Here is a 278496-nt window from a genome sequence, read left to right on the forward strand (position 1 = left end):
GTAGATGGTCAGAAAAATGCATTCTACAGTCGAATTTCTTTACTCGAAGTACAAGGGAACAGCAAAAAAATTTAAATTGTCCAAAATCATCACAATATAAGATAACTATAACGTCACAAATAGTCAGCATCTCTTGATAGTTATAAAAATTTATTTAATGCTTACGCTTACAGTAGAACCTCTCGATAACAGACACCAATGGGACCAGGACCAACAATTTCTTTTCCACTATCGGGGTGTCCGCTAATGGGGAGGTACGATATACTGATATCGTTAGATAACGATAAATGACCCGGGAAAAAAAATTTCATGCTTGTCTGGTCTGCTCTGTGGTGTTGAGAGTCCTCAATCCACAAAATTATCAACTATATTCTTCTTTGCTCAAAAAATCGTTTTTCTTCCAAATCATGACTATCATTTAATAAATAACTTGTTTTGTTCAATTTTGTAATAAACTTTAAATATGTGAATCAATCATTTACAAAAATTTCTGTTGAATATATTGATTGTAATTTTTAATATCACAAATAAAATTTTTGACATTTGTAAGAGTTGATTACATTACTCAGTGTTTATGTGTAGGATGGGTTAACACGCTCCTGATGTTTAATCATCTTGCGTTTATTATGCATTATCTCCTGAAATATTTATAAGGGTGTTGGATTCATCACATTTACCGGTGATTATGGTTCCTTATGTTTACTTTTATCTTGCAAAAATAGATGGGTGTGCGACCTTTGAATGCGATTTTTTCGATTACAGTTTGTGGAGCTGATCCCTAAAAAGAATGTCCAAAATGATGCTCAACCATTAGTTCAAATCTTTTTAATGTAATGACTTTCATTTATAACATTTTAATAGTAATTGTATGGATTTGAATGGTACAGCTTTTTTACACAAATTATATGAAGTTTGAATTAAAAGTCATTTGATAATTGCTTGTCACACATTGTAAATTACACATAACATATTTCAAGGAAAATTTGTATCGCTGATGGAAACCACATGGTATCCTAAGAACTCGTAAACATTGAAGAGGATTCCCTCTGTAGGGGCGGGGGGTATAAAAGTATTGTAACTTACGTCGAATAATAGACAAAACTAGACAACTACGTCGATAGAGGGTACTCCACCTAATCCGAATTCTTGTAAATACCAAGTTTCCGTAGGCAGTGAAAGATGATTTGAATAATTATTGGATTGAACATTCCATATATGTATATAGATAGATTAAACATATATATATATATATATATATATACAAATACAAATGCAAATACAACGCCACAACAGGCAAAATGCCCAACGAGGTGGCTGGGAAAAAGATGCCCATAAAAATATGGATGTCATACATTTCAAAAATACAGCAACCCAATTAAAAATACAATTAACACATTGTGTATATATACATATTTTTTTCCAGAGTGTGGTGCCGGAATCTCGGCTATCGTTGACCTAGCGGCCAGCAAGTCGGAGCCAGAGCTGCTGTGGGTGCACAAGCATCCCCGGTAATTTGTCGCCTGCATCTGAGCACCGCAAGAATTGATTCAGAAATTAAAATTTCCGATATAAAACTAAAGACAAGCACCCACAGTTTCGAAACACTTCCGACGCCCTTGCTAGTGACAGTCAGTGCGGTCTTAACGCATGGGATCACCCGAGCCCGGCCCGGGGGCCTCAAAAGAAGAAGGCCTCGCGAAAACGAGAGTAATTTGAAATTTTCGAGAATTTGCCAGGTAAAATAACTTGTCCCGGGGGCCCATGATGCTCTTGAGACAGCATTGGCGACAGTGAATGGGGTTATGAGACCGAATAAATTTCCATATTATTAGGTATATCTCCACTGTTTTTCCTCGCAAATCATTTATTTTTGTGAAATCATTTATCAATTTTGCGAAAATAATTTTATTTTTTTTGTGTTATATGTATACAGGATACATAGGTAGCGCCTCGCACAGCAAATTACTGGCGAGCCGATGATCCTAGACGCATACTTAGAAAAGTATCGAAATAACGTGGAGACCTCAGATACGCCATTTATATTGCAAGGGGTTGTACAGTTTTCAAAAAGCAGACACTTACTTTTTATACGGACACCTTGTCTTCAAAAGCCCAATTAGAAAGATAGTTCCCCCGTTTCTTTCGGGGCCAAGTAAAAAAAAGGATAAAATACCACGTTTCTGTATATATTGTGTTTCAATATTTGCTGAGATGTTCGAATTCAAAAGTTGCAGAATAAAAAAAAAAAGTGTTCATATCAGATCCCACCGCTTAAAATTTTCACCAATTCTGGAACAATTTCTTTAGTTAATTCTGAATTTTCCTCAATTCTGGAGTTATTAAGTAAATTACGGGATCCTCACGTATTCCCAAAGGAACAGCATGATCCATCCAGGGAATTTGTTAGTGTTAGTAGACATTCTTTTATGAAGTCTGAAATATTTTTCCACTTCTGTATTTTACAATTCTGTATTTTCAATCACAGCATTTCTTCGTCCATCAATTCTGGAATCATTTCTAACGTTAATTATGAATATTCATTGGTGCAGTGGAATCATAGGGGGAGAAAGAAATTAAGGCGTGGGGGGGGGGATGATGTCAGCTCATATATACAGAGGCGCATTTATGGCTTTGCCGCCAGCGGGCTACTCGAATTTTGCCGTCCTTCTTAAATTCTAGCCTTGATTACGCTTTACTCGAATTCGCCTAGGATTACCTTAATCTCGGTGTACGATACCGTCATCTTCAACAGCGTAAATCAAGGATTAAAATACGAACCAAAGTCCGACACAAATTATTTCAGAGAGACTGTTGTAAATTGATAATAAAAAAACAGTCCAACTTTATATCGATACATTTTGTTATCTTTGTTTTAGTTTTGGTTTAATTGAATATAAGAAAGCACTCATTTCGCCACCTGTTAGATATATTTGTAAATATAAACATCTCCGGGCTTATTTCTGCATCAGTTTTATCCGAAAGTATAATTTTGAACAGTAATTTTACACTCCTTTTCTCCAAAATTTTATGGGGGTAGTTTTTCCAAGAGGGGCATTCATTTTTTTGTGAGATATAACTGCACTTAAAAAAAATTACACAAAATGTTAAGGAGTATTTTCATTCCACAACGAGAATCCGAGGAGTAGAACTGAATTTTGATGCGTGAATCATGAATCTAGGACATTCCCAAACTTTTCATTCTACCGCCCCCTTCTTCAGAATTTTTTTTCTCTCATCGCCCACCAACTCATGTGAACCCATAGGATCCTATGATAAATCCGTAGCTTCTACCGCCCCCCTGAACCATCCCGTCAGGGATGATATTGCCCACTTTATGAAAACATTCATATGAATGTTTCTAATTCATATCAATTATATCGAGTGAATCGCCTCAGATAAAGGATTTACAACATACAGATGTCAAATAGTGTATCTGATTAGGATTCACCATCAAATGATTCCGTTCATCTCTATCGTTTTCCAGCACTTTGAAAATAATCGATATACTCGATATATAAAGCTGTATTAAGAAGTCTTTAATACGCTTTTTCATTAACTCTATTTTTTATCTATTAATAGTATCGATTTCAGGTTCAGCCAATAAGAGAAGACGTGGACGATGAAATGTTCCGCGGGGGGGGGGGGGGGGCAGGTAGAAGGTACGGGTATAACATAGGGTCCTATGGGTTAGATTTCGTTGACCATAGTTTCCCAACCTTTTTTAAAGTCCCCTTCTTAAGAAATTTTTTTCTCCCATCGCATCGCTCCCAACGCAATCTAACCCGTTGAATCCTATGTTATACCCGTAATTCCTACCGCCCCCTGGAACATTCCATCGCCCCAAAGGGGGCGTTAACACCTTCGTTGGGAATCGCTGGAGGTGGACGAAGATACATACATTATTTCGAGCCTTCTACGCAGCTGAAAGCACTAAGGGGTCCTTCACGTATTACGTCAGCAAATTTTTAGCCATTTTTGACCCTCTTCCCCCCCTTTGTGAGCAAAAGTCAGCAAAACTCTCACCTCCTCCACTCCCCTTGTCAGCAAAATTCCGTCATCAGCTCTGCCCCTCTGAATATTAACGCATATGTAGACCCCACGATAAAATTTCCAAAGAAAATACCTTTATGTTATCATAAAATCAATTTCTGTCAATTTCAATGCTATTTGAAAAGACTATGAACTCCAAATTTATCTTTAATAAATTCTTTGCGACCCACCCTCTAAGCCATATGATAAATAACATAAAGGCCCTTGGGCCAAATACGGCCCTGAGTATTATCTGATGCGGCCTGCCCTCCTCAAACGTGATTTTGTAAAAATGAATTAAGCGGCACATTTACAGATCGCTTAAGTGACTCGTGGTACAATTTCAGCAACGCAGGTGCAATTATGCCTAATTGCCAATCGTCTCGATGAATTTGATAAATTTACCACTTTTACCGGAGACAAAGCAACGTCGGTATAAATTTGATAAATACTAAAAACTATTTTACCACTTTTACGGGCCATTAAGTACCAAGTGTCGTTGGTTGAATGCGAACGAGAATTCCTCGAATGAGTTCGTTATATTGGGATCTGATTGCATAAATACTTATAAAAATTCTTTAAATCGAAAAATTTGTTCAATGAATGTTCATTATATCGGAGGCGGGGTGAATTCAGAATTCGTCATGTAGGAGTTAATTATAGATATTATTTCGGGGATGATCAAAAAAATTCGTTACATCAGAGTTCATTATATCCGGTTCAGACTCGGGCTCACGAGTACGGTCACCGAAATAATAAACCTTATCACGACAATGGGACCGATTTGTCATATGACCAATACGAAAATAATAGTTATCATGCGTAACAACCGGTAAATGTTATGAATTTGGCATTATTTATGGTGTTTATATGCCAACGACGCGACGCTTGGGTGAAAGCATAATCTCAGGCAGAAGTGATAATTTTTTTAGCACTTATCAAGTTGAACAATGGCGCTTGGGTATTATTTCGGGTATTATTTTTATGTATACATATTGAGAAATTTGTCACTCTTGGTAAATTAAGAAAAAAATCGCCCAAAATTTGATAATTTTGGGAAATTTATCAAACTCAACAAAATGGTCGGCAAATATGAACATAAAATCAGATTTACGTATTTTTACTTGAAAAAATATGAGAAGACATGTGTTGAATGGGAGTTGCGTGATATTCGTGGGTTGATGTTTGCGCGATCGACTTACATTACGAGAAATGACGCGCTGTGGGAAGCTACCGGGTGACTCGTCGGACAACGCTTCCCTTAGCTGCCGGGGACATCCGCGGGATCGCGGATCGCCTTCGGCTCATCCTTGACCTTACAGACTAGCCGCAGCTGTATGGTGCTGGAGAGCGACCATAAGCGTCGTTGAATCTCGATCGAAGGTGGCTCTCAACGTCGGACCTACGGAGCCCTATCGCAAGCTGTTCCACGAAGTGCAAGTCTATAACCCGGGATCTTCCCACGGCTCTGGCTGATTTGTTATCTCTTTATATACACTATGTCAACTAACGTGATGATGGTTTATCATTGTTGAGATCGACAATGGGAGTCGGATTAACTGTTGGAAAACATTAGACAACAGTAGACAAACAGTGCTTTGTTGCATTTCATCAACAAAGGTTCATGTCTGTAGACAATAAACTATTTTGCGGGCCTTCCGTCTCATGCCGAATGCTTCTTCTTCGGAAGTATGACAGTATCTGGCAAGGCTGCGCGTGATCGTGCTGCTGCTCGCTTCAAATGCCGGGAATGTAGAAGGTCAGAAAAATGCATTCTACAGTCGAATTTCTTTACTCGAAGTACAAGGGAACAGCAAAAAAATTTAAATTGGCCAAATCATCACAATATACGATAACTATAACTTCACAAATAGTCAGCAACTCTTGATAGTTATAAAAATTTATTTAATGCTTACGCTTACAGTAGAACCTCTCGATAACAGACACCAATGGGACCAACAATTTCTTTTCCACTATCCGGTTGTCCGCTAATGGGGAAGTACGATATACTGATATCGTTAGATATCAGTATATCGGTATAGGGATATCGGTATCGGTATATCGTAATAACGACCATCGTTATTACGATAAATGACCCGGGAAAAAAAATTTTCATGCTGGTCTGGTCTGCTCTGTGGTGTTGAGAATCCTCAATCGACAAAATTATCAACTATATTCTTCTTTGCTCAAAAAATCGTTTTTCTTGCAAATCATGACTATCATTTAATAAATGACTTGTTTTGTTCAATTTTGTAACAAACTTTAAAGTTTTATTAAATATGTGAATCAATCATTTACAAAAATTTCTGTTGAATATATTGATTGTAATTTTTAATATCAAAAATAAAATTTTTGACATTTGTAAGAGTTGATTACATTACTCAGTATTTATATGTAGGACGGTTCCGTTCACAATCCCGACAGACGAAATCCCGACAAGTCAAAATCCCGACAGGGTCAAATTAAAAAATTTATCACAAAAATGAGAAACTTTGCCTGGTTTTAATTTATACAAAAATTGCCGCGTTTTCAAGACAAATAAATTCAATTGGCCGAATGGTCGACGCGTTCCAGCTCTTCAATGGAGCGCCGTCATCAGGACCTCGTGGTCAGAATTCACACGAATGAGTCGTGGAGGGGTGATGTTTACGTCTGGTCGTCCGAAGAGTTCGCCTTTGTATTTGCTGACGTCTGGCAGCCTGGCCACCCATTTCGTCAGCTTGGACAGGCTTTATTAACCTCAGTCGTAAAAAAACTTTCAACACTTTGCAACAGATGGCTCTCCAATTCGCATCCAAAGACCACTCGGACGCAGCAAATACAAAGGCGAACTCATCGGACGACCTGACGCAAACATCACCCCTCATTCGTGTGAATTCTGACCACGAGGTCCTGATGACGGCTCTCCATTGAAGAGCCGAAACGCGTCGACCATTCGACCAATTGAATTTATTTGTCTTGAAAACGTGGCAATTTTCGTATAAATAAAAAAAATTTAATTTCTCCGTATAAGCCGCATTTCGCGATTTCAGTCGGGATTTGAATTTCTCGCGGCGAGGGGCGTTGGGGTGACGATGAGAATGATGTATTATGCAGTGGAGTGTGCGAGAGGTGACGTTATGTCCTGCATGGTTGACACAAAGCAGAGAAACAAAGTTAATTTCGAACAAGAACTCGCGTTAATGCTCAGTTTTTGGATTGAGGGATTTGGCTCTATTTCCATAACGCAAGCCAAAGCTATCTCCACAGCATCATCCCCCCCACCCCCAGGTAAAACAAATTTTTCTGAGGCCCCTATCTAGCTATACAGGGTGTCCTGTACGTGCTAGTGCGGCCTTTTCTTATCAACCGTCCGTCGGAGAGGTATAGTTTCAATTTAAAAAATGCTCAAAATACTTTCAAAGATTACCCTTCACCAGTTTTGGAGTGGAAATAGTGTTTTTTCAACGGTTAGTGGATGCGAAGATGAATTTAGGGAAGGAAAAACATTCAAAACTGTCTTTGCGGGGAATCGAATCCACGTTCTCTCACTTGCCGGGTGAGCGCCTTAGACTACAATGGCAACGAATATCTCAATCTTTCGTTAGAGCTTGTGTGCGCTGCACGGGACCGTGCATGGACTGGTGGCAGGGTAACTGTCACCAGACTTTGGCCTGCATCATTTCCGACCGTTCATCGCATACAAGTTCCGAGGAAAAATTTATATTCTTTGCCTTTGTGGTCTAGTGCGCTCACCCAGAAAGCTCGAGAACGTGGGTTCGATTCCTACTAATAGCACAGTTGAATTTTTCTTTCCTAAATTCATCTCGCATCAGTCAACCGTTGAAACCTTCGTATGGATTGCGGAAGGTGATATCATCCTCGGAAAATACAGTGTGTCTCAAAATAAGAAATCTAAATTTTTCTTCGATTTCCCGTCCTTTAACTTCCAATTAGAAAGTTGTTGCATTGTCTCTCCTGATACCAACAGAAAAAATTGCATGTTTCTAAGTGCAATATTCGCTAAGATATTTGAATTCAAAAACTGGAGAGAGAAAAGTTATGGAAGGACAGCAAAAACTAATCGACAACGCTGTTTCTCCTCATTTATGCTGTCCTTTCCAACTTTCCTTCGAATTCTGAATTCAAATATCTTAGCGAACATTGTACTTGTAAACTTGGAATTTTTTTGTTGGCCTCAGGAGATACAGCGCAGCCACTTTATAATTAGAAGTTAGAGGACGGGAGGCCATTAAAAATTTAGATTTTTTATTTTTATTTTGTTACACACTGTATTTTCACTCTCAAAACTGGTACAGGGTAATTTTTGAACACCTTTTGAGCATTTTTTTCAAACTGAAATCATCTCTACCACAGATGGTTGAGGAGACAAAGGCTGTATTAACTCTTAATGGACACCCTGTATGTCCTTTACTACACTACCACACAATTTGCATACTCTCTTCAAAATTTTAACCAGATCAAATTGTCGCGAGATCTTCCTGACACTCGAGGCTCCTCAGCAGCCATGGCATCATAGGCTCCTGGCAAAATGATTATTTTGAACCCCTCATAAACTATCTGCTTTTCAAAATTTGCATACTTATAGTAGAAAATTGTAAACAAATCTAATTATCACGGGGGAGGAGCATGCGTTGAAGTTAAAAATGGGGGGCACCAAAATCACTTTAGTGCTTAGGGCCTTCATATGGGTTAATCCGGCCCTGCTATATATAAACTGCCTTTTACACGTTTGCCTTGCTGATTTACTTTTTTCTCTATGATTGCAAAAAGAAAATGCAGTAAAACCTGTCTTCTCAACGGAAAAATTTCATGCTCCCATCATTTCTTCACTGCCAAAATACACATTAAGAAACCTGCATTACCCATTTGCATCATAAGCGCATATATGAGCGGAATTTTCCTGGCCATTATCACCAAAGCGCAGATATGCGCTCCAGTTTTTTATGCATAAGAAGAAAACACTATAATACTATCATATACTGTATCAAACTATTAAATTTGATTTTTCAAATTATTTTCAATGTATATCTTCATTGAACTAAGTAAAATTATAAATTCTTTGTGTACGCCATTTTGTTTTTCGCTTTTTATCATTTTGAAATATTTCTAACTTTATACAATAAAAAAATTTTGGTGATATGGACCAATTTTTTTTCCACTTTTTCGAATGATGCAAAAAAAAAACAAAAAAAATGGGTGTTTAGCCCATTCCACGTTAGACAGGTTCCTGTCTAACGTGGAAACGGAAAGAAAAATTGTATCCTTTAACGGAAAATTTCACACACGGCGATCAATGGACGATAACCATCAGAATGATATAAAAATGGTATCGGAGGATAATTTATGAAGTAATAGTAAACATTTTTGAGTAGGTAAAATTTTTCATCTCAATCTATGCTCGCAAATGAGAGTTATACATTATCAACACCTTAGATTAGCATAAACCTTTCCTGTACTTGATGCAGTGGTTTTGATAAGCCATAACCATAGTAAAGCAGTTGCTTTCTGAAATTGTAACACAATTTTTTCGGAAGAGCAGGCTTTTCAACAGCAAAAATCAGTGTAAGGGTTGAATTTTCAAATGTTATGCAAGACTTACAAAATTGTATGCAAGATGTGTGCATTCCGTGGTCGCAAGGCTTAGCAGGGCCGGAATTATTTAGAAAGAGGAAAGGGGGACAACTGCACTGGTGGCAAAATTTAGGGGGGGGGGGTGACAAATTTTAGGTGGGAACAAAAGGACCGTTATAAAATCTTCGAATTTTACAGTGGTAGGGGCAGCAAGACCATGTTGCTCTTTCCTTACAAAATTCCTAGTTAAGGTTCTGATGCTGAGGATTACATAAACATTGACGATAATGTACAACCTGAACCTGACGAGACAGACAATGACACCCTGATCGAAAATTTTTCAGAAAGTTAAAAAGAACGTAAATGTCGTTATTTTAGAACACATTGTAGGCCGGAATTTTATAGAGGTGCTGCCAGAACTTAAATACATTATTTAGTAATTATAGACTGATTATTCATTTACATTCAATTATTTTAAATATGATTAATTTAATCATCAATTTTTAAATTATTTATTTTCAATTAAATTATTTTTATATGTTATTTCAATTTCACCTAAGAGATCGTTACATAATTTCACACGTTATATCAATTTAACCTTTATTAAGTGGAAACCTGCGCTCAACGGAATAAAAATCTCGGTCCCTTGCGATTTCATTGAAGACTCAATCCTCGAACTGCACTGTAAAAATTAATTTTACCGTTTTATACGTGAAAAGAAATTTCAACTGTTTTAATCCAGGGGTATTCAACCTATCAAACATTGTGAGAAAAACCAGAACTCTCCACGAAGCCCACGGGTGAACAAATCCGGCAATTAACAACGGCTTAATTCGGCGTACAATGGGCCAACGGGAACCCGGTTAAAATCAGAGGGCCAAAATAATTGAAAACATTTTATTAGTTTGAAGTTATTTCTTTTTTTCAGTTTAAGTCAATTTTCAAATGATTTTTACGGTACGTAAATCATGAAAATGAGAGAATTTTCATCATTTATTAGTAATTCACCAATTTTATAATGTAAAAAAATATACGGAAGGGCCGCGTGTGTATGAGAGAGAGAGAGAGAGAGACATACATATACACACACACACACAATGAGATCTGGTCAAAATTTTCGGCATTCAGAATGCAAATTGGTTATCGGGTGTTTCTAATCAAGTGGGGGCCAAAAAAGACCCCATGAAACCCCTTCGCCAGGGGCAGGGCCAGATTTGGCAAAGTGGGAGGAGCCAACTGCCCCGGGCTGAAAAATTTAGGGGGGGGAGCAGTTTTAGGTGACGGTCCTCCGCAAAATTATCGAATTTCAAAGTTCAGGGGGGGGGGGGCATCAAAATCATGTTTGTCCCGGGTGGCTAAAATACTAGTGGCGGCCCTGCCCCGGGATGGGGGTATTTATCCCGGGAAGGACAGAGCCTGGGTCGCGACTGGTCTGTCGGGATGGGGGTATCATGCTGTTGAGACGGTCCTGGTCAGGGCTTCCTTCAATAAATAAACTAGCTAGGGCAATGCGTACGACCTCGAGTATTTTGGAGCCATCATGGCTCCTACAAGGGTACCAGCCCTGGTGTTCCGGACGACTGTGCATAATTTTTGTTCTGCATACTTTATAATGCAACGTGGGGGTCAAAAAAAGTCATTTGGCAAAACAATTTACAAATCTGGTGATCAATTTGCCTATATAGTGATCGAATTTATTGCGTAATTACGTAAATAACAAGGTTATAACATTAATCATTTATGAAATTAATTCATTTTCAAAAAGCCCACCACACTCCGCTGGGGAAGAATTTAACTTTCGTTGGTTGTGTGGCGCGTAACTGGCCGTTATAAAAATGATACGTCACAAAAGTTCAAAATGTTATATACATTTAATATTCTGACTATCCTAAAACGGAAAACACTTTTTGACATTAGTTTTTCACTATATATATATATATATATATATGTGTGTGTGGGGGGGGGGGGGTCGTTATATATATCTCGAGGGAGCGATGACCGCATATACATATATATATATATTTATATATGTTACTGTCAAAGCCTGAAGTTGGCCACTTCATGAACTAGCCAGCCCAGTGGACCCGGCCACTGTCCGAATTACAGGCTTTCGCTAGGCCCTACATGCCGATCTCTAGATATGGATCACTAAGATATCGATATTCAGATTCCTTTGACTTTTAGAGTTGCCACAGCTAACCATAAGAATTGTGATTAGCTATAGCTAATTATAAATGGCCATAATTGTCACAAAAAATACTCCAATGTGCCTATGTGAACCATAGGCATCGATATAGGGATATATAGAGATATACACAAAAGTCTGGCCAAAGCCCGTATTTCGGACATTGGAAGGGTCAATTGGGCTAGTCAGTTTGCGAAGTGGGCAATTTCGGGCTTTGGCAGTAACATATAAACCGTTATTCTCCTCTCTGTGCTAAATCCCCCAGCTCCCACTGTGGGGCCATGGGAGCTGGACCCCCAAGAACAACACTGCCGTGTGCACGGATTCAAAGGGTTCTGTCTATAGTGAAGTACAAAATGATTGTTGGGGGGGGGGGATGATAAAAAGTGGGGAATATCCATGAATAAGGAACTAACTATCACACGCATCTTCACTAGCGTGGATTTGGTAATCTGCAAATTCTTCCTTAAGACCAACTTAGAGGTTGAATTTTAAGAAATTTTTTTGGGAGTCTCAACAGTACAAAATAAAACTACTGACAGAATTTTATGAATCCCGACAGAAATCGCGAAGTGCGACTTCTACGGCGAAATTAAAATTTGAAAATTTATTTCATCGCAATTTATCATTCTCATCGTCGCCCCAACGCCCCTCGCTGTCAGAAATTCAAATCCCGACAGAAATCGCGAAATGCGGCTTATACGGCGAAATTAAAATCTGAAAATTTATTTCATCGCAATTTCTCATTCTCATCGTCACCCAAACGCCCCTCACCGCGAGAAATTCAAATCCCGACAGAAATCGCGAAGTGCGGCTTATACGGCGAAATTGAATTTTTAAATTCGACTGTGTCGGGATTTTGACTTGTCGGTATTTCTGTTGGAATAATATCATTTTCCCCCTTTTACTGTGTGTATGTATTCATATTCTTTCCCCATATATGCAACTTTTCCCTCTTTTGGGGACTTTCTTTTTTCCCTATACATGACCGCTGCTGTATGATAGTTATTATCTTTGCTTGTATTAAATGTTGTTCGTCTGACTAGACGTGTGTTTGGTTTCTCTTTCGTCGTCGTCTCTTTCCCTTCCACACTCTGCCCGCTCACAGGCTATGGGCCCAGAGACGTATCTTTTGAGATGGTTGCGTTTTCAATTTTTTTTTTTTTTTTCGTTAGCTGATACGCAGTAGTGGTATCTCGTTTGAAGTTTAGTTTCCATTCATTTTATCGTGTGCATCAGGAAACTTCGCAACGATAATGGCCAGCATCAAGGACAATATTGTCAAGCTGAACAATCAAAACTATTCGAACTGGAAATATAAGGTTTAACTTCTGCTAATGAAAGAGAAACTTTTCAAGAAAGTCATCGAGAACGACAGGCCGGATCCAGGTGAAGCGAATCGAAGGACCCTCGATCTATGGGAGGAAGCCGACAGCCAAGCACAAGCGTATATCGGACTAACTGTCGAGGATGATCAGCTAATCCACATCCGTGATAGCAAATCCACGAAGGACATGTGGATCGCCCTGAAGGAGTATCACGAGAAGAGCACCCTCACCAACAAGGTTCACCTGATGAGGACAATCTGTTCCCTGAAGCTAGAAGAAGGCGGAAATGTTCCCGAGCACGTCGTCCGCATGCAAGAACTTTTTCTGAAGCTGAGGGACCTCGGCGAGGTATCCTTATCGGATAAATGGAGTACCGCCATGCTACTCAGCAGCCTGCCAAGGAGCTTCGACCCGAATATCACCGCATTGGAAACACGTGCCGAAGCCGAGTTGACGTTCGCTGTTGTCCAGCAAAAGATCATCGCCGAATACGAAAGAAGGCAGCAACAAGCGGATCCAGGCAGTATCCTCACCGAAAGAATGAAACTCGGATCAAGCCACATCGACAAGAAAAACTCCATAAAGTGCTATTTTTGCAAGAAGCCCGGCCACGTCAAGAACAGAAGCAGAAAATACGTAGAGTGGAAAAGGAATCATCCGGAAAAAACGTCCAGGAGCTCAAGTGAAAATAAAGTGAGCGCCGCTCAACAAAAGGATACCTTGCTTTCACTAGGCATACGGTCGGAAAACTGGATTCTGGTGCCACGCGCCACGTGAGTAACGATATCAATTTTTACACGTCGTTAGATAACTCGTATAAAGATAATATTGAAGTCTCAAACGGCGAAACAGTTCATGTGCTAGGCATAGGTTCCGGGAATATGCTATTGAAAAATTTAGACGGTTCGGTGACAAAAGTGTTACTTTCGAATGTGTTGTATGCTCCCGATGTATTCAGTAATCTAATATCCGTGTAATAAACATGCAAAAGAATGCATTAAAATAAAAGAAATTGTAACACGAGATCATAGAGATTAGTCACGTTGTTGTGTGAAGGGGATTTCCTCTGTAGGAACAAAAAAGTATTGTCAAAAACATCGTCGATAGAGGGTACTCCATCTAATCGGAATTCTTGTAAATATCAAGTTTACATAGGCCGTGAAAGATGATTTGAGTAGTTATTGGATTGAACATTCCAATCACAGATACAGTGTTTGATATCTATATATTGTAATCATTTTTTTCAGGAATAGTCGATGAAATTTCATAGCGCTTGATTTTTTTTTTTTTTTTGAATTCTAATCTAACCCTTGCACAACTTTTAAAAAGAAGTGCATATATATGTTATTTCTTTTTTCTAGATTATGGTGACGGAATCTCGGCTATCGTTGACCTAGCGACCAACGGTGTCGGAGCCGGAGCTGCTGTGGGAGCTCAAGCATCCACGGTAATTTGTGGCCTGGATCTCAGCACCGCAAGAATTGATTCAGAAATTAAAATTTCCGATATAAAACTAAAGACAAGCACTCACAGTTTCGTAACATTTCCGACGCCCCCGCTAGTGACAGTCAGTGCGATATTAACGCATGGGATCACCCGAGCCCGGCCCGGGAGCCCCAAGAATGGCGCCGCAAACAAGTAACATTTAACGACAAAGTAGTGTACAACGACAAATCATTCACTAGGTTGAATGATACTCTCACCAGTAGTCGAAGGTCATTATCCACCAAACATCGAAGCGAGAGTCACCATGCTAATAGGACTCTGGCAAAAACAAAGCCATCAAAGAATCATCGATACTGTTACTATAATTTTTGTGGGTCTACCAATGTAATGCCAGATCGTAGGTCGGTACAGACTGGATTCAGCCGCATTCAGAGAGAGGCACACTGGCGGTGCCAAGAAAACCAGTGGCGTCATTCCAACCCACATGTTCCCACTGAATATGGGCAGGCGGGATGCAAGGCAAGGCGGTGTATCAACTGTTGGATGATGAACATGGCACATCAGGCGGCAATGGACATCAATCATAAGGTAATGGGCCTAAAATGATCCTCACACCTGTTAGTGTGTGGCCTGGAGCCGGAGTTCCTAAATGTGAAAAACAGTGTCTCTCATAAGACTTATAATACCAAGTGAAACACTTTTGATGCTTCTAACGGACATCAACATCATTCAAATAAATCTTGATCGAGCCAAGGCGGCCAGCTACTTACTCGAAGTAACAGCAAATGGTCAAAATATCGATAGTATGATGATACAAGAACCATGGGTTTGGCGCACGGAGCATGGCTATGAGCTAAAGGGTCTTCCGACAAGCTGGCCGCGGTGGTTACAGCATAATGGTAAGGCTGCAATTGTCATTAAGAATACCTGTATCCATGGGGCTTCTTTGGAAACCAAAGAAAATTCAGTGGCAATTCAATTACATGTGGATGGAGAAGAACTTGTCCTAATAAGTTCGTACTCGTCCCCTTACAAGAACTTATACGAGGTCATACAAGAAATGGAGGAAATGATTACGAAGAACTCAAAACATAGAATCATTATATCTTCTGATTGGAACGGTCATAATAGTCTATGGGGTTATGATGATAATAATGAAAGAGGTCAGATGATACTAGATCTCATTCTGGCGAAAATTTTAATTTTGTTGAACGCCGATAATAAGACACCCACATATGGCCACACAGGAAGCTATGGATGGCCCGACTTAACCCTGACCAACTCTCCAGTGCTGGCACAAAATATAGAGTGGTACGTAGGGAAGGAGACGACACAGAGTAGTGGCATTTTTATATCCATATGTCTATAAAAACGACTACCATGACTACGACAAGAAGAAATTATCGCACCACCCAAAGAAGGCTCCAAAACTTTACAGGATATCTTAAAAATTGCATTCCTGACCAAATAGCTAATATTAAGAGATGTTATACTTCACAAGACCTGGAGAAAGCGACGGAATCTTTGTTCCAAGTACTGACGACGGCGAGTGACCGGACACTTCTTGCAGCCGAGACCAATGACAGAGCGAATGACAAAAAGAATCAGTTGAAGTGGTGGCACAGAGAGTTAGAAATCGAAAGGAAACATTCAAGAGCCTTGAAGAGGCGTTTCCAGAAGGCATCAGAAGAGGACAAACCCAGGTTGCGGGCGATGTTTTGTAAACACCGGGCGATGTATACAAAAATGGTACGTAAAACTAAGATTGCGTCTTGGAGAAAGTCCTGTGAAGATGCAACTCGAATGTTTCCCAAGTCATTTTAAAATCAGAAAGCTCCTCTTATTTCTGAAAAGAGGCTGTAACCCTAATGACTTGAGGTCATATAGGCCAATATTTTTACTCTCCTCTATTGGTAAAATATTGGAGCGAATTATAGTTCAGCGCATCATGTATTACACGGAAAAGGTTGACTGGTGGCACATTCATCAGTATGGGTTCCGACAAGGCAAATCAGCTGAGATGGCTTTGGAAGATATGATGGTAGAAATTAAGTCTCAGCGAGACGAAGGAAACGATGTAGCCGTCATATCTCTAGACATTGAAAGTGCCTTTGATAACATAAGGTACGAATCTATCCTTCGCCGAATCGTGGAAATGCCTGTCCCTCCACAGCTCAAGGCAATTTTGTGTGACATTCTGCACGATCGACAAGCTGCGATTGTGACTGACGCGGGATCGACTACTAAATATCTGCAAAAGGGAGCACCACAAGGGTCGTGCTCGGGTCCTCTTTTATGGAATCTAGTTCTCGATGAGCTGGTGCAAATGGAGTGGCCAGCCAATATCCGTGTCCAGGCCTTTGCCGATGATATACTTGTTATTGCGTCTCACCAGACGATCAAAGGAACTGCAGAGCTAGTGGAAAAGGCGCTCCAATCCATCACAAATTGGTTATTATCCCATAGCCTTTGCCTGTCGGCGAGCAAAACGAGATTTCTATGGATCTCAAAGAAGCGTCCCCCATCGATTTGGATGATGGGAAAGACAATAGAAAGAACTACGGTATTGCAGTATCTAGGAGTTTCAATTAGCCAAGATCTCAAATGGGAGTCTCATATCCAGAAAATGAAGGATAAAGTCGCTGCTACCCTGCAGAAGATGGGGCCGGAGCAAAGTGGGGCATTAATCAAGAAATGCGCAGAATCCTCTATTTTCCTCCGTAAGCGAACTATGGCTTACGGAGCGTTAATCTGGTGTGCATCGCCTCAGGTACAGCTTTCACACAGACTGAACTCAATTCAAATACAAATACAACGCCACAACAGGCAAATTGCCCAACGAGGTGGCTGACTTAAGAACATCATGGATCCCCGAGCCATTTTTTGGAGGCCCTACCTACTACTGCTACACCCCCCCCCCCTTCCGCGGAACCCCCAACGAATCGGTACATGCGGGAACGTGCATGTACGTGTAGTGAAACCTGACGTAAAGTTTGTTTCTGTGTAATGCTTGTTATGTGTAGTGCTGTCATCTGCCCCCAGTTTTTCAAACTATGAGTGAAGTGTTATGATTGAATGATTTATCGTTGAAGGACTGTTGCTCTCTGTGGCGAGACTTTTTAACGGGGAGATCGGCTCGCATTTGCGCCTTGAAGTTTCGAACCACAGAAAACCAACTTCAGCCGACCACCACTGTGGGGTTCGAACCCGGATCCTCGCATCGCGAGTCCGTCACTATAACCACTCGACCACCACAGCGACAATTCAGAGAGGATACCTGTTGTACACCTCAGGAGCTTATAGTACAACCCCGACAAATGCTCTCCAGACTTGGGCCTCCCTCCGTTGAGCCTGAAAATGGAGTTTCTAGCTAAGTCGGCTCGCCTACTCCAGCTCCGCAAGACAGTCTCAACGACGGATTATACATTGGATCATATGAACGAAAAAATAAAGGGTTGGTCATCCCACCCATCAGTCGGGCTGCGGAATAGCCAAATACGTTTTGGCGTACCAGAAAACGAAGATGAGCTGCTTCAGTCATCCACACTTATATACTACACGGATGGATCAAAGTCGGAAAAAGGGACTGGAGCTGCATACGTTAAGACTAAAGGTAAACAAGTAATAGCCCGATGGTCGGTCAAGCTAAAGGATGATACCTCAGTGTTTCAGGCTGAGCTTTTCGCCATCTACAACGCAGGCTTAGATGCTTCTTTACATCAAAAAGCTGCCCTAATTACATCTGACAGTCGCTCCAGCATACTGGCGGTCTCTAATCCTCAGTCTAGTCATGAAATGGCTAGGACAATAAGAAAGCTTCTCTGCAATCACACCAGAATAAGCCTCTCTTGGGTAAAAGCACATATCGGCCAATGGGGTAATGAATTGGCGGATACCATCGCGAAGGAAGCTACCGAAGGCGGAATCATTACAGGTAATCTGCTGCTTCCCGCATCACACGCCAAAGCAATCCTATGGAAGGATCTAATGAAAAAATGGCAACAGAGGTGGGATGACAACACAGAGCCCGGTCGATCAACTCATAGCATCCTGCGACATGTAATGCCTCGGAACCATAAATGGTCACGTGAGATGATAGTGTTCGTAACGGGCCATGGTCCATTTCCGGCTAACATTCATAGGTTCAAATCAATCCCCAGTGATAAATGCTCATGTTTGGCCATAGGCGCGCCTCTTCACTACGCAACTCTATGCCCCAAGACAAGTGCTTTCCACTTCAGAGAACCAGCTGAACATTTGCGAATACCTTGGCTTGAGTGCATCCTGAAGCGGGAAGATTCGAAAATTAAAATACGTAAACTGGTCCGCTTTCTAGAGCAGCACCCTGAGGATATCAAAACTGCAGTCCCGGAGCTAGAACCAGATAGAGAGCCACATATGCCAGTTAGGAGATCCACTAGACTACGACGTCAACTACACCCAGACAGCTATCTCGTACATCTGTTTAGAGAAGAGGAAGAAGGAGAAGAGCCTGAGTAGACGAGAATAGTTTGATCCACGCTGGCTTATCGAAAAACTGGATACAGGCAGCAATTACTGACGAATGTCTTTGGACCAAATCAAACAACACGGTGCAGCGATTAGATCAACCCAGCAGCAGATTGACAGCTTTCATTGATGTGATAGTTACTGATCCAATGAAAATCCCTGAAGAGAAGCAGATCACATTTTATCAAGAACTATTCCCGATTATGACGATTATTACGATGATTTTGTGATTTATAACCTGTGATTTACAATTGTGATTTATTTACATGAATCACCATTTTTCGATTACAAATTTTATACTTGTTTACTGGCGAGGTGCGTAATGGCACCTGCCCATGTATGTAATATATCTTTCTCAAGATCAATAAATGGTTAGGTTTCCCCGGAGGCACCCGAGTCCCCAGGGACAATGTGCTTATATCACTGAGTGTGCAGAGCCTGGGTGTCTCGTGGTTCCTATCACTATCACTGTTTTTCTTCGCAAATCATTTATTTCTGCGAAATCATTTATCAATTTTGAGAAAATAATTTTATTTTTTTTGTGTTATATGTATACAGGATACATAGGTAGCGCCTCGCACAGATAATTACTGGCGAGCCGATGATCCTAGACGCATACTTAGAAAAGTATCGAAATAACGTGGAGACCTCAAATACGTCATTTATATTGCAAGGGGTTGTACAGTTTTCAAAAAGCAGACACTTACTTTTTATACGGACACCTTGTCTTCAAAAGCCCAATTAGAAAGATAGCTCCCCCGTTTCTTTTGATGCCAAGTAAAAAAAAGGATAAAATACCACGTTTCTATGTGCAATATTTGCTCAGATGTTCGAATTCAAAAGTTGCAGAATAAAAAAAAAGCGTTCATATCAGATCCCACCGCATAAAATTTTCACGAATTCCGGAACTATTTCTTTAGTTAATTCTGAATTTTCCTCAATTCTGGAGTTATTAAGTAAATTACGTGATCCTCACGTAGTATTCCCAAAGGAACAAGCGTGATCCATCCAGGGAATTTGTTAGTGTTAGTAGACATTCTTTTATGAAGTCTGAAATATTTTTCCACTTTAATTCTGTATTTTCAATCACAGCATTTCTTCGTCCATCAATTCTGGAATCATTTCTAACGTTAATTATGAATATTCATTGGTGCAGTGGAATCATAGGGGGAGAAAGAAATTAAGGCGTGGGGGGGGATGATGTCAGCTCATATATACAGAGGCGCATTTATGGCTTTGCCGCCAGCGGGCTACTCGAATTTTGCCGTCCTTCTTAAATTCTAGCCTTGATTACGCTTTACTCGAATTCGCCTAGGATTACCTTAATCTCGGTGTACGATACCGTCATCTTCAACAGCGTAAATCAAGGATTAAAATACGAACCAAAGTCCGACACAAATTATTTCAGAGAGACTGTTGTAAATTGATAATAAAAAAACAGTCCAACTTTATATCGATACATTTTGTTATCTTGGTTTTAGTTTTGGTTTAATTGAATATAAGAAAGCACTCATTTCGCCACCTGTTAGATATATTTGTAAATATAAACATCTCCGGGCTTATTTCTGCATCAGTTTTATCCGAAAGTATAATTTTGAACAGTAATTTTACACTCCTTTTCTCCAAAATTTTATGGGGGTAGTTTTTCCAAGAGGGGCATTCATTTTTTTGTGAGATATAACTGAACTTAAAAAAAATTACACAAAATGTTAAAGAGTATTTTCATTCCACAACGAGAATCCGAGGAGTAAAACTGAATTTTGATGCGTGAATCATGAATCTAGGACATTCCAAAACTTTTCATTCTACCGCCCCGCTTCTTCAGAATTTTTTTTCTCTCATCGCCCACCAACTCATGTAAACCCATAGGATCCTATGATAAATCCGTAGCTTCTATCGCCCGCCTGAACCATCACCCATCAGGGATGATATTGCCCACTTTGTGAAAACATTCATATGAATGTTTCTAATTCATATCAATTATATCGAGCGAATCACCTCAGATAAAGGATTTACAACATACAGTTGTCAAATAGTGTATCGGATTAGGACTCTGAGAAAAGACCAGGACTCAATAGCCAGTCACGTGCGAGGCAATGGTGTAGACCAGTGATTCCCAACGTGGGCCGTGAAATGTTCCGATGGGGGGGGGGGGGCAGGTAGAAGCTACGGGTATAACATAGGGTCCTATTGTTTAGATTTCGTTGACCATAGTTTCTTTTCTTCAACCTTTTTTTTGTCTCATCGCCCCCTTCTTCAGAATTTTTTTTCCTCCCATCGTCCCCTTCTTAAGAAATTTTTTCTCCCTTCGCCCCCAACGCAATCTAACCCATTGAATCTTATGTTACAGCCGTAGCGTCTACCGCTCCCTGGAACATTCCATCGCCTCAATCGGGCGTTAACACCTACGTTGGGAATCGCTGTAGGTGGACGAAGATACATACATTATTTCGAGCCTTCTACGCAGCTGAAAGCACTAAGGGGCCGTTCAAGTATTACGTCAGCAAATTTTTAGCCATTTTTGACCCTCTTCCCCCTTTGTCAGCAAAACTCTCACCTCCTCCACTCCCCTTGTCAGCAAAACTCTGTCATCAGCAAATTGAAGTCTAAATTGAAATTTCCGAAAAAAATACCTTTATGTTATCATAAAATCAATTTCTGTTAATTTCAATGCTATTAGAAAAGACTCTGAGCTCAAAATGTATTTTTAATAAATTCTTTGCGACCCACCCTCTAAGCCATATGATAAATCGCATAATGGCCCTGAGTGTTATCTGATGCGGCCTGCCCTCCTCAAACGTGATTTTGTAAAAATGAATTAAGCGGCACATTTACAGATCGCTTAAGTGACTCGTGGTACAATTCCAGCAACCCAGGTGCAATTATGCCTAATTGCCAATCGTCTCGATGAATTTGATAAATTTACCACTTTTACCGGAGAGGATGCATGACACCAAAGCATCGTTGGTATAAATTTGATAAATACTAAAAACTATTTTATCACTTTCACGGGTCATTAAGTGTTATATCCAACTGTCGTTGGGTGAACTTGATAAATGCGATCTAGAATCCGTTGAATAAGAGTTCGTTATATTGGGGTCTGATTGCATAAATACTTGTAAAAATTCATTAAAACGAAAAATTTGTTTAATGAAAGTTTGTTATATCGGGGGAGGGGGGGGGGGAGTGTGAATTCAGAATTCGTCATGTAGGAGTTAATTATAGATATTATTTCGGAGATGATCAAAAAAATCATGAAGAAATTAGAGTTCATTATAACCGGTTCAGACTCGGCCTCACGAGTACGGTCAGCGAAATAATAAATCTTATCACGGCAATGGGACCGATTTGTCATATGACCAATACGAAAATAATAGTTATCATGCGTAACAACCGGTAAATGTTATGAATTTGGCATTATTTATAGTGTTTATATGCCAACGACGCGACGCTTGGGTGAAAGCATAATCTCAGGCAGAAGTGAGAAATTGAGAAATTTGATAATTTTGGGAAATTTATCAAACTCAACAAAATGGTCGGCAAATATGCACATAAAATCAGATTTACGTACTTTTACTTGAAAAAATATGAGAAGGCATGTGTTCAATGTGAATTGCGTGATATTCGTGGGTTGATGTTTGTGCGATCAACTTAACATTACGAGAAATGACGCGCTGTGGGAAGCTACCGGGTGACTCGTCGGACAACGCTTCCCTTAGCTGCCGGGGACATCCGCGGGATCGCGGATCGCCTTCTGCTCATCCTTGACCTTACAGACTAGCCGCCGCTGTATGGTGCTGAAGAGCGACCATAAGCGTCGTTGAATCTCGATCGAAGGTGGCTCTTAACGTCGGACCTACGGAACCCTTTCGCAAACTGTTCCACGATGTGCAAGTCTATAACCCGGCATCTTCCCACGGCTCTGGCTGATTTGTTATCTCTTTATATACACTACGTCAACTAACGTGATGATGGTTTATCATTGTTGAGATCGACAATGGGAGTCGGATTAACTGTTGGAAAACATTAGACAACAGTAGACAAACAGTGCTTTGTTGCATTTCATCAACAAAGGTTCATGACCTTCCGTCTCATGCCGAATGCTTCTTCTTCGGAAGTATGACAGTTTCTGGCAAGGCTGCGCGTGATCGTGATGCTGCTCGCTGCAAATGGGTATATACCGGGAATGTAGAAAGTCGGAAAAATGCATTCTGCTGTATACAGTCGAATTTGTTTACTCGAAGCACAAGGGAACAGTAGAAAAATTTGAATTGTCCAATTCATCACTATATAGGATAACTATAACTTCACAAATAGTCAGCAACTCTTGACGGTTATAAAAATTTATTTAATGCTATCATATACAGTAGAACCTCTCGATAACAGACACCAATGGAAGCAACAATTTCTTTTCCACTATTGGGGTGTCCGCTAATGGGGATGTACGATGTACTGATATCGTTAGATAAAGATAAGATACTGATATCGTTTTCCTAGATTTCTCTAAATCCTTTCATAAAGTTCCCCATGATAAACTTCACCTTAAACTCTCATATCTTCGCCTCAACGTACAATTAGTTAACTGGGTGGAGGCTTTCCTAAACCATCATAATCAGTTTGTCCATTTTAATGATCATAATTCCCCCATCCGCCACCGTAAAGTCTGGAACCCCAGGGACCGGTCCTCTTCCCGTTAATTTTCTTAATTTACATCAATGACCTACCAGAATCCCTTAACTGCAACACTAGATTATTTGCTGATGACTGTGTAATTTACCGTATCTTACACCATGATCTAATCAAGAACTTTTCCAACACAACCTGGCTTCCAATGCCAATCAATATCTCAAAAACGATTCACATGAAAGTTACCCGTAAATTACTTCCTCTCGAATACTCGTACTCCATCAATAATTTAACGTTATCCCAAGTCTCTCAAATCAAATACCTCGATATCATAATCTCAGCCGACCTACGTTGGAACAAAGATGTTGACTACGTTTACCAGAAGTATCTTAACAAACTTTTTTTCCTCCGCCGCAACCTTAAGGCGCGTATACACTAGAGCGCGGATCGTGCAATGCAAGCGTTCGCAATCGGTTGCTCAGTAGTTTGTACGGTGTTGCGAATGATTAACGAATCATTCTTGATCTGTTTGAACCGATTCAGTAGGAGTCGGTTTTTTCCACGAACACAAAGGAATTCTTCCTTCTATACTCTGTTCGTTCTAACTTCGGTCCTGATGTAAATAAACCGTTGTACCAATTTTTGATTTCACTCCGCATCCTTTATCTCTATTGGTTGTAATTTTACCCGCCCCTTCATTACGTGTTCCGAACACGTGGATTCTTTCCTCAAACGTGAGATTGTAAATTCGTTATGAATAAAATTTTCCTGGAAATTTTTTTTTCACTGTTCTCCAAATTTTGTTGAAATAAAAACTGTTGATAACACGAATTAAAATAGAAAGAGATATATATCCACTACCTCCTATATACATAGCAGGTAGTGATATATCTCCCAAAAAAAATTCGATAAGGTATTCTGTCGTTATCATGGCACTCCTCAAGAGTTGGGATGACAGGGCTCCAGCCCGGACATTGCCTGCGACAATTCTTGTCATTATTTTATTTTTTTACGCTGAAAGTTTACTATATAGAAGAGCTGTTGAAAGATTGGTCTGAGAGCCCGCCAAAGATCACAGCCTAGGGGGTCTTGCGGCAGGATGTGGGGCCATGGTTGTTACAAAAGCTTGTGCGAGTTGTTTATTATTTTACGGCAGATAGGGAGAGAAAAATCCTCATTTTTTCAGAATATTCTCATTTCTTCAGAATATTCTCATTTCTTCAGAATATTCTCATTTCTTCAGAATTTTATAATTTTATTTCTGAGCTAATTTACGTCATAAGTGTCAGTTATAATGAGGCTAACTGAATCAAAAATGACCAGTACTCTTTCGAACCAGATTTCCAAAACTTTACCTTCATGTCTTCGTGATAATCCTCAGACTTTTTCGGCTCGCCACCTTTTGCTTCCTCCCAACAAGCTGCTAAAGCAGAAGTGCGTGCATTCTTTGGGAATGCGTATATTCACCACGAACGATAAGTGACCCCCCACCCCACCGTGGGGGTGAGAAAAAAAATCTTGTTGACAGCAACTTTATTTATAGGACTCCAGAGCAGCTGCAAAGAAATGAATTTTCAAATGGCTCTGCCAAACAAGATAAGTAGTATGGGCAGCGCTTTGGCGTAATTTTTCGGCACGCTCCATCTCCGGGGACCTTCCGTCTGACCTCCAGGTCTTATCACCCCCCCCCCCCCCCTATTCTTCGTGGGGGAATTTTCGTAGTGATGATAATGTTGCTTTTCTTTTACTTCTGTTGATGGTGCTTTCCATTAGTGTACAAATTATGCAGCTTCACTCTGGGGCTCAGATTAGAACCTTTTATAAACAAATATTTACAAGTTATTTATGAAATGATCCAAAAAACGCTCAATTCCCACCGTCTCAGTGCGATGACGTTATTTTTCCCTCTTTCCCATTTTTTTGTAGGAGATTAACTACCAAAAAATAGAGACAAATACACACAAAAACACACGTACACAAGTTTTCAATGTCAACGTTTTTATTGTTTCAGATAACAATATACATATTAGTAGCCGTAGGGTAGAGTCGAGAAATCAGGCAGAAGAACCCTCTTATCGTATACAAGGCCGTACTTTTTCTCCTCCGCTCTGGTTATGACCCGTCTTCTTTTCACCTCTCTTGTTATTTTGTACTCGTCTCGAATGATGACCTTCGTGGTAAAATCCATAGATTGGACCAGCGCTTTCATTGAGTCATAGTTTAACTCTAGCGAGTTTTTGAAGTTTAGGGTGAAACCCCGAATTTTACAGAACGTCTTTCCATCAGACCTCCTATAGGCGTAGTTTTTGGCTCCACCTGTTATAATAAAATTAATGAGACTTCATTTAAATTAAAAAAAAGATTTTTGTGAATGAAAAAACAATATTTTTGTTGATAAAAATAATTATAAACGACTAATGTATTGTAATACCTGACACAAATTCGGTGATGTGATGACCGTCTAGCTCATCTGTGAATTGGCCCAAGAAATCGCCCAATAATGGATCATTGGTCCCATTGCTAGCATAGATGATTCTGAAATTTAAAAAAAACATAAAAAACGATACCTAAAAATTAAAAAAAATATGTGTGTATCATCATATTTTTATGTAGAAACTTACGAGTCGGTGTCAAAATACAGCAAAGCATCGCCTAGCTTCTCCATCTCGGAATACAACTTCAAACGGGCCCATGTTGTCGTGAAGGCAGCCAAGAAAACGTTGGTCCGGTCAGTCTGGGGTATAAAATCCGATTTGTACCGCCATTCTATTGCAGCTATATTGTCACTGGGGAGATACAAATCCTTGACCTGAAAAAAATAAATAATTTGGTCACAGATATCATTTTAAATATTAGTTTGACAAAATCAAGTATTAAATGAAATAACATTTTATGAATAATAGAGTAGTATGTAACAGTAGCATGCATAATAATTACCTCAATAGAGGGATCGTTCAACATCTTGTGAAAATCAGATGCTTTAGTCACGTATGACAGTTGCGTCTTGTTCTCCTGCATGCCCCAGCGACCCCAGAAGCTGGAAAAAAAGCGATCATTGAGTATATATGAACGTTTAGTATATACGGTAATTAAAAATTGTTATAGATGGTTTTGAAATTTTTTACCTATTCAGACACAATTTAGCCACCTGACGTCGACCTGGATTGATTTGGATATTTCCAGGCTCCAATTTTATGCCTTCAATTTGCTGATACTGCTTCACGTACGAGTCTTTATCATTATTCGTTACACAGTTTGAAGGCCATCCTGAGGACTCTTGCTTGATCTTGAGGAAGGCGTTGATGTAGGGGGCAAAAAGACCCTCTCGAGATTGATCGAAATGATAAACCTAGAAAAAACAATCCTAATTAAAAAACAAAAATAATCGCAGAAAACATCAAAAATAATTATGGATTAGAAAAAAAAAATACCTCGTATATCCTTTTCACCACATATCCTTTTTCAATGGCCTTCTTGAGTTCCTCAGTCACCCAGGTGCCCGTGATGCATCTTTCCTCGTCGTTGTGATGGCATTCTTTTAAACGTGTTTCCACACACGAACGACACAGGGGAAAGGTCAATTTTCCACCGGATCTATAAAAAATGAAATATATGATGATAAAAATAATAAAAAATTTTATGAAAAAAATATGTTAGATTGGGAATATGTGAAAGTTACGTTATAAAAAAATTATAATAATACCTGTATGGGAGAACGGGCAGATATAAGCCCCTTGGTGGTAGTACTTTGCACTTAATGATGCCAAAATATGAATTCAGCTGTCCAAAGTTCTCGGTAATTATCCGGGGATGTCCAATTGGATATCTACAATGAAAGAAAAAAACATGTAAAAAAAAAGAAAAAAGCAATGGTAGCTATGTTATAAATTTTAAAGTACTCACTTGCAGTATTTGTTGACCCACGGGTACAAAGACGTGAAGTCGATGTATTTTGCGGTGCCTCGATAGAAGAGTTTGGTGGCATTGGTTCGTCCACCATAGAACGCATCCCTGGGTGCCAGCCTGTCGACAAAGTGAAAATCCACCAAGAAATTTTTCAGATCCCCGTTTGTTTTCTTCAGAGCATTGAAATCATGCTCCCACATGACTTCAAGATTGAAGCCGCCTTGACGGAACTTTTGTTCTTGCTCTAGTGTCTTCTTGTGGAGTTCCCACATATACGTATGAGTACAGGGGTTCACCATATCTTTCTCGAAGCACTGTGGACACCCGTGCCAATAACACCCTGAAAAGAAACAAAGCATATCATATATAAATAAAATGAAACACGTAGTAAAGCAAACAAAGTAATAAAATTAATTAATATTACTTACCATGAAACAAAAACACGGTGTTTGTTTCCTCGCAAAACCCGTCTACGCTGAGACCTAGCACTCTTTTTTCTCCCGTCCCGTTTCTGGAATGTTGAATGTTCAACCCTAGGTAGGACAACCATTCAAAGCTAAGACGACTGCTATTGGTATTGTTGACGTAACCATTAATGGGCACCATCCCAATAGTGCCTTCATCGATGTATTTTGACCTATAGGTCGCCATACAGGCCGAGGCAATGGTGAGGTACTGGAATGGGTCGACGCCGGTTAATTCCAAGAACTCCTTACGAAACTGCAAGCAGCATCGACGAAGAATATCAACGTCTGACCTAAAAATTAAGAACATAGTGTTGAAATAATAAAACAATGAATGTTAAAATAATAAATAAAATAAAATAAATCAATATGAAGGAGAAAACAACTTACTTGCAGTATTCATACATTTCGTGTTTAAACACGAATTTTCCGCTCTTTCTTTGCTCATACCAGCTGTCGAATATCGCTTTCGCTTCGACGGCGAAAGCTTCCGGATTGAAGAAGTTCTTGGAAGGAAGGGGTCCACTGTAGTCCTGGTTTTCCGGTCGGTTGAAAAGGTGGGGAAAGTACCCTTTCTTCAGTTCTTCCAAACCGAAAGTTTTCGGCAGTTTGGACAAAGCCATAGGGAGAAAATTGAGGCTGTCGATAACTCGGATGTTGAGAGTGTCCAGTCTCAAAGCCATTATTTTGGATCCACACGGGACAACAGAAGGTTTGACTCCTTGCTCTAGGAGATATCTGTAAAGAAAAAATAACACTTGTGTTATAAAATTTATCACAAAATGTATGCATAATAAAACAGTAACATGCTATTTATGTAAACATTTTCAAAATATTGAAAAAAAACTTACTTGAGCAGGAATTGACCATCGAACCCCTTCATGTTGTGTGCGATAGCGGTGTACCCCTTATGTTCTTTGCGAAAGAGCCAGGCGCAAAATTCGTTGATGCTGTCATATCCGCTGAAGACAGCCTCTTGGCCATCCGCATATTGTGCCACGGCAAAGTTGATCACGTGCTCGCCTGAAGATTGATCCGTCTCGAAATCGAAGAAGACGAGCTTGTCGGAGGGGGCTTTCACCTTCTTCTTCTTGAGGGAGCAGAGGTGTCGTTCGTCATGATGGAAATTCTTGCAGTTGCTGCAATACTTCTCGCCACAAACGTGTTTGCCTCGAGACCGCTCCTTTTCTACAAGAAATTTCTTGCATGTCGGGCATTCGTAGAATTGCTGGCAGTATGTGGTGTTTTTGCCTCCAAGACTCTTGTGTCTTGCAAAGCAGTCAGCGGATCTACATCTCCTGTGGCAGTCTTTGCAGGTTTGAGATGTCCCAACCGTACATGTATCGGCAAAGCAAGTGTTACATCGGACTGTGCATTTGTGTTTCTGAACATGGTCGTAGGCCTTGTCGCAGTCCACACAGTAGAAATTGGAACCGTGGAATCCTTTAGGCGACATGATGAGGTCATAGTGTCCATCACTGAGTAACAAAAATATTTTTCTGTCTTTCTTGGGTGTCTTGTATACCACCTTCATTAAAAAACATAAATACGAAATTATACAAAAAAAAATTCATGAATACATAACATACATATATATATAATGTTCATTGAATAGTACTTTTTAGTAATAAAAATTACCCGATAAAATTCTTCTGACGACTTGACGAATATCTGGACATCTAGAATTTCGGCAAACTTGGCGATGGCATTAAAACCACAAGGACCTATGGGAACTTCGGCTTTTTGATATAGATCAATGGACATTTCTTTCTGTATGTTTATTCTTGAGTCTCTTATGCTCGAAAGTTTAGGATGTTTCTCAAGGTAGGCGTTACCCACGACTATGGCCCTTGCACAACACAGTCCATCTTGTGGTACGCTTATAACGGACTTCTTTGTCAACCGGTCGGTCGATATGTTGACAATCTTACGTCTGCCACCACCTCGTGGTAATCTGACAGTGATGACGTCAAATCTGAGAGATGGGTCATTTAGAGGGATGGCGTTCTTGCTCTGCAACACTTTCATTATCACAGCCAATAGTGATTCTATCGTGAGCGAGGCCACAGGAATAAGCGAGGTGGAGATAGGTCGATCCAAGCTGTCAGATGTCATAACGATGCTGGAAATAAAGAAAATAATCAATTATTCAAATCAAAAATAACTGATCATATGTCTAGCTAACTATACGTGTAATTTTACAACTAGTAAATATTTACCGAATTTTGTCATCAGGATGCAACCCGTTAGTTGTTTCATCTATCAGTTGCCGCAATAATGCTCGCAAAAATGCCATAGCCGCTATTAATCTGGTTGACGGATCTATCAGAACCTCCGTTCGTATCCGAGCTGTATATGTGATTTGTTCCGCATTAAAACGGATGTTTTTCTTGCGGGATTTTTCTTGCAACACGTATGACTTCGTGTCCTGCAAAAGAAAGGAGATGTGGTAACATAGCAGATAAAAATAAATCACAATACACACAGAAAAAAAAAATATATATATATATAATCATTCGAAAAACTTACTCTGGATGTACCTTCGCCAGGGTCATAGTCTCTTCCAAGACCTATCTGATCCATGGCTTCCTATTAGAGAAATAGAGCTAATGTTAGAATATATACACATGAGGAAAAAAACTAATGAAATAGAAAAGTTGTGAGGCATAATCAAATCTAACCTTCTCAACTTGACCCCATTCGATTTCTTCTAAGAAAGGGTTTTCAGCCATTATCCACTCTGCTTCGTCTGGTCCAAATAGAACGGTATTCTAGAGAAAATGTAGTATATCTTTAGTCAATACTATGAGGGAATCTTTTAAATGGTGATAAATAAGTAAAATAAAATTATTAGTACCTCTACTTTTCGTTCCCATTTGATATTATCAGGCATTGGATTGTTAGATTCACCATCGAAAACATTCTAAAAAAAACATAGATTTAATACGCTATTTATTATTATTATATAGCATTTTCGCCAAGCTCACTAAGGGGGCCTAGATTTGGCGACGGCCAGTAAGGCGTTAACGTCCACTTAGCTAAAATGCTTTATATCACTCTCTGTGGTAGAAATTTCTTCACTCACTCACTAGCTCTCAGACCTATCGGTAGCTAGTTTTCTCTCTCTCTCCCGTCGTCTTCGCGTCTAACCGTTCGCTTTTTTTTTCTTATCGACCTCATCATCCTTTCAACTCTGAAGAGAAAGATGGAAAATCATAATGTAAGTAGCATATATATTCATGAATTCTAAATATATTGACGGAACTACCTTTATTTCTGTGTTGATTTTATAGCAGAATAAGATCTCAAATAATTCTAAAATACATTGCCACACACTTAAGACAAAACTTTTTGTACAGAATTATCGAACTTTCTCAAATAAATGAAAAATATCTAACGAAAAATCAAAATAGAACTATACGAATAGATATAATAGGATTTATCATGCGTCAGAACCTAATATCAACATTATATAAAAAGAGGGTTTTCCTACATTTTTCACATTGACAAATAACTTAATAAAACATAAATAATAATTTTTCACTTCGTACGAGACTGTTTGGATGAAGATATTGTAAGCAGATACAAAAACAATGATTACACTATTAGTAATAAAATTAATAATATATTGTATATTGACCTTCATTCTATATAAGTATACAGTCTGACATATCTAATAAATATGTTAGCTCTCTCTCTCTCTCTGCTGTAGAGAAAATATTCAATATATAATTCATTTAGGTCTGGTGGGAAGCCTTTACAGTCAACACCAGAATGCTTGTTTTTAATGCACGTGTGTGTATTTGTGTAATAATAATAATAAATAGCGTATTAAATCTATGTTTTTTTTAGAATGTTTTCGATGGTGAATCTAACAATCCAATGCCTGATAATATCAAATGGGAACGAAAAGTAGAGGTACTAATAATTTTATTTTACTTATTTATCACCATTTAAAAGATTCCCTCATAGTATTGACTAAAGATATACTACATTTTCTCTAGAATACCGTTCTATTTGGACCAGACGAAGCAGAGTGGATAATGGCTGAAAACCCTTTCTTAGAAGAAATCGAATGGGGTCAAGTTGAGAAGGTTAGATTTGATTATGCCTCACAACTTTTCTATTTCATTAGTTTTTTTCCTCATGTGTATATATTCTAACATTAGCTCTATTTCTCTAATAGGAAGCCATGGATCAGATAGGTCTTGGAAGAGACTATGACCCTGGCGAAGGTACATCCAGAGTAAGTTTTTCGAATGATTATATATATATATTTTTTTTTTTTCTGTGTGTATTGTGATTTATTTTTATCTGCTATGTTACCACATCTCCTTTCTTTTGCAGGACACGAAGTCATACGTGTTGCAAGAAAAATCCCGCAAGAAAAACATCCGTTTTAATGCGGAACAAATCACATATACAGCTCGGATACGAACGGAGGTTCTGATAGATCCGTCAACCAGATTAATAGCGGCTATGGCATTTTTGCGAGCATTATTGCGGCAACTGATAGATGAAACAACTAACGGGTTGCATCCTGATGACAAAATTCGGTAAATATTTACTAGTTGTAAAATTACACGTATAGTTAGCTAGACATATGATCAGTTATTTTTGATTTGAATAATTGATTATTTTCTTTATTTCCAGCATCGTTATGACATCTGACAGCTTGGATCGACCTATCTCCACCTCGCTTATTCCTGTGGCCTCGCTCACGATAGAATCACTATTGGCTGTGATAATGAAAGTGTTGCAGAGCAAGAACGCCATCCCTCTAAATGACCCATCTCTCAGATTTGACGTCATCACTGTCAGATTACCACGAGGTGGTGGCAGACGTAAGATTGTCAACATATCGACCGACCGGTTGACAAAGAAGTCCGTTATAAGCGTACCACAAGATGGACTGTGTTGTGCAAGGGCCATAGTCGTGGGTAACGCCTACCTTGAGAAACATCCTAAACTTTCGAGCATAAGAGACTCAAGAATAAACATACAGAAAGAAATGTCCATTGATCTATATCAAAAAGCCGAAGTTCCCATAGGTCCTTGTGGTTTTAATGCCATCGCCAAGTTTGCCGAAATTCTAGATGTCCAGATATTCGTCAAGTCGTCAGAAGAATTTTATCGGGTAATTTTTATTACTAAAAAGTACTATTCAATGAACATTATATATATATGTATGTTATGTATTCATGAATTTTTTTTTGTATAATTTCGTATTTATGTTTTTTAATGAAGGTGGTATACAAGACACCCAAGAAAGACAGAAAAATATTTTTGTTACTCAGTGATGGACACTATGACCTCATCATGTCGCCTAAAGGATTCCACGGTTCCAATTTCTACTGTGTGGACTGCGACAAGGCCTACGACCATGTTCAGAAACACAAATGCACAGTCCGATGTAACACTTGCTTTGCCGATACATGTACGGTTGGGACATCTCAAACCTGCAAAGACTGCCACAGGAGATGTAGATCCGCTGACTGCTTTGCAAGACACAAGAGTCTTGGAGGCAAAAACACCACATACTGCCAGCAATTCTACGAATGCCCGACATGCAAGAAATTTCTTGTAGAAAAGGAGCGGTCTCGAGGCAAACACGTTTGTGGCGAGAAGTATTGCAGCAACTGCAAGAATTTCCATCATGACGAACGACACCTCTGCTCCCTCAAGAAGAAGAAGGTGAAAGCCCCCTCCGACAAGCTCGTCTTCTTCGATTTCGAGACGGATCAATCTTCAGGCGAGCACGTGATCAACTTTGCCGTGGCACAATATGCGGATGGCCAAGAGGCTGTCTTCAGCGGATATGACAGCATCAACGAATTTTGCGCCTGGCTCTTTCGCAAAGAACATAAGGGGTACACCGCTATCGCACACAACATGAAGGGGTTCGATGGTCAATTCCTGCTCAAGTAAGTTTTTTTTCAATATTTTGAAAATGTTTACATAAATAGCATGTTACTGTTTTATTATGCATACATTTTGTGATAAATTTTATAACACAAGTGTTATTTTTTCTTTACAGATATCTCCTAGAGCAAGGAGTCAAACCTTCTGTTGTCCCGTGTGGATCCAAAATAATGGCTTTGAGACTGGACACTCTCAACATCCGAGTTATCGACAGCCTCAATTTTCTCCCTATGGCTTTGTCCAAACTGCCGAAAACTTTCGGTTTGGAAGAACTGAAGAAAGGGTACTTTCCCCACCTTTTCAACCGACCGGAAAACCAGGACTACAGTGGACCCCTTCCTTCCAAGAACTTCTTCAATCCGGAAGCTTTCGCCGTCGAAGCGAAAGCGATATTCGACAGCTGGTATGAGCAAAGAAAGAGCGGAAAATTCGTGTTTAAACACGAAATGTATGAATACTGCAAGTAAGTTGTTTTCTCCTTCATATTGATTTATTTTATTTTATTTATTATTTTAACATTCATTGTTTTATTATTTCAACACTATGTTCTTAATTTTTAGGTCAGACGTTGATATTCTTCGTCGATGCTGCTTGCAGTTTCGTAAGGAGTTCTTGGAATTAACCGGCGTCGACCCATTCCAGTACCTCACCATTGCCTCGGCCTGTATGGCGACCTATAGGTCAAAATACATCGATGAAGGCACTATTGGGATGGTGCCCATTAATGGTTACGTCAACAATACCAATAGCAGTCGTCTTAGCTTTGAATGGTTGTCCTACCTAGGGTTGAACATTCAACATTCCAGAAACGGGACGGGAGAAAAAAGAGTGCTAGGTCTCAGCGTAGACGGGTTTTGCGAGGAAACAAACACCGTGTTTTTGTTTCATGGTAAGTAATATTAATTAATTTTATTACTTTGTTTGCTTTACTACGTGTTTCATTTTATTTATATATGATATGCTTTGTTTCTTTTCAGGGTGTTATTGGCACGGGTGTCCACAGTGCTTCGAGAAAGATATGGTGAACCCCTGTACTCATACGTATATGTGGGAACTCCACAAGAAGACACTAGAGCAAGAACAAAAGTTCCGTCAAGGCGGCTTCAATCTTGAAGTCATGTGGGAGCATGATTTCAATGCTCTGAAGAAAACAAACGGGGATCTGAAAAATTTCTTGGTGGATTTTCACTTTGTCGACAGGCTGGCACCCAGGGATGCGTTCTATGGTGGACGAACCAATGCCACCAAACTCTTCTATCGAGGCACCGCAAAATACATCGACTTCACGTCTTTGTACCCGTGGGTCAACAAATACTGCAAGTGAGTACTTTAAAATTTATAACATAGCTACCATTGCTTTTTTCTTTTTTTTTACATGTTTTTTTCTTTCATTGTAGATATCCAATTGGACATCCCCGGATAATTACCGAGAACTTTGGACAGCTGAATTCATATTTTGGCATCATTAAGTGCAAAGTACTACCACCAAGGGGCTTATATCTGCCCGTTCTCCCATACAGGTATTATTATAATTTTTTTATAACGTAACTTTCACATATTCCCAATCTAACATATTTTTTTCATAAAATTTTTTATTATTTTTATCATCATATATTTCATTTTTTATAGATCCGGTGGAAAATTGACCTTTCCCCTGTGTCGTTCGTGTGTGGAAACACGTTTAAAAGAATGCCATCACAACGACGAGGAAAGATGCATCACGGGCACCTGGGTGACTGAGGAACTCAAGAAGGCCATTGAAAAAGGATATGTGGTGAAAAGGATATACGAGGTATTTTTTTTTTCTAATCCATAATTATTTTTGATGTTTTCTGCGATTATTTTTGTTTTTTAATTAGGATTGTTTTTTCTAGGTTTATCATTTCGATCAATCTCGAGAGGGTCTTTTTGCCCCCTACATCAACGCCTTCCTCAAGATCAAGCAAGAGTCCTCAGGATGGCCTTCAAACTGTGTAACGAATAATGATAAAGACTCGTACGTGAAGCAGTATCAGCAAATTGAAGGCATAAAATTGGAGCCTGGAAATATCCAAATCAATCCAGGTCGACGTCAGGTGGCTAAATTGTGTCTGAATAGGTAAAAAATTTCAAAACCATCTATAACAATTTTTAATTACCGTATATACTAAACGTTCATATATACTCAATGATCGCTTTTTTTCCAGCTTCTGGGGTCGCTGGGGCATGCAGGAGAACAAGACGCAACTGTCATACGTGACTAAAGCATCTGATTTTCACAAGATGTTGAACGATCCCTCTATTGAGGTAATTATTATGCATGCTACTGTTACATACTACTCTATTATTCATAAAATGTTATTTCATTTAATACTTGATTTTGTCAAACTAATATTTAAAATGATATCTGTGACCAAATTATTTATTTTTTTCAGGTCAAGGATTTGTATCTCCCCAGTGACAATATAGCTGCAATAGAATGGCGGTACAAATCGGATTTTATACCCCAGACTGACCGGACCAACGTTTTCTTGGCTGCCTTCACGACAACATGGGCCCGTTTGAAGTTGTATTCCGAGATGGAGAAGCTAGGCGATGCTTTGCTGTATTTTGACACCGACTCGTAAGTTTCTACATAAAAATATGATGATACACACATATTTTTTTTAATTTTTAGGTATCGTTTTTTATGTTTTTTTTAAATTTCAGAATCATCTATGCTAGCAATGGGACCAATGATCCATTATTGGGCGATTTCTTGGGCCAATTCACAGATGAGCTAGACGGTCATCACATCACCGAATTTGTGTCAGGTATTACAATACATTAGTCGTTTATAATTATTTTTATCAACAAAAATATTGTTTTTTCATTCACAAAAATCTTTTTTTTAATTTAAATGAAGTCTCATTAATTTTATTATAACAGGTGGAGCCAAAAACTACGCCTATAGGAGGTCTGATGGAAAGACGTTCTGTAAAATTCGGGGTTTCACCCTAAACTTCAAAAACTCGCTAGAGTTAAACTATGACTCAATGAAAGCGCTGGTCCAATCTATGGATTTTACCACGAAGGTCATCATTCGAGACGAGTACAAAATAACAAGAGAGGTGAAAAGAAGACGGGTCATAACCAGAGCGGAGGAGAAAAAGTACGGCCTTGTATACGATAAGAGGGTTCTTCTGCCTGATTTCTCGACTCTACCCTACGGCTACTAATATGTATATTGTTATCTGAAACAATAAAAACGTTGACATTGAAAACTTGTGTACGTGTGTTTTTGTGTGTATTTGTCTCTATTTTTTGGTAGTTAATCTCCTACAAAAAAATGGGAAAGAGGGAAAAATAACGTCATCGCACTGAGACGGTGGGAATTGAGCGTTTTTTGGATCATTTCATAAATAACTTGTAAATATTTGTTTATAAAAGGTTCTAATCTGAGCCCCAGAGTGAAGCTGCATAATTTGTACACTAATGGAAAGCACCATCAACAGAAGTAAAAGAAAAGCAACATTATCATCACTACGAAAATTCCCCCACGAAGAATAGGGGGGGGGGGGGGAGTGATAAGACCTGGAGGTCAGACGGAAGGTCCCCGGAGATGGAGCGTGCCGAAAAATTACGCCAAAGCGCTGCCCATACTACTAAGATAGACACGCATATGTCATTTATGTCATCGAACGATAAAGAAGAAATCTCTTTTTCTTGCAAGACTTCTTGAAGAAGAAGCGTATACAAGTGTATATCAAATGTGTTTGCGAATAGGAATAATAATAATAAAATGAAACTTCCGTTTAAAAAGGGAATGGTAATGTTTGAGTGAGAAAGGCGTATCCTGTCAACACCCACCCTGATGACATAGCAGCAAAAACGCTTTGGCCGATCTTTAAAAAAAAAAAATTTCCCGTCTTCCAGATAACTTTGAAATAATATGGAATAAATATTTTGTGAAAAAATAAAAATTATGAGGTATTTTATGGTATGAGGAGGAAAAGACAAAGGACTATATTTTTGGCGGTGTTGTACAGTAATAAAAGGTGAAATGTTCTTCAACCAATCATTCTGGGCATCGCCCATGTGCTTTTATTTACATCAGGACCCAAGATATAACAAACAGAGATTAGTTTGGACGGCGTCGTTATTGGTGTGCGTGTTTGTACGTGCTTCTGAGCCTATCTAGAGCCTTCAATTCTTTCCCTAGTCTTACTTCGGGAAAGTCATTTAATTTAATAGTCATAATAATTGAAATTCGTCATTTTTGAGTCATTTAAATTCGTTTGTCATATCATGTTTCCCAATAGTTGTTACTGCCGCTCAAAACCGTTGAAACAGCTCTCGGATGGAGCCATCGTTGATGATGATGATTCGTTTCGGAAATCGTACCCGCTGAATGCATTGCGAACGCTTGGGAATGCTTGCATTGCACGATCCGCGCGCTAGTGTATACGCGCCTTTAAACAATCCACTCAGGATATCAGACTACTATGTTACCAAACTTATATCTCCCCCGTTCTTTCCTACGCCGCTGAAATCTGGGACCCCTACACCTCCAGTAATATAGACAAACTCGAATCAATTCAAAATAAATCCATCCGATTTGCTTACGTCTTTGTTTGCTGATCATCTTTCGTTTCCATGTTCGATCTTAAAAACGAACTTCATTCTCCTCCCTCTCTCTCTACTCTTCGTCTCATTTCTCGATTAACATTGTTTTATAAAATTTTTCATGGTCAATTAAACATAGGTATCTTAAATCTCTGGTATCTTAGCCAAACTATCCTCTTACATCTCTCGAAGACTCAACCATTCTCTTTAAATAAAAACTATTTTGCTTCCACTGACTGCTTTAAATAAAGCTTCTTTCCTCATACTATTGGTGAATAGAACAAACGCCCAAGCTCTATTGTCGAATCCCCCACTATCACTAGGTTTTCGTCCAATAGCAAACAATATCTTTGTCATTTTCAATCGCGTCCTCTTGTATAAGCCCCAGGGCCAACAATATTTTATAAATAACTAAATAATAAATAGTTTTAGAGTACTTACAAAAAAGCGGCCCCCACTGCGGTTCTACATCACTCAACTTACCCGCGGCACATTCTCAGACTATTTAAGTGATCCGCGGCATATAATTACGAATCACTTGAGCGATGCGTGGCACAGAGCACTTAAGCGGCTCGGATACATTTCCAGATCACTTTTGGATCCGCGATATATTTAGAGATCACCAAAGTGGCTCTGTAGGGCACTTATCAGTGGGGGAAATGCTACTTCAAGTGACCACGAACTATCTAAAGCTTTTTTCGCGTTCTTGGCGCACCGAGTAAGACACCATTAAGAATATTTCATATTTTCATAATGGGTGGTCGATAACGTAAGCATTATCCAAAGTCCCCTCCCCCGTGTCATCAAAAATCAGCAAATCGGAAACCCCTTCCCTCTCATCGATGCTGACATAATACTTGAATGACCCCTAATTAATAATCGTTGAGATTAAAAATCAAATTTTCTTGCATTCCGCATTGAATTTTAAATTTAAATTCACATAATTTAAATTTTGGAACCAGAAACCAATTTCCCCGACTTTTGTCAAAATTTCCTTGTTTTTCACATACGCTCATTCTACACTTAACACATACACTGGTGAAATAAATTAAGAGAATTTGCATATTTTATCGAATTTCATGAAAAGAACTGAACTGAATGTAAAACCACTGCTTCTAGACAGAAATGCAAATCTTGTACGTCAAATACGTAAGCGTACACGTGTGTGTAGGCGGAGGCAGTAGAAAAACAGGCTTTATAAGCGCGCGTAAGTTAAGACTCATTTCGTTCGTTAGCAATTTCTTGGTGTTATTTTGCAGCAATCGGTTAATTTCGAATTGTAACAGTAAAAATGAGTAACCACCAACGTTTAGATGATGGAATGAGGTGGCGAATTGTGGGGAGGCTAGAAGCAGGCCAATCTCAAGTCCAGATTTGTAGAGAGTTCAATTTAACGCCCAGCGTCGTGTGTAACTTCTGGAAACAGTTCCAGGATACCGGATCCATCGAGAGAAAGCCTGGGCAAGGTCGTCCAAGAGCCACGACGGCCGGAGAAGATCGCCATTTGTCGATTATAGCGAGGCGTAACAGGAGTGCTACAGCTTCTCAGCTCTCTCGTGACTTGTATGCAGCCACAGGAACCCGTGTATCAAGGGTGACTGTTTCCAAGACTTCATGACAGAGGGTTGTTTGCAAGAAGACCTGCTGTTTGCGTCCCGCTCACTTCTACGGACAGGAGAATCCGTTTATCATGGTGCAGAGAGCATAGAGATTGGAGTATGGATCAATGGGCGACCGTTCTCTTCACTGATGAGTCCCGGTTCAGCCTAAGCACCGATTCTCGCCGTACGTTCATATGGAAAGAACCAGGGACCCGCTACCTACCATCCGATGTCCGCGAAATCGCCCATTATGGCGGAGGAGGTTTAATGGTCTGGGCAGGCATCATGTTGGATGGCCGCACACCTCTCCATGTCTTTGAAAGAGGCACTGTGACTGGTGTGGGGTATAGGGATGAGGTCTTGGAGCCCTATGTTCACCTTTTCAGGGGTGCAGTTGGCCCTGAGTTCATTTTAATGGACGATAACGCGAGGCCACATAGAGCTCTTCTGCTCGACGATTTTCTAGAGAGTGAGGATATTCGCCGGATGGATTGGCCAGCCAGATCTCCAGACCTTAACCCTATAGAGCATGTCTGGGACGCTCTGGGGAGGGCAATTGCAACTCGCAACCCCCCTCCGGGAACCATCCAGGGAATGAAAACAGCGTTGCTGAACGAGTGGGACCAATTGCCACAGGAAATGATAAACTGCCTTATTTCAAGTATGAAATCATGCTGCGAGACCTGTATATCTGTAAGAGGGGACCATACCCCACATTAACCCATTTTTTTGTTTATTCTGCAATCGCTGTTTTATACCTTCCGACTCCAACGAGTGTTACGCACGATCATGCGTGTGTATTACAATTATTGAATGGTTATTTGTTTTGTATTGTATGTACATATCAAATTTCATTAAAATCGGTACAGTAGTTCTAGAGATAATCGACCAAGTCTGCAAATTCTCTTAATTTCTTACACCAGTGTACATTACGCCCTTGTCTTTCACACGCAGTCCACGAGGCAACAATCTGTAAGCACGCAGATGACCCAGGAAGAAAAATTTCATTCTGGTCTGGTCACACGTGTTGAGCGTCCTCCATCGACATAATTATCAACTATATTCTTCTTTACTCAGAAAATCGTCTTTCTTCAAAATCATGATTATCATTCGATAAATAACTTATTCTCTTCAAATTTGCAAATAAATTTTAAAATTTTATTAGATTTGTGTTGCAATCATCTACAAAAAAATTTCTGTTGAAATATACTGAGCGTAATTTTTTATATGAAAAATAAATTTTCAATTTTGGTGGTACTCGATTAATTGTATGCGTGTTATAAATGTGCCGAGTGGGTTAATAATACATCCATAACGTAGCGTCGTGTTATTATGAATGTGAGGGGCCATTCAAGTATTACATCAGCATCGACGGGGGAGTTTGGATGATGCCTACGTCATCAACCACCCTTTATGAAGATATGAAATATTCTTAATGGTATCTTATTCGGTGCGCCAAAAAAGGAAAAACTTTTCGATAGTTATTGGGCAGTGGGCACTTGAACTAACATTCTCCCTATTGATAAGGGGCCGTTCAAGTATTACGTAAGCAAATTTTTAGCCAATTTTTGACCCCCTCCCCGTAAGCAAAATTTCGTCATCAATGCCCCCACCTCATAACGAATATTGGTGGGATCAGAAACGTATGCGGTAGGAGGGGGATAGTGGATCATTCCCCCCCCCCCACAGACGAAAAACAAAATTTTAATACAAAAATTAAAATTTCGAAAGAAAATATTTATATATGTTATTATAATAGATTTCTGTTAATTTCAATGCTATTTGAAGGCTATGAACTCAAAAAATTTCTCTTTAAAAAAATTCATTGCGACCCACCCTTTAAGCCATATATGGTAAACCCATGGCCTGCGGACCAAATGTGGTCTTGAAGGTTATCTCATGTGGCTTGCCCCTCCCCCCCAAGCATAATTTTGTAAAAATGGACTAAGCGGCACATTTACAAATTGCTTAAATAACCCCGTGGCACAAATCTAGAGCATTCAAGTGGCACATTTTCAGATCACTGAAGGCCTTAAAGATCAAACAAATGTTAATTAACTGCCATGTAGTTATTATTTCCTAACACTAATTAAACAATTGTTAAAATAATTTATTCCTGATGCTGATTAAGCAATTATTGATTATTACCTAATTAATTTACTCAGACCATAAATGGTCAATTGGTACATTGAAAACGAATATTAAATATTCAAATTAATTAATTTTCTCGAACAGCATGAATTTCAAATCAATCAATTAATTAATTAAATAATTGGTCATTATTTTGTTACTGCCAGGAAGCATCGAGTTCTAGGTGGTTAATTTAATAGTTAATAATTAAGTAATTATAATGATTAAATAATTATAAATACTAATTAATATTATAATTAAATAATTACAAGAATTAATTCATTTGAGTCGAGAACTAGTTCATAATGGTTAATTTATTCATTGAAAACAGGGCTTTGACTTGGTGAAAGTTCGAAATGAACACATTTACAAGCGAATCGTGGACTTTTACCAACTCGCCTTGGTAAAACCTCTGATCTTTGGGCTTTCACCGTAACACATATACACACACACATATATGTAATTGAAATAATTTTGGATGGCCAAGGATCATCATGAATTGAAGAATACCAAAATAGTTGCATAGTTTTCCCTTCAGCTTTCATGTTATGCTCTATTCAAATTGTATATTTTACAAGAAAGAAACATGCATATATTTCCCAAAACAATTCTGCGGAGAACAGAAAATTATTTTACAATCATAACAAAGAGTATTTATTCTTTATATAACATAGTGAATCTAAACATTATATGCAATCAATGTATGTATTTTCAACAGGAATGTTTTACATTGGAAAACAATATTTTTGAGATCTTCGACAGTTTTTTTGACTTAAAAGTGGGTTTTTGACGTAACAGTTTAAACCCTCAAAGCAGAATATGGCAAAATCTGCGACGTACATCAGAGAACAATCTGGAAGAAATTTAAGAAACGTTTAGTGTAGAAACACAATTATGGGAATTTTTACTGTCAGAACATTTCCATTCAGCCGAGGGTTTGTTGCAGAACAATGCAAAACATGCAGAACAAGCTTTGGGGGTTTAAACCATCAAAAACTGTCATGCATCAAAAACCTTCCAACTCTGCACTGGACAAACCTTTTCGTCTGAACCATAGTTCCTAAAAAGTTTTGCTCCATAATCCCCCCCCCCCTATCTTTCAAAATGTTTTCTTCTCATCGCCATCCCAAATCAGGCCAACCCATCTGATCCTATACTGCACCCAGAGCTTCTACTGCCCCTCTGAACCATTCCCTCTGCATCAATATCCCCCTCCCCCCCACAGGGTGTGATATTGCCCAATTCGGGAAACGCTGGTCTAGATTAAGGGTTCTTTGGATTCTTTTCGATAAGCTTAGACAACCAAGACCCCACTTCTTCGAGCTGTTCCTTGCCAGAAGCTGGTCTTTCCACATGCACGAATACTTGCCACATACTCTTGGACCAGAGATTCCAAAACTTATCGGAACTGAATTCCACATTCCTCCTGTATAAAAATAGCATCCTTCAGCTATACCACCTTTCATTTCTCATAGGCAAACCCCTAGTTCTCATGAATGTCTGTGCAGTTGCTCATGCAGCAGTCGATGACACCATGGTCTGTCTTTCGTCTGTGTCCAATTGAATATCTGGCCCAGATTATGCCCCCCCCCCCACCTCACTCAGTCGTGTCTTGACAGACCGTTGTTGTCTTTTAGTGAGTTGCCTGTTGGAGATAATACATGTTTCTTACCCTTAAACAGTACCCATTATAAGTTATGGTACAAATAATGCTATCGTAAGGCATGGGCAGAACTACCTATTGACCTTGTAATAGTAAGATCTGATAAGGACTAGTCAGCAATTTTTTTGGAGAGGGACAACTGATATTTGGGGGTAAGTACCCAATCCCCCCCCCCCCACAACGGCCTTGGATCTAGTTACAATTTTCGAGTAGGTAAGTTACTGTTACTCAGAACTTACCCTTACTTAGACAGGTATTTCTGGAAAGACCAAAGAAAATTGCTTGAGGGCCTATGGTGGTCTAAAGATGGCCCTGGGTACAGATCGTTCTTGTTCCGAAGAGATTATTGAACCCTGTACTATGCCTACTAAGAACCCAGCCCTGGATAAAAGCATTATCAAGAATATACTTTTAAATGGAAAACTGTCATCTTCTATGCACTTCTACTTCATTATACATGATATCACAAATATATTTTGATTGACTCTACCAAAGTTGCTCTCAAAGACCAATTGCATATATCAAACCTGCTCTGGGTCACCAGAGCAATCTTCGGTACAACCCTCTGAATCATCGCCATCGTCCTCTTCCTTATCAGTAGGCATCCGATTGGATGAACCTTCTTGTCCAGATCAATGATCCTTGGGGTTGTCTATGATAAGCTTGCTTAGAACAAGATCAAGACACACTTGTTCGAGCAGTTCCTAGCCAGCAGCTGGCCCATTCATGTGTGCAAATACAATGATATGTCTTTAGACTTTGTTCATGATGCAGAACTTGCAGGAATTGGTGTCATCTTTCTTCTTGTATAAAATAGCATCCTTTGTTGAACGATGCTATTTTATACCTCCTTTCGTATCTCATCATCAACGAGTTGGGATGCCAGTGTAGTTGGTTGTGTAACAGTTAGTATGCTTAAGCCTGTCCTCTGTTCATGTCCTATCAAGGACCTGGCACCAATTAGTCCCCCTCCCCTTTTAAATTAGGGGTAGAATTTGGATCCCCGCTAGGTCATGCCTTTCTCACTTTTTGTTCTCTCATAGAGTTATCTGTTGGAGATTAGACATATTTCTTCTTAAACAGTATCCACCAAAAGTTATGATTCAAACAGGGTCACAACTAGATGCTTGGTCAGCCAAGGCAAACACACATTTTGGCACTTTCTCTGATCCATGCCCTGGGCACTGGACCCGCCTGATGTTTTTGGACGTGAGAACAATGAAGTAATCATGTTATTCCATAAAAATCAGCAATTCTCTAACATTTTTTTTTTTTTGGGGGGGGGGGGGTTTACATCTTTCAAGCGTAAGTATGTTACATTAAGCGTTAGACAGGTATTTATAGCCAGGTAGGAGGGGGGAGCCTCAGAAAAAGTTATTTTTCTAAGGGCCTATGATAATCTTAAGACCGTCCTGGATATAAAACCTTCTTGCTTCAGAGTAACAATCAAATCTTACACTTCGCTAACTGAGTGGCCCCTGAAGTGGCAAGCATGAGTGACTGAGTGACAACATACATCAAAACGAGGAACTATCATCTTTAATGCACTTTGATTTTATTATATGCGGTATCACAATAAATAAATAAATAAATTTTGATCTTCTCTACCGAAACAGCTGTCAAGTATCAATTTCACGTGTCAAACTTGCTCAGTGTCGCCAGAGCAATCTTTGACGCCGCACTCTGTATTTATTGGTACTGAACAGTCATCCGAACTGTGCTCCGAGCCATCATCAGTTCTGCTGTCTGAATTGGTGCTGCAGTCTGAATCATCATCGTCGTCGTCATCATCCCCTTCCTTCTCTGCGGACGAGCGTTTCCGTCTAGACCAACGGTCCTTGGGGCTGTCTCCGATAGGCTTGCCACTGTCGTCGACCAAGACCCACTTGTTCGAGCTGTTCCTGGCCATCAACTGGCCTTTCCACGTGTGCAGGTACAGCGATATGTCCTTGGATCCGTGATGCCGGAACTTACCGGAATCGGTGTCCACGTTCCTCTTGTACAGCATGGCTTCCTTCAGCCACACCACCTTCCGTATCTCATCGGCGACCCTCCGGACGTCGGGGATGTCCGCGTAGTCGGCCGTGTAGCAGTTGATGACGCCCTGGCCCGTCCTCTGTCCGTGTCCCATCGTGGATCCGGCACCGGTTATGACCCCCTTCTCGACCAGCCGCAGGATCTGGATCCACGCCCGGTCGTGCCTCGACAGTCCCTTCTTGTCCCTCACGGAGTTGTCCAGGAACAGCATCCACTTCCCGGCTGTCTTTATCTGGTTGTGGTAGGCCGGGCCGAATCCAGTGGTTATCCAACACTTGGACGAGCCATCCCTGCGGCGGGCGCGCTTATCGGAATCCTCTCCAGCTGGTGCGGTTGGTTCGAGCATTTCCTCGAGGCGCTACGGTCAAGTTCGAAGCACTAATTTATTCTCAACCGGAGACTAATGGATAGGGAAAATGTCGTATCCGGAATGCGAATCGTCAAAATTCAACCCGTCGTTTTGAAACGGATACCTGTGGAGGATACCTGAACCCTGACTGTGGATTTTCCATAAATGGTGTCACATTTGTTGATTGTTGACATTCGAAAAGTCACAACGTATTACACGTGATCTACACCTACAACGACTTTAAGACAGATGCGCGAAAAATATTTATTGAAACTATTCATCGCTAAAGTGACCATACGTCCCGTATTTTCCGGGACAGTCCCGGTATTTTCTCTTTTTTTGGCCGTCCCGACTTTTTGGCAAAAGTGTCCCGGTTTTTCCCGTATTTCACACGACGCCTACTTGAATTTTTATTCTTTATTGAAGTCGAAGATTGAAATTATTTTTCAACTCATAAATTATTTTATGATAGTTACAACTATATATGAGATATTAATCTCCCATATTTGCCTTGGTAAACGTTTTTTTTTTTTTCGTGGAATACATTTTAATCCACTGCAATTTGCAGCAATGCATCATTTCCCGCCATTGTGATTTTTCCGTAATTCAACAATATTTGGCAACTTTGTTTGGTTTTCGCATCGTTTTTGGCGATAATTGGCGATGTCCCGTATTTGGAATCCTGGTGTCCCGTATTTCTCTCGAGAAAATATGTTCAGCTTATTCATCACTCATCCATAAAGCTAACTTTATTAATTGTGGAACAGCTTGATTATATTTGATTATAGAAATTTAATGTAGAAGGAAAATTGATATTAGAATGGTATCATGAAGTGTTTGATAAATTTCCGAGTAAAACTTTCTATGGAAGAGTAAGCTGACCATATGTTCTTGAAAGAAATACGGGACATTGGGATTATAAATACGGGACATTGCCAAAAATGACGCCAAAACTAAACAAACTTGCCAAATATTGTTGAAATTACGGAAAAATCACAGAAAAGAAACGTTCACCAAGGCAAATGTGGGAGATTAATATTCTCACTTATAGTTGCAATTATCATAAAATAATTGATGAGTTGAAAAATAATGTCAATCTTTGACTTCAATAAAGAACAAAAATTCAAGTAGGCTTCGCGTAAAATACGGGAAAAACCGGAACACTTCTGCCAAAAAGTCGGGACGGCCAAAAAACAGAAAATACCGGGACTGTCCATGAAAATACGGGATGTATGGTCACCTTATAGAAGAGTCATATTTTTGTTGTTTACTCAATGAATCTGATCTCGAATTATAATTTTTATACACAAGAACTCAATAATCACTAAAAAATTGATTTATTTCTCAGATTTTATGCTTCAATTATGAATATAAATATTTTTTACGAAACTGGTAGCGTCAAATGACCGTAATATTCAAGTCACAAAATGAACGAAAAATGGTGTCACAAAAAATTCCTTGCAGATGTAAAAGATCTGATTGATTATGTCAGTGGAATCATTTTCAAACGAATTGTTTAAACATTATTTTTATATTAAAAAGTATTGGTCATTATATTATAGTGAAATATGAAATTGACCTTTGTTTAAATATACGTGCTACTGACCATATATTTGAGAGTGGAATTTTTTCAACTGTAACCCTGTTTGGAGTATGGGATGTGACACATGGAACTATTGTTATAGTTCAATTGAGATATTTTAACTTTACAATATTATTTATGAGAACTATGAACATTTTACTCCTTATATGAATGTCTTTTAACACCTAGGCCAGTGATTCGAATAGGGCATACAGAGCGTGGTTACCTTGACCACAAATAACCCTTATCAACGGGGAGTGCTAGTGTTCCATCTTAATTAACATTTACCACATGAAAACAAGTAAAAAGAACCAAATCACTACAAGTCACACATACACATTTATAATAGTTGAGATAATTAAATTTTAATTACTTTTCTTCCTCAATGAGATATTTTAACAATACAGCAGCATCATTTAAACTACTTCAAATTAACATTGAGCAAATTCAAAAGTCTCTCATTGCAGAAAAAAAAAAATACTTTTCCAACGACAACATTTAACAAACCTCTACTTTAAACAGCGAAACAAACATATCAAAAATAAACACAAAAATGTGCATTGTCATAGCGATCATTAGAATTAAGACACATTAAAGAAATTCCTACTTAACTGAAAATTCAACGGGGGGGGGGAGTTTGATCTAACCTCAATGAAATCATGATATTAACAAAAACTTTACAAATTTCCGGATCACCGCCATGAACTCAATGAAATGGTGAATGAGAGAGAGAAACAAAGAGGAAATACCTCACATACTCACAAATTCCGAGTGACTCGATGTTCTGCCACCTAGGGGTCAATGTTCCTGCCACAGTTCTTGGATCTCGAATCAAGTTCTAGGGGCATCGGGAAACAGGCGGCCTATCCAAGATAGGACAAAACGCTCCGGATCCTTCTCCGCTGGCATAAGACGCTCTCAGGCTCTGCTCTGGACATGGTGACAGGCTTCAGGATCGCCTCGGCAACAAAATGGGAACACTACTGCGGTAGCAAACAGCAACATCTCGCAAGGACGATTTCACATTACTAACACGGAATCGGCTACATTTGTCTCTTGAGTGGAAATTGGAAGACTGACCAACCCACCGACGTTTCGAGGGTATAAGTAAATTGAAAAGTGGGCGTGGCTTCGAAAATGCGCACACTTTGATTCGTGGCGTAAATGTTTACGACATCAATTTTGACCAATTAAGGTGAAAGGGCAAGTCTAAAATCCGGACAAAAATAACGCCCTGAACGAAACTTTGATCCCAAGGACAATGCATAAATGTTATACAAAAAGGAAAACGCTTAATTACGTACACACATCATTAAAAAAATACAAATCAAATTGTACCATTAGATGGGAAATTAATTCCGCGTTCCAATGATAGGTCACATGACATACTTCGACGCATAATTAATGATACAGGAAGAATTTCGTGATATGACAAAGAAAATTAAAAAAATTAATTAACACATGATTTTAAGGAAACAGTTATTTTCCGGATATTATGCTGAGGTGAGCTCGGAAAGAAAAGTCATCACGTCTCCGCCGGGACTCGAACCCAGGCCTCTTGCATACCGGGCAAGCATGCTTGCCCGGTATGCAAGTATGCAATCATGTTCCTGGAACATGATTTTAAATTCAAGATGACACATAGAATACACTTTCTTGAAATATCTAAATATTTTCCAATCAGAATTATTATTCAAATTCAACAATAACAAATATCAACGGCACGTGTGTAAGTTTCCATTTAAAAAAAAAAAGAAATTATTAATGAATTACTTAATTAATGATTCCACAAAATAGATCAGCATGTATGTCTCATCCTCCAGAAAATTCTGATGATGTTGCAAAAAGTTTCAAACACGAAAAGCGGTAATTTTGTGTGTTTCCCTCTGCAAAAATAAACAAACAAACAGAAAAATATTCTCTCCATGTCACCTTCGAGATCGGAAACGAAAGTTCGAAAAATGGCCATCTGCTTCACTATCCTGGAACAAATTTAAATTTTTACAAACTCTTAATTTTTCCAACGAAGATGCCTCAAAATCGGTTCACTGTTGACACCAAGGAGCAAAATTTCCAGGGGATTAATTTAGAAAAAATCGGTTCAAAGTCTACGATATCGGGATCGTGTGGGAAATCAAAAATTTCGAAAACACATACCGTGTGTACAAAAAATATGTGTGTAACCTACTCGTTTTCCCAACTGAAAAAGGACAACAAACTAATTTTCTTAGTACACAAAACACATGACACATATCTACTATTTGACACAAAAATATGACACATAAATATGATATGAATAACTCTCGATTACAAAAACACTATGTCATATGTCAAAAGAGGGGGAAAAGTGTGGCATGACTTTTCCACCTTGACACTATGATGCCCTCGAGACTATAATGTCCTTTAAGATATGGTGAATATATTGGATATGAGGCTGCGAATCCAAAATTGGGCCGCCATGATTGTTGACATAATTATTAAGACGGCTTTGATTATTGGTAAGAAAACATCTTATATCCAGAGTTTGCTGCCATCTATAGTTCAGAATTGTACTATTCAATAGTTTATTCATGAGTAATAGATGGCAGAACAAGTCCATTCTTATACAAGGATGACGTCACTCTCCGCTACCATACGAAGGTTTTTAACAACTGGCTGTTGCGAAGATATATTTCGGAAAGAGAGAAAATTCAACTGCCCCTGCGGGAAATCTAACCAACGTCCTTTCACTTTCCGGGTGAACGCCCTAGACCACTAGACTACAGAGGTACAGAATCTCTCAATCTTTCCTTGGAGCTCGTGTACACTAAAGGGACCGTACATGGTCGGCCGGACCAGACTCAGGCCAAGCTCACAACTGCTGACGTTACCACCAGATGGCGACTTATACAAGGATGACGTCACTCTCCGCTACCATACGAAGGTTTTTAACAACTGGCTGTTGCGAAGATATATTTCGGAAAGAGAGAAAATTCAACTGCCCCTGCGAGGAATCAAACATCGCTCGTGTACACGACCTACAAGGAAAGATTGAGAGATTCTGTGCCTCTGTAGTCTAGTGCGTTCACCCGGAAAGTGAAAGGATGTGGGTTCGATTCCCCGCAGGGGCAGTTGAATTTTCTCTCTTTCCGAAATATATCTTCGCAACAGCCAGTTGTTAAAAACCTTCGTATGGTAGCGGAGAGTGACGTCATCCTTGTATAAGTCGCCATCTGGTGGTAACGTCAGCAGTTGTGAGCTTGGCCTGAGTCTGGTCCGGCCGACCATGTACGGTCCCTTTAGTGTACACGAGCTCCAAGGAAAGATTGAGAGATTCTGTACCTCTGTAGTCTAGTGGTCTAGGGCGTTCACCCGGAAAGTGAAAGGACGTTGGTTAGATTTCCCGCAGGGGCAGTTGAATTTTCTCTCTTTCCGAAATATATCTTCGCAACAGCCAGTTGTTAAAAAACCTTCGTGAGTCCATTCTTCCCACTGAGCTATAAGTGCATTTTCCTTATAGTTCAGTGATTCTTCCTTAAGTTTGTGAATTCATTAATGAAGTTCTCAAATTACTCAATAGGTAGCAGATAAAAGCCATCAAACAACATGAATTATTTTGGTGCAGAACTGACCATATGAAGCTAAAATATTTTGTGCCACTTCTAGCCTGGACATTTCTTTTAAGCATCTGGCAACACTTGGGTGAGAAGTTATTTGTAAACATTAGGGAAAAGTCTTCTGCTGCTCCTCGTATCCGAAATGACTACGACGTTCAAAAGAATTCTCGTAGGTAACATCAGATGCATCCACGTCAAAGCCAAACCTGTAGGAAAACAAGGATTCATGCTGTCGAAGTTCCTCACAAACCGAGACAGAAGGCAAGCATTTATATTGTTATTCGGGATGTCCGTGATTGTTATTGATCGTTCCAACAATCCCGGGATCGTTCCTCTCCTTGTGTGTGTGTTTGATCGACTATATATATATGTGTGTGTGTGTTGTGAATACACATCTACCCTTCTTTTCTTTACGTTTGTGAATTTTCTTAGTTATTATTTGACACCCAAAGATCATTCATAATTCATTATTTGTAGAGACATAAATAGTTATTACAAATTTCTCATGCTTCAAAAAAATGATCGGAGTGCTTTGACTATTAGACTTGTGGCAATGTGTATCTAATAAGAATCACTATGCGAATTTGTTTGTAAACATTACACACTCAAACGTTACACAATAACCTTGCCCTTTATCGTTCAATATGACTGAACAGGAGTTTTTTTTGAAGAGCATAAAAAAGAAAGCGGCTGAGAATACGTATACAGGGCTGAATGTTTATTTGGTGCATGGCCGAAGACTTGCTGTGACGTAATGCTTTTGAGGGCACGTGACACCAGCGCTGCAAGTAGAGGGGGAAGCATGCGGGTCTTGTGCGCTAGGCGCTGGACCAGCTGCTGTGGTCGTCATAACGATGGACTCGAATCGCAAGGATCCGGATTCGAACCCTATCATTGCCACAGCGGTGGTCAGCTGAAGTTAGTTTCCTGTGGTTTCCCGACTTTGAGCCAATCCCCCTATTAAAAAGTCTCGCCACATAGAGCAATAGGCCTACAACGATAAATTGGGTGGGATGCAGTTTAGACCCCTTCGGATAAGTCACCATATGGTGTTGGTGTCAGCATTTGTGAGCTTTGGTGGATTCGGCAAGGGAAGAGGATTCATTGCCTTTAGGTTATAGTCTAGTGGTCTAGAGCACTCACCTGGCAAGTGAAAAGACGTGGATTCAATTCTACGCAAGGGCAGTTGAATTGTCTTTCCTGCATTTATCCTCACACCATCCAGCTGTCAAAACCTTTGTAGTAATAGTGGAGAATGACATCATCTCCTGAAAAGCAGATAGGCCTACTGTAAAAGTGAGATGCCAAAAAAAAACTAATGTGTAGGGTTTGGGTTATTCACAAATTTTCAGCCAGGGTCACCCAGTGCACCCAAAAATACGGAGGGACGACTGCTCATAAATCATATCCACGAGCCCCAAAGCAGAATGTTTTGCATTGTTCTGTAATGAGCCCTCGGCTGACTGGAAATGTTCTGCAGTAAAAGTTCCCATAATAGTGTTTTTTTTTATATAATAACGTTTTCTTAAAATTCTTCCAGATTGTTCTGCGACGTACATCACAGATTTCGGCATATTCTGCTTTGGGGCACACGAGCTATGAACCAAACATAATTTTATTTTCGACTTTCAATCAACGGGTTGACTGAAAACTTTTAATTTCAATTTTAAAACTGGACAAAGCCATCCTAGTTGACGGTACAGAATAACATTGGAATTAATTAGTTTTAATCAATAAATTATCACGATAACTGATGATACTTTTGTTTTTTTTCTTCCAGAAAAAACTGGTTCACTGAAGTGTTGGCGAAAGTAAGTGATGTATTATTGACTTATCAAAGACTGCCCAATGTACATCATTATCATGCAATACCTAAACTGATGTATGGGTGCCATAACTGCCTGCACTTATTCCAAAGATTATGCATAAAAAATACTTTATTGCGTATCGTCATAGATCACTGCATGCAATTTGCCGATTTTTTTCCAGAGCGAGGTTGTGTGTGGAATATAAACAAAACTTGATATTTTAAAAGATAATCCACACAATATCATTCTTTTAGAGGGTCAGGTATCTTCCACAATCGAGGTTCAGGTATCTTCCACTCCGTTTTGAAATGATGGGTATAACTAAATTTTAACCATTTGTATGTGTAGGATTAACGATTTTTTTTCCATTAGTCTTCCGTTGAGAATTAATTAGTGCTTTGAACTTGATTGGCCCCTTGAGAAATGCTTGCACCGGCTGGAGAGGATTTCGATAAGTGTGCCCGCCACAGGGATGGCTCGTCCAAGTGTTGGATAACCACAGGATTCGGCCTGGCGTATCACAACCAGATAAAGACAGCCGGGAAGTGGATGCTGTTCCTGGACAACTCCATGAGGGACAGGAAGGGACTGTTGAGACACGACCAGGCGTAGATCCAGATCTTGTGGCTGGTCGAGAAGGGAGTCATAATCAGTGCCAGATCCATGATAGGACACAACAGAGGACAGGCCAGGGCATCATTAACTGCTACACGGACATCCCCAACGTCCAGTGGGCCATACTATATATTTCAGGACCCCCCCCCCCCCACACAGATAAACACATTCAAGATTCTGGTTATCTTTCTACAAATAAGAATTGACGCCTCTCGGCCTCAGTCTCACCCTGTGTAAATAAACATTTTCCCTGAAAGAAGGGAAATGACAAACAAGCGCCAAAGTTGTGAATTACAGGCCGGCAACTAGATGTTTGGTCAGCCGGGGTAAGAGTGCATTTTGGCACCCCCATGTAATGCTGAAAGAAAAGTTGTTGGTGAAATCTACGCCCCCCCCCCCCCCCCCTGTAGTTGTGGTATGAAATAATCATGATTTTCACATCACTTAACTGTTTTCCTCCAAATCGCTCAAATTTAATTAAGCATTATTAATAAATACAAACACCAAAAATCTGTGTTTATGCAACATGAAAGGCCATTGAGCCGGAATTAACATCATGGATCAATATTTTTTTAATAGAGAGAAGTGCTTTTATATATTCATGATCTTTCCCCCCCCCCCCATTAAAGTAAATGCATAGTGGCAACTCAATATCATTCGTATGGTGCAGGTATCTCAATTCACTTCGATGCGCAACCAAAGGGCCATTCAGCGCCAACTAAATAAAGCAAATTCTATAGGCAAGATTGTTTCTTGCACAATGAATGAATGTGTTTCCGACTCGCCACCCCCATGATGTTGCATATAGTTTGCACATTTTTATTCCTACACAGATTTGATGAGTTTCGGTTAAAAAGAACAAGCGAACTCAAAAATTTTCAATACGAAAAGTAAAGTCGAAAGCCTAACGATATTTATGTTCGTACAGCATCTACTATTGTTTTGAATCAGCAATTAGGGCATAGAATTCAAGGCTTTACACAAAAAATAATTCCTCTGTTTCTTTTAATCAGGGGCAATCTTAGTGCCCGATTGTAATGTATTACAAATACTCAGTGCTGTTAAGCTAAGTGCCAAGTTTAACTCCCTGCATTTTTCTGCAATTTTTTCCATACACAAAATATAGAAATAGAGAAGTTTTCTTTCTTCAGTGTATCAAGTGATTACTTTCAAGTCTATATTTACCCCAAAGATCTTATAGGCTACTTCTTTTAACCACAAACTTTACCACACATGAAAGACATGATATGTGTCACTTTCATCACTGCTGAAAATTCATTAATTCTGAAATGATCTCTTTCATTAATTCTGGATTATGATATGTATTTACTTCAATATAATTGAAGTTATGTAAAGAAAAACGGTTAAAATTGTTTTCGATTAAAATCAATGATTTGATTTAAAAAACAAAATCAAGCTGATGTAGCTCAGCATACCCTGATTACAGGACAAGCTTTTCTTTCCCAGTGCAGTGAAATTTGAACATGTGGATTAAACGAAGATATCACCATTGCTGCCTAATAGAGACAGACACACACGACTGCCCAGAAAGACCATCTTGGGAAGGTTTGTGCTCTTTCCTAAAGCATTGGGAGGTTTCAGAGAGCTCTTTCCAATAGTCAACACTGCTTAATGTGATCACATGGGCGACATGGGAGGGATATCTGATAACAATAACTGAATGATAACTATCTGAAAAAAGTCCCGTTTGTGCAAGAACGATGATCAAACATTTCATTTAGTGGAACAGGACATATGATAAACTAGTATTTGGTAAAACAGAACGACACTGTTTTTCTTTCTCCCATAATTGGTTGCAAAATTTTTTAAATCATCCCCTTTTTGGACTTTTTTCTCCTTCAAGCTAAAATCTTGCTCTTATCAGCCATTTTCAGGCATTGTAATAGGACTGACTGTTGATTGCATATCATGAATTATATTTTTTTTAATGTACAATACATTTCATAGATCCTTTGAGAAAGTCTCTTGGGAAAACAAATTTGAATCTGGTGAACTGAAAGAAACTGATCAAAACCTGAAGGGAAGGGCTTTTTTCATCATCACTACAGTCCGGAAGTTCAGGCAAAATGCCAATATAAATGCTTTTTTTTGTCTATTTTCACACTTTTTTGGTAAAAATGCCTTCTTTGAAATTTTTGCGCCATAAGTGCCCATTTTAACATAGCTGAAATTCACTAATAAACTTAAAACTACCATGATCTGTAAAACTTGGATATTTTGGGCATTGAGAACTTCAAAAGAATTGCTCTTTTTAAAATTTCCCAACTCTCAGTATTAATTATCATCAGAAAGCCCCCCTCCATTTCCAGCCCATTTAGACGCAAACAAGTGCTCTCAGAGAATGATGTTGCCATGCATTAACTTTGCTTTGATGGTGATAGACATGAATGATTTTGTTTAAGATGAATGCAGCCCACGTTAGAAAAGCAGAGGAAAATTAGAAATTTTTGTTTCTCGTCATGCTTCACATAATATGTCTTGCGCAGGCATTAGACCGCATTACATGTTGTATAGTGGACCGATGATTGTCCCAAGAGATCATGAATAGATGTCATGGCTCACACAAGGTGAGGTAGGAGCAGACAGGGCTCTATGGCCATGTTGTTTTGATTTTATTTTTTGCACCATGAATGCACTACAAACAACCATGGCTATTTATTAAACATGCATATTTAGTATTCAACTAAATTGACCAGAGTAGTCCTCAGGATGTGTGACTCATGCAGCCACGCAGGACCCTGTGCTTGAAGGAGTCCTGCATATACAGTTGAATCTCATTTTAGCGAATACTGTTATAGCGAAAATCTCGTTTTAACGAACACGTTTCTAATCCTTCAGATAAGGGTACATAAGAACAATGCAAAAAACCGGAATTCCTTTATAACAAAATTTTGTTATAATGAAGTGGTTTCTCTGGTCTCTTGGAGTTGGTTATTATGGGATTCTATTGAAATACATGGTAGTATAATTTTTTTTTTTTCAAAAATAGAACAAGATAGCCATGTTTTAACTATAGAAATGATGATTAGGCCTATTCCAAATAATGCATCAAATAAATGAGAATTATTCCCAACTCGAGGGAGTCCCCACAGATAATTTTTCTACCTGTTCTGCATCTGGTAATGTTTGCCCTGGAATTGGCCTAATCCTCAGGGTCTACAAACATTATATTTTGGGCTTGAAATCAATTTAACGTGGACGATAATGCAATTATTATAACCTATAATTAAAACAATAGACAGATTAAGTGCAACAAATTTTTCAGCTAGTTTTTGGACACTTAATACCATAGTTTTTAGTTATTTTGTCTTCCTTCCGAAAATTATAAATGCCCTTTTTTTAGTGCCTATTTTAGGCATTTTTAGTGCCTTTTTTCCTGCCTATTTCAACTTTTTAGCGCCTAAACTTCTGGGCTCTAATCATCACATTCTGTGTTCACAATAAAACGGTCATTTTAAAAGCAGCTGTATAAACTGATCACAACATTAAGTACAGAAATGTTTGTCAACAGAGTGGGAGAGAATACCTTCTAGCTTCTTGTATATAGTCTTATATGCTGATAACAATAAATTACAGGAAAAAAAATGTTTGGTTAAACTAGAGATGTGAGGTGAGAATATTGAAGAATAATCGAGAATATTCATTTTCCTTTTCAATAATTTAAATTTTTTTTACTAATTTTATTTATATTGTGAAATATAAATCAGTTTCCATTGCTTGAAACATTTACAACAAAACAATTTTTGGTATAATCATCCCCCCCACCCCCCCCCCCCCCCCAATGATAACTTTAGTTATCAAGAATATTCTCAGAATATTCTCCAGGTCACGATGAGAGGTTTTAAAACTTTGGTTATAAAAGATTTTAGAAACCTTTAGATTAAAACCTTGAAAAATTATTTAAATTTTCAGAAATAAGTTCAAAATAAATTAAACCAAAGTTGATTGATAAAGGAAGCTATTCTTATATTTGTTTTCTTCAATGCACATACACTTAAAATCTGTATCACTCACATTTCTGTAAAAGTTGTGCAATTCAGCCATGTTGGCTTAATTTTCTTGCTTTCAAACTTTAATATTGTGGTCTACAAACTTCAATATTCCCATCTTCTTGACGGGAAGAGAGATGGGGACGGAGAATATTCTCTCAAAGGACTACTATTATAAATTACTAGAGAATATTCTTCTCAAAAATAATAATTATTCTCAAGTTATTTATCAAGATTATTTATTATAATACATGTTATTACATATATTCTTGATAATACTCTCTGGAAAGATTTCGGTAACTGAAGAATATTCTCATCAAGGAGAATATTCTCTGGAAGGACTATCATTGATAACTTCAGAATAATTCTTATTATTTTCTATAAGAATATTCCCCAGTAATTTATGAAAGTAGTCCTTCCAGGGAATATTCTCAAGGATATTATATGCAACTATATTATAAATAACAGGAGAATATTCTCATCAAGAACTTATAAGAATATTCTCAAGTTATTTATAATAGTAGTCGTACCAGAGAATATTCTCCAAAAGATTATTCTTGAGAATTTTACATCTCTAGGTTAAACCTTAGCTTCAGAATGTGCAAAAAAACTTTCAACAACATTATCTGAAGTCCCGCTAACTTTTTACAAATATTTTCCCATATTATGATATTGGTTCGTTTTTGTTCCTGGTGAAAGTGATAACAATACCCAAATGATACCATTATCAGTGATTCTAATGAGCGACATTGACTGTATTATGAAGTGAGTTTGTCTTATTAAGATAACATTGTACTAAACCTTATACATGCACCTTATAAATACTCCTCTGAGTAATTGTCCCCACTTATCTTTCTTCTTGATATTGTGAAACACAACTGAAAAACCTTACTATGTCGAAACTTGGAATAATTTTTGAAAATTGAACTAAGGTCAACGTTAATGCTTCCTCTTTGATTGGTAATTATGTCAAGTTGTGACAAGCAATGCATGCCATAATGATTTTTTTTTTCACAGCCTGATAAGCATAAGAATATCTACGAGAAAGTACACAAGCCTACAAAAAGAGCATCGGTCCTGAATAACCTGTTCATCGAGAACATTACAGATGTCCTTTCCACTGGCGGTGTAGCTCCTGAAATTATTGGATCTGGTATCGAGATTGTTGGGGTATGATTTACTTACTTCATTATCTATATAACTCAATCTTCATTTCTTCAAAGGTAAACATTTATCTGTGCTTTATTATTATTTTTTTGATTTCTTAACATTAATGTCAGGATTCGAACAAGTTTGTCATTATTCTACAGTTTCCCGCGTTTTTGATACACATGGTCCAACAGCAAACCAGCTTGTACATTTTCTTCAGAGTAGGTTTTTGGCTGGTTGCTCAAACCAATTCCTCCACCTTTTCCCACTCTACTTGAAAAATTGATCTCAAAGCCAGTGACAACTCAACGCATGGGTACCTCATGCTAATGAGCTCTGTTGATATTTTCAAGATAGAGCATGTAATGCATTGGTAAGCAGACATTTCTAGTCAGATAGAGGTTCACAGAAGACTCAATTTGCATGGGGCCTCAAGATGACCCTGCTCAAAGCATCTTTGAAAACGGCAAGATCTGGGCCTTAGGCAAGATGTTCCACCAACCCCCCCCCCCCCCCCCCAAACCATCGCTGCCATAAATCACAGGAAGATTTTCCCCCCGCAGATCTGAATGCCTTATAAAAACTGTATACAGACAAATATAAAAGGGATTTGAAAAGCATGTAGGGATTTTTCATACATAATAAAGTCATAGGAATTTGTTTTTGAAAAAACCATGACACTGCACTAGGCATCACTTATTAGCACAAAGTAGCTAATTATCACCCAGTAGTGGATTAGATTCACATCATAACTACATTCAAATCAAAATCATGTCAGCAAAAAATTAAATGATACTTATTCAAAACAAAACAGATGTGGATTTATGGTTTTGCTGCCCTCGTCCTATTTTAGCCTAATTTTCTTGACCACTCCTTCAAATTTGCCACCCTGGGCTGTAGCCAGCTTACCTTCTTCCACCCCCACCCCGTAGATATGCCTGTCTCTAAGTTAATTTTTAGATTGCTTGCATGCTTTCACATTCTCTAGGTCTATCTTTTGCTCATTCATATGCTTGCACACTCTCTAGGACACTCTTTTGATTGCTCACTGACCAAGATCTATCTTTTCGTCACTCACATGCTTGCACACTCTCTTGGTAACTTTTTGAAAACTCTCACTCTGATGTGCTATCTATGTGCCCCTCACTTTCCAGGCAGAGCCAGGTTTATGATTTTGCTGCACTTCACCCATTTTACTCTGATTCTCTGAGCTTGCCACTCTGGGCTATAACCTGCCCCCTGTAAGTATGCTTCAGACCTATGTGTAAAATCATTTCCTCAATGGCCAAGCCGATGCTGTTAGGCAAATATTGTTTTCTAACCCTCTGTAATGACACATTCCATTGTGAACACAATTGTGTTAATGTCACATTTTTTATGCTGGGGAGGGAACAGAGGCAACAGACTTTTTTCCGGATTTCTCCAATAGTATGGATTTTTCTAATCACAGTAACCATTTGGGAGATACAAGAACTTTTTGGGAGTCCTGGAGATGAAATAAAAATTTAGGGACTTGGGCAGCTATGTGATACCCGAATGGACCAAAGGCTGCAACACACTATACAGAAATGAAGTGATTTCATGAATTCTGATTCGTGGAAATTATATGACTTGAAAATTTCATTCATTTGTTATATTATTTCTACGATTCAGAATTCACAATGCCTCTGACGTGATGTGATTACTATGTCACGTCAGTGCAGTGTATTTCGGTTTTAACAGTGGTATGAATGAGTATGTGCTTGAGGGCAAGCATTGTGTGTGTGTGTGTGTGTCCTGCAGCAACACTTTTTTCAAAAAATAGAGAATGGTATTTTGTATAAATTGCTGGCCAGTAAATCACAGAATCCATTCGTACACATTTCCACATGGTGGGGCACTGTTCTAAGCCGCTGGTGGAGTTCAATCCACACTTCACATTCTCCCCTCACATTCTTTTTTGGCACACTGCCAGTGAAGCGGTTAACTTTGAAAATGTGACTACATTATTATAAACTCCAAGTGCACACAGACTACAGCAAATCTAACAATTTAATCTAATGAATGCAAAAAGTGGTTTTTTTTGTGCCTTCCCAAAACTCAAATCATATTGGTTGTTTATAAACAGATCATTATACTTTTATGGTAGAGACCTGATGCTTGTTATTGTAATTATTAAGGTCAAGATTAGTCCAGATTACAGGATACTGAATGTATATTGGCAGATACCACTGAGTAAAACAGATTACAGTCAAGATTTGCAGAAAATTCTGGCAACTTGCGCTCCTAAACTTAGGTAATAAATTTATATCATTACATTATGCTTGAAAAATTGTCATTATAATAGACCTCTCCTTATAAGTAAATTTCAGTTTCTTCACTTTGTCAGGTAACAAATTGTTGAATATTCCTGCTTCCACTGCATTATCAGTGATTTCGTTCTTGTGTTGGCGAATGAACTGTAATGAAATGGTGAACAGTACAACAGTGAAATATATTTTCGGCTAACCTCAGTTGATTCCTTAAAGTGATTTAGTTAACTGACCAACCAATTTAAAATTATTATCACGCTACTATAAATTTCAGTTTCATGGATTTGCAAACATCTTTGCGCATGATTTTTTCAGTTTGGAAAGGACTCAAAAAACGTTTTTGTTTTTTTATTTCTCTAATCCTTCTACTTTCTCTTCTAGATCAGATCTTATTAGTCGCAACGTACTTGGAAAAGTTCCGAAAATATTTTTTGTGCAAGACACCAGCAACCAAATGTTACTTGAGTTTCAGAAAGCACTTGAGTCGGCAGATATGGGTCCTGAAAGCGATTCTGGTGTAGTTCCTGATGAAGGATTTTTAAAAGAACTGCTTTTATTTAATGCTGCAAAGGTAATCAAGTCATATTTTTATTCAGTACATTATTCTATTTAACACTGGAATGACAGACGCAGTCATTTTTTACTGCCAAAGATATTTTGACATGAGGTTACACCCAAACAGTTTATCTCAGGCTGTCGAAATTTCATGACTTTCCTCATCTGATTGAGGCTCTTGAATTGCTAAAACACAAATGTTCTAGGTTTCTTAGTTTAGAGATAAAATGAAGTTCTATGTAAAACGATTTTATTCATAGACAGGGCTCTTGCCCAGGAGCTCAGACCTATCATTTAAGGGGGGGGGGGCAATGCCAAAGCCTCCTAGAAGTACAAGCGTTAATGTATCACTCCGCCGAGGTTGTGACGTCACAATCCGGGTCCTAAGCATGGTTATTTTGGATGTTTTTAACGAAGCACGCCACGTGTATTTATCGTCATATTTAATTTAAATTCTTCAAGTTTTTAATATTTGTTTTACTATTTACTTATTGTTATTGCTTTTTTATTTGTTGAATACATTAGCGGGAGAAATTTCGTTTAAATAATTTTAAAAAGGAGCCGAGAACTTCGATAATCATCTGACGACGGGCAAAAAAAAGGTATGTAGCTATTTGTACACAATTCAGACAATACATTTGAAATATTTATTTTTTCTGACTTTATTTTGCGTAATTAATTTGAAAGTAGATATGTTCGCTGCAATTTCGTGTCGAAATTTTATTTCCTCCTGCATTGAGAGCAGTTTTTATCCACTTGTTTAATAATTGGAGCAAATTTTTCAGATCTAATATATATAACCTTTTTTTTAAATATTGAGTAAATCACATTTCTCATGTCTGTAATTAAAAATACAAATATTAATGTGCTGAGTGACATGAAATTTAATGAAGGGATAGGCTACTTCTTAAATAAATAATAAAATAGTTTGCAAATTCAACTTCCATTTTAAATGCGAGTCATCTCCCTGTGCAAGCATGCTTGCACTATTCAGGATATTTTATAATTCAATAATTTTGTTGCCTATATGCTGTATATTATAAATACTACACCTATAACATTTTACATTTTCTTGTAGGTGTCTCGGTGCTCCTGTGTTTGCAGTGGTAGGTCAAACTGCAAGGGGAAGCGAAAGACAGAATGGAACCCTTGTCGTACTGAGGAAGGCAAGGCAAAGTTACCAATTAAACGAAAATCGCCAGAGGAAAGAAATTGTGAAATCAGTCTTGTGTGTCACTGTCTCACTCAATAATCATCTTGTAACTGAGTCTTATGAATGGTTCCTAGGAAAAAACTCAGTCTACTTCATGGTAAAATAAGTGAATTTATCATTTGTGTGCATGAATAGTTGGAACTGAGTTTTATCAAAGCTGCTCACTAATCTCCGGAAATGATATTATAGACATCAGTATTTTATTTCACCAATCCAGCTTCATATCGCTTTGTGAGGAATTCAAATAAACTGATACTACCCCATGCATATTACTTCAAGTATTGCTGCAAAAAGTAGGTGTCCTAGCGTAGCGTACAGAATTCAAACGTGAAACATCTAACAGGAAAAGTGTTGAAGTTGTGAACTTCTTGAAATTGAGTAGTTGGTTTGATAATGGCCAAAATTTATGTAATTATTATTTTAAGCTTGGAACATTTTATAAGAAAGCCTCAATTAAAAGTTTGACATTAATACATTCACAAAGGTAAAATATTCAAGGTAAGTCTCTGTCATGACTATCAAAATAATATCTAACGTATTCCTGAATAATTACATAAAAACTAAAAATGATAACTTTTACGCCAAATATTCAATTAAGGAATATCGTACCTTTCAACATGGTGAAAACTATGCTCTAATAGAAATATTATTTAAAATACTATTTAACCATCGATTTATTCCAAACGTTTTTACACATGTTCTTGATTGTATGCGCTATCCTATGCTGGTATAAAATTTTACATATCTTAGATAATTTTTTGTAAATTTTCAAAAAAAAATTGCATTAAAGCAGCTTGCATGCATGATAAATTACCATGACATCAATGTAATTGAATAGAAATTGATTAAAAATTTCTTTAAAAATAAAGGAAACTTCAGTTCATGAAATGAAGCAAAAGGTTGAGATTTCATTAACCCAATCTTATTTAAAATTAAATTTTAAATTCCAAACATTTTTACAGTTAAAATTTAATTTTAAATAAGATTGCATCAATGAAATCTCAACCTTTTGCTTCATTTCATGAATTGAACAGTTTCCTTTATCTATATTCAATTACATTGATGTCATGCTATTTTATCATGCACGCAAGCTGTTTTAATGCATTTTTTTTCCTGAAAATTCACAAAACATTAAATATCTAAGATATATAAAACTTTATACCAGCATAGGATAGCACATACAATCAAGAACATGTGTAAAAAAAATTAAAATAAATTGATGGTTAAATAGTATTTTTAATGATATTTCTATTAGAGTGTAGTTCTTCTCTCTCGCCATGTTAAAAGAACTCTTCGTTTAAAAGAAACTTGTTTTATAGAAGCAATCTTAATTGCATTGAATAGTTTATTTTTTAGATTCGGAGTATTTTCAAAAAAATGATAAAAGTGTGTGTGTGTGCATTTTGATTAGACGTAGGAGGGTCTTTTTAATTTTGAAACTTAATATTTAAAAAAATAATTGATCCCATATTAACATTTTATTTTCAGAATTTTAATTGAAAATATTTATTTCTAAGTGTTCATAATTGACCATTTAAAATTTTATTAAAATTTATTTTATAAATGAAATGAGTGCAACAAGAGTAAGGCTTTTCATAATGTGAAATCCAATCAGAATTTCAAAATGTTGCGTTTTCGAAGTCCCTCTCATAGATTAATAAATTTGAACATTTACAAAAATTTTATATTTAGAGCAACTAATTTCTCCTTGAATAAGAATTGATAATATGAATGTAGTTCAGTGAATAAAAATATTTTAATGACATTGTTGTCCTTTTTATTTTTGTACATTGCGTGTATCTTTTTATTTTTGATACAAATTCTAATAAGTCATATATAAATAAAAAAATGAAAAGTCGCTGAACAGTCGAATATATTGCCTGATTTTTCAAAAATATTTGCTTGGGAACAAAAAACATCTAGAAATACGTGTTGGCAGAGAATCTGTGAAACCTATTTTTTTTATAATTATTAAATTACCTCTTTTTTATTATTCATTAATTTAACATTGTGTTCTCAGTGTACCATACTAGGTAATAATTGTAATAAAAAAAATTTAAATTCGTCAATTTTTCCTTTCAATTGTCAAAAAATACATGTTGGTTGCGAGTTTCAAATGCGAAGCGTGTACGCGGTAGGACCCGGGTTGTGACGTCACGAAAACATGTTTCAGGCTTGTAGTATCTAGGAGGCTTTGGCAATGCCCCCCCCCCCACCCGGCTTTTGAAAATACACTAAAAATAGTATATATATATACACACACACACACACACACACATACATTCAGTACATGTCCTCTCTCCCCCCCCCCCCCACGAAAAAAAGTTGAAATGATGGCCCTGCAGGAGCTGAGACCATTCTTATTGTTTTTGTTTCTTAACAATTTACTGTGGGGCCTCATAAACGATCCCAGCCCAAGGGAACTGTGGGAATAGTAAGAGTTTACATACGTAAGCCCTCTGGTCACCTCCAGATGGCATAACTTGTCCGTCCTTGAAGCTCTTTTCACTTATATTTTATTTTCTTCCATTTATGTACCTGTTTATTCAATGCCGACGCATGTCTTGCTTGTATATTACGTTAAATAAATAGTTTTTTCCTACGCCCCTTTGCTCTCCCTTACAAAAAAGCTATTTTGACCCTTTTGAATAAAGTTTTAATTCAAAAATAAGTCAAAGAGACTGAATAAATGCTGTTTGAAAAAGTTTCTGAGAAATAAAAATAATTTATGTTGATTTTTTCCTATTGTGGTCAAAATGAACGATATCTATCATTCCATGTAGTTTGAAATTCCTGTCATTCTAGTGTTAATTAAATATAAACTGGAATTACTTTATAATAATTCTTCAAAAGGATAAAATGGTACAAAAATAACATTATTTTTCTACATAATCTTACTTCGAAGTACATCCCCCCCCCCCCCCCCAACAAGCTGGCAGTTTTTAACCCCTTGAAGAAGGATGTGTGTATGCAGCTAGTTGCCCACTCTCTCATGCATCATTGTCAAATCACTGTCCTTCAAAATGCCTCTGTGAAAATGATCCAAACAAATGTTAGTTGCAGGAGGATAAATCTGGACTGTTGGGAGGGTCTATCAGAGGTAACTAGTGAATTTCTTAAAATTTTCACTTGCTAATGATCTTGCATTCTCAATGATAGATTGAAATCCTGCATGAATGTTTTCTGTAGTAATGCTTGTCTTGTAGGAATTGGGATGCACTCTTATTGTGAGTATTCAGAGTTCAAACCCTGTTGGCAGCACAGATATGGTCAACTGAAGTTGGTTTTCCGTGGTTTCCAAGTCAGAACCCATTAGAAAAAGTCTCTCTGCAGAGAGCAGGCAGACCTTCAACACGATACTTACATAACATGAAAATTCAAGCATTTACTATTTTCACTTCAAAATATGAAAAACAGATTCCAGCTCCAACAAGAACATGAAACGAGTGCTACTCTGACAACATAAAAATGTCAGGGCCACACAAACACATAACATTCTGGCATGTGCAGATTCATTAGAAATTCCGCAGAGAAATGTGCATATGCCACATGCATAGTTAACAAGAAGTAATGCTTGTCCACAGGGCTGTTTATATATCTATATAGCATTCTTTGAGGTAGGGGTGGAACCTCACCTTTTATATCAATTGATCAATTTTTTAATTAACTTTTAAAATATGTCATGGACTTTTTGCCCACTTTGTATATGTATATATATTTTGACATTGTCATTGTGTTCCCCCCCCCTTCCCCCACCAGACTTTCAAGTCTGCCTCTGCATTACAGGAGAACTGACGTATATATATTTTGTTTTGCAGGAAGAGAAATATAAAAGGATTCAGAAAGAAAAAGCTCAACTAAAAGCTAACTCAGAAGTGAACAAAGCAACAGAAAATCCACAGAAAGGGGAAGCTGCAGACGAAACCACAACAGATGCAGAAGAAAAGGTGACAGAGAGTGATGAGAAAGTATTACCCACGACATCCGATGGAAAATATGTGCTGATGATGAAATCAATGGGACCTGATTACCCGGATGACATGAGCCAGGATATTTTTGGTTTAGATCACCGTAAACTTATGGACAGAGTTATAGCAGCAAAAAGGAGCAGGATCCCAAAGAAAGAACACCTAGCTACACCCGAAGTTTCTGTAAATGAGGACGATGATTTGTTCAGCAAGATACCCGGTCAGCCAATATTCAGGGATGAGGAAAGAGAAAAACTCCTGATGAAGTTCTGCATCGATAGGAAAATACAAAAGAGACAGAGGCTCAGCAATCAAAAAGCGGATGAAGGAATAATGATCCAAGATGTAGATAAAGACGATGATTATAGCGAAAATCTAGAAAGATATGAACCAGATTACTATGACGATGATTTCGATGAATATGAGAGAAATTAAAGTGATGATTCTCAATGTTTGGTGTATTTTAGTTCTGCGTTTTTGAAAATTTTGGAAAGGATATTCGTCTCTTAAAGGACATGGCAAATCTTAGGTGCTTCTAGAAAACTTAGCTGGCACCTAAATTTCCCCCCGATTTGCCAAAGCCATGGTCTATAATAATGTATTTTAATGCTATATTATTATTTTGCTGTATCCACACACACACCAGTATTCCATATGAAGTCACTTTATAAGCATTTTTTATGGAACAAATTCATTTCGACTATGGGAGTCAGAGAAACTTGATTCTAGTTACAAAAAAATTTATGATACCACTAACCAATTTGCCTTCTAACATTTTATATTACCTGGATAGACATGTTTCTCTGCGTGCAATGTTTCGACACCAAGAATGAGATTGAAGCTATTACAGTCTATATGCTTGATTATATGAACAGACATGTTTTTACGAATTAGTTCTCTGGTCCCAAAAAGCATATGGATTTTTTAAATGCTTTTCCATTTTACAAACAAACTGATTTCGTAAAAACGAGTGTTGATTGTAAAGAACACTTTCATGCATTTGAGGTCTTAGTTGAAATATCGTAACACATCACAGACCAACTAAGAAATTGTGATGTGTGTGAGAAGAATGCAAAATGCATCTGAGTAAACAGCTCCAGCTGTGGCTTCTGCCGAAATGTTGTTTTATGCGTTTGAAGTCTTGGTTCTTGATAGGGGATGCAGTATGAACCAATAAGTACATGATGGACCAGTACCTGAAATGTACAAAACCTCACTCTGCAGTAAGCCTAATCTAAAATTGTTTACTCAGACCCATTTTGTATTCTTCTCAAACACATAGCGATTTCTTTAAGCTAGAAAATTTTTGGAGATAAGGATTCCGGTATGAGCTGATAAATAGCATAAGCCCACCTTTCACAATATTCTAACTCAAAAAACAGCTATGCATTTGAAAAGAATGCAAAATAAGTCAGAGTAAACAGCCACCGCAAATGTGGCTTACTGCTGAGAGCGAGGTTTTGTGCATTTGAGGTCCTAGTCCGTGATATGCTTATCGTCTCATACTGTAATCACTAAGTTATAAGGTACTGTATCACTAAGGTCGATAGAGCCTGGGCGGTGCACGGAATGAAATAAATCACTAAGTTCATCTCCCATGGTATTGTAACTAAAAAGAAAGCTGCTATGCATATAAGAATAACGCAAAATGGGTCTGACTAAATAGCTCCAGCTGTGGCTTGCTGAAGAGTGAGATTTTGTGCAATGAAGGTCTTGGTTCATGATAGGGTTTCCAGTATGAGCTGATAAACACAACACAGACCAGGACCTCAAACAGAAAACCTCCCTCTGCAGTAAGCCACATTTGGAGCTGTTTACTCAGACCTATTTTTTGCATTCTTAACAAAACAGAATTTTTTTGTTAGAAAGTTGTGGACTTGTGTTTATCGGCTCATAACAGAATCCTCTGGGGGGAAGGGGGGGCATAGTTGGTCTGGAAGCTCATAACAGAATCCTTAAGTCCATCTCCCATGATATTGTAACTAAAAAAAATTTTATGCATGTGAGAAGAATGCAAAATGGCTCTAGAGTAAACAGTTGCGGCTATGACTTACTACAGAGTGAATTTATGAGCCTGTAAACAATAATGAAGCTATGCCAGCCAAAAGTATTCTTGATAATAGATTTTTCTCTGGTTGTTATGCCGATTTGAAACTTTGGAAAATAAGTTCTTTTAAACTTTGGAAAATAAGTCTTCTTTAGGAATCCAACATGGGTCCTCTACCATACTGGGCAAGTGTGAAGTTTTTACATCAGGGGTGCACAACTTTCCTTTCCATAAAGCACACACTACTTACATGATGTGCTACTACTACTAAACCATGCATGCACCTTGTCCACATTCCTCTCTGGAACGTCTAATGAATTGGTACATGTTGGAAAGTTCGTGCACATGTTGTGAACCTATGTGAAGTTTTTATCTGAGTAATGCTTGTTACGTGTACTGCTGCCATCAATTTTTGTAACTATGAGTGAATTGTATCGTTATAAGCCTGTTGCTCTGTGGCAAGACTTTTTAATGGAGAAATCGGCTTACATTCATGACTCAAAGTTTGGAACCATAGAAAACCATTTTCAGCCAACCACATGATGTACTGAAAGGCGAGGCATTGCAGCCTCCTTTCAATTACAGTGCACTTGCCCGGTATGCAAGAGAAGTCAGGTTCAATTCCCAGACGAGGCAGCTGACTTTTCTTTCCAAAAGTTTGAATCTGCATAACAAAATCTGTTCTCAAATCTAGAAAAATCTGTTCTCAAATAATGAAGCTGTCTGAAATATACAATGACCATTGGGGAGATATGAATCATACATATCGTGTAACTGTTGCTTAGCAAACAAGTTTGATATGAATGACAAGATAATCTAGTAATAACATGGGAAAGGTATATTTAAAGTTGCGTAAAAACTTTTTCGTACAACTGCTTATAGAACATCACTGGATTCTATAATTTCTGGTGATTTGTTCATGTCATCCACAAAATCATGACGAGTCTAATTTCTGCTTCTTCTCTGGGCATGCCTCGTCATTCATTTCTTGCTTGGTTTCGAACAAGAATGTTCTGGGAAGGGTGAACGTCACACGATGCATTTGTTTGTTCGTTGAAACGTCCCTAACAGTGCTGATATCAGTAATATTTTTCTGAATTTCTTCAGACAGGTGTTCCTTGATCACATCGTCGCAGCTCTTATCGTTGCTTTTTACGAAAAAATACACATAAACTTTTGGTAGACAAACATCTAAATATGTAGGTTTGTATTTCATTAAAGATTCAAATGCATGTATGAATTCGAGGGCTGACCCTGGTAGATTCATCAACACATGGATCTCTTTGTTAGTATCAGTGCTATCGTAGAATTCTAAGAGCTTTTCTTTCATTACACTTCTTATAAAAGCACTGCCATCCAAATTATACGCTGTTGCATTTTTTGTCACTTTATTCAGCTTAATATTCCGACATAACCATTTATGTGAATCTGGATTCAGGTCATTTGCATATACTGTGCATCCCCTCTTGGCGGATGGGATCGCAAACGGACCCACTCCAGCAAAAACATCAAAGACTATGTCACCTTTTTTGAAAGTATTAGTTAAATTTCCATGTTCAGTTGCCAACCTTGGATTCCAAAACACTTTGGAGAAATCAAACTCGTACTTCACGCCATTTTCTTTGACAGTGACCTCAAAGTTTGGCTCTCCAGCCAACACTTCCATTTCAAAATTTCTATAAACATTCTCTATAGCTTTACGCTTGTTCACTACCGTCCGGACATTATTGATCTTATCTAGAAATACTTCACCAATAACATGCTTGTAAGCTTGGTAGGATTCTCTTAGGTTGAGATGGAGGATATGGCCGATAGTACTGAATCCAGATACCCCTTCACCGAGATCAGGAGGGAGAATGCTCTTGAATATAGCGTCGTGGGTCCAGTTTTCGTAAGTTAAGTCAATTTCTGTCCAAGAAATCTCTGGAAGCTTACTGTCATGTAAAGTATTCTGAATTTCGTCTACTGAATTAGGATGTAGGAAAATTTGCTTTTTACTGTCCACGTCTTTCACTGGTGTAAAATTCCTAATTTTAAGCACATGCTTTTTCAATTTCTTGAGTTGGGAATTCAAATTTTTTTCGATGGGTAAGCAGATTTGCGGTACTTTTATGGTGATGTCAAAAGCGCTGTGATCTAAGACCTTCATACCTTGCAGATTCATTTGGGGTTTGAAGATTTCATTTTTTGGTTTTGGACTAGAGTCTTCTTCCATTGATGACTTGTGCGTAATCGAGACACAATATTTCAAAACGAAGTGGATATTTCTGAAGAGAGATGGCTGGAACGACGATGTAACAAGACTCAGTGTGAATGTAGATGTCTTCTGACTGAAATTTAAAAAGGGAAAATAATTCTAATTAGATTTAAATCAATTCATCTCAGATATGAAAAAAATATCTATTTTAATCAAATAAAATTACTTATGAAGCTTTTTAAAAAGGGATATAATTTTTTATTAAATTATTTTTGAATATATTTTCAAAAAATATTATTTTTAGTATTATAATACACTGCTGGCCACCGTAAATGCAACATCCTGAAGGAAGCATGCAAATAATATGAAATTTACAACATGCATTAGCGGAGGTGAGATATGCAAATGATTAGAATTTCAGCGCAGACGCACATCACGCGCGCCTGTGGCGCCACTTCAAAGCGCTATTTAAGGCTTGGAGATTTCGACGATTTGAAGTACGGCAATTGTGTTTTTCTTGTGGTTTTTTCAAAAAAACGATCAATTATGCCTCGTAGAAAACAGCGATCATCTTTTGATCAAGTATCCGAGTTCGACAGAGGAAGGATAGTGGCCTACCGAGATTGTGGATTATCTTTCAGGGAAATCGGTAGTCGTGTTGGACGAAACCAAACAACTGTAATGCGGATATGTGATCGTTGGATGCAGGAGGGTACGACGGACCGACGTGTCCGATCGCATCCACCTCAGTGCACCACTTCACGTGATGACAGGCGTATTGTGCGTATGGCAATGACGGATCGCTCAGCCACATCACGAACCATAGCACAGCACGTTCAGTCTGTACCGCATCATCGAGTGCCTGCGCGTACCATTCGACGCCGTTTACAGCAGAGTGGTCTGTCCGCAAGACGTCCATTGCTTCGTCTACCCTTGACGCAGAACCACAGACGTCTCCGCCGCCAATGGTGCGATGAAAGAAGGATGTGGACGGCACAATGGAATGAAATTGTCTTTACTGACGAGTCACGCTTCTGTCTGCAACACCACGATGGTCGGATTCGAGTCTGGAGACACCGTGGAGAGAGGAGGCTGAAAAGCTGCGTTATGCACCGCCACACTGGTCATGCACCGTGTATTATGGTATGGGGCGGTATTGGATATCACTCTCGCACTCCTCTAGTACGCATTGCCGGTACTTTAAAATGCCAGCGCTACATCTCCGAGGTGTTGGAGCCAGTTATCCTTCCTTACCTTCAGGGCTTGCCCACAGCCATATTTCAACAGGATAATGCGCGACCACACGTGGCACGCATTGTCCAAAGGTTCTTCGTCAATCGCCAGATTGAATTGCTTCCCTGGCCAGCTCGCTCTCCGGATCTTTCGCCGATAGAAAACATGTGGTCCATGGTTGCTCAACGATTGACCCAGATTACATCCCCAGCTGCCACACCAGATCAACTTTGGCAACGCGTGGAAGCTGCTTGGTCTGCTGTACCCCAAGAACACATCCAAAGTCTCTTTGAATCAATGCCGAGGCGTGTGGCAGCGGTGATCTCCAACAATGGCGGCTACTCTGGCTACTGATTTTGGCAGGAACCACACTTCACAGAAGTCTATAAATTTAATCATTTGATGCTTGGTCAACACGTTATCCACAAAATAAATATTGTTGCGATATCTCTTGTCTTTCTTGGTGTTGCAATTTGGGTGGCCAGCAGTGTATATATTAATATACGGGGTGATTATAAAAAAACTATCCCGACATATGGGCCCCTAACTATCATACCATTCACAGAAACTGAATGAAATTTGGGCATAAGGTATTTTGAGGTATGCGCTCAAGAATGATATGGAAAACAACAGTGTCACTCTAACAGTTACGGTTACAGTGAGAAAATTTCGAATGGCAACACCAAGTTTTTTGTATTGGAATGTGATCTCCATTGTGAAAAACCCTAAATAGCGTTCGAACGGCAACTGTAGCATGAAAATCACCGGCGGTAGATAGGCTAAAAGTGAGAACAACCAATAAGGACAGAAAAGCAGCATAAAATAAAGCATTTTATTGTGTTTCACAAATTTTCCACATGACCTCCTTCACACACGATGACACTTTGCATGCGGCAGATGGTGGATAGCACTGCAGCACGTACCATGGCAATAGGAATCTCTTGAATCGCAGTTCTGATGGCAGTTTGCGGACGAAACTGATACACTTTGGATTTCAGATATCCCCACAGCCAGAAATCCATTGGTGTGAGATCAGGAGACCTTGGTGGCCACGGAAACGGGAAATGACGGGAGATAACTCTGTCACCAAACTGTTGACTTAAGACACGTTTGACTGAAGACCCTACATGTGGAGGAGCGCCATCTTGCATCCACACAACTTCAGATAGAGCATTTTGCCGTTGCAATGCGGGAATCGCGTAACGAGTTAACATGTCCAGATAGCGAGCACTCGTTACTGTGCATGTTTGCAGATCACCGGCAGTAACCTCTTCAAAAAAGTAAGGGCCGAGGATGAACGTACTCGTTATACCACACCACACAGTCACTTTTTCCTCGTGTAATGGACGTGCAAGCACATCATGTGGATTATTGTCTGCCCAGTGCACACAATTTTTCGAATTCACGTTACCAGTTAACGAGAAATGCGCCTCATCTGTCCACAGAATGCGTAAAGGCCAGCTGCTATCTTCATCGTACCGGATAAGGAATTGATTCGCAAAATCCAGCCGTAATAGTCTCCCGCTTCCAACATCTGGACACGCTGGAATCGATACGGAAACATGTTTAGAACAGAGCGCAGAATCTTGCGGACAGTTGAATTCGGCAGATTCAGAACACGTGAAACACCGCGTGCACTTGCGGGACGAACTGTGTTTATCGTCTGATGAACTTCTGCAACAGCTTCCACGGGAACAGAAGGTCGTCCAGACCGAGGTCGATCGCATGTGCAACCAGTTTCTTCAAATTTATGAATCAAGTCCCGTACAGCTTTGACAGTGCACGGGCCTCGCCGTAATCCATGGTTTCTGCGGTAAACACGCAATGTCTCTGCGGCATTTTGTCCATTCAGGTAATAAATCTTTACGATTTCCCCACGTTCTTTCCCTGAAAGCGGCATCTTGTTCGGAATGGCAGAAAGCAACATACGTGGCTCGCATTTCGCAGTGCCTTTTCTTTCACCTAGCGTGACGACGTCAGTCATGACTGTGTCTTACGTAGAACCCGAAATTTGCATTTCTTGGTTTCTTCTTCTCGTTTTGTGGAGAACTAATCAGGCTGGGATCTCAGCCGAAGAAACGGTGTGACGAATGAAACGAACATTAATGCTCTGGTGCACGGCAAAGTCCTTTGTACTTTTTCCTTGCCTAGCTCCGGGGATTTTCGTGCTACAGGTGCCATTCCAACGCTATTTAGTGTTTTTCAGTATGGAGATCGCATTCCAATACAAAAAACTTGGTATTGCCATTTGATATTTTCGAAATTTTCTCACTGTAACCGTAACTGTTTGAGTGACACTGTTGTTTTCCATATCATTCTTGAGCGCATACCTCAAAATACCTTATGCCAAAATTTCATTCAGTTTCTGTGAATGGTATGATAGTTAGGGGCCCATATGTCGGGATAGTTTTTTTATAATCACCCCGTATATTAAATATCACCGATGCCACAGTCGTGCCAATTTAGCTGACAAATGGTTGCTGAAGATTTACAATGATGAAGTTATGGGATGTAAAGCTGACTTAGAAAGTCAGACAGTTTGCATGGCAATCGATGGATAGATGAATATCTATCATGAACCAATTGTGTGTGTGTTATCAAACAGTGTGTGGTAAAGTCATCCATGTTGATATTATTGACACATCTGATTCATCACATACTACTTTACCGCACACCAACTCTGGTCATATATCACCATAGCAATTTTCAACCAGGGAAGTTGTGTGGGAAATGATGACACCATCCATTGTGATGGTTGCCCCAGGTTTGGCAGGTGAAGAATTTGCTTCTGACGTTCTATGCTTGGATTCGAACCTATGGACCTTGATGGTAACCCTTCATAGTGGAAAACGAGCATTGGAAGAGCACTGTGCCACTCAGGCACGGTTCATCACATACTGAATATTATTTAGCAAATTTGGTTTTTAGTTCAGTGAAATCAACAGAAGAAAACTTCAAATGTAAAATATCAAGTTTTGTTACAGACAATAACTGCAAATATAGTTTCTTCCAGAAAGACTGGATGAAGAGCTTGGCTTTTCGGGATTTACATATGGGTGGAGTGCCCACATTTTAAATCCGCTAGCCAAAGATTTGGTTAAAACTGATGTAACAAAGCATGTTATAGGTACAGTATATTTAAATGTTTCCACAATCATCATCATCTCAAAAGCATGGCATCATACAGAAAGTGGAAGTGTATTGATACTTCTTGCAGAGGCATGATGGAACGCTTATTGTCATTCTCTTGAAAATCTTATGTTAAAATTGGTCGGTTGTTACCAAATTTTGTGAAGACCGCAGATCTCAAATAGATAGTGACATCTCTAGTAAAATTGTAAATATTGGTTTAAAAATAAATATCGAGGACATGATTGCGACTCTGAAATTGATAACCAAAACTATGGATTTTGTATAAAGGAACAACTGCTCCCTAGCTGAATGGATATTCTTAACTAGCATGGAAAAAGCTGCAATTGAAGATAGAAGAAGCATCAACATCTAACAATAAAAAGGTATTGTCTTCAGCATAGAAAAATAGATATGAACAATCATATTAACAGATACACACTTTAATGCATTTATTCTAAGCTAATTGATGTCACAAAAGAAGAGAGAAATAAGAGTCTTGAAATATTGAACAAAACTGTGGCTCTAGGTTCCTGTCCATTACATCAAAACTTCTGGGGAAGTTGGAACCATTTCATGATAATTTTTTTTTTATACCCTAAGGTTGTTGATACAATGTCTGATTTTGAGTGGTTGAATAGTTTTTATAATGTTTTTGGTAAAGATGTAATTACGGAGAGAATGATATATGACTTCTGAAACTACTACTACTAAACCATACTTGACCTTGTCCATATTCCTCTGTGGAATTTCTAACGAATTGGTGCATGTTGAAATGTGTGTGTCTATGTTGTGAAGCTTGTTTCTATATTTTATTTAAAAAAATGCTTGTTATAGTGCAGCCATCTGCCTCCTATTTTTCAAACTATGAGTGAAGTGTAATGATTGAAGATTTTACTGTTGCAGGCCTGTTGCTCTCTCTGGCGGGGAGATCGGCTTGCATTCTCACCTCGAAGTTGGGAGCCACAGGAAACCAACTTCAGCCGACCATCACTGTGGCGACGGTGGGGTTTGAACCCGGGCCCTCGTGATGAGAGTCTGTTACTATGACCACTCGACCACCATAGAGGCTTTTTGAATCTGCTAACCACAGCCAAAGCATCGACCGCCTGTGCTGAAAGTTTTTTTTCCACATTTGGTGTAGTTCATTCCAGACAGCGAAACAGATTAGGAGTAGGCAAAGCATTAAAACTAGTATTTCTAATGAAACAAATGAACAATTTTTGAGGGTAAAATTATTCAATATAATATATGTAAGATATCAATTCAAGAAATACAAGTTTTTTCCTCTCTTTTTCTTAATAAAATGTTCTGGTATATCTCACAAGCATATGATTCTTTATCTTTAGTTTGCAAATATTTTTTAAATAATCTTTAGTTTTATAAATTAAAATTTATAATATATACAGTCAAACCTTGTTAGTGCGTCACCCGGTTAACACGTCACTCCGCTTACCGGATCACTTTTTGAAAGTCCCAATTATCCTCAGGCAGGAATTGGCACAGGAATGGCCTACTCCGTTTAACGAGTCACTCTGCTTATCAAGTCATATTTTTGCTCTCCCAAGAGTGACTCATTATCGAGGTTTGACTGTATATATAATAATATATATATATTAAAATAATATATGCATGTGTTTGAATATATATATATATTTTGTTAAAATATCATTAAAAAAAAAAACATGATTTAAATAAAAAAAGATCAACAACCCTGGATACATACTAAAATTTTAAGCCTTTTGATTCAAAGGCATATGTGGGAAAGGGGGCGGGGGGGGGGGGGGCAGGTGTAGAAAGGCCGATTGTAAATGTAAAATATTTTGGTACGAGAATTTGGAATATTATAAGAAACATTTCTATGTTACTTTACCACACACCAACTACGGTCATGTACGGCGATTTCTAGTAGAGTTGGGTGGGAAATGAAAGCCCATCTATTGGTGGTTGGCCCACGCTTGGTAGGTAAAGAACTTTTTTTTTCTGATGTTCTTGTTCGGATTCAAACCAGTGAACCTTGACGGCAACCTTCATAATGGAAGACAAGCATCTTACCACTTTGCCACTCAGGGCGCCCTTCTTAGCTGTTTTGATCAATTTCAGGTACTTAAAATTACTTTTTGAAGGTTGATAACTAAATGAATGAATGCCAGAACTCTGTTAACGGAATAATCTCATCGCTAGGATACCTTTCAGGCCAGCTTCATGGCAGAGTCTGGAACACTTTATTAAGCAGCCAAAAAAAAAAAAGAATACAAACATGTATGTACAAAAATATACAAACAAAAGTATAACAATAGATTTTCCGGTTGTTCGGTACTGTAGCGATCAACAGTTATTTGCTGTGATAACAGATGAGATGGGGTTGGTAGCTGTTGGTGATTGCCTCAGGGTTTCATTAGAAAGAATGAATGTACTATTTTATTGGAAGTAATTAGGGGGACCCCCACATGCCATCTGTTACCTTACACACATCATGTACATAAAATACATAGGAATCTTATTGTATAATAAAAAATGTCCACAGGAGGAAGTCGTCTCGCTTAGGGCCGTAAGTAGGATTTTTCCCACCTTCCAATGCTTTTGTTGTTGTTCGGAACCATCGAGTCGATTTCTACTCTTGGTGACTCTATAGATCATGGTTCTCCAAGCTGGTCTGTCATTCACAGCATGTCTCAGTTGTGCTAGCTTCATTCCACTGCTTCGCAACACCTCTTCTATCCATCTGGTGCTTGGTCTGCCTCTCCCTCTCGTTCCCTCCATTCTTCCAAGCATTACCGTTTTTTCTAGTGAGCCTTCTGTGCACATTACATGGCCAAAGTAAGAGAGTTTCTGTTTAATGACTGTTGCTTCTAGAGAATAGTCAACCTTGACTTCTTCGATAACCGATTTGTTAGTCCTTTTAGCTGTCCATGGAATTCTCAGCCTCCTCCTCCTCCAGCACCAAAGTTCAAAGGAATCAATTATTTTCTTATCTGCTTTCCGTAGTGTCCAGCTCTCACATCCATACGTAAAGACAGGAAAGACCAACGCAATTATAATTCTAATTTTTTACTTTAAAATTACATAATTTTATAATGGTGTTCTTCGTTTCCACCTAAAACTGCTACCCCCACTAAATTTCGCTGCTCTGGGCATTTGTCCCCTCACACCCTTCTCTAGTTTTGGCCTTCGTCTTGCTTAACATTTCGTAGGTGAGCAAATAAAAGTCTCGCCACAGAGAGCAACAGACCTACAAACAATACAAATGTAGTTCAACCATAACACATCACTCATTTCCCTTCTGAAACTACGTTTTGGCCTTCGTCTTGCTTAACATTTTGTAGGTGAGCAAATGAAAGTCTCGCCACGGAGAGCAACAGACCCACAAACAATACAAATGTAATTCAATCATAACACATCACTCACTTCCCTTCTGAAATATAGATGGCAGCACTCAAAATCAAACACAACACCACATATGCACTCATACTGTTAGGTACACACAGTTACACTTCCTGCACAACTCACTAGGTAGTAAGTAAATCACCCATTGATGGTGACAGATCTGAGTTGTGCTCAGTTCGAAAGAAAGAAAAGTGAGCAAATGAGATTAGTCAGTGTTACTAATTTCTGGACTTGAACCCAGCAATTATTTCATTGTGTCAAGTTCACTCGATCTGGTGAATCAGATGGAAAAATAGAAAATCTAAATATATTGAGTGGAGGGAAGATATACAATTAGGAACCACACGTGCCATCTCGCTTAGCATCTCATTCAGTGAGTCAGTGAGCAGCATGAATATGACATTGTGAGCAATCACGTGTATTGTGTACATGAAAAGCATGAAGAATTGAAAGAAATTATTGACAGATAATGCCTACACATGCATATATGGTCGATCTCGCACACAATATTTCTTTAAAAAAAAAGAAATGTAAGTGAGTACAAAAATAAGTCGTACCAAGTGGCAAAACATTCCAAGAGAGAAGGTTATAAGCGGGATCACCCACACATACATAAGCATCTACGAATATACATACACATGAATTTTCATGCACAATTCGTTGCATAAATACAGAGCTGAGTCTCGCTTAAAAAATATTTTGGTGAGCAATGTGGGATTAGTTCAAATGGTGGATTGTGCCAGAAGAGAGACTTGGCTAAGCATTAGTTTTTGGTCGTTGTTGCTTGAGCTGACTCACTATGGCTGGTCATAGTTTTAAAAAATGAGTATATTTGAAACAAAAGATTATGAATAAAAAAAGTTATTGTGCACCCACGCTGAGTTTGCCTCTGGCTACGTCATGAAATGTCACGATGGGTGATTCCATTTATCTTCTTTCGGTAAAAAGGCAGCAGGGAAAAGGAGCAGGTTGGTATTTTTTGTTGCCGTCTTTTGCGTTATTTTAGCAATTTTTCTCTCTTTCCCCCTCCTTAGAAAATAAACCCTTCCTTCGCGCATCAAGGTCAGACGCCAACTTAGTATGGGCATACAATGCATGTTGTGATTATTGTGAACCCATTTGTATCCTCCCACCTTGCACCCTCGCTGGGTGAGCTTAATAGAGATCACCAATCGCTATAGCATTTACATTGTTGCTATAGGAATATCTTAACCAGTCAACTGTCCAATTAATTTCTCTGAGAGTTACCCGCAGTGCCCACTTTTTTTTGAAGATGCACACGCTTTTTAACTTTTTTTCCCCTTTTCTTGGAAGTTTGAAACATTAAAATATTTTTTTATAGCTCGAATGTGTCTAGACATAATATGACACCCCAAAAGTGGGGAGGGGCAGTCATAATGTCCTGTGACTAAAAGAAATGCTGTTGATGGATTTATGTGGAACCATAGTAGTTGAATCTTTGCTAAAAGGTACACGAGTAATAAAACAGATGCATCTTCGTAAGGGAATCGGAAAAAAAAAACCGATGAGGATGCAGCTTCGCAAAACATGACAAAGATAATAGTAATAATAATCTCAGACCTTGAAATATAATTGTCAACTCCATCTAGTGATGAGATAATAAAGTAGAAGGATGGCTGTACAGAGATGGCAGCACACGTATGACAAATTATTTTGTCATATCTGTGAAAAAGACAGAAAAGTCTTCGTGTCGGCAAATGCTGCCGTAGGCAACACCATTACGTATATCAGCGACGGCAAATGCCGTCTTAACCACTTGACTGGTGAAAAAGACAGGAAAAAAAACCTGCGTGTCGGCAAATGCTGCCATAGGCACCAACATTACGTATGGCAGCGACGGCAAACGCCGTCGTAACCACTTCACTGGTTAATAGTTCTTGTTCGGGGTCCTTGTAGTATGCGCACGCCTTAATTGCTGATAATGAGATACTTTCATAATTTTCAAAACTATGTGAATTGGTAGGCAGGTATTTCTAGCAGCGTCCCTGCATGACCCACCACATCCTGGATGGGTGAGGCTAGGGCTGATTCTCTAGTATTGATTTTTCTGCAAAATTCATCGCAAAAATTTTACTACCGCGATCTCTTCCATGCTATAGAGCCCGTAGGCAGAAATTTCGTTTGGGAGGGGCGGGGGGGGGGGACTAAATTGATGGAAAAATAGATTTTGCCATCTTTTCCCTTTCTTCGGTCATTTCCTCACATTTCGAGGGGGGGCCCCCAGAACCCCCGAGTCCCCCCCCTCCCTCGCTACGGCCTTGGCATGCCCTCCTACTCGGGCATGGCAGGGGGCCCTCAAGTGCAGTGAGGGCCTCATGAAAAATTTTGAAACAAAACATGAAATTGGAAAAAAAGCACTAATCAAGATTAAAAAGGTTTAAGCACACATACACTATGTATTTCCAATGAGCCGATCTTCCAATGAAATGCCGAAACACATGCATTCGTGGATTGCTTACAAACAGAAAGCAAGTAAGTGTATGCTGGGTAAACACTCCGAGGACTTTCCGCCTTGGATGTGTAGAAAAACCGAATCGAAAATAATCACATTAAAATGTAAGGACAATATAAAATTATTCTCATAATATATAATATAAATATATCACATATATATTTGATTTTTATATGAGATTATTTTGTAATCTTCATTTGATTTTCAAACCAGAGCGGTCACAGCCGTCCGTCTAAGTCTGCACATGTTTACAACCTGATGAGTGTGGATCTTGATTTCCCGACATGGATTTGAACTTGATTTGCGACGATTGCGGCCGTAAAGATGAAGATATTTCTTCGAAAGTGAAGAGAGCCTTCGAATTTGGCTACGAAACAGTCGCGATCAACACCATTGTTGACTCGTCAGTGTTGAACGAGAAGACCGCCAAGATACCCGAACCAAGAGAGGTGACGTTAGAAGGTGGCGACGCGTTTTTCGGCCGCAAGCTGAAGATACTCAATCGCCTAACGGCCGTGATCAAGGAGACCATCCAAGCACACCGCCTCATGCAAAGCCCTAACACCAAGAAATATGACATCATTGCCATCCAGCCTGTAGGGGAGAAGATGCTCCAACACGCTTGCAGCACCCTGGACATAGAAATCATATGCATTGACTTGACAGAGAAGTTAGGCTACTCTTTCAAGAGGACTTACCTGAATCAAGCCAAGGAGAGAGGTATATGTTTCGAGATACAATATGCACCGTGTCTACGGGATGAGACTGCACGTCGCTGGGTCATAAGTAACTCCCAGATCCTCGTCCAAGTACTGAAAAGCCACAATGTACTCCTCTCGAGTGGAGCGTGGAAAGCTATTGAACTCCGTGGCGTTCATGACGTGATCAATCTGGGTAACATTTTTGGGCTCAAGTGTAATTTGTCGAGGGCCGCTGTGGTCACCAACGGGACGCTGGTGTTGTCGCACTCTAAAACTAGATTGAAGACTGGCTGTGGGTTCGTGTCTGTGGAGGAGATATTTAAACTCTCTCATCGGGATAAGTGGATGATCAAGGCGACCGTTGTCCCTAAGGCCTGCAGTGGTAGTGACGATAATTCGAGCGCCAAAACCGTTTCTAGCAGTGATACCAAAGACTGTGAGGAACCTCCTACAAAAGTTCGTAAAACAAAAGATTGAGTGTGCGGCATGGTTTTCACATTAAAAATTGTGAAATTTATAGATTGATGATTTTTTTTAAAAATTATTACATTATTATCATTCATTTTAGAATTTCATATACAGTGAAATCTTGATATAATGATATACTGTGGACCCAGTCAAGAAAAAATATTGTTATAGAGCGATTATAACACACACATTATATTGAGAGGCAGCAGTTGTAGTAGAGGATAGACATTTTCAAATGAGACTTGTAAAAATATCATTGTAAAGAGGTTTATTGTTATATTGAGTATCATTGTAGCAAGGTTTCACTGTATATTAAATTGAACACTCATAGAAAATTAATCAATGTTCATACTTACGCTGTAGATAAGTGTAATAATCGGGACATTTATTCTGCGTATGGCGAACAAAAAGTGATGCCACTTTTGTGTCTTCATTCTGAGAGCGTATGCACACTAGTGACAAGGGGATGTTCAAGAATTGATAAATGGAATTAAAACTTTGGGTAGAGCATCGAATGTTATAGCCAGATTTGTCAGAGTGTAGATCTGGTAGTAGTTTGTGGTTCAAATCCTCGTCACCACTCTATTTGTCTCTTTGGAACAGCTTTGGTATAAGGGACAGGTTGGCGATTTCTGGCGACTTTTTTTTCGACGACAAATATGTCCAACGGTCCGAGAAAAAGCCGCCAGACACTACGTGCGCTAGAAAAAAAACCGCCAGCATAGAAAACAGCAAAAAACAATAAACAAAAATAAGCTCTGGATTGTTTAAAAAATAAAACTGGATAAAAATAAATCGATCAGGGTTTAAATAAAACCCGGGCATTGTTTAAAATAAAGCCCAGACCGTTGTTTAAATAATAAAGCGATCAGGGTATAAATAAAATACAGGCACTGTTTAAATAAAGGAAAAAAAAGGGAACAATACAACCTGACCAGCTACGAAAATGTAATCGAAATACTCGGCACAACCAACAACAAGCATAAATGACAAAATGGCTGTACGACTGTTTGAAAAGACTCGCTACAACAACTAACGCCCCCTGGCAGAATTTTCCAGAACAGCGACAACCCAGCAGAACAACACCGAACCAGAGTGCGCCAACGATGGCAACTTATCGCCGGAAAAAAGTCGCCAATTTGGCGTGTCCTACCAAAGCTGTTCCTTTCTTTGTTTTCACTTGTACTCAAAGCTGATAATAAGCATCCATTCATTTCCGGAGGGGCACCTCGGTGCGAACTGTCATGACCTGCTAAAATCTCTTCATTGAGACTGAGTGGTGGGTCATGATCTGTTTGGGAGAAGGTGCGAGCCTTCTTGAAAAAGATTCATTTTTAATCACTTACATTAAAATGAAGGGTCATGATGCTCTGGTTGCGTGGTGTGGCAGATCAGCGAGCCGTCATGACAAAATGGGAGTAAGATCGCATCGCACGAATTATGATATGAATATGGTAATTATTTGTTTCATTATTTTCAAGACGGGCAATTTATTGTTTTCAAGATTATTTTCATCAGCAAGCTAATGAGGGGACTTAATCAAATCTGCTGTATGTTGAATTAGAGCCCCCTATACTACCTCCTTTATAGATGCCTTATATTGAATAACAGTTCCGGAAAGATCCACAGAAGTTGTGATCGGCTTGAATGAATTAATGTTTGGAATGATCGAGCAAGGAGCATGGCAAGTCTTCTGCCATGCACTGAATAAACATCCAGCGCCATATATGCACCCTCTGCCTTGCTCTTAATAGTTTATCAGAACACAAAGAATATTGGTGTTATTCACCATTCCCATCAGCGAAATTATGCCAGTAGCTGTGATTTGCTTATGTATATAAGAGACCTCACACATCCAAAAGTGAAGCTCCTTCACTAGAGCTGCCATTAGTGATGTGTGACCGCACCTCATCTGGTCTTGGGAGGGTGCAGCACGTGTGGTAATAGAAATGCAATTATATTAGTTACATCCTTTTTCATAATTAAAACATTGTGACTACATTGTACCTACGAAAATGTTATGGAAAATTATTCGTCCTGAAAAGGCCTTTGTGTATGGTAATATTGCAACCTTGTTCCCTAGTCAGGATATTTGCTGGATTTCAGGTTTCTTTCTTGTGAATTTAATTTCTAATAGGCCTATTGATTATGCCCTTTCACTTTTGCTATAAAGATATTTTGTAGGTTCTTCATTCATGGTCAGTTTTTTTTTTGAAAACATTATTGGCAACACTTAATGATTGTCATTCACATGTTTATTATATCATAGTGCATAATGCTGTTTCTCTGGTATTGGAACAGAACTTGAAATTCATGCATTGACAATGGTTCCAAAACGTTTTTCCTCTAGTGCTTCTAATAGGCAAAAAAAAAAGAAGTTTTTATGCCATGTTGTTGTCTGTTATAACGCCATCAATGAATTTACAATTGGATCAAGAAAAAAGATTTTTTTTCTAGGCTATTCAATCAACTGTTGCTGTAGTCATATCTGTGAGAGGGAGAACTTCACTTTGCCTACAGCAGTGGTTCTCAACCTTTCAAGCCCGTGGCAAGGTTTAATTCATTTCTGTGAGTTGAAAGCCCGGTTAAACATACGACCAACGCAAAATGAAATGGCTAATCACTTGTGCCCCGGTATGAATGATATCAAGGCCCTGCAGTTGAGAAATACTGGCCTACAAGATCTGCACAGAATAAAATTATGTTTGTCCGCATAGGACTGTTATAAAAAAAAGGTATAGGTTATTGTGGTTAGTTATCAAAATGATCATTGGCACAATTCAGGGGAGGGGAGGGGGTGGCTTTTGATTAGCCTGGAGTTCCAACGTACAGTTTCTGGCAGAACCCCTGATGGTAATGAAGCTTTTTTTTTTTCAAACCAAGCACAACTCAGGTCTATCGCCATGGGCAATTTACTCTAGTGAGTTGTTCCGGAAGTGTAAATGTGTGTACCTAACAGTCTGAGCTCAAATCTATAGTGTTGTCTGATTTTTCAGTGCTGCCATCAGAAGTGAGTGAAGTGTAATGATTGAATATTTGTACTGTTTGTTGGCCTGTTGCTCTCTGTGGCGCGATTTTTTAACAGGGATGTCGGGGCCGAAATAGCTTACATTGGGAGAGCAAATGCGTAGAAGAGACGATTTTATTTTACGTAATACAAGCGAGACATGCGTACGCGTAGGCGTCGAACGAACATATCATACTAGGGAAAAAAGATACAAGGGAAAAGTCATGTAACGGATCAGTTTCGCCATCTGGAGGTGACCAGAGGGATTACAAACGTAAGCTCGTACTATTCCCAACAAGGGAGATCAGCTCGCATTTGCGCCTTGAAGTTGGGAACCACAGGAAACCAATTTCAGCTGACCACCACTGTGGCGACGGTGGGTCTCGAACTCGGATCTCCGCGATGCGAGTCCGTCATAATATAATGAAGGTGTTCTATGGAACACTCAAACACATTTTTCAATATCTGTTTAAAAAGTGTGTGTCTATTATCATAGCTCCAGGGCAAAAAAGAAAGAGGGCTTAGGGAGAGACAGCACCTCTTAATATACATATGTATTGCCATCATAGGCGGAGATAGACTTGGAAGTCTGGGGAGGGGGGCGCGATGATGATGATGCCAATTCATATATACATTAGATCAGTCGACTCTACCTTTGACGCTGGGGGTGGGGGGGCAATGCCCCTCCACGCGCCCCCTTATCTCCGCCCATGATTGCCATAAATCCTTGTGCCATATTTTCTGGGAAGACCTTATTCAGCTGAGGGGCTCACAAGTGTTTGGGGGGGGGGGGTTTAAAATTTTATCAGTTGTTGTTTATGTTTTGTAAAAAATATCGGTGAAATTTGCTAAAATCCCACTTTTTCCTAATTGTGTAAAAAGAATTCAGACCAGAATCAAACTGTTCCTGATGTGGATCCTTTTCTACTTACACTTAGGAAAAAATAGGCTCTTAGCGAGTTTAGCTCATATTTTTCACGATACAAAAATAACTGCTGAAATTTTAAGGAAAACCAATTTTTTAACCAATATTATTGCTTATAAAATGTTTACTGATATCATGCTAATTTTTTTTTCATGTAGTACATTAAAAAACCCCATAAAAAAACAAAAACAAAACAGGTCACTAATTCCAATCAAAGAATTACAATAGTTTAATTTGATAGGTGGCAGCACACAGGTATTTTACAGTTAATTATATTTCTCATACGTAATATAATATTCTAGTTTTGTTATTTTTAATATTTTCTGCAAGGCATACATTTTGCTGATAAAACTTTATTGGTTATATGGATATAAAAATAACTGAGGAAAGCACCATTTTTTTTCATGGGGAATAAGTTTACAAAATATGGACTTTTAGAGAATGCTTCCGTGTACACAGAGTGTTTCGCTGCGTAAAAAAGAAAAAATGTCCCATATTGAATAAGGTATGTTGTTTTTTGCATAGACGTACGCAGAATTTTCTCAGGGGGGGGGGGGTGTTTCAATTTTTTTTCCTTATCAAGGGTAAGGGTTTACGTTTTTTCCTGTGAAATAGCAGTATAATCTCGGCATTGGCGGCCCCCTTGCGTACGCTAATGTTGTTTTATCATTCAGCACAAATATCGAAATTCTGTGTACAAAGAAACAGCAGGTCCGTGCAGGTGAAATAAAATAGAATGTGCCCCCATCTGGAAAAAAAAAGAATCCTTGGTACCACTGAAATAAAAATTTTGTTCAGTTCAACATGATTTTTGTAACACCTCGAGTATAAAAAACAAGCCTGCCGTTCGGAATCGGCAATAAATTGTAGGTCCCGGTCTAATTATCCCTCTTGTGCAGAAAATGACCGTGGTGCGACAGAAATGATCATGATTTTTATGCAGGCTGATGTTTAGTATTTTTTCATACTTCACAGATGACGGCAGGGGTTCTAATGAAATGATAATATTCATTATTTACGTACTCAATACGCGAGAGAAAGCGTTGACGTAAAGCAGTGTTTCTCAAAGTGGGCAATATCACCCCCTGGTGTGCGATGGAAGGGTCTAGAGGAGCGGTAGAAACTACGGGTATAATATAGGATTAAATATATATGTAAGCATATTTTTTATATAACGGTGCTTTCCAACGGAGGGTATTTATTTATTTTCTGGCATTGAGTGTTGTTTCACCTATTTTGTTTGTTTCTGATTCTGAATTTGAAGAAGGAACATATTGCGTGCCTGTGTCTTAACGTATGGAGCCCGCCAAACAAGGCCCTCTTGAGTGCATGTGGGCACTCTACGATAATTGGACCAGTGCATGCGCAAATGCCTGATTTTTCCACGAAGAAATTCGAGCAATCGACGAGGGCCACCTAAGTTCAGGGATTTGCCCGGGGCCCCTCCTAATTATGGCCTAATTCAGTTAGAGTTGGGCCTTTAATGACAATGGATTTTTTTGTTGTGTGAGATGTCGAAACTCATATTTTTATTAACGAAATTAAGGGGGGAAACGCGATGTCACTCTCCGCTGTTCATACGAAGTACGAAAGCCTGGATAACCAAGCGGAGATCGAGATGTAGTTCGGAAAGAAAATTCACATTCCTCTTTAGGGAATCGGTTAGAACACTCGCCCGGAGAGTGGTTCGATTGATGATTCGATTCCCCACAGAGGAATGTGAATTTTCTTTCCGAACTACATCTCGATCTCCGCTTGGTTATCCAGGCTTTCGTACTTCATGAACAGCGGAGAGTGATATCGTTTCTCTCGATGTCGCCATCTGGGGGCTAACGTCGTAAGAGCTATTAGCTGAGCTAGGAGGCTGTCCATGCGCAGTCCCGTTCAGCATTCATACATATGCTCTAAGGAATAAAAATGTCTGTCCTCTGTAGTTCAATGGTTAACACTCGCCCGGACAGAGATTGGTGGTTCGATTCCCCACAGAGGAATGTGAATTTTCTTTCCGAACTATATACATCTCGATCTCCGCTTGGTTATCCAGGCTTTCGTACTTTATACGAAATTTAGGTTTGAATCGATAAATCTTCAGTAGTTTCGTCTCAGATACAATATACAGTTCATGAGATACAATCAAATTCCAATGTAGCGCCATACTCCCCCCCCCCCCCCCGGATTTATCGCCAAAAAATTTCAGTGAACAAATGTTCCATGTATAGGGACTTCACACGTTAATTTGTGTTTCGATATAACGCCGAACTCGTTATAGCGCAGAAATCTGCGAGACAAATGGTGGCATTACATCGGGGTTCGGCTGCATTCAATGTTGTATTCAGAGATATTCAGACTATAAGTCAATTACCAAAAAAAAAAAAAAAAAAAATCCATTCTTTAATTGGAAATGAATTTCAAGAATTTCTAGCTGGCGAATTTCGTAAAAAATATTGGTTGTATGTACAAAGAAAATGAGAGCCTTTCCGATCAAAGTTCACTCGGCCTGTGGTCTAACTGACAGTCCTTTTATTTGCCTTTATTTTTCTTTTCTTTCTTGGACTTGGTCGTTCCAGAATCGGACGAGCTGGAAGAGGTGTCCGAGTGACTAAGGCTGGAAGGAGACGAGCTGCTGCTGCTACTGCTGGACATGACCTTGGCGTGGACTTTCAAAAACTCCTCCGTCCTCGGGTCGGTGGCTATCCAAGAGTCCTGCTGTTCCTGGAGTCTGTCGATCCAGGCTGGTCTTCGGTTGGTCTTGTGTTGCTCCTGCTGCAGGGGGAGGAGCAAAAATGCATAAATTAACAGAGTGAACTAGTATTTCGTGAAAGAAAATTAATGTCTATTTGATATGTATTCAGATATTAATTTCATGAGTAGTTAATGAACGATCAGAAATGGCTATAATGACAAATATGGTGTTGAACAGGCATCATCTAATGCTCTCACCCTACAAGGTGCAGGCCTATTGGCTACTACTTAACCGTACGTGCATCTCGTACACATTCCTTTGCGGAATTTCTAATGAATCATTACATGCAGATAATTAAGAAATATCTGCTTTTTCGCATGGTGATTCTTTTTAATGCATAGTTTCCTCTTTTTTGGTACTTATTTCGGAATTTTTAACTTTTTCAGGAGTTTTAGTGCACATTTTGGGGATTTCATGCATCTTTTAGGTGTTTTTAATGCATGGTTTGACATTTTTAAGTGTAATTTGCATATTTTCTGAGCATATTTCACCGCTGTCTTTAGTGAATATAATCCGGGCTCTGCTCATGACTCATAAAGGTCGAAGAATCGTGGTTGCGGTATAGAAGCTGGTGAGAGCTGAGGAAAATCTAATTGATATCCGAGTATAACTAATCGTAATCAGAGTGCTGCACCCAAAATCACGATACCATTCGCAGACTTATCATAATGTGGCTCAGATTTCATGTGTCTTTGGTGACATTAGCCAACACAACCTGTAGAAGAAGACCTCCGCCCGAAGCTCGTGACGTCACTAAAGAAAGCCATCTCACCTATGGCCATTGGATATAGCAGGCCGACGCATGCGAAATCTTCACCCTTTCTTTGTAGTATATTATCCAGTGGCTATAGGTAAAATGGCCTTCAGTGACTTCACAAGCTTCGTGCGGAGGCCTTCTTCTATACGTGTTGCATTAGCACTAGTTATCCTTATCGAACTCGATAAGTCTGTCTCATCAAGAGAGGAAACTAATACCAGAGTTGAATCTATGCTATACTTATAATAATACACTTACCATCTCGATTTTCTTGGCTTGCTGTTCCAATATCTTCTCGAGAGAGTTCTTCCTGGAGGCCATGTTTTTCCTGGCCTTATCTTCCTGGTACCTGTCTAAAGCTATTTGTAGTTCGGATTTTGGATTGAAATTTCCGCTAGAAGGAAGACAAACGGTAACTGATTAATGATCCTCTTTTATATATTACAGTCCTATGTTTTACTTATATCTATCAGAGCTTTCTCGTGGCCTGTATATGATCCGAAGCCTTATGTCTGGATACGTAGGTCATTCGGAAAGTTTCGGAATGTGAATTTTTTTTTCCTCCCTGGGAATGCGATAAAAGGTTTTTTACAAATTTTTTCCTTCATCTGTCTTTCATGAGCATTAGTGTTTCTCTCCCGGGGTCCCGCACCTAAAATACGATCGGGAATTTCCTGGGAATCTAAACTCATTTCCCGGGATCCAGGAAGAAGAATAAGGATGAACCAGATCACATTTCTGTACTGAATTAGACATGCTTGAGAAATTTTTATCACTAGAAGCAGACATTTTAGAAGCTGCAATCAATAATTTTCGAATAAAATTATTCGTATTAATAGATAAATTATTAAATTGATGAATTGCACATAATTTATATTCAACCATTTGGGTGGCATTGACGAGATATCTCGTCAATATCTTGCTTCTTATTTTAGCATTTACAAACCCAGACATTTTGTAATGTTGAAAAAAATGTTTAGTAATTTGTCGGACAGAGGGAAATCTGAAATAAATGTCACTTGAATTCGGCCTTATTATATTTTTTCATCCATTTGAATTCATTTACGAACCCTTTAAGTGGCATTCACGAGATATCTTGCCTTCTTGAAAGCCTCTTATTTTAGCAGTGACAAGCTCAGATATTCTGTAATATATTCATACTAGCTATAATACCCGGCGTTGCCCGGGTTTTCTTCAATGAGGCTTTTTGCTTAACGTGATATCTCACTCTTTCTTTCAGGGACATACAAACCGTGTCCAAGTTAACCAATATGGCGACTTCCTACGCGACTCATGAAATACAAATACAACGACACAACAGGCAAAATGCCCAACGAGGTGGCTGAGATTAAAAAAACATAGAAATGAATAGAGTTTTTTCTTTTTGATGGGAGCTAGGTATTTCGATTTTTTTTTCTTGAACTTCAAGTTATCCATCTGCCTGTTTCCCCTGCAAAAAATGCTTTATTAAAGCTGTGGAATTTCTTCGATGTACTTCACGAGCCCATAACTGATTTTAAAACATCCTAAACTATATGTGTGAAATTTATGTAGTTGAATATTAAAAGACAATACGAGGACATTAATCTTCATGCTTGAGAAGATATACATAAACTTTTGAAATCAATGTTATTGCATGGATATCCAACTCAAAAGTAAGTCCGCCTAATTACTTCATATTTAATCTCCTGGGCTTCGTATCGCAAAGCGAAATCAATATTTCAAAAATCGAGAATTCTATACAATTTTTTAAATTGTTGATGTGGCGGAAAACCCCACTATATTTCCGCATTTCTACAGTTTAAAATCGGCAATTTTAACACTGATTTCTATGGGATAATTTTTTTGCCTGACCCTCAAAGTGATGCTGATGATGATTCTGACGTCTATTCAAAAAGCCTCATTGCTGGGAGGATTGAAAAAGAGTGACAAATCATTATGAAGGCATAAACTATTCCCACAAACCATTGTTGCCCGACAGTTTTTCGCCCATTTAGGGTATTTGCCCATCTCTGACAAACTTTTAAAGTATCCTAAATTCGGGTCCCGTTTCTCATATATGCAAAATCCACTAAAAATCTGAAGAAAGCCTACTCCATTGAAAAAGATATGGCATTTTAATTAAGTGAATCCGTAAAATCTATCGCGGGTCATTTAACTGATGTGGAACTGCACCGCAGATCCCTTAAGTCATCTGTAAATATGACGAGGGACACTTCAGTGATCTGAAACAGCGCCAAAAGTCACTTTAGTGGCTTGGAAATGTATCGTGGGTTCTCTAAATGATCCGAAAAGAAGCACACCGGGCCACTTAAGTGCTTTAGAAATGCGCCACCTGTTACTCAAGTGCGTAGGCGTACGCAGAATTTTCTCGAAGGGGGGGGGGTTTCAGATGTTTTTTCCTTCTGGGGGGGGGGTTACATTTTTCCCTGCAAAATAACACTATAATCTTGGCTCAAGGGTCTCTCCCCCCCCCCCCCCCCCTTTTTGCGTACGCCAATGCTCAGCTAAATGTACCGAGAATCATATTTTAGTGATGTGAAGATGCACAGCGGGCCACATAAGGGATGTGTGAATGTGCCGCTTAGTTAATTTTTTCAAAATCAGGTTTGCGGTCGGGGGCCATATCAGATGACTCCGACGACCACATTTGAGCCGCGGGTCATGGGTCAACGGCTAATTTTTGTTTGTATGTTTTCCGAAACTTACAGACGTGAAATGTTTGAGGTGCCACTTACTATTTCTGGTTGAATTTGAGTTCCTTGCAGAGTTTCTTTCGGTCCTCGGACTCGATGTAAGGATTCGGCGGCTTCTTGGGAACGACGAGGCCCTCTTCCGACTTCCTCGTCTGGGGCTCGTCTTTGTAGAAGTTTCTGTTGTTGTTGTTATTATTCTGCCTGACTTCGCCGATGTCGTTCTTAGGTGCCATGGGCTTCCTCCTCGTGTCGTGTTTGGCCGTCATTTCCTCGATTTCTGTGTCCTTTTCCCTGTCCGTGCTGTTGTTCATGATGGACGTGTTCTCTTCTTCGGAATCGTTCTCGTCGCTGTAATCCGGTTCAGGTATCATTTCTGGATAGAAATAATCTGGAACAGCAAGGGAAAATAATGATTGAATATGAAACCAAATATATCCATACTCATAGTGGCGTATTTACGGGGGGGGGGGCGAGTGGGCCAGGGCGGCAAATTCCGAAGAACGACAAAACTTGATGAATTAGCGGCCAAAAAAAGTTTGTAAAATGAGAGAAGGGCGGCAAAATTTGAATAAATCTCAATAAATCCGCCTCTGCCCAGAGAGCTAGGGACTAGGTTAGTGAGTGACCTAGAGAGTATGAGGGGAGCAAAAGAATGACTCAGAGCGTGAGCAAGTTTGTAAATAACCAAAAGAGTGATGTTTTAATTTGAAATACAGAGGCATACAGAACGAGGAATAATTTAATTTTATATACAGAGCAAGGGACCAGGACCTAGAGAGGGTAAAATCATGTGAATGACCAAAAGAATGACCTGGAGCAAGTGCAAACATGCAAATGATCAAAAGAGTGACGGTTTGAGGGTTAAAAACATATATAAAGTATATATTGCCGTATTTTAACATGTAAAAGAATTTGGAGAAAAGTCGAAAAGATATATCTCTATAATACTATCCATAGAACCCCTATATTTTTGGGACCCAAGTTTTGGAAGAAACAGGTTCCTTATACAAGTTAAAATTAGGAATACGTAGGGTAGGGATAGCTAAGAGAGGGAGGAAGAAAGAACGGAAACCTGCCCTATATTCATTTTTCTTCCTTCATTTTCGACGTGTGAACAATGATACCAGTTTTGGGGATTTATCTCTGCTAGTTAAATAGTACCTCGCCTAAATTTGTTGCCGAAAGCCTGTTCGTGAAGGTGTTAATAGTATTTACCTGACCGCCGCCATGTCCGTTGCCGGCTATTGACTTCATTTATAGACGGGATCCGCATTGGACTCTATAACATGAAAAGAAAAAAAACAATTTTAATCAGTCAAAGTTATATTTTCCACACAAATTATCAAAAATTTCCAGCGTAATTCGAAAAACATTTCTCGTGTTCATTTATATCGGGTGTCTTCCAGCATTGCTCGAGCACCCAAATGTGCTCTTGATCGACATCGCAATCAAGTTCTATTCTAAAATCCCCATTATGCTGATATAAATTTTGGCACATAGCAGACTTAGCATGGGTGCTCATGATAGAATCGCGCTCCTTCGGGCTGAAGGAGATTTTGGGTAACTAAATGGTTCCGAGTCCCAGTCTAAAGATTTACAAATATTTTCGGAAATCACAGTAGCGGATGCAATATCATGACGGCCCCCTTTGACTCGGCTAGGCTCATGCATTTTGACACAGCCCTGCCAAGTCCCGATTTCCTTATGGGCAAGTGTGGTATTTGCCTAGGGCTCCAAAAATTGAAGCAAAGTATATTTACTCACTATCTTTCACCCTAATTGTAGGCAGGCTCTTGGGGCACCGCTCTGGAAGGGCTCTGAATCTGAGAGGAAAAAGGGCGGAACTTTTTTTTATTCACCAAAACATACTAGGTAAATGATTTCTATTCGTTCTAGAAAAAGCACCAGATTCGGTGAAAGGGCGAAAAATAGTTTTTTGTTTGTTAGCAAATGTTGGGATAAAGATAAATTGGAAGGAAATGGGCAGGGGGTGCCAATAAGTAGGCCCGGCATGCGCAGAGGTATTTTTTTTGAGCCACCCCTGGTTGCAGGATTACCTGATTCCTGCTTTGCCCATGGGCCCTCACGTCCAATTCGAGCCTCGTGCCGTGCACGTAGGTACTCTGATTAAAAAACAGAAACCGAAGCCTACTTCGGTGAAAAATCTTAATCCAAACAACTAAAATTTACGGCCAAACCTGGCAATATTTTCTCCCTCTGGTACAATATTTTTAAAATGTAATGCCTGGCTTTGATTCGTATGTACGTCACGGACAGAGAAACCATTAATTCTCTTACCCTCGTTGGCAACAACTTCCAGAAATAAACAAGTTTATAGGCTTTATGGTACAATTTGGTGTTGTTATGATTATAATCGACCTTCGATGGGTTCCCCAAACTAGTTCAGGAATCGATTATCGATTTCTTTTTCCGTCATTTTTGATGAATGCACTTATTAATCGATAACATAACACACACATACAGCCTATGGTCATGTCCTTCTCGTAAAAAAAAAAGACTATATACTAATTAGCATATATTATATCAAGTAAAGATTTCCTGTATCGCGAAACCATCACGAAGTAATTTCAATAATATATCGATTCATCCAATCAGAAATCTAATTTACCCATTACTTCATTTGAATGCATTGGTTCAGATCATGGCAGTGATTCTTGAGGTTAGTTTCTCGGCCTTGGTTTTTTGGCCATTTAATAGGATAATTGTGTGTAGTAATTTGGAATGAGTTCCGAGATACGAATCGTGAGTTTGCGTTTCGTGATTTAACGATCTTTGGGCACAAGATAAGACACAAGGGTCACTCGAGAAGTAGCTTTTGCATTCTTTGCAACCACGTCCTGAATGAACTGTGGAACTCCTCGATTAAAGATCTGTTTAAAATGTCATTTATCTTTACACTGGAATCTAAAAAACCTGGAAAGTCAGGGAAATGAATAATTGTTGGGGAAAGTGTAAAATATATAAGGGGGATATTTCTGTAAAGGAAAAACACTGATACTTTAAACGTTAAGGAAAGGTTAAGGTTTATTTATACTTCTTTCTTCTGGGGTTTTGGTCAAGGGGAAATTAAGGAAATTTTGAGTTCTTGTCATGGAAAGTTAGGGAAATTTTATGTTTTGATTAGGGAAAGAAAGGAAGAGTTTTGGTCAGAGAAACTTTGTGCTTCCTTCAGGAAATTTTGAATTTCGGATGAGAAAAGTCGGGGGGAGTATATTGAGTTTTGGTCAAGAAAATTTTGAGTTATGCTCAGGGAAAGTCGGAGCAGTGCCGTCGCATGGGCTCACCCGGGTTCGGCCCGGGAGGAAGCCTCAGGTGAAGAAGGACCTCACGATAATGAAAACTGGTGGAAATTTTCGAGAATTCGCCAAGTAAGGCCCCAGAAAAATCACTTGGTCCGGGGGGGGGGGGACCGTGACGCTCTGACTGCTCAATTTGTGGACCGAAATTGCTTCAAAAATTGTGTAATTTTTTTCACTCAAAAAGTGAAGTTTGAGCGGTAATACCACGTGCCTTCAAATGCCGCAATTTAGTGGATAACTAACGACCGTTATCTGTCGGCTGAAACGTCTAATACTGTATTTAATTTATTTCAGTGGTTAAACGGGAAAAAAACGGAGTGCACTTCTCAATAAAGGAAGAAAAACATCGCGGGATGAGCAGATTTTGCTACATTTGAGTTGCCCGTGGAAATCGCGGGATGAGCAGCCAGAGGGTTAAGACAATGAAGACTCAGGGAAGTTTTGAGTTTTGGTAAGAGAAATTCAGGGAAATTTTCAGTTTGGGTTAGGGAACACACCGAGCCGTGTGACTAGTGTTTTTTTTCAACGACACATATTTGAATTTTTAATCTCTACCAAAGTTATAATAAAGATTATTTTCATAACTTGTAATAATTATGTGTTCTAGTGTGTTTCATGTTCTAAGTCTTTTTTCGTGAACCACATTTCAATTTACTGTGATTTCCAGTAATTGTTATTTAGCCACTGCTTGGTAATTTTTGAGCAATTATTGGTGATTTTGTCGACTTATGGCAACGTTTTTTGCTAAATTTTCCAATTTTCCGTATTATACAGTATTTAAGATCCCAATCATTCGTATTTTTCTGAATGAAATATGATCACCCAAGTCATGCTGATTTTTTTTCCAATTGAAATAAATATTGGTTTACCCTGTGATTCGCAGCAGCTCTTCGCTTTCCTGCCCTTCAGCAATTCCAGCAACATCCGTAAATTTGAACTTTTTGGCTACAATTAGCGATATTCCGCATTTACGATCTCAAGTTCCCGTATTTATATCGTTGTGATATGGTGACCCTTGTGTGGATGAGATGGTCTAATTTTCTATCTTAAACGATAAGGGTATTGCTATAATTATATCAATTACGAAAATTGAATAATTTTTCATTCAGTTAGAATTTAAGTAGTCAAGTCTGCCTGCGGACAACAACTGTGCATTCGCAGCGGACCATAGTTTGAGAAACGCTGTTATAGATTGCATCTTTTCATGGAATGTTGGAAAGTTCTCAGAGTCCCAAGATGCGCCCCCCCCCCTTCCCGCAAGGATGGGTCTGACAGGACTCCAGCTCGGGGCCCGAGGTTCTTTATCTTTATCATTTTTATTTTTTCACACTATAAATTAACTGTAGAAGGGGACCTCCATGACTTAGAGGGGGCAATGGAAGATTCCAGGATAGATGCCCCGACGCAAGATGCAATGACCATGGGGAGAGGATAGGCAGGAAGCGCAAAAAATGAGTCCCGCTCTGGTAGAGATTCTGTCTCGAGCAGCCCCGATAGATTGCATTCTTGTTTCTGGTATCACGGCCTCCGGGGGGCACTACCTATTCCCCTCAAGTTTTCTCCGTTCTCAAATTATAGCTCAAAAGCGTGATGCCATATGGATTTTTACTGAGTGAAAATTTTGGTCTAAAACTAGTCTACCCTGCCACCCCTTACAACCTGCCACCCGGGTGCACTACAACCCTTACACCCTCGCTTAAGCTGCCCCTTCGGAAACGTCTCTTTCAGCAATGAAGATCCGAATGGCGAAGTCAAAAGCCGTTTTGTTCCCCCCATCACTTGAGCCACGTTTCTCCCCAATGAGTTCGCCAACAATCTGCGATTTCAACACGTGAAATATTTGAGAGCTTTAAAAATGTTAAATATACGTGTTTTTTTGTAATGGAATTTTTTCCTCTTTCCATTTATCATCGATGCTCGGATATAAAATACAAAAAAACCATACCAGGACAATACACCCTGTAACTATTAATGCCTCTTAAACAAGAGCGGGGAATATAAAATCGCCCGTGGGGCCTGAAAAAGATCAAAATGGATCGTTTGTGATCAGTCAACAGTGAAATAATCTCTTTCTTATCGATTTGATATTTTTCCTCCTTCGTCCTAAATATTCACCACTACCGAATGCACAAAATGACTCCCATCAATTTCAGAGACATCTCATACTGCGATAATTAACGGTGGCTAAACTTTGAAAAATTTTAAAAAGTTCCGAAAATATCCATCATTGTATAATCACGCTGATTATGATCTAAATAGCTTGCATAAAAACAGATATCCATTTAAAACAGTAACGGAATGGGTGAATCACGTGATGGATTGCAAATAATATCACGTACATTGCCCCGTTTCACATCGCCTTTTGGAAATGTCAAACGCTTGTCCTAGTTTGTTTGCTTGACAACATAATAGATGGTTTTTTTTGTTTTTTTTCACAGGTAAGCAGTTTCTATATGGCAAAATTAATCGATTAAGTATTGAACACACACATATCACAAGTTGACACTTGTCGTCTAGAGCAGTGGTTCTCAACCGGGGGCCCTAGGATATTCCAGGGGGGCCCGCAGATGAAAATCTCGCAAAAGGGGAGCCACGGCTGCAGATACCACCAGTAATAACTTTTTTTTTCATTAACTATATAGCATCTTGCAACATGAATGACATATCTTCTGAGTACTACACGCTATTTGGATACTTTTTCGAATTGCAAGTGTGCCTCTAGGATGAACGGTTCACCAGCAAAATACCATACGCCCTGTCATCTGTGCACCCTGTATATTAAATGTAGTGCGGACTGTTGCGTGTTATGCGAAATATTATATTGTGTTTAAGCCAACTCACACATTGCTTCGTTCTCTACTTGGACGTAGCTTGTCATCCCACGAGATATCAGATTTTCACGATGAATGCAAATCTCACCGTGTCGAGAAATTAAAGTCAACAAACCAATAATATTATTTAAAAACCGATTATTTGTAATGTCTTATGTGGGTTTGAAATTCTGGTAAGGAGCCACTCAAGTATTACGTAAGCAAATTTTTAGCCATTTTTGACCCCCTCCCTCCCCTTGTCAGCAAAAGTCTGCAAAACTCTGACCCCCCCCCTCCCCTCCTTGTCAGCAAAATTTCGTCATCAGCTCTGTCACTCTGAATCCTAACGCACATTGGTGGGATCACAGATGTACACGGGGTCGCATAGGAAGGCTCGTGCCCCCCACGATCAAAAATTTTTTTCTTAATGCAAAAAAAAAATTTATGACATGAATGTCGCTCTCCACTTGTTAATACAAGATGTACGGAAGACTGGATGTTGTGAAGATATTTATTATTTGAGATGTTAATTTTTTAAGGAAAGGAAAAAACTCATCTCTGCCTCTACCGGGAGTCGAACCCGGGTCCCTCGATTGCCGGACGAGTGCTCTGACCACATGCCGCTCAGTTCATTTTTACACAATTAGGTTTGAAGAGGGCAGGCCGCATCAGATAACCCCCCCCACCCCACGGCCATATTTGGTCCGCGGACTAAGGGCCTTTATGCGATTTATCATTATATGGCTTGGAGGGTGGGTCGCAATGAATTTATTAATTATAAATTTGAGTTCATAGCCTTCAAGTAACATTGAAATTAACATGAATTGATTATAATAACATATAAAGGTATTTTCTTCCGAAATTTCAATTAAATTCTTGTATAAAAAAGTTTAATTGAAATTTCGGAAGAAAATACCTTTATATGTTATTATAATCAATTTTTGTTAATTTCAATGTTATTTGAAGGCTATGAATTCAAAATTTATCTTTAATAAATTCATTGCGGCCCACCCTCTAAGCCATATAATGATAAATCACATGAAGGCCTTTAGTCCGCGGACCAAATATGGCCGTGGGGGGGGGGGGTTATCTGATGCGGCCTGCCCTCTTCAAACCTAATTGTGCAAAAATGAACTAAGCGGCACATTTACAGATTGTTTAAGTGTCCCGTGGTACATGAGCAAAAAAAGGTTGAGAACCACCGACACCTGGGCTGGTCGGTAACTCCGAAACATGGCGGCAGAAGCTCGACCGGTCGCTGGGAGTTCAACTGGAGCCCTTATCACAAACGTGCCTTTAGCTGGCACCGTCAAGACATGGCTGAAAAGCATATAACCGCGCCGAATGAGGAATCTGTTCGTGCGCGGCGGTGATATTTTAGAGCTGTTTTGTAAATTGCTATTGTGTGTAATTTTTTTTTGCCAATTTGTATTATAATTTTTTTGAGTTTTTTTTTTGTCGTGTGCACATATGTAATTTATACATGCATAATAACGCACCCGACACAACCCAGCCCCTCATCCGAGGCAATAGCTAAAATTGACAATGGTCGATAGAGCCTGGGTGGTGTACGTTATGAAATGAAAATAAAATGTCTATAGCCATATCTATCAATCGTAAAGCAACGAAAGTTTATGCAGTTTTTCATGTACTATATTTAATATACAGGGTGATCATAAAATAAGTTGGCCGATGTAAAAGCCCCTAAAGTGTGCAAAAATAGACGAAAACGAATGGAATTCGAGATGTTGGTGTTTCAGAGGGTGCATTCGAGAATGTGAGAAGAGAAAAAAAAAACTCTTTCTCTCTCACTTTCACAGTTAAGGTCAAAGCAAAAATATTTTGAAAAATTAGAACGGCAACACTGACTTTTATGCATTGAAAATTGATAGGCACAGTGAAAAACTATGAATGACGTTAGAACAGTACCTGTAGCACCATAAACTCCGGCGCTACACATAGACAAAGGAACTGGGGAAACAACCAATGCAGATCGCATTACTGCAGCAGGAAGTCCCCCAACGAAAAGTTAAGAGCACCAAACCCCTTGGTGCAATCTTCTTCGTCTGCGTCTGGCGTTGGCGTTTGATGGTGATATAGATACCGATCCAACGCCATTCACGGTTTTTCATTGCACCGAGTGTCACCAGTTAGAATTTTTCGAAATTTTGTTGCTGTGATCGTAATCGCGAAACACAGGGTTATGTTTGTTGTCTTCATTCTCGAGCGAATACTTTGAAACACCCGTATCTCGAATTCACATTCATTTATTTTTGCTGCTGTTAGGGGGCTACTGATTGGGAAAAGATATTTTATGATATCTCTCTCTCTCTCCCACATATCAGAGAGCAATAATTTTTGTCACTCACAGTTACGGCTGTATGCAAAACAGAACAGACCGAGAACGACCAGGCTCTGTCACTTGCGCGATTTTAGCTCATTTCCCCAGAGTTCGTGATCGTGCTGGGGAAAATTATGAAACACGAGGGAAAAAAATAATAATTCGGGTCCTTAACATGGAATCTAGATGACCCCCCCCCCCGCCCAATCATGCATGCGCATTCAAATTGACAATATACATTCAATATAGATTCACAATATACTTTCATTTGACAATACACATTCAAATACGAGATTCAAATTAGTGTATATATACACATATAAAGTATAACAAAAACATAGAAATGTGTGCTACATGCGGGGGAAAAATTAACTGGGATCCCTATCATTGGATCTAAATAACCTCTAATCTGTGTATACGGCTGTATACAGCACAGAAAAAAAGATTTTAAATTTCGTCAACCCGCACTTTGAGAAAATATAAACATGATGTCATGACATCATTCATGTTATATTCATGCAATATGTTAGACCACATGCATATCCGTGATATTTTGACGAACATCTTTTTTCGTGATACCCGTTTGTCATGCCCATGGCCATGAACATTTTTACTCAAGCTGCAAATCATGTTGCAAATTAGGGAAGAATTGTCAACTCGGGAGGAAAAAATCGCAGAAAATTGCAACTCGTCGAACTAGTCGAGACACGAGAAAAAAACAAACAAACAAACCAGTTAATGACAGTGTTAATTACCGAGAAAATGAACCTGTGAAATGACGCAATTCATTAAATTAAATGAAATTGCTTGACGAATTAGGTCAAGGTTTTGTTTCATATAAACTGAATGCCGATTCCGTACGAGATAGAACTGCTGATTTTTTTAAATCTTGTTAGATCTTTGAATGAAAAGATCTGAAATTCAAATGATTGGAATAACACGGATATGAATAGCAATCATTTATTTCGAAAAGTTAGAACATCCCGGATACTTACGAGCACGGATTAAGAAATGCTCAAGCTTCTAAGCCAGAAATTAGGGGGAATAAAATGGGAACAATTTGGATTTCCCCTCTCCTGAGAGGTTGTTCTTGAGCATATTCGTTGTAAAGGAAAGATTACATACAGTGGATTTATTACCAAAAAAATGCCAAAATATTTTGCCATTTGATTTCCATATTTTATTTCATCTCTTTTCCAATAATGCCTGATTCATAATGTTGAAGCATTTAGAATGGCTGTTACTGACTTTCTAAACCTATGGATTATCCAGAAACCAATTAAGTCGTTCAGAAAATTATACAGTCAAACCTCGTTAGTGCGTCACCCGGTTAACGCGTCACTGCGCTTACCGGGTCGCTTTTAAGAAGTCCCAATTGACCTGAGGCAGGAACTAGCACGGCTATGGCTTACTCCGTTTAACGAGTCTCACTCCGCTCAGGGGCGTAGCCAGAAATTTCGTTCGGGGGGGGGGGGACCAAAGTGACAGAACAATGGATTTGGCCATCTTTTTCCCTTTTTTCGGTCATTTTCTCACATTTCGGGGGGGGGGACCAGACCCCCAAGTCCTCCCCCCCCCTGGCTACGCCCTTGACTCCGCTTACTAAATCATATTTTTGCTCTCCCAAGAGTGACTCATTAACGAGGTTTGACTGTATTTGTAGTATCTTCTCAAACTTTCTCGATATTCTAGAAACTCAAAAGATGAAGAATCTTTGTTCACTTCAGATTTAATAACGTACCCATCAGATATACGTCAAACCTCGTTAGTACGTAACCCGGTTAAAACGTCTCTCTCTCTCCGCTTACCTTTCTTTCAAACCGAGTACAACTCAGGTCTATTACCATCTATGAGCAATTTACTACCTAGTGAGTTGTGCCGGAAGTGTAACTGTGTGTGTATACCTAACAGTCTGAGTGCGTATGTAATGTTGTCTGATTTTTCAGTTGTGCCATCTATATTTCAGAAGTGAAGTGTTATGATTGAATTACAATTTTTACTGTTTGTAGGTCTGTCGCGAGACTTTTTAAAGGGGAGATCGGCTCGCATTCGCGCCTTGAAGTTGAAAACCAACTTCAGCCGACCGCCAATGTGCTGACGGTGGGGTTCGAACCCGGGACCTCGCGACGGGAGTCCGTCACTATGACCCCTCGACCACCAGCGGCGAATTTGCTTACCGGGTCACTTTTTTTAAGTCCCAATTGTTCTCAGGCACTAACTGGCACAGCTATGGCTCACTCCGTTTAACGCGTCACTCCGCTTACTAAGTCATATTTTTACTCTCCCAAGAGTTACTCATTAACGAGGTTTGACTGTATATTCTTAGGACTTCACTTTTGGATTCCTTCCGAAAACGAACTAGTATAAACCACTAAAAGGCAGTAGTACCCATGATAAATGAAAATACACTATTTCATCAGTTAATTATTAATCCGCTATTTTGCCATCGCATTATCCGCTAAATGTATCAGCAGTGCGTGGCTGGAATATGTGGATTGTATTCATTCAAGTTAGCAATATTTTTGGTGAATAAGTAGCATAGACCCTGAAACAAAATTGGTTTCCGTTGTATATAATTTCCAACTTTATCACTATTATTTCTTGTAAAAGTTTGAAAATACGGGACATATTGTGTGTACCTACATATGATGTAATGAGAAACAAAGGAATGCCCTTGTATGGGGCATGTTTTTTCCATTTTAAGGATGATGTTCCGGAAACAGTGCATGTTCCCTCAAGGCCGTTGCCAGAAATTTCAGGAAGGAATAAAAACTAGTTTCATAGTGTATTATATAATAAAATAATTATCAAGGTTTGCTGCCCAAGTAAAACGATGTGTATCATGAATACAAGGCTTTATTTGAAAATAATAACAATAATAATTAGAAGAGGAAGAGTAAAAGATGTATTGTAACAATTTGGAACGTAAAAGTTGACTTTTTCATAAAGAAAATTTTTATCATGAAATTTCAAATTTTTCTGAAATCCAAGAAAGAAAGTGGATGAAGTGAGAGTTTTCTTGATAAAACTGATTTCTTTTCCTTTTTTTTTAAATTTAAAAAAAATTCAAGAATTAAAAAAATTGCAATTTTAAGAAACTATGAAAACGATAATTTTCAAGAAATTATAAAAATAATTTAAAAAATTATAACGATTTGAAGAAACAAAAGAAAATTAATGTAAAAAATTCAAAAATAATCTGGGGGGAAAAAAAAGAAACCGAAAAATCCTAAATAAGAAATATTATTAAAAATAATGATAATTTTAATTGTTTAGCATAATTATAGTAATAAAATTCAGAAATCGAAAAAAAATGTACAATGTCGGGTTTTTTTAATTTTTCCCCCCAAGAAATCAGACTATAATAATAATTACAAGAAATCGAAGAAACATTCTCAAGAAAGGGGAGAAACTTTAGGGAATGAAAAATAATTTGAAGAAATTTAAATTTCAGCGAATGCTGAAAAATATGAATTTCAAGTAATCTAAAAAAGTGCAATTATAGTGTTAGTGTGATACAAAGTTATTCAAAGTGATACAAATTTAATATGATTCGAAGGTAGTGATAACTAAACCATTGCAAAAAGTTAGTGGTAGTACATGCAGAAAAAGCTAGTGATAACACATGCGAAAAGCTAGTGATAACACATGCGAAAAGCTAGTGATAACACATGCGAAAAGCTAGTGATAACACATGCGAAAAGCTAGTGATAACACATGCGAAAAGCTAGTGATAACACATGCGAAAAGCTAGTGATAACACATGCGAAAAGCTAGTGATAACACATGCGAAAAGCTAGTGATAACACATGCGAAAAGCTAGTGATAACACATGCGAAAAGCTAGTGATAAACTGAATTATTGAAAAAAGCTAGTGATAAACTGAATCATTGGAAAAAGCTAGTGATAAACTGAATCATTGGAAAAAGCTAGTGATAAACTGAATCATTGAAATAAGCTAGTGATAAACTGAATCATTGGAAAAAGCTAGTGATAAACTGAATCATTGAAAAAAGCTAGTGATAAACTGAATCATTGGAAAAAGCTAGTGATAAACTGAATCATTGGAAAAAGCTAGTGATAAACTGAATCATTGGAAAAAGCTAGTGATAAACTGAATCATTGGAAAAAGCTAGTGATAAACTGAATCATTGGAAAAAGCTAGTGATAAACTGAATCATTGGAAAAAGCTAGTGATAAACTGAATCATTGGAAAAAGCTAGTGATAAACTGAATCATTGAAAAAAGCTAGTGATAAACTGAATCATTGGAAAAAGCTAGTGATAAACTGAATCATTGGAAAAAGCTAGTGATAAACTGAATCATTGGAAAAAGCTAGTGATAAACTGAATCATTGGAAAAAGCTAGTGATAAACTGAATCATTGGAAAAAGCTAGTGATAAACTGAATCATTGGAAAAAGCTAGTGATAAACTGAATCATTGGAAAAAGCTAGTGATAAACTGAATCATTGGAAAAAGCTAGTGAGAGATGGTAGGGGATCTTTTAATGCTAGTGATAACAAAAGTATTTGTAAAAATACAAATGTTATAGGCATATCAAGAGTAGTATCAAGCGTTTCGAAGAATTGATAATGTCGACGCATCTTTCGAAAATTATGATTTCAAAACATCTGAAAAAACTAGTGGTGTCAAAGCAAAAGACTAGTGATTACAGAGCCATCGCTAGTGATGCAGGAACATTGAAAAAGCCTATGATAGCTACTAAAAAAATCAATAAATATTAATATAACCGATATCATCGAATAATAACAAAAAAAAACCAACCCATATACGAATAACACTAAAATTTTCTCCACCAAAAAAATTAATAAATGCGTATAAATTTCCGTGCATATAAAAAGTGGGTCACACATATTGGTAGAAGGCGCTAAAAATTGCCAAAAAAAAACCAAAAAAAAAACTTGCAAATACATATATATAGGCCGAATCGAAATCGGACAACAGTAACGACATAGAGACGAATATGTGACAGTCATTGAGGAATTAGAGGAGAAAACATGAATATACTATCGGCCATGATGAATGAAGACGCATCCACAATGAGTGTCAATTTTCTCTCCCTCTTTGACAGCAAATAGCGGACAAAAATTTCTCGGTCTGCTTCAGCTAAATTCACTTGATGGTGTTAAGAGATGCAAAGAAATAAGGTTACGGTTTTACTTCGGCGGAGAATCGAAATTGTATTGTATAACAAAATACACACACACACATTACACTTTCCAGAAAGAAGCTTAAGGCGCCTTACTAACCTTAATACGACGAAGAGAGAAAAGGAATATCACAATACTTTTCTTTCAATGATGATGATGTGTACTTTTTTTGTAATTCGTGCCCAATGAGCCATCAATTTGAGCTTCTAGTTTGTAAATGGTTTGTTTTTTGTTAAGTATGAGGAATATGTATGTGTAAGTGTGTGCATTATTTTCTTGTCAGGTTAACTGTGGGAAATTTTTTTATGGATTGTGCGCTCCGAATCGTAATGGCTATGATGAGATAGTGTCACTGTGTTTTATTAAAAAATACGCAATGGATTCTGAGCTTTTAAAAGTGTGTTATCAGATGGGAATATTCATTAATAAGTTCTCATTCTCTCATAGTTAGAGAGTTTCAACTATTTGAAAAAATTTACGGTGTTTTTACGCTTTTGTTGTTTCGATTTTTTTTATTGTGTGTGAATTTTTTTGATAGAGATTCATTTAATTAAAGATATTTTCGTGTGTGTGTGTGAGAGAGATAAATAACATTAGAGGTAAAATAGCAGACACTACTTTTGTTATATCCGTTGTTATTAAACGTTTTCTGATTTAAAAAAAAAGTTTTTGGATGGTTTTTGGATGGAAGTCAGTAAAAAAGATTTTTCATTAAGCCCCCTTTCCAATACTCAAAAGCTACCGATAGCTAAAAATTAGGAAATATGATTTTTTTTGGTAAAAAACTACTGATGGTGGAATTACCTTTTGAGTACTGGGGATAACTGAAGCATTTTTAAAATATAGAAATGTCATAGTGTCTTGAACAATCAATGGTGGTGTCAAAGAATCTAAAAACAAGTGGTGCCAAATAATGTGAGAAATTAGTGGTGCTAAAGCATCTTTGAAAATTAATGACGTCAAAACATCTTGAAGTATTGATGACGTCAAAACATCTTGAAGTATTGATGACGTCAAAACATCTTGAAGTATTGATGACGTCAAAACATCTTGAAGTATTGATGACGTCAAAACATCTTGAAGTATTGATGATGTCGAAGCATCTCTTCAAAAATTAATGATATTGAAGCACATTAAAAAAATTAATGGCAAAGCATATTAAAAATTAATGACGTCAAAGCATCTGTTAAGAAATTTATTATGCAAAAACACATCCTATAAACAATTGATGACGGCAAAGCCTCTTTAAAATTGATTATACCAAAACATCTTCCCAAACTAGTCGAGTCGAAACATCTTGAAGAGTCTGGAATAGCAGAAACATCGCGAAAATCAAGTGAAAACAGAACCGTTGCAAAACCTAGTGATAGCAGAAGCATCTCAAAAATCGATTGATAACATAAACATCATGAATTGCCAATAATAACCGAAGCATTGCACAAAACTGTTCGAAGCAGAAACATTGCAAAAAGATAGTGATCTTAGAGCCATTGAGAAAAGCCAAGGATAGCAGAAACATCGCAAAAGTCGAGTAATGACAGAAACATTGAAAAATATATAAATACTAGCTATAATACCCGGCGCTGCCCGGGTTTTCTTCAATGAGGCTTTTTTGGATCACGTGATATCTCCCTCTCTTTTTCTTGAGGGACATACAAACCGTGTCCAAGTTAACCAATATGGTGACCTGCGCGATTCATGAAATAAACAAATCTAGATTTACACAGAAACATAGAAATGAATATATAAATTTTTCTTTTTTTAAGGGGCGCTAGGTATTTCGATCCCCCCCCCCCCTGAACTTCAAGTTATCCATCTGTCTGTTCCAGCTTCCAAAAATCCTTAGTTAAAGCTGTGGGATTTTTTCGATGAACTTTTCACGGGCTCATAAGTAATTTTAAAATATCCTAACCCACATGAATTTATGCAAATAAATATCAAAAGAGACAATATGGAGACATTAATTTTCATACTTGAGAAGATATAAATGAAATCAATGATATTGCTCGAATATCCAACTCAAAAGTATAGGTTTGGCTAATTACTTCATATATAATCTCCCGGGCTTCGTATATCTCTAAGTGAACTGAATATTTAAAAAATCGAGAATTCAATACAATTTTTAAAATTATTGATGGGGCGGAAAATCCCACTAATTTCCGCATTTCTACAGTAAAATCGACAATTTTAGCACTGATTTCTATGAGGATCACCCTTTTCACGACTCTCAAAGCGATGCTGATGATGATTATGACGTCTATTCAAAAAGCCTCATTACTGAGAGTATATTGAAAATGTGGCAAACCATTATAAAGGCATAAACTGTTATACATATACTAACAGGATTAAAGAAGTGACAAACCGTTGTAAAGGCATATACACGTCTGAAACGCATTGCTACGGAACCACGGTAACCAAAGTAAACGTTCGGAAAGTGATTGTTGAGGCCCAAAAACCATTGTTGCCGGACAGTTTTTTGCCCATTTGGGGCATTTGCCCTGGTCTGACGAAATTTTAAAGTAGCCTATCGTTCAAGTCGGGTCCCATTTGGTATATATGCAAAATTTGGCGACGATCGATCTAAAATTGTAGATTTGTATAGAGAACATACACACACACAGACACACAGACACACAGAAAATCAATTTTATATATATAGATATATTGTGATAACATATTCATTGTAAAAAAGCTAGTGATAACAGAATAATCACAAAAATATAGGGATAGTAGAACCATTGCGAAAACTTAGTGACAGCAGAAACGTCGCGGAAAAACGAGTGATAACAGAACCACTTTGAAAAGTCAGTTATAGTAGGAACATTGCAAAAAAATAGTGATGATGAAACCGTTGCAAAAAGGCAATGTTAGAAACATCGTGGAAAATCGAGTGAAAACAAAACCCATTGCAGACAGCTGAAGATGGTAAAAACCAAGTAAAAGTTAATGCGAGTGATCATAGAATCATTTTGAACAAGCTTTTTGAAAAGAAACCATCTTTCCAAGTTAGTGACTACCGAAACGAATGTGGTTACCGATAACACTGCTGAACACTGATTTTGTTCTCGAAGATATTTCAGTTATTTTGGGGGAGCTGATTCCGAATCTGGCATCGGTTTTGCCAAATAAGTTCTAGTTTTTGAGATAAAGTGAAAATTAAATTTCAATAGTAACACATAAGCAGCAAAGAAATCACTTCAAAATGTGCGAAATGTAAACCAATAATAAACTTAATATAAATAAATAAAGGCAGCTGTGTGATGTCTGATCAATGATGTAATACGTTGAATAAAATAAGAAAATAAATAAAAAACTCGGAAGATCGAAAATTCGATGCAAAATTAGTGGCTGCAGATTACATAGAAATATTGCGATCGGGAGATGCATATTTCAATTAAGCACAATAAACACCAATTTTGAAAATTAATACCAAATATCTTGAAAAGCTAAATTAACGCAGGACAAGTTGCCACGAAAAATTTGAGTTGAGTTTTTGATTTTTTAAAAATATTTTTTCACATCCCAATGGCAACAACTAGACTGCTGCCATCAATCACAAAAGTGAATCTTCTAATAATTAGAGGATGAAAAGCAGAGCAAAAGTTATTTTTCCACCCTGTGAAAGCGAGAGATTTTTAAAAAAAAAAAAAAGAGGTTAATGGTCCAAATCTCTTCATAAAAACAGAATAAAAATAACGTAGAGAACAATAATTTTGAGAAATTTTATACAATACGTAAAGATAAATAAATTTAACGAATAAAAAATCGCAAATTTCCATGCAAAATGGAAATTTAGCATTTATTCGCAAAAATGGAAGAATGAAAAATTTTAAATTAAGAATTTTGCATTCATTCGAGAAAAAAAATTGCGCTAAATTTTTTTTGTCCAACCGTGAATTTTTTTTTTTGGCTTCACTCTCAAAACAATATTTCAAATCAAAAATTTTCCATTCATTCGCAAGAAAAAATTCTAATAAAGCATTTTTCACTCATTCGCAAAAGCGAACTAAAATAATGACACATTTTTTTATACTTAAATTACCAAGCCAAGTGTTAAAGTACTGTACTTAGTTGAAAATTCAGGAGCTCAGCAAAATTACTACCTATTTTAGCTCCAAAAAGTGTAATTTATCAATATTTCCCGGAAAAGTAAAAATCAAATTTTTGCATTTATTCATCAAATGGGACAAATTTCACATTTCTTCATCTAATATGGAAAATTTCGCATTTATTCATCTAATATGGCACGTTGCAAATTTATCGCATCTACTTCTTAAATACGAAAATCTCGTATTCCTAATAGTACCGCATATCTAAATTTTATGTTTTTATTTTTCCTGTCCCAATAGACCCAAAAACTTGGAATCTTAATTTTATTTTGTACACATTGCTATAAAATTTCAAATGATCATACTTTTTACTTCTTTAGCAAATAATTGAATATTATTTAACATTTTTCCCACTCAGCGGTTGAAGAAAACCCGTATAGTATAATCATACATCGATTAAAGATTACCTTAATAAAATTTTCAAAGCTATAACACACACCATGCAATCTTCAAATAAAAACGACTCGAAATTCCCATTAACGATATATTTTTGGAATAACCTTACCTTTATCGGTAGGGAATTGATCCTCCTCCTTTTATAAGACTTAATTCTTGGTAAAGGAGGCACAGTTACGCTCCCCCAGTCTATAGTACCAATATTGGTGTTATCGGTATCACCTTGGTTCGATCCATCGTTACTCGATCGGTTCTTAGCATCATTCGAATCCAATACGTTTCCCATATTTCAACCACAGACACTTTTTTTTTGACACTTTTCGAGAGAAAACGAAACTAAATAATTCTCTCTCTCTCTCTCTCTCTCCGTCTGTGGTGATGAAGTCAAATGCTATGTTATTGGACACACGCCATGAGACGAGAACAAGGAAAAGTTAATGAAAAAAACGAAAAATTCTAGAGCCGGTTTCTGCTCGGATTTTTCTTTTCGCGCCGAAAGCGAATTAAGAGCGAGTCTATAAGAGATGGTTGGTTGATTCTCAAATCCCGTAACATACCTTCAGGGCGACAATTTAGAGTTATCCGATGACCAGATCTCTCATTGGTTGAAAGTAGAAAGAAAAAAGAAGCTTCTGGAACAGAAAAGAATAAGACAAAAAAAAAAAACAACCACTTTTTCTTTTCTGTATCTTTAACGTTGTATGTACCTCGCAGTTCTTAATGAGTCCACATACCATACAAATTACTTCCATGTGCCGAAGGTTTTTGGGTTCACTGTATCTTTTACGATTGTAATTAAAATCTTACAGTGAAGAGTAATGATTGTTTTCACCGCAATAAATGGCGTAAATTTTTTTGAGTTTTTATGGAAATTCCGTTCTGAGAATATTTCCTCATTTCCTCAGATTTCCGTTTTCTATTATTTTTTCTAGGGAAAACTGTGTTAGTTTCGGTTTCTTTTTTGCTGTATGTTTATTCCGCGGGGTAAAAATGATTTCAAACGCAAAATTGTATTTTCTCGACAAATTTTTATTTTAAGTACATTTTTAGTATTTCCCGTCGCATTTCAGGAATTTTATGAAGTTTTTCTTATGTTTTATTTTTTCACTGTGCATATTCGCAATAATTTATCTTAGAATTATATTATACGCATAAATTATATTATATAATATTTCCTAAAATTTTATTATATAATATTTCCTAAAATTTTATTATATAATATTTCCTAAAATTTTATTATATAATATTTCCTAAAATTTTATTATATAATATTTCCTAAAATTTTATTATATAATATTTCCTAAAATTTTATTATATAATATTTCCTAAAATTTTATTATATAATATTTCCTAAAATTTTATTATATAATATTTCCTAAAATTTTATTATATAATATTTCCTAAAATTTTATTATATAATATTTCCTAAAATTTTATTATATAATATTTCCTAAAATTTTATTATATAATATTTCCTAAAATTTTATTATATAATATTTCCTAAAATTTTATTATAAATATTGAAATCTCTTTTTAGTATTCTAATATTGTGTTTTTATTTTTTCGATTGCTGTTTTGCATTTTTTTTGCAAGTTTGGTTGCTTTTGTGTAAATCGTTTTATTCATGTCTATATTACGCAGGGATTTACTCTATAGAAGTTTGATAAAAGATCTATTACAAAACTTGAAAAAAAAACAACCAATAAGCTTAATAATAGTAACAACCGGTTGGTTACATTCGCTCCCATGAAACCGATGAGTTTATTGGTTGCGTTTTTCACGTTTTATAAAAGAACTTTTTAAAACATTTATTGGTTTAACTATTATCATTTTTTTTCAGAATTTTGAGAACCTTAAATGTATTTGTTTAAAATAACGCAATAAAAAAATTCTACAATAAAAAAGAATAAGGAAAACACATTTTTTTTCCTTTTCTGTATCTTTAACTTTTGTTCACTGTATCTTTTACTATGGTAATGAAAATCTTACAGTGAAGAGTATCCATTGTATTTTCCACAATATACGGCATGAATTTTGGAGTTTTATGAAAATGTGATATATTTTCTGTGATTGTTTGTGATTATTGCTTTGTGATAACATTTTCCGAGATGCTCTTTTTTATTATTTTTCCCGAAACAAACTCTCCGATCCTTTCAGTTTTTTTTTTTGCCTGTTTATTCCAGAAAAATGATGTTTTCAAACGAAAAATTGTATTTTTGATAAGTTTTTATTTTGAGTAAATTTTTGGTATTTTTCGTCATCTTTTCAGGAATTTTCTAAAATCTTCTGTTATACTTGTTTTTTACTTTGTGCGTATTATATTTATATAATTTTTAAATAAATATTGCAATTTCTTTTCCGTATATTATGTAATAATTTCTTCGATTGCTGCTCATTGCAATTTTTTTACGAGTTTCGTTGTTTTTTTGTGTGATTTCTTTTATACGTATCTGTGTTATTTTTTTTTTCGTCAGAAATTTAAACACTTTAAATTTTTTTGTTTAAAAAAACACCAAAAAGAAACAAGGGGATCAAATGTTGATTTTGTTGTAAATAAGTCTTTTTATTGCTTATTCTTGCATTTTTTATCATTTTCGTATGTACTCATTGGTTAGAAGTAGAACACAAAGAATGTTCTAGAACAAGAAAGAATAAGAAAAACACTTTTCTTGAATATGTCTTAACATTGTAAGTGTCTCGTAGTTCTTAATGAGTCCACGTACCACACAAATGACTTCCATGTGCCGGAAAGGTTTTTTGGATTCACTGTATCCTTTACCATTGTAATTGAAATCTTACAGTGAAGAGTAACGATTGTGTTCCCCGCAATAAGAGCAATAAATTTTGGAGTTTTATGATAATTATATTTATTGTAATAATATTTTCTCGTCTTTATTATTTTTCCCAAAAAAAAAAAAAAAAAACTACACAGTGTATGTTAGTTTCGGTTTTTTCTTGCAGTTTTTTCGGGAAAAATGTTTTTCAAACGCAAAATTATATTTAATCGATAAGTTCTTATATTAAGTAAAGTTTTAGTAATTTCCGACATCTTTCCGGGAAACATGTTTAGTTATGTTTTATTTTTCCACTATGTGAGTATTTTTAATAACAATTTTCGGAATTTTTAAATAAATATTAAAATTTCTTTTTAGTATTCTAATATTGTGTTTTCACTTTTTCCGATTGATGTCCATTGCAATTTTTTTGTGAATTTGGTTGTTTTGTGTGATTTTTTTTATCCATACCTGTGCCATTATTATTATTTTGTCAGAAAAATAATATTCAGAAAATATATTTCAAGCATCTTAAATTTTTGTACTTAGAAAACAGCAAAAAGGAAAAAGTCTATAATGTTAATTCTGTTTTGCATAAAATGTTTTTTATTGCTTTATTTAAAAAAAAATTGTATTTTACTAATATTTTCGGATGTATACTCATTGGTAGGAAGTAGAAAGAAAAAGAAGGCAGGTTCTAGAACAAGAAAGAATAATAAAAAAAAAAAACTAGTTTTATTTTTGCGTCTTTAGCATTATATGTACCTCGTAGTTCTTAATGAGTCCAGATACCACACAAATTACTAAATTACTTTCATGTGCTGGAAAGGTTTTTGGATCACTGTGTCTTTTACTATTGTAGTTAAACTGTTAAGTGAGGAGAATTGATTGTATTTTCCGCAATAAAGGGAATGAATTTTTCAGAGTTATATGAAAATTATATTGTGAGAATATTTTCATTTTCATTATTTTTCTCGGAAAAACTCCTAATTAGGAAAAAAAATGTTAGTTCCGGTTTTGTTTCCTGTGTTTTTTCAGGTGAAAAAATAGTATTTTAAACGCAAAATTGTATTTTCCGATAAATTTTTATTGTAAATAATTTTTTTTGTATTTTTCGTCCTGTTTTCATTATTTCCCGAAATTTTCTGTCATGGTTTATTTTATTTATTTTTTCATTTTGTGTGTATTATTTTTTAGAATTTTCTTCTATCCGTATCTATATCATTATTTCGTTTTTTTTGGTGAATCTTCGGGATTTTAAATTTTTGTTGTTTTAAATATAAACCTTTCCATTCATTTTATTTTGTTTTCTTTTTTCTCTTGTTTTGTATTTTTCTGATATTCTCGGATGCCTAGGGGATCCCACTTATAACGTTCTGACTTTAGATGTTTTCTCGCTTAGTATGACTTATTTTGTGGTACCAACTATTACTAATACTCATCGCGATTTACTGTTTAAAGCGTTTTCCCGCTTACAACGTTTTCATGACGGTTTTAAATTTATTTTTTTTTGTATTCCCACAATTTTTTCAGATTTCGATCCATTTTATTTTCACAATTTTTCAAATTTTGGTGTATTGTATTTTAACAACTTTTTCAGATAACGATTTTTTGTATTTTTATAAATTTTCTGATTTTAATCTTTTGCACTTTTACAACATTTTAAAATTTTGAAACTGTTTACCTTTACACTTTTTCAGATTAAAATCTTTTTTGAATTTTTAAAACTTTCAGATTTTAATCTTTTCATTGCTACAACACACATTTTGGATTTTCAAATGTATTCAATTCGTTTTACAGATACTTTCGTTATTAGGGTAATTTTTTGCAATGTCTTTATTTTTTCAGACAGTTTAGTTATAAATATTGTTTTTTCGTATTTTCCTCTATACTAAATTTTTTCCAGATGTTTTCATTTTTTTCGAACTTTTAGATTTTCTTACATTTTTTAATATCGCGTGTTTAACATTGTGTCTTCTAAATTGTCTTTTCGCATGCGTATATCATTTAAAGATGTTTTTCCACATTTCTGTTGTTTTTGGGTCTTGTCATTTTTGTTATTTTGATTTTTCAGACGATTGCATTTATTGGAATTTTTATTTACCCTTATAGGTTTTCCCTCTTTTTTTATTAAAAAAAAAGGAAATTCTCGCAATTCCAGTTTTTTCCATTAAAGAGAAATTTGTATTCATCTATATTTTCCATTTTCGTCATATTTTGATATTTCTTCATACTAATAACCAATTCCGTAAATTATTTGTGTTAGGCTATTATCTGGTTAAGCTGAATCCACTTACATACGAAACTTACGAAATTGGAACATGATTTATCAGAATTTTTTTCACAATTACATTCTTTGAATTGCCGAATTTGTAAAGCTTGAAAAAATTGTAAAATGGCAATAAAAAATTTAGTACATAAATCGTGTGAAGAGATATTCAATTATTACGAAATTTGATTACACCTGTTATAATTTCATGTAAAAATATATGTACTTTCTATAGTAATTTATATTTATGAAGAAATATTTCGATTTTTCCCACACAACTGAAACAAAAAAATTATCAGATACAAAGTTTAGTGCAATTGGAATTTTGTTGTCAAGTTCATATAATTATCACTTTTGATAAGAAAGCAATTTTTTTTTGAACTTCAATGAAATTCTAATTTCGATAGAAATTTTTAGAGCTTAATTTGAAATGAAAAATAAAATGAGAAAAATCATCACTGGAAAGACAAAATTGCATTAAATAAATAAATTCTATCAATTTACAGAAATTTAACATTCATTAACGAACTGGAGAAAGCCAAACTACTTGCATGGTATTGGACTGGATCAAACCCACAGCAACGATATAATCCGGATCCAACCGGTAGACAAGAGGAACACGCGTCTTTGCAAAGCACACCATGCATTTAAAAAAACGCATAACATTAGGCCGAAATCTAACCCCACAAAGACAGTTTAGGACGTATACACTGTCCATATAACTGTTTGAAAAAGACTTATCCAAATTTAATTCTACTATCACACACATTAACTTCTGCTATTTCTAGATTTTTGCAATGGTTTTGTTATAAATCGATTTTTTGCCTTATTTCTATTATCACTAGTTCTTTGCGTTGGTTCTGTTATCAATCACTTTTTTGCGATGTTTTTGCTATCACTAGTTCTTTGGAATAGTTTCAGTTTATCGATCGCTTTTGCCATGTTTTTATTACAACTAGTTCTTTGCAATGATTCTGTTATAAATCGATTTTTTGCTGTTTTCGGCTAGCTCTTTGCACACACACACTGGTCCTTTTATCGCTAGCTTCGGGCGATGTTTTCTACACATTATTGATTCTGATCAGTAGCAAATTTTTTTAAAGAAGCTTCAATGAAATTCATTTTTGATAGAAATTTATAGCACTTGATTTGAAAAACGCAAAAAAATTGAGAAGAACTATGCACAGCAATTTTCCAAAATTCAATGGAAAGACAAAATTACATTAAAGTGATGAAATTTAACAAAATTAATTAAACCTAATATTCATTAATGAACAGGAATTATTCAACAAGAGAAAGCCAAACTACTTGCATGGTATTGGACCGGATCAAACCCACAGCAACGATATAATCCAGATCCGACCGGTAGACAAGAGGAACACGCGTCTTTCCAACACACACCATACATTTCGTGGTATTTCGGCATCTTTTCACCAAGAAAAACTGTCAAAAGAAGAAGAAAAACACGCGTCCGAGATTCAATCCTAACTGGTCACAAATATCATTCCGTTGGATGATCTCCAAAAAAGTACAAAATTAGGCCAAAGTCTAATCACACAAGGACATTTTAGGACGTGTCCCATTCGAATTCCTCGAGTGAGTTTCTATGTCTTGCGAAATTTCAATGCCTCGGGGGGTTAAAAAGCATATGTAATATACTTCATACAAAGATATTTCTCAAGCATAGCCGGCTGTTCTCCACCAGCAGCCATAATTAGAGCGATCTATCTCTCGCTCTTGGAAATATTGTATACCGTATCTCTTCCTGCCTGTAGTATACGTGATGATGTTTGTTCGGATCTCTCCTTGCACGCGCACGGACGCGCACGCACTCATGCACGAGCATGAAATATCCGGTAGGAATAGGTGAAAAATATGAAAAAAAAAACCGTGAAATCATCCCTAGTGATCCATTTTTCTTTTGTCGGATCGTGATTGAGAAATCAGTTGCGTAGAAATTTTATCATTTTTTTATGGTTCGTCGAACGAAATGTGATGACATTAATGTTTTTTCTTGCTCGGGATAACAGCTATGGCCAACTAACTCGTTGTATACGCATTGGTGGTTGTGAAATTGATTTTCTTGTCATTAATTTCTCCCTTTGGATTGCGTCATATTTCTAATTAATGAAACCAATAGTAAATGAAATCAGCAATTTGAATACAGTATTTTTGATATAATTTGTTTTTTTTTCGTTGATTGGTCGACCCGGATATCAATGAAAGAGAGAGTAACATACGAAGAAATTCGTTAGATCCATACAATACCGCTTTTGTGGGGTATTCGATAGGTGCTGTCTCCCCAAATCAACAAGTCCTGAGTTATTCAAGGCATTTTCAACTGAAGTTTAATTCTCAAGTTATTTCATTCGTTAATACTGAATTTCCATCAATTCTGGAATTATTTATTTCATTAGTGCAGAGAAGAGCTACGCGTGTCCTTATTGGCACACAGGGCTTGAGTTATGAAGAAAGACTTCATTTTTTGAATATGTTTACATTGGATGAACGCAGGTGTCGAGGAGATATGATCGAAGTGTTCAAAATTTTCAATGGGATGGATAGGATGGACCATGAACTTTTAGTACACCGCCAATCGACTGCTTTTACAAGGGGACACCAGTATCGATTGGTGAGGGACAATGCAAGGTTATGGTGTCGCAGGGAATTTTTCTCCAATAGGGTTGTTAATAAATGGAATAGCTTACCCCCGGAGGTAGTAAATTGTAACACAATTGACACGTTTAAAAAGAAATACGATAAACATGTTGGGGTAAATCGAGAAGCTATCCATTCTTAGAATAAGACAACCATAAGTAATCTTTATGGGCATCGTATAATATTTTATCATGTGTATATATTGTTTGTAATTTGTGTTAATTGCATTTTTAATTGGGTTGCTGTATTTTTGAAACATATGACAACCATATTTTTATGGGCATCTTTTTATCAGCCACCTCGTTGGGCATTTTGCCTGTTGTGGCGTTGTATTTGTATTTGTATTTGTATTTGTATTTGTATTAAATATGAACTTTAATCAACATTGGAATTATTTATTTCATTAAATATGAACTTTAATCAACATTGGAATTATTTATTTCATTAAATATGAATTTTTATTAGTTATGGGATCATTCCTTTCATCAATTCTGGAACAATTTATTTCATAATTTCTGGAATTATTTTTTTGATTAATTCTGGAATTATTTTTCCATTAATTCTGGAATTCCCTTTTCATAAATCCTGGAATTCTCTTTTCATAAATTCTGGAATTATTTTTCCATTAATTCTGGAATTCCCTTTTCATAAATTCTGGAATTCTCTTTTCATAAATTATGGAATTATTTTTCCATAAATTCTGGAATTATTTTTCCATAAATTCTGGAATTCTCTTTTCATAAATTCTGGAATTATTTTTCCATTAATTCTGGAATTATTTTTCATAAATTCTGGAATTATTTTTCATAAATTCTGGAATCCCCTTTTCATAAATTATGGAATTATTTTTCCATTAATTCTGGAATTCCCTTTTCATAAATTATGGAATTATTTTTCCGTTAATTCTGGAATTCCCTTTTCATAAATTTTGGAATAATTTTTTTGATTAATTCTGGAATAATTTTTTTGATTAATTCTGGAATTATTTTTTTGATTAATTCTGGAATTACTTTTTTGATTAATTCTGGAATTACTTTTTTGATTAATTCTGGAATTACTTTTTTGATTAATTCTGGAATTATTTTTCCATTAATTCTGGAATTATTTTTCCATTAATTCTGGAATTATTTTTCCATAAATTCTGGAATTATTTTTCCATTAATTCTGGAATTATTTTTCCATTAATTCTGGAATTCCCTTTTCATAAATTCTGGAATTCCCTTTTCATAAATTCTGGAATTCCCTTTTCATAAATTCTGGAATTATTTTTCCATTAATTCTGGAATTATTTTTCCATTAATTCTGGAATTATTTCTCCATTAATTCTGGAATTATTTTCCCATTAATTCTGGAATTATTTTTCCATTAATTCTGGAATTATTTTTCCATTAATTCTGGAATTCTATTTTCATAAATTCTGGAATTATTTTTCCATTCGAACTGAATTTTTCGATAAAAAAAAATCCGGAATTACTTCTTCCACTTATTCTGATATTAATCCTCATGTCTGAAAATATTTGTCTAATTCTGAATTTTCATTGAATCTGAAAATGTTTTATTTAATTATTCTAAAATTTCACATCAACTCTGCAATTATATCTTTCATTAATGCTGAATTTTAATCAATTCTGAAATTATTTTTGTTATTTGTATATTCATCAAATCCAAAAAATTCAGCCGTTCCGAGATGATCTTTTTTCCCAATAATCCCTGATTCTCATTGGTTTTGGGCTTATTTGTTTCATGTCGTTCGAAATTAGTGAAAGAAATGCATTGTGCCATTATGTATCATAAAACATTAATAAGAAATATAACAAAAAAGCACGGCAAGTGTGTCGCCACCTATCCACGAATTTATCTGTAATTATTATTCAACAAATAATCTGCATATCATCTTAAGTGCGTGGTTGCCCGTATTCAGAGTCGTTTAATCCAGTTGTACGCACTCCACGATACACAAAGTAGAGGGAAGTTTGATTTCGATCGCATTGTACAACATTGTAGCCATAAATTAGACGAGTTTTGGACAATTTATTTTATAATTCTGGATCTTCAATAATATTTTGAGTCGTTAGCGTAATAGAAATCGCATAATAAGAGGGATCATAAAATAAAACCGACCACATATCAGCAACATAATGACATCTTTAGTGATAAACCCATAGAAATACTTCAATTCTCTTAAATAAACTGTAACATACAATGATACGATAGGTGTATTGAGCAATATATCCGGCTCAATTTAGACAATAAAATTCCTTTATTGGTTCTTCCTGATTCATGGATATACACGAGCACATTTCCTTCGAAAATCCTATCCCTATTTTCCCTGAAAACCAGCTTTAGAGATTATGACATCTATAATCCTTTATCGAAAGCCGCGTGAATGAATCTTTTGTAATTGGAGCTTAATTTTTCTTTGTTATTAGAATAGATTGGATCAGTCTAGATCAGCCGTGCTTGGTGTCAATGTACTACGTAGATCCGTATTAGATAAAATGACCGGCATGTGTGATACGTATACATACCGTCTGTATATACTTGGACATGCCTTCCAGCTTGGTCCAGGTCTTTGACCACCTGCTTATGTCTCTCCGGTGAGACAGAGCGGTTGGCTATGTTCTGGTTAGGAAGAGGAGGGCTGTGATACGTATCGTCGATTTTTTACTTTTAATATATTATGGTGCTTTTAGATTTTGAGCAACATAATTGTAATACAAATCGTCCCAAATTGTTTGCAAAGCAGGTATCTTTGCAACTGTTGACTTCAGAGCATTGTTTCAATTACAACATTTTTTTTAATGAAGTACAGTTGCTTAAAATGTAAAAAAGTTGTTTAAAGGGTCGTATACGTATCAAAAATAAAGAAATTAACTTTTTATGTATTCCCCGTGTGCTAAAACTTCAAAGTATTGAAACGTATATCCCGCACTGAAAAGTCATTTGCAAAAAAATGACACGTTTTTAAATGCAATATTTATGGAGAGAGATGTTAAGTATGTAAAGTCACTATGTTCTGACAGCTTATCATTGCGTTGGCAAGTTTCCATGTGCTCAAAAGTTGGCATTTAAAAGGGGCTGTGCAAAAATAGAATGAACTCAAACGTTTTATTCTTTTATTCACGATTGAACTTTTGACAATTATTTTGGACAGTGACAGAATTTTTGAAACTTTTAATTTACGTTCCGCAATTTGTGAACCACACCCTGAATAATTGCTCTGGAAACTTCGAAGTCAAATATTTCCGTTAGTATTGCATTTAAAAATATGAAGTATCAAACTTTTTTTGTAAATGACATCTCAGAGCTGCATTTACATTTCACTAATTTGAAGTTTTACCACACAGGGTCTTCATAAAAAGTTAATTTTTAAATTTTTTTATGTAAACGACCCCTTCGAAAATTCATGACAGTTTGAGCAATGCAGGTTATTTAAAAACATTTTTTAAACTGAAAGCATGTTTCTAAAGTCAACGGTTGCAGAGGTATCCGTTGTGCGAACAATTTGGGACAGCCTGCATATTGCACGTGGCTATGGCACAGCGCAGGGGAAAGGGGTCCTTAAATCCTTTGGTATTTAAACAAAAGGGTTCTTGGATGAGTGCTAAATGAAAATTACTACCGCTAGAACAGTGAATCCCAAATAGCGTAAGGTTCCTCCAGGGTGCCATGAGATTGGTCATCGATTTTGTGAGCAGAGGTGCCATCGAGATTTGTGAAATTTAAGTATATAATTCCAAGGGTACATTAAAATTTTTGAAATCCATTGGAACAGTGATTCTTGGTGGGGAGGAAGGATCGTCATCAGATCATTCAGAGCACTCTGGGATAGCGTGCGAATATAATTATATTGAAAGTAGTCACGAGGCTGTGATTTCATGACACTTTAGGGCAGCGGATGCACATGGGCACAACTTCCGGTCAGTCGAAGGGTTCCATCCAGTCCGCAAAAGCTGTTCCGTTGGAAAAATATCAATACACACAACACGATAAATACCCCGGCTGACCATACTTCTTTTATAAAAATACGTGATATCATCAGAAAAGTTGTCAATTAAAGCCGAAACATTTGCCAAAGTTCATTTAAATTGAAGGTTGTAGCCGAAAGCATTGCCAAAGGGAAGCAAATTTGCTTGTCAAGGGCAAGTAAAACTGCAGTTACGGTAAAAAAAAATGGTTGAAGGCAAGTGCAGTTGCCATTTTCAGCCAAAGAAGTTGTCATGAGGCGAGTAATGTCGCCAACTATAGCTAAAAATTACCGGTCACGGGAAATGATGGATACTGCAAATCAAAAAGGAGTTCATAAAATAAAACACGTACATTTTTGACAAATATGTGAAATGAATAGTGATTGTATAATTACAATAAATACATACTTATCATAATATTTACAAGTCATGAAAATAATCGTAATTCTTGATTTCGCAAAATTCAACTAATTCTAGTTGAAAAAATGCGGGGAAAAAAGACATATTATAAAAAAAGTTGGGACCGCTAAAATCGGGAGTATCGCCTAAAATACGTTTACCCTGTACGCGTATTGCAAGTTTCTGACCAGAAATACTATATCTGGCCTGCGAACCGAAAAGGATGTGCACACCTCCTTCTTTAGGGCAACGCCCAAAGTGTCTCGGAATCAGACAGGGGTGTTGTAAGTTCATTTTAAATAATTCAAGGGTGCCACGAATGAAGCATTTGAATGCCCTGTTTTTAGACATTACGAATCCTTCAAAGGAAAATACTCATTTAAATCACCATTATGAAAAAAAAAACCCCCATTAAATCACCATTATCAATTTCTTTTAAAATAACCTGCGCTGGTCACTAGTACGTATTCTTATCCTCAGAAGCAGCAGCAGCAAAAAAATCAGTTAACTGTGTTAAGCATCGAATGTAATTCCTTCTAAAGTAGCGAGAAAAGAGGATTTGTTTACTTTGAACAGATTGGGAAGTTATTAACATTCAACCCCAAATGCTCAGCTGTATTCAGCTTCACGGAGCTTAAAACTGTGTTAAGCGTATTCCAAACAATAAAGAGGAAAAAAAAAAAAAACATCAGCTCGCGCTGACCTTTTACTTTCTAAGAGATACTACGACCGTGGAATTATAAACGTGTATTGTTAGTCGTTGTAACATATTTTATGAGAGTGTTTTTCTTCAATATATATAACCTTGATCTCTTTTTTTGCTTCACTTTGCTATGTGTTTGTTTAGACTGACGATGGCGGCCACGAACGCTCCTAAAATATTCGGTGTCCAAATAGAAAAATAAATAAAAACACTTGTCACAGAGGTTCATGCCCGCGAGTTATTTTAGATGAAATTCCAGCTTTCGGTGATGTTTCATGATTTCGATCCCTATAATGACGAAAGGTATGAGAGGTCACAAGCTTAACGATTATTATCATTAGAGTAGAAAGGGGTGGACAGAAACGAATCTGACATTTGTACACGAATAAGTACCGAAATTTGTGAACTTACCTTGATATGCCTTTCGTGCCGACCTTTTCACGTCTATTATTTTTCCTTTTTAATAAGAAATTATAAGTAGGTCCGGGGCGTACGAGTAGCGCACTTGCAGATCATTTAAGTGACGCATCTATAGCGACCCGCTGAACATTCTCGTATCACTTGAGTGACTTGTGGCAAAGTTGCAATTCGCGGCACAGTTCCAGGTCACTTGAACGACTCATGGCACATTCTCAGAGCACTTGAATGACTCATGGCACATTCTCAGAGCACTTGAACGACTCATGGCACATTCTCAGAGCACTTGAGGGATGTGCGGCACAGTTCCAAAGCACTTGGGGGGGGCGCGCGTCACAGTTCTAGATCACTTATGTGACTTGTAAGATATTTACAGATTCCACCCTTTACAGTTCCAGAGACGACCCGTGACTAAGTGGCTTACAGATCTCTCAAGTGGCCCGCTGCAGATTTTAGATCATGTGAATGATCCCCTAGTATATTCACAGGTAGCTCAAGGGGCCCGCGGCACATTTACACATCACTTAGGTAACCAGCGGCGCTTTTCCAGGTAACTTATTCAATAGCACGCTACGCGTTTTTGAACAAATGAACCCCCCACTGTCTTAAATGTTGAGCACCCTTGGTTTAAACGGACGATGGAGCCACGAATGTTCAATAGGAAACTATAAGAAGGTCCGTGGCGAACGAGTGGCACATTTACAGATCAAAGAAGAGACCGGCGGCACATCTCCAGATCACTCAAGTGACCCGCTGGACATTCTCAGATAACTTGACTGAGTTTTGGCACAGTTACAGCGTCCGCTGCATAGTTCTAGACCACTTCAACGACCCATGCAACATTCGCAGATCATTTGAATGACCAGCGGCACATTTTCAGAGCAGTTAATGGCAGAGTTCCTTAGTACTTAAGTGGCCCATGGCACTGTTCCTTAGCACATAAGTGGCCTGCGTCACAGTTCTAGATCACTTATGTGACTTGCAGGATATTTACTGATTACCCCATTACAGTTCCAGAGCACTCTAACGACCCGCGGCATACTAGCTTATAGATCACCCAAGTGGCCCTCTGCACGTTTTCAGATCACTTGAATGACCCCCATCATATTCACAGATAGCTCAATAGCAAATTTACACATCACTTAAGTAGCCTGTGGCACTTTTCCAGGTGACTAAATCAAGCGGCCCGCGACGCGTTTTTGAACTTATGAGCCCCCCCACTGTCCTAAATGTTGAACACCCTCGGTCTAAACGAACGATGGAGCCACAAATGTTCCTTGAATATACGGTGTCCAAAGAAATGATAAAAACATTTGCCAGAAGTTCATACCCGTAAGCCATTTTGGATGAAATTCCTGCAGATTTCAATAATTCCTGATCATTATAAACTATATATACAGTCGAATCCCGTTTTAACGAATGCCGTTATACCAAAAATCTCGTTTTAACGAATACCGTTATACCAAAAATCTCGTTTTAACGAATACCGTTATACCAAAAATCTCGTTTTAACGAACACTTTTCTAATCCCCCAGATAAGTTTACACAGGAACAATGCAAGTACCTATAATTGCTTTATAACGAAATTTCGTTAGAGCGAAGGGATTTCTCCGGTCTCTTGGAGTTCGTTATAACGGGATTCGACTGTATGTAGCTTCACATTTTCAGATCGCTTGAGTGATCCGCAGCATATTTACAGATCACTCAAGTGGTTCGCGGCTCCTTTGCAGATCACTTAAGTAACCTATGGCGCTTTTCAGATAACTAAGTGGCAAGTGAAGCGTTTTTGAACTGACGGGAACTCCCCCCCCCCCACATCCCTCCCATCGTCTTAAAGGGGCCGTTCAAGTATTACGTCATCATCGATGGTGGGGGGGGGGAAGGAGATCTCCGATTTGCTGACTTTTGATGACGAGGGGGTTTCGATAATGCTTACGTCATCAATCACCATTTATGAAAATGTGAGTTAGGATTCAGAGGGGCAGAGCTGATGACGAAATTTTGCTGACAGGGTGGGGGGGTCAAAAATGGCTAAAAAATTACTTACGTAATACTTGAACGGCCCCAAAGGTTTAACACCCTTAATTTAAACGGACGATGGGGAAGGGGGGCACGAATGTTCCTGAAATATTCGGTGTCCAAAGGAAAAAAAAGACAAACATTTATCAGAAGTTCATACCCGCGAGCTATCTTAGATGAAATTCTAGCTTTCGATAATGTGTGTGTGTGTGCCTGATGTTTCCAACCTCTGTAATAGCTTTCGCTAATGTATCAGCGAAAGCTATTAGAGGTCATAGTTTATCGATTATGATCATTAGCGTAGAATGGGGTGGACAGAAACAATTTTGACCTCTAAATTGGTATCAGTACCATGAACTGTAGATGTAAGTCACTGAAATTTGCCTTAATTTGTTGTCGAAGTTTTTTAGTCTGTTATTTTTATTTGCGTAATATACGAAATTATAAATAGGTCCGTGGCGTACGAGAGCTCGTTTTACTCTCAATGTCTCCGGAACGCTAATGATTGCTGGAATCAGTATGTGTTTGAGTTATACAGAGTGGTTTCCAAAAAGAATCATCCGATTAAAAACAAAAATTATAATTATTCAGCTTTTAATAGGTTTTGAATCGAATAATATATAAGTAGAAAGAGGAAAATCTCGAGTTTCACGCAGTTGCCGACAGGTAGCGCTAACGCTCTTCCTTCGGCCGCCATTTCATTGTTTGCCGAGATGGCGACTGCACGACAGAAATCGTTTTGTGTTCTAAGCTTCGCGAAGTGCGAGTCCGTAACAGCTGTCCATCGTGCTTTTCGTCGACAATACTCTGGTGTTGAACTTGCTAGGTTCCTTTCTTTCTTCAGTTTCCTTCAGGTGTCCTTACCTTCAATTCCGTTAAAAAGCCAAAAAAGTAAAGTTATTTTCTTCCACGACTGACGCTTTTTCCCCCTTGAGTAGATTGATGTTAACCTTGTTATTACCTGTTACCTTCGCCTTACTATACTGGCAAATTTATCACCAGGCTAACATTTGTAAAGCGTTAGCCAAACAAGATCTATTAAAAAAATTGTTTTCCCAAAATCCATATTTTTTTTTCCCAAAAATGTGGTAATTTTATTCCCTTCACTATCAGGTCAAATTTTTGAGGGAATGGGCATAGAAAAAAAGCTGATTTGCACAGCTTTAGCTTTCTTGATTACTCTCAGGGCAATAGCATTACTATCAGTTTAAAAACGCCAAGTTATTCGTTTTGTGCACGTTGGGTGAATTTGGCAGGATTCGAAAGTGACGTCATCAATTTTCAATGCGTTATCAAGTGCAATAATTATTTATTGGTCATATAAAAAAAAAAAAAATTGAAAGCACTGTCCCATATTAGTTTTTGACAAGGAATCACGTGTGTAATTATTGGGTGGTCGATAGTTACTACCTTGAATATTTTTTCGAAACTATTAATTTTTGATGGGGGGGGGGGGAGAACGGGGGAAAGCACAGAATTTGGTTTTTTCCCCTCGATTTGATTGGAAAGGATATCCAACGATTTGATTGGAAAGTCTTGAATGGGCGTATTTTTTTTCCGCTGAGTAAGCGGACGTTTTTGCAAGCAACCTAACTGAGATCCCCTCCCGGTCGCGTAATTACAATCCTTACTTTCTTAGTAACACACACGAAGCATTAGCACGCCGGTGATTGGTTACTGCGAGCAAAAAAGCTAACAAGACGTCACGAGAGGCGGAGTTTTGAGCGGAACTGAATTTCAAAGTTCACTAACGAAAAATGATAGAGTTTTTTTTATTGAATCAGTAAATGATAGCTGGGTCCAGCTTCGCGAGCCGTTATTATTGTCTTCTCGATGCACGTGAACTGCGTTTGATTGAATCAGAAACAATTAGTAAATTACAGCAAAGATGGAAGGATGGGAAAAAAATTTTGATGGGTTTCAGACCGAATCAAACACACAACCTTCGGTACGTGAGTCTCGTACTATAACCATTACAACAACGGCGTATGTCGGGCTCAAGCACAATTAAATGTATCTATTGTTAAACGTCGCAAGCAAAAATTTCACCATGAGTGACGCAATGGTTCATCACTCATTTCCGCCAATCACGATGCTCTAAATTTCTACAATGTAGCTAGAAATGTAGGGATTGTTTATAAGCACCCCCCCCCCTCCCTGTCAGCGTGATTGTGGTTGTATTCCATCCTCTGAAGGCGTCACCCATCTTGTGTCGAAACGTGTTAAGAATTCGTAGCATTTGTACCTTCTTATTTGTCTTTAACGTTGGTTGCTTCTGTGATTATATCAGACAAAGAATTATATTATTCCTCCATGATGACAATAGAATGATTGGATCATTTGCAAAACTCCGAGCGAAATACACGTGAAAGTGATCATCTACAGGGCAATCGATGTCAGACACTGATCTTGATGGTGATAATACGATCGTTAAAACGCATGCTACTTACGCCATACTTAACGAAAAATGCAATTTGCTGTAGCGTCTTTTGTAAGTAGCTCAATTAAGATGGGAAGAAATACAAAAGGGGGAGTTTTCGCATTCCGTAAGTTTCTTCTAGCGACCATTGACTTCTTTCTGGAAGAGATGAAAACTAATAATAAAGTAAGGAATGCGAAGAATGTTTCCAGGAATTCGTGGAATTTTTGATCCCGACTGATACATGTGTGTGTGTGTGTGAACGAGATATTTATTTACTTGTATACATACATAAATGAGTTTTAAAGCTTCATGCCCATAATTTCACGGAAATCTTTTATCTTCATGCATAAAAGGTAATAAAATAACATATATGTTACTGTAAATGGGATAAATCCGGTTATTATACATAATAATCGGTTGTTATGCATAACCACCGAGCATCTTGGTAAGTTTGATAAATTTCCCTAAATTAATCACTTTTTCCGGTGATTATGCATAGTACCCATCACGTCGTTGGTAAACGTGAGAAATCGTACTGTATGGTAATTCATATACGTATTAGGCCTATACCATTATGTCGGGGTACGAACTTAAAATTTTTTATCATTATATTGGGTCAGATTATATTTATCATACACACTAATATTTATCAAATTCACCAATTACAGTAGGGTATTATGCGTAATCACAGATAAAGGCGATAAATTTCAAGTATTCAAAAAATTTAATAATGACACTTGGTTTTTTTTATTATTATACATAGTCACCGGTAAAACTAATAATGTTTTCAGTATTTATCAAATTTACCAACGCTTGTGTAGGTATTATTCGTTGGTAAAAGTAATAAATTTATCAAACTTACCAAGACGATTGGTAAGTATACATAATAACTGATTTATCACGTTTACCCTAACATAGTATGTAATATTCTAATATTCCTGAATATTCCCCTTTGAATGTAGATGACGTATATATTATGTCAGCTGCAATCTTGAGTTTGGTTCAAGATGCGTTGGTTCCAACAGATTTTCGATTCATACGATATTTTATATTCTTTACTGAAATAAATAATTAAAATCAATTTAATGACTCGTAGATTATATTATGTTGATGAAGTGATTTAAATATATTCGTGTCGCGCATAATTGTCAAAAAATACGTTTTTTTTTGATGAATTACATTTCAATCCACTGTACCTTTATTTCACGGTATTGGATCGTTTTCTGCAATTTTAGTGACTGTTGGCAACCTTACAAACTGTTGAAAATTTGATCGGTTATAATTAGGACTTTGAAAATTATTTTTGACAGTAATTGGCAACTTTTCTTGTTTTTTTTTTACAATTATTTTTCGTTGAAATACCTCCTCTCATACTCTAAAGACACTTTGATTTTTCTTTTTGGCTATAATTGACCATTTTAATCGCTTTTCTCAATGTTTAAATTGCAAAAAAACTCAATGTTAAATTAAATGCTCAATTCTCAGCAGCCTCGTTGGGCATTTGCCTGTTGAGGCATTGTATTTGTAATTATAGCTATAAATTTGCGATGTCTCGTATGGATTCCGATTTTCCGTATTTTTATCAAGGAGATACGATCAATCCAAGTATAGACCATATTTCTCACTGTTATACCGAAATTGCTTTCGCGGGTCGGTTTTAACACTTTGGCGGGCCGCATTTGGCCCGCGGGCCGGAGGTTGTGCATCTCTACTGTGGAATGGCAAACGTGCATCGTTCCAAAGATGACCTGCTATTGGTTTTGATGAGATATAAAATATATACAAAAAGCTGTATAAAATTCAAAAATAGTATCTTCAACAACCTCACTTCGATGAAATCTATTCAAGCCTATTGTCCAGAACTTGAAAGCAATATTGATAAGATTGGCATAAAGCGACAGGATCCGGGTAATCAAAACGATGTTTTTCTCTGTTCCGATCATGATAACTTAGTAGGTATACACTAAAAATGTCAAGTTCAATACAATGCTGAGGTAACAGACAGGCCATTACCGAGCTGGTTATACTCGAACTGGTCATTACGCTTGCACAAAGAGAAGAAAAAACGCCTTAAACACATACATTAACGAGAACAAAACTAACTTCTTATTAGACCAGTTTCTGACCTAGTTCCATTGATGGTCCAACCTGTCAATTATATACTAGAATGAATAACATTTTTTTGGTTTTTTGCTGTTGCAGGATTTCCTGGTGACAGGTGGACAAACACATGAATATATATATAAAAAAAAATCCCGTAAACGTGATTCTCTGCTCGTGTTTATTTCGACATGGAGGGTGAATGACCGTCGTCCATGATGATGGTGGTGATACAGACAGCACAGAAACTGTCGAAGGTCGGTGAAGAGACAATTTTCCCACCTCGTAAACAATCTTCAAGAAGACAATGCGCTCACAAAGTCATTATCTGCGAGAAGCGATCCTGACTACGGCCATCAATCTTGTCCAGGAAGTAGCCGATAATGTTATTCTTAAGTAGGGAAAGGCACTGGTCATTTCCGAGGTGATCTCGATTACCAGTAGGTTATCTCCTGGTCGTGTAACGATGGCTTTATGTCTATTTATTTGCCGGGCTTCATGATTTGTTATTGCTTATAAAAACGGCTCTTTTGATTCATTTTTACTTTCAAGGGGCTCTTCCCAAAATCCTCAACACGATCAACTTCGCGACCCATGGTTCTATTTTGAATTTGAAAAAAAATAATTATAAAAAACATACTTAAATAGAAAAATGTTTTGTTTTTGTAGTTTTTGAAATCAGTCAGTGGCATATCGTAACGGTTGGACCAAATGAAGCCTAAGCCGAGGCTCTGAATCAAACAGAGGGCTTCAAATAATGGAAAGCTTGCAGTAATTGTTTTCATTTTCTTTAATAAATTCTGAATCATTTTTAATTTCCGGAGTTATTTTTTCATAAAATTCTAGAATTAATTCTTCTACTAATTTTCCATTATTTCTCTCATTATTGTAAATTATTTCTTTCATCAATTCTGGCATTATTTTTCCTTAATTCTGGAAATTTTCATTAGTTCTGGAAATTTTCATTAGTTCTGGAAATTTTCATTAGTTCTGGAAATTTTCATTAGTTCTGGAAATTTTTTTCATTAGTTCTGGAAATTTTCATTAGTTCTGGAAATTTTTTCATTAATTCTGGAAATTTTTTTCATTTATTCTGGAAATTTTTTTCATTAATTCTGGAAATTTTTTTCATTTATTCTGGAAATTTTTTTCATTAATTCTGGAAATTTTCATTAGTTCTGGAAATTTTTTTCATTAATTATGGAAATTTTTTCATTAATCCTGGAAATTTTTTTTCATTTCTAGAATTGTGTATTTCGTTCATTCATCTCAAATTCTAGTCAATCATAAAAAAAAAAAAAGCCTTCATCAATCCTGTTTATAGTGTTCATATTTTTGTACAAATATGTTTCTGAACTTCATTTGTATTTGTTTCTGAATTTTTCGCGATTCATAGTTAAAAACCCCCTGATTTACCAAATGGATATACACGTGTTTCGAAATACAGTAAAACCTTGTTGAGGAGGGCCACTCTTAGGAGAGTCGAAATACGACCCCCGTAAGTGAAGCGATCCGAATAAACGGAGTACGGCTATGGCCTCACTAGTCTAACTTCCCGTCAACGAACTAAGACACATATAAAGCAAACTGTTCGTTAGTCAAACGTGTTTCACTGATTTAAGATAATTTGTCGATTTTTATTATTTATCTCAATTTTTCTTTCAATCCTGTGAAATTTCTCGAAAGCCCGAAACAGGGGTATTTTGAATGCAAGTCGATTCTTTTTAAAGTATCTGCGCAAAAAAAAAAAAAACTGTTCTAGTAATAATTTTTAAATGGCCATCAAAATTTATTGAAATAAATTAAAAGTAAATTTGTAAATAATAACTATTTATAATTAAAGTTACACTAAGCGGAGTTTAAAGACGCAATAAAAAAGAGTTTATAACCATTAAAGAGCCGTAGAGGACAATTGGTTTTTCTAAAAAGTGACCGGTAACCGGAGTGGCAAGTTATCCGGTGACCCACTGACGAGGTTCAACTAGACTTTTGCCAAATTTATCGGACATCAATGATTCCAGTACACAACACCCGAATTAAGCGAGTTATTGGATTATATAAAACATAATCGAATACCAATTGTATTATTCAATTGCAATTTCACAACGTTAGTATAGTTTGTATACTGAAAACTGATGGAAAAAGGATCATTATAAAATATTAATAAAGCTTTTCTAACAAATCAGACATCAAAAATGATATGAAAATTATATTCAATTACAATGATCAGTTGATCGCAATACACAAGATTTCAACTTTTCATTAAGGAAGTTAGCGTCCTCTATTGGTTCAACAGGGAACAAAAACGAAATAATTAAATGTAAGTATTGAAGACAACTAGGCGGAGAACTGTATCATTGTCTCTCTGTGGAAGAAATTTTGGTGTGGGAGGATTTTATCCGTTTAAGCGGGGTATCCGTTTCCCCGTGATTCGATTAAGCGAGGCCGACTGTATCTCAAAAACAGTCGGTCCCGCAATTCATAAACAGCATATGAAAGGCTCGAGTTTCAGAGAAAGCCCAATTATAAAATATCGTATTTATTTGAGTATATAATCAACCGCGGAATATAATCCACAAATACAAAATCCATTAATCAATAATGAAAAAAAAATTCACTCATTTATAAAGAAATTCATAGAGTGAAGGGGTTGTTCGTCCCGTTTTTGTAGGGGGGAAACAAGGATAACTTGTGAAATACTTATTTCTATTCAAACCTCAATCAAAAAACTGAAATTTCGAAACATAAGAAATTGCGATGCTTTTTTTTTTTACGTATAATCCCCGGATTATAAACAGGAAAATACAGTAATAAATTTCATTGTAAAAATTTAATACTTTGAACCCAAGTAGAAAAAACATTTTGACATATTTCTTTGGACGTAGTGGTAGTAGCATGTAATCAAATTTTTTGAAAATTTAAATTAAAAAATTTTTGCGCATTTTCTACCTCAAATACGTTTAAGAAAAACCTTAGAAAAGTCTAAAAAAGAGAATTTTCGAAACATATACTGAAAACTTTGGTTTCCACACTCGAGACTGCATTCTCAGTCGTTTCGTGGTGCTCTAATTTTTTTGAAACCGCGTGTGCAGTACTTACGTTTGGCTGTATGTAAATTAAATTTTCAGATTTTAGGTTACCCGCAGGAAAGAAAAAGAAGAAGAAACTGCAATCACAAGATCGGTAAATTGAAGAAAGTTTCTACGAAAGGAGAAATAAGAAGAACTTTCCGGATGCGTATTTCAAATAGACCGTAAAAAAACCAAGTCCTTGTTTTTCTATACAGTATTTTAAGAATTCTTAAATGCTGCAATTACCACAAATGTCCTGAATAAGTTGGGTTTTTTTTTAAAGTTAATTACCTTCTCTTGTGTAGATGGATAATATTACACTGTGTGTGTGTTCTTCATTATATTAAACAGTATTTACAAATGAGATTTCATTTATGCCGTGATTGTTTCGTAACGCTCGATGCGTTCAGATGAATCCGTTCGTAATATGAACTCACGTTTTGATTCAACTGACCGATATTATGGATTGAAGTTAATCATTCCATCATTTTTGTCGCAATAAAGCTATTTTATGAATACGAGGACAAACCGGAAATGCACGGTATGTGAAAAATCCGTAATAGACGAAAAAAGGAAACATAGTTGGACCTCGTTATAACGCCCATCGCCTTTAACGTTCCCTGTTTGTAATGTTAGTTTTTAAATATCACTGCCAGAAAATTTAGATTGATTGAGCTTCATTTAATAAGTTGGTTAGCTTTATGAAGCCAACCAACTTATGAAATTATTTTTATTCGGTTCCCCATAGGAATGACGCTGTACCAAGGTATGCCCGCAATGAAAACGAAAAGTGTGAATCATTGCTATATCAAAATATACGGAGAGAAGGGGGGGGGGAGCAACGTAAGCTTCCATTGTATTTGAAGGAGTAAGCGCAACTGTCACGAAATAAGGTTGTTGTACGCAAGTGTTGTAGACATTTTGAGGTGGAGATGGGCATTACCAGCATACTACGCATTTCTAGGGGGATTCGCCCAGCTTCTTCACAAACTTTTATACGCATTTCTAGGATTATGAAACTAATGCCTTTCATGTATTCCTGGGAGTACGAAACACATGGCTTATTACGCATACATCGAAATATGCGGTACACGCCTTCTATGCACCGTATTTCCCCGCATTAGCCAACATGCCGGAAAACAGCGAGGGTGGCCAGCATGCAGGGAATGCCTGCATTTTCCGACATCCGGAAAATTGAAGTCACGGATTCTGAAAAATTCTCAAGTACCTTCATTCTTTAATTCCATGAACTGGCTTAAAGTATATATATTGTGAGCATTATAAAAACCTCTCTTTTCCCGGCACACCGGGAATGGAACAAACCCCCCCCCCCCCTCCCCAACATTCAGAAAGCTGGTGTCTCTCGATTTTTACGGTAAGCCGGCTGATGCTGGAGGAAATGATATTTCTAGAAGAACACAACTCCCAGCTTCTTTCTATGCATGTCTAAGAATACAAAACACTACTTCTACGCATTTCTAGGGGTACGCAACACACGCCTTCTATGCATTTTTAAGAATACGGAACACACAATTTTTATATTTATTCCGATATATATATATATATTTCCCCTTACTATAATATTTACTATGATTTTTCCTAAAAATTATAAATTAAATTGCCAGAAAAATACATTTTATAACCTCTCCCCTCCCCCCCCCCCAACAGAATAGATGAATCGAGATTTATATCCGCAAATTTACTCGACAGAAAACCATCGCTGTAAGTGAGAGTGGAAATTGTAGTGGTCAGCGTATGGAGAAATGATAAGATCATATTCCCTCCTTTTTACGCGTCATTCAACGCAAAGATGGTCATTGCAAATGATAATGACCATCAGACAACATGACATGCTCTAACGATTCCGATAAGGACCATTTCTTATTCCACTTACAACCCATACAATCCCTCTATTGATAATGAGGCGATGGCTATAGAGAGAACAAGTTGATTCCCATCTCCACAACTCTAAAATGTAGAAGCGTTGAAGATTGCGTGGAGTCCATGACTTGCTTAATGACCCATACATGTATTCCTTTTTCATGAAGTCGATGTACATGGGGAAAAAAAAGTTTTGAGGTGTGATTATACCGAGAAAATTATTTCCGGTGCTAAAATTTACGCAAAACCGAATTATTTTTCGTATATCCCGTCATGCCATGATTCAAATGTCGGAAGTAAGTTGCTTTGCATCAGTCCGAGGTTGTGAGCGGTTCTATCTATCTTCTCTCGTGGAAGCCATGCCACTATGGCCTCAACATGAACATGACTCAGCTTATGGTTCTACTAGTCTACGGGTAGCTTACTTCCACTTTGGCAGAATATACCAAAATCTCCGACGTACGTGTCGCTGAGCAACCAGCGCTACTGCAGAACAATCTGGAAGAATTTTAAGAAAACTGTAAAAAACACTATTATGGAAATTTTTACCGCAGAACATTTCTGGTCAGTCTGGGAGGGGGGGGGGGGCTTGTTGCCGAACAATGTAAAACATTCTGCTTTGAGGGCTTTCTTGATCAATCATTTCTTAAATTTGTGCCCGTCTGATATTATTAGTCTGCTTCTCACCCTCCCCTTCATTGTAAATACCGCACTCACCAGAAGATTGCTAGAACTTTTCGTTTTCAAACGATGAATGTACTAAGATAAATTGCTGGGCTCCGGTCTAGGATGACAGGACCTCTGACTACTACAATACACGAAAGAAGAAATTGATACTATATTAATTTATTTTAAATTTGTTAATTCTTATCTTAGGAATCAAGATACATATCAGCGAAGTTCACAAATACAGGATGTTCCATAAATTTTAACAGATTTAAAAAATAAATCAATAAATTAACCTACTCTGTTGTGTTTTGCGCTTTTCGACAGGCCAAAGTAAATTTTTTTTACACACACACAAACAAAATTAGTTGAAATTCTCATTGACAGGTGACTCTGTTTCGTTCTTTGTTAACAAAATACGAGGAAAAACATCTAAGATTACAGCAACTTCACCAAATATGACATTTCCTACCAGCGTCAGCATCGCAGCCTTTCAAACAGACATAATATTAGAACAAAGCCGTATAAAATTCATTTCGTATTCATTATTATCTCGGAAGAATTTGTTGATAAGCCAGTTGGTGATTCATATCGTTTTTTAAATTAAACGGATTGAATTTTTAAAATATGTACCACGTCACCTATTGGAGAGAATTTTAACTAACTGTTTTTCTCAGGATACTTTAAAAGTTCGTCAGAGCTGGGCAACAATGGTTTCTGGGCCTCAAACAATCACTTTCCGAATGTTTACTTTGGTTCCCTAGCAATGCGTTTCATACTTGCACATGCCTTTTAAAATGGTTTGTCACTTCTTCAATCCTCCCAGTAACTGACGAAAACCCGGGCAGCTCCGGGTATTATAGTTAGTTAATTTATATTACTTGAAACGTTAATTAATTGAAAAAAAATACATTAAATACAAAGAAAAGCATGTTAAATTTTATTAAACTTCTCAAATATGTTATAATTCAAGTAATATCAGTCATCATATATATATAAAACTTGCGGGATTGCGTCAAAATGAGCGTGGAAAAATTAGGTTGAAATACGTTCACATTATTGGGACAACCTGAGTAAGGCTTGTATTACACTATAAAAATTTTATAAAAGCTCTTTTATAAAAGATAAACAAAATAACCGATAGGCCTCTTGGTTACATTTGTTCGAATGGAACCGGTACGCTTATTGGTTGCATTTCTCCAGTTTTATCAAAGAGCTTTTACAAAACTTTTATAGTGTAACCCCGACCTAATTCATGCTAAAACTTAATTATTCATATTCGTCTTTCGAAAAATTTTGAATAATATTTATGACCTTGAAATTTTTAGTATAAAAAAATTACAACTTCCAAAATGAATTTTATGGACTCACCAGTGAAGAAACATCAACCGCTTTTCTGAATGGTGCTCGGTACCGGAACGCATCCTTGTCCATCATAGCAATGGTTGCAGATATCATCTGTGTTTTCTTATTCTTTAGAGAAAAGAGAGAAATTTTCTTATTGGCATTTCAATCTCTCGAATAAAACAAACATTAACCTCTTAAGCGCCACCTACGGTCAATTATTACGTTGCCCTCGAAAATTAGGCTCAATATCATGCTGTGATATGATCTACATTATCCTTCAAGGGTCAAGTCAAACAACTTTTACCATGGAAATAGGAAAGATTTCCTATTTCGCAACTTATGATGACAGTATATATTAGTATTTATATCATACGTAATAGAGAGTATGACATTAATAATATTTATATTCAATGTAATATATTCTTGTCTTACTTCAAGATGGAGAAGGATAGGGATCTGTTGAGCTCGGCGCTCTGTATAACGTTCAATGGCCACCACGGTCGGAAACAGATTCCATTATTTTAATTATACAATCACTAAATACCAATGCTTTGGAGGATTTACGGAAAATTCGCCCCACGGAAATTTCGTCCCGGACTTTTCTCCTGCCCTGAACGCATGAGTGGCTGAGTGAGTGACCATGCAAAAGATCATGTTAGTGACTATATGAGTGACCAAGTGAGTGACCCCATGAGTGATCAAGTGAGTTGGACATTTATTCCCTTGACATTTGGTGACCCCATGAGTGATCCATGAGTGATCAAGTCAGTTGGACATTTATCCCTTTGATATTAGGTCGTATGGTCACTCATAGGGTCATTCACTTGGTCACTCAAGCAGTCGCGTAATTGATCACTCAAACGGACACTCACATGGTCACTCATTTTGCCATTCATCTGGTCACTCACTCTTTCTGTTAATCATACGGTCACTCACTTGGACATTCATACAATCACTCACGTGACCATTCATATGGTCACTCACTTGGCCTACAATCACTCACGTGACACTTCATACGGTCACTCACTCTTTCTGTTAATCATACGGTCACTCACTCTCTCTGTTAATCATACGGTCACTCACTCTCTCTGTTAGTCATACGGTCACTCACTCTCTCTGTTAATCATACGGTCACTCACTCTCTCTGTTAATCATACGGTCACTCACTTTGACATTCATACGGTCACTCACTTGGCCATTCATACGGTCACTCATTCATAAACACAATCACCCACTTGGTCACTCGTACAGTCATTCACTTGGTCATTTATTCAGTCACTCGCACACTCACTCACACAGTCAGTCACCCATACGCTCAAGGCAGACAAAATGGCAGGTGTGAAATTTTCGGGAGCGAAATGTACCGGGAACGAAACATCCGGGGCGAAATTTCCGGATCCCGTTTCGGAGCATTAATTATTTTTAAAATAATTTTTTTCTTTGCCAAAAAAAAATTTTTCTTTCAAATATTGATTAAATAAATACGTTTTTAAAAGTAATTTTAAATGATAATGAACAACGAAATTTCAAAAATTGAAATTATAGTATTTTATAAATATTTCTCTTTGTAAATTTTATAAAAATTCATAATCCAATAATTTCAGTATCTTTTCAATGAATGCTTATTTAAAAATATAATTTTTTCCCTATTCAAATTGATTCGTCCTTAAAAAATAAATGATGAATTTTTTTTTTCTTCTTCAACCCGTTGCTCGCGAGCACCACTGTGCTCTCTGAAACACCCAGCGTGCTCGATGCTCGTGTCCGATTTCGTGCTCGCGAGCACTTGATCAACGTCTTAAGTAAAACACCTTGTTCAAAGTGTATTAAAAGATTGGAATATCATCCTGATATCATGCATAAACTTGCCGTCAGGGGTGCTCTTATGTTGATAATGGGTACAGGCAGTGCTCGCGACTAGAAAAAGGTCGAAGACCTCTGATTTAAATAAATACGTCCTGAAAAATAGTTTTTATGAAAAAGGAAATTCTCAACTTGTATCAGAAGTGTTGCAATGGGTCGTGGTCCGTTCGGGCCGACCGTCAACATGAAAATCGGGCCCCTCTGTGAGATTAGGCCCATGTGAAAAGAAATTCTCGGAACTTTCAGAAGTTTTTGAAAAATTCAATTTTTCTTTTCCTTATAAATTTCTTAATAAGTACGTTCTTAAAAATAGATTTAAATGATGATGAATTTTTTTTTCTTCTTGAATTGAAGGTTCTACATCACCCAAGTTACCAGCGGAACATTCCCAGATTTCTTGAGCGATGCGTGACACAATCCCAGAGCACTCAAGCGGCCCGGACACATTTCTAGAGCACTTAAGCGACCCGAAAACATTTCCATAGCACTTAATCAGCCCGGACACATTTCCCGAGCACTTGAAGGATCCGTGAAACATTTGGAGATCAAATCACTAAAGTGGCTCTGTAGGGGACTTATCAATAGAGAGAATGTTAGTTCCGGTGCCCAATAACTATCGAAAGGTTTTTTCCGTTTTTGGCACAAGTTTAAAATGCTTAACCACGCGAATAAAATGCCATTAAGAATATTTCATATCTTCATAAAGGGTGGTTGATGACGTAAGCATCATCCAAACCCCCCCCCCCCCGTCATCAAAAGTCAGAAAATCCGAAACCCCCTCCCTCCTCCATCGATGCTGACGTAATACTTGAATGACAACCCCCGATAAGTTTTTTAGAGGACAAGGAGAACGTATAATAATTTAAATTTTTTATTTTATTTTGTGACACACTGTATTTCCACTCTCAAAACTGGTAGAGAGTAATTTTCGAACTCCTTTTGATCATTTTTTAAATTGGAATCATACCTCCACGACGGACGGTTGACGAGATAAAGGCCGCATTAATACTTCTAGGACACCCTGTATAGAAAAAAAAAAATTCTGTATGCACTATATAGCGATGTCCTACCTCGGTATAAAGAACCTAATTGTGCGAGTGAATTGAAGCGTATTTATTTTATCCCGTGCTGGGAGAAAATCTCGCTTTATTTTCATTATTACAAATACAACGCATGACTGCAGCCATTTCTACGGGCTTTCAATAAACAATAATTCACGTTATAACAAACAATTTAACCAAAAATAACTCCATCATTACAACTTCCAAGACGTTTTTATAACAATAAAATCATCTCCGCGTGTCGTCCAAGAAAGGAATTGTTCCACTGGGTTTGTGGAATATTGAACTGTAACATACAGGGTGCGTAGGAAAGTATTTTCGGCCTAAAATAACTCTCGAGTGAAGACATCAGGGGCGTCGGAAATGTTTCGAACCTGTGCCCGCTCGTCTTAAGCTTTATATTGGAAATTACGATTTCTCAATCAATTCTTGGGGTGCTCAGACCCATGCCACGAATTACCGCGGGTGCTCGAGCACCCACAGCACCCCCGGCTCCGACGCCACTGGAAGAGATATGTAGCAATACAAGTTGGTACAGCAAGTTGACTGAGCCCGATATTATGAATTGAAACAAGTGTTAAAAAGCATAATTAGTTGAATGGGAAATTAAATTTTTATGCTGCCCCTCCCCTAATCTGAAAAAAAAACCATCAAAGTAAAATTTTTGTCTTCTGTTCTTTGCGAAAAATTTGCACTGATGGTCAGAGTTCTTGATTTTTGTCCATTTTTGTATACATTCAGTGGTGTATTTACGCGGGGGAGGGGGGGGGGTGGCGCTATAGCCCAGCTCCACAAGCTCAGAGAGGTGGAAAATTTGAGGAATCATTGGCGAAGAAAATTAGTAGGATGGGAGAAGAGTGGAGAAATTTTGTATAACTCTCAATAAATACACCTCTTCCCAGACAGCTAGAGGCTAGGTGAGTGAGTGACTAAGAAAGTAACCCAGAGAGTTTGGAAGCAAGTGAGTGAGCAAAAGAACGACTCGGACGGTGAGGAAGCATGTGAATGAGCAAAAGGAATGACCTACAGGGCGAGGGACCAGATCAGTGAGTGACCTAGAGCGTGTGCAAACATGTGAATGACCAAAAGAGTGATCTAGAGCTTCCGAAAGCTTGTGAATGACCAAAAAAGTGATTTAGAGTGAGTGCAAGCACGTGAATGACCAAAGGAATGACCTACAGAGCGACATAACAGGGTAGTGAGTGACCTAGATGCGTGCAAACTTTCGAATGACCAAAAGAGTGAAGTAGAGCATGTTTAAACGTGTAAATGATCAAAAGAGTGACCTATAAGTCAAGAAAATATGTCCGTGAGCGACGAAAGAGTGACCTAGAGAGTGCAAAAGCATGTGACCAAAAGTGATCTGGAGCTTGTGCAAGACTGTGATTGGCCAAAACAGTGACCTAGAGTGCGTGTAGCATGTGAGTGATCAATATAATGTGCAAGCACGTGAGTGGCTAAAAGAGTGGCCTAAAGAGATGTGAGCATGGGAGTGACCAAAAAATGACTCGGAAACAATTGTACTTGCAGGAGTGGAGGGCGGCCAAGAGGGTTATAGCACAGGGTAGTGAATTCGAGGAAAGAGTAGTCAACAAAAAATTAGACTAGAATGAGAGAAAGGCGGCAAAACCATAAAAAAACGCGCCTCTGTGAATATTCCCTATTCTTTTCAGATATTTAGTGAAAATTTCACCTGAAAACCAGCAAAAATTAGCATTTTGCATAATCGATTTCGGAAATTTCGATATAAGGGACATTAGTATTAAATTATGTGTAAACATAGCTTATTAAAAATTAGATACCAGGCGCTGGATAAATCCCAAGCACGAGGTCGCCATGGCGACTAAAAAACCGGTATTGGCGTCTAAAACTTGCTTTGTGTAGTTACTGAATTTGCTCTGTGTAGTTACTGAATTTGCTTTGTGTAGTTATTGAATTTGCTCTGTGTAGTTACAGAATTTGCTTTGTGTAGTTACTGAATTTGCTCTGTGTAGTTACTGAATTTGCTTTGTGTAGTTATTGAATTTGCTCTGTGTAGTTACTGAATTTGCTTTGTGTAGTTACTGAATTTGCTCTGTGTAGTTACTGAATTTGCTTTGTGTAGTTATTGAATTTGCTCTGTGTAGTTACTGAATTTGCTTTGTGTAGTTACTGAATTTGCTTTGTGTAGTTACTGAATTTGCTCTGTGTAGTTACTGAATTTGCTTTGTGTAGTTATTGAATTTGCTCTGTGTAGTTACAGAATTTGCTTTGTGTAGTTACTGAATTTGCTCTGTGTAGTTACTGAATTTGCTTTGTGTAGTTATTGAATTTGCTCTGTGTAGTTACTGAATTTGCTTTGTGTAGTTACTGAATTTGCTCTGTGTAGTTACTGAATTTGCTTTGTGTAGTTATTGAATTTGCTCTGTGTAGTTACTGAATTTGCTTTGTGTAGTTATTGAATTTGCTTTGTGTAGTTACTGAATTTGCTCTGTGTAGTTACTGAATTTGCTTTGTGTAGTTATTGAATTTGCTCTGTGTAGTTACTGAATTTGCTTTGTGTAGTTATTGAATTTGCTTTGTGTAGTTACTGAATTTGCTCTGTGTAGTTACTGAATTTGCTTTGTGTAGTTATTGAATTTGCTCTGTGTAGTTACAGAATTTGCTTTGTGTAGTTACTGAATTTGCTCTGTGTAGTTACTGAATTTGCTTTGTGTAGTTATTGAATTTGCTCTGTGTAGTTACTGAATTTGCTTTGTGTAGTTACTGAATTTGCTCTGTGTAGTTATTGAATTTGCTCTGTGTAGTTACTGAATTTGCTTTGTGTAGTGACTGAGAGCAGTACAAAATATTTGGCATTTCTAACAGCATATCTGCCACCATGAAAGAGGGTCCCTATCCCCTGAAAAAGCCAAAAGAAGCATTATTTTGGACCTTTTTATTCGGCGAAAAAAAATTTTTTTGGCGACTAAAAAATTTCTCTGGATCCTAGACTTTTTCCGATTTGTCCAGCCCCGTTAGATACCATTACTTAAAGTTCATATACCATTGTATTCGAAATTGATGCAAGGATAGTGCTAGAAAATGAAGAATTAATCACCGATATCTCGTCGAATTTTATCCAAATTTCTTGGAGTAAATCTCTTTTAATACAATAGAAGAATGATGAAATTTTACCGGTTGGAATATTTTTTTTTACATTGAAAACCGCATACAAATTTATACTTTTTAAATGTAAATTTGAAACGCGTGAAATTTGAAAATTGATTAATGAAAAATTTTTCATGTTTGAACATTGGATACTTAGTACATCATTAAGGTCTTATTTGAAATTTGGTCTGACTATGCAAACTCAGACATTTTTCTAGAGGTCCCTGATTCTGATTCCCATTTTATTCTGAAACATATTCCTGAGCTCCCTTTTAACCCTCTGACCGGCATTGACGAGATATCTCGCCTTCTTGAAAGCCGCATTGAAATGCCCAGATATTTTGTAAAGCTGATTTCTCGATGGAACACATTTTGTCATTCCCTTTTATTTTGCACTTGATGCAAATCGGAAGGAAAAGTACTCCACTGAAAAAAAAAAACGAAGCATTTTACAGGGGGAGGGGATGGGGGAATTTCGTCCCCGACATTTTTCGCTCCTGGTACGTTTCACTTTCCCTTCTGGAAATTTCTCCCCTGACATTTCGGTCTGTGTTTTTCGGCTGGCTGACCTGACCGATCGAATCGCCAAGTGCTTGGGTAGGTCACTGTATGATGTTCATATAAGTGGGCGAGTGGCCGTATGAGTCAGTGACTGTATGAGTGGCCAAGTGAGTGTGTCATTGACTGTATGAGTGGCCAAGTGAGTGTGTCATTGACTGTATGAGTGGCCAAGTGAGTGTGTCATTGACTGTATGAGTGGCCAAGTGAGTGTGTCATTGACTATGTGAGTGGCCAAGTGAGTGTGTCATTGACTGTATGAGTGGCCAAGTGAGTGTGTCATTGACTATGAGCGAGTGCGTAAGAGGGCCCAAGTTAGTGTGTCACTGACTGTATGAGTGAGTGAGTGACTGTATGAGTGAACAAGTGAATGATCGTACGAGTGAAAAAGTTTGTGATCCTAAGAGTGAAAAAGTTTGTGATCCTAAGAGTGAAAAAGTTTGTGATCCTAAGAGTGACAAAGTGGGCGACTGTGTAAGTAAGTGTGATTGACTATGGTTGACTGAATGCCGAAATGAATGATCAAGTGAGTGACTGTATGAATCAGTGAGTGATCATATGAGTGACTGAACGACGAAATGAATGACCGTATTAGTGACCAAGTTGGTGACCATGTGAGTGATTAAGTTAGTGACCATGTGAGTGATTAAGTTAGTGACCGTATGAGTCACATACTGTCACCCACTTACTTGTTCATTCATACGGTCATTCACAGGTCCGTAGCCAGAAATTTAGTTCGGAGGGGATCACTTTCATTTCGAGGGGGGGGATCAAAGTGATAGAACAATAGATTTGGCTTTCTTTTGTCCTTTTTCGGTCATTTTCTCACATTTCGGGGGAGGGGGGGACCAGACCCCTTTACGTCCCTCCCCCGCTACGGCCTTGGTCATTGAGCACTTCACCGGGTCACTCACCCGGTCATTCACACCTTCAATTGATCACTCACCCGGTCATTCATACCTTCAATTGGTCACTCACCCGATCATTCACACCTTCAGTTGGTCACTCATATGGTCATTCACCCCTTCACTTGATCCCTCATATGGTCACTCTCACCCAATCACTTTGTTAGTCATACTGCCAGAACAGGCGAAATGTCCATGGTGGATTGTCGGGGAAAAATACCCGGGGCGAATTGTACCGGGGACGAAACATGCCAAAGGCGGAATTTCTGTAACCCTTTACATGGGGAAAGGGATTCAGTGATTTCTACTATGCCGGCGAAAAGGTCGAAAGAACCCCGGTGGGGGTTTTAAGAAAATCACTAATATATATACGAAAGTGTAGTTTCACTTACCAGCAAGAGAACTGCGTGGAGAATATAAATCCTTTAGAAGAAAGCCGGGCCAAATTCCACTCCGTCCCGTAAACACCATCCAACAAGCAACTGATACCGCTCTATACAACGTTATAAATAAAAAAAAAAAAAGAAAGAATAGGAATAACCGAAAGTGATGGAATTCCTTTTCCCAAACAAGAAGCCGTAAAGAACGTGATTACACGTTTTTGAAGAGCCGCCTCGTGAAACGACGACGAGCGTGTTGTGATTATGGAACGAGAAACGTCGTTGATGCGGCTTTTGTTTTTGCTCCACTCGTATACCCTTGTGCGTGAGTGAGTTGTGTTTTATTATATATATACATATATATATATATATATGTTTTGGCCATTTACCTCTCTTCCAGCAGCATCCAAAGTTTCCGTAAAAGATTTGGCGCTAGAGTCGCATCCAAACAGGTAGTTGGTGCTTCCACCCATCCTTCCTGCCTTTGTCTCTTTACCTCAAATGATTGGGTTGGGCGAGCGTTTTTCAATTAAGTTTCTCTCGCTCGAGTAAACCAGAATCGATCGAGGTTTCCGAATATTACGTAATTGTAGATTACCGGTGTTTCGAAACATCGTGTAAATAAAATGCTTTATTTATGAATGAAGTACAGAACTTCGTCGTTATGCAATAGAACCTCTCGATAACGGACACCCATACAGGGCCGCAACTAGGGAGGAGCAGCAGACAAGTCTCGTGCCCCAGGCGCTGGACCAGAGGGGGAGGGCGAAAATTTTATTCTTAAACCTCTCCTTCAACATTACAAGGGGGCGCCAAAATGCGCACTTAGATGCTTGGTCACGCCCCGGGTGACCAAGCATCTAGTTACGGCCCTGCACCCATAGGACCTAAACTTTCGTCCGCTAACGGGGAGTGTCCGCTAATGGCAGTGCCGTCTTAACGCACGGGCTGACCCGGACACTGCCCAGGGGCCTCAGGAAAACGAGAAGTAGTTTAATTTTTTCGAGAATTTTCCAGGTAGGGCCTCAGAAAAGACACTTGGCCCGGGGCTCGTGATACTCTTAAGACGACTCTGGTTAATGAGGAGGTACGATATACAGTTGAAACTCGTTTATACGACTTTCATATTTATACGACGTCTGATCTTATTACGGTTTACTTATTATTTATTGACGTTTTATGCGACGACCGCAATTGGTTCCTATACATTTAATGTTAAAATGTATATGTTACTGTGTATGTAAAAATGATAGACCGGTGGTTATGCATAATCACCAATTGTCTCGATATAAAGATGGGTTGATTAAATTTCACTATATTCATAATTTTTATCTGTGATTATGCATAATACCCAAATAAAGTTTTAACCTCTGATAAATATAGGAAAAAAATACAACTTTTCATGTCTTCATTAAACAAATCAATTATTTTTACCCGTACATGATTCGTGCACTATACACATATTTTGCAATAACAATTAAAAAGTAAGTGTTAATAGAAGATAGAAACACATTCATAACAACAATATCAATCTCGTAATGCCACTTTCTACACATGCATCGACAAACAAAACCCAACATTACCATTCGAATTCACCATTCTGGACGGTAGTTATGTTTAGTAAATTAAATAATTAATTGATGATTCATCATATTTACCGGCTTGATGTGATAAATCCTCAGTTTGCGACCAAAAATTGATAAATTGGAGGTTTAAAAAAAAATTAGTTTGGCCGATTTCACTGTCCGCTATCGAGAAAAGCCCGCCAAAGGGGAGTGAAATACATTAAAGCTCTATTCCACGGAACTGGGAATTAGAGAAGTGGCCGTTAACGGGGAGTGACCATTAGGGGAGGTTCCACTGTAGTGCTATACTGATTTTTATAAATGCGCATCGTCGGTGGTCTATGGATTCGACTTGTGCCTCTTATTAATTATCAATTTCTATTAGTTCTGAAATTGCTTCTTTCACCAACTCGGGAAAGGATTGTGATTAATTACTTCTTTTAATCATTCTATAATCAATTTAACCTTTTAAAAGCTTAAATTGCGAAATTTTTTCACAAACTGCCATCTATATTCAAGAATTTTTTCCTCCATTGCGAGCTGATAACTGTTACCCCCCACAACAAGAAAATTTACTCCGCCCAATCACTTTTATTTATTTTCCCCTCACTATGGTACCAAAACATCTGCCATGACGTGTGGCGCTTTCTAGGAAGTGTAATACTAGTCTTTTGGTATTATACAAATACAACGCCACAACAGGCAAATTGCCCAACGACGTGGCTGACTTAAGAACATCATGGATCCCCGAGCCATGTTTTGGAGGCCCTACCTACTACTGCTACACCACACATGCAACCCGCGGAACCCCCAACGAATCGGTACATGCGGGAATGTGCGTGTACGTGTAGTGAAACCTGACGTGAAGTTTTTTTTTGTTTCTCTGTAATGCTTGTTATGTGTAGTGCTGCCATCTGCCACCAGTTTTTCTAACTATGAGTGAAGTGTTATGATTGAATGGTTTATCGTTGTAGGACTGTTGCTCTCTGTGGCGAGACTTTTTAACGGGGAGATCGGCTCGCATTTGCGCCTTGAAGTTGGTAACCACAGAAAACTAACTTCAGCCGACCACCACTGTGGGGTTCGAACCCGGATCCTCGCATCGCGAGTCCGTCACTATAACCACTCGACCACCACAGCGGCATTACTTATACTGAGTATATATTTCTTGACAGAGCTGAAAAAAGGGGGGAAAAAAGGAAACACACACACACACACACACACACACACACACACACACACACACACACACACACACACACACACACACACACACACACACACACAAACACATTTTCTCGCCCTTTCTCTTATCTAACCGTAAACAAGAGCTGACTCCGCCCACTGGCAACTGATTGATTGGAAGGGATGGAGATGAAAAACACATGACTTACTGTAAAAACAGCTTCAACGCGTTTTTAGAAACCAAGGTATTTCGAGGTGGTTGAAAGAAAGCAGATTAAACTTGACGAAATATTTCGGGATCACCACTGAAAGGCTTAAAATTATTTCCTAATAATTTCATTTTATGTATCTTAAGATTATTTTTTTCATTAGTGTGGTTCCGATAATATTATTTTCATTAATTTTGAAATACAGTATAACTTGTGGAGTTCCTCAGGGAAGTGTCCTTGGCCCCATACTTTTTTCACTTTTTATCGATAAACTCGATCAGGGTATCGATGGAATTACTAGCAAATTCGCAGATGATGTGAAGCTAATGGGGGTAATCGGGAATGAAAGCGATAGGGAGTTGCTCCAGACCAACTTAAACAAGATTGCAGCATGGGCAAATGAATGGAGCATGACGTTTAGCGTAGATAAGTGCATGGTCGCTCATTTTGGTTCGAACAACCCACGGTTCTCTTACGAGTTGAATGGTGTCACTATCCCGGATGCAACTAGAGTCACCGATTTGGGAATTCTCATTGACGAGCGACTTAAGTTTTCTGAACATTGTTCAGCGGTTGTCAAAAAATCGAATAGAATGCTTGGTCTCATTTTCAAAAAGGTCTCTTCGCGTTCTCCTAAAGTCATTCTTCCGCTTTTTCGAGGCTTAGTTCGTCCTGGACTGGAGTATGCTGTAAGGTTTTGGAGACCATACCTACAGAGGGACATAGACTTGGTTGAAGGGGTGCAGAGAAGAGCTACGCGTGTCCTTATTGGCACACAGGGCTTGAGTTATGAAGAAAGACTTCATTTTTTGAATATGTTTACATTGGATGAACGCAGGTGTCGAGGAGATATGATCGCAGTGTTCAAAATTTTCAATGGGATGGATAGGATGGACCATGAACTTTTAGTACACCGCCAATCGACTGCTTTTACAAGGGGACACCAGTATCGATTGGTGAGGGACAATGCAAGGTTATGGTGTCGCAGGGAATTTTTCTCCAATAGGGTTGTTAATAAATGGAATAGCTTACCCCCGGAGGTAGTAAATTGTAACACAATTGACACGTTTAAAAAGAAATACGATAAACATGTTGGGGTAAATCGAGAAGCTATCCATTCTTAGAATAAGACAACCATAAGTATTCTTTATGGGCATTGTATAATATTTTATCATGTGTATATATTGTTTGTAATTTGTGTTAATTGCATTTTTAATTGGGTTGCTGTATTTTTGAAACATATGACAACCATATTTTTATGGGCATCTTTTTATCAGCCGCCTCGTTGGGCATTTTGCCTGTTGTGGCGTTGTATTTGTATTTGTATTTGTATAACTTGATTAATTCGAATTTCGAAGAATTCAAGCTTTTACGAACTGCACTTGAGTTTTTCTATCTAATTTAATGTTAAAATTTCTTGTTTAATTCCGAATTTTCGGATAATTTGGAGTTGAAGGTTGAAAATCGTGATTTTCGCGTATGAGAATATTTAGTTTGGGAAAATTTTACAAGAAGCCAGATTTTGTTTTTCTCGATCAAATGTTTAAACAAAAAAAAAAAATTCAGACTAAAAGAAGTGAAAAATTGTTCCTCTATTTTAAAAGAAATAAAATTTTAAGCACAGTTGCTCATCGAGACTGCGTACCAATGGACGCGGTATAGCCCAGGTCGATAAGATACTCGCTTAAAGTACCAAAGGATGATTAGAGGTGCCGTGAGTTCGTCCTCGTCAGAAAATTTCCTGAAACAGGGGTACAACGGAAACGCCGACATCACTACAGGAAAAGATTGCTATTAGCTGGGAGTTACCCATCTCGAGGGGTTAGCGCACCAACTTCTCAATGAGTGTAAAAGCAAGCCTGCCGTTCGGAATCGGCAATAAATTGTTGGTCCCGGTGTAATTAGCCCTCGTGTGCAGAAAATGACTGTGGTGCGACAAAAATGATCAATGATCATTCGGACTTGTATATTTTCATGTCGGACGCTATTTTATTGTTGTCCAGTTGTCCAGGACGCTATTTTATTGTTGTCGATGATTGTGTACCACTTAGGGGCCGTTCAAGTATTACGTAAGCAAAATTTTACCCATTTTTGACCCCCCTCCCCCCCCCCCCTTGTCAGCAAAACGCTGACCACCTTTCCCCCCCACACTTTTCAGCAAAATTTCGTCATCAGCTCTGCCCCTCTGAATCCTACCTCATATTTTCATAAAGGGTGGTTGATGACGTAAGCATTATCCAAACCCTCCCTCCCCCCTTGTCATCAAAAGTCAGCAAATCGGAACCCCCCCCCCCCCATCAATGATGACGTAATACTTGAATGACAACCCCCGAGAAGTTTTTTAGAGGACAAGGAGAACGTATAATAATTTAGATTTTTTTTTTATTTTGTGACACACTGTATTTCCACTCTCAAAACTGGAATCTTTTTTGTCATCATTAAGAGTGTACATATTTTATACAGGGTGGGCAAGAAGTCTGTAGAAAATTTAAAAATGCATAAAAATCGGAAAAATAACTGAAATAAAAAACGCTTTGCAATGTTAACATCGCTAGAGAGGTCACGAGAATTTTTTTGACTGGAAAAAAATTAACTAAAATTACAGCCAATAGGTGGCGCTGACGTACACAAGTCAAAGAAAAGTGTATCGAACAGGTCCATCCAGTATGTCGGAAAGGAAAGATGCGATCCACCGAGAGGTGTAATATATACATCCGGACCTGTTGCCCTCTGCCGTTGCTGGATTTGTGACTCGCCTGCAGTGTGTTATCCCTTGTGGTAGTGGTTGGTCATGTGGAACACATACTGCTGTAATAAACGATTTGGAGGCATTCTGTTCGTTATTTGCGTATCTTTTCTATGAGTTGTGTACATTAGCACCACCTATCGGATGTTTTTAGTTATTTTTTTCCTGTCCTATATATGTATATATTTGAATTTTGAACTAACAAAGTTCGACGACAATGACTTTTAGCAATTTTGAAAATACTTTGTGTTAAAAATTATTTCTTTCACTAATTCTGAAAACATATTAATTTGAAAAATTATTTCTTGCAATTTTCATCGTAATTCGAAATAATTTGAATAATTTTCGGACCCCAAGTTAAAAAGGGACAAAAATAATTGAAGACTTTTATTTATTTTGAAATTATTTCTTTTGTGAATTATAAATTTTTATTAGTTCTGAAATTATTTCTTTTTCACTAATTTTGAAAACAGGTTTTGATTAACTACTAATTAAGTTAATTAATTCTGAGATTAATTTTCAGCTGAAGTCGCATTTTCTTAATTATTTATTTCGGTAATTCTGAAATTATTTTCCTTTTCATTATGCTTTTAAATCTGGCGCGGTAGCCCAGGTCGATAAGATACTCGCCTAAAGCCTCAGAGGTGTTGCGCGTTCGATTCCCGATTCGGCCTTAGGGGCCGTTCAAGTATAACGTCAGCAAATTTTTCGTCATTTTTGACCCCCCTCCCCCCGATTCTGGTTCCGAAATGTGTGAATTTCATAAGTATTAGCTACTGCCATCTCTGTTCCAAATCTTTAACTAGTAATAGATGAATATTTTTATGAGCTGATCCAATTATTATAGATTTGATTTTTTTCCCTAAATTTTCTTAAATGAGTTAAATATTTATTAAATTTGATGTTTTGATTCCAATTCGAAATAACAGTTTTTGATAATAAAATTTTAAGTTTAAAAATTATGAGTAATTTCTGAAATTCAATGTATAACATTAAAACATACCTAAACTATTCAAAATCAACCAATGACTTTTAAGCTATAAGACCTGTGAAGGAAGTGAAATATTTGGGACTAAACCAATCATTATTCTTCGTTCCTCAAATAAATCACGTAAGAACTAAGGCTACCCAAACCATGGGAATGATGTCACGCATTGCAAGACTAACTCTTAAAAACAAAGTCATATTGTTTAAATCAATCATTAGACCTATCATGACCTACGCCGCCCAGTATGGGCTCATGTTTCAAAAACCAACATGCAGCGTCTGCAAAGTCAACAGAATAAAATACTGAGAACTCTTGTGCGTGCCCCAAAGTACATCACAGGGGCTGACATTAGAAAAGACCTGAAGATTCCAACCATCCTCAGCTACATCCAACAAATCTCAGAGGATCACTTTGAAAGGATGAGGAACTCAGAATACGAGCATCTGAGAGAGCTGGTCGATTTCAACCCACGTCAAAGACTAAAATTTCTCAGGCCTCAAAACGTGCTGCACGTGCCATGGTCGGTGCGTTAGGGTCTGAACTACTGAGCTGTATAATCTTTGTCTATCTACCATAATATTTTTGTACTTTTAATTTGCTATCGAATTAATCGATCAACTGTATTGCATAGAGTGGCATTGTGGTTTGATGCACATGACTGATCTTGCACTGCACCAATTTGTATAATTTCGGCTGGCACACTTGTTTTTCTATGACTTCTTTTGTATGTTAGATTTATTTTTTATTATTATTTTCTCATTAGTGCATTATGTAGCATTTTGGTGAATTGTACATAAGTGATTTCATTTTTGTGTCCATTATAATATACATTTATCGCATAATATATATGTGTATATATATATGTGTGTATATGTGTATGTATATATATATATATATATATATTTTTTTTTTTTTTTTTACTACTATTGACTTTACCGATCAACTGCTCTATTGCATAGAGTAACATTTTGATGAAGTTTGGCTGATCTTTGTGCATTTTACTATTCTGATGGTAGCATTTATCGGACTGTATGTTTTTTTTTCCTATTAACTTACAAGCACTTCACATCTACACAACACGCACAAACTTGTCTATAACCCCCTTCATAGCTAGCAAGAGCAGTCTGTAAGTCGCCAGGCAGCCCCTTTGGTCTGGGCAGCGACGAGAAAAATTAAATTCCGTCTGTCTGTTATATAACATTAAAACATGCCAAAACTATTCAAAATCAACCAATGACTTTTGGTCGCCAGATTGACCGTGTCAGGTGAGCAAGGCGTCTCAAACTCTCTCTCTCTCTCTCTCTCTCTCTCTATATATATATATATATATATATACATACTCTCCAAAATAACATTTCCTCAAGCTCGTCGCCTTAAAAAATGAAGTCATACCATATAAATCTATACTTCAATCGACAAGATACTAAGATGTCTTTTGAGGTCACCTGTGTAAATTTATACATGGAGCTGACATCAGGAAAGACCTGGGTATACCCCGTATATAGACTAGACTTCATCAAGGAGCTATCTACAACCCACTACGGCATACATGTGAAAACTTGTCTTTCTCCTTCACAACGCCTCAGAAAGGTTATTTGTAAGTCGTCAGACATTTTCATTGGGCTGGGAAACGAGGTAAATTAAATTCGGTTCTGTTCGATATCAATGCTGAGTAGGGTAGAGAAAAATATTTTCCCCTAAGCAAGTATTTGCAAATCTACGAATAATACGAACGATTTGAAATTTTTATGTGTTCATGAGGAAAATTCTTATCGCGATGATTTAATTTAGTGATCGATGAACGTTTATCCCGAAAACTTGTCTCTAGAGCTGTGATTTCAACGATAGGAAGATGATTTAAATTAACTGCTTGTTAGGAAGTAATGAACTTGAGGTTATTTGGAATCGACTGATTCAACGGGCGAAATTTGAATCTAATTCCCGCAAAGCGATATTGATTTTCTGAAAAATTTCAAAGATTTTGTTATCGGAATTCTTTTGACCCGTGTACCATCCTACACCTCCAACAAGACAGACTGGAAAAAATACCAATGTTTACTCCAAGTAAAATACCATGTTAACTTCTTACCTATACTGATTACACAGCAGGAAACAGAAGTGGAAACAGTTTATATAGGAGAAAAGATCACGCATAACATACAGGCATGCGTCGACGCAGCGACTTCTACGAAACTTAAAAGTTATAATCCACTAGCGCTTCCGTACTTTCTCAAAGAAAAGGTAAGAGGGAAGGACAGGTACAGAAAATTGTATCAGAAAAAACCAGAGAGATCCATATTTTCACTCAGAGTACAACAGAAAAAAAGCCGAGACGCAAAGTTTTATCAAGAATTTCCTAAACGAGAGATGAATGGGTCATGGACACTAAGGCAGAAGATGGGAGCGTGTACGACATCTATACAAAAATGAACAAGAAAGCCACTTCGATTCCAACAATCCACAGCAGATCCGAGGCACTGATATTTGAGGACGAGCAGAAAGTAAATGAATTCGTGGTGGATCTAGAATAGCAGTTCTCTCAAAATGGCGTCTTCACTTCAGAACATCGGCAGCGAGTAAATCAAGTAGTGAGAGAATACTTGATGCACCAGCCTCCATTGGATCACGCAGTTTTGCCACCGACGAAACCGGGCGAAAACCATATCCAAATTGAAGCCCCGTAAAGCTCTTAGCGTGGATGGCCTCACATCTAAAACGATAAACATACTTATTCCAAGAATCATCATATTTATTACAAACATTTTCAATCTCATGTTAATTCTGGCTTATTTTCCCGCATAGTGGAAAAATGCTATAATAAAATTGATTCCAAAACCTGGTCAACCTCCGGCATTCACATCATCGTATAGACACATCGTTTTGGGTGTTTGCTGCAAGAGTGATTGAATTTACTAACGAATTCAACTTAGGCCGAATAGAAAAGTTTATAAGCTCGTTAGGGTGAGCGAATGCCTTCCAAGCAGCTAAAAATTATAAAGATTACTCTGTTGCATTCTTTTAGATTACAGTCGAGCTTAATTTCAACCGACAGGAAGCCCTTGAAGGCGCTAAGTAGGAGCTGATCACAAATGTCGAAACATGGAACGCATGGAACCATGCCAAGTTGAATGTGAACAAATGTGTGATGATATGGCTCACAAACCAAGATATCCCATTAAACACGAAGCTCATCATAGAGCGACAAGATATCGTGCCATCGACTCAAACTAAGTACCTGGGTGCAAGTTTGGATGAAAGACTCCACTTCAGGAGTCATACCTAGAACAAATCCGAAAAGGCTCAGACCATCTTAGAGAATCTATTGAGATTCTGCTATCCGAAGCCCAAACTCAGTTTGAGGAATAAAGCTTTGATGTACGAACAAATCATTCGCCCAGTGTTAACATGGTGATCCAGCTTGGGCTTTTGCATCTAAGAGCAACATGCAAAAACTACAACGATTCCAGAATTGTGACGTCGGGCGCTTCACTGAAGCACCAAAAATTTTCCGCCTCACCGATCTGCACAAAGATTTCAAGGGTATCGTCCGTGTATCCCCACATCAAGAAACTATCTCGAAACTACTTCGAAAAACAAGAAAGGTCGTGTCACCAACATCTAAGAGAGATCTACATTTATGATGCTCGCGAGTTTCTGAAACACATCTAAGGCCTAAAAAAACATACCCCACACAAAATATGCATCCGAATTTTGGAAAATGTGCGTATTTTCCAAACACACACGGACGCACAAAGAACCACAATTTGTTTTAAAGATACGACCGACCGACCGACCGACCGAATTTAATTTTTGTCATCGCTGCCTAGCCTTAGAGGACTGCCTGACGACTTACAGACTGCCCTCGATGGCTATGAATTTTTTTTAAAATAACAAACAAACAGAATTTAATTTATTTCGTCCCTTCCCAGCCCAATGAGGCCGTCTGACGACTTACAAATAGCCTTTCTGAGGCGTTGTGAAGAAGAAAGACAAGTTTGTACACGTATGTGTAAGGCATCAGTGTGCGTTTGTGAAGAGTAAAAAAAAAGTCCAAAGTTGTGTCCAAAGTACAAATGAAGTAAGCGCTCCGAAAGATCACAATCAGGGGGGAATCAAAATATTCAATGTTTAAAAAATCGTTGGTAGACAAAAACCATATAACGCATACAACACACATGGGCGGAGATACGGGGGGGGGGGGGCAGCGTCAAAGGTGGAGTCGACTGATATAATGTATGTGTGTATGAATTTACATAATTATTATCATCATTCCCTCCTCAGCATTTATGACCGTGGTCCAGACATCTCCGACCAAGTCTATCTCCGCCTATGATAAGTAACGTGTAACCTTGATAACTATACGTGTAAGATATAGAGATAACACTTACGGATACGAGAATGAGTACAATATACCTGTACAAAGTACATAGAGTGGGATATAAAAGGATGACTTATACAGAACAGTAGAAATAGAAATGCACACAATATAAATATTTTCCAATTTATCTTTCTTCCAGTTTACTCATTTTTTATTTATTTTTAAATTTTTTTACTTTATTTTCTCGAAAACATTTGTAACAGAAATAATAATAGAATACATAATTTTCTTTATCAGTAGAATGTCCAGTAAGTGTGAAATACCCTTTTTTGGCCTACGGTATATTGTTCTCTGCAATGGGCCGTAATCCATTATCTCATTGAGATGGCCATATTCAGAGTTCTGTAGTTTGTCATAGTGGGTTGTAGACAGCTCATTGATGAAGTCCAGTATAAGGGGTATAACAGCTGGGTATACCCAGGTCTTTTCCTGATATCAGCTCCAAGTATAAATTTAGGTGCCCTCAAAGAGACCTTAGGATCTTATTTTGCTGAGATTATAACTTTTTCATGTTGCTATGACTTGCGTAGGCCCAGAACGGGGCTGCATATGTCATAATTGGTCGAAGTATAGATTTATATAGTATGACTTTATTCTTTAAGGAGAGACGAGCTTGAGGAAAAGTCATTTTTGAGAGCAGGTCTAGGGCTTGGGTGGCCTTGTTCCTGACATAGTCAATCTGCGGATAAAAGGCATACGGCCTAGGTATTTTACTTTTCTTACTGGTTCCACGGCCGCTCCACCGATATAGATGAGAGCGTTTTCTGAGTCCGTTTTTCTTTTGAACCAAATAAATTGGCACTTGCTGTGGTTCAGCTCAATGGCGTTGATGCCACACCAATTCTCAATGGCCTCGACGACTTGAAGATTTTCACGGCAATTATGATTTCCTATGATTGGTGAGTATGATGGCATTGTCAGCAAAAAGTGCTATGATTCCTACCAGAGGTGCAGGAATGTCATTAATATAAAGTAAGAAGAGATGAGAGAGAGAAGGTCTAAACAGGATCCTTGCGGAATTGAGGCTCTTACTGGGTGCACGTTTGATAATGTTTTCCATTTTTGACTCTGAAAGCTCTTCCTGAAAGATATTCTGCGGAAGAATAATATAAATGCTCCGGGAAGTCTATGTCGATAATTGTGACCAGTAGTGTATCATGTTTAGTCTTGTCGAACGTCTTACTTATGCCAATTTTTTTATATAATAATGCTCTAATTTCTATGATAATGTTTTTATATAATTCTGTTTTTTTTCATGAAATTATTATCATTATTATTATTCTTTCGTTTATTCTGAAATTATTTTTTCAGCTACGTCGGAATTACATCTTTCATTACCTCTAGAATTAATAGTTTTCAATGTTTCCAACCATTTTCCGAAAATGATCGTCGGGCCACAGCAAGCTCAGAGGGCCAAATGTGGCCATGCGTCGAAGACCCGTATTCCGTGTCCGGAAAATTCACCGCCAGCAATTCACCGACAACAATTCACCGCCGGAAAATTCACCGACCAACAATTCACCGCTAGGAAAATTCACCGACCAACAATTCACCGCCATGCAATTCACCGCTAGGTAAATTCACCGCTAGGAAAATTCACCGACCGACAATTCACCGCCATGCAATTCACCACTAGGAAAATTCACCGACTAGCAATTCACCGACAACAGTTCAATGCGAGGGAGTGAGCGATTGAGTGACCGAGTGAGTCAGTGATTGAGTGACCGAGTCAGTGATTGAGTGACCGAGTGAGTGAGGGACCGAGTGAGTGACTGAGTGACCGAGTGAGTGAGTGACCCAGTGAGTGACTGAGTGACCGAGTGAGTGAGTGACCCAGTGAGTGACTGAGTGACCGAGTGAGTCAGTGATTGAGTGACCGAGTGAGTGAGTGACCCAGTGAATGACCGAGTAAGTAAGTGATTGAGTGACCGAGTGAGTGAGTGACCGAGTGAGTGAGTGACCCAGTGAATGACCGAGTAAGTAAGTGATTGAGTGACCGAGTGAGTGAGTGACCGAGTGAGTGAGTGAGTGACTGAGTGACCGAGTAAGTAAGTGATTCAGTTACTGAGTGAGTGAGTGACCCAGTGAGTGACTGAGTGACAGAGTGAGTCAGTGATTGAGTGAGTGAGTGACCCAGTGAGTGACTGAGTGACCGAGTAAGTGATTGAGTGACCGATTGAGTAAGTGATTGAGCGGGTGAGTGAGTGACCCAGTAGTGACTGAGTGACCGAGTGAGTGAGTGAGTGACCCAATGAGTGACTGAGTGACCGAGTATGTAAGTGATTGAGTGACCCAGTGAGTGACCGAGTGACCGAGTAAGTAAGTGATTGAGTGACCCAGTGAGTGACTGAGTGACCGAGTAAGTAAGTGATTGAGTGACCGAGTGAGTAAGTGATTGATCGAGTCAGTGATTGAGTGACCGAGTGAGTAAGTGATTGATCGAGTCAGTGATTGAGTGAGTAAGTGATTGATCGAGTCAGTGATTGAGCGGGTGAGTGAGTGACCGAGTGAGTAAGTGATTGATCGAGTCAGTGATTGAGCGAGCGAGTAAATTGGTTAGTGAGTGAGGGAGTGAGTGAATTGGTAAGTGAGGGAGTGAGTGAATGGTCAGTAAGTGAGAGAGGGAGTGAGTGAATTGGTAAGTGAGGGAGTGAGTGAATGGTCAGTAAGTGAGAGAGGGAGTGAGTGAATTGGTAAGTGAGGGAGTGAGTGAATGGTCAGTAAGTGAGAGAGGGAGTGAGTGAATTGGTAAGTGAGGGAGTGAGTGAATGGTCAGTAAGTGAGAGAGGGAGTGAGTGAATTGGTTAGTTAGTTAGTTTTTAACCTAGTAGTGTCACAAATGATTAAAAAATCCGATTGTTCCGAAAACGTATTTATGATGAAGTGTTGATTTGAAGACACTTGGATCGGGCGTCCTCTTCGTCGTGGTGGTCGTCGTCAGCCGCGCTTTGACATTTGGAACTGCTTTCATGGAACGCGTAACGATTTACCAACAATTCTATAGAAGGATGGCATCGAGCGTTCCAACAGCAATTATCTGCTCACCACCCAGATATATGGAAGTTCATCGGTGCCATAAAAAGAGAACAGAGTTTGAATGAAGTTCGGATGGTGCAAATTGTAAGTGGACAAAACCATCACATTGATTAGGAGAAAGAAATACCGGGACTCTGCGCAGAGATTAAAGAATTTACCCTTGACCGAATTCCGAAATTTTATGGGGTCCCAGACTGGATATACCTTGGGCTTCCACTATCGCTAGGACCCCTGGAAATGAAACCTTTTAATTTCCCCATGAAGGTATATGTGCAATCCCCCGGGTACCCCGACCCTGTATGTTGGGAGCACTGGTGATATATGTATATTTTACGTATACATACCTCTCGGCATGACCCCCACGAGGGCAGGGCTGACAGGGGTCGGAACGTTTCTTATCGCTTTTTGATATTTTCACACTATAAATTAAGTACAGAGGGGCCCGTGAAAAAGCTGGTTTGGGGGCCGCCATCCATTTCAGCTTAGGGGACCTGCTGTAGGATGTGGGAAACTCGGGGTATATGCACATTACTTGGTCCCGATGTGTCAAATGGGTCCCGATATATGCAAGAGTTAAATGAAAACTTGACCCCAAAATCGTAACCGACTTCCGTAACACAAAAACGTAACAGATTTCCATCACTCAAAAAACGTCACCGACTCCCGTAATAAAAAAATCGTCACTAATTTCCGTTGCATAGGAAGTATATATATACGCATATAGTAAATATAGAGTACATATACTAGATACGCACTAAGGCGGGTTCCTGAAAGTTCATCACGTGAAATCGCGGGTAACAGCTAGTTCAGCATAAAAAAATCCATTGGTTACTGATGATCAGCGATGTTTTTTATAATATCAAAGTGATAACAGGAGATGATTTTAAACATTTTTAGGGGGTTGATTTATCGCGTATCCACTTACTTTATTATCTTTTAATTCTGTTATTATCCCTTTTAACATTCCATTAGAAGTTTCTGAGTAAAACCGAGTTAATGGAATTTTGTTGAATATACTATCTTGTATTGGGCAACAGCAAATTGTAATTTATACAAATACAAGGCCACAACAGGCAAAACGCCCAGCGAGGTGGCTGAGAAAAAGATGCCCACAATAAATATGGATGTCATATATTTCAAAAATACAGCAACCCGAATCCGTATCATCTGAATTTCTTCTCATAAAGTCATTATTTAAACTTTCCGCCATATCTTTAGGACATGGCACTTACTCACTCAATAGATCACTCACTCACTAGATCGCTCACTCACTTAGCAGCTCGCTCACTCACTCACGGACTGACTTACTCGCTCATTGAATCAGTAACCCACTCGCTCACTGAATCACTTACTCACTCGGTCACTCAGTCGCTCACTGAATCACTTACTCACTCGGTCACTCAGTCCCTCACTGGGTCACTCACTCACTCAGTAACCCAATCGCTCATTCCCTCGCTAACTGACTCGCATCGAACTGTCGTCGGTGAATTGCATGGCGGTGAATTGTTGGTCGGTGAATTTTCCTAGCGGTGAACTGCATGGCGGTGAATTGTTGGTCGGTGAATTTTCCTAGCGGTGAACTGCATGGCGGTGAATTGTTGGTCGGTGAATTTTCCTAGTGGTGAATTGCATGGCGGTGAATTGTTGGTCGGTGAATTTTCCTAGCGGTGAATTTTCCTAGCGGTGAATTGCATGGCGGTGAATTGTTGGTCGGTGAATTTTCCTCGCGGTGAATTGCATGGCGGTGAATTGTTGGTCGGTGAATTTTCCTAGCGGTGAATTGCATGGCGGTGAATTGTTGTCGGTGAATTTTCCGGTGGTGAATTGATGTCGGTGAATTTTCCGTAAACCCCCGTATTCTACGTAAACTCTTCAAGTAATGCCATCATGAAATAATTAGTTTTAAATTACAACTAACAGATGGCGCTTGCTATCATAAAACTCGCCAGACAGTTAATAAAGCCATTCAATTGCAAATCTTATTCATACAACCATTTTGTATCTTGATCAACAGATGGCGCTATAAATCGTATATAAAATCTCCGTAGGGGAAATTGTTACGTGAATAGCAGAGAAAACAACACATTGAATAAAGAATTGGTTTTTATTTTATTCTCTAATATTTCTTAGTTTTATTTTATTTTGAAACTGAAATTCTCCCGGATGTCTTCCTTCACGCAATCTTGCATTGGATATTGTATATGAAAGCGAAAATATATACGTATATTTACTGTATTTTCCTTACTGGTAAACGTTTCGCGAGAGAAGAGAGAGAATATTACATTCTTGTTATTGTTCTAGATTCCGAGGAACGAAAACTTTCCATTTCTCATGAAAAATGCATGAAAAAAAAAAATGTATATAAAAATTTCTTTCATAAATATTTTAAAATTGCAATACGGTAGATTTATATTCTGAAGAAAATCGAGATATTACAGCAAGCGCTGTGTGGGGATTTCTTGAGAATTTTTTTTTTTTTTGTTTAAAAGTTTTGTTAAAAATGATTGTACGGGTTGAATTATTTCCAGAGTTTATTACAGAAAATTCGTTTTGTTAAATTCATAAATATTTTTTATTGAATTGTTATTTGTGTATTAAATAAATTTATTTTAAATCTAAAATTTCATTTAAAAATTTGAAATTATTTTAATTTTGGAATTCTTTTTGCCCAGAAATGAGCAGAAAGTATATTCTCTTTAATTTAAAATTTACTTATGATATGAAATTTTTTAAATGCATCCATTATCCATTTTCAATCCACTGCTGGATGAAGGTCGCGTCTAAATTTTTCCATTTTTCTCTGCCTGATGCTTTAGCCTTCTAGTTGACTCCAGCCACTTTACTGATCTCGTCGATCCATCTTACGTGGGGAAGCCTAGTTAGACTTGTATGATTTATATCTGATATTTACATAACCAACTTTGCAACTCTATCAGATGTACTATCCAACTCTATCAGATGTACTATCCAACTCTATCAGATGTACTATCCAACTCTATCAGATGTACTATCCAACTCAACGATGTGATTTTCCCACTTTTTATGAAGAGAAACCCTACTCCACTGGTTCTTCCACTATCTGTTCCTCAGTAGTAAAATACACTGTAAGTCAACTGGCAAGTTCAATTTCTTCTCCTTTTCTCTTACTTCACAGATGCATAGGATGTCCCAATTTATTCTTTCCAGTTCTTCTTTCAACTCCTGCAAACGATTTTCTGAAGAAAGAGATCGTCCGTTATGCGTGGTCATCATCTTATGGCAGCCTGGTCCAACCCAGAGATTCTTAGCACCGTCTGTCTTCATGTCTTGCTGGTCGCTGCCGTAACCAGGGACACTCAGACTGCTGGGAACTGAGGGCCTTAGTTTACAGGCAGAGTTCATATTTCTTTTTAGAGGTTTTTTGGCCATAATCCTCCACGCTGGCCAGTGCGGGTTGGAGGTAGCCTATCCGCGTCCGTTCACCATGGCTACTTACACTACTGCCCCACGAGAAGGTGCGGATTGGACTTAAACCTCTACTCTTAGCCGATTCCTTAAAGTCCTGATAATGAAGCAATTGAAGGGTCTTCTCCTAGTTAACAAGTAAAGATTATTCAACAACCCTGTTGTACGAATTATAACATGATGAATGTTAAACGTTAAATTTTATCGTTAATTAAATATTAAAACATTAAATAACAAATTTTAATGTTTATTAAATGTTAAACCATTAAACTATGAATTTAACTGTTAATTAAATGTTAAAAAGGGGAATATTAAGTGGTACTGTTAATCAAATGTGAAAATGGTAAGTGCTAACGCTAATTAAACATTGAAACGTAAAACACCAAATGTTAATGCTAATTAAAATGGAACATCAAATGGTAAACTGTTTATGCTAATTAAATACTAGAAAAAAGTCTTAAAACTTTAATTGTTAATTAAATGTTGAATGTTACTAAATGTTGACTGTTACCTAAGTGTTAAATGGTAATATTAACCGAATGTTAAAACGTTAAATCATAAATATTAATACTATTTGAATGTTGATGCCAATTGAATATGTTAATGCTAATTAAATGTTGGAACGTTAAATGGTATAACGGTAAGTATTAAACATGATAATGTTTTTCGATGTTTTGTAATCTTATGTACTCGCTGTATTTGAATACATTAATGCTAATATACCTTAATACTGATAGGAAATACACGGAAATAGTTATTAAGGTGACAATAAATCAAGGATTTCAATCACAAGTACAGTTGGCCCCGCTTAATCAGATGTCAACGACTCCAGCACACAATATTCGATTAAGCGGGTATATCCGATTATGCGAGGAACAATTTAACTGACATTTCACAACGTTAGTACAGTTTGTGTATTGAAAAGCGATGAAGAATCAATATTAATAAAGCTTCTCGAATGAATCCGACATCAAAAACGAAAATTAAAATTTTATTATATTGCAATGATCACAATACTTGAGACTTTCACAACCTTAAGATAGTGTCCTCTATTGGTGCAAAAGAGAACAAATATAAAATAATTAAATGTGTACATACTGAAGACAACTTGAATACTCTTGGAGGCCAAAACCTACTCTCATAAATGTATTTATCTTAAACCTAGTAACATATTTTTTTATTAATTCCAAATGTTTCACATTCAGTATAAACATTATAGTGGTAAATGCTTAGTAACAGCTGACGTATGAAGCTTTATATTGAAGTAAAGTTGAAATTAATAAATTTTATAACTTTCGGGCTGTTATGCCGTGTTCCAGGCTTCTTTGCAGCAGACATTTCGTCCACCACTGCGGTCGACATCTTCAGTGCTGTTTTGGACAAGCGAGGAGACGAAACGACGTCCTTGGGTAACCGTTGTCCACTGGCGCTTTTGCTGGAGACGCGGAAGGATCAATCTTTTCGTTGTGACGTCGATCAAGTGACGTGTTGATGGGGCGTAGCGGCTTCTGACTGGATGGGTGGGTGGGGAGGGGCGAATTCGGAAGAGTTGCTCAACTCATCAACACGTCACTTGCTCGACGTCACAACGAAAAGGTTGATAGTTCCGCTTCCGCGTCTCCAGCAAAAGCGTCAGTGGACAACAGTCACCCGAGGACGTCGTTTCGTTTCCTCGCTTGCCACAACAGCACTGATGATGTCCATCACAGTAGTGGACGAAATGTTTGCTTCAAAGTGCTTCAAAGAAACCTGGAACACGGCATAACTACCGGAAAGGTATAAAATTAATTATAAAATCTGGCCACGAAACTTGTGCTTCCTGTTTTTGAAGTTGAAATGATCACATTAAGTGGAGAACTTTAACACTGTCTCTATGGCAGAAATTTCGGTGGAGGAGGATTTTATCAATTCAAGCGACTGTATCGAGCTTTTTTTTTCTTTTTTCATTTTATTTCGTGGGAAAAGAACTCCAACTATTTCCACAGTTGAAGGGTTAAATATGCTCATCCCTGCAGTATTTTTGGCGACCTTTCCCCTGCACCTCCAAGAGAGCGATTACTTTACGATTAAAAGTTCCCTATTGGGAATCAACACCCCCCCCCCCCCCGTAAATATGGGAGTAAAAATCCTTCAAATAATTCCGGTTCAAGACCGGAACAATGATTTTTAATGTTTATCAAGAAATTTGATATGTTCCTTTGAATATTGTCAAGTGACAATGAAACCATGAATGGTGTAATGAGGTTCCTCGCTGAGTGTAGGCTCAGCTAATAGCCTCAACGTTAGCGCGCTAAGCAAATGACTTTGATGGGATTCGGAAATTTCGTACTTGCACGTTTCGTTTCTGGTACATTTCGCCTGCCCTGGCCGTATGAGTGAGTGATTGTGTGAGTGACCCCATAAATAAGTGGGAGAACCTTATGTGTGACTAAGTGAGTGTGAGGGACAGTATGATTGAGTGAATGACCATATAAATGATCATGAGTGGCTGCGTGAGTGAGTGACCACATGGCTATTCTGGAGACCGTATTGTGATCAAGTGAGTGACCGTGTGAATGGTCAAGTAAATGAGCGACAAAGTCAGTGCGACAAAGTGGTCGCACGCTCTTGGTCTCTCGTACGGCCACTCACTTGGCCACTCAACTGGCCAATAATTTGATCACTAATACGGTCACTCACTCACATGGTCAGTCATTCGCTCAATTGGTAAGTCATACGGTCATTCATATCATAGGCGGAGATAGACTTGGAAGTCTGGGGGGCACGGTCATTATTGCTGGGGCACGATGATGATGATGATGTCAATTCATATATACATATATACATTACATTAGATCAGTCGACTCCACCTTTGACACTGGGGGGGGGGCAATGCCCCCTCGCCTCCCACCCCCGTATCGCCGCCCATCATATATTAACTTGGGCACTCAGCACAGACTTGGTCACCCACGCATTCACTTGGTCACTTATATGATCTTTCACGCACTGACTCCGTCACACATAAGGTCATTTCCCACTCATTTCGCCACTCACACGGTCAGGGCAGGCGAAATTTCCGTAAACCGACTTTAATAGGGTTTACGGAAAAAATTTAGATTTTCTAGCGCGCCTTCTTTGGGCTAGAAAAGTACCATGAATCCTGTAAAGTCAAGTCGAGCGCCCGAATGGTGTTGTGGTAAGATGCTCGTCTACCACCGTGAAGGTTGCCGTCACGGTCCCAGGTTCAACCACGGGGTAGAATATCAATAGGATAATGCGGTAATAATCGGTTATTATACATAATGGCCGGTTATTATGCATACTTACTAATCGTCTTGGAAAGTTTGATAAATTGATCAATTTCACCGGCGAATATGCATAACACCCAGTCATCGTGTAAATTTGATAACTACTTGAAATGTATCTCCTTTGTCTGTGATTATGCATAATAACCAAGTGTAAATTAACCAAGCGTTGTTAAATTCGAGAAATACCTGAAATTTATCGCCTTTATCCACGATTATGCATAATAACCCTAGTGTAACTGGTGAATTTTATAAATATGAAAAATATTCCAAATGGCTGCAGCGTGTGTGATGAATGTAGTCGGACCCGATATAATGAAAACAAATTTTACGATCGTACCCCGATATAATGATACAAATATGAATTATCATATATAGTATATATATGATATAGTGCGATTTATCACGTTTACCAACGACACGGCGTTTGGGTATTATGCATAATCAGCGGTAAGAGTGATCAATTTAGTGAAATTTATAAAACTAACCAAAAATCTCGGCGATTATGCATAATAACCGGAAAAACCGGATTTTTCACATGTACCGTATATATATATATATATAACACGTACATACCTCCCACCACAACATAAAATATTATCATGATGAGTAAATTTACATGTGAAACACTAGTATTATGCTAATATGGTGAAATTACGAATAATATAAAATTAATACATGAGTTATCATACGTTATAATACTTTATTCTACATTATGTGACGGAAAGATATATGTTGCAAAAGGAATTATTATTCCTTATTTTCCTATCAACCAATCAATCACAAAAGAAATTTCAGAAATATCTGTGCATGGAAATGGAAAATTATTTCATATCTTCGAAATTTAAATATTAAAATATTCGAAATGATTTGAATTTCTTTGATTAAATTTTGAATATTTTAAATATTTCCCGAATTCCTTTCCAGTCTAAGATATTGAAATTTCATTTACTGCGACTGATAAGTGATAGCTGCTGTGATATGTGCACTTTGCATATCCAATGATCAAGGGATTCCCAAAGTGTTTAACGCGTGCGGTGCCTTCCCCTTCCTTCCCAAGACTGCGGAAATTTTAAATGTCTTACGGCCCCTGTGAGATCTACAGCATATGTGCTCAACCCATGGCCAAATGTGGACCCCGGAGTCATCTGTCGTGGCCCGCGACTTCAAAGCTAATTTTGTAAAAAATTAACTAAATGGCGTGTGAACGGATCACTCAAGTGACCGGCTGTGCAGGTTTTACATAACGAGGCATATTCCTTATCACTAAAGTGACTCACGGTGTAGTTCAGCATCACTTGAGTGGCCCGTGGCATGTTCCTTGTCTCGGAAGTGACTCGCGGTGCAGTTCAGCATCACTTGAGTGGCCCGTGGCACGTTCCTTGCCTCAGAAGTGACTCGCCGTACAGTTTAGCATCACTTGAGTGGCCCATGGCATGTTCCTTGTCTCTGAAGTGACTCGCGGTGTAGTTCAGAATATATAGTGTGCTAAAAAAGTAACGAAACTGAAATTTGAAAGCAAATATCTCGGTGCAAAAACGAAATAAGTAAGTAATTTAAAATATTCAGTCGAAAAAACTGGAAAAATGATTTGTCAGAAACAAAGCTATCTCTGGGTTCTTCATCGGGAGAAACACCACAAAGAATGGGTGAAGTAGCAAAAACGTTACTGAAAATACTTAGGCCTGAGCCTTAAACAAAAGTGCTTGTTCCCCTACGTTCTTGCCATTGCAGCACATCAGTCCATCAAACAAAATCAACAGCAAAAATCCAGTCACTCCGTACAAACACACTTTTAACATAAATAAACTGTGAACAATGAACAAGAGATGTAGGAAATAATTGGCAATAAAACATGTAAAATAATCTCAACTCTTTCAAACGGCAAATAATTATTCTTGTTAGTTGATGAAAACACTCACGTGGTGCTGTCTCTGTGGAAACTGTTTGAAAGTAAAGACGGGTAGCTGTTGCCCGCAATAACAATGAAAGCTATGGTGTTGTGAATTTTGATTTTCAAGTCCAACTAAATTCGCTGAAATATGGTCATCGTTGGTTTTCTTTAGATGGAGTGTGTTCGGATATATTTTTATTATTGATTTCATGAAAATTCTGAAAATTGAAGATGATTAACTCATCTATATATATCGGAAACCACAAATTGACTTTTCATAATAGTGCAAAAAAATATTAGCAAAGGCAATGGAATATATATATGTATATAAATTTCTGGTCAGCTGCAGAAATACCATATATCTGGCTCATAGACTAAAATGGATGAGCACCCCAGCTTTAGATCCAAATCGGAAAATTGTTTTGATAAGTACGATTGCTTAGTATTATTTTTGACGAGTTCAGCTGCAGAGAGAACGAATTAATATAATTAGCAATTAATATAATTAGAAACAGCAACGAGAATAATTAGAGAATAAATCTAAATTAATATTGTTAGAATCGGATTCGCAAATGACGTTAAATGAATACATGAGTAGCGAGAGAAATAAAGCAATATAGAAACCATAGATTTTGTTTCGTATTTAATTTTTAATCGATATTATCAAATCTATCACGAGAAGGCGCTTGGTGATGCCTATGTCGAGAGACGTTCAGTGACGTTATGGTTATAGTACGCATTTACCTGCCCTCGTGATTGGCTTTCTTCTTGGAAGGGCGGAGCCAAGTACCTTCTCGTGATGAATAGATTTTATTTGTATATGTATATAAGTGGGGAAACATTTATATATATGCACCTCCACACACATCAAAATAGAATCTTTAAATTTATTGAATCAACATAATAATCGTTACAGTTCTCGTTCATTTTTGTTTGCCGTCGTTGTCCGTATTTCTGGATTATTTCGCTGAGCCTTGGAATATTCTTTGTAGTCAAGGAATCCATCGTAGTTGAGGTCGTACGTCTTCATTATATCATCGATGTCTTCTGTGAATGAAAAAGAAAGACAAGTGTTTGATCCAGGAATTTTCAGGAGAGAAAGATGAGTGTTTGATCAAGAAATTTTCACGAGAAAAAGATAAGTGTTTGATCAAGAAACTTTCAGAAGAGAAAGATGAGTGTTTGAGCAAGAAATTTTCACGAGAAAAAGATAAGTGTCAAGATCAAGAAAGATCAAGATAAGATCAAGAAACTTTCAAAAGAAAAAGATAAGTGTTTGATCCAGAAATTTTCAGAAGAGAAAGATGAGTGTTTGAGCAAGAAATTTTCAGAAGAGAAAGATGAGTGTTTGAGCAAGAAATTTTCAGAAGAGAAATATGAGTGTTTGAGCAAGAAATTTTCACGAGAAAAAGATAAGTGTCAAGATCAAGAAAGATCAAGATAAGATCAAGAAACTTTCAAAAGAAAAAGATAAGTGTTTGATCCAGAAATTTTCAGAAGAGAAAGATGAGTGTTTGAGCAAGAAATTTTCAGAAGAGAAAGATGAGTGTTTGAGCAAGAAATTTTCAGAAGAGAAAGATGAGTGTTTGAGCAAGAAATTTTCAAAAGAGAAAGATGAGTGTTTGAGCAAGAAATTTTCAAAAGAGAAAGATGAGTGTTTGAGCAAGAACTTTTCACGAGAAAAAGATAAGTGTCAAGATCAAGAAAGATCAAGATAAGATCAAGAAACTTTCAAAAGAAAAAGATAAGTGTTTGATCAAGAAATTTTCAGAAGAGAAAGATGAGTGTTTGAGCAAGAAATTTTCAGAAGAGAAAGATGAGTGTTTGAGCAAGAAATTTTCAGAAGAGAAATATGAGTGTTTGAGCAAGAAATTTTCACGAGAAAAAGATAAGTGTCAAGATCAAGAAAGATCAAGATAAGATCAAGAAACTTTCAAAAGAAAAAGATAAGTGTTTGATCCAGAAATTTTCAGAAGAGAAAGATGAGTGTTTGAGCAAGAAATTTTCAGAAGAGAAAGATGAGTGTTTGAGCAAGAAATTTTCAGAAGAGAAAGATGAGTGTTTGAGCAAGAAATTTTCAAAAGAGAAAGATGAGTGTTTGAGCAAGAAATTTTCAAAAGAGAAAGATGAGTGTTTGAGCAAGAACTTTTCACGAGAAAAAGATAAGTGTCAAGATCAAGAAAGATCAAGATAAGATCAAGAAACTTTCAAAAGAAAAAGATAAGTGTTTGATCAAGAAATTTTCAGAAGAGAAAGATGAGTGGTTGATCAAGAAATTTTCATGAGAAGAAGATAGGTGTTTGATCAAGAAAATTTCAGAAGAGAAAGATAAGCATTTGATCAAGCAATTTTCATGAGAGAAAGGTAAGCGTTCGATTATAAATTTTCATAAGAAAACGATAAGTGTTTGATCCAGAAATTTTCATAATGGATTGGAAAATGTCGAATCAGGTGCGGATCCAGAGGGAGCGATGGTTCGATCGCCCCTCCCAAGAGCAGAATAATATTGGAAGAATTTGCATGTCCCGTATTTTACGGGGTGATACTATTCTACACAATAAATCGCCTATTCCGACGCATTCACCTGAATTCGCGCCTTGCTCCAAATCGTTAATAAACTCACTTTCGATGTCCGCGATCTTGGCCTGGATGCTCGAGGAGTCATCGTGCTCGTCTCGATCGTGGCTCATGGCACTCAACAGTTCCAAACCGTCCAGTTTAGTGTTGTTGTCATAATCGTGGGCACTGTTGGAAGAATGAATCCCCGTTCAAAGAAAAATATTGACATGAATATCACGGCATCAATAGCGTTTCATGATCACGTTATACGGAGAATTGAAATAAATATCGATAATAATCAATTATCAAGAAATAAAATATTTAATGGTTACGCAAAATATCGGAAATCCATTTCTGAAGATGATAGATATTCCATAACGTTGCCGATAAGTCTCGAAAAATCGATCTTCAAATGCCTGGAAAATAATGAGAGAAAAAATATAATCGATCAAAATTATTGAATTAGTTAAAACCATTTCGTTAATATTGTGAGTGCTTAGAAGCGAAATAATTTGGTTAAAAAATAAATTTAAAAACAAATAACGATATCAAAATCACAGACACTTGTAGTACCCGATGGAATTGCTGCATACGAATTCCAAGAAATGTGTTGCTTACATCAAAAAGTGCGTGGGAGAAGATGTGTATATTTCAAGAAATCCGTAGGCGTGATTGCCCTAACAATTGCGTAAGAGACGTTCTCACTCCAAGAAATGCGCAAGAGCAGTTCTTACGTCAAGAAGTGCGTAGGAGAAGATGCGTGTATTCCAATAAAGCCGTGGGAAGCGTGATTGCCCCAAGAAATGCGTAAGAAGCATGCTTACCGCCAAGAAATATGGATGACGTCGGCTTAACCCAATAAATGAGTAGGAGACGTGTTTAACCCAATAAATGCGTAGGATACATGCTTACTCTAAGAAATGCGTGGGATACATGCTTACTCTAAGAAATGTGTTAGAGGTATGCGTATGCCAAGAAATGCTTGGGAGAAGTGTTTACTCTAAAAAATGCGTTGGGAGGAGTGTGTACTCTGAGAAATGCGCAGGATACGTGCTTGTTCCAAAAAAATTGTGAGATGTGTGCGTATTTCTAAAAAAAATTCGAGGGAGGCGTGCGCATTCCAAGAAATGCGTAGAAGACGTGCTCAACCACAGGAAATGCGTACCCCAAGTGTTTATCCTAAGAAATGCGAATTAGGCTTCCATTTTACAAAGATACGCATAAGAGATTTTCTCACCCCTTGATATGCGCAGTAGGTTTGCCTACCCATTAGAATGCGCAGGAGGCTTGCTCACTCGCCAGATATGTATAGGAAACTGTGTACCTCCAGACATGAGGTAAGAATCTTACATATTCCTAAAAATATGTACGAAGCAAGCGTACTTTTATAAATGTGTCGAAGCAGGGCCGTAGCCAGAAATTTGTTTCGTAGTGGGAGACATCTGGCATTTCGGGAGGAGGACCAAAGCTACAGAGCAATGGACTTGAGCATGTTATTTCATGTACAGGGTGTCCTGGTATTCTGTAAGTCGTAATGCGGCCTTCATGTCTCACCAACCGTTCGTCGTAGAAGAATGATTCCACTTTGAGAAATGCTCAAAATGTGTTCAAAAATCACCCTGCACAAGTTTTGTGTATGTAAATACAATGTTTAGAAGACACCAACGAATAAGGCAAATATACAATATATATTTGTATACAATTTGTTATACAATTGTATATTTGCCTTATTCGTTGGTGTCTTCTAAATATTCTTGGGCAAAGTGGATCAACTCTTCTAAATACAATGTGTCACAAAATAAAAAAATTTAAATTTTTACATGGAGACACTGTCCTAAAAAATCCAGTTACATAAAAAATGCTGTCATGCCTCTCCTGAGGCCAACAAAAAATTTTCACTTTTCTAAGTGAAATATTCACTGAGATATTTGAATTCCAAATACGAGAAAATGGGCCATTCAAGTATTACGTCAGCGGATTTTCAGCAATTTTTGACCATTTTCTCGTCAGCAAACGTCACCAAAACTCTGACCTCCACCCCTCTACAGTAAAATTTCGTCAGTGCTACCCCGTCCTACCGCAAATACTGGGATCAGAGGCTTAAGTATGGGGAGGACATAGGGGCTCGTGTCTCCCCAAGATGATCAAAAATTTATTTTTCATGCAAAAAATGTTTTCCAAAAGCAACTAAAACATCGAAAGAAAATTATATGTTGCAGTCAATTAATGTTAATTTCAATGACATTTGAAGGCTAATTACTCAAAATTTCTCTCAGAAATTGATGGTGCTCCACCCACAAGCCTTTTGTGTCCCCTCCAAAGATCGATCTTGCGTACTTCCCCTGATTAGGATTGCACTTCGAGAATATAACATAGCGAGTCGGACTACCACTGTCTGAGACTCTGTAGTGAATTTTGCTATGAATGCACAGGGATCATTTTTCACATGATAAAAAACTGAACATAGTGAACATACTACATTTTTATGTTGGGTTTTGATTTTTGAGCATTAATTAATAGAATAGTATAGATCAGTGTTCCTTAACCTTTTTTTGGCCGTGGCCCCCTTTGAACCCAGAGTCTTACCCCCGTCTTACCCAGAGTTTTCGACCCTCATCTAGAATCAAGATCCTTTATACGTATTAAACTGATTTTTTCAGTGAATTTATACTGAACGAAAATTTTGCAAATAAGATTGGCCTTCAGACCACAGGCCTAGAATTTATTGAGCTCCCAGATAGTCCGAGTTCTATTCAGGGCCGTCTCGACATCATGGGATCCCCCCCCCCCCCCTTAGTCAAAGTGATGCTATGGTAGTCCCATACTTAGCTGGAAATAAACAGCCTACACATTTTCTACTTATTTTCAAAATTTATTGTACTATACAAAATATCATAAAGTGGGGTCACTTATGGGCATGAGACCCCCGGGTATGATCTCTCACAAGAGTGGGACTGACAGAGCTGCAGGCCGGGGCCTGATACGGTTTTGATAATTTTTTGTGTTTTTCACACTATGAAATTAATATAGAGGAGGGGTCAGTGAAAAATGTAGCCTGGGGCTTGCGAAAAACCCCATCCTGAGGAACCTGCTGCAAAATGTAGGTGGTGAGGCCCAGGTGGGTTCATGCCCTAAGACGGCCCTGGTTTTATCTGTGGTTTTGTTGGATTTTGTAAGTGTATAGTCACTAATATAAAAGCTTTATTTCTTCACAGCTTAATTTTTCTTCTCAGCTCTCTGCAGACCTCCAAACCACCTGTCATGGCGCCCTTCTCCATTTTCTTCCGTGGCCCTCTTGAAGTATCCCAATCCTAGGGGGCCATATGGCCCTCGGTTGAGAACTACTGGTATACTATGTCAAGATAGTTGACTACTCTGTGTCAAGATGGTTGCTTAAAAACAACCTATTTGAGTAACTGGGGGTAATTCTTTCCCGAGGCCTTCTTTGTGAGCAAACACCATTGTTCACATGCAAAGGAATCACTGGGCTCTATCTACACCAGAGTCCACACCAGGAGAAACAGCCGCTTGGTTATTGATCAGATCCTTTAAATTCTAGGAGTATCGGGATACTCATGATCAGCTAATGCATATACTGTATTTATGAAATATCTCTATGTTTCAGAGCGAGTTTCGAATGGTAATTATCTCGCAATTAAAGTGACTAATTATCATCGCGCTGCTACTTGATGTACCAAAACTTAAAGTTATCTAGATAGTTTTTAGTAATTAAGTGTAATTAAGCATTTAGGCATTATATCTACTTACATGCCTAAGTACAATGTCTTGTAGCGTGTGTTCCTGATAATCAGTTTTAGTGGGGGAGGGGATTTCTGAACTTAATTTGATGAAGATTCTCAAGTCTCGAGAATCTTTCCTGCGTGGAGATTCCAGGTGGTAGGATTTTTAATAAGTTTATATAAAGCTTATTATGAACGCGTCAGAAATGATTGTGGTTAATTTTGTGTGGTTAAATTTATTAACTTGCAAAATATGGTATACTACTAATGAACTGTTGGAAGCTCTTTGGCAATATTCCGTAATGAGTTTGACGATGACCACGCCATCCACTGGCATTCTTTTGTGAGTTACTTTACTGCGATGATGAGCAATGCCATTCTTCGGTAATATAGTATTTTGGGGTTGCCTTACTTTGTTCTTTAGCAATGTTTTGGGAGTGGTATCGACGACGAACAACGGCCTTCTTTTTTTAGTGGTCTTGTGACAATATCTAACACTATTATTTGGCAATTGATAGAGTGTGGCCTTACGCAATTTTTCGACAATCGTTGGGTGAGCTTTTGACGATGTGTCCGATGTTCTCTAGCAATCTTTTAAGAAAGGCCTCAAAAATGGCCGACGTAATTTTTTGGCAATCTTTCAGGAGTTTCGTCGACGATACAACACCATTATTTGACATCTTTCTGGAGTATTTTCGACGATGACGAACGCCACGCTTTTAGTGAACGCGAATCTCTTGGGAGCAGCTTCCACGATACCCGAGGCAATTCATTGGCAATCAACTGGGAGTGACCTTAATAATGTCCAATGCTATTCTTTGGCAATCTTTTGCGAGTGCTAATGACAATGATAAACGCATTCATTGGCGGCCATTTGTCAGTTGCTTCAACGATACCCCACGCAATTCATTGACAATATTTTAAAAGTGACCTTGACTATGCATAACGATATTGTTTGGCAATCTTTTGGAGTAGCATCAACGATGCCCAAAGCAATTCACTGGCAATCTTTTGTGAGTAGTCTCAATGATGCCAAACGCAATGCACTGGCAGTGTTTAGTGAATGACCTTCATGATTGCCGACGTGCCATTATTTGTCAATATGCACAAGTGACGTAGACGATGGCCAACGAAATTCTTTGCCAATCTTTCAGGAGAGGCCATGACGATGGACCACGCCATTCTTTGGCGACCTTCCGGGAGTGGCTTTGACGATGAGCAACGCCACAGATCTGAAAAAGATTGATATCAAAAAGGGGTACTAGAGATCAGTGATTTCTAATCTTTCGTGCTTCAAGTAATCCCGCTGGAAATGCGCAGGTTTCTTGCATGTTACTAGAAATGCGTAGGTTTCTTGCATGTTACTAGAAATGCGTAGGTTTCTTGCATGTTACTGGAAATGCGTAGGTTTCTTGCATGTCACTAGAAATGCGTAGGTTTCTTGCATGTTACTGGGAATGCGTAGGCTTCTTGCATGTTATTAGAAATGCGCGAAAGAGGTGCGTACCACATTGAAAGACGTATAACGCTTGCGGTCCTTACAAATAAATGCGTTGGAGGCTGCTAATCTGATTAAATACGTAGGACGATGGCATGCATACAAAATATGTTTATGTGCATTTTTTAAGTACATAGGAATGCATAGAAGATGCATATAAAAACCCGTAGGAGGAGATACCTTACAATACGCAGGAGAAACGTTCTAAATAGTGGACGAGACAAAAGATCTTTGATAATAATGCTCATATAATTCCCCATCTGACTTGATGCATATGATATATGAAGCATAAAAATTTTTCTAAAACGTGTTTTGAGGTGACTGACGTATCCAAAACGGCGGACACGTAAAAACACATGTTACGCTTAACCTCTTAAAAGCCAATTTGCATTCATAGGCGGTAGATAATAACTACACACGCTATAATTTGCGGTGTGTGTGTGAGAGAGAGAGAGAGACCATTATCGTCGTCATGATTGGTGAGTTTTGGACGCAAAAGCATCGAGGAGAAAATTCCATTTACTCTCCAGCTCTCTCTCTCTATCTCTCCAGACGCGTTCCGAAGCGTTGCTGCAAGGCGTTTAACATAGTAATTCGCTTCCTTTTAAAAACATAAACGCCTACATAAACACGATTTTCTCCCAGAAAAATTTAAAGAAATCGTTAATAATCTTTGAGGGGGGAAAAAAAATCGTAAGTTGTTTCTTGTATTCATTGACTCGAAGAACAACAAAAAGAGAGTAAATGATGCTTTTTGGAAGTTTTTCTTTTTATCTAATTATCCCTTTCGGAAAATTCTTTCGAAATTATGCAGGAAGTAAATAAAGTTTTATGAATAAATTAACAAGAAAGAAATATTATTCAAATGAGTATGAATTTTAAATGAGTAATCACCGCGATTTTTATCTCTCGGATATGTGATCGACCCTGTTTGTAAGATTCAGTTTATTATGCGTTCCTTATGCATCGCTCGATAGTTGAGGTTATTGTGTGTATCCTTATATTTGCCTCTGTTTAATGTTATTTGATTACTCACGGAGAGTTTTGCCACTGTTATCCAATTGGAGAAGTTGGTTACATCGTAGTTTTTAAGAGGTGATGGTCTAGAAGTGAATGCATCTGGACAGAGGGCGGGCGTAAAAACTTCGGTTCCTTGGCAAATCTTGTATACGGGGCTCTAAAATGTTTTTCGGGTATTGCAAGGCCCTCAGAAAAGCTTTTATATGAAGCTAGAAGAAATAATTTAACTTTTATTGGACACTAGAAGAAGCTCTATTCAGCTTTTATACTCCCTAACAGGGGTTTTTTGTTCTTTTATACGATCCTTGAAGAAATTATTCGGCTTTCATAACGCATTCAAAAATTTGTTCAGCCTCAATTAGGCACTTGGAAACCTTATTCAGCTTTTATGCACTCCATGAGATAAATAGTTCCACTTTCATACGGCTCCAAAAAAGCATTTCCGATTTTAATTATTAAATTAAATTATTAATTAGCTTTAGAGCTATTCAACTTTTATGCGAACCACAGAACGTTTTCCCCCCCTCTTTCATATACGACTAAAACGTATTTATATTGTCAGAATTGTGCTTGGTTCGTGATCTTGCTGATACTGCCATCTGTCCTCCATATTGGGAAGTAAAGATGGTAAATGCTTGGATTTTCATGTTATGTATCTATCGTGTTGTAGGTCTGCCTGTTGTCTGCGTAGAGACTCCTAAATATGTGATCGGCTCCTATCGAAGCGTTGAAGTTTCAATACCACAGAAAACCAACTTCAGTTGATCAACACAGTTCCGTCAAGGGGGGTTCTAACCTGGATCCTCACGATAAGAATCCAGCACGATGCCTACACGGAAGACTACTGTACATCTTTTTCCAAACGATTCGATCAACGTAAATATCGTAAAATCGATATGAAATAACTGTCAGTAATCGATGCAATATTATAAAAAAAATCGGAAATAATCGATTTGGAACTTACTTTTCATTATACTGAATTTTGCTGAAAGACATTGCTGCGTTCAAAAAGAAGATAAAAACGGAAAAGTACTCTTTCAAGTTCATCTCAGTTATTCGAATCGATATCCAGCTGTAATCGATAACAGATAATATTTAAAAAAATATAAATAACCAGCATATCGATCATTTAATTTTTTTATATCGAATAAAAATGAAAAAATCGATAAATATTTTTTTAATAACCCTAAGTATTCAGTTTAATTACTTTGATGGTAATGTCAGTGTATAAGTCAGGAGGTTATTAAAAATTCCCAGAGACCAATCATCAAAAACTGGAAAAGAAACTTTTCACTTCGCCATCTATAGGAAGAAAAATGTCATATTTATTTCATTTAACGCGTAATAAAATTAATGGCCGTCATTTAGGAATTGCAATTTTCAATTTGGTTGAAATTTTTTTTTTTTGTGTGTATTTGAATGGGTTTTTTTCATTTGAAACGTCATTACAAATTAGAAATTCATCTCATATTAATGTCAAGTTATAAATAAATAAATTAATTAAGAAGGTCTTAATTGACAATCACATGACATTCTACGATGACCCGGTGCACAGTTCGGGATTCACTAGTTGTATTTTTCGTATCTTTTCCTAGTACTTCTGCTACCAAACAACGGGATCTTTAAAAATTAATTAAAAGGAAAGAAATATGGTAGAAAACTCAACGATAGATGACACTTAAATGCAGAGAAAAGAAGCGGATGATGCAAATCAGACTGTCATGCATACATGGACGACTTGATTTGCCTAACTCTGAATCAAATATTACATCAACGCCATCTATCGTTGACTTTTAGAACTATTCTTGTTTTGTTTTGATGCAATTTTTTTTTTCTGATCCCGTTAGTGCAACACAGCAATTTTTTAGAGCAATATATGTAACGCGAATGTGAGGCGCTCTCCCCGTTACAAAGTGTAGCCGCAGTTAGCAACAGGCCTACAACAGTGCAAAGGGGTTTGCATAAATCTTCATCGGACATTGCATCAGCACCATCTATCGTTGGACCATTTTTTTCTCATCAAAAAATTCGACATTTTCTTCATTTCGTTCGTACGCACCGTAGTTTTATAGCAATATGCAAAACAGATTATGCAAATACGACTGCTGCCATCGAATGAAAAAAAAGCACTTACGTCCATCCAATATATTGACGGCCTGATCAGCATAAATCTTCATCGGATATAGAACTTTAGCGTCATCTATCATTGACTTTTGGAACTATTTTTTTCTCTTATTAAAATAAACGCGACCTTTACAGTTGGAGGTACACAACAATTTTTTTAGCGGAACTGATTATGCAAATTAGATTGCTGCTATTGAATGAAGAATGCACGTATGTCCGTCAATTTTATTGATGACTTGATTTGCATAAATTTGCATCGAATATTGAATATTAGAGCCATCTCAGAGAGGTTGACTTTTAATACTAAATATCGGGCTGCTAATGCCAGTTCTTAAGTGGAATTGACCGCGATATGCATGTGAAATTTTATAACAGCATATTTTTACGGCAATATTTACCCGAAACGAAATTACAGAATTTCTATTCCGCGAAGTAATTTTCTAAATTTTCTCCAAACACAAATAAACCGCAAAAATTAAATCTTTCGCGAGGACAACTTTCATCTCTTGGTAGGGAAATTGGAATTTCCTCTTTGAAGTGGTTCCGAAAGAAATTCGATTTTCTCAAAGGGAAACCTGTTGTTGAGAAATTTCGAAATCCTAGAAAAATGTATTATAAACACACTGACACAGCGATGTTATTTATTATTCTTGGGGAAGAAAAAGAATAAATTTCTCTCCTTCTGAGAGAGAGAAAGTTCTCTAAAATTAATTTCTCAAAGGAAAATATTTTGGATATTGAAATGGGTGTGTTTGAGTGATTTTCTCTCTCTGTCGGATGCGGAAATAATTTGAAAAGATTCCGTGATATTTATTTATAAGGCGGTTTTTATTTCAATTCGGTCTCAATTTTTTCAATTTTTTTTTTCATTTATTAAATTTGTGGATATTAGATACATATATGTATTATAGACGAGTATTTATCGGAAGGGTCGGTTACATTAATTTTCTTTGTGAGAACGAATTGCATGCATAAGGAATATGGTTGGATTGAATTTGAATGTATATTTTTTATGAAAATTCGTGTATTTTTTTGTATGGAATGTGAATAAATTTTAATGAATTTCATTTGGAAACTTTAATGTATTAGTCTGTTGCATGGATTTTATTGAATATTCTGGAATGAACTTTTTCGAAGTTTTAATGGAGGTAATTGAGAATTTTAATAATGTTAAATGAATATCTATAATGAATTTTAATGAATATCTATAATGAATTTTAATGAATATCTATAATGAATTTTAATGAATATCTATAATGAATTTTAATGAATATCTATAATGAATTTTAATGAATATCTATAATGAATTTTAATGAATATCTATAATGAATTTTAATGAATATCTATAATGAATTTTAATGAATATCTATAATGAATTTTAATGAATATCTATAATGAATTTTAATAATTTTAAATGAATATCTATAACGAATTTTAATAATTTTAAATGAATATCTATAACGAATTTTAATAATTTTAAATGAATATCTATAATGAATTTTAATGAATATCTATAATGATTTTTTTAATGAATATCTATAATGAATTTTTTAATGAATATTTTTCAATGCCATTTCGATAATTGTTTTAATTGTTCGATGAAACATTTTGATTACTTTTGTTAGTATGTTTTATTAAGAATTTTTAAAAACCTTTGAGGTAACCATTCTTAGATTAATTTAATTGGAAATTTTCAAGAATTATATTGAAAATTTTGATGAAGTTTGAGGAAATTAATTTTAACTCATCAACAGATTTTATAAAAGCTTACGATAATTCTCTGATGAACTTTACTGAGAATTTCAATAAATTTCCAAGGATATTTTTGCATACTTTTCAATGCATTTTACCAAGAATTTTGAACTCTGATGAAATTTATACAAAATTTTAAGAATTTCTATGAAAATTTTAATGAGTATTTTTCAATGAATTTACTCAGAATTATAATGAATTTCTATGAATATTTTTCAGTCTATTTTGATAAATATATTTTACATTTCATTTTAATAAGTATGTGACTTTTCGTTGCAATTTATCAAGAATTTTTACGACCATCACCGATGATTTTTTTTAAATTTTGCAATATGTTATTGAAATTTTTGATAAATATTCTGTAATGCATTTTATTGAGAATTTTAATAAATTTTGATTGGTATATTTTCAGCACAATTTATTAACCATTTTCATAAATTCCGATGAATTCGTTAATGAATTTGATCGAAAACTATAGATAAACTTTCTTAAACTGATTTCATTGTAACTTTTGACGAATTATACCAAATATTTTACAAAGAATGCTATTGAAATTCAGATGAGTTATTAAAACGAAACTCAATTTTGTTGAAATGTTTAATACCTTCTTTAATCAACTTTTTTTGATGCATAAGTACAATTTTTCTTATGATTGAGTTATCTAAGTTTCGCTTGATTTCTTTTGATGGATATTTTAATGAATTTCAATGAAACTATTGATCTATTTTGATTAATTTCGAGAAAATTTATGTAAGAATTGATTTAAATGAACATTTCAATGAGTTTTATCGAATTACTCAATGAGAATTCCAACTTATATTCTAATGAACAAATTTAAATGATAAAAATTTTGAGAATTTTCAAGAAATATTTTTTGAATTAATTTCAATCAATATATTTTGAACAAAATCTAGACATACATAAAAATTGATTTTCCTTGCGTCTGTCTATGCGTGTATGTCCTCTATACAAATGTACAATTTTAGAGCGATTTTGCCAAATTTTGCGTGCATACCAAATGGCACCAGACTTAAACGATAAAGCTACTTTAAATATTCGTCAGAGCAAAAAACTGTCGTGCAACAATGGTCCTTGAGCCTCATTAAATGACTTTTGGAATGTTTGCTATGGTTACCGAGGTTCCTTAACAATGCATTTCAGTCACGCTTATCCCTTTACAATGGTTTGTCACTTTAATCCCGCCAGTACAGGGGAAAAAACCCGGGCAAAGCATTAAGGCTGCACTCAAATTTTCCAAAAAACGCATATAGTATGATAGTAATTTTGTAACCTTGGATATTTGTATGAGCTCATGGTGATATTTGTACCCAATACTACCTTCATAGTAATGTTCATGTGCATTATCAATAGTATAAAAAAAGGGAAATTTTTGTAAAGTAAATAATGTATGCATGTAATTCAAATGTGAATGCCCAGCACTGTCAACAGAGGGTCTGTTTGATTATTCCCGTCGCAGTGCAGGCTCTGTGTGTATTCTGTGTGTGTGTATATTGCATATTCTGTAATAGGAAAGGCAAACAAAACTGCTCAGCACTGTGGACGGAGGTTTTGTTTCTTCGTTTCCCGTCACAGTCGAGGCGCTGTATATATGTAATTTGTATACATTGTGTATTGTGTATTTTGATCATTCTCAAAGCTCTCCCACTTCAACTTGCCAGCTTATTCCTCTTCTTTCTTGCCCATAAGTCTTTTCCACACTTCTTTCGAAATCCCAGGCTGCGGTCTCCGGCCTTATGTGCCACTGGACGCACGTGCAATTTTTCTCCCTAGTCATTGGATTCAGCCACCCATTTTTGTCAAATGGCTTGTACGTTGCATCGAGTTGATGGCTGTCTTCATGGGGAGAACAACGCGAGTGATTCGAAACTTGCGAGCACGGGGCAAGGGGAGCCACCACTATAAATCTTTGCTAATTTTTCCGACACAACTCTGCCTCTTTTGAGGAAACGGAAGTAAGGTGCTTTGCATCAGTCCGGGGTTGTGAGCGGTTCTATCTATCCAAAAAACACATTTTCCAATTTCTCAATTTTTAAATGCTATGAAATTTTCTGCGTTTTATTGTGTTCAAGTTTTTGTTCGACCTGTAGCAAAAATATTTTAATATAAACTGCTGGCAGGCATTACACATGCTGATGTTTTTCACTAAAATGCGTTTTTCCTCAAAACTAAGTTTTTTGTTAGATAATGAACATTTTTACGAACACCGCTGATTCAAATGTCTTGAAACGTTGTGTGTCTCTCAACACTATGGTGTTACATACGTTAACACGAGGATTTTTTTATTAAAATTACTTAAAAAAAATTTCATTGCACAAAATATGGGTGAATTTTGGTGATTTTTCAAAAAGTTGCATGTTGAAATTACAATTCAAAAGAAAGAAAACAACCAGCAATTAAAATCCTAAAAGCTCGTGTTAAAGTATGTAACGCCAACTTTAACAGTGTTGACACACACACGAAGTTTCAAGACATTTGAATCAGCGGTGTTCGTATAAAAATGTTCCTCATCTAACAAAAAACTTAGTTTTGAGGAAAAACGCATTTTAGTGAAAAACATTAGCATGTGTAATGCCTGCCAGCATGAAGTATTTTTTGGAAAATTTGCATCTCCCTTAAATAATTTTAATGACTTTAAATTGATATTTTAAATCAGATGTCCTTAACCTAAGGGTAGCGACCCAAGCTTGGTTCGCAATGTTTTCCGAGATGGATCGTACTTACAGCCAGGGATTCTTAAGCTATGGGTCCCAAACCGGATTTGATTCGCAGGGGGCTACCGAGATGGGTCGGGCGAATCCATTTACAGAAAGGGATTCTTGAGCTATGGATCGTGGCCAACACTTGATTCGCAGGGTCTAACTAGACGAGTCGTACAAATCCTGTTTATAAATGTACTTACTGAGTCACTGGTTTCCCTAATTTCGAAAAACAAAAAGTACCATGTGTCACGAATATGATCTTTTTGTTGATTTTGGGTCGCGTCTGGATAAAGGTTAAGAACCCCTGTTTCAAATTACTTTTAATCAATAATTTCAGTGACTTATTTCAAATGAGATTAGGTAAATTTTTATTGGTTTCTAATTTAATGAAAATTTTAATCGAATTTCGATACTATTCAACCGATTCTCAATTAAAATATTGATTGCTAATGAAAGGCATCTAACTTGGGACAATGGTAAAAAAAATACCTGACATAAATCTCCACCTTGAAAACATGACGCTATTTATTTTTAGAATTTTCTAGAAATGAAGAGTTTCTTCGTTTCAAAAACAGTATTCTCTCGTACATTTGATATGCATGTGTCTTTTCCATTGCTTTCTTTCGAGAATCTTCTATTTGCTTCTTTACCAGTCACACTACTGTATATACGCATCTTGTATATATTTGAAGCCATTTTATTCATGAGACTCGAAATGGAGAATCCACCGCTAGTCTCAGAATCTCTCGCATTCACGTGGTAAATACAAAAGAAAAGCCTCAAAAGAATAAAATAGACATTGGTCTGGAAGATTCTCGCATACCTGTATCAACGTAAAACTAAAACGTGCTGCAAGAATCCGAAATGGAGTGGCGTTAGCTATTTCCTTTCTAGAAAAATCTACTGGATTCATTGGATAGATAACCAAAAGTCAAATTCGCTCTGAATTTCATGGTAAATCCTCCGGGGAAATTTTTTCGCCCTATTTCTTTTGTCAAGAAAAGACTCTGGTCCTCCATCTTCAACTGTTTCAGACTGTTAAAAGAGGGTATTGCTACTGAAGGATACTACACTTTTGTTGTAAAAAGTAGCGAAGAGAAACGTAGTAGTGTGAGGAAAGTTTGAAAATTACCTGCCGGAACGTTTTTTTCTAAAGCTTCTCTGGCCATAAAGTTTAAAAGTATGAGGCGCCATCTAGCGGCCTGCCAGTTTTTTTTTTCAACAACCTAACCACTGAGAGCGATATTTCATATCGGTTATTGCATAGAACGCGTGAACTGAAAGTCGATTCCACCACCCTCAGAACTGTCATTGAAGATGGAAAACCCCCGTCATGTAACAATTATGTTGGCAGCATTTTGGGAGTGATTGTGACCTTTGGCAGTCTTTCCGGAGGGGCCACACAGTGAGTGAATATGTGAGCAGGTGATTGAGTCAGTGAAAAAGTTAGTGAGTAAATAAGGAAAGGTGTGGTCAATGAGTCAAGGAGTTGGTGGGTGGTGGGTGAGAAAATGAGTGAGTGAAGAAAGTGGGTAAATGAGGAAATTAGTGAGTGAGCGAGTGAGTGAGGGTGTTGGTGAGTGAACAGATGAACAAGTGAGTGAGAAGGTGAGCAAATGATCGAGTGAACAGATGAACAAGTGAGTGAGAAGGTGAGCAAATGATCGAGTGAACAGATGAACAAGTGAGTGAGAAGGTGAGCAAATGATCGAGTGAACAGATGAACAAGTGAGTGAGAAGGTGAGCAAATGATCGAGTGAACAGATGAACAAGTGAGTGAGAAGGTGAGCAAATGATCGAGTGAACAGATGAACAAGTGAGTGAGAAGGTGAGCAAATGATCGAGTGAACAGATGAACAAGTGAGTGAGAAGGTGAGCAAATGAGCGAGTGAGAATTTCAGCAAATGAGTGAGTGAGAATTTCAGCAAATGATCGAGTGAGTGAGAAGGTGAGCAAATGATCGAGTGAGTGAGAAGGTGAGAAAATGATCGAGTGAGTGAGAAGGTGAGAAAATGATCGAGTGAGTGAGAAGGTGAGCAAATGATCGAGTGAGCGAGAAGGTGAGCAAATGAGCGAGTGAGTAAATTACTCGTTCGGTCACTCACTCACTATCTCATACGGACACCCACTCACTGATCGAGTGAACAGATGAACAAGTGAGTGAGAAGGTGAGCAAATGAGTGAGTGAGAATTTCAGCAAATGATCGAGTGAGTGAGAATTTCAGCAAATGATCGAGTGAGTGAGAATTTCAGCAAATGATCGAGTGAGTGAGAAGGTGAGCAAATGATCGAGTGAGTGAGAAGGTGAGAAAATGATCGAGTGAGTGAGAAGGTGAGCAAATGATCGAGTGAGCGAGAAGGTGAGCAAATGAGCGAGTGAGTAAATTACTCGTTCGGTCACTCACTCACTATCTCATACGGACACCCACTCACTAGTTTATTCGCTTGCTCATTCACCCACTCATTTGGTAACTAACTCGCTCACGCATTCACCCACTCCCTCAATCACTCGGTTACTCACTCACTGGTTGCGAACTGTTGCCGGTGAATTTTCCCAGCGGTCATATCACTATCGGTGAATTACGTGGTGGGGAATTTTGCGTAAATCCTTCCATTCCAGCTCTTCCTAGAAAACTACTGTGCGTGGAATAGCTGAGATGGACATGATGTCATCTAGCGACCCACCACTTTGTTATCTTCAAGCCAATTCTACAACCACAGCGCTATGCCGTTCAGAGCCGCTCAAATACCGGTTTTTTAGGGTATATCTGAGGTGATTTTGACAGCTTTTTCGTAAAAAACCGGTTTTTGCGCAGTTCAGCATCGCGTCTGGACCCGACGTAACAGCTGAGGAAAGTGGAAGAAAGACAGCAATTATCAGAAATTATCGCACGAATAGGAAATACTTAAGATTTTAGAATAAGAAGGCATAGCCGGTACGGAGAACAAACAAATCGTCAATTTATCCAATACGGATAACTAACACTGCATGGAATTCATGGATAACGTCAACCGAGTGGAAATTTCTTAGAAATTCACATGCTTTATTCACATACGATGACAGAGGAAATTTGAATATTCATGAGACGAACATGTTTCCTCTTAACTCTCGACTTGAATATGTCTCTGGGAAAATTTTCCGAGCAAACAAAATGGATTTCTCAGATAATCAAGAAACTCGGATAATAATTTTGAGACTTCGGATCTCTTAGGGACATGCACGAAAGCTTAATCATTAGGAGCGTCCTCATCAGACAGGCGTCCTCATGACAAATGATTCAAAGTATTATTACTCATCGTATCTGTTCGCTAGCAGTGGCGTCGTAAAAGGATGGCCAACGGGGCCGCGGGTCCTAAGTTAAACAATGGAGGGGGCCTAAATAGTTATTGAAGGATTTCGTTAGTGTTCAGGCTTTACAACAATTTTTGATTTGTTCTGAATTTTGATTAATTTTGGGAATCGATTTTCTTCGTTAGTTATGAATTTTTAATGAATTCTGATTTTATTTTCCTTCCTGTGAATTCGAGTCTTCATTAATTCTGTAATTCCTTCATTAATAGTGAATTCTTATGAATTCTGATTTTATCTCTACATATCATTGGTTTTGAGTCTTCATTAATTCTGCAATTCGTTCATTAATTGTGAATTCTTATGAATTCTGATTTTATCTCTACATATCATTAATTTTGAGTCTTCATTAATTCTGCAATTCCTTCATTAAAAGTGAATTCTTATGAATTCTGATTTTATATCTACATATCATTGGTTTTGAGTCTTCATTAATTCTGCAATTCCTTCATTAATAGTGAATTCTTATGAATTCTGATTTTATCTCTACATATCATTGGTTTTGAGTCTTCATTAATTCTGCAATTCCTTCATTAATAGTGACTTCTCATGAATTCTGATTTTATCTCTACATACAATTGGTTTTGAGTCTTCATTAATTCTGCAATTCCTTCATTAATAGTGAATTCTTATGAATTCTGATTTTATCTCTACATGTCATTGGTTTTGAGTCTTCATTAATTCTGCAATTCCTTCATTAATGGTGAATTCTTATGAATTCTGATTTTATCTCTACATATCATTGGTTTTGAGCCTTCATTAACTCTGTATTTCCATCATCATCATTATGAAATTGCAGTATGAAGACCTGTTTCTTTCATCAATTCTGAAATGATTTATTTCATTAATTCTGAAACTATTTTTTTCATTAAATTTGAAACTTTTTTTCATTAATTCTGAAAAATTATTCGTTTCGTTTACTTCATTTGTTCCGAAGTTATTTGTTTAATTAATTTCATTAATTTATTAAGTTTCATAAATTTTTAATAACTCTGTGAAATAGTTTTTTCCCTCATTAATACTGAGTTTATTTCCGTAAATTTTTGTCTATCCAAAAAAAAAAAATTCTGTGTAATTCTAAATTTATTTCCTTCATTAATTCTGAACTCCCTTTAGCAATTTCAAAAATTACTTCTTTAACTTCTTTCATTGATTCTGAATCTTGATTAATTCTAGATTTGTTTCTCATTTTAATTTTCGAAATTATTTATTTTATTAATTGTGAAATTATTTGAAATTATTAGACCGTTAATTTTTTGAACGCATTTTCCATCAGCTCCGAAATACTTGCTTTCATCGATTATGAGTTTTAATCGATTTCCAATCGCTTTGCTTCCTTAAGTATGAATTTCTATCAATCGTAAACTAATTTTTTGTTAATACGGAATCAAACCATTTCATTAATTCTGGATTTATTTCTGTCATTAATTCTGGATTTATTTCTATCATTAATTCTGGATTTATTTCATTCATTAATTCTGGATTTATTTCTGTCATTAATTCTGGATTTATTTCTTTCATTAATTCTGGATTTATTTCTTTCATTAATTCTGGATTTATTTCTGTCATTAATTCTGGATTTATTTCTTTCATTAATTCTGGATTTATTTCTTTCATTAATTCTGAATTTATTTCTTTCATTAATTCCGAGAATATTTATTAAATCTGAATTCGTTCTGAATTTTTATAAATTTAAAAATTTATTTTCCTATTAAAATGGAGAAAAAATTATTTAATTATTCAAAAATCAACTCTTTCATTAATTAAAAAAGGATTTCCGATATTAATTCCGAATTTTTATAGCTTCAAAAATTATTTCTTCATTATTTTTTAATTTATTTCCTTCGACAGTCCTGAATTTCAATCATTTTAGAATTCTTATAAATTTTTAATCATTTCAAAATTCTCATGAATTTTCAACTATTTCAGAATTCCCATGTATTTTCAATAATTTTGGAAGTGCCATAAATTTTCAATCATTTCAGAATTCTAATAAATTATCATTTCCTTTATAAATTCTGAATTTTAATCAATTTGAAAATTCATTCCTCTTATTAATTAAAAAATTTACTTTCTTTCATTAATTTACCAGTACAAATATTTCTCCAGAATATCCCGGAAACATGTGGAAGAATAATATACACAGATGGGCCCAAACCAACGGAGGGAGTGGGAGCAGTTTACAGCATATTCAACGACAACGAAGAGAGAGATTACTGGATATCAAAACTTCACGATCGGAATACAGTTTTCCAGGCTGAAATGCTAACCATCAAGAAAGCTGTAGAAATGGCAGCAATATTTCCGGATAACACCATAATAAAAACAGACATCCTGTACTCTTTGAAAAGCTCTCAAAGACCCACTCACAACAAGTCCAATGGCCCGTGAAGTCCGTAAGTTACTTATTCAAAACAGCAAAATACATCTGTGCTGGATTAAAGGTCATAACAAAGATCCAGAAAATGAGAGAGCCGACTTCCTCGCAAAGTTGGCCACCAAGGAAGGAACCCCCCCCCCCCATACCCTACAAATCTCTCAATCAGTATAAAAAAGTAAGTGGATGCAAGAATCATTACGCCACTGGCAAGAAAGATGGGACATTGAATGTACAGGGTGTAAGATTCGTGAAATTCTACTCGAAGTCAGTATACACCACGGCTCAGAAACATCACCATCTTTTTCACACGGACCGTTCCCGTCCTATCTAGCAAGATTCGAGATTCAAAATAGTAGCATCTGCCTCTGCGAAAAAAAGAGGGAAACAATTTTTATTTCATTTATTTATTTTATTTTCATTTATTTATTTTATTTCATTTATTGCCCCAAGACCAAAGAGTTCCATTTTAAATTACCAGACCGGGACAAGCTGACACTCTGGAAACGATGCATCATCAGAAGTCCGATGAATGCAAATCGCATAATAAAACTTGTGAAACATCTTGAAACACGCAAAACTGAATTCAACTGACGTCCAATTAACCGGACTGACGATTCCAACGACTCCGAATATACCGCTTCAGAACCAAGACCGAAAATTCCTAGCCAGCATACCATGATCAAAAGACTCAAGAGTAAAGAAAGATCAATCCTGGCAGCCTTTCTTCTCTTGGAGATACCCTCTACATCCCAATTACAGCATCCAGATGTGAATGTGCATGGTCGGTCAGTGTAAAGATTAGCGTGTAATTTTTATTTGGTATATACATTTTTTTTTTTAAATTTTTCTCTTTTGTTAATCCTGATTGTATCGTGCTCAATGTTCTCTGATTTAATGTTTCCATAGAATGTACATGGTAGTTCATGGCAAATCTGTGTAAATAAGCTTTTTTTGTGTTTTTCTTTGGAACATAATTATATTTCATTATTTCATTTTTCTTTTATGTTAATCTTGATTGAATCGTGCTCAATGTTTTCTTATGGATTGTTTCCACAGAATGTATATAATAGTGCATAGCTAACTGGTGCAAATTGGCGTGTATTTGATCCTTTTTTTTTAAATTAAAACGAACAAACAGCAAATTACAAGATACAAATATATAATACAATATACAAATACAAACATATGTTACACGACACAAAAAACACACACACATATAATAAATACACTATGTAGCCCCAAGGGACTGTTAAGTCCTTCCAGCAGGCCTATATAATTTTTATTACATGATTTTCTCCGTCAGCAACAGCTCTTTCCTTCATTTGATGTATTTTACTATACATATACGTAGATATATATAATTAATATGTATTGGTGCAATAATTTTTTTCAAAGTACTGCATTAATATCTGTGTTTTTGATCACAATAAAGATATTGTAATCTGTATTTTTATTACTACTTGTGTAATTACTAGAGTAGATGAAGTTCATTATTTCTGGTGCGGTGTAACAAAAACTTTTTTGAAAAAAGTTATCGTGGTTTATTTCATTTTTCTCTTAGTTAATCCTGATTGTATGTATCCTCAATGTTTTCTGACGGATTGTTTCCATAGAATGTATATAATTACTTCATTTGTTGAATAAATAGAAGATGCTCTCCGACAAGACTCAGCGTCCTAGGAGGTGAAGAGAAGAAGTTGTCTTGCACAACAGCTCTAGGCGTGAGCGGTCATCAATCAATCAAACAATCTTTCAGTAGTTATGTGTTTCAACAAGCTTGGCGCCTTATTTAATCAACAAAAGGCACCAAACTGGAACGGTCATTGTATGGTAATATTTTGTCCCCTGCGTCTCAAATTTCATTAAATTATGAATTACTATTATTATTATTATTAAATTAAGAGAAACACTTTTTCAAAAATTCCAACATGTGAAAAAATTTCTCAAAAATTCCAAGAAATGAAACAATTTCTCAAAAATTCCAAGAAATGAAACAATTTCTCAAAAATTCCAAGAAATGAAACGATTTCTCAAAAATTTCAAGAAATAACAATTTAGCCAATAGTCCGAAAAAGTTAAAAATAAAGCACTAAAAACGCTGAAAACTAAAAAAAAAAATTATCACTGAATTCCAAGAAGTGAAACCACTTCTAAAAAAATTGAGGGAAGTGAAAAAAACCATTTTTCAAAAATTCCAAGAAATGAAAACCCCCCAAAAAATAATTAATAAAGAAAATAAATTCAGAAAGAAATTTATAGAAAGCATTATTTTTTTTGTTCTGTAAGCATATATCAATGATTTTTAGCATCCACTTTTACTGCGTGATTTTATTTTCATGATAGGTTTGAGAAAAAAGATCAGTCAAAAAACAAAAAAATTTGCAAATTTATGCCATATAAAAACAAGTTTATATATTTTTATATTTATTAACGGCAGTAGTAGTGTAAGTCTCATAATACAAAATGCCTGCTACAAATCATTGATATATGCCTACAGAACAAAAAAAAGATGTTTTCCAGGAATTTTGAGACGCACGGAACAAAAACAATCACCAAAAAAAGACCGTTCCAGTTTGGCGCCTTTCTGTGTCTAAATTAAGGCGCCAAGCTTGTTGAAACACATATTTTTCAAACTAGAAGACCTGAAATTGTTATTATATTGATACTGAAATTTCATTAAAGCATTTTTAGCACTAAGTATACAATAATAAGAAATTTTGATTTGAACGTCATGCGCGTTCCCCTTAATATGAAACACCTCATTTCGCCAATTTTTTCCTTCATATGATAACGCGTATGATATAAGCGACGCAAAAAAAAGTTTATTTGACTTTAGAGTGATTTAACATTGACATGATGTATTCACATGCGAGAGATAAGCGACATGGGACTCTCTATGTCTCTCCGAGCTTCTTCACATATTAATAACATGGCTAACATTTTAGGTCTCTTGTTTCAGGTCGATCCGAAGTTTTTTCCATTAGTCGGATTAGTTTTCCTGTTGTTGAAAAAAAGGATAAAACATGGAGCAAACACACCGGGAAAGAACGTGTTTCTGCGGGAGAGATTTTCCAGCCTTTCTATTCTATTTTGTAGTTTTCCCGATCCTCTCCACGCTTATTCCCGGAGGAAAAACCATCACAACATTATTCTAAAGCATTGGAACCAACCATCATCACGCAATGGACGACAATGAGTTGGGAATTTTTTTTGGTTTTGTTTTATTAGGTTATAAATGGGGATGTTTTCCGACAATTTGGTGGAAGTTTTGTGGTTGTCCTTCGTTGTCCCTTTGGTTTTTTTTAATGTAATTTGGATTTAGTTATTATTTGATTATGGGTGGTTCTTCGGGTTCAAAAGCCCTGGGGGCCTGTACCATCTTCGGGGGAATCCACGTTTCACCAATCTCAGTAATCGGCATCATTCTGAATTTATTTTCTTTATTGATTATTTTTGGTTTTCACTTCTTGGAATTTTTGAAAAAAATGGTTGTTTTCATTTCCCTCAATTTTTTTCAGAAGTGGTTTCACTTCTTGTAATGTAGTGATAACTTTTTTTCTCGTGATTAAAAAAATTTTTTTTCTTTTAGTTTTCAGCGTTTTTAGTGCTTTATTTTTAATATTTTGGAACTATTGTCTAAATTGTTATTTCTTGAAATTTTTGAGAAATCGTTTCATTTCTTCGAATTTTTGAGAATTTTTTTCATTTCTTGGAATTTTTTTCATTTCTTGGAATTTTTGAGAATTTTTTTCATTTCTTGGAATTTTTTCCACATGTTGGAATTTTTGAATAATTACTTCTCTTCTTGGTGTTTTGAAAAATTGCTTTATTTCTTGGAATGTTTTGAAAAATTGCTTTATTTCTTGGAATGTTTTGAAAAATTGCTTTATTTCTTGGAATGTTTTGAAAAATTGCTTTATTTCTTGGGGTTTTATGAGAAATTGTTTCATTTCTTTGAATTGTTTCATTTCTTGGAATTGTTGAGAAATTGTTTCATTTCTTGGAATTGTTGAGAAATTGTTTCATTTCTTGAAATTGTTGAGAAATTTTTCACATGTTGGAATTTTTGGATAATTGCTTCTCTTCTTAGAATTTTTGAAAAATTGTTTCTTCTCTGGAATTTTTTGAAAAATTCCTCCATTTCTTGGAATTTTTTGAAAAATTCCTCCATTTCTTGGAATTTTATGAGAAATTGTTTCATTTTTTGGAATTTTATGAGAAATTGTTTCATTTTTTGGAATTTTATGAGAAATTGTTTCATTTTTTGGAATTTTATGAGAAATTGTTTCATTTTTTGGAATTTTGAAAAATTGTTTCATTTCTTAAAACTGAAAACTGTTCAGAGTCATAGCCATTTTAAAACCTTCTTGAAAATTCAACTTCAAGTGCTGTCCTCTGATGAAAGCCCCATCAAAGTTCAAAACAAAACTTACACAATCTTTTAAGTCAGGGCTCAACTTCCTGAGGTCAAAATAAAAAATTCTGCAGTAAGGTAAAGCAACCCAGACATCTGTGGACCAGGGTCTGAAAGGGCCGTAACAAACAGAGCCGCCCTTAGGAGTGTGCGGTCGCACCGGGCCCGTGGTTTGGGGGGGGGGGCCCAAAAAATGGCATTATTTTTTTCGTAGTAAACAAGGTGTCTGAGCATCAATTGATTTGATTCTCGAATTTTCATCTCAATTCTGGAATTATCTCTCTCATCCATTGACGTACGCAAATAGGGAAGAGGTTTGGGGTTCTACTACTTCCCCAAACACCAACTCTGGCCATATCGTTATATTGCAATTTGTTGCCATTAATGAGATGGGTTGGAAATGAAGGTGCTACCTATCGTGGTCGCCTCGACCTCCTTAGGAAAAATCTCTTATCTATATCTCTCTCTATATCTTTCCTCGTGTTTGAACCTGGGACAATGACGGTCACGTTCACGGTGGTAGACGAGTATCATACCACCACGCCACTCGGGCGCTAAAGGGTTTTCGATTCTAGCTCCCCCCTCTCCAAGAGTCGGGATTATGGTGTAATTTTGATGGGAAAAAAAAAACGTAACAACCTTCTTAAGAAGGAAAAAGTATTGAATCCTCTCCCCCCCCCCCCAGAAAAAATTCCGCTTACGCTTATTCATAATTCATCAATTCTGGGATTTTTTCTCTCATCAATTCTGGGATTTTTTCTCTCATCAATTCTGGGATTTTTTCTCTCATCAATTCTGGGATTTTTTTCTTTCATCAATTCTGAATTTCAATCAATATTCTGGGATTTTTCCTCTCATTAATTCTAACTTTTCATCAATTCTGGGATTTTTTCTCTCATCAATTCTGGGATTTTTCCTCTCATCAATTCTGGGATTTTTCCTCTCATCAATTCTGGGATTTTTCCTCTCATCAATTCTGGGATTTTTCCTCTCATTAATTCTAACTTTTCATCAATTATGGGATTTTTCCTCTCATTAATTCTAACTTTTCATCAATTCTGGGATTTTTCCTCTCATTAATTCTAACTTTTCATCAATTCTGGGATTTTTCCTCTCATTAATTCTAACTTTTCATCAATTCTGGGATTTTTCCTCTCATTAATTCTAACTTTTCATCAATTCTGGGATTTTTCCTCTCATTAATTCTAACTTTTCATCAATTCTGGGATTTTTCCTCTCATTAATTCTAACTTTTCATCAATTCTGGGATTTTTTCTTTCATCAATTCTGGGATTTTTTCTTTCATCAATTCTGGGATTTTTTCTTTCATCAATTCTGGGATTTTTTCTCTCATCAATTCCGAATTTCAATCAATATTCTGGGATTTTTTCTCTCATCAATTCTGAATTTCAATCAATATTCTGGGATTTCTCTCTCTCATTAATTCTAAATTTCCATCAATTCGGGGATTTTTTCCCTCCGGAGGATCTCCTCCTACACAAAATATATAAAATCGGGACTAAGGAGCCCCAAAAATATTTTCTCACCGTGCCCCTCGTCTGATAAGGGCTGCCCCTGATAACAAAAAACTCGAATCTTACCATACAGCGTCCCTTTTTTTAGACTTATACGTGTTCAAGAAATGCTGCCATTGCACCTTATCACTAACATTATTCAAATTAAAATTTCTCTTATCACCATACCTAGAAAAAAGGGTCTCTCCCTGCAGATTCATTCGAATTAATCTTCTTCTTCTAATGGATGTCGATGCGGTCGGTGGTCGTAAAAGACCTTTAAAAAAAATATTTAAAACGGCAAAAGACTTTTTCTTTTATGAAAAACCAGAGAAAGTAAAAGACCCGGATGTTTATCTAACCGGTAGCCAAGACATTTTTCTTGCCAGATAAATTCCTCCGAGTGGGGAGCTGATTAGCCTGACTAGCTAATTACAAAATCAATAATCGGTTGCGAAAAGATACGAGACCAAAAAAACCCTATTTCCTTACATGAATCGTGAAAAAAAATTAAACATGAATACAGCTGATTCGGAGTAGTTAACACTGGGGTTCTTAACCGTTTGTGTTCAACGGACCCCCCATGTACCAATAAGATGAAATCCACGGAGTCCTTTACAAAATAATAATAATAATAATAACTCGTGCATATAAATGTAAAAATAGAGTTCATTAGTTTTTTATTCAAGCGCAAGGACCCTCTGAAATTTCTCGAAGGACCCGTAAGGAATCTTCGAACCCCTGGTTCAGAATCCTTGCTTAAACTTAAGAACGGTCTATGAAACTTTGGAGAAACAACTAGAAACAGAGATAGGGGGGGGTTCTTTCACGATAGGGGGAGTTTTATTTAATCTACTAGACTAATATCAACGATTATGCATACCCGTGGAACTCCCTGAAGGCTTTTTGCAGAACCCCAGGGTTCCACGGAACACAAGTTGGAAAACTGCTTTAGAATCCATGAAAAGGGTTCCCTTGTAAATAAATATTACATGAGGATGGAATATTAATAACACGAATATTGCATCAATATTTCCTTATAATGAGGATATGGCATCAAGATTTTCCTGCGACACTGATGTTACACCAAATGTTTTCTAGAACAGCGATATTGAGTCAATTCATCACAACTCGGATATAGCACCATGGCATTTTCAGAACATTCATATTGCACTGAGGGATGCCTGGAACATTTGTATTACATCAAAGGATGTTTATAGAGGTGTCGCCAGTTCGATACCCGGTTCGTCCTTGTCAGAAAACTTTCCTGACACAAGGGTACAACAGAAACGGCGATATGACCACAGGAAAAGAGCGCTACCGCAGGGACTGCCCCCCATCAAGGGGTTAGCGCACCTAAATCTCGATGAGTATGAAAAAACAAGGCTGCCATTTGGATTCGGCAATAACTTGTAAGTCCTGGTCAAATTAGCCCTATTGAGCAGAAAATGACCGTGGTGCGACAAAAATGATCAAATGATGATCAAGATTTTCCCCTACGACATGAATGTTGCACCAAGGTTTTCCTGAAGCGGTGATTTTGTGTCATGGGTTCCCTACAACATGGATGTTGCATCAGAACGGTGATATTGCACCAAGAGTTTCCTACATTACGGATCATGGGTTTTCTAGAACATGGAAATAGCACCAAGAATTTCCTAGAACAGTGATATTGTGCCAACTGTTCCCTAAAACGCGGATATTGCAACAAGAGTTCTTTAGAACATTTGTTCATTTTTGTCGCACCACGGTCATTTTCTGCATACGAGGGCTAATTAGACCGTGGCCTACAATTTATTGCCGAATCCGAACGGCAGGTTTGTTTTTTTATACTCCTCGATAGGGGACTCCCTGCTGTAGCAATTTTTTTCCCCTGTGTACCCCTGTGTCAGGAACATTTTCTGACAAGGACGAACTGGGTATCGAACTCGCGACACCTCTAAACATCTTTTGGTACTTTAAGCGAGTAGCTTATCGACCTGGGCTACCGCACCCTCTAGACGCACCCTCTAGAACATTTGTATTTCACGGAGACTTTTCCGAAAATATCGATATTGGGTAATCGTTACATATTGGGGATATTGCACCAAGGTTTCCCCAGAACATTTGTATTTCATCGACATTTCCCCAGAATATGATTACAGAGCGAAGGGTTCCCCCTAAACATTGTCACTGTATCAAGGATTCCCTTCACAAGGACACAGAAAATTATTTAAAATGTTCCCCAACAAACGGTAACGAATAGCAGAGCAAATAAATCTAGGATTGTTTTAAGAACCTATTTTAGAGCATGGGTTTACATTGAAACATGGGCATTACACGTATTTCATGGGTCCCCACAAGAGTGAAAAGGCTCGAAAAACATCACGGTAATCCTTTTGAAGTAAATAAAGGGTCATAAACGCTCTTGTTACGGGGTTGCATTGAGTAAGTTTTCACCTCTTTATCTGACTCTCTTCACAGGTATTATGGATACATTTCTACGAGGGTACTCACCTTAACAAGAATCCTATTGCAGAGATTACTCCTTGTCTCACTCACATAGAGGTTGATTGTAAAAGCCGTCTAAGCACTCGACTGACACCACATTAATCTCCGTAATTACTTTGGAATCTCGTACACGCACATACACACACACCCACAAAGCGCTTATACCTTCTAATAGTAAGTGCATCCGATTGCTCTCCCGGGATCTGAGCCTGGAAAATCCTTCCAATTACTAATCTCGGATGTTAATCTGGAAATGATTGATATACATTCATCGGAGAGGATTTAGACCAGAGGAAAACCCTCGATGTATACCAGACGGGAAGTCTCTTGGAACTTCCGCATCCGGGGGTGTTTTCGACTTCCGACGCGTTTTGATAACGCTTTTGGAAAAGCTGAATAAACTATTTATTGTTGTTATCGGTTTTTAAAACACGCGTGTGGCTTTATGTGGTGTTGTATATTGTGGCCATGACGTAAGAGGCGCTATTGAATTTTTCCCCCAGGCTTATTCATTTAGAGAAGCTGATTAAATAATGTGGAAAATATAGCGGAAGTTGTGATACGAGGGAAAATGATGTTTTTTGCTAGATTTTTGGTACGCATTTGAGTCACGTTAATGTGACCACCAGTCACAGCCGCTCTTAGGGGTTGTGCGGCAGGAGCGGTCGTACTGGGCCTCGCGTTTTGTATGGGAAGGCGGATGGGGTAGTGCACCTACGGTAATGATATTTTCTTTCCTAGAAATTCTGAGTTGTCTTTAATTCTGGAATTATTTCTTTCATAAATTCCAAATTGTCATCCATTCTGGAATTCCGCATCTTCATCTAGAAAGAAATAATTCTAGAATAATTTTTATTATCTTTAATAATTTCTTTATTTTCATCACTTCTGGAAACATTTCTTTCGCTTATTCTGAATTTTCGTCAATTCTGGAACTATTTCTTTCATGACCGCTTGAGTGATACGGAACTGGGCCAATAGTAAATTGAGTGATGTGGAACTGCACCGCAGACAGTTTTAGTGCTCTGGAACTGTTCCACACGTCACCTAAGTGATCTGTACATGCACCGTGGGCAATGAGTGATGTGGAACTGCACCACGAACCGCTCTAATATGCTACGGGAAATTCAATCGACGAGGAACTGCACCGCAGGTCACTCAGGTGTTCTGTAAATATGCCACGACTCCCTTATGCAATTTGGAAATATGCCGCTTAGTTCATTTTTACAAAATTTGGTTTGAGGTCACGGGCCTCATCAAATGACTCCGAGGACCGCATTTGTTGCGCGGACTTTGGGTTGAGCATATATGATCTAGAGCCATGTAGATCAACCATCCGTCTGGGAAATAGATGACAGCAGTAGGCGGAAGTACAGCAGGCAGTATTGAAACACGGCACTTACATAACATCAAAATTCAAGCATTCACCACTTTTACTTCAAAATACGGAAGCCGGATAGCAGCACCAGCGAAAACACGAAACAATTACGATTCTGACAACATAAATACGTTAGGGCCACACATGCACTCAGAACACTTATTCCGACACGTACAGATCCGTTAGAAATTTCGTAGAGTAATGTGCACGTGTTGCATGTACGGTTAAGTACTAGTTAGAGCAAGAACCTTCCTGGTCTGGTGGTGGTGGTGGTTAAGCAGCAGTTGTATAGTAGGCTGAACAGATGCGATGCCCAACACGGAAGACACACAATTCACACTGTACACATAATCATTGAAAATAAGTGATTTTACACTTTCTTATGAGGTAACTTCGACTGAGAATATTGTCCCAGATAATGTCTGTCACAAGCACTTGAGATGGCGAACCACGAAGCAATTTCACGGACAACACAAATTTATATTGTACAGACAGTCATGAAAATAACGATTTGGAACACGACCCATAAATATAGAGAGCGATCTACAGATAAGACCTTGTCTTCCGACTGAAATTCTACAACTGCTCTAGTTCCGCAAAAGCGGCGCCACCTTACGGTACCCGTGAGGAGCTTCGATATTATTCCACCATCTTCTCGGAACATCTTTACACTTCTCCTTCGGTATCATAACACTGCCGAATCGGAGCTGTCACCATACCCGCCAAGTTTGTCGCTGATTCGACGAGATTTAAAGATATATTCGAATCCATTTCAGTTGAATCACGCACGGTTGATTGAAAGACATAATTTCAATTACTTGCTGAACTTTCTAATAATTTTTTTATTGTCTTTTTGTCTTCATTTGAATTAGGCGTAGCTTTTGGAAGCTTTGGACTTCGTTATTGCCAATACAACTGCAATGTAAAAACATGGGAAACAAATATGAAAAAAAGATCCTAATATAAAATGTTCGAAGTTATTATTATTATTTTGAATGATGGTAACAAAAGATGTGTCATTAACTTACCAACTGTTTCTTGGGTTTAACTCATTTCATAGCTCATAAGCTATAAAAATGTTATAAAAATTTCCCACACGCATACCTGTGACTACAACAACACCATGAACGAGAGGCCGCTCATTTAAAATAGTGGAATAGGCAAATAAAATATGAAAAATCAGCGCGTTCCACGTGCTGATGTCGTCTACTAAAAAAAAAGTGTTTGAGCAGTGGCGTCGAACGGTAGCTCCGAGACTACGCCCACTGAGCCAAGGCGAGAAGCGTGACTTCAAAGGGATGCAACAGCCCCTTACTATAGAGCCCTGGGTTCCGGCAGCACCTCCTAGAGATATAAGGCACTGTTTCCGTAAACGCCATTCAGCCTAACTAGCAAGTTTGCCACATTTTCTTATTTTGGCGTAGAATCTTCCTGATTGGCTCACAAATACAGCATAGTGATTGGATGTGGGAAGAAACCGCCAATTCTGAGCCCGATCATTTCTTTTCCTCACAACGATGATACTGGCACGAACAGTGAATTTTTTTTCCCTCAACATTCTGGGGGAAAAATGCTCTACTTACTGACGTCACAAGCAGACTGCAGAGGCCTTCTATCTCTAGGAGGTGTTGGTTCCAGCACCCATGCTCAGAAGCAGCAATGGACTTTCTGCTTGACAGTAGAAGTAGATGTTCATTCTACTTGATACTCTCCTGTGTTTATTGCATCTTCGAATTTGTTTTACATAGAAAGATGCAAATCGTCGATTTTTGAGTGTTTTTGACAGTTTCGAATGTTTTGTTTCCTGCTTATATGGAAAGTAAATAAAAGATTTTGTATGAGGTAAATGTTCTGAATAAAGCATTGACTTATTTTTGTCATGTCTTGTTTACATCATTCAACAAGGAAAAGCAGTTTCTGAAGAACAACATGAATTCATTCAATGAAATTCTGATAAAATGGTTCTTGATTCTTCATGTTGGCATGACGTTTATTCTCTCAGACAGTACGAATTCAAGAAATATCGAAATAGATATTCCATCTTGTCTTGTTGAATGGAGATCGAGAACATCTGATTTATCTCGTTCTAGGTATTTCGAATATATTTCGAATATATTCTTACGTTATTTACATATATATTCAAATATTTTTTGATACTCGAAGCGGTGAGTATGGATTGCGTGCAATGGTGGCTAGATTATATGGGAAATACATGAATATATATAATCATGTCATGGTCTTTCAAGAATATAGCCACCCTCCGACATACGAACGATCGGTTTACGGACATTTCCATACGTAAAGCGAAATATAGCAAAACCCCCCTCTTAACGGATACCCATCTCAGATGCGGTCACCCCTCTTTTACGGCTAAATAATAACTTACCCTCGCATAGTAAAAGTATGCATTTCAAACCCCTGATTAACGGTCACCCCGTCCCACTCTTTTACGGACGAATTTTTTTGTCCCACCGATGTCCGCAAAAGAGAGGTTTTACTGCATTCGGCTTGGACCGGGATTACACAATGAAAATTTGGTGAAATATCTTTTACAAAACTTTGTCCCGGAAATCGGTGTTTTCAAGGAATATCTACGTAGTATAAAATTTACTTATGTATGTTTCATATAAATGGTTCTCAAGCTAGAGCCGTGTCACCATTTGTGGACCCCTGGGATATTCAAAGTAGGCCATATGCGAAAATCAAATGAAAGGAAAGCTTCAGCAAAAAATCTATTTAATTTGCAAAAGATGTCTTGCTACTAGGATATCAGGACTGTGGCAATAAAACTTGGACGAAAGGTGCATCGCGAGTCACGGCCGTGGTTCAGACAAAGTATTGACCTGGGGCATATCCCGAAAATGACACGCATGTGCTGAATAGCTCAGTTAAGAGTATTATTATTACCATTAGAAAATCATTAAAGTCATTATATTGGTTTGATATATTTTTTAGGCAATTCTCTCACGCCCCCCTCCTCCGACTTCGTCAATGTGACCTTCCTGAACGTCATGACACACACGCTGGGAACCACTGAATTATTGCATTAGGTTAATATATGTGTAGAAAGAAAACTTTTTGAATACAATTTTTTTATAAAATATTATTCGCCTCATGTGGCAAAATTTCTAGGATCAGCCCTCTTATCACGGGTCCCTAACTGATCCATCTGAGCCTAAAAGTCGCCACACACTACTCTGATATGGTGAACTCCCAGCGTTAAGGCTGCCCTGCACGGTCGGGAAAATATGTAGGCTAATTATATGCCGACTGACCCTTTCTTCATCGACTTACAGCTAGCTGCTCTGCGTTTGAGTTCGCGCATGCCATCTGGATGAGACAAAATAATGGCCCTTAGGCCGTGATATTTGACGGGCCCTTCGCGCTGTGAAATAGAAGATACCCGAAGGTATAAGATAGAAGGTATAAAAAATTCGTAGAAACAGTGAATTCGAACCAAATTGGTGAAATTTCTGAACTTACGAATGCTTGAATACATACAGGGGTTGGACAAAATAATGCGAACACCTGTGCAAAAACAACACTCGAGGGAACCTGTCGTATACGCCCGCCCTCTAGTGTGGAAGAGTTCCACTTAGTGGGCGATAATGTGCACACATCAGTCTAGCACACATCGAGACTGACTTGATGAACACCATGATGAACTGCAACACCTCGTGTGGCCCGCTCGGGCCCGTTATATTAATATAAGTGAACCTTTGTGGGGTATTTTGCAGGCCAAAATGTGCAGTAGGTTTCCACGTTCTGAATTAGTGGCCTTTTCGCAGGAGGAGTGGCCTGTGACTGTTGTGCATGAGTTGTATTCGTCCATCCTACGACGGATTTAAGCTGTAATTAATGAAAAAGGAGGGCCAACAGCCTATTAATAAATATTTTGTCTCATTTCACAGGTGTCATATTATTTTGTCCAACCCCTGTAGTTTATATTTATCAACCTACACGTTTAACGGGTTAGTTTTCTCAAAAATGGAAGAGAGGATTTTACTGTATGAATATAGTTTAAAAAGAAATCCAGCTCGGGTACATGGATCTTTGGCATTCCCATGTTTTTCTTAGAAAATTGAATGCACAAGCGCAGTTATACTCAATTTCCTTCGTCGTTTTACAAATATGCGATATCGAAATCTGTGGTGTGTGTTGCCTTTTTACCTCCCATGTCCGCATGCGATATAGAGTATCCTGTTGTTATTCCTGCCAAATGGCGTATAAATTTCCATTCCGACCAATACATTCCTCAATAAAATCGGCCGTATAAATCGCCATTCCGTGAAGTCTCTTTATTTTCTTACTGCGGGAGATGTTGGTTTCCTTTATGCAAAGTGTTTTGATATATACCTGCAAGTTTATTCTCACGGCCGACGTTGGAAAAAGAGGTTAAGAAACGCGACGCGACGTATTTCACATTTTTATTAAATTTTCGGGAAAATATCCTCAGTTTGTTTTATGTGACTGTATATTTTCCTGATGTTGGAACCTTTCGCATATACAGCCAAAAATCTGATTAAATTTCTTTAACATATATTCATCGTGTCGTAGGAAAACATGTTTTCCACAGTTTTTTTTTTCAAGTTTTAGCAAAGAATATGAGCTGTTCATTCTCCAAAAGTCTTGTTACAACATCAAATTACCATTAGAAAATCATTCATTACATATGCCAGCTTCTAATTTCTCATTATGGAGGCAGATGGCAGCACCGCACGAACGAAGAATACGGACGAAACACACGTGGTACATTTAGCGCTTGTTGATGGAGTTTTTAATTATTCTGCTGTTCGATCGATGGAGCCGATTGTTAATTTTCATGTTTTTGCTCGATCGAATGTCATTGAGCGGATATACAAATGTGAGTATTGCGTCTAGTAACGTGAAGAGATTGTATAAAACAGGATTATATATGAACTCCGAGATCAGACGGAGATCTATATGTCAATGAAAAAGATAATTTTTTCGTCTGTTTCAGTTAAAATTGAAAAATTTTCCTCCCTTAGAGCTTAAGGATTTGTAGTAAATAACCGTGTAACGTTAGCATGAAAAAAAAAATAGCATCGTTACTTGATTAAATTATGTATTTTTTTAGAATTCCTTATTTACGACGCTCTGAGAAGACAAAAACAAACATATTGGAGGCTCACGTTTTAGAAGCGTGAGTTAAGTGAGCCCACATTCAGGAAGCTCGTGTATGAGGCAAGTACACATCAAGCAAGCTCATCGAAGGCAACCGTACATTGAAGAAGATCATTGGAAGAAATTTGATGTTCAATAAAACCCGATAGTGGTCCTCTTCCACCATGAAGGGTAGAAGACGAACATTTTACCACTGCACCACTCGGGCTCCATCAAAATCTCACTGGAGGATGAAATTTAAGAAGCCAAGTGGAAATTTATCTACATCTAAGAAGCTGAATCAAAGGAGGATAATACCCCAAGAAGCTCATTGGCCTTGAGTTCATAGTGGGCAAGCGCAAATTTAAGGAGCTCATTGGATGGAAGTTAACCCTGCAATGCATGATTTTTTTGTTTTGAGCTGATAATTTTTTCTATAATTCATGAAGACTATAGAAAGCCGGGAAAAAAATTTAAAAAAAATCTGTTCTGAAGTACACTCCTTATACAGGGTCTTAAAGAGAACGTAAAATAGCATGTAAAATAATGTATTGAAGTATCATTACTTTCGAAATACATAACTACTTTCTTTGTGATTCAAACTATAGAAAGACAAACATTTGGGTTGCAAACCTCAACTTAAAAAACAAAGAAATGCAAATACACTCATTGCCATAAAAATTTGCGCACCCAGAAGAAGTCGTCAAAATGAAACGAAATTTTACACATGTAAGTACTACGTTGATATAAGTAAGTGATTAGAAAATCCAAGAAAAATGATCATTAATTGCAGAAAAAAGTACAGATGAACAGAAGTTTTAGTACTCTGTTGGACCCCCTCTAGCGCGAATGCAAGATGCGATACGAGCGGGCATTGAGGCATACAAGTTCCATATGTTGTCCTGAGACATCTCGCTCCACAGTTGCTGTAAATGCGCCTCTAGTTCGACCAACCTCGTAGGGTGTCCAACTTGCCGTCCCAAATGATCCCAGATATGCTCGATTGGTGACAAATCTGGGGATAGAGCAGGCCAGGGAAGGGTGGTAATGTGGCGGAGGCAGTCTTGGGACATCCTGGCTGTGTGTGGCCTAGCATCGTCTTGTTGAAAAATGGTTCCTGGGAGCCCTGCCATGAGTGGCAACACATGTAGCTGAAGGATGTTATGGACGTACCGCTGGGCTGTCATTGTGCCATGGATCAATATTAGGGGTGACCGTGTATCGTAAGCAAGGGCACCCCATACCATGACACCAGCTGTGGGAGCGGTGTGTCGCTGTAAAGCGAAGGCAGGATTAAAGCGTTCACCACGGGGCCTCCACACACGAACACGATTGTCATCACTGCTCAAGTTGAATCTTGATTCGTCGCTGAAGACGACCTGGTTCCATTCCGTTGCAGTCCAATCCCGTCGTGCTCGACACCACTCCAAACGGAGGCGTTGGTGGGTGGGTGTCATTGGCAGCACACGTAATGGGCGCCGCGATACCAGATGTCCTTCAGCCAGGTGCCTTGCGATGGTTCGGGAAGACACAGGGCCTCGTAGTTAAGCTGCTGCCTGTGTCTGGATAGCGGCCAATGAGGCAGTTGGCTCTACGCGTGCGTTTCGGATGATATGACGGTCTTCTCGACGACTGGTCTGTCGAGGGCGTCCTGAACCTGGTCGCCGTGTAAATGACGTCTCTTCTGTCCATTGGTCCCAACACCTCCTCACAGTAAAATCAGAACGGCCTAGTTGACCACCCAGCTTCCATCATCCCGATGATTCTTCCCCTATCGAACTCTGACAACTGCTCATATGGTCTTCGAAGGCGGCGTAACGGCATGTTTACCTCAGCATTTCCTTTGCAAACGATTAAATACACTCCAGCAAGCTCTGCTTACCTGTTTTATACTCCAAGGAGAACGAAGTTCACCGCCCTCTAGTGGCATTACGCAATGCGCAATCACGCTGCATTTCTAATCATCTGCATATCTGCCCGACATGTACCTTCAGGCCAACTTTCGTTTCGATCCCACAATTATTTCTTGGTGCGCAAATTTTTATGGCAATTAGTGTAAATCATTTCGACCCTACAGTGCACAATTTTTTTATGACAGGTCACAGCATATTTAAATTGTTTTTTTAATATTAAGGAATTTCACTGCCATCTAGAATGGCTTTCGAAAAAAGTGAAAAATGGGAATAATGAATGTTTCAAACACACGAAGTTGCCAATTGGCAACGGGGAAAAAAAAGACATGTTTAAAGTGGATGTTGCTGATCGGCAATAGTTATGCACTGGTGTTAAAATTTTGTAAACCCAACGGAGCTGAATCTAGTTTTAGCAAACTCGTCAGAACTGAATCAAACGTTAGGAAGTTTAAAGTTAATTCTGCATTGAGAAATATCAAGGGAGAATACATTTATAAAGCTCACTGAAGGTGATCAACTTCAGGGTAGGTGAATCCCCAACAAACAAACCCATGGGTTACGAGTCTCCATGTTCACTAAAATCGTTGTTCGTGTTCACGTCTTGCTAACAGCCATAGGAAAACAAGGAACTCAAAGACAAATATGCAATTAACCAGCGGCCAGAGGCTTTTTCTGCACTGTGTTGGTACAGTTCGTTCATTGTAGTGCCTCCTCCCGTTATAAAGAAGGCCCATGAATGTTTCTCCTTGCGTTTTTTGAATAATTTCTTTACTGGAAGTTTCTTTACTATAAGTTTTACTGGGAATCCAAACTCGCATTAGCTTGCCTTTAATCGTAAGGGGACGTTATAAACAATGAAGTATCGTTTGTGGGAGTTCAAGCTGTCGTTGATTCGTTTGTCGAGTCAACCTCGACATAGGACCGCAAAAGGTTAATACATTGCTCGCAAATATAATTAAATAAACGAATTCAAAACCATGTATTCGCTCATTAAGAAACAAATAGGCCTACATTAAAGACTATCCACAGTTTCCTAAGCAATGAGAAGTATGCAATTTCTTAATATGTTTGATTCGCAATTTCATTCATGTTTAATTTTTCAACTCTTACATGAAAAAATTACTCGAATCTCATTAAAGTATTTTCCCATGAATAATGAAAACCTTTCATTATCTCTAAAACAAAATATACAGTACTTAATTTCGCAGCAAACCGAACGAATTAAATAATTAAAGTTAGTCGGGTTGAATCGAGGAATCTGAATCAAAAAGCTGTTAAACTCGAAAAAAAATACGCTCTTTAAACGATTCGGAATACTCGGAAAAATTCAAGGAAAAATATCGGAACAGGAGAGAGAAGTCTAATTATGCAAATGAAGCCGAATTTTTTATTACATAGACGAGACAAGGAGGGAGGGGGGGGGAAAGGGGACGTATGTGAACATGACTGCTTAACATGACCTTTTTTTTGAACAAAGATAAAGTACGGAAAAGAAACTTAACATTTGTGAAAAATTTTTCCATTCGAATTTCTTTTTCAACTTCATCAAAGAAAAAGGAGTTCTTCCAATATTTATTGAATTATTTTTCGATGGAGGAATGAACGTTAAACATTTGTCAAAGCATTCACTAATGAATAAATAAACAATTCCTGTCGGTCTTAAAACAAAAAAATTCAAAAAAAAGGTAAATTCATCGCAAAAATATGGAATCCAAAATTATGTTTTGTAGAAAAATATCTGATTTATATTTCAAATTATTTTGATATTTTTATACTGGGTATGTTAAAAGTTTGATAAAAGTTTAGAAATTTGAAATATAATTAATATATATTGTGGCGTGAATCTGTGGTTTGCAACGAACGTGCTTTGCAATGACGAGCCCAAAGGGCTTTGTGAATTACGCTTCACTGTAAGATACGTTTTCCATATATTCCCCTTCTCCTACTTTTAGATGAACTGCCAATGGGCGGAGCCAGATTTTGTTCACGCATTGATAACATTTAACAACAAATTTCGACGAAGTTCCTGCACATCCGGAACAAAAATTGTTTTCTCTCATGATATTCGTCATGCTGAAGACGAGTATAACCTCTTCAAGCTGCTGGCGGTAAATTTGAATGATCTGTATTAGACGTATAGCCGATGAATGTGGTAGCCCTGTTCCACGTTAAAAAAAAAGGAGGAAAGGAATAAGGGTGAGAGAAGGAGCTGTGCAATTGGAGCAGGGCCCCCTAGGCTAGGATCTTTCACGGCCCTTCTACAGTTGATTTATAGTGTGGAAATGTAAAAACTTATGAGATTGTCCCGGGCATAGGGTGATTACCAACACTAAATTTCGTGAGAAATACGCATGAGTAGCATTACCGAAGGAGACAATGTTCAATATTTTACTATCATAAGTTCTCCTTAAGAAGAGAATTTAATTACATAGCACAACTCCTAAAAACAGTTATTATTTAATTTAAATTTTATATTGATAAAAATACACCGTAAGGAAATTTTCATGTTAGAATTTTTCTTTCTTAAACCCAACGATAACACTGTCTTAAAAAGTGCACATTAGTTTAATGATGCACATCAGTTTGTTACCCTTTTAATACGGAAAGAATTTTGTTATTTGAAAGAAGTTCAGCGATTTTATTCCTGTTTGGGAAAGATAGATGACGCGCGCATACGAAAAGTAAAATTGTCATCAAGTTGGACCTAAAAAAAGGGCAAATGCGATGAAGTTTTATAAGTTTTTCCGCAAAATTACTAGCCGCTATGTGGTTTTTATGGACATCGCGATGGACTGGCAAAGCGAGGATACATTTTCGAACCCTACTGGCGTCCAGTGATGGCCGCTTGTGCGGCAGAACTAGCAAGAACAAGCAACAAACAGATTTGTGACAACATTAATACGAAAGAGCTATTCATCTACATACCTTAAATTCCACAGGGGAATGTAGCAGCATGTGTGCAGTTGGGTTTGTTATGTGTGCTTTTTTCAACTTTTTTGGTGAGAATGCCAACTGGTTCTTATAAGAAAAATTTCCTACAGAGACCGCACTTCAAAACAAACAAACACACACACACACACTGTACTTCCATAAACATGAAACTCTTCCGGTGTCTGAAAATTTCATTTCCAGTTTTGAAAGCAGATAAGCAGATGACAGCGCTTCTGGAATGCGAATCACAACATAAATACGTTAAGATCACGCATTCCGACCTGCACCAATTCGTTAGAAATTCTCGAGTGGAATTTTAACAAGGTACGTACCTTGTAGATGCACCACTATTAGTCTTCTCTACTCTACTACATCACGAATGAAACTTCCTGAAAAGTTTGAAAAATACCATGTGATGGATTTTCGTATGAATCATTTTCATACGAAAAACAAAAATTAATGCATGTATTATTTCTGAAAATTAGAAAAAAATGAATTCAATAAATTTTAATTTTCGATTTCTTTTTTACAAGAAAATATTTCACGCAACCGACACTCACAAACACAATATAAAATATCAATGGACACATTTGTAAGCGTTCTTTTCCCGAGGGAATTTTCTCCGAAATTTCCAAAGAATTCCTTTGACTTGATTCTTGTGATACGAATTTATAAAATCCCGTGAATTCCGATAGAAAAAAAAAATTCGGAAAATTCAGTTCGTATGTTCTTCTCCGCGAAGGAAACGACATATATTTTGAATGAATGAATGAATGCGGAATGTTCCGCCATGTAAGAGACATGGACAGAAACAGACAAAAGCATCGGAGTGAATAGCGTCAAATTCGCCGATGATATGACTCTGATCAAAAGAAGTCTTGTCTCTTTTCCTTTTCCGTGATTTGAATGTCAAAGAATTGTTGGAATTCTACACTTTACTATTTGTTTCTGATGTACACGCTTGTGTGGATGCGTATTGATTGCCCCCAATTCAGACTTATGTAGCATGTGCAATATCATTTCTGAAGAGAGTACAAAATGCTGTTGAAAAATGCATTAGCGTATATGTTCGTTCAGTATTGGTTATTGTTAGTGCTTGGCTATTATGATAAGGTGAATTGATTTATTTTTTTGGTTCAATAAAAAGTAAGATTCGTTCATTTTGAATATTATTTGGCTATTCCGAAAGTGATTCATCAATTTTCAAAGACAATTTGATACTTTTCAAAATGATTTAGCAGTTTTCAAATGAGATTTCGCAGCTAAATGCAATTTAGCAGTTTTTGAATGCAATTTAGCAGTTTTCAAATCAGATTTCGCAGCTAAATGCAATTTAGCAGTTTTTGAATGCAATTTAGCAGTTTTCAAATCAGATTTCGCAGCTAAATGCAATTTAGCAGTTTTTGAATGCGATTTAGCAGTTTTTGAATGCGATTTAGCAGTTTTCAAATGCGATTCTGCCAATTTTTCAAATATTATTCTGCGATCAAAAAGAGATTTAAGATAGCTTGAAAAATTTTAAAGACGTTTAGGCAGTTATTGACTTTGGTTTGGCAATTCTGTGGTGTTTGGTCAGAACATGATATCACCTAAAAATGGCTTTTTGATCTATAAAAAAATCTTCCTAATTATAACTAATTAGAAGTGGTATGAATGCACATGTACGTGCGTATGGCTAAACAACATACTGATGTCTGATATTTTCATTTGTATTTATGTGTATGCTTTATTTTTGATTTTTAAAATGACAATGAACATGCTTATATCTCAAAAATGTGATTTTGGAGTTATGTTCTGACCAAACACCACAGAATTTTCAAAAACAATTAGGACATTTTTCAATATGATATTTTGCAATGATGATTTGGCAGTTTTTAACATCGATTTAATTATTTTCAGAGATGGTTCAACAGTTGTAAAATACAATTTAGTTACGTTCAGAGAGCATTTCACAGTTTTCAAAGACGATTTGCCAATTTTTAATGAGCATTTGTCAGTTTTGAAAGACGATTTGTCAGTTTAGAAAGACGATTTGTCAATTTTGGAAGACTATGTGGTCATTTTGGGAGACAATCGTCAATTTTTACAAAATTATAGTTTGTACAGGTGGGAACAGAGTGTGCTTGCGTTTTTCAAATGTAGTAGTCTCGATATTTAAGACGCTGTGCGGTCGTGTGGGCATCGTCTGGACTCTCATCACTTGGATTCAGGTTGGAACCTCTGGTGATCAGAGGAAGCTCCTTTCTCTCGGTATCCACCCTTTGAAGCTGAAATATGAGTCTTTTCGTCTCTCATTTGAAAAAAAAAGTCTCTCGAAGAGAGCAAGCACACCTCAAACACAATAGTTACGTAACATGAAAGTTCTAGCCTTTGTCATTTTCACTTAAAAACATAGACGACAGATGGCGTCACAAGCATTACACGGAAAAATCATAATTCTGCCGACATAAATACGTTAGAGCCACCGCTTTTATACACAGACACGCAATAGGTTTATACGCAAAATCAATTCGTTACAAATTCTCCAGAGAAATGTTTACGAGATCCGAGATAAACAAAGGCTTCTCCTCGAATTATCAGGAAAAACCAAGGGAACAATCGGAGGAGGGGAGCTTAGACCTACGTCTTCGTACAAGGACGGATTGAGTTTATTAAAATTAGGCCTGCCAAGACTGATAGCCTATTTATAATGGAGACTCTTATATTCCTACGATATGGTTTTTCTTTCACACTGAAAATTTACTTTAGAGGGGCCTGCGAGTAAGTATGAAAGTTTGTGGGCAGTCTACTTGAAACCCCTTGAAACAGCAGTTATTCGAATTCATTAGAAAAATTAAACAAAATGGAATAAAGCGCTTTCTGGCGAAAAACAGAGGTTTGAGAAGGCATTTATAAAAAATGCCCACACCTCGGATAACACAGAATCTGGAAAATCCACTTAAAGGAAGAGAAAAATAGTTTCAAAAGAGTTGCTGATAAATGAGCATACAATATATGAAGCATATTTATACAAATCAGGCTGCCGGTATCAAATGAAGAATATATATAGAAGTAATTTCATCTAAATTATCGATGCCTTGAATCTGCTTTGGACTTTGAATTTTAGCGTCACCTATCGGTAACGTTTGAGACTTCTTTTTATCTTGCGAAATACGTTTTCTTTTTTGGAATGTAATTCATGCGAAATACAATATTTTGTCACTTTTTATTTTTTCCAAGAAATTTTGAGAATTTTTACGAAGTTTTTAAGCGCAAGAATCTTTTGAAAAGATATAATTGTTAGTCAATTATATTTCCGATTAATGTACTATAACCAAACCAATATTTTTATCGATTTATAGATCATCGGTCTCTTATGACGAAAAGTAACCGTGACTGTAGAACGTTAAGCTGCGCTGAGCTCAAAAGAAAAAGTTTGGTGCTCCCCATTGAAGACGCGAGTCTGGAATCGTTGTAGTTAGTGGATGCGAAAGCCCAAGCTGGAGCAACATGTGTTAACACTGGGTGAATGATTTGTTCGTACATCAAAACTTTGTTCCACAAACTGAGTTTGGACTTCGGATAGCAGAATCTCAATAGATTCTCTCAGAGGATCTGAGCCTTTTCGGTTTTGTTCTTGGTATGACTCCTGAAGTTGAGTCTTTCATCCAAGGTGACACCCAGGTACTTAGTTTAAGTCGATGGCACGATATCTTGTCGGTCTATGATGATCTTCGTGTTTGATGGGATATCTCGGTGTGTTAGCCATATCATCACACATTTGTTCACATTCAACTTGACATTGTTCTATGCTTTCCATTTTCCGACATTTGTGATCAGCTCCTGGAGGTTACTTAGCGCCTTCAAGGGCTTCCTGTCGGTTGAAATCAATATAACATCGTCAGCGTGCAGGATGCCCTCTGGTACCATAGGATAATCCTCCATGAAAATATTGTGTATCATCGGGCCCAAGCTGGAACCTTGGTTAATTCCTTTCTTTTTTCTGATAATGTGTCGTTTATCTTGACCTGAAAGGTCTGAAAAGATAAACATGAACTCAAAAATTTTATCATGACTGAGGGGTGGCACCTATTTATCATTTGGAAAAACAGACCTTCGTGCCAAATCTTATCAAAAGCTCGACTGTAATCTTTAAAATTTTTAGTTGCTTGAAGGCATTCGATCACCTTAACGAGCTGATAAACTGTTCCGTGCTATGCCTTGAAACCAAACTGCTCCATTCAGCCTAAGTTGAATTCGTTAGTAAATTCAGTCATTCTTGCAGCAAACACCCTCTCGAATAACTTGGACAGATGAGGAAGAAGAGCGATGGGTCTATACGATGATGTGAATGCCGGAGACTGGCCAGGTTTTGGAATTAATTTTATTATAGCATTATTCCAATATGCGGGAAAGTAAGCTAGAATTAACAAGAGATTGAAAAAGTTTGTAAGAGATATGATGATATTTGGAGAAAGCATTTTCATCGCTTGTCGAAGGGCGACCACATGCTGAAGAGCGGTTTATCTCGGATATTTGCGCGGCATAATATAATACACAAATTATGAAAAGGACTGCGAAAAATAATGATATGCTTCACTTTCAGAATTACAAGTTAATTGCTATTCATCGTTAACCCTAAACATAACACACTTAGTACTATTCATCGAACCTCTCATTTAGGAAATTCTTGATAAGGTTTCGTGTCTCGGCTTCTGTTGTATTCTGAGTGAAAATATGGATCTGATGGTTTTCTGATATACAATTTTCTGTACCTGTTCATCTCTCTTACCTTCTCTTTGAGGAAGTATGGAAGAGCTAGTGGATTATGACTTCCAAGTTTCGTAGGAGTTGCTGCGTCGATGCATACGCGGCAGCACACAATTGTCCGGGGAAAATATGTTGTGAAAATTTTGTATGTTCTTTTTTTTGACTTTTTCGACACAAAATTAAGTGTTCCAGACTCTGACACGAAGCTGGGCTGGAAGAAATCTCGGCAACGGGATAAGTCCAGTGGCAAAGTTCTGGCGTTCATTCATTCATGCGTCGACGCATGCCTGTATGTCATACCTGATCTTTTCCAACTGGATTTCCAATTCTTCTTCTGTTTCTTGCTGTGGAATCAATATAGGTATGTCTTGGAATAATCATTGGTATTGTTTCCAGTCGGTCTTTTTGGCGGTGTAGGTTGGTACACAGCTCATGCAATTGATAATAACTTCAACTGACAGATGATCTGAGTTAAGATCACTCAGAACCTTCAATTGTAGTTGAAACTGTAGGTTTTTTACCAGCGTTATATCCAGAGTATCTGCTCGTCAGTTCAGGTTGTATGGATAGTAACTGGGAGTTTAAAATCCTACAATGCATATTCCATTTCTGTCGCAATGTTCTTTCAACTTTTTACCTGCTGAAGAGTCAATTCTGGAGCCCCTATAAAAATTTTTTGTATTTAGGTCTCGCATTGCTATGGTTGGTATGTTGTCTCTGAAGATGGCTCTGATGACTTCATAGTCCAAAATCTTGTCCGGAGGTTTATATAACGATACTATTCGCATTTGTAGATTGGGACCGAACGACAAATCTACGGCCACAGCCTCCGTATCTGTGGAAGATGGCAAGTTCACGATAGTGTAAGGAAGGTGTTTTTTAACATAAAGTTATATAGCTACCCCACCTTTCATACCAGTTATTTTGTCATTTCTGATGCATGAGAAGTTTGTAATTTTGGCCCATTTTCCAGGTTTCAAAAATGTTTCGGAGACGCATGCCCGCTCAATTTTTCTGTCCTCAACTAACTGACGGAACTCTGATAAATCACTCCCCAATCCGTCTGCGTTCCATTGTAGAAGAGCGATTGGTTTGACCACTTTTGACATTATGTCAGCACTTTAAAAGAGCTTCCTCTAGTGGCGCTCTTCTGTTCTCTCTCTTGGTACTGAGAATGACGATAAGCCATTCCTCGAGTATATCAAAGGAAAATCTTGCGTTATGATGTTGGAAACGATTTCCTTCCAACCATTCGCTCGTTGAAGATTATGAACCAAATTTACCTCCAACTGACTCCGAACATCCATCGTTTGTTTGTTGGTCCTTCTGGAACATTTGTGCTGGAGACAGCTATAAAAAATGATATGGTTGTAAGGTATGGATATCTTCTCGATTTATCCCGCTATGGTTGCCTTACTTCCTTTTAAACGCGTGAAATGTGTTAGAATTCACGACCCCAGATGTAAGCTATTCCATTTATTGAAAACTAATTCTATTGGAGAAAAAACACCCTCAAATTATGTAAATGAAGTTGTTTTAAAATATTTATTTTTTTGAGTTACATACGTGAGACAGGGAGGAAAAAGGCACATGTGAACATGAGTGCTTTCAGGTCCGTAGCCAGAAATTTCGTTCGGGGGGGGACCAAAGTGATAGAACAATAGATTTGGCCATCTTTTTCCCAATCATTTTCTCACATTTTGGGGGGAGCAGACCCCCTAAGTCCGCCCTCGCTACGATCTTGAGTGCTTAACATGACCTTTTTAGAAAGTTTACAAAGAAAAAGTGTGGAAAAGAAACATTCGAGAAATTTGAAATCCCTTGATTTCCGATTTCATAGAAATTCAAAATTCAGTTTTTGTACTTTCCTCAGCGAAGAATGCGATAGGTATTTGAATGAATGTGCGAAATATTCCGCCATTTAAGAAAGATTTCCAGAAACACGTGGACAGCTGGGAAACATCTGGTGGTGACTAGAATTGAATTCAACCGATGAAATGACTTATCAAAATATCTCCTGTTGCTTTTCGTTTTAAAAGTGATTTTAATGCAAAGGGATTGTGTCGTTCACATTGTGGGAAGTTTACGCTGTGTTCTTTGTCTCCTCTATGCGGTTATGAGTGCATTTAGCCCCAATTCAGATTTACGTACTTCCGTGTATCGTTTCTGAAAAGGATGCAAAATGCCGTTGCGAAAATAAATAAACGTTTCCGAGGTGCCACAGTTGGCGACTTTCTGAAGGGGTCTAAACTTCATGCCACCCATTCTCACAAAATTTCAGTTTGTGCGGATGGGAGCAGAAAGAGAATGGATTTGTCAAATAGCGCCGAGTCTTGCTGTTTTGGAAAATGTGCAGCCGTGTAGGCATCGTGCTGGATTTCCATCGTGAGGGTGGAGGTTCGATACCTATTGGCAGCACAGTGGTAGTCAGCCGAAGCTGGTTTTCTACGGTTTTCAACATCCGAGATACAAAGGCGAACCGGTCTCCCCTTTGAAAAGTCTCTCCACAGAGAGCAGGCAGACCTTCAACGCGATATTTACATAGCATGAAAATTCATTCATTTGTAATCTTTACTTCAAAATATGGAAGTCACATGGCTGTACCAATATTACATGAAGCAAGTATAATTTTTCCAGAATAAGTTCATCAGGGCCACGTATGTATACAGGAGCACAATAGGTTCCTGCCAGGCCCATATGTTAAAGCCTGTTCAGTCTCTGATGTTGCGCCCCATCCCGTTGAAAATTTTAAATACTTCGACGCCTGCGCTCCTCCAATGTAAACATATTCAAGAGATCAAGTCTTTCTTCATCGCTTAAGCCCTGTGTGCCAACGCGTAGCTCTTCTCTGCGCCCTTTCAACCAAGTTTTTTGTTCCTCTGCAGTTATGGTCCTCAAAACCTTACAGCATACTCTGGTGCAGGACGAACTAAGTCTCGTCAAAGCGGAAGAATGACTTAAGGAGAACGCAAAGAAACCTTTTTGAAAATGAAACCGAGCATTATATTCGATTTTTTGAAAATCGTAAGAGAAACGTAGTTTATCCGAACCAAAATGAGTGACCATGCCCTTGTCAACGCTAAACATCATGCTCCATTACTTTGCCCGTGCTCCAATCCTGTTTAAATTAGTCTGGAGCAACTCCCGATTGCTTTGATTTTCGACTACCCTCATTAGCTTCACGTCATCTGCGAATTTGCTAATAAAAGTTATGGTATAGTCGAATCCCGTTTTAACCAATATCGTTATAGCAAAAGTATCGTTTTAACGAACACTTTTCTAATCCCGCAGATAAACTAATTTGAGTTAACTGAATGAACGCCAGGGGCTCCACCACTGGACTTATCCGGTTGCCGGGAACTCTTCCAGCCCAGCTTTCGTAGCAGAGTCTGGAACAAAGTGAGTGCACCTAACAGTCTGAGTGTGTGTCTAGTATTGTATCTGATATTTCAGTGCTTCCATCTATACTTCAAATTATGAGTGAAGTGTAATGATTGAATATTTGTAATGTTTTAGGCCTGTTGCGGTCTGTGGCGAGACTTTTTAACGGGGAGATCGGCTCGCATTCGCGCCTTGAAGTTGGGAACCACAGAAAACCCACTTCAGTCGACCACAACTGCGGCACCCGGGGGGAGGGAGGTTCGAACCCGGATCCTCGAGTCCGTCACTATGACCACTCGACCACCACACCGGCAATTTGAGCTAAGTAATTTGAACTAATAGCTAATTTTAGCTAACTAGATTGCTAACAATCCCATCGATACCCTGATCAAGTTTATTGATAGAAAGTTAAAGAAGTATGGGGCCGAGGACACTTCCTTGAGGAACTCCACTTGTGATGCCTGTGCAATCAAAGAATACCCCATTCGCAATGACACGTTGTGACCTATTTCTTAACCACGATTTCTATCCAATTTATCAAGTTGGCTTCAATCCCAATCTCGTGTAAACGCTTCAAGAGTTTACCGTGTTGGACCCCGATCGAATGCGTTCCGGAAATCAAGGGAAACAACATCTAAATGTTTACCCTTACCCAAATCTTCGGTACGGGTCAGTACTTAATAGATAAATGTAACGTTTTTTATACATAAATTCAAGTTCTTTTTTTATTTAAGGTACTGTACACTTTAAAAATTTATTACAGGAGAAGGAAGTCCAAGTATAAAAATATTGTTACGAAAAAATTATGTAAATTAAGTTCTTATTTATCATTTAATTTAATGCCTTATTTCGCCAATAAATAGTCATTATATTATGTAAAAATGAAATCTAGCGCATTCCTCTGTAGATACTGCCGAATTGGTAACAAACTTAGCGAAGTTTGGCGACCGATCTGATACTTTGGCGACTTCGTGGCGCCAAGAAACTGGGCAGGTTATTACGGAGGCCGGATATAGTCGAGATTCTACTGTAATTGAAGATTCATTCAATCGTCTCTCAATAACGATGAGTGTGGTGATGAATAGTTTCAAATTGAATTGAGAACTACTCGTATCTGTACGCGAAGTCTCGAGGTACAGCTACTAGACCTCGATACTTATTTCAACATTAACGGTATTCGCGTATATCGAAAAAAAGAGACAAAAAAAAAAATTACCCTTTTTTCCCCCAACAATCGAAAAACGAAGAAATCTCATTGAAAAATCGAAATTGTTTCCAGAGAGAGAGATCTTACCCAGGTAACACAGACGCCTCAATCACGGTATAACGATCGATTTCTACAGCATGTCTTATCATATCTCGGGGATATCGGATTTCTTCTGTTCAGGTATGTGGGATAGATGGATTTCCCAAGATGACGTTGATAGTGAAAATCTTTTTACGCAGTATATCAGTTTTTTCTCCTCTTCCTCACTTTTTTTTACTGTTTGTTCCGAGGTGAAAAGTATCACATGGCAATGGAAAGAACATTCATCAATTATTTCTCTCCCAAATGGTTTTCGGTCGTATGGAAGATGAAAAAATAATGTTTCGTAATGCAGGAAATATTGTTTTCCCGATGATGAACAAATATTGGGTAAAAAGTTTTCAAGATATGTTAGGAATATTTGTATTGAAATAAATCTTCCTGAGTACTTACAAGACCAGATGAATCAGTTCAAAGTTTTAGAAATACAGTCGAATCCCGTTATAACGAACTCCAAGAGACTGGAGAAATCACTTCGTTATAACGAAATTTCGTTATAAAGGAATTCCAGGTCTGCATTTTTCCTATGTAAACTTATCTGGAGGATTAGTAAAGTGTTCGTTAAAACGAGATTTTCGCTATAATGGTATTCGTTAAAACGGGATTCCACTGTACTGTATCCAAGATATGTAAACTTATCTGGAGGATTAGCAAAGTGTTCGTTAAAACGAGATTTTCACTATAATGGTATTCGTTAAAACGGGATTCGACTGTACTGTATCTAAGATATACGGCTATATGAAGAGATGCTTATTTTTTAGAAAGCAAATTTCATTTCTTCCTCCAAGGGGACATCAAAATTTTTGCTTATGTGAATTGCTGCAGCATCTATACAACTTCTTGGACATGGTCGAACATTGGATATCCCATGGAACTGTCGTCATCTACGTACAAGTTTCCAACTTCTGTAATCAAAAGATACATACTATTTACATCCAGAGAGCTCTTCTGAATCAATTGCCTCTAGTTTTTGGTTCCGGTAGCTGAAGACTTGGAAGATGGAAAATGCTAATTTGGATAAAGAATTCGCCAACGCGTTCATCAAAAACGTAATCGATATTTCTATGGTTTCGTGATGTCTAACAATTGAACTTGATGCTGATCCAATGAGAAGTTCTGAAGTCGGATTAAAAAAAATAAAGAACTGATCAATTGCAAATCTAATCCTCCTAAACAGATCGTGCCCTGCCGTTCTGTGTCAATGAACAGCTATAAGCAGATGGGTCGGAAAATACCTGGGCCATGCTGGAAAATGTACGTGTATGTGTTATGCACCTAACGTAAGTTTTTGTCTCTGTGTCTATCTTGTCATAGTGTCGCCATATACCATACATTTTTCTAACTATGAGTGAAGTGCAATGGCTGAATAATTTTACCGTTGTAGGCCTGTTGCTCTCTGTGGCGAGACTTTTTTACGGGGAGATCGGCTTGCATTCCCAACTTAGAGTGGGAACCACAGAAAACCAAATTCAACCGACCACGACTGAGGTGCCGGTGGAGTCCGAGCCCGGATCCTCGCGATGCGAGTCCGTCACTATGACCACTCGACCACCACAACGGCTCAATTGCAAACCAGGTATCGGCTCTGAAATAGTGTAGCGATGGGGTTCATGGTTGAGGTCTAATCCAGATCTGTATCGGAGACATCAATTCAATGTGTTGATGCATAACATGCATGGGGGTCAAGACCAAAGATGGCCACAGTGCAATGTATTTGTACGATATCAGCACGCGTTTTCTCATACTGCCCCAGCAAATGAAATTGAAATTTTATGTTTGCAGAAATACTCAGTTTTTTTACCGGTAAAATGCAAAGATTGAGCTATTCTAGGTTTACGTACGTAACTAGGAAAGGCATACAACACTTACTCCAGGGCCACACTTACTCTATGATTTTTGCCGCCTCGCGCAAACATTATTTTTGACGCCCCCACAACTTTAAACTTCGATAATTTTGTGTGTGAAACGGTGTTCTTTGTTCCTAAATATAAAAAAAACAGTCATCCCTAAATTTTGCCACCCAGGACAGTTGCCTCCGCCTAGTTCTGGCCCTGCTTATTTCGATTAGGTTGGTGTAAATTCACGTGAAGGTGTAATAATTCATTTAATAATCCAGATGTGATTCATGTAATAATCCGTTATAAGTCAGATGTTCTTATTTTTCGAAACAACTTTCGGGGTGTTTTTTGAAACAAACTTGTATACGTAGGAAAAGTTGTCCCCCCTCAATTGTTTTTTTCAAGATATGCTCAAATCTGACGATATGTCGAGATGCTGATTTTTTGGAAAGAAAAAAATGCATCTCTCTGTCTACTCTGACATCTTTCTTCACAAAAATGTCGCCATCGGGTGGCCTTGATGATGTTATTCACGAGCTATTGGTTGATTGCTGTCGCCGTTTATCGCATGGCAAAGTTTAGTATGGATGCGCTCCAAGGAGAAAATATTCTACCTGCTTCAATAGCTCAGATGTAAATACGAGAGATCGGGTTTCGACTCCTTATGGAGGCAGAGATGAGAATTTCTCTTTCAAAAACACCATCTCTATGTATAACCAGTTTTCAGTATATCTATTAACAAGTGATGAGGTCATCTTTCTCTACAAACACTATCCTTTTATGAGCCGTAAATCTTGATTTAGAAAACACACGGGAAATGAATAAACATTTAGGAAGTTCGTCGGAGTCCACCCGCAATCCGGAATTTCATTGAAATTGAGTATAGAAGCTGACTGAAGCCATCAAAGTTCGTGAAAATTATTTTACAACAACAAAAAAAATCATGGTCTGACATTTTGAAATCTTGTTTGTAGGCGAATCCGTGACTAGGAAACTCGTGGCTAGCTTTCATGCCTAGCCAACTGTCACGTGAAAACAAGGAAAACAATGACAAATATGCATCGAACACAGCACTTGCTAAATGAATTAAATGAATATGTATTCGCTCACTAAGAGAAATGAATTCATCAAAGAATATATCCACAGTTTTCCATGCAATGTATAAGTCATGTTATTTCTTGAAAAATTTGATTTTCAATTTTATTCAAAAAAAAATTACTCGAATCTCACGTGTGTTAACAATTTTTTTCATGAATAATAACGTACACTGCTCCCACGGGGACTCGAACCCCGGTCTCTCGTTTACCGGAAGAGTGCTCTACCATCTACGCTATATTGTAACCTTAGAGCGTAGCATATTGAAAGGCTCCGTTCATGGACGGCGGCAGCAATCAACTAATAGCTCCAGAATGACAGGCCACCAGATGGCCACATGCATATAGAAATGTCCACTCCACTTGTTGACACAAGATTCATTATGATCAATTTTCTTCCTTGTTATTCTTCATCTCAACAAATAACCAGTCTTCTTTCAATGAATCTTGTATTAACAAGTGGAGAGGACATTTCTATATGCAATTAAAATTAACCGACTTAAATCCGAAAATCTGAATTTAAAAAAACAGCTGTAAAACTTGGAAAATGATGTCTTTAAACGATCCGGAATGATTAAAGAAAATTCGAGAAATTATCGGAAGTCTCATTATACAAATGAAGCCTTCTTTCTTATTTACATTCACGAAACAAGGAGAAGAGAGGAACGTATGCGAACATGACTGCTTACAAGGAAACGCTACCAAGCTAAACTCATAGAATTCGACGGAAATTTTACAGGCGTAAGTAGATGGCTCAAAATATGTACTGTAAAAAAAGTAGCTGCGGAGTTGCATTAGGAGAAAACATCTAATGCGTTTATACTATCAAAACGTGCTTTATGCTGTATTTAGAGGCGTTAATGACTGAAAAATAGCTTCTTAAAAGTATCACTCGAAAACCAGAATATACAGATTAGAGATGCATCAGAGTACAGTCTTGCATAGTTTACAAATACAAATACAAATACAAATACCACGCTACAACAGGCAAATTGCCCAACGAGGTGGCTGATCCCCGAGCCCCTACCTACTACACCACACATGCAACCCCCCCCCCCCCCCACGGAACCCCCCAACGAATCGGTACGTGCGGGAATGTGCGTGTACGTGTAGTGCAACCTGACGTAAAGTTTGTTTCTGTGTAATGCTTGTTATGTGTAGTGCTGTCATCTGCCCCCAGTTTTACTAACTATGAGTGAAGTGTTATGATTGAATGATTTACCGTTGTAGGACTGTTGCTCTCTGTGGCGAGACTTTTTAACGGGGAGATCGGCTCACATTTGCGCCTTGAAGTTGGGAACCACAGAAAACCAACTTCAGCCGACCACCACTGTGGGGTTCGAACCCGGATCCTCGCATCACGAGTCCGGCACTATAACCACTCGACCACCACAGCGGCTCACAGATCTCAATTTACAACAGATATAATTGATCACAATTGATTCAGGTCGAATGAAAGGGTTAATTTCTTTATAAATTGAAAGTGTTACAAATATGAGGCTCATTGAAGAAATGCATGAAGCAGAAACGTATCTTACACCAGCCACAGCGAGAGAATATTTTAAATGCGCAGTTTTGTTTCCGGCAATCAAGTGCGCTGTTTGCAATAAATATGAAATCGACCGGATTCTCGAGATACCCAGGATGCGTTTCTGTGTGTGAACATGCATGCCATGAATATTTCCACATGTTGACGTAGCGTGGTGCAGAAAACTGGTTGTGCGCAATGGATTGTACTTTAAATGCATGGATTTATTCAATTATAACCTATGGATTATGTGCCTGGGGTGGGGCTTACCTAACCAATATTACGAAATTAAATAACACTTACAACAAAGCAAGAACACTAATAATACAAACATGTAACACGTACGATAACAATATCAATTGCCATACATTGGACATTAGACAGGTATACATTTACAGACTTATAAATTTTGTGTTCAAAAACAATAACTGTTTAAAGAAGAAAACAAACAGAACTTCGGCAAGAATCAAACATGAATTTGAAATCCCAAAAACAAATAAACACCTTTTTCAAAAATGTTTCTTGTTTACTGCTCCTAAAATAATGAATTCATTTCAGTCGACAGCTCATAATTGTAACAATAAATATGATGCTTTCATGTGCGCAAAAAGTGTACAAAATTACGAAAATATATTTTAAGATTGTTTTCATAAAATACAATATAAATAGTGACATTAATGGGAAATATTGGAATAATTTAATCAGAGCTGAAATAAACAAACATTTATTATGATGTCATGATACAAAAATGAAATAAAATAAATAATTAGAAAATAAAATTAAATAAAAAGGATATGTGTGTGTATATATATATGTGTATCTATATGAGCATGTACGTAGTCATGTGAGTATGTATGTGTATATATGAAGGTTTTGTGAAACGAAAAAGAAAATTCATTTCATAGACTAATTATTTATACAAGAAATACCGTGATTCAACAATTTCAGATCTCACAATTCAAATTTTTAGTGTGCATAAATTTTTGAAATATTCATATACTATTACATAACATTTATTAACATAACGTACGGTACTTAGAAAAAGAAATTGCGGCAAAATATAATAATTTAATCCATAGGGCTGCGTGGAAGGACGTTATGTCCCTTGGGGTCCAATATGACTATTTATTGTGTTCATGTGTTGTTCTTTCTATGTGCTTTTGTTCTGTATTTTGTGTATATGTATTTTGTGTTTGTTTTTGCAAATTAAAAGAAAAATATATATTGTCTCGATGAAACAAATCTTTTCGTATGACATGAATGTCGCTCTCCACTTGTTAATACAAGATATACAGAAGACTGGATGTTGTGAAGATATTTATTATTTTAGATGTTAATTTTTTAAGGAAGGAAAAAAAGTCAGTATGGTGAGCAGTGTTCTTTCATTACCTTCTCAGTACATAGTATTTACATGCCGCACCTAACTTGATGCTTTGTATTCGGAAAGTTACGAGATATCACGCCTCCCCGAACCCGTCTTTTTTCGGCAATGGCGAGCCCGAAGAGCTTTGGGAATTCCGCTTCTTCGTAAAAAACATGTTTCTATATTCTCCTCACTGTCAGATCAACATCCAATGGCTGGAGTCAGATGTTGTTCACGCATTGATTAACAGATAGAGAGACACGGAGTTTCAAATATATACGTTTTTTTTTTTTTTCCCTTTGGGTTAGTGTAGAAAAATGAGTACAATATTAATGACAGAAAAAGCTAAAATAATTTCTCTTCCTGAGTTTATTGTTGTCCAAGTTGGTAGGGGAAGTATTACCTGCATAAAATCGGTGGAAATTCTAGCAGAAAAGATGTCATTTTACAGAGGGTTTGGTTATTTCCACCCTGTGCCGGTTTCAATGCGAATCAGTGCAATTTATAAAACTGCTGAAAGTGTTAAAGGAAAAATATAAGTGAGAGAGAGTGACTGGTAGAGCGTGCTTGCAAGCACTAAATAAGGGGGGCGCACGCAACCTACGGCCCTTGTCGTGGCCCGCGAAAGTTGTTCCGGCAGAAAAGTATTAGTAGTAAAAGCTTACCGTATATATATACATCCTTCATAAGAATACGGAGCATCGGGATCCATATGGGACATCACCAATTTTTGCCACAGAACTGTCAAAGGGGTAAGCAAATTTGCCAATTACAGACAAAAATAACTGGCAGAGGTAAGTGTAGTCGCCAATTAGAGCCGAAAAAATTGTCGAAGATACTGTATAACAGAAGTAAGAAAAGTCCCTAACCACACATCGCTAAAATTTCTGAGAAATCGTCAGTGGTTATTGCAAGTCACAATAGATCAAAATGTAATTCACCAAAAGATTGTATGCTGGTGAAATTAAAAGACAGTATTATAATCACTATAATTAATTGTGATATGTTATCATAACTTTATTTATTAGTCATGAAAATAATCTCAATCAATGATTCCAGTATAAACAAAAATGGTGCGGGAAAAACAGGAAATATTGTAAAATATTCAAGCTGCCGAAACTATGGATGTGTTCAGTAAAATGAGGGTTATATGGTTGCAAACTTAGATTTTATCTGTACAAAGATAACGTGAAAAAGGTTTCATGTTACTGTTATCGTTGCTTTGAGGTTGAAAAAGTAATAACGATATTAATTAATAATGCATAGTAATTAGTTAACCGTTTAATTAGGGAAAAAAATTAAGAATTCTTCTTTTGTTATTTGAGAGTTCAGCAATTTCACTTTTTTCTGGAAAAGGTAGATTGCGGACACACACGTAGAATAAAATAGTGGTCTGCTGCTATTCTTAGTTTTCCTGCAAAAGTACTATAATATATATATATTTATATATAGTTTTTAGCTGCTTTGTGGTTTTTATGGGCATCGTGATGGACTTGCAAAGCGAGGATCTAATTCCCCTTACACGCGGATGATTTTTTTTTTTCACACGAGAACATTGGGGTCATTCAAGTATTACGTCAGTATCGATGGGGAGGGGGGTTTCGCAATTTGCTGGCTTTTGATGACGACGGGGGTTTGGATGATGCTTACGTCATCAACCACCCTTTAAGAAAATATGAAATATTCTTAATGGCATTGCCGCAACTAGATGCTTGGTCACCCGGGGCAAGCGCATATTTTGACACTCCCCTTGTAGTGTTGAAGAAGAGGTTTCAGAATGAAATTGGTGCCCCCTCGGGTCTATCGCCCGGAGCACGAGACCCGCCTGCTCCCCCCTAGTTGCGGCCCTGCTTAATGGCATCTTACTCGGTGCGCCAAAAACGAGAAAAATCTTTTGCTAGTTATGATGGGCATCTAAACTAACATTCTCCATAATGATAAACCTCTTACAGAGCCACTTCAGCGATGTCTAAATGTTTTACGGCTCCTTCAAGTGGTCAGGAAATTTGTCCGGCCAGCATAAATGCTTTGGAACTGTGAAACGCATCACCCAAGTAATCCGTAATTACGCCACGGATCACTTAAGTAATCTGGGAATGTTCCGCGGATAACTTGGGTGATGTAGAACCGCACTGGGGGGGGGGGGGGGCGCGCGTAAGTGCTCTAAAATTGTGCCACATGTCACTCAAGGGATCTCTAAATGTGGCACGGATCGTTTAAGTGTTCTGGAACTGCGTCGCGGGTTACTTAAGTGATCTTTGAATGTGACACGGGCCTACTTCAGTGATCTGAAAATATACCACGGGCCACTAAAATGCTCTGGAATTGTGCCACAGGTAATTTAAGTGATCTGTTTAGTGAAAGGGTTTGCCATATATGGCTTAAATGGTGGGTCGCAATGAACTTCTTAGAGAAAGTTTGAGCTCTTATACCCTTCAAATAGCATTGAAATGAACAGAAATCGATTATAATAACATATAAAAAGGTATTTTCTTTAGAAATTTCAGTTTTTTTAAAATGTTTTTTACATTAATTTTTTTTTCGTCTGGGGGAGGACGGCCCTCCCATACTTCCCCCTCCCGCGTACGTTCTGATCCCACCTATATGCTTTATAGCTGAAAAGTCAAATGACGTATAAAGCGCATGCACAATTCTAATTTGCATTCCTCCTACCATAAGCCATGTAACCATTGCGATTTTGCACAACCCCTCAGACAGTTTCGCTTTAGAAACGATTAACAACATTTTAAACCGATGTCTTCACGTCTTATTTCGTTTAGCAATATTTCATACAGCGCCATTCCCCGCTAGTGGTGAGTTTTTGAACTTTCTTTTGCGGAAAATTGAATCCCGTGAGATCTCCTGTAAACTATTACCAACTTTGATGGCATTTTGTCCAGTATTTTTTCCTTTTATGGCCATTTCAAAGTGGGACTTTAATTATGCAGACCCTGTATAACGAAAAATAAGACAGCACAAAGGGCTTCGAGGCTTCCAGAAGGATCGGAAAACGAATAAATCTCATTGAAAAACTGAATCTCTTGAGAGATCTTATCCAGGTACCAGAGACGACTCAATCAAGGTAACGATCGATTTCTACAGCATGCCTTATCATATCTCGTGTGTATCGGATTTCTACTGTTGAGGTACGTGGGATAGATTGATTTCCCTAGATATGACGTTGATGGTGAAAGAAGTGAAATCTTTATATGCAATATATTACATACCGACTCTTTCGTTTTCCTCTCTACTCTTTTACCGTTTGTTCTGAAGAGAAAAGGACCATATTTCTCTCCAAATGTTCCCCCCGGCCTTGGAAAATGGGATAAATAATAGTGATCATTTGTGTATGTGTAGGAAGTGAATAACACATTTGTTTTTCCCGTGATGAACAAAGATTAACACCTCAAGCCTGGAGGGGATTTTAAATAATCCCATCTCGTAGATCGGAGGAGATTGAAAGGGAACCACCGATTTTTTGCAGATGTTTTTGTTAAAAAATTATAACTTTTAAAATAATTATTGAGTTGAAATTTTTTCTGTTTATGAAATAACGTCAGCCTTGTTGCTGCATGACTCAATTATACAGAACATTTTAGCTCAAAGGGACTCTAACAGTTATACAGGGCTTTTAAGCTCAACGGGCTAAAACATGCTCTTTATAATAATATCTGGGAGCCTTCTGAGTTAAGCAGCAAAACGATCATCACTCACAATAAAATATGAAGAATGAAAATAATACACCTTAATAATTAGGGGGCCATTCAAGTATTACGTAAGCAGATTTTCAGCCATTTTTGACCTCCTCCCCTTGTCAGCAAAACACTGACCACCCCCCCCCCCCCCGTCAGCAGCTTAGAATATTTCATATATTCAAAAAGGGGTGGTTGGTGACGTAAGCAACCTTCAAACCCCCCCCCCCTTGTCATCAAAAGTCAGCAAATCCAAAACCCCCTCCCCCCCCCGATGCTGACGCAATACTTGAATGACCCCTTATGATTCTCCAATGCCAAATTACTAATCTTTCAAATGATACCAAACATGCAGAGATCGTGAAATAACATAATGGATTAAATATATTATAAGATATGCAGTTGTCGCAACACCACCTATAGAACCTATATGTTCTATAGGTGGTGTTGCACGACTTTGAGGGATAAGTAAAAAACATTCAAAATATGTGTTAGCAAGATTTGTTTTCAAATAAATTGGCATGAGTACTTAAGAGACATGATCTGTTCAAAGTTGTGGAAATACAGTTAAACCTCGTTATAGTATGTCACCCGGTTAACGCGTCACTCCGCTTACCGGGCCACTTATTGGAAAGCACAACAGTCAGAGACTTCCGATTTCTATCTTGTTTGGAGAAAACTTGGATCCCGTTTCTTGAATTTCCAATTCCACGCAAACATCGCCAGTGTTTTTTTAGTGGAAAATATATTTTTTTTTTCGAACCCATAAAGAATATATTTTTTTCATTTATGTGTTCCAAAAGATTCGAACTGTCATACAAAACGAAAAAAACTAAAAGACGGTTTCCATAAACATGTGAAAAGAGATTTGAAAAATTTTAAAAATCGAAAATGTGTTGTTCAAATGCGTAATTATGCTGCAAATAAACATATTAATAGATTAGGAAAAAGTCGAATAATTAATTTTCATGACCGAACTCGTTTGAATGATCAAAATTTGTTTTTTTTCTGCGTAAATAGGGAGACAGGAATTAGGGAGGCCATGGTTTAGGGCCGTATTCACCGACATGGTTTAATCTATAGTCACAATTTTTGGATAAGCGATCAATACAGATTGGTTGAAAATCTGAATTTTACCAATCCGCCTCGATCTCTTATCAGAAAATTGTGAATAGTTTAAACCATGTCGGTGAATACCGCCCTTAACAAGTCACTTCACTTGCGAGTTTTGACTGTATGTATTGTATCTTTTTATACGTGGTTATATATTCGTTCACTTAATTAGATTTGCGATTACAGTGTTTGGATGTATATTTGGTTTCATTTTTATTCTCTTCGTCGGTCTATTGGCAAGACATGAACTCTAGCCCCGAGTTTCGTAAACATGGGATCTAAATGTAGACCATGGTTTTTTTCAAATGTGTAGGTCTCACCTACCTTGATTTTCCCGAACTTCAGTGTTTACATTCCACTCCGCAAAGATGTAGGCTCATTTTTCCTGAGCTTGACTCAAAGAGAAATGCGAAATTGACTCCCATAAACTTCCTAAACGTTTATTCACTTCCCTTGAGTTTTCTGAGACTCACAGCTCGTACTAGAATACAATATTTGCAGAGAAAGATGTCCTTTTTCCACTCTTGTTAGTACAAAATATACGGAAAACTGGCTTTTTAAAAGATTGATTTGCTGATTTTTTTTGTAAAAAAAGGATGAAATAAACCGTCCCTGCCTACTGTGACATCATTTTCTGCATGTACATAATATCGTCATCTGGTGGCTTTGACGATGTCATTTACGAGTTTTTAAGTGTCGCCGGCGATAACACGCTGCCAGTCAGCATATGTACGCTTCCATAGGAGGGAATGTTATTTCTACTTCTATAGTTTAGTGATAGACTACTCATCCGAAATACGAGAGACCGCAGTTCGAGTGCCCGTGGAGGCAGATATGAGTTTTTATTTCGAGAAAAAGAATCCGTATCTCTAACTTGCAGCCAGTTTTCCGTTGTTTCTGGTAGGAAGATCTACGGCTCTAGCGGAAGTACAAAGTATATTTTACAAATATTGGAATATTGTACAATATATTGGAAGTACAAATATATACATACTTATTATTATTATGTACTAAATCTGCACAAAAGACACATGGCTTCATGCAATTACCGCTAGCAAACGGCGGAACTAGCAGTAATTGGGACCCCAAGTAGACCACGTATGGTATTGGTAAAGGGTTCATCAACTGGTGTGTGTGTCTAAAAAAAAAAGATCGAGAAGCCGTTTTCTGTATAGTAATTATTAATAAGATCGATCGGTTCCTTCAGATAGACAATTACCATGATGCTTGGTATCCTGATCTTGGGTGTACTCATCCTTTGATAATAATGACTCTTTTTCCTGGACTTGAAAATTTTTACTTCACACACTTACACTTCCACCATAGGCCCCCTTTATAGGGTGTCCATTAAATGTGACCGGTAGAACGTGGGGGGGGGGGAATATGTGCCGCGGAACCGGCCGCGAGCAAATCATAGTTCAGTTCAGTCTGCGTCATTTCGCGACTATTTTTTACGGATGACGATATAAATGATTCTTTCTCTATCTCAAATCAAAAGTAGCATTAACGTGAAAACATTTTCAGACGGTGTTTTTGCACGTGAGAAAAACAAAGTAGCTGTAATACCCGGGTTTTCTTCAATCACTGGAAGGATTGCAAAAAGTCACAAGCCATTGTAAAGGCATATGCACGTCAGAAACGCATTGATAGCGTTGTTGCTGGTAGATCTACTTAACAAGACAAGTAGAGAAGGCACTTTCTCTACGAATACTCTATCATTTTATGAGCTCTGAATCTAGATTTAGAAAACTTATGGGAAGCGAATAAACGTTTAGAGGAAGTTTATATGAGAATCAATCCTTCATCTGGGAGGCTCGGGGAAGGCGATGGAGATTGGGAAAATCAAGGTATCTGATTACGTGTTCGAGCGAATGCAACAGATTTCCAGGTTGGATTTTTCAAGTTTTATAATAAAATAAATATTTATAAAACATTTCTAGTGTTATCACAAAAATGAGAAACTTTGCCTGGTTTTAATTTATACAAAAATTGCCACGTTTTCAAGACAAATAAATTCAATTGGTCGAATGGTCGACGCGTTTCAGCTCTTCAATGGAGAGCCGTCATCAGGACCTCGTGGTCAGAATTCACACGAATGAGTCGTGGAGAGGTGATGTTTACGTCTGGTCGTCCGAAGAGAGAATTTGGTCCCCAATTCGCATCCAAAGACCACTCGGACGCAGCAAATACAAAGGCGAACTCTTCGGACGACCAGACGTAAACGTCACCCCTCCACGACTCATTCGTGTGAATTCTGACCACGAGGTCCTGATGACGGCTCTCCATTGAAGAGCTGAAACGCGTCGACCATTCGGCCAATTAAATTTATTTGTCTTGAAAACGTGGCAATTTTTGTATCAATTTCTAGTGTTATCTCGGACTAAGAAACGAATCCATCAAAGACTATCAATTTCTCCCTGCAATGAAAAGTATGCAATTTTCAATTTTATTAATAGATTTTCCACTTCTTTCTTCAAAGACATTTATCTCTCGAATCTCATTAAATAATTTCTCCATGAATAACAATAAACTTTCATTATTGTTAAAATATGTAACACATAATTTTGCATCAAACCGAACCAATTAAATGATTAAAATTAATCGAGTTGAATCTGGGAATCGCATTTCAAAAAAAGTCACAAAACTTGAAAAATACGCTCTTTTTCAAACAATCCATAGTACTGAGAAAAAATCGAGAAAAAGTATCTCAAGACGACAGAAGAGTTTGTCTCATTATGCAAATGAAGCCTTGTTTTTTTTTATTTTTTGATTACTTACATGAGACATGGAGGGAAAAGGGACGCATATGAACACGACTGCGCTTCACGTGACCTTTTCGCAATGGAAAAGTACGGAAAAGAAAACATTTGAGAAATTTCTCAATTCAAATTTATTTTCTAACATCGGCGAAGAAAATAATTTCTATTCATTTTTTTTTAAAGATTTTATTCCAAGTGGAATTCACGCGGAATGTTTTTGAATGGAGGAGTGGACATTAAACATTTGTCATTCACAAATGAATGAATAAATGTACACAAGCACTGCATTTCGTAGGAAATACGCGTATGAGCTAATTCTTTTAAAGAAACATTCGCATGTGCTCTGATCCTCCTCTCATTGGTTTTCCGCATGAGGGAAGAATAGCATAATAGTTGGATTGACGACAATGACTGAATTCGTTTTATCTATATACACTGCTCAAAACAATTAGGGGAGCACATGGTTTTAACAAAATTACGCAAAGATGTGTACCGATAAGTAACATAAAATGAATCATCCATAATTTAAAGCCTAGCAGGAAACGGAAGAAGAAAACTTCATATGCAAATCAAAGTTCATGACGTCAAAAACCAGAAAAAGGAAATAAGGGCAGAAATCGGGATGTTGCAGAAACGTCTGTTTTACTGCCGTAACTGTGAAATTCGATTCACAGTATTTTTTTTTTGAGACAAGGTGACTTGGGGATGTCTCAACAACGTGATTTGCCGGAATCCATGGCATGGCGTGTTATAGGCAGACTGGAATCCGGGCAAACACAACGTAGTGTCGCGCACGCTGTTGGAGTCGCCAGAAGTGTTGTTGCAAGGCTGTGGAATCGATTCCAAGAAACAGGAAATGTTAGACGTCGACCAGGGCAAGGTCGGCCACGCGCCGCTACAGCAACTGATGACCGGTATGTACGGTTAACAGCCCGTCGAAACAGAACAGAGAATGCTACGCAGCTGCAAAGACGGTTGCTCTTGACAACAGGACGAAGGGTGTCCAGCCAAACAGTACGTAATCGGCTTCATGAGGGAGGGCTCTATGCACGTAGACCAATGGTCTGCATTCCGTTGACCCCACGCCACCGTGCGGCCCGAAGAAGATGGGCTGCTGAACATCGAGATTGGGAGCAACATGATTGGAGCCAAGTGCTGTTTACAGACGAGTCCCGATTCAGTCTGGAGTGTGACACCCGACGTGTTCTGGTATGGAGGGACAGGGGCACTCGAAATAACCCCGCATTCGTTCGTGAAAGGTCGCAATACAGACGAGCTGGTTGGATGGTATGGGGTGGAATCAGCATAGGCGGACGTACGGACCTGCATATCATTCGGAATGGCACTTTGACGGCCCGAAGGTATGCAGACGGGATACTGTGACCTCATGTCATCCCTTACGCTGGAGCCATTGGAGATTCCTTTGTTTTCCAGGATGATAATGCCCGACCGCATAGAGCTCGTCTGGTGGAGAACATGCTTGAAGCTGAAGCAATACAGTGTAAGGAATGGGCAGCGTGCTCTCCTGACCTGAATCCAATCGAGCATGTTTGGACGACGCATTGCTGAGCGACCAAGACCGCCTGTTACTGTCCGAGACTTGCAGATTGCACTTCTTGAGGAGTGGAACAGTATTCCCCAAAGTCTGATCGATAACCTCATCGCATCCATGGCAAACAGGTGTGCAGCAGTATTAGCTGTTCGAGGAGACCACACGCCCCTATTAAAACTCATGCATCATGTCTAAACAGTACTTTTTTTTATCGTTTACATGTAACCAAATTGTTGCCCTAAATCATCTTTTCATGTTTTTTCCATATTTTCAAAGAATTAAAGCTTAATTCCAAATGTTTTTACGTCTTTTTTCTTTATTGCGCATTGATACGCGTGTACTATCCATTGTATGCCAATACGTGGCTGTCTCGCACGGTTTTCTTCACTTTTTTGCTTGCTCCCCTAATTGTTTTGAGCAGTGTACTAGCTGTAATACCCGGTGCTTGTCCGGGTTTTCTTCAATTACTGGGATGATTGAAAAAGTGGCAAACCAATATAAAACCCAGGAGCCATTGTTGCCCGACAGATTTTTGCCCATTCCGGGCATTTGCCTAGCTCTGATGAACTTTTAAGGCCCCGTTCTCGTAGGAAATAGAAAAAGCGGTTTCAAAACCCGCTTAAAGAATTTTCACTAATGACTGCTCTCAATTTCTTTCCTTACGAAGGAAAAAAGTTGTCAAGCGGGTGCTAGAACTCCCAATGTTGCCGCAATATTTGCACATGTGGACGGGGCTTTGAGGTAGCCTATCGTTCAATCCGGGTCCTGTTTGGTATGTATGTATGCAAAATTTGGCGAAGATCGGTCTAAATTGTGGACCTGTGTAGAGAATACATACACACAGACAACAGACAGACAGAATTATACATGCATACTAGCTATATTACCCGGCGCTGCCCTGGTTTTCTTCAATGCAAAAGTGAGAGGAGTAAAAGTGTCAAACCATTATAAAGGCATGAACTATTACCATAATACTGGCAGCAATATAGAAATGAAAAACCATTGTAAAGGCATATACATGTCTTAAACGCATTGCTAAGGAACCACGGTAACGAAAGTAAACATTCTGAAATTGATTGTTGAGGCCAAGGAACCATTGGTGCACGACAGTTTTTTGCCCAGCTCTGACAAACTTTTAAAGTAGCCTATCGTTCAATGGTGCTGTTTGGCGCATATACGAAATTTCACGACGATATACCGAAAATTGTAGATTTGTATAAAGGACACACACACACACACACACGCACACACACAATCCCTTTTATATACAGTATATAGATCTTATATATATATATATATATATATGAAGGGATTCATAAATGTCTTGTGTCCTGCCCCTAGAGGCATACACGTATCTTATTTATAAATGTGTAAGTTGTCTGTTTGTTCTTTATACAAATCTACAATTTTAGACCGATAGTCGCCAAATTTCGCATATATGTACCAAACTGGACCGGGATTGAACGATAGGCTACTTTAATAGTTCGTCAGAGCTGGGCAAATACCCAAAATGGGCAAAAAAACTGTCGGGCAACAATGGTTTCTGGGCCTCAACAATCACTTTCAGAATGTTTACTTTGGTTACCGTAGTTCCCTAGCAATGCGTTTCAGACATGCATATGCCTTTACAGTGATTTGTCACATTTTTAACAGCGCCGGATATTATAGCTGGTTCTTAATATTTTTTTCCTGTGCAAAAACACCGTCAGAAAATGTTCACGTTCTGTGAGTGTGTGAAGTAAAAATTGTCAAGTCCGGGGAAAAAAAAAAGAGTCATTATTATCAAAGTATGAGTACATTGAAGAATTCAAGCACCATGGTAATTGTCAATCTGAAGGAACCGATTGATCTTATTAATAATTACTATAGGGGAAAATGGCTCCTCGGTCATTTTTTAGACACACACCAGTTGGTTAACCCTTTACCAAGACCATACGTGGTCTACTTGGGGTCCCAGTTACCGCTGCAGTAGCGGTTCATACCCCTTGTCTAGTTCCGCCGTCTGCTAGCGATTATTGCATGAAGCCATGTTTCTTTTGTGCAGCATTATTATATAATAATAAGTATATATTTATACTTCCAAATATATATTGTACAATATTCCAATATTTTTACAATATACTTTGCACTTCCCTTTGAGGAAGTTGACGTCCATTATGGACTTAAAAACGGGACTTGTGACTACGTTTTTTGAACAAAATACAATCGACGCTTGTTATAACGACCCGACGTTACAGCGACCATTCCATTGAAACAACAAGTGGGATAAGGTATCAAATGCTTTCATACGATGATAGCTATACAGTTTTTTCTTCGTTGATATAACGACCACCTATTTAACGCTCGTTTCAGATGGAACAGGCCCGTGCCGTTATAACGAGCGTCGACTATAACGTTTTGTAAGAAAAAACGAATGGAATGTTCCCAAACATTTGAAAATATTTTGTAATGTACGAAATATGACTGATGTACGTTTCAAAAAAATTTATGCATGCATTGCTTCTGAAAATTTCAAAACAAAAATTGCATTTTAATAAATTTTTGCTTTTGATTTCTTTTATGTAAAACAAATATTTCGCATATAACCGACACAATATAAAATATCAATGGGCATTTCTTTTCCGCACGGAATTTTCTGCGAAATTTCCAAAGAACACTCCCTTAACTTTGTTCTTGTGACAGGAATTTTTAAAATCCCTTGAATTTCGATTCCATACAAATTCGGAATTCGGTTGGTGTATTCTTCCCAGTGAAGGGCACGACAGATATTTTGAATGAATGAATGCAGAATGTTCCGCCATGTAAGAGAGATTGTCAGTGACATGGACAGCTGAAAAGCATTCGTAGTGAGCACAGCATTGAATTCACCGATGAAATGACTCTTATCAAAAGAAGTCCTGTTTCTTTTTCGTTTTTCCGTGATTTGAATGCCAAAATGTTTTGTCGCCGCCATTGCTAGAATTTTCCTGTCTATTTATTCTTTGATTCTGTTGTACATGCTTGTATGTATGCATTTCCCTTCACCCCTCCCTCCTATTCAGATTTATGTAGTTTTTGTAATATCTTTCCCCCTGGAAAACATGCAAAAAAAACCATTGAAAATAAATTTAGCTTATGTTCTCGCTCGATATCTGTATCGGCTATAATCAGTCCTTCGTATTATTCAATTATCATGGGTCGCTCAAAAAATGTAAATATTAATATTTTGAAAGCCAATAGAGGCCAAAAGTGAATTTCAAAATTCTGCAACCCTGGAGTGACGTCATTCAAACAATATATGATCAGGTACAGCCACTGAGCTTTAAAGGAAAGTGTGAAAAACAAAAGTAGGGTGACCATACGTCCCGTATTTCCCGGGACAGTCCCGGTATTTTCTGTTTTTTTGGCTGTCCCGACTTTTTGGCAAAAGTGTCCCGGTTTTTCCCGTATTTTGCACGAAGCCTACTTGAATTTTTATTCTTTATTGAAGTCAAAAGATTGAAAATTTTTTCAACTTATAAATTATATTATGATAATTACAACTATAAATGAGAATGTTAATCTCCCACATTTGTCTTAGTGAACGTTTTCTTTCGTGGAATTCATTTTAATCCACTGCAATTAGCAGTAATGATGCATTTCCCACCATTGTGATTTTTCCGTTATTTCAACAATATTTGGCGACTTTGTTCGGTTTTGGCGTCATTTTTTGCAATAATTGCTGATGTCTCGTATTTGGAATCCCAATTTCCCGTATTTCTATCGAGGAAATATGGTCACCCTACTTATAGAACAGTGGGTACAGCACAGAAAAAGAAAGAAGAAAAAAGTATGCTGTAGAATGTATGCTGCAACAGAGAAGCTGGAGTAAAGAGAGAAAAAGACGGTGGAAAATAAGTTTTTATGCAATTTATCGACAATTTGACGAATCTACAGTCGAATCCCGTTATAAGCAACACCAAGAGACCGGAGGAATCACTTCGTTAAAACAAAATTTCGGTATAAAGGAATTCCAGTTTACCTAGCATTTTTCCTATGTAAACTTACTTGGGGATTAGAAAAGTGCTCGTTAAAACGAGATTTTCGCTATAACGGTGTTCGTTAACACGGGATTCGACTGTACTTGGAAAATACTGAATTTTCGCGCTATCTATCGACAATTTTTTAGACTGCTTTTGATTTCAAAATAATTCAATTTTCTTGAAATTTATTCAATGCAAGCTACAATTTCTAAAAGTTTTTTTTTTCATTATTTATTTTTTTAATTGATTTTCAGAATGTTTACGAACTTATAAATCATTTAATTTTTAAAACGGTATAATGAGGCTTTTTGGATCACGTGACATTTCTCCCTCATTTTTTGAGGGAACCAATATGGCGACTTCTCCTGTGCGATTCATGAAAGAAACAAATCTAAATCAAAGAAACATAGAAATGAACCTTTTTTTCCCCTTTCTAATGGGAGCTAGAAATTTTGAATTTTTCTTAACTTCAAGTTATCGATCTGCCTGTTTTTCCTCCTAAAAATGCATGATTAAAGCTGTGGAATTTCTTCAACGTACTTTATATGGGCCCATAATTAATTTCAAAACATCCTAAACTGTATGGATTGACGCAATTGGATAATATAAGTCAATACGAAGGCATTAATTCTCATTTCCGCTCTTGAGAAGATATAAATAAAAAGCTGAAATTAATGTTATTGTATCGATATCAACCTCAAAAGTGGGTCTGGCTCATTATTTTATATTTAATTTTTTGGGATTCGTATCTCTAAGCGAGCTCAATATTTCGAAAATCAAAAATTAATTCAATTTTTAAAATTATTCATATGGTGGAAAACCTCAGTAAATTTCCGTTTTTCTACGCTAAAATCGGCAATTTTGACTTTGATCTCTACGGGGATCATCTGGTGTTTGTCCCGCTGATGATGATGCTTATGACGTCTATTCGAAAAGCCTCAGTGTATAAAAAATTTGTGTTTATGAAACGTAGCTTTGTGTGTCGTTAGTTTCAAAAAGTAATGTTTCTAGCGCAGCCTCAGTTCCGCAAGGATCCTGTTTAAGCTAGCAGCTCTTACTTTATATTAATGATATTCTTGCTCACCTCTGGTAGGAAACATAGCACTCTTTGCGGACGATGTCATCATGCTCACCAATCATAGGAAATCTAATAAATGCCGTGAAAATCTTCAAGAAATCGTCCACGCCACTGAGGACTGGTATCTACATCGGTGGAGCGGCGGTGGAACCAGTAAGAAAAGTGAAATCCCTAGGCTGTATTCTGGACCAGCCAATGACTTTTGGTCCGCAGATTGACTATGTCAGGAACAAGGCCACCCAATCTCTAGGCATACTCTCCAAAATGACATTTTCTCAATATATAAATCCATACTTCGACCAATTATGACATATGCAGCCCCGGTCTGGGCCTACGCAAGTTATAGCAACATGCAAAAACTACAATCTCAGCAAAACAAGATCCTAAGGTCTCTTGTGAGGGCACCTAAATTTATACGTGGAGCTGGCATCAGGAAAGACCTGGATACTGGACTTCATCAAGGAACTATCTACAACCCACTATGACAAACTACAGAACTCTGAATATGGCCATCTCAATGAGATAGTGGATTACGACCCATTACAGAGAACAATATACCATAGGCCGAAAAGAGTATTGCACACTGACTAGATACTCTACTGATAAAGAAAATTATGTTTTCTGTTGTTATTTTGTTATAAATTTTTTCGAGAAAAAAAATGAAAAAAGGAATATAAAATAAAGAAGAAATTAAAAAAGATTGAATTAGACAAAAAAGGAGATAGATTGGAAAAAATATATATTTATACTGTGCATTTCTGTTTTTATTGTTTTCTGTGTATAAGTCATCCTATTATATCCCACTTTATCTACTTTGTCACGAGTATATTGTACTCATTCTTGTATCCGTATGTGTTATCTATATGTCTTATATGTATTGTATGGTTTTTGTCTATCAACGGTTTTTGAAATATTTTGTCATATTTTAATTTTCCCTCTAATTGTGATCTTTCAGGATGCATACTGCATTTGTACTTTGGACATGACGTTGGAGTTGATCTTTGCTTACTCTACACAAACACACACTCCGCTTTACACATACGTGTACAGACCTGTCTCTTCTTCACAACGCCTTAGAAAGGCTATTTGTGAGTCGTCAGACAGCCTCATTGCGCTGGGAAACGACGAAATAAATTAAAGTCTGTTCTGCTCTGTAACAGCGTGATGAGTGTTGTTGTTTTATACAGCTAAGAATAATATGTACAAATTACAACGATCACAGAATCGCGTCCTCGGGCGCTTCACAGGAGTATCAAAAGTTTTCCGCCTCAAGGATATGCACAGAAATTTGAAGGTGTCGTCCATGTATTCCCCACATCAAGAAACTAACTCGAAACTACTTCGAAAAACAAGGAAGGTCGTGCCACCAACATCTAAGAGAGATCTCCAGTTATTATGCTCGCGAGTTTCTGAAACATCCAAGGCCTAAATACATACTCCATACAAAATATGTATCCGAATTTTGAAAAACTATGTGTGTGTATATATTCAAACATTTATTAGATCATCTTCCAAGACAATGTCTAAGACAGTCTCTCGAATGAAGACATCAAATAAATGACAAACTGATCAATAAGGCAATTTTCCACAACAAAATGTTATTTTATTTTCCTCATTTGTTTCTTCAAATATTATTTTGTGCCATATTTTATGCCAATGTACTATTGTGTTACTCCAAGATGATGGAGAATGGGGCTCTTTTGAGTTCGGTGGTCTGTATAACGGCCACGATCAACAGCGTCAGTATATGATTGTACATGATTGTAATTAATTACTGGTGCATGATTATTTTAAAGTATTGGCTCACCCATCTTTTTATCGCGATGATAATGTATCGCGATAGATAATTTCAAATTGACAACTATGATGCGTTCGAAGTCCCGAGGTATATACACGATTATGTATCGACCTCGATACTTATTCAGCATTGATGGTATTCATGTATATCGAAAAATAAGACGGAAAAAAGGGCTTCCAAAAAGATCGAAAAACGACGAAATCTCATTGAAAAATCGAATTTCCAGAGAGATCTTAACCAGGTAACAGAGACGCCTCAATCACGGTAACGATCGATTTCCTCAGCATGTCTTATCATATCTCGGGTATCAAATTCCTTCTCTTGAGAAACGTGAAATAGATGGATTTCCCACAAGATGACGTTGATAGTGAAAATCTTTATGCAGTATATCAGGGTTTTTTTTAGCTCTTTCACCGTTTGCATCAAGGAGAAAAGAACCACGTGGCCATTGAATATTCATCAATTATTTCTCTCACAAATGTTTTTTTCCCTTGTGTTAAGATAAGAAAAAATAGTGATATTTCCGTAATATATTCAATATGGTGGTGGTGGTAATGTAGAACACATACTGCTGTAATAAACGATTTGGGACCATTCGGTTCGTTATTTGCGTACCTTTTCTTTGGTTTGTGTACGTCAGCGCAACCTATCGGCTGTTTTTGAGTTTTTTTTTCCCGTCTTAAAAAAATTCTCGTGACCTAGCGATGATTCCTTTTTAAAGTTTCTACAGACTTTTTTCTCACCCTGTATAAACATTGCGCAATTTGAGGAGCGGTCAAAAATCGGTGAGGAGGGTGCTAGATGGAACATTTTACGCCCAAGGCAGGGGTAAAGATAATAAATTATATTACAATGGACCAAAGCGCTGCCCGAAATTCGGGGCTCCGGGTCAAACGGGGAGGGGGAAGGTTATATAATTGAAGAAATTTATTTATTTTGATGTTATATTTCCATCCAGTATGAATTCTCATTAACTCTGAATATTTTCCCCTTGAATATGATACATGGCCATTCTGTATGATCATATTCATATGGATTCTGGGAATATTTCTTTCATAATTCCGAAAATATCTTACATTAATCGGGAGTTTCATTAATCATGAACTATTTTTTCATTATTAAAGATGAGTTTTCATCAATTCTGTCTTAAATCAATGACTGTCTCCTGAATCAACTGCTCGTTAATTCTGCAGTTATTTGTCTCATTAGTTCTGAAATGAAATGAATTTGAACTTACTTCTTTCATCAGTTCTGAAATACATTTTTTCATTGAAGGGTTGTTTTTTTAGAGTTTCTGTAAATTTGTAACTATGCAAATCCTTCCGTCGGCGGACGACTGCAAATAACTTCGAGGGCCATGCGTTGCACGAGAAGTTAAGATATTAAATATTTCACGTCAACATTAACAGTGTAAATAGGTTTTTCACCGAGTATTGCTAAAGATTTTTCAGGCTTCAACGTTTCAATGTTCTTCAACGGTTTCACAACTGCTGACGATTGAAAAAAGAAAGTTGGAAAATTCAATGGACAGGTGGAAATGGGAGAACCAATTCGGACCAACCCTCAAAAAATAAATAAATAGGAGAAACACAATTTTGAGAAATGCAAAATAATAAATGGGAGAAAGAATCCACACAACATGACAAGATTGACCCCGGAGTCAATACGTTTTCATGATGATGTACATGTTCAGAGGATCTAAAACATTCGGACTTGGGGGGCGCGGTAGCCCAGGTCGATAAGATACTCGCCTAAAATACAAAAGGATGTTTAGAGGTGTCCCGAGTTCGATACCTGGTTCGTCCTTGTCAGTAAACTTTCCTGACACAGGAGTACAAGAGAAACGGCGACATGACCGCAGAAAAATTGCTACCGCAGAGAGTCCCACATCGAGGGGTTAGCTTACCAACCTCTCGATGAGTATAAAAAAACAAGCCTGCCGTTCGGATTCGGCAATAAATTGTAGGTCACGGGAAAATTAGCCCTCGTGTGCAGAAAATTACCGTGGTGCGGCAAAAATGATCAATGACCATTCGGACTTGTATATTTTCATGTCGGACGCTATTTTATTGTTGTCCAGTGTTACCAGTCTTATTTTCGTGTATCAGAATGCATTAGGTATTGGAGATACCTTAAAATAAAATGAATACCTTCTCTTATTAGGAACGTGTTCTTTCGATCGAGCGTTTTCGTATTTTTCGAAAACTCACGTACCTCTCTCTCTCTCTCTCTGATAGCAGCTATCTTTCACCATCTTGCAATATACAACACAACGACACATACAACAGCCGTGTACGTGAGCACTTGCGGTTGATTCTTATTTTATGAGCTCGAGAAGATAAACTGAACGCTGAAGAGCACTTTCGATTGGGATTCGTTCCGGTGATGAGACATCGACGAGAAAGCAGGAGATATATAGAACGAATGAATGCACCAAAATACAGAGCGCACCAAGAGTTAGCGATAGTGCGATGATTCCATTTTTTTCTTCTGAGTCCAATGTATGAAGGAAAGGCTTGTTTTTTCCTTGATATATTATACCGAGGTGAACTCGGAATGATAGGTAGATAGATATTTTAATTTATTGATCATAAGTCATTGCAATATCATATACGTCAATAACATACATTCGTACGGAATTAGTGACGACACTAAAATTTAATTCTTCTTATGGTAAAGAAGATAATTCATTCTGTATTTCGTTCGTTAGCCAAAATGTGATTTCCCGCAGGTTTCTTGGAAAGTTTTTTAATTAGTTCAAAATCTAAAGATAAGTGTTTTTTTAAAAACAACAACGATCACTATAAAAAGACAAAAACTGATCGAAGGCTGAAATGAATAACTTCAAATATGGATAAATAAGAAGCTACAGAACGCAACTAATGTTAATGTTAGTCCGCAAGCTGGAGTTAATGAGTTTGTAGACAAAGTTCTTACTGGGTCCAATCTCATTAGTGTTCGTGGGATACCCCATCCATTTGTGGTATGGTCAGTTCGTTTTTGTGTCTGATACTGAACATGCAGATGGAAAATGTAAGCTCCTAGAATGTCTTAACAGTGCAGTTTGATGCTTGTCTTGCACAAAGAATGCATGATCTGAAAACATGGGTTCCTCCCGTTTTTTTAATGCATATTTTCTCTCAGCTGAATCTTTTATTTCACAAGAAATAGTTGAAAAAAATTTCGGAAAGAGAAGTGGAGGTACGTCTGGAAAAATACTCCGAAGTAAACATAAGTTGATTGAGCTCGATGGTGAATGGCGCTGAAATATTTAGCTCACGATGCGGCTGTTTTATGTTGGCTTGCGTTTCCATATCAACTAAAATTTTCGTTAGCCGAGGCAGAACAGAATAGACCGAGCACAACCAGGCTCTGCCGCTTACGCGATTTTAGCTAATAGGGCGTGGTCATGCCGGAGAAAATTCTCAAACACGAGGGAAAAAAATAATATTCGGGGTCCCTATCATGGGATCTAAATGACCCCAATGATGTATGTGCATTCAAATTGATAAAATACACTCAAATACGAGATTCAAATTAACGTGTATATACACAAATATAATGCAAAAACATAGAAATCTGTGAACATACGAGGGGGAAAAATAATTGGGGTTTTTACCATTTGGTGTTAATAACCCCTTAATCGTGTGTGTGTGCATTCATACTGATAATATACATTCACAATATACATACATATGTAAGAGATTCAAATTAACAGGCATATATACACAAATATAATGTGTTAGCTGAGGCAGATAGATAGATAGAACTGCTCACAACTCGGACTAATGCGAAGCAACTTACTTCTGTAACCCTAAAAAAGGCAAGGTTGTGTCGGAAAAATTAGCCAAGATTAATAGTAGTGGCCCCCCTCGCTCGCGAGTATCAAATCACTCGCGTCGTTCTCCCTTTGAAGACAGCTATCAAGTCGATGTAACGTACAAGCCATTTGACTAAAAATGTATAGCTGAATCCAATGACCAGGGAGAAAACTTGCACGTGCGCCCAGTGGCACATAAGAGCTGGATACCGCAGCTTGGGATTTCAGAAGAACTGTGGAGAAGACTTGTGGGGCAAGCAAGAAAACGAAGTTGGCATGTTGAGGTGGAAGATTCGAAAATGGTCTAAAAAATATCTACACAATATATACAACGCCTCCTCTGTGACGGGAAAGGAGGAAACAAAGCCTCCGTTCATAGTGCTGAGCAGTTTTGCTTACGTTTCCTTTTACGGACATGCAATATATATTGTTACGAACTTTCGACGATAGATGGCGCAATTTGTTCGATAGAAATATCGATTCAGCAATATCGATGATACCGGTTTCGGTTATGAGCGACAAGGTCCGATTGGCGGAGACTGGCAGGGCGTGTAGAGAAAAATCTAGAAAGTCCTCCATACGGTAGCGCCGCCGACTAGGAAACTGTGAAATAGAATTTTGTGGAATGTTCTTTTTCTCGAAGTTTCTATCCGGGTTATAAATACCGTGGCGCTCACAAGATGGTAGGCTGAGAGAGACTCAGAGAGGCTAGACAGGCTAAAAGAGACTCGAATAGACAGACGCTATTGCTGAAGTCAGTTGTGTTAGCTCTCTGGTTAGGTTGTAAATACGTGTAAATTGCTGTTCGGTGTGTTTGTCCGTCGAACCACTTCTTGTTTTGTAACCTCGAAGTCTTGTAGAAAATTATCCGGAACAATATATATACACACACACACAGAGCCTCCATTGCGACGGGAATAGTCAAACAGAGCCCCCGTTCTCAGTGCTGGGCATTCACATTTATTATTTACATAGCATAAATTTCCTTTTTTCACATAATTGGAAATTCACATAAACATTATTATAAATACAATACATACTTTGAGCAAATATTATTAGCCGAGGCAGAAAGATCACGAAAAAGTCTTCGTTATCAGAAAAATTCGTAAGTCGAGGCGTTCGTTAGCCGAAGTATCACTGTACACAGTATTTATACACTCACACTATCACATACATATGTATTTTAAAGGGAGAAAATCCCCAAGCAGAATGAACAAAGGAGAGAGAGAGAAAAAAGATTATTTATAAAAAGGGAACGAACAAATTAGTGGCCAAAAAGAGAAATTTTCAATATTGTTGAGAAAAAGATGGAGAAACACAGCACAGATTCTGTCGTGCAGCGCTTCCAGCTGGATGCCGAAACACAAAAATATAACGGCGTCGTCCCCGATTCAAGTTCAGTCACCTTCATACAGGGACTGCAAATAGTGAAACATCTCGTAAAAAATGCCTTCACTGCCACATTGTTCAACGTCAAAACTAATGTTGTTCAACGTTTTAATGTTAACATCCCAAATACAAATGCCACAACAGACAAAATGCCAAACGAGGTGGCGGAAAAAGGATGCCCATGTGAAAAACATGGATGTCGAATACATATGTAACAACATCTAAAAAATACAGCAACCCAATAACAGCGATAAAAAGCCTGTAATTATGAGATAATATAAATAAATATACTGCCCATATATTTGTACCCAATACTACCTTCATAGAGTAATGTTTTTGTGCATTCCCAATAGTATAAAAAAGGGAAATTTTTGTAAAGTAAATAATATATGCATGTAATTCAAATGTGAATGCCCAGCACTGTCAACGGAGGCTCTGTTTGATTGTTCCCGTTGCAGTGCAGGCTCTGTGTGAATTCTGTGTGTGTGTGTGTGTGTGTATTGCATATTCTGCAATAGGACAGGCAAAACTGCTCAGCGCTGTGGACGGAGGCTTTGTTTCTTCGTTTCCCGTCACAGTCGAGGCGCTGTATATATGTAATTTGTATACATTGTGTATTGTGTATTTTGATCATTCTTAAAGCTCTCCCACTTCAACTTGCCAGCTTCTTCCTCTTCTTTCTTGCCCACAAGTCTTTTCCACATTTCTTTCGGAATCCCAGGCTGCGGTCTCCGGCCCTTATGTGCCACTGGGCGCACGTGCAATTTTTCTCCCTAGTCATTGGATTCAGTCACCCATTTTTGTCAAATGGCTTGTATGTTGCATTGGTTGACGGCTGTCTTCCTGGGGAGAACGACGCGAGTAATTCGAAACTTGTGGGGCACGGGGCAAGGGGAGCCACCACTATAAATCTTTGCTAACTTTTCCGACACAACTCTGCCTCTTTTGAGGGAACGGAAGTAAGGTGCTTTGCATCAGTCCGGGGTTGTGAGCGGTTCTATCTATCTATCTATACTGCCCATAAAACGGATTATGGTTGCCTCATCCAAGTACGTATAGCTTCTCGATTTATCCCAATAGGTTTATCGTATTTCTTTTTAAACGTGTCAATTGTATTAGAATTTATTCGCAGCCCCATTAGAGAAAAACTCCAAAAAACCACAATCTAGAATTGTTCCTTACCAATCGATATGCCCAGTGTGTGATCAAGAGCACGCGTGGCTCTTCTCCGCGCCCCCCTTCGAACAAGTTAATGTCCCGCTGTAAGTATGGTCCCCGAAACCTGACGGCATACTACAATTCAGGATGAACTGAGTTGCGCGTTATAAACTCGGAAAGAAAAGTCCACTGGTTTTCGTCGGGAATTGAACCCAGTCCTCTTCCAAAACCGGGCAAGCTGGCTATCCTAATGCAGTACTGGTGACACGCGACAGCAGACTTTCATTACCGCATTCACCTCTGCATAATATCCAGAAAAAAAAGTCTTCCCTACACGGAGTTTATGAAAAATTTGGAAAATTAGTTGAATTAAACAAATGATCGTCTATAGACACGTCTGCAATACAGTCGAATCCCGTTTTAACGAATACCGTTATAGCGAAAATCTCGTTTTAACGAACACTTTTTCAATCTCCCAAATAAGTATACATGGGAACAACGCTAGGTAACTTGGAATTTATAACGAAATTTCGTTTTAACGAAGTGATTCCTCCGGTCTCTTGGCGTTCGTTATAACGGGATTCAACTGTATTTCGAACCATGTTTTCATATGAACCATGTTTTTTGCTTGTTTAAAGCAATACAATTTCTGGTTTTGACGACCCATGATGTCACCATGGGTCACGTGATGTCACGTGGGGGCGCGTTTGGTTTAATAAAAGGCCACGCAAGTGGTCTGTAAATGCGTAGAGGTTTACTCGAGCGATCTGAGAATGTACCGCAGCGCCACGTAAATGATCGGGAACTGCGTCGCGGGTCACCTAAGTGAGCTAAAATGTGCAGCGGACCTCTTATGTGATTTGAAGTATATTAAATGGCATGTCCAAATGTCTCGCGGGGTTGCTTAAGTGATCTGGAACTATGTTGCGTGCCACTCGAGGGGTTTTGAATTGTGCCGCGGTCACTCAAGTGATCTTTAAATGTTCCGTAAGCCATTGATGTGGTCTGGAAGTGTGCCGCGCGTGACTCGAGTTATCTGGGAGAAGTACCGCTTATTTCATTTTTACAGAATCCGGTATAAGTTCGCAAATCACATCAGATGACTCCAAGGGCCACATTTGGTCCGCGGGCGATGGGTTGAGCATGTATGATGTATAGCATATTTTCTCCAGACAATACCCACATTTAAACTAATCCTACATTGCTCATCAAAATAGGTTTAGAGCGGGATGACTCGACCTGGCAGTTATGTATATGTATATATGTGTATTTCTCTTTCCTCTATTCAAGTGCTTCATGCATTTCATGTCCACAACACACGTGCGTACTCATATTGTCGTATTCATGTTGCTCACCGAATAAGAGGCTAAGCGAGATGCCACGGGTCATCCCTAATATTTTATATATTCTATTTTGTATATTTTCGAGCGAGTGAACTCAACCCAATAAAACTGATTCTGGTTTCTTGTACACAAGTTAACAAACCCATTTGACTCGCTCCGATGGATATTTTATATTTCACAATAAGATTCTCATTTCGTTTGCTTTTTTTTTTGTATTCTGTGTATATAATATAACAAGTGTAAGATAACAGATGAGATGGCAAGGGCCAGCACCATCTAGAGATAGAAGGCCTCCGCAGTCAGTAAGTAGTCAGTAAGTAGTCCATTTTCCCCAGAATATTCAGGGAAAAAAATCCCTTCCCGTGCCAGTATCATCGTTGTGAGGAAAAGAAATGATAGGGCTCAGAATTGGCGATTTCTTATGCCTCACATCCAATCACTACGCGGTATTTGTAAGCCAATCAGAAAGATTCTACGCCAAAATGGGAAGAAACGAAATCTGATGCTGTGTTTCAAAACGTGGCAAACTTGCTAGGTAGTCTGAATGGCGTTTATGGCAAACAGTGCAGAGGCACTCTATCTCTAGGAGGTGCTGCGTGGGCCTCTCCAATTGCTTTTAAAATATACCTCCGTCCTAATATGCGCACATTCATCCGTCTTAACTAAACCCCGGAACTTTTCCCCAACTCCCAATCCCATCTCGTCTGTAATCACCACAAAATTTGTTAATCGCGACAGTACCCAAATGTCCGGGGAAAATATGTTGTTGTATGTTATGTTTTTCTTCTTTTTTGACACAAAATAAAGTGTTTCAGACTCCGCCACGAAACTGGGCTGGAAGAGATCTCGGCAACGTGATAAGTCCGGTGGCAAAGTTCCGGCGTTCATTAATTCATTCATAGCATATCTGTGCATGCATTATAATATTTTATTTACTACTGCATACGTTCATATATCATCGACCGCAACGATATGTCTCGCACTGTCTGGAATACGTCCTAAGCTAGAGAAAGGCAAATTTTTTTTGTGTCTATATATGAGCTCATCGAATTGATTTTTGCGGCTATAAATAAAGTTTATAGCCTATAGCTCTCAAAGGGGGAAAAAACAAGCGCTTGTTCTCAAACGGTTAAACCTTGTTTCAATGTTTGAACACTTAGTTTAATATTCATCGAAACGAGTTTGGAGCGACTCGTTAATCTTGCGTAAGAGTAATTAATAGTCTATTAGAGCAATCTGTTATCATCTTCTCCAGGAACTAACCAAGCTCAATAACTGATGAATAGAAAAAAAAACGAAAGAATTTTATAAACTCAAATTATATCCGATCAATAATCTTCTTCACCTCGAATAGAAAATATTTCCTATTTCTGTGAAAATTGATGTTTCCTGGTTTGAAAAAGTTCTTTTTGGGGAATAAATTCACATGTTTTTAGTATTGGCAATCTCACGGAGGTGAAATATGAAAGATACGAGAAAAAAAAATGGTTATGCTATCAAACTACTTTGTTATTAAAGTAGAGCTTAGGGGATGATGTCATTCTCCGCTATCCATACACAAAGGTTTTTACCAGCTGGCTGATGCGAAGATATATTTTGGAAAGAGAGAAAATTCAACTGCTCCTGCGGGGGGGGGGGGGGTAAACGAACCCACGCCCTAGACCACTGTACTACAGAGGCAACGAATATCTCAATATTTCCTTGGAGCTCGTGTGCACTGAACGGGACCGTACATGGACGGTCGGACCTAACTCATGCCAAAGCTAACAATTGCTGACAATACCACCAGGTGGCGACTTATCCGAGGATGCTGCCACTTTCCGCTATCCCCCGCAGGGAGCAGTTGAATTTTCTCTCTTTCCAAACTATATATTCGCATCAGCCAGCTGTTGAAAACCTTTGAGAGAGAAAGAATAAACTAGAGCTTCTCTTAATATACCAGACTGACCCAGGACCTGAAATATCTAGCTTTATTCATCCGCCATCTTTGAGTGCAAGTGTGACGTCAGCGTAATCGCTATAGCCAATCACGGTTCCAATTTGTTAATGATTGGACGTCACTGAGTGGGAAAACAGTTTTTTTATTCGAAGATCTTGGCTAATGAGTCCGCCCTCCTATTTAGGTTACTTATTAGACCGTTACTCGGCAAGCATTAGTTAAAACCCCTGCATTGTACCAACACCACTTATAGAACAAGGCTTCCGTACGAAGCTTGTGACGTCAATGAAGAAGGTCATTTGTCCTATTCCCATTGGATATACCGCGAAAAAGGTGAACAATATCGCAGGCGTCGCCCTGCTATATCCAATAGCAATAGGTGAAATGGCCTTCTTCTTCAATAACGTGACGAGTTTCGTGCGGAGGCTTTGTTCTATAGGTGGTGTTGATTGTACCCGACCTTTGATAGACCTATGGCCGCTGGACGAGAATCTGGGCCGACTCATCATCCGCCATTAGTGCGCACTGTGACGACAGTAACATCAATACAGCCCAACAGCTGTCCCCTAGGTCTTTTTAAAAACTCACGTTGACCTCATTAGGCGTTATCATTAGACGATCTCTTCTCACTCTGACATTACATTGAATAGGAAACTGTTTTTCCACCCTCGATGAGTGCTCTCGGATTTTTCCACATGTCTTTATATGGAATTATGCGGCACCTCTGAGTAGAAGCGTGACGTAGGTATAATCGTTGTACGCCATCGCTTCTCCCTATCTTTATTTTTCAACGATTTCCGAATCATTATTTGGAGTGGCAAACCTGCTATTGCCTCAAAGCTGAATAAGCTCGCTCTCCTTCATAGATGCCTTAGCTATAACTAAGATTGTCTTTTTAGTCAGATTTTTAACCCTTTATTTGCTAAATAGTACATAATTTATATTGTTAAAGAGCTTATATTTTTATCTAGTGTGGTCATACCGCACATCAGCTGAACTGAATGCTGAAAAATGTCATGGCAAATTGTTTAGCGAATAATCACCAATTTAGCGATATAAATGTATACCAGAACCGATGAATAACAACAACCAAAGCTTCTTGAAAAATTCTCCTTGAAAAAATTCTAAGCAACTCTCCTCGTGATTCGAAGCAACTCTCTTGGGGACTTGATGCTACTCTCATGGTATATTCTGGAGCAACTCTCTCTTAGTGACTCCGCGCAAATGTAGGAAGCTATTGAGCAGTTGCTGAAAAGGAAGTGGTAAATCGTGACTTTTTGTGCTCGAGTAACGAACGACTGTTTGAGAACATCAATTCGAACAGGAAGGGCCTCCTCACACGGGATACTCAAATCGAACTCGAGTAGACTAAACTTGAGAGTTGAATTGACTTGAACGAGTCGAATTGCCTTTTCTCCCTACAAAAAATTCCAAAGGTCGGGAAAATGAGTAAAAACGGCACATTTACCTTCTAGTCTTCCTGTACCTCAAATAAACCGGAATAGAAAGAAAATCAAATTCTTGGCGATTCTAGCAGCGATGAAGATGATATTATTATTATTATAATACAGTAAATAATTGTTATCCTACACGGCGCACATCTTCGCTATGGAAAACGAATTGGAAGGAAATTATATGCACATCCATACATTGAAAAGATTATTCATTGTAAACTATTCGTTCCAGCACATGGTCGTCTTAAGAGCATCGTGGGCCCTGGGCTACAAGATTTTTGACCCCCCACTTGACTAGAAACCTACCTACAAATTCACAAATTCACATGCCCACTTTCGAAAATTTGATCGATTTCATTTTCATTAGGTCCTTCGAGCCCATGCGTTAAGAAGGCACTGTTTCGGCCACAGAAATACCAGAAAGATATTCCAAGCAAATCATCGCATTCTACGGAATTAGAAAATAAAGGCACTTATCTCAATGAAGCTTATATGTAAGTTATACGTAATAACAAGATTATAATCTGGAATTAACTCCTGACATCTACATTAGAGACATCACAATTTAAAGAATGTGTGAGCCCTGATGAGCGAGTGATTACCTAATGGTAAGCCAAATTCACGTAGTACATAGATAAGCATTATTTTTAGTGAGTTGTAGTTCTATAAGATGAAGAAACTTTATTTCCATAAGAGCAGACCACGCTGGTACCGTACCGAGAGAAAAAATATAACTGTGTTTATTTTGCAGGGGTAAATAAAGTTTTGTGTATACACTTTTTCTCTCCCATGCGCACGTGTGCGCGCTACAAATATTTATATTACTCGAATTTTCCAGTCAAGGGAGATTATGGGGGTGGGGGGGCTCCATCAGGGAGAATTTCTTTAATAATACAAGAGTTAAATGCAACGCGTGGTCACCCCATCGCAAAAGCTAGACCGATGAAAATATGGAGAAATAGAACGGAGTCACGCTACAAATGTTTCTTTCGACTAGAACGCCAAGTCGCCAGTGACTCCGTCGCGTCAGATATTTCGTCACCAATACGTCAACCATCCTCGTGTGAGGAGAAATATACGTGTTCGATCCTTTGGATACTGAGTCTCCTATCAGTCGCCAGACTGTTTACTATCCCCATGTGAGGAGGCTCGAACAGGGAGGCAGTATTGATGGAGAAATTGAATAGGAAAGCAGTATGCATTTGAGATTGTGTATTTGAATACAATAAGTTGTAATACAATTAGTTTTCTTATCATACAAAGCCCCTTAATACATTAGTTTAAAGCAATATTTTCCGCTGCTATATTCCTGGAAGCCAACACAACTCTCCCAGTGACTCCGAGCAACTCCCTTAGTAACTCTCAGCAAATATCGGAGACTGGTGCAAACTCGAAGCAGCTCTCTTGTAGACTCTAAAGAATATTGGGGGTATGGTTTCCGTCCTGGAAGGTTGTGTTTTAAGAGTGTATTCTGCCGAAATAACACAAGATGCCATAGTTTTTCATTCGCACAACGCGCATATGGAACTCGTAACGAGATTGTAACAAAGCCTGCGATGCATCAGTTCAAGGCCGCCTTAAAAAATCATGATCTGTTTCCGAATCTTCGATGCTATGCTTTTTAATTTATTTAATCTTTTTTTGCGATGAATTTTCTCTGTTTTTATCATTTATAAGCCAGCTACTGTTATGTCGATGTGTTTTTAACTTATCATTGTTAACGAAGCAACTGTCAATGCGACCCTTTCACGCAGTTTTACATGCACCTCTTTCAATAGTGTTGGATACTGAGTAAGTATTTTCTTGCTTGTTCATTTTTTTTTCTTTGTTTATTTTTGTGTGTGTCTTTTTTCAATCTTTGTGATATGCCACCCTCGATTCACAAATAAGTAAATAAATAAAACTTTCTTGGAGACTAGCAGCAACTGTGTTAGTGACTCGAAGCAATTCTCTTCGTGACTCGAAGCAATTCTCTTCGTGACTCGAAGCAATTCTCTTCGTGACTCGAAGCAATTCTCTTCGTGACTCGAAGCAATTCTCTTCGTGACTGGAAGCAGCTTTCAAGGTGGCTCGACGAAGCAATTTTCGTAGTGAATAAAAGCAGCTCTCAAGGTGACTCAACGAAGCAAGTTTCTTCGCTACTCGGAGCACCTGTGAAGGTGACCAGGAGCAATTTTCAAGATAATTCAGAGGAACTCTCAAGGTGATTCGAAGAGACTCTCAATGTGATTCGAAGCAACTCTCAAGGTGCTCGAAGAAATTCTTTTCGTGACAAAGAAATTCTCTTCTCGACTCAAAGAAATTCTCTTCTCGACTCAAAGAAATTCTCTTCTCGACTCAAAGCAAGTTTCTTCGTGATTCGAAGCATCTCCCACCGTGTCTCCAAGCATATTCGAATGTTCAATTTCAATACTATGCAAGTGAAAATTTTATCTACAAAAGACGAGTACAGTAGATAACACAAACACCTCGATCTCCAGCCTTTCATCGAACAAGCATGTACAAGTAAAATGGATTACATCACGATGGATATAGACATAGAAAATATAAGATCCGAGGATCTCGAAGAATCGACGTACAGATACGATCTGTCTCGCAAAGGGTAAGGCTTCCATAAATAGTCCCTTTTAGGAGAACTTAGACATTTGAACGATGAAGTCGTCCCGGATACTAAATCATTTATGAAATTGATGGTTCAAACCACTTCATCCGTCACGAGGTGCTTTTATGATCGGAGGAAAAGGTACGGTGCAAATAAAGACGATGGACAAGAAACAGTTCAAAAGGGAGCAGCAAACTTTACTGCCGGAATGTCTTTGTATTTTCTTTTATGAGGAGAATTTTTCGTGCTATTTCAAAGGATCGTTTGTTTCTTTGGAAACTCAGGCTTGCACAGTGAAACCTCTCTGAATAGCCATCTTTTAAAAATATGAGACTCTTTTATAAGGCCAACATTTTTCAGTCTAGAATTTCAGCAAATATATTAGTTTATCGCTATTAATAGATCGAGGGCGAGTTTTCTGAGGAATGGAGGAGAACTTTCTTACGATGTGCCCACACACACGAGTCACACAACGTCACTGTACCAAGATCACTGAAGCGACCCGCAGTGCAGTTCTCCGGCCCACGTTCATATCACTTATGTTACCATATAAGGCGATTCACCTTGTGATATACGAATTCTGCCTCCCTTAATCCATTCTATTGTTTTTCTTGGCAACTCATTCCTCAAATTTGCGGCCCTGCTATAAGCCCCAGCCCCCCCCTCTTCGTTATGAATGCGCTGCTGTTTCAGTCCTATAACTATATAGATCAATTTGATGCTGAGTGAGCCATGATTCATGGATGAGAATGTCTCTTTTCCATCGATGCTTACGATGGAGTCAAGGAAGGTTTCATATGGGATCCTGAGCAAGGAAACATTCATCTTTGCTTCTTTATCGAAATCATATTTTTGAAATGAGTTAAACAGTAAAAACACTTTCTCGGAGAATCCTAAAAATACTTTCTTTATGCCCATTCGTTACTGCCTGCACCAGAGGCATCAAAGAGAGGATAAAATAAAACCGGCTGACGGTGTACGTGTGTGTGGGTTTTTCATTTTTATTTATATATACACGCTTATTTCCCGCGTCGACCATTTTTCTGGAGACGTTGTCTGAAGTAAAGTGAAGCGGGAAAACGCGATGGTGTTGTTTTTTTTTCCCCCTCTCCTGTCCTGACAGTTTTTCCTCCTCTCGTGAATGAAGACAAATATCAGGTGATTCCCAAGTAACATCGAACTGCAAACTTACATGTTTGGCCTACTCCCTTGCCTTTGAAAAATCACCTGAGCATTTATCTCTCCACTCTCGAAAGTAGACGGATAAAACGCGAGAAAACTCGGGATTTCTTTTTTTCTCCCCCTTTATACGGGACTCTGGTTGTTCTTCCTCAGGTCATAAATTGTGACTAGAAATACTTTCTATCGATCATTAGTGTTACCTGAAGGAAGTTACACACCAGAAGTCACGTCAGAATAGTGTGCAGCGCTCAACCTCCATCTTAGCCAACATTCATACATGCTCAACCCGTGAGATGGAGCCAAATGTGTGCATCGAGGTTGTCTGATGTGGGCCGCGACCTCAGAAGTGGTTCTTTTTTTTTATTTAAGTGTATGTCACATTTCCAGATCACTTAAGTTTCCGCGCTCACAAATCGCTTGAGTGACCAGCGGCATATTTACTGATTACCAGAGTGAACCGCGGCGCAGTTAGTACCTAAGCATCCCACGGCGCCCATAGTGCGTCGAAATTCATTAGGAATTTTTTTAGTATGTCCTGGTATTTGCCTTATTCGTTGACGAATTTTTTGAGCATTATTAGCATTATTAGGCTATTTTTTAGCATTATTAGACTATTTTTTTAGCATTATTAGGCAGTCATCTGCACTTCCGTAAGAAATGATTTTACTTGCGTCCTTGTGTTTTAGACACTAATTTCTAAATTCATGCATATTACTGAAATAATATTTCTTTTTTTTTAGAAAAAATTGTGTATTATTATATTTTTGAAATTTATTGTAGAAAAGCTACAATGCAATAGAGAAAATTAATGCAATAAAATATCGGTTAATTTATGTTTACATTATTTTGTCCACCATAATAATATTTAATATACCTTTAGTCTGTTTTAGCCTAAATATCGTAGCTCTTAGTTACTTTTCCCTTTTTCCCATTAATTAGAAATGACTTTTTAAATGCCTATTTTACTCATTTTTAAGGCCTTTCCCCCGGCTATTTCGACTATTTTTAGTGCCTGAAATTCCGGGCTCTAACAATCACAAATGGGCTAGAAATACATGACTCAAATAAGGGTGCACTTTCCCGATCTTTAACATAAAAGTTGCTCGCGCCTACAGAAAAAAGGTTTAAGTCTCTTGTTTCAGACCATATTGAATATTACAGCCTCGGGTTCATTATTAAACATGCGAATTTCGATCACGAAAGGAAGAAACCCTGTCGCTACTCAGTTCATCAATAGATAATAATCAGAGGCATAAAATATGTATTATTTAATCAACGGACTGAAGGAAAGCGAGTTGGTCTTGTTTCTAGCTCCTCTGGAGTTTTTGTTTTTTACCTATCTACCTACTTCCTTCGTGCTTGTATGTATTTATTCCTTGACAAGCTTTTGACAAGACAATTTGCAGTCGTGGTTGAATATAATCAAGACAAAGACAAGTGAAGGAACAACGTTGCAGATGCAATTTCCGTGCGGAGACTGGCATGTAACCAAAGATAATGGTAATAATTACGGTTTTTTTTTTTTTTTTTGTTTCTGCTGTGAGATGTCATCATCCACGGGAGCTGTTCCCCCCCCAGCCGTATTCATTTCCCCCTGGAGTTTCTTTATGTTGAATGATTTTTCCTTTCCAGACGTACAAAAAGAGAATCCCAGACAGCCAACGAAATGAGGTAATTCTCAACAAAAATATTATAGACGGAATATTCCGTAGGAACAGAGAAAAATATTTTTTGATGAATTTAGTCACTGTTTCTCTAGGGGGAAAATGTTAATAGTGAATTAGAGTGTTCAAGAATTACGTCAGCATCGATTGGGGGGGGGGGTTCCGATTTGCTCACATTTGAGGGAGGGGGTTGTATGGGTGTATGGATAATGCTTACGTCATCAACCACCCTTTATGGAAAATATGAAATATTCTTAATGGATTTTACTCGATGCGCTGCGCCAAGAACGAGAAAAACCTTCCCATAGTTTGTGGGCACTTGAAGTAACATTCCCCCCTATTGATAAGTGCACTATAGAGCCACTTTAGTGATCTCTAAATGTTTCGCGGATCCAATTGATCTGGAAATGTGTCCGGGCCGCTTAAGTGCTCTGGAATTGTGCCACGCATCACTTAAGTGATCCGTAATTATATGCCGCGGATTACTTAAATAATCTGAGAATGTGCTGCGGGTAACTTGAGTGATATTAAACCGCACTGGGGGCCACTTGAGTGCTCTAAAACTACGTCACATGTCACTCAAGGGATCTCTAAATGTGTCACGGATCGTTTAAATATTCTGGAATTGTACCACGGGACACTTGCCCGATCTGTAAATGTGCCGCTTAAGTTCATTTTTACAAAATTAGGTTTGAGGTGGGCAGGCCGCATCAGATAACTCCCAGGGCTATATTTGGTCCGCGGGCCTTTATGTGATTTATCATTATATGCCTCAGAGGGTTTGGTCGGAATAAATTTATTAAAGATGAATTTTGGGTTCATAGCCTTCAAATAATATTGAAATCAACAGAAATTGATTATAGTAACATATAAAGGTATTTCCTTCCGAAATTTCAATTAGGGGGCACGAGTCCCCTATGGTTCCCCCCGTGTACGTCTCTGATCCCACCAATATGCGTTAGGATTCAGAGAGGCAGAGCTGATGACGAAATTTTGCTGACACAAGGGGGGTCAGAATTTTGCTGACACAAGGGGGGGGTCAGAATTTTGCTGACAAGGGGAGAAGGGAGTCAAAAATGACTAAAAATTTGCTCACGTAATACTTGAACGGGCCCTATAAAGAAAAAGGAATTTACTAACCACTGATGGTTTTTGACAATTATATTAATCACTAGTCTAGACCAGTGTTCTTCGAACCTTTTCTACTTGCGAACCGGTGAAATTAAGTTTAAAATTTTCCGACCGACAAATAAATCGGGAAAGTAATTTGCGAATCTACCAAAATAGAGAAATGTGTATAATGGGAGGAAAATAGCCTAACCGTCTGACTTATAATCCAGTCAGTCTGCTTAATCGGATATCAACGATTCCAGCGCACAATATCCGATTATGCGGGAAACGATTCAATTGCAATTTTACGAAGTAAGCATAGTTTATGCATTAAAAACTGATGAAAGATCGATATTAATAAAGTTTCTCCTGTAAATCCGACATGAAAAATGCAATGCAAATCATATTTAATTACAATGATCAGAATACAGTCAAACCTAGTTAGGGCGTCACCCGGTTAACACGTCACTCCGCTTACCGGGTCACTTTTTGGAAGTCCCAATTGTCCTCAGGCAGGAATTGGCACAGCTACGGCTTACTCCGTTTAACGAGTCACTCGGCTTACTAAGTCATATTTTTTCTCTCCCAAGAGTGAATGACTCATTAACGAGGTTTGACTGTACTTAAGGCCGGGATTACACCATAAAAGTTTTATAAAACTTTTACTTTTCATTACGAAAGTTAGCGCCCTATATTGGCTGAACAGAGAACAAAAATGAAATAATTAAAAATTTGTATTGAACACAACTTGAATACTTGGAGTGCAGTACCTGCACTCAAACGCATTTATCTGAATCCTATTATGGAAAATGTAATTTTCTGTCAGAATATTATTATCTAATATTTATGAAATTCATAAAAGAATAACGTAGGAATAGATTATCGAATGAAATTTAACTGTTTGATAAACTAAGCCATGCACCCCCTATAAGCTTCACAAAAATTCTAGAAATTTCCAAAAAGAAAATAATTATAATTAAATGAAACATTTATTTTCTTTATAAGAAATACATTTTGCATAACCAAGAAAAATCAACTGCCGCATAAAGAATTCAAATCGCTTCTATTTCTGAATGGAATTTCATTCACATTTCGGGGAGGGCTATCAAATTTGTACTTGTGACTCGAATTCCTGAAAGCTTATGGATTGCGATTCTGAATATATTTAGGATTCAGTTGGTGTATCATATTTTTTTCTGTTCTGACGATGGTGGTACGTCAGACGTTTTGAATGATCGTGGAATGTTCCCAACTAAATGTATATTCACATAAGAGATTGGCCCCCCCTACGTGAACAAACGACACCAAGTATAAAACAAAATAGCTGAAGTTTTCAGATAGTTTAACCAATGAAGAAAAAAATCTTTTTCGCCTGATTCCAATGACGAATATTATTACTATTCATGGAAATTTCCAATTCATGGCTCGTTGGGGACATGTAACATTGTATAAATACCTGCTGATTTGTTGCTTCAAAATTTAGAAGCCAGGTGGCAGTACTTTTCGAATTTTCCAACGTCGAAAAGGTGGCCTCCCTTTTTAAAAAAGTTCCTCTCTAGAGAAAAGGCAGACCTTTTCAAAATGGTACTTTAAGGTAAAGCTTACAGATGCTCACTTACAGTGGCTTTGCTTTGAAAATTCACCGCCTGCGGTTTGCTTCCCCCCCCCCTCTTTTTTTTCTTCTATTCTGTCCCCCTTTCCCACGCCAAACTCGGTTCCGAACGCAGTCTTGGCTATACCAAATCAAAGAGATGCAACGCAAGCTCCTTTGATGAATCGTCGGTGGATCCTCTCAAGTTTGACGTTCGTCTAGTTGCTTGGCTTGCAATGAAATCTTTTGGTGCGTATGCAGACACACCTTTATAAAAAACGAAACTCGAGGGAGTACTTTTCAAACACGAAACACCTGTAACTCCCCGTCGTCATAAACGAGTTTGGGTACCGAATAATCACAGGTGCACGGGGAGGGGGGCTCCCCAAGCAAAGTGAAAATTATAAGGAAAAGAAACCATATTTATTTGAAAAAATAAAAATATCGAAAGAAAACATCTTTTATTTCGTAATTTATCCAATTTATGTAAATTTAAATGGTTTTTGAAGGGCGATAACTCCAATTTTCTGTCTATCGCGCATGCGCTGTTTGAAACAAAGAATTCGTGGAAAATACCAAAAATTTAGCGGAAAATTCCAAAGTTTTCCAGGAAATTTTTCGAATCGGGTCTCCGGAAGGTATAAATAGGAGCGTCTCGGACCGGCATTCGGGTTTGTAAGTCCCTCCAGATGATAGGAGGCTTAACCCAGGCTGAGGGGAGCTGCTCTCGCCAACCCTATAAAGACTGGGTCTTAGTTGCTCCGCGCACAAATGGCGGATCATATGGAGCAACTGACCTTGGTCTCCAACAAAAAAAAACCCCTATAAAGACCGGACCTTAGTTCCTCTGGCCAATGGCGAACCCGTCTTGGTCTCCAGCGTTAGAAAACGGACAGAAACCACCACAAACCGGATGATGTGCGGCTCCCAACGATGGGGCTAGTTGACCGGGTGCTGGATAAATCCCAACTTTTTTTTCGGTTTACATTATAAATTTACCATAAAGGAGCATGTTTGAAATCTTCCCCTGGCGCCAAGGGCATAGCGAGGGGGGGGGGAACTTGGGGGTCTGCCCTCCCCCCGAAATGTGAGAAAATGACCAGAAAAAGATGGCCAACAACAATGCGTTTCCGACATGTATATATGCCTTTAAAATGGTTTGTCACACCTTTAATTCTGTCATTATACCAGTTTATGCCTTTATAACGGTTTGTAACTTTTCCAATCCTCTCAGTAATTGAAGAAAACCCGGGAAGAGTGCCGGGTATTTCTGCTAGCCTATATACAGGGTATCCTGTAAGTGCTAATGCGGCCTTTATTTCATCAACCGCCCATTGTAGAGGTATAGGTTCAATTTAAAAAATGCTTAAAAGGCGTTTGAATAGTATTCGTTGCACAAGCTGGACATATGACGTCACTAACAACAGAGAACAACAACTACGACGACAAAATTGGGAATAAAAATGTTTAACGCCAGCTGATGAACTCAATGTTTGCTTCAAATCATCAACACTCTGGCACGAAGTTAAAAAATTATCATTATCCACTAACATGCGAGTTCAACTGAAAAATGACTCAGCACTGCTATCATTTTCACGTCAGTTGATCAAACTTGGCAATGGAAGAATTCCCGTAGAGGCCCAAGCACTGGACTCATTACGTTCCCAAATGGATTTTGCCAGTTGTTAAACTCAGTTCAAGAACTTGCAGATAAAGTCTTCCCAGACATTGAACAAAATCACCGAAACCATGAGTGGCTTTGTGAGAGAGCGATTCTGTCATCGAAAAATTCGATTCTATCAAGATCAACGAAAAAATCCTAAAAATTATTCCGGGAGACTCCACATCTTACAAATCGGTTGACACTGTCACAGACACAGCGCAGACAGTTCTGTATCCTGCAGAATTTCTGAACTCTTTGGATATTCCGGGTGTGCCACCACACAACTTGACCCTCAAAGTCGGAGCACCTAAAATGATTTTAAGAAATTTGGAGATACCGATACTCTGCAATGGCAACAGACTCTGCGTGAAGAAATTGCACAATTGCATCATTGAAGCAACGATTCTAAGTGGATGTGCCAAAGAAGAAGACGTCTTCATTCAACGTATCCCAATTATCACTGAAGAAATGTCATTCACTTTCAAGCGATTACAGTTCCCGATTGATTTAACTTTCGCCATGACAATCAACAAAGCTCAAGGCCAGTCGTTAGTAATGGCAGGTATCAACCTACTTGAGCCCTGTATTTCTCACGGACAGCTTTTCGTTGCCTGTTCGCGTGTTGGTAATCTCAAAAATTTGTACATCTACACACCAGATGGAAAAACAAAAAATATTGTGTATCCACAAGCGATTGCTTCAAGTTTTTAATTAAACTATTTAAAAATAAAAGTAATTTTTTCTTACTTGATGCAGAAATGTTTTTGATTAAGAATTAATAAGCTATATATACGTATATAAATTTTTTACGGGGCGGGCAACGTCGCCGGGTATCAGCTAGTAAATCATATATATGTAAGCATTTTCTTTTCGTGAGAATCTTCCTTATGCAATGCTAAAATAAATGTGATTTTCTAACTTTTGTTAACCTTAGCGACCCTTGGTATAACATTTTTTTTGTTGGTGTATTTTGTCATTCCTTGCCATTTTCACCTCTTCCCCCCTTTTCAGGTATCCATCACCACAGGTGACATTATGGACACCGACTCAATTTTCCTTATTCTTACTTTAACCTGTTTTTCACCGCAAATGTGGTTCGCGGACTCTGGAGGTTCCTTAAGTCGATGTTAACGGGCGCACTAAACGCGTTCCAGAAAGAACAAAGCAGAATTTAGGGTTAAAATTCTTCAAGTGGCTATGTTATACTCCAGTGAGTCCTTGTTTTTCATGCTGTTTGACCAAGGGTGCCTGAGTAAGCACTGTTTGAAAAAATACTACCCTAGATAAAAGTAAAAAATAGCTGATTGCATCAGCGGATGAATTTGATCGGAAAAGTACATGTCCCGGGATACAAGGATTGCAGCGAAGCAGTACGCATTTACTTTCATGAAATTTTTTAATGAATTATTAATAGAAAATCACAAAGTTTTTCATGGAAAAATTCACGCATTTCGTCACGTGATACAAAAACAACTTCATCTAATTTATTATGGCATGGGTTGTTATAGTTCTACAAGAAATCAAAAATTTAATGTATATTTCAGAAATAATGACGTCTTAACAATGGTAACCTCCTAATAACATCCATATTTACTCGGTCCCGTCATTGGGAGGTTTTCACTGTATTTATATAGATCAGTGTGATATGATATAGTGTTGCATCTATTCTAGAGTGGCATCAAGCATATTGATTAGACTTGGATTCTTGTCCCCTCCCCTATATTGGCCCTAACAGAGCAACGGTAGACATCTCACTCACATGACCTGTACACATAACGTTTCCCACGGGTTGAGTTCCGCGAGGTTTTAAACATATCAACTGTGTGAATATTGATCAGTGAATGGTCTTGTTTCCGACAGTGGTGTAGGAGGCATCGTTGCATAGATATAGTACATAGTAGTGAATGTTGGTTCATCCGTCTCGTGTTACGATCAGTCATTTCGACCGGAATTATTACCATTTGCATGATGCCGTGAGTTGGATCCATAGACACACATCGCATCGACCTCAATCTTTGCATTTCATTAATATCCACCTATATTTCATAACTGGGCCTTAGACTGAGATTCGACAATGGAAGAGGAATTGGAAAACAAGAAAATGTATCATTGAAAATCTTATTTCTAAAGAGAATTTTCTAGTATTCAGAATATAATCCATGTAATAATCCAATTTCTGAGGGGACTTTTTCCAGTAGGTAGAACAGAGAGAATGAAGTTGATAATATATTTTTTTTTACCGTATTCAAAATACAATCAAGGAAATAATGGATTCCTAGACAAGAACAAGGAAATAACATTGAAAAGTCGAATTCCTCCGGTGAGATATTGTTCTAGAGTTCAGAAAGTAAAATATAGGTAATAATCGAATTTCTAGAGACGTTTTTTTTTTCTAGTATTCAGAATACAACCAAGGTGATAATAGAATTTCTGAGGAGAACATTTTCCTTTTACTCAGAATGAAATGTGAGAATCTAATTTCTAACGAGAACTTTTATTAGTGGCCAGATTACCAGCCAAGACGGAACCAGGTATCCAACTCAAGACAACTCTAAACATTCTTTGGTACTTTAGGAGAGTATCTTATCGACCTGGGCTACCGCATCCTGATCGAATGTCCAGACTTTTTCTAGAAAGATCCAGAATACAATCAACACACAAAAGCGATCATCTAGTGATAACTTTTCTCTAGTATGTGTACTATCCAAAATACAATCAAGGTAATAATCGAATTTCTGAGGAGAACTTTTTCTATTAGCCAGAAGGAATGAGCTCAGAATAGCATGTGTGAATATAATTTCCAACGAGGACTTTTTCTAGTGTACCAGAAATGTATTGATCGAATAACTTTTTTTAGTAGCCCGAATGTAATCAAAATAGTGATTGAATTACCAGACAACTTTTCCTAGATCCTGAAATACAATCGCCACTATAATCGAATTTCTAGACATAGCCTTTCCCTGCTATATATTTGTGTACTATCCAAACTACAATAGAAGTAATGATCGAATTTGTGAGGAGGACTTTTTCTAGTAGATTTAATAGAATAAAGCCAATAATAAAATTTCGAAAAAAGATTGTTTTTCAGTATTCAAAATACAGCGAAACCTGTCTTCAACGGAATTGCAAGGGACCGAGATTTTTCCCCGTTGAACACAGGTTACCGCTTAATAAAGGTTCAATTGATATAATGTGTAAAATTATGTAAATCTCGTGTGTGATTGAAATAAAATAAAAATAAATTAGTTGGAGATAAAGTAAATAATTTGAAAAAATATAAATAATTAGTCCATAATTACTAAATACTGTATTTAGGTTTTGACAGCATCTGTATAAAATTCCAATTTACATTGTTTCTCTTCTACAATAACGACATTTTACGTTCTTTTAAACTTCTTCAAAAAATTTCAATTGGGTGTCAGTGTCTGTCTCGTGTCAGGTTTAGTTTGTACATTATCGTCTATGTTTATGTAATCCTCAGCATCAGGGCCGTAACTAAGAATTTTGTGAGGGAAACACACACACAGCAACATGATTTCGCCGCCTCTAATACTGTAAAATTCTATGATTTTGGTGTTTTTGTTCCCACTTACAATTTGCCACCCTCTAAATTTTGCCGCCAGGACAGTCACCTCCTTTTTGCCTCTCTCTAATTAATTCCGGCCCTGCTCAGCCTTGCGATCATGGAATCAACACAGGTTGCAAATAATTTTGTAAGTCTTGCATATCATTTGTAAATTCAACTTTGCTGATTTCTCCCGTAGAATAGCCTGCTACATTTTGTTACTGTGTTGTTACAGTTTGTTACTTTGTTAGTAACTGCTTTATTACACACACATGGCTTATCAAATCCACAGCATCAAGTACAGAAAGGTTTTTGCTAATCGAAGGGAGGAGGATGTAGAACACACATTTGCAAACAAAGATTGTGTAAAAATTTCGGTGAAGAATGTATGATCCTTTGTTCGCCAAACACTCACACTGTTTGCGTGAAATTTTCCGTTAAAGGATACAATTTTCCTCCCCCTTTCTGCGTTTGAAAGGTTCCGTTTTATCCAGGTTTTTACTGTACAATCAAGGAGATAATCAATTTCTGGAGAGGAACAAGGAAATATCATTGAAAAATTGATCTCAATCGGAGGGTAATAATCGAATTTCTAGAGACAATTGTTTTTGAGATGATCCCCCTCCCCTCCAACTAAGCCAAAAGGAGCATCCTATGTTATACGTATATAAATTCTACAAATACGTTCCATCGCCTAATTCAATCGCGATTCAATCCATATCGATAAAAATTAAGATCGAATGTAATTTGGTTGTAATAAAATGGGAAGTACAAGGGACTCTCGACTATCCAACGTGCGAATATGTAGTCTCTAATATCAAGCATATAGTTCAAAACTCGTACATAATAATTCTCCTTGATTCCAAAACTGCATATAAACCGGTTTTGGGGTGTGACCACATTAAATCTCGACTATTAAAATCTCCCTCGCTGTGCTAGCTACACCTCAAAACCGGTTTTCGCACGGGTTAAGCCGGGTTTTTCCTAGAAAATTTTTCTACGGTCCGTGCAGCGTAAAATCGCTGATTGTTCAAAAAAAACCTGAATTTCAGGTTTTTAACCAAACAGCGTTTTCACGCTGCACAGGGCGCTGAAATTCTACTCCTAGGAAAATAGAAAAACCCGGCTTTTTCACGCTGCACGCACTGTAGAAACCTGCTTCTAGGAAAACCTGACTTTAGAGTGTAAATGCTGGGACATCGCGTCGCGGGAGAATGGCTAAAAGGAAGAAGCGGTCATCTATCAAGAACTTTCTCTGAAAACTGAAAACTGAGTTTCGACTCTTTCATATTAGGCCTACCTTTTGCGTAAGATCTCGAACTAAGCCTACGTTTCACGTTAACGTTTTGTTTTTTTTAAAAGAGTATGTATATTCATACCGTACAGTGTACATGATTTTATGTTTCCTGCAATCAAGTTAGATTGGATTATTACATTTTTATTCTTGGATCATTTATTCTGTATTACATTTTTAAAACGTACAGTTAGTTCATAATATAACAAGCATTTATTAAATACTCGCCTGGATTTAGAAGGAAGAAAATATGAATAAGAGTGGGTTTTGGTATAAAAAGGGTGTTTTTGATGGTATGGGGTGTGTGGGTAGGAAGTGATAATTTTTAGACCTCCGGCCTAACCGGCTTTTCTGTCATCCGGCCTACCTTTCACCACGTTAGATCGGATAGTCCAGAGTCTAACGTAGCCGTTTGGGGGGGGGGGAGAATGAAGAAAATTAGTTAGATTTCACGAAAATTGGCTTACGGTTTTGTATGATTTAAAATGTTATCAACCTTACTATCAGCCATACACAGCCTTCATTATTCATTCTACTTGAGAAACCTCAGTAATATTCATTCTAAGGCATTTATAACGGTGAGAAAAATAGCACTCTTTGTGAGCTCACAATTTCTACGGTTTTTCACCAATTTTCTAAACTCACCAGGAAGAATCACTCCGATTTTTTTTTAAAAAGTATCTTTCGTCGACCACATTCTTCTTAGAAAAACCCCTGTTTCCCCCGTAGTTATCTTGCAAGATGTAGCAGGATGTACGATCACCAGTCACACAACACACATACACGATCACGAGTATGTACGTGAGCACTTGTAGTTTGTTCTTATTTTATGAGCTCCGGAACACAAGAGGAAAAAAGGGATTCATTCCAAGTATCTTTTCAAGGAGCCATCGATAGAAGAGAAAACAACGAGAGAGACTGACATTCATACATATGTATACACTACATATACTGCAGTACAATGAAAGTCTTCCGAGAGAGAGTCGGACACACACGCAGCAATAAAAATGACATTTTCATGTGTTTTATGGGGCCATTGTATTGCCGTTGACGTCCTTAAATCGACTTTATGGCCCTCCCCCCTTTTCGAATGGAAAAGGAAAAAATTAAATTTCAAGGTAAACACTTGCTTTTCAGAAGAAACCTGGATGAGCTTTCCCAAAGAAATGTCACGAAAGGTATATTAGCTGAATCAGATATGGTATATTTCATTAAAAATGGAATGAATGAAATTTCATTAAAAATGGAATGAATGGATGGATATACGATTGCAAACACACATAGTTATACTCTTTAGACATGACTAGTAATAATTTTTGGCTATATTGGGATGTAATTCCTATTAATAGCCCCTGGAGAAATTTCGGGGAATATTACAATTACAAGATATGATTAAGGAATATATGCTCAACCCATGGCCAGCAGGACGTATGTGGCCCTCGGCGTCTTCCAATGTGGCCCGTGACCAAAATACCTAATTTAATGAACAATCACCCAATTTTGGAAAAATAAACTTAGAGGCACATTTAGAGATCACTCAGAAGACTCGCAACATATTTACGGATCGCTTGAGTGACCCGCGACCAAGTTTCAGATCACAACAAGTGGCCCGCGACACATTTCTCACGCCAATTAAGGGCCGTATTTACCAACAAGGTTTAAACTATAGTCACAATTTTTTGATGAGAGATCGACATGGAGATTGGTTAAATTCAGGTTTTTAACCAATCTATGTTGATCTCTTATCCAAAAATTGTGACTACAGTTTAAACCATGTTGGTAAATACGGCCCTAAGTGAATCATTGCATATTTATACATCCCTTCAGTGACACGCGGCACAGGTCCAGAGCTACTGCTTAAGTCACACAACAGAATTTTTGTTTATCGTCCAAAAAGTCCCATCGAAAATATGGCAAAATATGAATTTGAAATACTTTTACCCAAAAACGTCCCCAAAACTTCTTATTCTCCGATATCATCAAAATTTTATTCAGCACAGCGTGGTTTCTTCACACGGACATCTAGGTTATGTGCCTAGCCAGCACCACCTAGAGATAGAAGGCCTCCGCAGTCTGCTTGTGACCTATGGGCTCACCTGGCCACGGCCCGGGGGCTCAGAAAAACGAGAAGTAGTTGAATTTTTCGAGAATTTTCCAGGTAGGGACTCAGAAAAATCACTTAACAAGGGGGGCGCCAATGATGCTTTTAAGACGGCCCTGGATATAATCCGAGAAATTCACGGGGAAAAAAAATTCCCTGTATGTTTTTTGAATGAATTAATGTTTTTTCATGAAAAAAAAATTAGAATAAAATTTAGATCGTTTTTTCCCACATCGAAAATAAGAGATTTTAGGAAAATATATCAATGACGATACGCAATTAACACTGAATTATATATATCAACACAACACTAAACAAACACCACAAATATATACAAATGAAATGCCCGGCAAACCTTCAGGTCGTGGGGGGGGGAGGGACATGGGGGACTTTAAATATTTCATTTCGGGGGCTCTTGTTTCATCTTATTGGTTTTTTTTTTTAATTGTAAAATTTGATACGGCGGAAGCCCAAGATAAATCGCCTGGGGCCCGACTAAAAATTTGCGTATTGGGTCCCGGCTACTCTATATACGGGCCATGGATTTTATTCGTTGATAAAATGAATACCAATGAAAATTTTACGTGGTCCTCACACGGGAGAAGTTCGGCAGGCCTCCAGGTCAAGACGCCTCCAATGGTTGGGAGTTGATAAATAGAGATAAATTCAGTCTGTGCCTTCCCCCACCCACTAAAAATCTGCGCATTTTGTACCGGCTACTCTATGGATTTCATTTGTATTCATTCTACCAACGAATGAAGTTCTTTTCGTGGCCCTCACAAGGGTGAAGTGTTGCATGGCTCCGGTGGAAGCCCCCCCCCCCCCATGGAGATGTTGACAGGTTTCCTTTCAGCTTCAGCCGGAGTTTGATGGATCTCATTGGTTTTTGTTCCTTCAGCAGTAAAAGTTTCCAATTATATATATATACTAGGGGGGCTCTGCCCCCCTGCCGCCTTTGGCGGCCAACCCCTCCCCCCCCCCACTTCTCTCCCGGACATATCTTGTTTATTTCGTCCCACTTCATCAGCGTACTATGGAAAAGGGGAAAGGGACGTGTGAAAGCACCAGCCTGCTGAAGAAGCGAATTTTAATGAAAATAATAATAAAGCAACAAAAAACAAATGAGATTCATCAAGTATCCCCAGAAAACTTCCCCATGGGGGTCCCCAGATTCAATTCGCTGAATTTCAGTGGGGCCCCACACTGGATATATCTTGGGCTACCGATGTGTTGCAAATTTTACAATGTTAAACCACAAAAATCAATGAGATACATTCAGGGGCACCGAATTACAACCTGCCAACATTTCCATGAAGCCCTGACCTGCAAGCTTGTCGGACACGCCCCCCGCGAGAATTTTTCATTTTTATCAATTTTACAACGAATAAAATCCAGGGCCCCACATCCAGTAGCGGGGACACAATACGCAGATTTTTAGTGGGGCCCCAGACTGGCTATATCTCGGGTTTCGGCTGTGGCAAATTCTACAACAGTAAAGAATGAGATTCATCCAGGGCCCCCAAAATCAAACCTGTAAACATGGGCCCCCCGACTTGGAAGCTTGTCGGTCATCCCCCGGTGCGAGTGCCATGAAAAATTTTCATTTGTATTCGTTTTACCAACGAATAAAATCCAGGGCCCCAAAATGAAACCTGTAAACATGGGGCCCCCGACTTGGAAGCTTGTCGGTCATCCCCCGGTGCGAGTGCCATGAAAAATTTTCATTTGTATTCGTTTTAACAACGAATAAAATCCAGGGCCCCAAAATGAAACCTGTAAACATGGGGCCCCCGACTTAGAAGCTTGTCGGTCATCCCCCGGTGCGAGTGCCATAAAAAATTTTCATTTGTAAACGTTTTACGAACGAATAAAATCCAGGGCCCCCAAACAATTACCCGGGACACCAATTCGCATACTTTTGGTGGGGCCCCAGACTGGCTATATCTCGGGTTTCGGCTGTGGCAAATTCTACAACAGAAAAGAATGAGATTCATTCAGGGCCCCCAAAATGAAACCTGTTAACATGGGGGCCCCGACTTGGAAGCTTGTCGGCCATCCCCCGGAGCGAGTGCCATGAAAAATTTCCATTTGTATTCGTTTTACCAACGAATAAAATCCAGGGCCCCCAACCAATTACCCGGGACACCAATTCGCATACTTTTGGTGGGGCCCCAGACTGGTTTTATCTCGGTCTTCCGCTGTTGCGAATTCTACAACAGAAAAGAATGAGATTCGTCCAGGGCCCCAAAATGAAACCTGTAAACATGGGGCCCCCGACTTGGAAGCTTGTCGGTCATCCCCCGGAGCGAGTGCCATGAAAAATTTTCATTTGTATTTGTTTTACCAACGAATAAAATCCAGGGCCCCCAACCAATTACCCGGGACACCAATTCGCATACTTTTGGTGGGGCCCCAGACTGGCTTTACCTCGGGCTTCGGCTGTTGCAAATTCTACAACAGAAAAGAATGAGATTCATCCAGGGCCCCCAAAACGAAACCTGTAAACATAGGGCCCCCGACTTGGAAGCTTGTCGGTCATCCCCCGGAGCGAGTGCCATGAAAAATTTTCATTTGTATTCGTTTTACCAACGAATAAAATCCAGGGCCCCCAAAATGAAACCTGTAAACATAGGGCCCCCGACTTGGAAGCTTGTCGGTCATCCCCCGGAGCGAGTGCCATGAAAAATTTTCATTTGTATTCGTTTTACCAACGAATAAAATCCAGGGCCCCCAAAATGAAACCTGTAAACATGGGGCCCCCGACTTGGAAGCTTGTCGGTCATCCCCCGGAGCGAGTGCCATGAAAAATGTCCATTTGTATTCGTTTTACCAACGAATAAAATCCAGGGCCCCCAACCAATTACCCGGGACACCAATTCGCATACTTTTGGTGGGGCCCCAGACTGGCTTTATCTCGGGCTTCCGCTGTTGCGAATTCTACAACAGAAAAGAATGAGATTCGTCCAGGGCCCCAAAATGAAACCTGTAAACATGGGGCCCCCGACTTGGAAGCTTGTCGGTCATCCCCCGGTGCGAGTGCTATGAAAAATTTTCATTTGTATTCGTTTTACCAACAAATAAAATCCAGGGCACCCAAAATGAAACCTGTAAACATGGGCCCCGACTTGGAAGCTTGTCGGCCATCCCATGGAGCGAGTACCATGAAAAATTTTCATTTGTATTCGTTTTACCAACAAATAAAATCCAGGACCCCCCAACCAATTACCCGGGACACCAATTCGCATACTTTTGGTGGGGCCCCAGACTGGATATATCTTTTGCTTCCGCTATCGAAATTTTTCAACGTTAAAGCAGCAAGAAAACAATGAGATCCATCAAGGGCCCCTGGAAATGAAAACTTTTTACTTATACGTGAAATCTTCCCCGGGTACCCCGACCCTGTGTTGGGAGCACTGCTGTTGTGTGTGTATATTACACATATATATATACCTCTCGGCATGAACCTCCCCCCCCCCCCACAAAGGAAGGGCTGACAGGGGCCACAACGATTCTTTTCACTTTTTGATTTTTCACACTATAAATTAATCACAGGGGGGCCCCTGAAAAGCTGGTTTGGGGGCTCGAAATCTAAATTCCAGCCTAAGGGCTCTGCTGTAGGATGTAGGAGCCTCTTGGTACATGCACATAACATGGTCCCGATGGGTCAAATGGGTCCCGATATGTGAATATCGACCCAATATCGATATATGATATATGATATCATATCGATATATGAATGTGAATATCGATATATCAATCGAACCCACTTCCGTAACAGAGTTTCCGTCACTCGGTTGCTTAGCAACAGGCCCTTTTCGAGTTTGTTTGTGATTTTATATTATAGAATAGATATATAAAAGCGGGAGCCCACTATGAATCTACTTACTGGGCCCACCGAAAATCTGTTAATTGGGACCCCGCTCCTTGGTTGGGGGCCGTTGAATTTTAATCGTTTGTGAAATTAATACAAATGGAAATTTTTCATGGCCCTCGCGGGGGGGGGGGGCAATGTGCAATAGGGCTCCATGCAAGGGACCCGAATGGGAAAGTTGACTCATTTCGGGGAAGGGGGGGGGGTGTTCTTGATGAATCTCAATGGATTTTTGTTGATTTAACATTGCATGATTCGTCTGTAAGCTGCCGCATTCATGTTACTTTTCATGGCAGTCTGGTAAAGCAGGACGAAATAAACAAGATATGATGTGGTGAGAAAAGGGGGTGGCGCCCCCCAAGTAAACTATATTATGATAACTGTAACAAACATTTGTGAATGTTCAATTCATATTTTTGTCGCACAGAGCAAACAAATACTGTACGTACAGGCAGAAGAATTCAGATTGCTTTTCATTATTTTTCCCCCTTCTAGTCAATTTCTTTAGAGATGATAACATCCGAGAAATTCACGGGGGGGGGGGAATATTTCCTGCATGTTTTTCGGATTCCATATTAGTGAAACAAAATTAGATAGTTTTTTCCAACGAAAATGGGTGATTTGAGGAAAATATATTTCTGATAATACTGCTATAATGAATGAAACATTTGTTTCCAAATTTACACTGAATTCATATTGACACAACACTGTGAACCAACACCACTGTCGATGTGTGAAAACCATTCTTTTTTTTTCGTCTTCGGCAAATTTCGAACAATTTCAGCTATATCAAGGAAGCATTTTCTGGATATTATGTTGAGGTGAACTCGGAAAAAAAAACCATCTTGTCTCCGCCAGGACTCGAACCCAGGCCCTCTGGCATGCCGGGAAAGCATGCTACCATCTTCACCCACTGGAGAAACGGCCCTGCCTGCCTTATTTCACGCACTGTGGCGTGAGGCACTGAAATAGAGGCCTCGCGTAAGGAAATGGTCCCCGGGTGGGACGGTTTTTAGAGAAATAGATGGCTTTTTCTCAGCCCAAGATATATCAAGGAAACATTTATTTTCTGGATATTGTGTTGAACTGCGAGGTTCATTAAGCGAGGTATTAAGGTGAACAGCGAAAGAAAAGTCATCTTGTCTCTGCCAGGACTCAAACCCAGGCCCTCTTGCATACCGGGCACGCTTCCACTGCGCCACTCTGCTGTGCCAGGCACGACATAATATGAATTTATCATCGGAAATCGCTTCTTGAATATGAAAGCATGAATTCGAAAGGCTTCTTATAAAAACATTTCCTAAATTTCTTGCCTATTATAAACATCAAGAAAATTTATTTAGCATAGCGTGGTTTCGATCCACGGACCTCTGGGTTATGGGCCCAGCACACTTGCACTGTGCTCGGCTGAAGATGGATTTCTGTGGTTCCCAACTTCAAGGCGTGAATGCGAGCCGATCTCCCCGTTAAAACGTCTCGCCACACAGAGGAACAAGCCTACAACGTTACAAATATTCAATCATTACACTTCACTCACAATTTGAAGAATAGATGGCAGCACTGAAATATCATACACAACACTAGCTACACACACAGACTGTTAGGTGTGAACAATCACTTTGTTCCAGACTCTGCCACGAAGCTGGGCTGCAAGAGATCTCCGCAACGGGATAAGTCCGGTGGCAGAGACCCTGGCGTTCATTCAGTAGGTATGAATATAAAGGTATGAATTCGAAAGGCTTCTTATAAAAACATTTCCTAAATTTCTTGCCTATTATAAACATCATCAAAAATTTATTTAGCAGAGCGTGGTTTCGATCCACGGACCTCTGGGTTATGGGCCCAGCACGCTTCCACTGCGCCACTCTGCTGTGCAGGCGCGATATAATATTAATTTATCATCGGAAATCGCTTCTTGAATATGAAAGTATGAATTCGAAAGGCTTCTTATAAAAACATTTCCTAAATTTCTTGCCAATTATAAACATCATGAATAATTTATTTAGCAGAACGTGGTTTCGATCCCCGGACCTCAGGGTTATGGGCCCATCACGCTTCCACTACGCCACTCTGCTGTGCCAGGTACGACATAATATGACTTTACCAATGGAAATCGCTTCTTGAATATGAAAGTATGAATTCGAAAGGCTTCTTATAAAAACATTTTCCAAATTTCTTGCCTATTATAAACATGATGAAAATTTTATTTAGCAGAGCGTGGTTTCGATCCACGGACCTCTGGGTTATGGGCCCAGCACGCTTCCACTGCGCCACTCTGCTGTGCCAGCCACGGCATAACATGACTTTACCAATGGAAATCGCTTCTTGAATATGAAAGTATGAATTCGAAAGGCTTCTTATAAAAACATTCCCTAAATCTCTTGCCTATTATAAACATGATGAAAAATTTATTTAACAGAGCGTGTTTTCGATCCACGGACCTCTGGGTTATGGGCCCAGCACGCTTCCACTGCGCCACTCTGCTGTGCCAGGCACGGAATAATATGAATTTACCGATGAAAATCGCTTCTTGAATATGAAAGAGTGAATTCGAAAGGCTTCTTATAAAAACATTTCCTAAATTTCTTGCCTATTATAAACATGATGAAAAATTTATTTAGCAGAGCGTGGTTTCGATCCACGGACCTCTGAGTTATGGGCCCAGCACGCTTCCACTGCGCCACTCTGCTGTGCCAGCCACGGCATAATATGACTTTACCAATGGAAATCGCTTCTTTTTGAATATGAAAGTATGAATTCGAAAGGCTTCTTACAAAAACATTTCCTAAATCTCTTGCCTGTTATAAACATGATGAAAAATTTATTTAACAGAGCGTGTTTTCGATCCACGGACCTCTGGGTTATGGGCCCAGCACGCTTCCACTGCGCCACTCTGCTGTGCCAGCCACGGCATAATATGACTTTACCAATGGAAATCGCTTCTTGAATATGAAAGTAGGAATTCGAAAGGCTTCTTATAAAAACATTTCCTAAATCTCTTGCCTATTATAAACATGATGAAAAATTTATTTAGCAGAGGGTGGTTTCGATCCATGGACCTCTGGGTTACGGGCCCAGCACGCTTCCACTGCGCCACTCTGCTGTGCCTGACACGGAATAATATGAATTTACCGATGAAAATCGCTTCTTGAATATGAAAGTATGAATTCGAAAGGCTTCTTATAAAAACATTTCCTAAATTTCTTGCCTATTATAAACATGATGAATAATTTATTTAGCAGAGCGTGGTTTCGATCCACGGACCTCTGAGTTATGGGCCCAGCACGCTTCCACTGCGCCACTCTGCTGTGCCAGGTACGACATAGTATGAATTTATCATCGGAAATCGCTTCTTGAATATGAAAGCATGAATTTGAAAGGCTTCTTAGAAAAACATTTCCTAAATCTCTTGCCAATTATAAACATCATGAATAATTTATTTAGCAGAGCGTGGTTTCGATCCACGGACCTCTGAGTTATGGGCCCAGCACGCTTCCACTGCGCCACTCTGCTGTGCCAGGTACGACATAGTATGAATTTATCATCGGAAATCGCTTCTTGAATATGAAAGCATGAATTTGAAAGGCTTCTCATAAAAACATTTTCCAAATTTCTTGCCTATTATAAACATGATGAAAATTTTATTTAGCAGAGCGTGGTTTCGATCCACGGACCTCTGGGTTATGGGCCCAGCACGCTTCCACTGCGCCACTCTGCTGTGCTAGGGAATACATAATATTAATTTATCATCGGAAATCGCTTCTTGAATATGAATGTATGAATTCGAAAGGCTTCTTATAAAAACATTTCCTAAATTTCTTGCCTATTATAAACATGATGAAAAATTTATTTAGCAGAGCGTGGTTTCGATCCACGGACCTCTGGGTTATGGGCCCAGCACGCTTCCACTGCGCCACTCTGCTGTGCCAGCCACGGCATAATATGACTTTACCAATGGAAATCGCTTCTTGAATATGAAAGCATGAATTTGAAAGGCTTCTCATAAAAACATTTTCCAAATTTCTTGCCTATTATAAACATGATGAAAATTTTATTTAGCAGAGCGTGGTTTCGATCCACGGACCTCTGGGTTATGGGCCCAGCACGCTTCCACTGCGCCACTCTGCTGTGCCAGCCACGGCATAACATGACTTTACCAATGGAAATCGCTTCTTGAATATGAAAGTATGAATTCGAAAGGCTTCTTATAAAAACATTCCCTAAATCTCTTGCCTATTATAAACATGATGAAAAATTTATTTAACAGAGCGTGTTTTCGATCCACGGACCTCTGGGTTATGGGCCCAGCACGCTTCCACTGCGCCACTCTGCTGTGCCAGCCACGGCATAATATGACTTTACCAATGGAAATCGCTTCTTGAATATGAAAGTAGGAATTAGAAAGGCTTCTTATAAAAACATTTCCTAAATCTCTTGCCTATTATAAACATGATGAAAAATTTATTTAGCAGAGGGTGGTTTCGATCCATGGACCTCTGGGTTACGGGCCCAGCACGCTTCCACTGCGCCACTCTGCTGTGCCAGACACGGAATAATATGAATTTACCGATGAAAATCGCTTCTTGAATATGAAAGAGTGAATTCGAAAGGCTTCTTATAAAAACATTTCCTAAATTTCTTGCCTATTATAAACATGATGAAAAATTTATTTAGCAGAGCGTGGTTTCGATCCACGGACCTCTGAGTTATGGGCCCAGCACGCTTCCACTGCGCCACTCTGCTGTGCCAGCCACGGCATAATATGACTTTACCAATGGAAATCGCTTCTTTTTGAATATGAAAGTATGAATTCGAAAGGCTTCTTAGAAAAACATTTCCTAAATCTCTTGCCTGTTATAAACATGATGAAAAATTTATTTAACAGAGCGTGTTTTCGATCCACGGACCTCTGGGTTATGGGCCCAGCACGCTTCCACTGCGCCACTCTGCTGTGCCAGCCACGGCATAATATGACTTTACCAATGGAAATCGCTTCTTGAATATGAAAGTAGGAATTCGAAAGGCTTCTTATAAAAACATTTCCTAAATCTCTTGCCTATTATAAACATGATGAAAAATTTATTTAGCAGAGGGTGGTTTCGATCCACGGACCTCTGGGTTATGGGCCCAGCACGCTTCCACTGCGCCACTCTGCTGTGCCGCGCGCGACATAATATTAATTTATCATCGGAAATCGCTTCTTGAATATGAAAGTATGAATTTGAAAGGCTTCTCATAAAAACATTTTCCAAATTTCTTGCCTATTATAAACATGATGAAAATTTTATTTAGCAGAGCGTGGTTTCGATCCACGGACCTCTGGGTTATGGGCCCAGCACGCTTCCACTGCGCCACTCTGCTGTGCTATGCGATACATGATATTAATTTATCATCGGAAATCGCTTCTTGAATATGAAAGTATGAATTCGAAAGGCTTCTTATAAAAACATTTTCTAAATTTCTTGCCTATTATAAACATGATGAAAAATTTATTTAGCAGAGCGTGGTTTCGATCCACGGACCTCTGGGTTATGGGCCCAGCACGCTTCCACTGCGCCACTCTGCTGTGCCAAGCGCGACATAATATTAATTTATCATCGGAAATCGCTTCTTGAATATGAAAGTATGAATTCGAAAGGCTTCTTATAAAAACATTTCCTAAATTTCTTGCCTGTTATAAACATGATGAAAAATTTATTTAACAGAGCGTGTTTTCGATCCACGGACCTCTGGGTTATGGGCCCAGCACGCTTCCACTGCGCCACTCTGCCGTGCCAGCCACGGCATAATATGACTTTACCAATGGAAATCGCTTCTTGAATATGAAAGTATGAATTCGAAAGGCTTCTTAGAAAAACATTTCCTAAATCTCTTGCCTGTTATAAACATGATGAAAAATTTATTTAACAGAGCGTGTTTTCGATCCACGGACCTCTGGGTTATGGGCCCAGCACGCTTCCACTGCGCCACTCTGCTGTGCCAGCCACGGCATAATATGACTTTACCAATGGAAATCGCTTCTTGAATATGAAAGTATGAATTCGAAAGGCTTCTTAGAAAAACATTTCCTAAATCTCTTGCCTGTTATAAACATGATGAAAAATTTATTTTACAGAGCGTGTTTTCGATCCACGGACCTCTGGGTTATGGGCCCAGCACGCTTCCACTGCGCCACTCTGCTGTGCCAGCCCCGGCATAATATGACTTTACCAATGGAAATCG

General features: G+C 37.9%; 7 protein-coding genes across 9 annotated transcripts; 3 read left to right on the forward strand and 4 right to left on the reverse strand.

Annotated features, from left to right (window-relative positions):
* The first annotated feature begins 16510 nt into the window (after positions 1 to 16510).
* On the forward strand, positions 16511 to 19062 carry LOC149079185 (uncharacterized). The gene is made up of 2 exons (XM_089240415.1): positions 16511 to 17282; positions 17891 to 19062. Exons 1-2 carry the CDS (start codon positions 16511 to 16513, stop codon positions 19060 to 19062), a joined length of 1944 nt encoding a protein of 647 aa, XP_089096541.1.
* A 26183-nt stretch (positions 19063 to 45245) lies between these two features.
* Positions 45246 to 46553, reverse strand: LOC149079186 (uncharacterized). Its single transcript, XM_089240092.1, has one exon. It carries the CDS (start codon positions 46348 to 46350, stop codon positions 45607 to 45609), a length of 744 nt encoding a protein of 247 aa, XP_089096218.1. The 5' UTR covers positions 46351 to 46553; the 3' UTR covers positions 45246 to 45606.
* Positions 46554 to 51618: 5065 nt separating this feature from the next.
* Positions 51619 to 67590, forward strand: LOC149079187 (uncharacterized). Its single transcript, XM_089240094.1, has 6 exons — positions 51619 to 51792; positions 53312 to 53342; positions 58982 to 59134; positions 61273 to 61388; positions 61786 to 61975; positions 66991 to 67590. The coding sequence occupies exons 1-6, from the start codon at positions 51674 to 51676 to the stop codon at positions 67573 to 67575; spliced, it is 1194 nt and encodes a 397-aa protein (XP_089096220.1). The 5' UTR covers positions 51619 to 51673; the 3' UTR covers positions 67576 to 67590.
* Positions 67591 to 70010: 2420 nt separating this feature from the next.
* LOC149079188 (tRNA (guanine(37)-N(1))-methyltransferase-like) lies at positions 70011 to 81627 on the reverse strand. The gene is made up of 2 exons (XM_089240093.1): positions 81546 to 81627; positions 70011 to 71517 (listed from the first exon to the last, which is right to left on the reverse strand). Exons 1-2 carry the CDS (start codon positions 81596 to 81598, stop codon positions 70122 to 70124), a joined length of 1449 nt encoding a protein of 482 aa, XP_089096219.1. The 5' UTR covers positions 81599 to 81627; the 3' UTR covers positions 70011 to 70121.
* Positions 81628 to 81842: 215 nt separating this feature from the next.
* Positions 81843 to 82824, forward strand: Rpp30 (ribonuclease P protein subunit Rpp30). Its single transcript, XM_089240095.1, has one exon. It carries the CDS (start codon positions 81891 to 81893, stop codon positions 82782 to 82784), a length of 894 nt encoding a protein of 297 aa, XP_089096221.1. The 5' UTR covers positions 81843 to 81890; the 3' UTR covers positions 82785 to 82824.
* Positions 82825 to 89079: 6255 nt separating this feature from the next.
* On the reverse strand, positions 89080 to 145977 carry LOC149079190 (uncharacterized). Of its 3 annotated transcripts, XM_089239955.1 has the most exons (6): positions 145654 to 145977; positions 137770 to 137871; positions 94119 to 94182; positions 92946 to 93291; positions 90466 to 90601; positions 89080 to 89470 (listed from the first exon to the last, which is right to left on the reverse strand). In XM_089239955.1, exons 2-6 carry the CDS (start codon positions 137854 to 137856, stop codon positions 89228 to 89230), a joined length of 876 nt encoding a protein of 291 aa, XP_089096081.1. In that variant the 5' UTR covers positions 137857 to 137871; positions 145654 to 145977; the 3' UTR covers positions 89080 to 89227. The 3 variants fall into 3 exon arrangements, with proteins under 3 accessions (XP_089096081.1, XP_089096080.1, XP_089096079.1); XM_089239954.1 differs by lacking the exons at positions 137770 to 137871; positions 145654 to 145977 and adding an exon at positions 117407 to 117592; XM_089239953.1 differs by lacking the exons at positions 137770 to 137871; positions 145654 to 145977 and adding an exon at positions 111161 to 111443.
* A 23266-nt stretch (positions 145978 to 169243) lies between these two features.
* On the reverse strand, positions 169244 to 198255 carry LOC149079191 (longistatin-like). The gene is made up of 5 exons (XM_089239957.1): positions 197937 to 198255; positions 178152 to 178259; positions 171262 to 171345; positions 170994 to 171115; positions 169244 to 169417 (listed from the first exon to the last, which is right to left on the reverse strand). Exons 2-5 carry the CDS (start codon positions 178232 to 178234, stop codon positions 169281 to 169283), a joined length of 426 nt encoding a protein of 141 aa, XP_089096083.1. The 5' UTR covers positions 178235 to 178259; positions 197937 to 198255; the 3' UTR covers positions 169244 to 169280.
* Between the last annotated feature and the right edge of the window lie 80241 nt (positions 198256 to 278496).

This window comes from Pholcus phalangioides, unplaced genomic scaffold, assembly GCF_987345545.1.
Source record: "Pholcus phalangioides strain wild (caught in Gottingen) unplaced genomic scaffold, Ppha-v1.0 ptg000012l_1, whole genome shotgun sequence".
Classification (NCBI taxonomy): Eukaryota; Metazoa; Arthropoda; class Arachnida; order Araneae; family Pholcidae; genus Pholcus; species Pholcus phalangioides.

Bases quoted from the DNA above. Each gene is read 5' to 3' on its own strand.
- LOC149079191 (XM_089239957.1), bottom strand. From the start codon at position 178,234: ATGAACTTGAAAGAGTACTTTTCCGTTTTTATCTTCTTTTTGAACGCA. The intron at 171,346-178,151 runs GTAAGTTCCAAA...ATTATTTTCCAG, and splicing joins AAAATTCAGTATAATGAAAA to GCATTTGAAGATCGATTTTT. The intron at 169,418-170,993 runs GTGAGTTTATTA...TTTCATTCACAG, and splicing joins CAAGATCGCGGACATCGAAA to AAGACATCGATGATATAATG.
- LOC149079186 (XM_089240092.1), bottom strand. From the start codon at position 46,350: ATGCTCGAACCAACCGCACCAGCTGGAGAGGATTCCGATAAGCGCGCC.
- LOC149079190 (XM_089239953.1), bottom strand. From the start codon at position 111,337: ATGGGAAACGTATTGGATTCGAATGATGCTAAGAACCGATCGAGTAAC. The intron at 94,183-111,160 runs GTAAGGTTATTC...TTCATGTTATAG, and splicing joins TCAATTCCCTACCGATAAAG to AGTCCAATGCGGATCCCGTC. The intron at 93,292-94,118 runs GTAAATACTATT...TTGCTGTTCCAG, and splicing joins ACGGACATGGCGGCGGTCAG to ATTATTTCTATCCAGAAATG.
- Rpp30 (XM_089240095.1), top strand. From the start codon at position 81,891: ATGGATTTGAACTTGATTTGCGACGATTGCGGCCGTAAAGATGAAGAT.
- LOC149079185 (XM_089240415.1), top strand. From the start codon at position 16,511: ATGTATTACACGGAAAAGGTTGACTGGTGGCACATTCATCAGTATGGG. The intron at 17,283-17,890 runs GTAAGCGAACTA...AATGCTCTCCAG, and splicing joins AGAATCCTCTATTTTCCTCC to ACTTGGGCCTCCCTCCGTTG.
- LOC149079187 (XM_089240094.1), top strand. From the start codon at position 51,674: ATGACTACGACGTTCAAAAGAATTCTCGTAGGTAACATCAGATGCATC. The intron at 53,343-58,981 runs GTAAGTGATGTA...TTTTTTTCACAG, and splicing joins TCACTGAAGTGTTGGCGAAA to CCTGATAAGCATAAGAATAT. The intron at 61,389-61,785 runs GTAATAAATTTA...TTTCTCTTCTAG, and splicing joins ACTTGCGCTCCTAAACTTAG to ATCAGATCTTATTAGTCGCA.
- LOC149079188 (XM_089240093.1), bottom strand. From the start codon at position 81,598: ATGCATGTGTTTCGGCATTTCATTGGAAGATCGGCTCATTGGAAATAC. The intron at 71,518-81,545 runs GTATGTGTGCTT...TTTAAATTTCAG, and splicing joins GCTCATTGGAAATACATAGT to TCAGAAGACATCTACATTCA.